Consider the following 276,920-nt stretch of genomic DNA (forward strand, 5'->3'; position numbering starts at 1 on the left):
CAGGGTCAGATCCTGGTGTTTGGGGTGGGAGACGCTGCTCAAAACCCTCAGGGGCTTCCAGCTGCACCCCTGGCCCCCCTCCAGGCTGCTGCGCCTCCCCGGCAGTGCCCAGCCCGGGGTGGGGGGTGCTGCATCAGCGCCGCCGCTCCCAGGGTCTCCTGACCTCGGGAATCTCAGAGGGAAATTACCCCAAAGGCAATAAAAATGTTCTTGGAAGAACCCTGAGGACGCATTCCCCCCCACCCCCAGCCCAGCCCCACGATCACCTTCCTGCTTATGGGATTTGTTCTTGGAAGAGCCCCGAGGACACATTTCCCCCCAGCCCAGCCCCACAATCACCCTCCTGTTTATGGGATTTGCTCAGGGCCCTGCTGTCACCCCAGTCCAAGGCACACCCCACAAACTCCAAACAACTTTCTCCCAAAACCGGACATTTACCGCCTCATTCCCTGTGGGATTTTGGCTGCCAGGGCACTGCTGACCCCGGCAGGCCCCAGGGCTCAGCCCCACGGGGCTCTGCCCCCATCCCTGACGTCTTTTCCCACGCAGGACCCGTGTCCCTGCGTCACTCCAGGCAGCCTCGTGGCCGGCGCAGGTTGCGGGCAGGGAGCGGGGTCAGGAGCTGAGAGGCTCTGGCTGGGAGCCCATGGCTGTAAATCCCTGCCCGGGCATCCCACGGGCTCTGCCAAGCTCCGTTCCCCACAGGAAAAGCCACGGGTGCAGCAGGACTTCAAAAGGAAAAGGGGTCCCCGTTGGTGGGGATCTGAATTTCCAGCCCCTTCTGGTCCAGAGCAGCCACATTTGTGGGATCCCTGGGGATTTGGGGCTTCAAAAGGAAAAGGGGTCCCCATTCATGGGGATCTGAATTTTCAGCCCCTTCTGATCCAGGGAAGCCACATTTGTGGGATCCCTGAGGATCTGGTGATTCTGGGCATGGCCACATCTGTGGGATCCCTGAGGATTTGGGGCTTCAGAAAGAAAAGGGGTCTCCATTGGTGGGGATCTGAATTTCCAGCCCCTTCTGATCCAGGGAAGCCACATTTGTAGGATCCCTGAGGATTTGGTGATTCTGGGCATGGCCACATCTGTGGGATCCCTGGGGATTTGGGGCTTGAAAAGGAAAAGGGGTCCCAATTCACGGGGATCTGAATTTCCAGCCCCTTCTGGTCCAGGGCAGCAACATCTGTGGGATCCCTGAGGATTTGGGGTATCCTGGGCATGGCTTTGTCCCAGCAGGCACAGCTGGACCCCTCTCCAGGGTGGGATGAGCTGGGAAGGGCAGTGGGATGGGGGAACCAGAGGGGCACAACCCTTCCCTGCCACTGGGGTGGCCCCAAAACGCCCTTGGATGGGAAATGGGGGAAAATGGGCAAAGTGACTTCCCCAAATCCATCAGAGAGCCAAGGGCTGCTGCTCTGGGGCGGCCACCGGGGTGGCTGTCCCAGCTCCAGGGCTCTGGGATGTCCCCAGCATGGGACACTTTTCCAGTTCTGGGAAAACCCCCTCAAGGAATTTCCCAGTCCCCTGTGCTGTGATGGAAAAGGCTTTAAAAAACCCGGAAAAGTGTTTTTGGGGGTGTCAGAGGGACAGGGACATGGGAGGGAAGGGGACAGGGATATCAGAGAGGTCTGGGACAGTGCTGGGTTCACTCCCAGCCCTTCAGATCCACAGGGAAGATCCTGAACTCTTCCCATGCAGCCCCAAAATGTCTCCCTTAAGTGGAATTTTCAAGCAGAGGAGGTTTCAGGGCTTCAGGGAAAGGCAGGAATCCCTCACTGGATCCATGTGGGGAACCTTGCTCCAAAATCCCGGGATTTTATCCAATTATGGATCCCATCAGGAGCAGCTCCTCTGGAAATAGCAGGGAATTTTCCAGTTATTTTCCTGTCTGTTTTTCAGGGAGAATGGAAGGAAAACATTTCCCAGAGAGGAACAATCGCCTTCCCCATGGATAAATTCCTTCTTCTCTCCTGCTAGGCTGTGTGGGTGCTTTCCTTAAAATAAAATCCAAATTCTTTAGCTCTTTCCACTCCAAACAAAATCATTGTGAAGTTTGGCCAAACAGCTTTGATTTCCTGAGGGATTTTTTTTTGCAGCAGCACAGAAAAATGGAGGTGAATTTCTGCTCTTCCCTCACATTTTCCACACTTTTCTAATCCAGTATTTTGCTGCCGGTGAAAGCACACGAGGCTCGTGAGGATCCTCATTCCGGGTGACCAAAAAGCTCCAGGGTAAAAGCAACTTTTGGGAAGGGCTTAGGGGAGGCTCTGGATGGCACCGGCACCGGGGGAATTCGGGGATTGACGTCAGGGCAAACCCGGAGCTGGTTCTTGAAACCAAAACCCTGCCAGAGAGAGGATTTACAGAGCTGGAGGGGGAAACATTCCTGGGAAAATCCTTCGGGAGAGGAGCTCTGGGGAGGGAGCTCCCAGCCCTGGAAAAGCTGTGGGGGACGGGGACAGCCCCAAAATGGGGTCAGGTTTTGGGGGTCACAGGCACGGAGGGGATGGGTTTGTGGGTTGGAGAGATGGGGATGGGGATGGGGTGGGAGGAAGGGAAGGGGTGAAGGATCCTGGAGGAGATGGGGAGGGATGGAAGGAAGGGAAGATCCTGGAGAAGCTGGACCAGGAGGGTGGGAAGGAGATGGAGGATCCTGGACTGGCTGGGCTGGGAAGGAATGGAGGATCCTGGAGGAGATGGGGAGGGATGGAATGGAGGATCCTGGAGGAGATGGGGAGGGATGGAATGGAGGATCCTGGAGGAGATGGGGAGGGATGGAATGGAGAAAGTGTCTGTGTGGGGTTTGGAGCAACCTGGGGTAAGGGAAGGTGTCCCATGGCAGGGAGTGGGATGGGATGGGATGGGATGGGATGGGATGGGATGGGATGGGATGGGATGGGATGGGATGGGTGTGAAGATCCTTAAAACCCTAAATCATTCCATGATTCTAGGGTCCCTCAAAAGCTGTGGAGAACGGCACATTTCTGTTTTCTTGGCAGTTTTCTGTTCCCCTTGGGATGCCTTTTGCACTGTGCCTGGAATTCTGGGCTTTCTCCTTTAAAAACCCAAACCCTAACCCCAGCTGTAACCATAACCCTGACCCTAGGCAGTAAACCCAGCCTAGGGCTAAGGCTGATTCCAGGGAAAAAGCTGTGGAGGAACCCCCCAGCCACAGGAATGTCCCCTGTGCCATCTCCAGCTATGACCAGGGGAAGGTTCCTGTGCCACCTCCAGGAACAGCCATGGGAATGTGTTTGTGTCATCTCCTGCCACGGGAATGTCCCTGTGCCACCTCCAGCCATGGCCACGATGCCTCCTGGTGACATTGGGAGGTGCCAGCGCTGGGACAAGCCCTGAGCCAATGGAAAGGAGCCGAGTCTGAGCTCACTGTCGGATATTTTTTTATTAAATTAAATCTTTCACAGAAAATAATTAAATAACTGCAAGAATTCCAGAATCCAGCCTGGTACAGCCCTTGGAGCCCGGAGCCTGGCTCAGGAGCCCTGTGGGACAGTGAGGGGACACTGTCCCTGCTGGAGGGTGGCTCTGGCCAGCACTGAGGGCCCTGGGGACAAAAGAGTCCCCAGCTCTTGGGCACAGCCAGACCTGGGGCTCTCTCACCCTGTCCCATCGCAGCCACTCGGCCCAGAACTGGTCAGGTCACACCATGGAGCCGCTGTCCCCCATTTTCTGCAGGAGCTGCAACAGGGACAGAGCAGGATCAGCGGGAAAATCCACCCGGTCAGCTCTGGGGACACCACGGTGACATTTCCTGTGCAGTCCCATCCGTGGGGACAGATCCCAGCCAGGGACTGCCCACCCCGAGGGGCACAGGGGGATGGATCCCAGCCGGGCACTGCCCATCCCAAGGGGCACAGGGGGATGGATCCCAGCTGGGCACTGCCCATCCCAAGGGGTCTCCAGCCTCCTCTTACCTGGCTCAGCAGGGGGATGTTTGCCAGAGAGCCCAAAAACCCAAAAGCCACTGGGAAGAAGCTCCTGTGTGGACACAAAAGGTCCTGCTGAGCTCTGGGGAGCATCCCCCAAGCCCAGGCTCTATCCCGAGGATCCCATCCCAAGGATCTCATCATGAGGATCCCATCCCAAGGATCCCATCCCAAGGATCCCATCCCAGGGATCCCATTCTGAGGATCCCACTCCCAGGATCCCATCCCAGGGATCTCATCCCAGCGATCTCATCCCAGGGATCTCATCCCAAGGATCTCATCCCAGGGATCCCATCCCAAGGATCCCATCCCAGGGATCTCATCCCAAGGATCTCATCCCAGGGATCCCATCCCAAGGATCTCATCCCAGGGATCCCATTCTAAGGATCCCATTCCCAGGATCCCATCCTGAGGATCCATGCCCAGGATCCCATGCCCAGGATCTCATCCCAGGGATCCCATGCCCATGATCCCATGCCCAGGATCCCATCCCAAGGATTCCATCCCAGTGGTCTCATCCCCAGGATCTCATCCCAAGGATCTTATCCCAGGGATCCCATGCCCAGGATCCCATCCTGAGGATCCCATCCTGCACCTGAAGAGGGAGATGAAGCCGTAGGCCTCCAGCAGCATGCCCAGGATCGGCCACCGCATGAGGACCACAATGAGCCCCCCGAAGAAGAAGCTGGTGCCCTTCAGCTTGGGCCGCTGGAAGAAGAAGGTGAAGGTCCTCCGGAAGCCGATGATGAAGACCAAGCCAGAGAGGAAGAGGAGCTGGGAGGAGGGAGGGGAGAGGGTCAGGGCCGCTCCTTGATCCCCCTGTGGGGATCCCCAGGCCGGCCCTACTCACGTTCCCAAAAGCCAGGAGCACCGAGTCGAAGTACAGGAGGATCCCAAAGAGGAGGAAGAAGAGGCCGAAGCCGACCAGGCCCACTCCGATCCCTGCGGAAAACGGGCGAGCAGAGGCAAAGGCTCCACACCTGGGATCCCAGCACCTCCCTGTCCCGCTCCTTCCCAAAAATACCCTTTGGGCTTTTCCCCCAAATCTCAGGACCAGCCTTGGCACCCAGGCCAGGCCTGGAGGAGGCCGTTGGTGCTCCAGAAACCCCCCAAGGGCATCGGATAAATCAGGAACCACAAAGGAAAACTCCACAGGGAATCCCTGCCCAGCCTTTCCCCGAGCCTTTCCCTTTCCCCTTTCCCTCCAGGAAAAGCTGGAGATGATCCCTGGATGATCCTGGAGAATCTCCCCACCCCCAGCCCATCCTCTTTTCCATCTCACCCCTCCCTGCCCCAGCCACCCCATCCAGGGGGGATCCCAGCCGGGACTGGGATGTGCCAAAGGTCCCCACGGAGCTCCCGGATCCTGAATTCCAGCCGGGACAGGAATTCCAGCTGGGACATGAGACCACCCCGTGCCTGCTTACGCTGGAAGTCGCTCAGGGACACCATCTTGGTGGTGACGGGGCTGGGCGAGGCCGGGCGAGGGTGGCCCCGCTTGCAGAGTGACCCTTGGAAAAGCCCTTTAGTCCCCACGTCATCCTGGGAATCATTAACGGCCCGGGAACGCCCACGGTGCCACCTCCGGGGGGGGACACGGTGGCTCCAGGGGACACGGTGACTCCAGAAGGGATGCAGTGGTTCCAAGGGGACACAGTGGTTCCAGGGGGACATGGTGGCTCCAAGGGAACATGGTGGTTCCAGGGGACATGGTGGCTCCAGGGGGACACAGTAGCTACAGAGGGACATGGTGGCTCCAGGGGACACGGTGGCCCCAGAAGGGACACGGTGGCTCCAAGGGGACACAGTGGTTCCAGGGGGACATGGTGGCTCCAAGGGGGATGCGGTGGCCCCAGGTGAACATGGTGGCTCCAAGGGAACATGGTGGTTCCAGGGGACATGGTGGCTCCAGGGGGACACAGTAGCTACAGAGGGACATGGTGGCTCCAGGGGGACATGGTGGCTCTAGGGGGGACAAGGTGGCTCAAGGGAGACAAGGTGGCTCCAGGGGTGACAAGGTGGCTCCAGGGGGACAAGGTGGCCTCAGGTGGACATGGTGGCTCCAGAAAGGACACAGTGGTTCCAGGGGGACATGGTGGCTCCAGAGGGACATGGTGGCTCCAAGGGAACATGGTGGCTCCAAGGGGACACAGTGGTTCCAGGGGGACATGGTGGCTCCAGAAAGGACACAGTGGCTCCAGAAGGGACGTGGTGGCTCCAAGGGGACATGGTGGCTCCAGAGGGGACATGGTGGCTCCAAGGGGTCATGGTGGCTTCAGGCGGGACAAGGTGGCTCCAGGGGGACATGGTGGCTCCATCAGGGACACGGTGGATCCAGGGGGACGTGGCGGCTTCATGTCACAGTTTCGGAGACAGCACCTCCACAAGCACCAAACCCAACCATAGTGGAAAAACAAATCCCAAAAACCAGGGAGAGAGAGGAGCAGCTGCCTCTGGAGCCCCATCACCCCCTGCTTCTCCAACCCAACGCTAAAATCCACATCCAAGCCCACTCCCAGGAATAAAAGACAGGAAAATGTTGTTGTTTCATAGATATTTTTATTTCTCTACTGCTAGGAAAATATCCCAGAAAACCAAAGCCCTCCCGTCCCACCCTCTCCAAATGCATAAATAGATTTATTTATTTATTTATTTCCTCCCGATGCAAATCCTTTCCGGGTTAACAAGTCACTGCTTTATGAAGTGTTTATGAAAAATAATAACCAAAATAAAATTAATTGATTGAGGTTTGGTTTCCTTTTTTTTTTTTTATTATTGTATTTTTTTTTTTAAATAAAATAAAATAAAATAAAATCGCGGCCGGGTCATACTTTGGGGACAGCAGCTGGTGGCTTTGGGAGGGGCAGGGTGGATGCTTTGGGTCCTGGAGAGTTGCCCAAAGGGACCAAAGCTCAGGGAGTTGCTGCCCCACAGCCACCTCAGGATGTCCCCAAGGCGTCCCCAGAGTAAGGGGGGGGGTCTGCCCCAGTGACCCAAGAGGGGACACAGGGAAATAAACTCATCCTCTCTTCAAACTTACAGTCTCTGTATATTTTATTTTAAATAAATTTGCTTTTAATAAAAGCAGAAAAAATAGATATATTTTTTAAATAGGTTTTTTTCCTTTTTTTTTTCTTCTTCTTTTTTTGGTTTTTTTTGTTTTGTTTTTTTATTTCCTTCCCCCTCTGATAAATTGGTAAAGAATCTTTTTTGTTTGTTTGTTTTTTTTGTTTTGTTGGCGGGGCTGGCGCCAACAAATCCTGCAGAGAAGAGAGAGCTCGGCACGAGCTTTTTCCCGGGAAAAGAAGAGGAAAAACCAAATATAGATATATATTATAAATGTAGAATTTCCATCAAACATATATTAAGGCATGTAAATAGCAAAATAAAGGGCCAGCTTTATGAGCTAAAAAGGGGCTGAGGGAGGCTCAGATGGGAGCAGGGTTTAGGGCTCCAGGGATCCTACAAGTATTGCTAAATTGGGATTGGGATGCAGGGAAGTCCTGGGGGTTTGGGATGGGGCCAGGAGGGATGGATGGGATTTGGGGTTGGAGATGTGGGATTGGGGATCCAGCTCCTGGCCCCTGCCATGCTCACATCCTTCCAGGGATTCTGCTTCTTTCCCACTCTCCGGGATGATAAAGAAAAGGGGGAATTTGCTACAGGAAATCCGAACCGCTGGAAGGGGCTGGAGAGCCGCGGGAAGGGATTTTTGGAAGGTGACAGCAGGTCCCCAGGTGACACCTCTGTCCCCAGGTGACACCTCTGTCCCCAGACCCCTCCTCAGCACCGTCCCCACCCTCTGGAGGGGGTCCCTGCCGACCCCACAGCTCCGTTATCCCACCTGGCACCCCAATTCCCTGCTCTGCCCCCATCCCTGCCCAGAGCTCCTGCTCCATGCTTGGAGAGCCCTTGGAGCGCCCTGGGCACCTCCGTGTCCCCCCAGTGCCGCCTCCATCCATCCTGTCCCCTCTTCCTCCGGCTGAGCCACCGGGGGTGACACAGACGGGTTCCAAAATCAGGGTCAGAGCCCAGGGAGGGGAAACGGCGCCCGAGGAGCCGAGGGGGAGCAGCCAGGTCCGCTGGGAGGTGGCAGCACCATCCGTGGTGGGGACAGGCGGGTCCCCACCCCAAGAGCCCCTTCACAGAGCTTGGGGGGCTGTCCCAGGAGTCCTGTGCTCGCCACGGGGTCGGTGGCCACTGTCACAGCTGTGTCCCTGTGGCACGGTCACAGCTGTGTCCCTGTAGCCACTGTCACAGCTGTCAAGGTGTATCCTGGTGGCCACTGTCACAGCTGTGTCCCTGTGGCACCGTCACAGCTGTGTCCCTGTGGCCGCTGTCACAGCTGTGTCTCTGTGGCACAGTCACAGCTGTCCGGTTGTGTCCCTGTGGCCACTGTCACAGCTGTGTCCCTGTGGCCGCTGTCACAGCTGTCCAGGTGTATCCTTGTGGCTGCTGTCACAGCTGTGTCCCTGTAGCCACTGTCACAGCTGTCCAGGTGTATTCTGGTGGCCGCTGTCACAGCTGTGTCCCTGTGGCCACTGTCACAGCTGTGTCCAGGTGGCCGCTGTCACAGCTGTCCGGGGGTGTCCCTGTGTCCACTGAGGGCTCCTTGGGGACAATCCCAGTCCCCCTCCCGTCTCCTTGGGACGTGGCTCCCGTCGGTGCCACCTCTCCCGCTGGTGTCGCCGCCGGAGGGAGGGAAGGGGGTCTGGGAGAACCGAGGGCGGTGGCGAGAGGTTCGGTGTCACCTCAGGAGGGGACTAAAACGTGGCCCCGTGGAACTTGATGGCGCCGGCAGCAGCCAGGGCTTGAGCTGGTGGGGGGGACAGGACAGAGGGGCTGAGCTGGGGGGGCTCCACCCTGTGCCCACCCCCCATGGGAAACGCGGCTGGGATTTGGCTCCAAGGAGCCGGGGGAGGCTGGGACCCCCCGGTTTTCATGCTGGGACCCCCCCTTTTCCCCATTTGGCCTTGGGGGCTCAGCTTTGGTGGGGGGGGGTACACGGTCCATGGAGGAGCCGGGGCTGACGTGGCAGCGAGGGGATGGAGGGGATGACGTCAGAGAGAAGAGGTGCTTACGTCACAGGCTCACACCCGCATGAGGTGGCTGCTGTCGGCCCGGGGCGGCTCGGACGAGAGGGGGTTGGTCGGTGGAGTCGGGGAGGCTGGGGAGGTGGGAGGGCTGGGGGTGGCGCACTGAGCTGGAAACGAGAAACGGGAAAGCGGGGTGAGGGACACGGGAGAGGGGAGGGGACAGCGGAGGGCACAGAGCAGAGGGGACAGAGCGGAGGGGACAGTGGAGGGGACAGGGAGGAAGGGACAGAGCAAAGTGGACAGCAAGGAGGGGACAGCGGAGGGGACAGAACAGAGGGGACAGAGCAGAGGGGACAGAGCAAAGGGGACAGCAAGGAGGGGACCAGCAAGGAGGGGACAGCAAGGAGGGGACAGAACAGAGGGGACAGAGCAAAGGGGACAGCAAGGAGGGGACAGAGCGGAGGGGACAGCGAGGAGGGGACAGAACAGAGGGGACAGAGCAGAGGGGACAGCGAGGAGGGGACAGCGCAGAGGGGACAGCGGAGGGGACAGAGTAGAGGGCAGGGGCAGGGAGGAAAGAGAAAGGAAAGGGGGGAAGCAAGCGCAGGTTGGGCAGAATCACAGCTGGCAGGGCAGAGTCACAGCTGGCAGGGCAGAATCACAGCTGGCAGGGCAGAGTCACAGCTGGCAGGACAGACAGGCACAGCTGGGCAGGACAGACAGGCACAGCTGGGCAGGATAGAGCCACAACTGGCAGGAAAAGCAGCCACAGCTGGGAAGGACAAACAGCCATGGCTGGGCAGAGCTGAGTCACAGCTGGCAGGACAAACAGCCACAGCTGGCAGGGCAGTCACAGCTGGCAGGAAGGACAGAGAGGGACAGCTGGGCACAGCACGCACACGTGAGCTCCCGGCAGGGCTCCTCATGGACGAGGCATGGCATGGCACCGTGGGCACCCAGGCACGGTGTGGCACCGTGGGCACCCAGGCACGGTGTGGCACCGTGGGCACCCAGGCACGGTGTGGCACTGCAGTCAGCCAGGTGCAGGATGTCACCGTGCTCACCTGGGCACACAGCGTGCCACCACAATCCTCCCCCAGCATGAAGCGCCACCATGCACGGCCACAAGGTGCCAGCCTGTGCCACCACAATCCCTCTGGCAAGGGGTGACACCACAGTTCCCCGGGCATGGGTGACACCGCAGCCTCCCTGCGTGGGGTGCCACCGTGCCTGCTCAGCCATCTCATGCCACCTCATGCCCCCTCATGCCACCCAGCCAGGCACTCCCACCCTCGTGCTGGAACGTGGGCAGCCCCAGGTGTGGCAGGCAGGCCCAGGAGCTGTTGGCATCACCTGTCCCCCTGTCCCAAGGCTGACCCCTGTCCTGCCCACTGTGCTGTCCTCACCCCCCTGCCCTCCTGGCACCTCGCTCTGCCAGGAATCTGCAGGGTCAGGCCCTCCAAGGCCCCGTTCCTCACCCGAGAGCATCCGGCCGCGGCGCGAGGCCTCGGCAGCCAGGGCACAGGAGATCTCGATCCTCTTCTCCTGCTCCTGCAGCTGCACCTCAGGGTCCTGCGGGGTGTCCACCTCCCCCTCAGCCAGGGGGATGACGTTCTGCAGGCTGGGAATGGCACCTGGGGTCAGCACCCCTGCCAGGACCCCCGGGATGGGATGGGAGAGGGGTGGGATGGGATGGGATGGGATGGGATGGGATGGGATGGGATGGGATGGGATGGGATGGGGGAGAGGGGTGGTAGGGTCCCCCTGGGATGGGTGGGGAAGGGGTGGAGGTGGGTGGGTGGTCTTGGAATGGCCAGGGAAGGGGTGGAGGTGGTGGTCAGTTCTGCCCAGGGAAGGGGTGGAGTTGATGGTCAGTTCTGCTGAGGGAAGGGGTGGAGGTGGGTGGGTGGTCTTGGAATGGCCAGGGAAGGGATGGAGGTGGGTGGGTGGTCAGTTCTGCTCAGGGAAGGGGTGGAGGTGGTGGTCAGTTCTGCTCAGGGAAGGGGTGGAGGTGGGTGGGTGGTCAGTTCTGCTCAGGGAAGGGGTGGAGGTGGTGGTCAGTTCTGCTCAGGGAAGGGACAGAGGTGGTGGTCAGTTCTGCTCAGGGAAGGGATGGAGGTGGGTGGGTGGTCAGTTCTGCTCAGGGAAGGGACAGAGGTGGTGGTCAGTTCTGCTCAGGGAAGGGGTGGAGTTGATGGTCAGTTCTGCTCAGGGAAGGGGTGGAGGTGGGTGGGTGGTCAGTTCTGCTCAGGGAAGGGGTGGAGTTGATGGTCAGTTCTGCTCAGGGAAGGGGTGGAGTTGATGGTCAGTGCTGCTCAGGGAAGGGAGGAAGGTGGGTGGGTGGTCAGTTCTGCCCAGGGTGCTCAGGTAAGGGGTGGAGGTGGGTGGGTGGTCAGTTCTGCTCAGGGAAGGGGTGGAGTTGATGGTCAGTTCTGCTCAGGGAAGGGGTGGAGTTGATGGTCAGTGCTGCTCAGGAAAGGGACGGAGGTGGGTGGGTGGTCAGTTCTGCTCAGGGTGCCCAGGGAAGGGGTGCAGGTTGCAGGTGGGCGGTCAGTGCCCCTCAGGATGACCCCTGGCATGGCTGGCATGGGCACTACAGCCTCACCTGGATTTGGCAATGAGAGTCTTGATCCTTTCCACCTTCTTCTGCTTCTCCTTCATCTCCTCAGGGCTGAGGGGCGATTCTGGCTCCAGCTCCACGTAGCGCTCGGGGATCAGGACTTTGTCCGGCGTGGACAGCTGGGGACAGAGAGGGACAAGCTCTGTGCTGCCCTGTGCCGGACCCTGGGGGACTCCAGCCCCCACTGCTGACCCCCAACCCCTGCCTGGACACTGCTCCGGGCTGCTGCCACCCTGGGGACACTTGGGGACGTGCCATGCTCACCTCCTTGTGGATGTCCACGTCGTAGTGCTGCGGCTCCAGCTCCATCTTCCTCAGCCGGGCGATCTCCTCCTGCGGCGTCTCGTACACCTTGTCGGGCTCGTCGGAGCGCAGCGCGGCCTCCAGGTCCGAGATGTCCACCTCGTGGATGCTGCGGTGCCGCCGCACCTGCGACAGACAGACCGCGCGTCCCGCTCAGCGTCCCCACGGGGTGGCGCCTTGTCGCCTGTGCCACCCCGCGGTGTCCCCGCGGGCTCGGGGACTCACCACCTTGTAGGACGAGGGGGTTTTGGTGCCGGGCGGCTCGGGCTGGGGGCCGGGCAGCGGCTGCGGGCCGGGGAGCTGCAGGCTGCGCCGCTTCTCCTTCATGGAGCCGCTCTGGTGGCGCTTCATGCGGTCGATCTGCTCCTCCACGCTCATCTTCACCTTGGTCTCGGTGGCGAACACGGCGCTCTTGGGTCTCTCCTGGGGACGAGTCACAGCCTCACGGTCACCCGCTGGTGGCCGGTCCCATCCTCCCAGTGCCACCCTCCTCTGCCGGCAGCCGCTGGGATGTCTGTGACATTCCGAGGATGCCACTCCCTGTCGGAACTCAGCGCATCCCTCCAGGTGTCCAGAGTTGCCCAGGACCCTACTGGGGGGCTCAGAGACCCTGGCACACAGCCCAGAGCACCTGGGGATTTGATTGTGACCCCTGGAGCGAGTTACCAGCTTTGTATGAGGATATGAAAGTCACAGAAGTTTAAATAGCATAATAACAAAATGATCACAGGGTGAAAATGTAGATTTTCGGATTTTTGGTATGGGGGTAATGGGGACAAGATGGGCGTGTCCAGCCTTTCTTCTTTTTCTTCTTGTTCTCCATTTTCTGCAGTGATGTTGGCACTTTGGGATTGGTTTAGAGTAGAAGTGCACTGTCTAACATAGGTGATGGGTACTGGGAATTCAGTGTCAATATGTTTTATGTAGTTTGTAGTATAAAAGGACAACACTACCCTAAGGGCGGTCAGAGTGCCTGTGGCTGCCCTGCTGAGCACACCTCGGCTGGGCAGAAAGAAAATTTTATAGATAAGAATTAATAAACAACCTCAAGAGCGAAAAGTGAAGAGTCCAGACTCGTTCTTCAGATGCACGGGTGAAACAGAAACACCCTGCACATCTCGGGGCTGCAATTATCAACAGCAACCCGAGAACTTCCAGCACTGGGGAAGGTGCTGAATTCACCCTGGGGGTCTCCAGGAGATGGATGGTTGTCACCCTGGTTTTTTGAGATTTTTCTAAGCCTTCTGATGTTGACATTCTTGTAGGGAACTTTCTCACACACTTTCTGTAAATAACTCATTGTTTTGCATTCCTTTATGGAGGAGGAGAAATTTGATGGGCTGTTGGTTTGCCCAGTGTCATTGGAGAGGTGGCACTGTCACCCTCCAATCCGCTGTCACTCTCGGAAAACTATAAATGTTGGAGCCAGAAAATAAACCCCCCTTTTTCCTTCACCTTGAGAACAGCGGTGCACGCTGGTGTTTTTTCGTGTCCCATAGTGACAGATGGTGACACCCGGAGCCACCCTCCTGTCCCCAGGCTGCAGCAGGGCCCCCCCAGCTCACCCAGCCCCTCCAGCCCAGCCATACCCGGGAGCTGAGCCCGTTGGCCAGGCCATTCCTCCTGGGCGCCGCCTCCTCCTCCGCCGGAGATTTGGTCCTGGGCGGGACGATTCCCACTGCGGGGACACCACGGCACCGGGATGAGCCCTCGGGGAGCCGGGGCAGGGTCCCAGTGCCACCCCCGGCTGTCCCCGCTGCCGTACCCTTGTTGAGAGCTGCTTGTTTGTCGCCGTCGTGCTCCGGGCGGGTCTGTGGGAGCCCCTCGGGTGTGGGGCCGGGGGGGCTGGGCCGGGGCGGCTCCTTCTTGCTCTGCTCCAGGCCTGGTTTGGGCTGTGCAGGGGGGAAAAGGGCCCCAGTGAGCCCCGGTCCTGCTTGGAGGCCACGCTCTGCCTGGGGACACCTGCTGCTCTTGGGGTGACAGGGAACACACAGACAGGGGACACACGGACAGGGGACACCCATTGCTCTTGGGGTGACAAAAAGGGGACACACAGACAGGGGACACTGACTGCTCTTGGGGTGACAGGGGACACCAGCTGCTCTTGGGGTGACAGATCAGGAACACACAGGGGACACCTGCTGCTCTTGGGGTGACAGATCAGGGACACACAGGGGATACCCGCTGCTCTTGGGGTTACAGAAAAGGGACACACAGACAGGGGACACCGGCTGCTCTTGGGGTGACAGGGGACACACGGACAGGAGACACTGACTGCTCTTGGGGTGACAGATCAGGGACACACAGGGGACACCCGCTGCTCTTGGGGTGACAGAAAAGGGACACACAGGGGACAGCGGCTGCTCTTGGGGTGACAAAAAGGGGACACAGGGGACACCTGATGCGCTTGGGGTGACAGATCAGGGACACACGGGCAGCTTTGTCACTCCAGCTGCTCTTGGGGTGTCAGCCAGACTGTGATCACGCTCCATGGACACACAGACAGAGGCCAGGTGGGACCAGAGCACCCCAAAATTGTGGGGAGAGGAGCTGAGGGCGCTCTGCTCCTGTCCCTGCTGTGTCCCACCCTGTCAGGGCTGGGCACCCACTGCTGTCCCCTCAACGAGGGTGACAATCCCTGCACAGCCTGCAGGAGCTGGGGACAGGGACATCCTGGCTCCGTGCTGGGCTCCCACAGCACTCTGTGCCCATGGGGTCACACAGGGACAGGAGGGCCAGCAAAGGGACATTTTTGGGGTCCCTTCCCTCTTGCATCCCATGAGAACTGCTGGGGTGACAGAGGGGTGGCACAACAGGGCCAGCAGCCCAGAGTGTCCCCCTAAATTCACCCTGACACCCCTGGATGGCACAGCCACCACTGTGTCCCCTGTGCTGGCACCGTGCCCCTTCCCAGCTCGGCACAGCCACTGCTTTTCCACGGTCACACATCCCCACCCCTGGCCGTGAGGACACTCGTGTCACCTGTGTCCCCACACACGGCCAAGGTGTCACCAGGAGTTCCCAAATCCAGCTTTGCCCCAGAGCTGGGGGCTCGGAGCCTGCCAGTGCCACACGGCCACACGAAAGGACAGTGACAGAGGCAGAGCAAAGCAGAGGGGACAACCAGGGACAACCTCCCCAGGAGGAGGAGGAGGAGAAGGAGGGGACAATCCCTGTCCTGAGCGTGCACAGGGCGCGGCGACCCTGGGGACAGCAGGGGTGTGGCAGGGCAGGACACAGAGCTGTCCCTGCACCAAGTGCCACCTCCACGCTGTCCCTGTGGATTCGAGGCGAGCAGCCTCATCCCAGCGCCTTCCATGCCACGAGGAGGAGGGGAGGAGGAGGAGGAGGAGGAGGGGACAATCCCTGTCCTGGGCACGCACAGGCCGTGGCAACCCTGGGGATACCAGGGGTGTGGCAGGGCAGGACGCAGAGCTGTCCCTGTGCCAAGTGTCACCTCCACGCTGTCCCTGCACCAAGTGCCACCTCCACGCTGTCCCTGTGCCAAGTGCCACCTCCACGCTGTCCCTGCAGATTCAGGGCGGGCAGCTCCAGCTCCTGCCTCATCCCAGCGCCTTCCATGCCACGGGGAGGAGGAAGAGGAGGAAGAGGGGGAGGAGAGGAGGGGACAATCCCTGTCCTGGGCACGCACAGGGCGTGGTGACCCTGGGGATACCAGGGGTGTGGCAGGGCAGGATGCAGAGCTGTCCCTGTGCCAAGTGCCACCTCCACGCTGTCCCTGCAGATTCAGGGCGGGCAGCTCCAGCTCCTGCCTCATCCCAGCACCTTCCATGCCACGGGGAGGAGGAGGAGGAGGAGGAGGAGGAGGAAGGGGACGGCAGGGTTCGGTACCTGTCCCCGCTTGGCCTCTCCTTGGTGCCAGGAAGGGGAGGCGGGGTAGGGCCAGAGGCGGCTCTCGCTGGGGAGCGGAGGAACGGCCGGAGGAGACTCCAGGGGCACGTAGGACTTGGGGAGGGGAGGTCGAGGCGGGCCCGGTTCCTGGGGCGGGCAGAGCGGGAGGCGTGAGAGCAGAGAAGGAACAGAGAGTTAGAAAAGAGAGAGAAACACGGCGGGAGCGTCCTGGAGGAAGGGATGGAGGAGAGGGAGTGGCTCCAGGGGGTTCCTCTCGGTGTGCCACATCCTGCTGCTTGTCCCCTGTCGCAGGCATCTTTTATGGGAAATCCTTTCCTTGGGATTTTTCCTCCTGAGAAGCTGAGAGGCCTCAGGAACAAAATGTCAACATTGATTGTCTGCTGCTGTGGAATGCAACAGGTGGATCTGGGATTGGGCTCATGTGGTTGTTTCTAATTAATTGCCAATCACAGTCCAACTGTCTCAGACAGAGAGTCCGAGCCACAAGCCTTTGTGATCATTCTTTCCTATTCTATTCTCAGCTAGCCTTCTGATTAAATCCTTTCTTCTATTCTTTTAGTATAGTTTTGATATAATATCTATCATAAAATAATAAATCAAGCCTTCTGAAACATGGAGTCAGATCCTCGTCTCTTCCCTCATCCTGGGACCCCTGTGAGCACGGTCACAGTCCCCAGGGCCAGGCAGGGCTTGGGGCTGTCCGAGTGAAGGGTTCTTGGCAGCTCTTGGGGGCGCTGGTGCCACCTCTGTGCAGCCAGCTGGGGTTGGGGAGTCCCCAGATTGTGCCCTAAATGAATGTGGTGTGTGTGAAGGTGGCACCAGCCCTGGGGGAGGGCACTCAGAGCAGCTGTGGTGGCACCAGGAGCTGCTCCTGGAGCTGAGCAACTCCTGTCCCTCTGGACACACAGCCCTGCAAGGACCACGGGCCCCAAAGTGACCAGGTGACACCAGGACCCATCCGTGTCACCAAAACGGTGTCCCCAAGCAGAGCCATGAGGGGAGGCAGCTCCGTGCCCGTGCCCAGCAGCCTGCCATCCCCGCTGGTGACAAAGAGGGGACACCCAGGGTCACTGACCTCGCCAGGGCCGGGCTTGGTGGGCGATCCCTGGGAGCCGGAGATGAGGGAGAAGGGGCTCAGGGGGCTGGTGAGGCTGGCAGAGCTCAGGGGGCTGGCAGGGCTGTTGGAGCTGTACGTGCCCGAGGGGCCCAGGGCCACTGCGGAGGAACGAGATAATTAAAGATAATTAAAGATAATTAAAGGTAATAATGAAGGTTCTCACCCCGCTGAGCAGGAACCCACTGGGGACACCCCCTGCAGGGCCAGCCCCCCTCACCTCGGTGCTTGGCCGTGTCGGTGCCTCGGGAGGGGTTGTTCTTCCTCAGCCCCTCCATCACGTCCTGGATCCGCCAGATCTCCCTCTGGATCTGCCTGTTGAGCATCTCGTTCTGGATGGGGCAGAGGCAGCGCTCAGAGGGGTCCCAGGGCACCGGTGCCAACCCCAAACCAGGCAGAGCCCGGCCCCAGACCCAGCCACAGGAGCTGAGAGGGGCTGAACTGCCACATCCAGGGTTTTTTATCCTGCTGGAACCCTGGATCGGCTCCCCAGAGCCCACCAGGGCTGGGGCAGCTGTGGGGACTCTGGGCTGTCCCCCTCGATGGCACCCAGGTGGCCACAGTGGCCAGAGCTGGACGTGAGGGCTGGGCATGGAGAACCCACGGGTGGGGGGACAGGGGGGGATTTCTCCATGGGGACCCCAGGGGTGGCAGGGGACATGGGTGTCCAGGTTAAAGGTGACAGGTGACACACACACCTGGGTGTCCAGGTTAAAGGTGAGAGGGGACACACACACCTGAGTGTCCAGGTTCAGGGTAGCATGGGGACACACACACACCTGGATGTCCAGGTTTAGGAGTGACAGGTGACACACACCCCTGGATGTCCAGGTTTAGGAGTGACAGGTGACACACACACACCTGGATGTCCAGGTTCAGGGTGACAGGGGACACACACCCCTGGGTGACCAGGTTAAGGGGTGGCACAGGGACACACACCCCCAGATGTCCAGGTTTAGGGGTGACAGGGGACACACACACCTGGATGTCCAGGCCAAGGGGTGACAGGGGACACACACACCTGGGTGTCCAGGTTAAGGGGTGGCACAGGGACACACACCCCTGGATGTCCAGGTTGAGGGGTGACAGGTGACACACACCTGGATGTCCAGGTTTAGGAGTCACATGTGACCCTCTCACCTGGATGTGTCCAGGTTTAGGGGTGACAGGTGACACACACCTGGATGTGTCCAGGTTTAGGAGTGACAGGTGACACACACCTGGATGTCCAGGTTAAGGGGTGACAGGTGACACACACCTGGATGTGTCCAGGTTCAGGGGTGACAGGTGACACACACACACCTGGATGTCCAGGTTGAGCTGCTCCCAGAGGTCATCGTGCAGGGTGGACACCTCGCTCTCCAGGCTCTCGTACTCGGCCGTGCTGTTTGCCAGGGCCTGAGGGGACAGTGGGGGGACCAGGGGGCTCTTTGTCACCCAGCACAGCCCCCCAAGCTGGGGAGGGGGTGGCAGCAGAGGGGACAAGCTCGGAGGTGCCCGGGGCACAGCAGAGACAGAACCAGGAGCTGAGGTGGCACCTGGAGGGTGCTTTGTCCCCAGCGAGGGACTTTGTCCTCAGGCAGCCAAGGGGAATTCCCTGCTGTTTCCCAGCCAGGAAGGGACAAAAGGGACAAAAGGGACCTGAATCCCGCCCGTTACCGTGCTGGCCTGGGACAGCTCCACGCGGATGTTGATGAGCTGGTTCTGCAGCGATTCCTTCTTGTGCAGCAGCTTCTCCGGGTAGGCAGGCTGGCTCCCAAACATCTCCAGCTCCTGGTGTGTCCCCATCAGGGCACTCTCCAGGCTCTCCTGTGGGGACAGACGGAGCCATGAGGTCCTGGCTGCTCAGTAGCACACCAGGAGTCTCCCCCAGCTCAGAAATGTCCCCAGGCTGTGGCTGCCGCATCCCTGGAAGGGTCAAAGCCAGGTTGGAGAACCTGGGATAGCGGCCCAAGGGTGGAATGAGAGATTTTCAATGTCCCTTCAAGACAGGGGTGGCAGGAGACACTTTGACTTGGATCAGGGGTGGCAGGGGACAAACACACACCTGGGTGTCCAGGTTAAAGGTGACATGTGACACACACACACCTGGATGTCCAGGTTAAGGGTGACAGGTGACACACACACACCTGGATGTCCAGGCCAAGGGGTGACAGGGGACACACACACCTGGGTGTCCAGGTTCAGGGTGACATGTGACACACACACACCTGGATGTCCAGGTTAAGGGTGACAGGTGACACACACACCTGGATGTCCAGGTTCAGAGTGATGTGTGACACACACCTGGATGTCCAGGTTCAGAGTGACAGGTGACACACACACCTGGATGTCCAGGTTCAGAGTGACAGGGGACACACACACCTGCATGTCCAGGTTAGGGGTGACAGGTGACACACACACCTGGGTGTCCAGATTCAGAGTGACAGGGGACACTCACACCTGGACGTCCAGGTTCAGGGTGACAGGGGACACTCACACCTGGACGTCCAGGTTAAGGGTGACAGGTGACACTCACACCTGGATGTCCAGGTTCAGGGTGACAGGGGACACTCACACCTGGATGTCCAGGTTCAGGGTGACAGGTGACACACACACCTGGATGTCCAGGTTCAGGGTGGCAGGGGACACACACACACCTGGGTGTCCAGGTTCAGGATGGCAGGGGACACTCACACCTGGATGTCCAGGTTAAAGGTGACAGGGGACACTCACACCTGGACGTCCAGGTTCAACCCAAACCCTCCCGTGGTGACGTCCCTTCCTCACCACGCAGGTGCCACCACCAGGTCCCCATGTGGCCACCTGAGGTGCCACCAGGTACCTTCTCAGCGCGGAGCTGCTGCACCAGCCTCTCCTGCTCCCGCAGCACCTTGTTCTGCTCGCAGAGCTTCCCCAGCAGCTTCTGTGCCAGGGGGAAGAGAAAGCGGGGAGAGGATGAGAACCCCACTGGGATGCAGCCAGGACTGATGGGATTTTTGGGGATTTATGGCACTGGGGGAGGTTTCCAAACTCCTGCTGTCATTGCAGGGACTTGGGGGTGACATGGGACAAACTGGGAGATGGGGCAAGACCAAAACTCAGGGGAAGATTTATCCCTGAGGGGCACCAAGTGACCAGGCTGCAGGGACAGGGGACACAGAGAGGGGACAGGACTGGCTCTTACATCGGTGTCCTGCTCGCTGATCTTGTAGGGGTGCAGGGTGTCCCTGTAGGGCTCCGGGAACGGCGTCACCTGCAAGCGGAGCAAGGGGTGAGCGCAGCCCTCGCCAGGACGCGCAGGGGAGGGGAGGCAGCTCCCAGCCCCCTCTGCCCTCCCTGCGAGCCGGGAAAAGGAGGCAGGAGCCGAGCCCCGGAGCGATGGACGCTCCCCATCAGTCGGGAGTCACCGGCATGAAGCCGCAGCCTCTCCCTGCCCATTCCCAGCGGGAACGGTGCAGGGAAAAGCTCCGCGCAAGGAGTTTGAGGAGCTGCCTCGTGAATGATTAACCACCAGCACCATTCCAGCGGCGGGGAAAAACAAAGGCAGCGAGATTGAGTTGTAATTCCAATTCCACCTCGGCGGAGTGGGAGCGCCGATAAAGCAGCAGCAGGGCCTGTTTACCCCCGCCTGGCTCCTCCGTGAGTCATTTTCCTTTCCTGGAAATCTCAATTACTAATGGGACCTTCGGCAATTAACTGCCTCGAGGAGCCGGAGATGAAAGGCAGCAGATAGGCAGGAGGGGATGGTTATTGCTAGAAAGGGAGAGGGCGCTTTGGAGCCATTGAAAGCTCCGGGATGATGCAAATGGATCCGGATCTGGGAAATGCCCGAGGGGACGGAGGCAGAGCCGGCCGGATCGGGATGAGGCGGCCTCCGGGCAGGGAGCCCGGCCAGCCGGAGGAGCATCCCGGGAGCTCCTGATTCACCCTCCAGCACATCCCTGCTGGCAGCAGATGCAAACAGGCGCCGTTTTTGCTGGAAAATCCCATCCAGGAAGTGCCCAGGGCAGCACAACCCGGGGTGGGTGGCACCGGGCGGGGGGGGGCTCAAGCCGTGTGACATTGCAGGGATGTCCCAGTGCTGGGGACAGAAAGAACCTCCGGGGGGTGTGGGAGGCCGATCCCTGTCCCTGTTTCAGGAATTATTCCGTTGGTTTAAGAGCTGCATTCCTGTCACCCCACAACTTCTCCTTGAGAAACAAGGACGAGCCAAGCCCTGCGTGTCCGGGGGTCCCCGGGGGCGGCTCCGTCCCCAAGAGTCCCCCGGGGCAGATCCGAGAGTCCCCGGGGCTGGCTCTGTCCCCAAGGGTCCCCGGAGCATCTCCTCCCCAAGAGACCCTCGGGGCAGCTCCATCCGAGAGTCCCCGGGGCAGCTCCGTCCCCAAGGGTCCCCAGGGTGGCTCCGTCCCCACGAGTCCCCGAGGGCAGCTCCGTGCCCACCTCGCGCTGCCAGCACGAGGATTTGCCGGCTTGGGATGGCTCATGGATGGATTAGCAAAGCCTGGGATGGAGCAGCGCCTCCCCCGAGAGCGAGAGCGGGATGTGCCGGATGCCGCGGCCGCTGCGTGAGTGGCGATGGCGGGAGGTGACCCCGGGTGGCAGGAGGTGACCCTGGGTGGCCGCCAGGCACGAGCCATGCGGGGCCCGGTGGCCGGAGCCTTACTTGCATGTAGAGCTGGGCCCTAGGGGAGGAGGTCTCCACCATCCTGTTCACCATAGTGATGAGGGTCTCGCTCTCGCTCATCTGCGGCACACAGGGAAGGAAAGGGCACAGGTCAGCGGGGACACGCGCCTGTGCCAGCGGTCACCGGTCCAGGAGCCCTCGGGATGCAAAGTGCCACCTCCTGAGATGGCCCAGGGGCTCCAGCTGTGGCCTGGCGCTGCTGTCGCTCCTTTTAGTGCCTTTGTTGGGGGGAAAACACGGATAAAACAGAGCCAGCTCGGAGCAGATGGCACAGACGGACACGAGCTCGGACAGGGACAGCAGCGGCGTGGCCCGGCACACAGACGGACACACGGACAGGTCCTGGCACTGCCCCGTGGCTCTGTGCTCAATCAGGGCTGGCACAGCCCTGCTGGGTGCTGGGGAGGTGACTGACAGCTGGAGCTGGGGACAGCAGCGTCCCCTTTCCCAGGTGGCACGGGAATGGCACATCCCTGCTGCCAGGCGTGTTCTGTGCCACTCCACGGGGACAGCACTGTCCCCAAGCAGCGCTGCACAGCTCCCTGGGTGCCAGGTGACAAAGCCACTCAAGTCACCAGCACTGGAGCTCACCCCAGAACCCCCAGCCCTGAGCAGGACACTCCAGGGAAGCCCTGGGACAGCTGAAATCCCAAAGGTGACAACACTTTGTCACCAAAGCGGGGCCCAAGCCCTGCTGGGGCTGCAGCCGGGGAGCCGTGGGCGAGGAAGGAGAGAGCAAACAGAGCAGGAGGATGTTTGAAAAGAGGCCCTGACAGCGTCACTCCGAATTAACCTCTCCAGGGGCCTCTGCGAAAGGAGGAGGAGGAGATGCCAAACCTTTTTAGGGAGCGTTTTAAAGAGCCGTGGAGAGGCTGCGGCGCTGCCGGCGGCTGCGAGGGAGCTTTTATTGCAGCGGGAGCTCCTGGCCCCGCTCCAAGGCGGACACAGATCCCGGCCATGGGGAGATTTGCAGCCAAATGGGATCGTGCCGGGAGCAGCTCCCTCTGTGCCAGCCTGGCTGCAGCTCCTGTGCCCGGCTGAGGCTTCAGACGCTGCCTGGATGCGTCCCTGGGGGCTCTCCCGGCTGGATCCCCCTCCCCACGCTCCTGGGATGGAGTCAGTGCAGATTTCCTCCGAAAATTGCTGGCAGAATCAGGGTTTTCCTCCAAAAACACCATACAAAATCATGGTTTTCCTTGCAGGGTTTTCCCTCAAAAAAAACCCTGGCAAAATCAGGGTTTTCCTCCAAAAACACCATACAAAATCAGGGTCTTCGTCCAAAAACACCATACAAAATCATGGTTTTCCTTCCAGGGTTTTCCCTCAAAAAAAAACCCTGGCAAAATCAGGGTTTTCCTCCAAAAACACCATACCAAAATCATGGTTTTCCTTCCAAGGTTTTCCTCAGTAAAACTCTAGCAAAATCATGGTTTTCCTCCAAAAACACCATACCAAAATCATGGTTTTCCTTCCAGGGTTTTCCCTCAATAAAACTCTAGCAAAATCAGGGTTTTCCTCCAAAAACACCATACCAAAATCATGGTTTTCCTTCCAGGGTTTTCCCTCAAAAAAACCCTGGCAAAATCAGGGGTTTTCTCCAAAAACCACCGGCAAAATCAAGGTTTCCTCCAGAAACCACTGGCAAAACTAGAGTTTTCCTCCAAAAACTACTATTACTGGCAAATCCAGGATTTCCCTCCAAAACCTCTGGCAAAATCACAGTTTTTCCTCCAAGATTCTGCTCCAAAAACTCCATTCAAAGTCAAAGTTTTTCCTACAAGATTTTCCTCCAAAAACCCCATTCGAAATCAAGGTTTTCCTCCAAAACCCACTGGCAAAACCAAGGTTTTCCTCCAAAAACCTCTCCAAAACCACCTGAGCACTGCTGGCTTTTGGTGCCCACCTTCACCAGACCTTTCAGCCCTGAGGGGCCACCACATCACCACGGCCATGGTCCCCCATGCCAGGGCACAGGGGACATCCTGGGCAAAGGGTGCCAGCCTTGGGGACATCACAGCCACGCTGGCACCGTGCAGGTGCCCAGCACTGACCTGGGGGGTTCCAGAGCCGCTGCACCCCCTGAGCTCCAGGACAACCCCCAGAAATGCTGGGGATGTGCCCCAAAACCCCCAAAACTCCCCCCAAAAAACCACACAGAGGCACTGCCAGAGGTTGGGGGGCGAATTTTCTGCCGAGCGATGAGCGGCCCTATGGATGCAGAGGATGGAAGAAGCCAAACTAAAAAATAAAGACAACTGGTGCTGCTGGGATGCTGCTGGGATGCCGGTGAGGATGGATGGCAGGAGGGGACAGGGACACAGGGCACACGGGAGGGGACGAGAAGCAGCCGGTGAGGTGAGGCTGGCAGCCAGCTCCGCCTACCTGCTGGTCCAAATATTCTAGGTTTCTTTGCAACTGAAGGTCTAAAAGTTCATCCTACCAGGAGCCAGCAGGCAAGAAACGAGCAGCAAAACACATAAAAGAAGAAGCAAAGCAGTTAGGGGGGAGCCTATGGAATGGCCCCCGGGCCGGGAATGCTGCCGGGAATGCTGCTGGGAATGTGCCCTGCAGACCCTCGGGCAGCTGATTTCTTATTTATCTTTTCATTTCTAGGGAGACCCTGCCTCCGGCTGCGGGGATGGATGGGCGGCATGGGTGGGCTGTGGCGAAATTCAGGCTTCTCCCTCCTCTGGCGGTCCCGTCCCAGGGTTTTGGGATCTCTGGGGACCTCCTGGTGTCACCCCCCGGCTCCGGGAGGGGACACGAGGCAGGAGAACAAAGCAGCTGTGGCCAGATGTGAGGAAGCAGAGCGGGAGAGGTTTGGACTCAGCCAAGGACCACCCTGGGGGTCCGAGGGTGTCCCACTGCTACAGAGGGACCTTCCCATGTGGATTCCTGCGGGAATGGCCAGGAGGAAGCGGAGACACCAATGAAAGGCCCAGCTCTGCCCCTGGAGTGCACTGGTTCCTCCTTGGCCACCTGAGTGAGGACCCCCCAAACTGCCCCACGTGCCCGGGGTGAGGTCTGTGTCCCCCGTCAGTGTCACCCCCAGGGGACAGCAGGTACGTACCATTTTGTCGTGGATGGTGGGGGACGCCGGGAAGTGGTACGGGTACATCCCGGCCGGGACGGGCCGCCTGTCACCCAGGTAATCGTACTGTGGAGAGAGGGGACCCCCACCCCAAAATCAGGGACACGGGACAGGAGGAGAAAGCACAGGAGAGGGCAGGAGAGGGACTGGGGCATCAGCACTCCCTGCCTGGGAGCACATCTTGGGCTCCCAAAAGTTTTCCTCCAAAAACTACTGGCAAATCTGGGATTTTCCTCCAAACCCCCCTGGAAAAATCCGGGTTTTCCTCCAAGGTTTTCCTCCAAAAACCACTGGCAAAATCATGGTTTTCCTCTAAAAACTCCACATCATTTCCTCTCAAAACATCACATCCCATGGATCCCATCCCATTTATCTGATCCCATCCCATGGATCCCTTCCCATCCCACAAATCCCATCCTATCCCATCCCATCCCATCCCATCCCATCCCATCCCATCCCATCCCATGGATCCCATCCCTCTGACCCAATCCCATTCCATGGATCCCATCCTATCCCATCCCACCCCATAGATCCCATTCCATCCCATGGATCCCATCCCACGGATCCCATCCTACCCAACAAACACAACCAGAGAACCTTTGCAGGACACCCACAAGGACCCCAAACCCCCTCTCTGCCCCAATCCACGGGCTCGGTGTCCCTTTGCAGCCAGGCTGTGCACACAGAGGGGACACAGCCGCCACACGGCCGCACCCCTGCCCCATCTCCCCGCCCCGCCGGTGCCCACCTTGGGCGAGCTGATGGACCTGCGCATCACGAAGGTGGCGGGGTCGGCGTAAATCTCATCCCCGCGGGGCGGCAGCCGCTCGAAGCGGGCGCTGGGCGAGCGCACGGGCGAGTAAACCCTGGCACGGCCGTAGGAGCCCTGGCTGGGCGAGCGCGGCACCGAGCGCGAGCGCGGCTGCAGCGACATCCTCCGCAGCGAGCCCGAGGCCGCGTCCACCTCGTCCAGGTAGCTCGGCGGCCTGGAGGGCGCCGGCAGCCACAGCGGGACGTCCTGGCGGCCGAAGGCGGGGTGGAAGGGACCCCCGTTGCGGAAGGAGCGGCGTTTGTCCTCCAGCGCCCACGGGGGGCTGACGCGGTCGAAGGCAGGCATGGAGCAGATGCTGTCGGGGCGCACGCCCGGCGGGTAGTACTGGTACTCCTCGGGGTACTGCGGCGAGTAGGGCGAGTAATAATCGGGCACCCGGCGGGACACGGGGTAAAACCTGGTGGGGCTGGAGAGGGGGGGAGAGAGGTGAGAGCTGGGCTGGCAGTGGGCAGTGCCTGGGCAAGGTGGTGGTGGGCAAGGACAGCAGGAATGCTGGATGGGTGGCATTTGTCCTGCCAGGGGTTCAGTGCTTGTGGAATTCCTCCTGCCAGGGGCTCCACGGGAGCTTCCCCTCATGGAATTCCTCCTTTCTGGGGTCTCATGGTGGCCTCCTCTCCTCATATCTCTCCTGCAGGGACACTGAGGTGGCTCCCTTGCCCCAGAGATGCTCTGGTGGCTTCTTGTCCCTGTATCCCTCCTCCAAAGCACCCCGTGGTGGCTTTCCCATCCTGGCCTTCCTCGTCCCAGGGACTCCCCTTTACAACCCACCCCTTTTTGGGATGTCCTACACCCAGCTGCAAGCTGGAACAGGGAGAGAAAGAAAAAAGGAGAGAAAAACGAGATTTTCTAACCCCCAGGAGGCCACAAAACAGACAGGAAGGGGCAGAACATCCCCAGAGGGACCAACCCCAGATCACAGGAGCACCTGGCACAGCCTCACCTGCGCAGCTCCTCGGTGGGCGCGGTGGCGCGGCGCGAGTTCACCCACTGCTGCAGCTGCGTCATGGAGCTCTTGCGCTGGGCCACCTTCTCGGGGTGGGACCTGGGGGTGACGCCCCGGCGCTGGGCCCCGCTGTCACCGTCACCCGCCGGGGGGAAGGTGGTGCTGCCGGGCCGGCTGGGCGAGGGGTACGGCCACCCGTTGGGCTGTGCCGGCCGCTCGGCGCTCGCCGGCCCCCGCGGCCCCTCGGGGTAGGGACTGCCCGGCTCCGAGGGCGGCTCTTGCCCAACCAGGCCATTGGTTTTGGCCAGAGGATCCTTCTTGCCGTCCGCCCGCTCCGACGGCTTCCGCTCCATCTTCTCCGAGCCACGGCCGTCGCCCTCGCCACGGGTCTTGGTGTCGGGTTCAGCCTTGGGGTGCTCGCGGTGGGCGGCGTTGCAGTGGTGGTGGTGGTGGTGTTTGCTGGGGGGGATGTTCTCTGAGTCTGGCTTCTCGTGCCTGGGGGTGCCGAGACACCACAGAGGGGTCACCAAGGCCTGGCAGTGTCCCTGGGGTGGCCGGCGATGCCCTGTCCCTCCCTGAACCTTGCAGGGTCACAGCTCCCCCAGCTCCCTTCTCCAGAGTGTCCCTTACACACCCAAATGTCCCCAGGCAGGGAGGGCACCATGTCCCCTGGAGTGCTGGGCAGTGTGATGGCACTGGGCACTGACCTCTGGGTCTGCTCTGTCCCTCCCTGAGCCCTGTGGGGTCACCGCTCCCGCAGTTCCCTTCTCCAGAGTGTTTCTTACACCCCCAAATGTCCCCAAGCATGGAGGGCACTGCGTCCCCAGGAGGGCCAGGCATTGCAGTGGCACTGGGCAAGGACACAAGGACAGCACCGTGTCCCCAAGTAGTCTGGGCAGTGCGGTGGCACTGGGCAAGGACAGCACTGTGTCCCCAGGAGGGCCGGGCAGTGCTGTGGGCACTGGGCAAGGACACAAGGACAGCACAGTGTCCCCAGGAGATCCGGGCAGTGCAGTGGCACTGGGCAAGGACACAAGGACAGCACCGTGTCCCCAGGAGATCCGGGCAGTGCGGTGGCACTGACCTCTGGCTCGGCGGGATCTGCACGCGGGCGGCCTCGCCCATGGCCTGGATCCAGGACTCCTGCTCCTCCGTGTTCTCAGCACTGAAGAAGTAGGTGCGGATCCCGGCGTGCTCGGCCTGGGGAGGAGACAGGGACTGCCCGTTACCCGCCGGCAGCTCCTCCACCCAGCACACCGTCACCTGTGGGGGCACAGAACGGGGAGGGAGACACAGACAGGGGGTGAGAGCTCCGCTTCCAGCCTGGCGCCCCATCCCGCTGCTCCAGGGGCTGCCAGCAGTGCTCCTTCCCCTCTGTGTGCGGGGGGAAAGCTCTGCAGGCCCCTCATGGCGGGGTTTTATCCCCCTTGGAGTCACTCACAAGGATTTTTTGGGATCAGCCCCCACCCCCCCGAGAGGAGCAGCACCCCAATATTGGGGGGCAAAGGGGCCCAGCAAGAGCGGCAGCACCGGAGGAGCATCGTCCATGCAGGGTGAGGGGGAAGGTGGTTTCTCGGCCCAGGAAATATTTTGGGTAGAAAAGGCTCAGTTTTAATCCAAGGTGTTGGTGCTCATTCTCCGCCCAGAACGTGCTGGAAGGAGCCTTTATTTGAGAGCCTTTCTGCAGCTTCCACCTTCCCCCTGTGGAAAGGGGTGGGGGAAAGCGAGGAGGAAGAAAAGGGAGGAAGCGGAGTTCTCCTCCTGAAAGAATTTCAAGGGTTCAATCTCTTAAAAAAAAAAAAAAAAAGAAAAAGAACTAAAACAGAAAAATTAAGTCTGATTAAACCCCTCCCTTGAGTTTCCATCCTCCCCATAGCATGCAGCCACCGTGCCCAGCTGGGGTCACCTCCTGAGCCCCCCCATGCAGTTCTGGAAGCTCTGCAGGCAGAGGAAGAGGGGAAATTGAAGGGATCCATCCCTGGGATTAGCAGGAGCGGGGAGCAGAGCGAGCCCGGGGGTCCCTCAGCCTCTGCATGCACCACAAACACAAGAAGGTGGAACACTACCTAGGTGGTGGTGGCTGGGTGCTGGCGTGGTGGTGGCACCAAGAACCCCTCCTGTCCTGGCATCCTCACCCGCCGAGGGAGGAGGAGGAGGAAACACAGACACGGGGTCAGTGGGAGTGGGGTGGGAACCCCTCTGTCCTTCCCTGGACAAAACTGCTCTCCCAAACCCTGGAGCTGCAGAGCTTGGGGTGTGGGCAGCAGCTTTGAGAGGTTTTCCCTCATCAGTGCCAGGCAGCAGGGATTTCACAGAACCATGGAATTATTGAGGCTGGAAAATCCCTGTGGGATCATCGAGTCCCAGCTGTGCCTGATCCCCACCCTGAGCACTCAGTGCCACCTCCAGGTGCCACCTCCAGGGATGGGCGCTCCAAACCCCCCTGGGCAGCCCCTTCCAGCCCTTTCCATGAGGAAATTCCTGCTGGTGTCCAACCTGAGCCTCCCCAGCCCAGCCTGAGGCCGTTCCCTCTCCTCCTGTCCCTGTTCCCTGGGACAAGATCCCAAATCCCCCCGGCTGTCCCCTCCTGGCAGGGACAGAGCCAGAAATTCCCCCTGAGCCTCCTTTGCTCCAGGCTGAGCCCCTGCCCAGCTCCCTCAGGACTCTCCAAACCCTTCCCAGCTCCCTCAGGACTCTCCAAACCCTTCCCTGGACACCCCCAGGTCACAGAAGGTGACACCAGGGTGGGCACAGGCACAGGGCAGACCCCATGCCATCCCTCCCCTCTAAACCCTGCTCAGCTGAGCCTAAATTCAGGCTTAAGGAAGGGCAGCTCCACAAATCCCTCCCTTAGACTGGGAAAACTCGGGAATGTTCTGTGGGAAGCCCAGCCCCAGCTCTGGACACGGAGAGGGCACACTGGGGTCAACAAGGGAGTGTCAGACCCGTGACCATGAGCAGCTGGGCTGGGGACGGTGCCCGGTGATGCCAAAGGTGCCCAGTGGTGCCAGAAAGCGCCGGGGAAGCTCAGACCCTGCCAGGGATGGATGTGGGGGAGCAGCAGCCGCTGTCACCTCTCCCTGCTCCCCTCTCCAGCCCCACAGCAGCTGCTGGTGACACCTGCCAGGCAAGCGGCTCAAACGGGGCTGGAATTGGGGACAGCTCCGAGCCCGGCTGCGGGAGCAGCCGCTGGGGGCAGCAGCCATGGACGGGGGAGAGCAGGGCAGGGAGAGCGGTGGCAGCACCCGCAGGGCCCTGCAGGGTGGGTGCTGACCTTGGGGACACTGCTGCGACCCAGACCCAACCCACGGGGGGGGTCACCGCAGCGTGCTCCATGCCCCGTCACCGAGAAAGCCACCAGAGCAGCGGGGACCCTGCCAGCATCGCCAGTGCCACCGCGGTGCCGCGCCAGCGCCACGCTGTCCCCTGCCAGCCCCGGCAGGGGCACTGACCTTGAACGTGTGCTTCCTGCTGATGTTGTCCGAGGGCTGCACGGCGGCCACGCGGAAGCTGAGCAGGGGGATGCTGCCCAGGATGTTCTCCTCCTTCTCGTCTGGGGGGGGGAGGCAAATCCTGGGGTTACACCCACGGAGGGACCCCCGGCGCAGCCCCCTCCCCGTGCCCCGGCTCCATCCCACCTGTGGGATCGGCTCCCTGCCTGTTGCTGCTCCCGCAGCTGTGCCAGGCTCACAAACAACCTCCTCAATTATTGATGCGAGCCCGGGAGCTGCCAGGGAGGCGGGGAAAACTCGGGATTAACCCCTGGGCGCGGCAAACACCGGGAGAAACAGGGTGGAGCGCGGAAAGAGCCTGGGGACTTTGTGCTGGTGGCCCTGGGGCACGCCGGGGGTGGCCGCGGGCTCCGGGGGTGGCCGTACCTTTGTAGTAGAAGAGGCAGCGATCCACCAGCACAAACCAGCGCTTGTTCCACTGCTTCACCCCCGAGCTGGCCTAAGGGAGAGGGGCGGTGAGAGGGGGGTTCCCGGGGCTCTGCGGGGCCGGGAGGGGCGGCACGGGGGGGTACCTGCTTGTAGAGCCACCCGCTCTTGGTGACAGCGGCGTTGGGGTTCCTCTTCATGGAGTTGGAGCGCTTCCCGAAGGCGATGCCCTTGCGGGATGAGCGCGGAGCCTGCGTGCAGTGAGAGGGGATGCTCAGTGCCCGGGCTGGGCTCCCTGAGTCCCTGTCTGAGCTGGTGACAGCCGTGCCACACCTCCCCGGGCACTCACCCGGCCTCCGGGGCGCTCCGGGGGCACCTCAGCCACCATGGCGTGGTTGGGGGGCTCGCTGGGGACGGTGGCCGGCCGCTTGCTGCCCGCCTTGCTGGACATGTCCGAGCTGGGTCTGTGACATGGGAGAGGGGAATCAGCGGGTCTGTGCTCCTGCACCCTGCTGGGGTCGTCCCCACAGTGTTCCCAACCCTCCCTGGCTCCCCCAGCGTTCCCAGCCCAGCCCTTCCTGGCTCCCCCAGTGTTCCCAGCCCAGCCTTCCCTGGTTCCCCCAGTGTTCCCAACCCTCCTTGGCTCCCCCAGTGTTCCAATCCTCCCTGGTTCCCCCAGTGTTCCAATCCTCCCTGGTTCCCCCAGTGTTCCCAATCCTTCTTGGCTCCCCCAGGGTTCCCAATCCTCCCTGGCTCCCCCAGTGTTCCCAGCCCAGCCCTCCCTGGCTCCCCCAGCCCAAGGGGATTGGGACCAGACCTACTTTGGCAAGTCAAGCCTTGAGGTGTCCTCGGGGGCCTGTCCCGTCACTGGGTGCAGGAAGGTGTTCCGCCTTTCATTGTGGCTGTGGGGACAGCAGTGGGTGGGTGTTAGGAGTCCCCATGTCCCTCACATTGTCCCTGTGTCACCCACAAAGTCCCTTTGGCGCCACGTTTGCTGCTCTGTTGGTTCCATGCCAACGCCGGGGTTGGCACCAGGGCTGGCATCCCCTGCCCTGCCCTGAGCACCCCACTAATTCCAGATTTAGGATCGTTCACAGCATCATGGAATGGTTTAGGCTGGAAAGGCCTCCAGGATCACTGAGCTCAGCCATTAACCCAGCACCAAACGTGTCCCCAAGTGCCACATCCACTGCATGGGACACTCCCAGGGCTGGCAAGCAGAGCCCAAGCCCCCTTGGCTGCCCCCTCCTGTCAGGGAGAGCCAGAAGGTCCCACCTGAGCCTCCTTTTCTCCAGACTGAGCCCCTTCCCCAGCTCCCTCAGCCACTCCAGCCCTTCCCCAGCTCTGTCCCCTTCCCTGGGCACGCAAAGATTTCATTCAAGTGCCAAAATCGGGGCTGTGGTGGCCGCGCCACCGCTCCTGCTGCTGTCACATCCCAGCTGTCACCACTGGCCACACTCACAAGTCACTGCAGCAGCAGCAGCAGCAGCAGCGGCCATGGCCCATCCAGGGCTGTGCCTGCAGCCATGTCCCCAATGTCACCTCCTCCCCTGGCTGCTCTCGGAGCCATTTCCAAAGCACCTCGAAGCTTTGAGTGGGGTCACCTGGGCATGGGGACTGGGCCCCAAACACCAGCCTAGAACCCTTCAGACCTCAAACACCTCCACAGAGTCCCTCAGACCCTAAAAACCACCTCAGGACCCCTCAGACCCTCAAAACCACCCCAGGACCCCTCAGACCCTAAAAACCACCCCAGGACCCCTCAGACCCTAAAAACCACCCCAGGACCCCTCAGACCCCAAACACCAGCTCAGGATTCCCAACACAAGCTGTTCTGCCTCCCTGGCACTGGGTGCAGCTGTAGGGATCCCTGGCAGTGCCAGCAGCGGTGTCACTGCTGTCCCAGGCTCAGCTGGCACCTTGTGCCACATCCCTGCCCTGTCCCACAGAGATGGCACTGCCAGGCACCCCAGACCCCCCTCCCATGCTGCTTCCTGGGGTGCTCAGGGGGAAAGGATGAGTTTCAGAGCTCCATCCCAGGGATTTCACACCCGATCCCATCCCCTCCTTCCCAAACCTGCCGGGCACCGGGACACGGAGCCACCCCTGTGCCAGCAGCCCCAGCACGCCACCCACTCCTCCTGCCAGTCAGCAAAATGGGGGAAGTTTGAGCAAAAAAATGCTGCTGCCAAGACCATGCCATGCCGTGCCATGCCACCCACCTGGCTCTGGAGCCATTCACCACTGACACCCCAAAAATTGCTGCTGCTGCCCCTTGCAGCCCCCACCCCTGCCAGGCTCCTGATCCCCCTCTGGGGGCACCTTTAAAACCCGGGGGATGTGCGTGCACCCCATAATTGGGGGGGGGGTTCGCTCTCCAGACCCCCCCGTGCCCTCCTGGCTGGAGCAGAGCCGCCCTCAGTGCCTGGCCCGCGCTCCAGCCCAGCCCGGGCGGTTCTGCCCCAGGGCTGGAGCTGCTCCCGGCGCGGCTTTGCCCCCGGCGGTGCCTTCGGAGGGGTTCAAATGCCGGGAACTGGGGCAGGTCCCATCCCCGCAGTGACGCCGGCGTGCGGGGAGGGTGCAGCGCTGAGAGAGCAGCACCCCGAAAGCGCCAGGCGTGGGAAGTGGGCGCTGCCAGCACCCACCACCCCCACACTGGGTGTCCCCCAATCCCTGCAGGTCCCTGAACCCCACACTGGGTGTCCCCCCAATCCCTGCCCACCACCCTGAACCCCACACTGGGTGTCCCCCCAGTCCCTGCAGGTCCCTGAACCTCACACTGGGTGTCCCCCCCAGTCCCTGCCCACCACCCTGAACCCCACACTGGGTGTCCCCCAATCCCTGCCCACCACCCTGAACCCCACGCTGGGTGTCCCCAATCCCTGCAGGTCCCTGAACCCCACGCTGGGTGTCCCCCAATCCCTGCAGGTCCCTGAACCCCACGCTGGGTGTCCCCCAATCCCTGCAGGTCCCTGAACCCCACATTGGGTGTCCCCCCAATCCCTGCAGGTCCCTGAACCCCACGCTGGGTGTCCCCCAATCCCTGCCCACCACCCTGAACCCCACACTGGGTGTCCCCCCAATCCCTGCAGGTCCCTGAACCCCACACTGGGTGTCCCCCAATCCCTGCAGGTTCCCGAACTCTCCCTGCGGGCAGGACACCCCCATTTCGCAGCCCCCCTGGGCTCCTGCTGGCACCCACCGCGCTGCCTCCCCCCACCCCAAAGCTGCCCGCGCCCCCAGCCCCCGGGAGGAGCCGAAAGCTCCGGAAAGCAGCGCCCGGCGGCCGCTCCCGGGGCTGTCCCCGCTCCCGAACCTCGCCAGTGCCCATGGCCTCCCAGCACTGCAATGCAGCAGCCACTGCCCGGATCCACTGCCCGGGCCGGGGGTCCCGCCCCGCCGCTTCCCCGCGGGTCCCCCCGGGCCCCCCCAGCCCCCCGCGGGCTCCTACCTCACCCTCCGGTCCGCCCGGAACTTCAGCATGGTCCCGGGGGCCCGCCCGGCTCAGCGCCCGCTCCCGGCTCCGGGCATGGCACCGCTGCCACCACCGCGCTGCCAGGGGACAGCGGGGACAGCGGGGCGGCCCCGCGGGGCAGGGGGACGCGGGCGGCGGGCGAGGGCTCTGCCCGTGCTCTGCCAGCCGTGCCAGCCGCCCCGAGCCGGTGGCATTGGCGGTGCCGCTGGCGGCGGAGCTCGGGGGGCTCCGGGAGGGCTCCGGCGGCTCCGGCGGCTCCGGTAGCGGCGGGGTTGGGCGGCCCCGGTGTGCGGCAGGCGGCGGGGAAGGCGACAGCGGGGACAAACAGCTCCGCAGAGGAGAGGCGAAGGGCAGCGCGGCACAGCCGCCTCCCCCAGCCCAGGTGCGGAGCCGGGGAGATGCTGGTGGCAGCGAAAGGGCGACACGAGCAGCTCGGGGGGGTTCAGGGGGGCTCAGAGGGGTTGGTGAGGGGCTCCCGGGCCCCCCCAGCCCGGCAGGGCAGCGGGAAGGGCGGGTGTCACAGCAAGGGAAGCAGCCGCGCTGAGCTGAGCTCTGCCGCTGCCCTGGATTCAGCGGCTGCGTCCCTTCCCCCTGCTTGTGTCCCCAAAGCATCCCCGGGTGTCCCCAAAGCATCCCCGGGTGTGTCACCCTCCTCCTCCTCGCGGCTGTTCCTGCCCCAGGGGACACCGGGAGGAAATCCCGGGGGCCACGATGGGGACAAGCACAAAACCGGGGTGGGGGGGACAGACCCGCAGGGCATCAGCACCCCCAAAAAACCCCGGGGAGACCTTGGGAACGGGCAAGAGCGGGATTGGGGTGAGCCACGCTCTGCCTGGACTTCGGGGAGAGAATGCAGAGCCCTCAAGGCGGGCAGGAAGATCCTTGGGCAGGAGGGAGGGAAGGGATGGGGCTGACACGGCCAGGAAAGCTCCAAAGAAGGAAGCGCAGCACGGGGAGGCCGCTGGGCTCCCTCCTGCCACGGCCCTGCTCCCGAAAATCCCGGAGCGCCCTGGGGCACTGCCCAGCACCGCATCTTCCTCCCAAAAATCCGAATTGTGCCCCTTTGGGGTGAGCTCAGTGCCAGGGACCAGCCCAGGGGTGGCACCAGAGGTCCCAGCCCATCCCAGAATGTGCCAACGCTGCAGCACCAACAAAACTGAATCCAAACTGAACTGAACACAAACTGAACTGAACACAAACTGAACTGAACACAAACTAAATTAAACACAAACTGAACTGAACACAAACTAAACTAAACACAAACTAAATTAAACACAAACTGAACAAAACACAAACTGAACAGAACACAAACTAAACTAAACACAAACTGAGCCAAATCCAGACCGAGCTAAATCCAAACTGAACCAAATCCAAACTGAAACAAAAACAGACCAAAACAAATTCAAACCCAAACCAGATCCAGACCAAACCAGTTCCAAACAGAACGAAATCCAAACCGAAACCAAATCCAAACTGAACCAAATCCCAACCTAAATCAAATCCCAACCCAAACCAAACCCAGACCAAACCAAACCCAAAACAAACCTGAAACAAATCCAAACAAAACCCAAAACCCAGACCAAACCAATTCCAGACTAAGCCAAATCCAAATCAAACCCAAACTTGAACCAAATCCAAACTCAAACAAATCCCAAACCAAATCCAAACTGAACCAAATCCAAACTGAGCTGAACCCAAACACAAACCAAACCAAATCCCAACTGAATCCAAACCAAAACAAATCCAAACAAAGCCAAATCAAACCCAAATCCACCTTTTTAAGGCACCGGGCACATGGGGTGAGACATGTCCCTGGCCAAACTGCCACCACACGGCCTGTGGGCAGCACCAGCCTCATGGCAGGGTCTGAACCAGTGGCAAATGCCCCGGTGCTGCCTGTCCCCCTGTCCCCATGTCCCCACCACAGTGACTCGCCTGCTCCTCCATCACCACCAGCCAAGGATCCGGGGACAAGGTCCCCCAATGGCTGCAGGTGCGTGCCAGCCCTCCTTGGTGACACCACCAGGGCTCGCCCGGTGGCACTGCCACCACGGTGGGGTGGCACCTGCCATGGGAGGCTCTGGGGACATTTTTGGGGACAGCGATCTGGGGACAGTGTGGTAGGAGCAGGGAGGGAGCCACGGGAGGCTCCGTGTTGGGGTGTCACCCTCTGCCACAGCAGCTCGGTGTCACTGGGGCTGTGCCAGGTCTGGGGGCTTTGAGCTCGGTTCAGGCCGGGTTTGCCAGCCCAGAGCTGGCACCAGGTCCGGGCACCAGCTGGGCACTGTCACAGTCAGTGGTGTCTGGGGATGGGCAGGGACATGGCAGAGCCACAACTGATTCCTTCCTTCCTTCCTTCCTTCCTTCCTTCCTTCCTTCCTTCCTTCCTTCCTTCCTTCCTTCCTTCCTTCCTTCCTTCCTTCCTTCCTTCCTTCCTTCCTTCCTTCCTTCCTTCCTTCCTTCCTTCCTTCCTTCCTTCCTTCCTTCCTTCCTTCCTTCCTTCCTTCCTTCCTTCCTTCCTTCCTTCCTTCCTTCCTTCCTTCCTTCCTTCCTTCCTTCCTTCCTTCCTTCCTTCCTTCCTTCCTTCCTTCCTTCCTTCCTTCCTTCCTTCCTTCCTTCCTTCCTTCCTTCCTTCCTTCCTTCCTTCCTTCCTTCCTTCCTTCCTTCCTTCCTTCCTTCCTTCCTTCCTTCCTTCCTTCCTTCCTTCCTTCCTTCCTTCCTTCCTTCCTTCCTTCCTTCCTTCCTTCCTTCCTTCCTTCCTTCCTTCCTTCCTTCCTTCCTTCCTTCCTTCCTTCCTTCCTTCCTTCCTTCCTTCCTTCCTTCCTTCCTTCCTTCCTTCCTTCCTTCCTTCCTTCCTTCCTTCCTTCCTTCCTTCCTTCCTTCCTTCCTTCCTTCCTTCCTTCCTTCCTTCCTTCCTTCCTTCCTTCCTTCCTTCCTTCCTTCCTTCCTCCCTCCCTCCCTCCCTCCCTCCCTCCCTCCCTCCCTCCCTCCCTCCCTCCCTCCCTCCCTCCCTCCCTCCCTCCCTCCCTCCCTCCCTCCCTCCCTCCCTCCCTCCCTCCTTCCTCCCTCCCCTTTTCCCTTCCCTTTTTTCTTTTCCCGCCTTCTCCTTCCCTTTTTTCCCCCTTTTCCTTTTTTCTCTTTTTCTCTTCCCTTCCCTTCCTCCCTCCCTTGTTTTTCCAACCCTTTCTTCACCTCTCATCCCTCTCCTCCTGCTGCAGCCCTTGCAAATCCCATTTTCTGTTCTCCCTGGGAACTGCAGCGCTCAGCACCCAGGGGAGGGCACTCGGGGTCACCCTGTCACCCACGGTCCCCATGAGGGACAATCCACCCTCGGGAGAGCAAGGACAAACTGCTGAGCCCCGCTTTGCACAGGAGCCCAGGGTGGGAAAAAATGGATTATAAGGCATTAAAAAAGGGGGAAAAAATCAGGGAAAAAACAGATTATAAAGCACAAAACACAGGGGGGAAAATGGATTGTAAGGCACAAAAATCCAGGGATTCTCTGCACTCTGGGTCCATCCTGCATGGACCATAGGGATTAAAAAAATTAACGGAATTAAATTTTCTATCTCCACACGGGCCCATCCCAGCTCCTGCCCTGGCCAGCAAGACTATCCCAGGGCCACTTAGACCCCCAAAACCATTCCAGGGACATCCAGATCCCAAAAAATAGTGCTACCTAGACTCCAATGCCAGCCCAGGACATCCCAGGCCCCAAAAACCATCCCAGGGCCACTTAGACCCCAAAAACCATCTCAGGCACACCCAGACCCCAAGAAAACCAGTGCTACCTGGATCCCAACACCAGCCCAGAGCCACCCAGACCCCAAACACCAGCCCAGGGCTACCTAGACCCCAGAAACCATCCCAGGACCTCCCAGGCCCCAAAAGCCATCTCAGGGCCACCCTCTCCTGCAGGACACGCTGGCCACCAGCTCCCCCTCACGCTGTGATTCCCGTGGGAGCAGCCAGGGAGGGGAGGTGGGGGCAGAGCTGAGCTGGATGCCCTGGGAAGCAGCTGGGCTGTGGTGCCAGCCTTGCCAATCCAGGCAAGGAAGTGGCTGGGCTGCAGTGCCAGCCTTGCCAAGCCAGGCAAGGAAGCGGCTGGGCTGCGGTGCCAGCCTTGCCAAGCTGGGCAAGGAAGCGGCTGGGCTGTGGTGCCAGCCTTGGCAAACTGGGCAAGGAAGTGGCTGGGTCACGGTGCCAGCCTTGCCAAACTGGGCAAGGAAGCGGCTGGGCTGTGGTGCCAGCCCTGCCAAGCTGGGCAAAGTCCTCGGGAGGGGCGGCCGGGCAAGGAAGCAGCCACCATGGGCCGTGTGTGACATCAGCGGCGTCACACGGGGACATCCCGGGGTTGGGGGGCACAGGGAGGGACAGCGGGAGAAGCTCCCGGGGGGATGGACGGACGGACGGACGGATGGATGGACGGACGGACGGACGGACGGATGGATGGATGGATGGATGGATGGATGGATGGATGGATGGACAGACGGACGGACGGAGGGCCGGGAGCGGGGGAAGGCCGGGGATTTCCAGAGAACAAAGCGGCTGCTGGCAGCCAGCGTGGCGGGGAGGGCGAGTCCCCCGCTGCCGCGCCAGCTGGGGTCGGGGAGAAGCACAAAAAGCACAAAAAAAGCACCGGGAGTTTGTGTTTTATCTCCCTGGAAACCCCGGCTCCGTCCCAGGCACGGCCCAAGGGGCTGCCGGCCAAAAAGCGCCGCCGCTGCTGCTGCTGCTGCTGCCGGGGTTTGGAGCAGGCGCGGCAGCAGCGTCCTGACCCCGTGGGGGGACATTTGGGGAGAGTGACAGCTCTGGATCGGGGCAGGGTGGGTGACAGTCTGTGCCCTGGCAGCGCTGATGTCACTCCATTGTCCCCTGGTGGGGACCGAGCTGCAGTTCCTTGTGCATGGGATCACCGGGATCCCGGAGCCACAATTCCCACATGGAGCCACCATTCCCAGCAGGAGCCACCATTCCCACCCAGTGCCACCATTCCCAGCCAAGTGCCACCATTCCCAGCAGGAGCCACCATTCTCACCCAGAGCCACCATCTCCACATGGAGCCACTATTCCCAGCAGGAACCACAATTCCCACCCAGTGCTACCATTCCCACTCGGAGCCACCATTCCCCCCCAAAGCCACCATTCCCACCTGGAGCCACCATCTCCCCCCAGAGTCACCATTCCCACATGGAGCCACCATTCCCACATGGAGCCACCATTCCCAGCCAATGCCACCATCCCCACCCAGTGACACCATTCCTACTTGGAGCCATCACTCCTTCCTGCAGCCACCATTCCCACCCAGTGCCACCATTCCCACATGGAGCCACCATTCCCAGCCAGTGCCACCATCTCCACCCAGTGACACCATTCCTACTTGGGGCCATCACTCCTTCCTGGAGCCACCATTCCCACATGGAGCCACCATTCCCACATGGAGCCACCATTCCCACCACAATCTCCAAGCCACCACCTGGACTCGCCCCTGGAGGGCTGGAACTCTCCCTAAGCTCTTTAAGACCGGGAATTCCTGTCCCGAGCAATCCCTGGCATCAAAGGAGCGCGGCCCCAACCCCTCCCCGGCCAGGTCAGCTCAGGGGATTTACGGCAGCGCCGCTGGGAAAATCCTGCTGGGACAAATCCCCTGCCCGAGCCGTGGGCTCCATAATCACACCCGGTGCTGCCGGGGCCGTGCCTGGCGTGCTGCTCCTGCCACCTCTGCTTGTCACCACCCTCGGGCCACCCGCTGCTCGCTGGCCGCAGACAATGGCCCGCGAGTGCCACGGCCGGGGCCCGTGTGGCACCTCCAGGGTCCGTGTGACACCTCCAGGGTCCGTGTGACACGTCCGGGCTCTGTGACAAGGCTGCACACACACACAGACACATGCAGAGCCACACGCGCTCACACTCACCGGTGCCACCGCGCGTCCCCTCCGCCTGCTGCGCCACTCGCCGAGCCGGTGGCTCTCCCGCAGCCGGCCGGGGCGGATGATTTCCCTGATTTCCCTTCCAAGCCCATGGAGACCGTCATCGGTATCAATCATTAACAGCCGCCGCAGCTGCCGCCAGCTTAACCCCCTCGGCTCCGGGCGCAGCGCCGGGAGCCACCCCTTGCTCTCCTTTAATGGCACCGTGACACGGCAAAGTCACCGCAGGACAAGCGGCCCGACAGGAAAAAGGGTTTCCAAGGGGCTCCGCACCCCTACGGAGCCGCGGCCGCTCCTGCAGTGTCCCGACTGCGTGTCCCCCCTGCCCTGTCCCCTGTGTCCGGCACACGAGCGCTGGGAGCTGCCCCGCGTGTCCCCGAGATGCCCAAATCGCCACATCCCGGTGGGAGCTGCTGGAACCGCCGCTATCCCCACGCTCAGGCTGGTCCCGAGGGGCAGGAGCTGATCCCGAGGGGCAGGAGCTGATCCCCGCACCCCGGGACCGCAGCTCGGGACCGCTCCCCGCACCCCAGGACCGCTCCCCGCACCCCAGGATCGCTCCCTGCACCCCGAGACCGTTCCCTGCACCCCGGCACCGCTCCCCGCACCCCAGGAGCTCTCCCCGCACCCCGGCACCGCAGCTCGGGGCTCTCGGAGCTCCCTCTCCCTTTGCCCGCAGCTTTTCCAAGGATCATCAATGGCTGTAACTTTATCCCGGCGTGTTTACAACCCAGCTGCGGCTCTTGGCTCCCTCAGCCGTGCCGGGGGCCAGCTCGGCTCCCGCTCAGCCGCCACACGGCGCTGTCACAGCGTCCCTGTGTCCCCCCTCGCCGTGCCCCCCGCATCGGGATCAGCACCTGCATCCCCACGCAGAGGGGGCTGGAGGAGGAGGAGGAGGAGGAGGAGGAGGAGGAGCACAGCGCTGTCCCCGTGCCTGAGCCCTGCGCAGCGGACGGACAGATGTCCCTGTCGCCTCCCCCCGCCCCCGCCGCGTTACCCAACCTGCCGAGGGGTTGAATGATTAACCTCGGGCTGCGCCGCCGCCGGCTCCCGGCGCTGTCCCTGCACAGCCCCGCGGCGCGGTGGCACCTGGGGACCCTGCGCTTCTGTCACCAGCTCCCAGGAGCGTGCCATGCCAGGCCCCATCAGCTTGTCCCCACAAGCACACAGAGGGTCCCCACCCTGTCCCACGTCCCTGGAGCATCCCATGCCAGGCCCCATCAGCTTGTCCCTACAAACACACAGAGGGTCCCTACCCTGTCCCTCACCCCTGTCCCAACTCCCAGCCCTCAGTTTGTCCCCACAAGCACACAGAGGGTCCCCACCCTGTCCCTCACCCCTGTCCCACGTCCCTGGAGCACTCACAGCACCGGCACCACCTTCCCCCCCGACGCGGCCACCACCGCGGGAATTTCGCCTTTGTCCAGCCCCAGCTGCAGCTCCAGCCGGGGGCGTCGGGGCTGGAATGATCACAAACAGCCTTGGACAAACATCTGCACGGCACCACCCCCGGGCTGCAGCCGGGGCGGCCGCGGGATGGTTTCAATCACGGTCAAATCCCACCAAAAGGCCACAAAACCACCCGGGGGAATGAGGCGGGAGCAGCAGCTGATAAGGCCCTGCAGATGTGGGGCTTGGTTTGGATCCCCGTGTCCATGAGATGCTGTGGAACGGGCACAGCTTTGGGAATTCCCATTCCCACCTGGGATATAAAGCCACAAATTCCTTGTGAACACCCCAGACTGGGAGCACTCAGGGGGTGCAGGGGGGTGAGGTTGAAGCATCCCCCTGCTGCCAGCAGTGATTCTTGAGTGATTCTGCAAATCCAGCAGCTGCTATTCCCACTCTGACCCACCAGGATGGGGCACAGGGTGAGCCCCAGCCTGGGCTCCATCAGGCTGTGGAGCCTCTTGATGAGTTTTGGATAAACTCCCCAATTTTCCGCTCCAGATCTCCCACGCTCAAAAATACAGCAAAGCCACAAACGCGACACCTCAGGGCCACGAGACAGCGGCGGCTTCCACATCGCTGCTGCCACCACGGGATCCCATTTCCCGGGGCCGTTTGCAGGCTCAGGATCAGGGGTTTGGGCAGCGCTGGCTCTGCCCCAGCCCGGGAGCTGCAGCGCTGCCAGGCCTCGGGTGATTCATCCCAACCCCGCGCCCCCGACCTCCCGCAGTCAAGCCCCGACACATTCGGCACATTCCTGGCATAGCCGGCACCCGGAGCCCCACACCTGCCGGAGCGGGAGGCTGGGAAGGTGCCAGCGGCACCATCCAGGCCGTGCCAGCAGATTTATGGATCCCAGGCACGGTCCCAAGGCCGGGGTGGCGGGGCAGGAGCAGCTGTGCTCCGGTGACACGGCGAACCTGTCACCGTGGGCAGCTTTGTCACCTCGCTGAGCGAGCGTCCCCATTGTTTTGCTGGTGCGGCGCCACGCGTCCCTTGTGTCAGGCTGGGTGTGAATGGGGAAATTCTCCTTTTTTAGATCTGATCCCACACCTTGCCGGGCCTGGGAACAGCGTGTCACCGGCGGTGACACAACCGTGCCGGTTGTGCAAGGGCTTTGCACCAAACAGCTCCCAAGGACGCGATCAACGGCGGCTCCGGCTGGTTCCAGGCTGGCCACGGTGGCTCTCCAGCCCCAAACCCATCTGTGGCACATCCCACGGCCCTGGGATTGCGGCCTGGGTGCCAGGAAATGTGTGGGGCAGCCAAAAGCATTCCTGAGTGCCTGGGGAGAGGCACTGCGGAGCCGAGCCTGGCACCCATGGATGGCACAGCAGCTCCAGCCCCCCCAAAAAATGGGCACGTGCCCACCTCACCAATCCCCGTGTACAAAAGGGCCAAAGGTCCCTCAAATTGGGTTTGTCCGAAGCAAAAAGGTCTAAAAAAAACCTCACTCGTGGTTCCCCAAATCCCAGGGTCAGGCTCAGGATTTGCAGCCTTTGCCAAGATTTCCTCTGGAAATTCCCTTGAGACATCCCGGGGGGAATCGCAGCCTTTCCCTCGCTGTCGTCGGATGTGACAGCCCTGATTTATTGTCACCTCCAGCCCACCACACCCTGGTGTGCCCGGGAACGGCTTCCCGGTGAATCACAGCTCATTCCCAGCTTCCCAACCGCGTCCTCATCAGCGCCCCAAGCCCGGAGCAGCCCCGGGCAGCAGCTGCGGGGGAAAAGCCGGGAATCTGCTGGGGGAAAAAACAGACGGAGCCGAAAACCAAACCCTGGGAGTCTCCCAGGCGGTGCGGGGACAAGGACACACCTCTGTGTCACCAAACAGCCCTGGCCGTGTCGCTTGTCCCCCTCCCAGCGCCACCTCCGCAGCGCCACGGGCGGGCCGGGCTCTTGTTTGGTCACCGTGGGACGCTTCCAGTTGGAAATCGGGACAGTTCCAGCAGCGCCGGAGCGCCGCTTCCCAGAAATCCCATGAGCGCCGGAGCCCGGTGCCAGTTCCCCCTTCCTTCTCCCCTACAAATAAACGCGGCCCCGGCGCTTCCTCCGCCCCGCGGGGAGGAGCGGCCCCGGAGCCGGGGAGCGGAGCTGGAAGGACGGGATGGCTGAGCCGGGCTGGAGCCGGGCCAGGCCCGGCCTGGGGAGAGCCCTCGGAGGGGCCTTTGGCGGCGGGGGAGCAGCTCGGGATGAGCCCCTTGGGATGTCAGAGGATTCCCCCTCGGAGTGCTTGCAGGGTCTCTCCAAAAATGTCACGGGATCCCTCAAAAAATGTCACGGGATCCCACCAAGGGTGTCCCAGGATTCCACCCAAAATGTCACAGGGTCCTTCCAAGGGTGTCATGGGATCCCCACCTTGGAATGCCCAAAGGATCCCTCCCAAAAGTGCCACAGAATCACTCAAAAAATGTCACAGGATCCCTTTCAAAACTCACGGGATGCCACCAAAACTGTCACAGGGTCCTTCCAAGGGTGTCATGGATCCCCTCTTGGAGTGCTCATGTGATTCCCTCTTGGGATGTTCACTGGACACTGGATCCCTCCAAAAATGTCGCAGGATCCCCACCTTGGAATGCCCACGGGATCCCTTCCAAAAGTGCCACAGAATCCCCCCCAAAAGTGTCCCAGGATCCTTCCAAGGGTCCTCACAAGCAGCTGGGACCAAGGAGTGGAACAGCCCAAGGGGCTGGGATGGGTTTGCTGAGCCCTGGGAAGAGCCCGAGGCTGTCCCACACTCCCAGAGGGCACAGCCGGGATAAAAGCGTGGGAAGAGCAGCCGGGCTGAGGAGGGAGGTGGGGATAACAGGGGAATCCAGGGCAGGGATCACAGGTGGATCCAGGGCAGGGATCACAGGTGGATCCAGCAGGGAGGGAGATCATGGATGGATCCAGGGCAGGGATCACAGGTGGATCCAGGGCAGAGATCACAGATGGATCCAGGTGGGATCAGAGGGGGGAATCCAGGGCAGGGATCACAGGTGGATCCAGGCAGGGATCACAGGTGGATCCAGGGCAGGGATCACAGGTGGATCCAGGTGGGATCACAGGGGGATCCAGGGCAGGGATCACAGGGGGAATCCAGGGCAGGGATCACAGGTGGATCCAGGGCAGGGATCACAGGGGGGGATCCAGGGCAGGGATCACAGGTGGATCCAGGACAGGGATCACAGGTGGATCCAGGTGGGATCACAGGGGGGATCCAGGGCAGGGATCACATGTGGATCCAGCAGGGATCACAGGTGGATCTGGGGGGATCATGGATGGAGCCAGGGGGGATCACAGGTGGATCTGGGGGGATCACAGGCGGATCCAGGGCAGGGATCACAGATGGATCCAAGGGGGATCACAGGTGGATCCAAGGGGGATCACAGGTGGATCCAAGGGGGATCACTCCAGCAGGTGCCCACGGCTCCGTGGCTCCCATTTCCCATGGGTTTGGCTCAGGGATGCTGTTCCATGTGATTGGAACCCGTGTGCCCCAGGCCAGGAGCCAGCAGGAATGGAGGGAATGTGATCCCAAAGCTCCTGAGGGAAGCAGGGAGGAGCCATCCCTGCCCCGGGGCCTTGTCCCCCCTCACCTTTCCCTGTCCCAGCAGGACGGGGTGAGCTCAGGGAGGGACAGAGCAGGAGCCAGGACTGAGCTCAGCTCCAAACCTGCCCCTGCCAGTGCTGCAGAGCTCATTCCCAGCTCCTGGGCATCCCAGGGATGGCTGGGAGCCATGGCATGGAAACCACAGCCAGCCCACATCCCACATCCCACATCCCACATGAGGACAGGGAAATCCCACTACAGTCATCCCAAATCCCACATCCCACAGCGGGGCAGGAAAATCACACCACAGACATCCCAAATTCTACATCAGGATGGGGAAATTCCACCACAGCCATCCCAAATCCCACATCCCACAGCAGGACAGGGAAATCCCACCACAGACATCCCAAATTCCACATCAGGCCAGAGAAAATCCCACCAGAACCATCCCAAATCCCAAATCCCACATCAGGGCAGGGAATCCTACCACAGTCATCCCAAATCCCACATCCCAGAGCAGGGCAGGGAATCCCACCACAGACATCCCAAATTCTACATCAGGACAGGGAAAATCCCACCACAGCCATCCCAAATCCCACATCAGGATAGGGAAATCCCAAATCCCACATCAGGATAGGGAAATCCCAAATCCCACATCAGGCCAGGGAATCCCAGCACACCCACACGTTGCTGCCAAACAGGGGCTGGGACACCTGACACTGGGATTTGGGGAGCAAAGGGCTTTTCCAAGCTCCAGGAAAACACTGGGAAGCTTGACAGGGCCCACAGGGAAAAGTCAATTTAAAAGAGCCTTTTCTAAACCATCCCTTTAGAGAGAATGAAGCAGGGGACACGGCGGGGTCTCTCCCGGGTGATTTGAAGCAGCACTTCCAGGAGATTTTAGCTGGAATCTCTACAAGAATCCCAGCCAGCTCCCTTAGGGCTGCTCCTCCAGGCTTTGGGCCTGGCCCGTGGCACAGGGACAGGGTAGGATGGGTAGGATCCCCCCCAAACCAGGCAGGATTCTCCCCTAAACCAGGCAGGATCCCTCCGAGCTAGCCAGGATCCCCCCAAAGCTGGGCAGGATCCCCCAAAACCAGGCAGGATCCCCCCGAAATGGGCAGGATCCCCCCAAGCTGGACAGGATCCCCTCCCAAACAGGCAGGATCCCCTCCAGCCTTGCAGAATCCCTCCAGGATCCCCCTCAAAACCAGGCAGGATCTCTCCAAGCTAGGCAGGATTCCCTCAAAACCGGGCAGGATCCCCTTCCAACAGGGCAGGATCTCCCCCAAAACCAGGCAGGATCCCCCCGAAATGGGCAGGATCTCCCCCAGAGCCCCCTCCAGCTGGGTAGGATCCCCCAGGATCCCCTCCAGCCTTGCAGAATCCCCTCCAAGCTGGGCAGGATCCCCCCCAAAACCAGGCAGGATCTCTCCAAGCTAGGCAGGATTCCCTCAAAGCCGGGCAGGATCCCCCCAAAACCGGGCAGGATCCCCTTCCAAGAGGGCAGGATCCCCCCAAAGCTGGGCAGGATCCCCCCAAACCGGGCAGGATCCCCCCCAAAACCAGGCAGGATCTCCCCCAAAACCAGGCAGGATCTCCCCCAAAACCAGGCAGGATCCCCCCAAAACCGGGCAGGATCTCTCCTAGCCGGGCAGGATCCCCCCAAACCGGGCAGGATCCCCCCAATCCCGGCTGGAATCGGAGCCCTGCGCAGCCCCGGGGCTGCTGCCCCTGCCCCGCTGCCGGCCGTGCCAGCCTCATCCTGCTGCCACACCTTCCCCGCAGCTCCGGCACGGAGTTAACCCCTGGCACGGCACGGCACGGCCTGGCCCGTGCCCGCTGTGCCCGCTGTGCCCGCTGTGCCCGCCGTGCCACCTGCCCGCGGTGCCACTGTCCCCGTGTGACACCCGAGGCTGTGTCCCCTCCCCACGAGATGCTCCAAACCCCACCTTTGGCTCCCCCCCAACCCCTCCATCCCTCGGAGTTTCCCTCCATCGCCTCAATCCCGTTTTTAACCCTTCCAAAGCCGGGCAGTGAGGACGCAGCCGCCTCGGTTACCTGCTGCAGGTGCGGAGAGGGCAGAGCCCAGGAGCCCCGAGCTGGCCGGAAAAAGGGACGGGAAAAGCCTCGGTGGCCTCCGGGAGCCTCCGGGAGCCGCCACGTCCGAGCGAGCGCGGCAGGAAGAGCCCGGCTGATAAAGCGAGGGCTGAAACCCGAACCTGCAGCTTGGGCTCCTCGCTATATAAACACCACGCACACCCCCGGCCGCGCTGCCACTCCCGCTGCGACGGCGACAGCGACAGCCGCGCTCCCGAGCCCCTTGTCGCCGGTCCTGCCCTCCCCCGTGCTCCAGGTGGAGCCTCTCGCTGAGTTTGGGGTGGCGCTTCAGGTGCGCTCGGGCTCCACGGGGCGGCTGCGAGCGGGGTTTGGGCTTTGGGGAGGGGACGGGACCCGCGGTGGGCACCGGGTGGGCACTGCCATGCTGGGGAAAGCGGGAATAAACCGCGTGGGAGAAGCGAAAACGCGGGGTTTAGCCTTAAAAATGCGGGTGGGAGGGGCTGAGCGCCGCACTGGGTCAGCCGGTGGGAAATGTCCCCTCGCCCTGGGTGACACCACGGGCGTGACAAGGGCAGGGTGACACCCTGGGCTCGCTGGGGACACGGTGGCTGGTGGCTGATGGCCGGGACGTGGCCACGCCGTGCCACCGCGGACTTCCTTGTGTGGGGAGAATTCCCGCCCTTCCTGCGCAGGGACAGAACCCGCCGGGAGGACAAAACCCGGCCCTGCTTTTCCCAATTCTTCAGGCTCAGCCCCGCACTGGGACGGTCACGTACCACGGGCGAGGCCGGGCCAGGCAGGGTGTCCTGGGAATTATCCAAACGATCCAAATTATCCAAATAATTATCCAGAAAGGGAATGCCAGGAGCTCTGCCGGTGGCAGGGTGAAGCCTCTCCGTGTCACATCTGTGGGGACACTGACAGCTTCGTGCCGCGGAGCTGAGTTTGGGAAGGTGCAGCTCGCATTCCCTGCTCTCCCAAGGCTGATCCGGACCGGAATTCTGGAAATCAGGCACGGAGCTCGGAGCCAGCTCCCCGCCCCGGTTGCACAAGCGGCCCCGAGGGCGCAGTGACAATCCCAGCCTGTTTACCATCCCAGCCACCTGCTGCTCCCCCGGCTCCCAGCGCCCTGGCAGGAAGAGCTGGAGCTCCTGGATCCACCCCAAAGGGCTGGACAGGGCCACCAGCTGTCCCCAGAGCCCCCAGGGACAGGCACAGGGCGTGGGGACACTCCCCAGTACAGGGGGTGCAGCGCCCTGAGCCTCAGCATCCCCCAAAGGTGCTTTGGAAAAGCAAATTTGGATGGAGTGGGATGAGGATTTCCTCCCCAGGGCCACCCCGAGGGTTTTGGCTCCTGGGGATGGTGCCCACCGTGCCCCTGGTATGAAAATCCCCCCCCAGCAGCGATCACAAGGCCTGGCAGCACCCAAATCACCTTCCAGCATCCCCATAAATCCCTGGGGATGGGGCAGGGAACCTCCAGCAAAAATCCCTGGGGATGGAGCAGAGAACCTCCAGCAAAAATCCCCAGGGATGGAGCAGGGAACCTCCAGAAAAAAATCCCTGGGAATGGGGCAGGGAACCTCCAGCAAAAATCCCCAGGGATGGAGCAGGGAACCTCCAGCAAAAATCCCTGGGAATGGGGCAGAGAACCTCCAGCAAAAATCCCTGGGATGGGGCAGGGAACCTCCACCACGGGCTGGAGCTCCTGCCAGCACAGAGAGAGATCTGGGGGAGATGGAGGAGGAATTGGGAGCCTCTCCATGGGTGTTTTGAATGCACAGTCATCAAATTGGCCCCAAATGTGATTTTTTTTCTTCCGTTTCTTTCACCTCAAGAGAAGAAGGAACAGAGCCAACCCCCCCAGGCCGTTCCCAGCCCCAATTCCTGCCCCATCCATGCAGGGAAAGGCGCAGCCTCCACTCGCCAGGGGCTGCTCTGTGACCCCAGCCCCACATGGAGCTTTTTAGGGGATCCCCCACTCCCAAACGGGGGGTTCAGCCCCCCCAACACCTCCCACCCCTCTGGGACACGGAGCATCCCCTCCCCTGCTCCAGCAACCCGAGCCTGAACCCAAGGTCCCGCTTATCTGCAGCTCAAGCATGTCTGCTGATAAGAGGGGATGAGATAAGGCTGGGCAGCCTCGGCGATATCAGCAGCCCTTCCTCCTGCCCTGCACCCCAAGGCTGAGGGGTCCAGCACCCCCCAAACATCCCCCAAACGTCTCCTCCCCCATCAGCCTCTTGCTTGGACAAGCTTTAAAACTTCCACCCCATTTCCCCTGTGGTTGTTGTTTCCTAATCGGGCGAAGCGTTGGTTCAGGGGAAAGGGGAAAAATAGAATTAAAAATTAAAAAAACCCAAACCAAACCAAAACAAACCACGCAACCAAAATAGCAAATAAATCACAAAGCAGAGCAAATAATGTGTCAGGGTTCCCCTGACAGCGCCAGGGGGGGCACACCCAGCCCGGCCCGCATTAGGTGCTGCCACGAAAACTGGAATTGCAAATCATCGCTGCTCAGCCGAGCTGAAAGGAGAGCCAGGAAAACAAAACCAAACCCGCGGCGGCCAGCGAGGGGCACCGGGACCTCTGGCACACACCTGGGGTTGGCGCACACCCGAGCCTTCCTCCTCCTCCTCCTCGCTGGGGGCACCGCGGGCTGAGCGTCCCCCGAGGGAGAAGAGGAGGGGAGCCCATCTCGGGGAGGGGGGAGCAGCTCCAGGGGTCCCCGAGGGTTCCCCGGAAAACAGGAGGGGAACCCACCCCGCGCTCCAGGGGTCACCCCAAAGCTGTGCCAGGCCCCGGTGCCCGCTCCCATCCCGGTGGCAGCGTTGGCAGCCTCGGTGCCATTGCCGGGATCTGCCCGCGCCTGCGACCCCCGCGCCCGGCGGAGCCAGCGTGGGGCTTAAACTGGAGAATTAAAGGGAAAAAAACCCAAAATTCCCCTCTCGGGTGGCACCCCTCGCTGGCACCCGCGGAGGGCGGCACAAAGGGACAGGAGCGGGGGGACCTGCGTGGTGGCACTGCGGGGACACGGGGCTGGCGTGGGGTGGCTTTTCCTCTGGGGAAGGGTGGGGCAGGGAGAGGGGACGGTGCCAGCGGGGTGACAATGCCAGAGGGTGGCACCGCCCGCGGGGTGACCCATGGTGGGGTGGCACCGCCAGAAAGGTGACACTGTCACAATGGGGTGACAACTGCCAGAAAGGTGACACTGCCAGCGGGGTGACACTGCCAGCGGGGTGACACCGCCAGAAAGGTGACACTGCCACAATGGGGTGACACCGCCAGAGGAGTGGCACTGCCAGAGGGGTGGCACCGACCGTGGGGTAACCCTGCCACAGCGGGGTGGCACCGCCAGAAGGGTGGCACCACTGGCGAGGTGACACTGCCACAGTGGGGTGACATCGCCAGCAAGGTGACACCGCCAGAGGGGTGACACTGTCATTGAGGTGACACCGCCAGAGGGGTGGCACCGCCAGCAGGGTGGCACCACTGGTGAGGTGACACTGTCACTGGGGTGGCACCGCCAGCAGGGTGACCCTGCCAGAGGGGTGACACTGCCACAGTGGGGTGACACCGCCAGAGGGGTGACACTGTCAGTGGGGTGACACCGGCCCAGGGGTGGCACCGCCAGCAGGGTGACCCTGCCAGAGGGGTGACACTGTCACTGGGGTGACACCGCCAGAGGGGTGACACTGTCACTGGGGTGACACCGCCCAGGGGTGGCACCAGCAGCGGGGACAAGCGGGGCCGAGGCAGGGGAAGTCCCCAGCGGGGCGCGCTGCCAGGCTGGCACGGGCGCTGCCACCGCCCGCTGTCCCCGGAGCCACCAGGGAGCCACCCCTGTGTCCGGATGTCCCCAGATCTCCCCGGGAGCCCCCGCCCAGCGCCCACCGGGGGCACGGCCCGGGGCGGGGGAAGCCGCAGGATTGCTGCCTCATTAGAGAGCAATTACCGCTAATTACGCCATGGCAACACCCAAAGCCGATCGGGAAATGGGAAACGGGGCTGCTGGGTGCCCGCGGGTGCACAGGCGCGCACATCCCACCCACCCCATCCCATCCCCCATAAAAACCTCTGGAATGAGGACGCTGGGTGCTTCCGTGCCTCAGTTTCCCTGGTTGAGGGCGCGTATTCTGCTCCCAGCCTCGCCCCTGAGGCTCCGACAGCCCCGGCGCCCCCATCCCCGCACCCCAAAATCCCCCGCGGTGCTTCTGCCTCGGAGGGCAGCGCCCCAGTCCCGCAGACCCCATCCCACCCCTGCCGGGATGAGCCCATGGGGACGGGAACGGGTCCGTGCTGCCCCCCCGCCCCTCCTGCACCAGGGCCGGCGCTCGGTGGCACCTGGCAGGGGGTGGCCCTGCTCTGCTCTCGGCCGTGCCGTGCCCCAGGGGCCGTGGCTGCGCAGGGCAGCTGAACTTTGGCCCCATCAGTCTCGTTCCTGCGGGATCCCGCTTATCTGGGCGCGCCACGGCCACAGAGCACCAAGGACACGGGGCCAGGGGACAGCCCGGCAGGAGGGCTCCCTGCAAACCCTCCTGCACCTCCAAAACCCTCCTGGGGCTCCCTGCAAACCCTCCTGCACCTCCAAAACCCTCCTGGGGCTCCCTGCAAACCCTCCTGCACCTCCAAAACCCTCCTGGGGTCCCTGCAAACCCTCCTGCACCTCCAAACCCTCCTGGGGCTCCCTGCAAACCCTCCTGCACCTCCAAACCCTCCTGGGGCTCCCTGCAAACCCTCCTGCACCTCCAAAACCCTCCTGGGGCTCCCTGCAAACCCTCCTGCACCTCCAAACCCTCCTGGGGCTCCCTGCAAACCCTCCTGGACCTCCAAAACCCTCCTGGGGCTCCCTGCAAACCCTCCTGGGGCTCCCTGCAAACCCTCCTGCACCTCCAAAACCCTCCTGGGGCTCCCTGCAAACCCTCCTGCACCTCCAAACCCTCCTGGGGCTCCCTGCAAACCCTCCTGCACCTCCAAACCCTCCTGGGGCTCCCTGCAAACCCTCCTGCACCTCCAAAACCCTCCTGGGGCTCCCTCCAAACCCTTCTGGACCTCCAAAACCCACCTGGGGGTCCCTCCAAACCCTCCTGCACCTCCAAAACCCTCCTGGGGCTCCCTGCAAACCCTCCTGCACCTCCAAAACCCTCCTGGGGCTCCCTCCAAACCCTTCTGGACCTCCAAAACCCACCTGGGGGTCCCTTCAAGACCACCAAAACCCTCCTGGAGGTCTCCCCAAATCCTCCTGGACATCCAGAATCCTCCTGGGGATCCCTCTAAACATTCCTGGACCTCCAAAACCCTTCTGAGGGTCTCTCCAAAACCCTCCTGGGGTCCTTGTAAATCCTTCTGGACCTCCAAAACTCTCCTGGGAGTCTCTCCAGGACTCTTTGCCACCAAGGACAATGGGCAAGGACACAGCCTGCCAGGAGTGCTCACTGCAAACCCTCCTGGACATCCAAAACCCTCCTGGGGGTCCCTTCAAACCCTCTTGGACCTCCAAAATCCTCCTGGGGATCTCTCCAAATCTCCCTGGACATCCAAAACCCTCCTGGGCGTCCCTCTAAACAGTCCTGACCCTCCAAAACCCTTCTGAGGGTCCCTCCAAGACCTCCAAAACCTTCCTGTCGTCCTTGTAAATCCTTCTGGACCTCCAAATCCCTCCTGGGGGTCCCTCCAAATCCTCCAAAACCTCCAAATCCCTCCTGGGGGTGCCTCCAACCCCTCGCGGTGCCCAGCCCGGGCTGTGGGTACGAGGCTCAGGCCGGCAGTGCCAGTGGGATGGGATTTTCCAGCTGTTCCCCCGCAGGCTGGGATGCTGTGCCAGGGCTCTGCCATGGGCACGGCCCCTCCCCGGCCTCCCCCGTGCCCCGCAGCCCCCGGGCGTGCGGCAGCTCCGCGTTCCGCCTGCTCCGGGAGGCGCTGCCGAGCTCGGCGGGACCGGCCGGGCAGGGCGGGGAGGCGGCCGGGGCTGCCGGACCGGTCCCGGCTGTTCCACCGGAGCCCGAGCCCGGCCCGGCATCCCCGGGGCTCCGGGACAGCCCCACGGAGCCACCCGAGCCCCCGGGGGCGGCCTCAGCCTGGTTGTCCCCAGCCCTGTGCCTGTGGATCAGCAGAACCTCATTGCCCAGCTCAGCTGTGGAGCAGCGCCCACGGTGAAGGGTCCTGGGCCCCAAAACCCTCCTGGGGGTCCCTAAAAATCCTCCTGGGTCTCCCTCCAAACTCCCCTGGACCTTCAAAACTCTCCTGGAGGGTCCTTAAAAATCCTCCAAGACCTCCAAAACCCTCCTGGGGGTCTCTCCAAACCCTCTTGGACCTCCAAAAGCCTCCTGGGGGTCTCTCCAAATGCTCCTGCTGCATCTCCAAAACTCTCCTGTGGGTCCCTAAAAGTCCTCCTAGACCTTCAAAATCCTCCTGCAAGTCCCTCCAAACAATCCTGGACTTCCAAAATCCTCCTGGGTGTCCCTCCAAACAATCCTGGACCTCCAACATCCTCCTGGGGGCTCCCGACAAATCCTCCTGGACATCCAAAACTCTCCCAGGGGTCTCTTCAAACCCTCTAGGATCTCCAAAAGCCTCCTGAGGGTCTCTCCAAATGCTCCAAAACCCTCCTGGGGAGTCCCTAAAAGTCCTCCTAGACCTCCTGGGTGTCCCTCCAAACTCCCCTGGATCTTCAAAACCCTCCTGGGGGTCCCTTCAAATGCTCCTGGATCTCCAAAACCCTCCTGGGGAGTCCCTAAAAGTCCTCCTAGACCTCCGAAACTCTCCTAGGGGTCTCTTCAAGCCCTCTAGGATCTCAAAAACCCTCCTGAGGGTCTCTCCAAATGCTCCAAAACCCTCCTGAGGGTCTCTAAAAATCCTCCTAAACCTCCAAAACCCTCCTGGGGGGGTCCCTACAAACCCTCCTGGATGTCCAAAACCCTCCTGGGGGTCCCTCCAAATGCTCCTGGATCTCAAGATCCCTCCTTAGGGTCTCTCCAAACCCTCCTGGGGGTCTCTCCAAAAGCTCCAGGACCTCCAAATCCCTCCCAGCTCCGCTCCCACCCCACCTGTCCACGGAGAGGGATCTCCCACCCCATCCTGGAGAAATCCAGCAGCCACAATCCCTTTTTTTTTCCACCTGGACGCGACGCCCGGGTCTCGGTGTCACCGAGGAGCTGCCGGAGGAGCCACTGCCGGCTCTGTTACGTAAGGAAAGCTCGGAGAGGGGGAAAACGGCGGCTCCCGGTGGCTGCGGCGGGAGGGGAGAGGCAGGAACGGGGGTGCGGGAGCGGCGGGAGGATGCGGGGAGCAGCGGGAGGACGCGGGATGCTCACCAGGACAAGCCCCAGCCCCTCCGGTTCCAGCCCCCCAGGGATGGGGACGCCCCGAGGAGCGGAGGGACGGTCCCGGGGATGGCGGAGGGCACCGGGAGGCCCGCAGCGGGTCCTGCCTCCCGCTCCGAGAACAAAGGGATGGATGCTCGGGAAAGGCTCCGGAGGGACTCGGGAGCAGCTGCGGGGACACCGCGGGGTGGGAGAGGGGCTGGGGTTTGAATAAATCCCGGGAGAGGGGATGGGGGGACACGGAGGGAGGGAGGGAGCACGCGCACGATCCAGGATCACGGACACGGGGGGATCACGGACACCGCGTGGGAATTATGGAAACAGCGTGGGGGGATCATGGACACGGCACGGGGGGAGCAGGGACACAGTGTGGGAATTATGGAAACAGCGTGGAGGGATCATGGACACGGCACGGGGGGAGCAGGGACACAGCCCAGGATCATGGACACAGCATGAGGGGATCAGGGACACGATCCAGGATCAGGGACACGGCATGGGGGATCATGGACATGGCATGTGGGGATCACGGACACGGTGTGAGGGATCATGGACATGGCACAAGGATTATGGAAATGGCACAGGAATTATGGATACAGGATGGGGATTAGGGAAACAATGTGGGGGGATCACAGACACGATGTGGGGGGATCGTGGACACGGCACAGGATCAGGGACACGATCCAGGATCACGGACACGGCATGAGGGGATCACGGACACAGTGTGAGGGATCATGGACAAGGCATGTGGGGATCAGGGACACAGCCCAGGATCATGGACACGATCCAGGATCACAGACATGGTGTGGGGGGATCATGGACATGGCACAGGATCAGGGATATGATCCAGGATCATGGACACGATCCAGGGTCATGGACACGGCACGGGGATTATGGATACAGCACAGGAATTGTGGAAACAACGTGGGGGGATCACGGACACGGCCCAGGATCAGGGACACATCATGGGAGGATCCTGGACATGGCTCAGGATCACGAACATGATCCAGGATCACGGACACAGCGTGGGGGATCACAGACACAGCCCAGGATCATGGACACAATCCAGGATCAGAGACACAGCATGGGGGGATCACGGATATGGCTCAGGATCACGGACACAGCCCAGGATCATGGACGCGATCCAAGATCACGGACACAGCGTGGGGGGGATCACGGACACGGCCCCTCCCCAACGCCCCGGCCCATCCCCGGCCCGCGGGTGTTCGGAGCAGGGCGTCTGTCGCCGGGCTGCCAAACACACACAAAGGCGTCTCATTATCCCCTAATTAGTGCCTTGCCGGCTCCTGCAATTAACACCCGTGCAGGCGGCTGCTGTTGAGGTAAACAGAGGGTTTGAAGAGCCCTGGAGAGCCGGGGGGCCCTGGCGGGGTGGGGACCACCCATGAGCCCAGAGGGTCCCACTGAACTCCAGAGCCCTCCAGTTCCTCTGGGAGAGCTGGGCAGGGAACAGGGACACCGTCCCCTGTGCCAGGCGGCTCCAAATCCCATAAACCCGGCCTTGAACACTTCCAGGGATGGGACAGCCACAGCTTATCTGGGAAATCCATCCCAGGGCCTCCCCACCCTCTCAGCAGGAATTCCTTCCCAAATCCCATCCATCCCTGCCCTCTGGCAGCGGGAGCCGTTCCCTGCTTCCTGTCCCTCCATTCCTTGTTCCAAATCCCTCTCCAGCTCTCCTGGAGTCCCTTCAGGCACTGGGAGGGGCTCTGAGCTCTCTCCGGAGCCTCCTCTCCCATCCTGGCTCCAAGCAGAGATGCTCCAACCCTCGGAGCACCTCCGTGACCTCTGGGCCGGCTCCAGCAGCTCCACTTTCTCCCAGAAGGAGCCCGTGAGTCAGGAGCAGCCGGGCTGGACCCGGGTCCTGCCCCGGGGGAGGCCGAGCCTCCCGTCCTCCTGCAGAGCCAGGTGTTCGTTCCCTGGAAACATCAAAGGTCTGGAATGGCCTTTCTCCGGCTGACCCAGAAACGCGGATCAAGAGCTGCCTCATCCCTTAATTGAGAACTTGGTGACTTGGAATCTTTATTAAAGAGCTTTAGTGGATTCGGAGATTAAGGGCACAACCCGGCCGCTGCCACCATCCAGCCTCGCTCCTGTCACCATCCAGCCTCATTCCCTGCCACCATCCATTCCCTGTCACCATCCAGCCTCACTCACTGCCACCATCCATTCCCTGTCACCATCCAGCCTCACTAACTGCCACCATCCAGGCTCATTCCCTGTCACCATCCATTCCCTGTCACCATCCAGCCTCCCTCACTGTCACCATCCAGCCTCATTCCCTGCCACCATCCAGCCTCGCTCCTGTCACCATCCAGCCTCGCTCCTGTCACCATCCATTCCCTGTCACCATCCATTCTGTGCCACCATCCAGCCTCATTCCCTGCCACCATCCATTCCCTGCCACCATCCAGCCTCATTCCCTGCCACCATCCAGCCTCATTCCCTGTCACCATCCAGCCTCCCTCACTGTCACCATCCATTCCCTGCCACCATCCAGCCTCACTCACTGCCACCATCCAGCCTCGCTCACTGCCACCATCCAGGCTCATTCCCTGTCACCATCCATTCCCTGTCACCATCCAGCCTCACTCCTGTCACCATCCATTCCCTGTCACCATCCAGCCTCATTCCCTGCAAGCCGGGGCCTCCTCACCCCGCAGCCACTGCTCTGGAGCCTTTTCCCTGCTCCAGCCTGGCTCTGGAGCTCTGGACAAGCCCTGGAAGGGCTCCCTGTGCTGCTACCACCAAGTAAAAACCAGAATCAAACCAAATCCACGTGGAAAAGTGGAAAAGCAGCGCTGCCTGCACAGAACAACCCAATCCCGGGGGATTTTCCACCTTGGGATGGTGGAAGGAGCAGGCAGGGCTGGAAAGGGGGGCTCCACATGTGCCCCCTCCCTCTCTCTGCCTGCAGGTTTCAATCTACCCGTGCCCCTGCACTCCTCAGCTGTGCCAGGAGAAGCAGGGATGTTGTGGACCATCACCGTGCTGGGAGAAGCAGGGATGGATGTTTTGGATCACCAGGGATGTTTTGGATCATCAGGGATGTTTTGGATCACCAGGGATGTTTTGGATCATCAGGGATGTTTTGGATCATCACTGTGCTGGGAAAGCAGGGATGGATGTTTTGGATCACCAGGGATGTTTTGGATCACCAGGGATGTTTTGGATCATCAGGGATGTTTTGGATCATCACCTCCCCACGGGGCAGTGGGAAGGGGCTGCCGGCGGGGCAGGACTTCCCTGGGTGGGCGGAGAGCTGCGAACGCTGCGGAGGAAGGAGGATGGAGAGGAGGCAGCAGCGCGCTCCTCCAGGCGCTGTTCCTGCTGCTGCTGCTGCTGCGGATGATCGTGTGTTTTCCCAGGAAAACAGGAGTGGGGGATGCTACTACCAAATCCTGGGAGAGAGAGAGAGAGAGAGGAGCAGCAGCGGAGCCACACAGCCCCTTCCAGCCCAGCTTTAGGAGAAATCCCCAGCCCAGCTGATTCCTGGGGGCACAGATGGAGCAGAAAACAACCCTGACCCTGCCTGGCTGGCTCAGGAGGCCTCGGGGGGATTAAAAACCCCTCAGTGCCCATCTGGGGTGGGGTTTGTGCCTCTCAGTGCCCATCTGGGGTGGGTTTTGTGCCCAGTGGTGTGGGGGATGTGGGCACCACCACACACACACACACACACGGGCACACAGGCACACTCACCCGTGTCACGGTGACACGCGGCCATGGCCACGCTCTTGTCCCTTGTCCCTTCCCCACGGAATGGAGCAGCCGCTGGTCAGCGGTGCCCTCGAGGTGTTGGCACCGTGGCCTCACCCAGGCAGTGCCAGCCACGTCCCTCACCCTCCTTGCCCGTCCCTCCTCTGCCTCGTCCTCGCCAGCCTCCCGCCGGTTTCTATGGGAACTCGGCAGGAAAACGCGGCTTGCAGCGCCAGCCCGGTGCCAGCTGCTGTCACCCTGTCACCGCCTCTGCCAGGGGCACCTCTGGGCACCCCTCGCCACAGCCCCTGTCCCTGTGGGATGGCCCTGCTGGCCCAGTGCAGCAGGGTGGGTGCCAGGGGTCCCCCGCAAACGCCGATGTCCATTAAAACTGGATTTTGTGCTTCCCATGGGATTTTTAGCTCAGGAATTGTAATTCCTCAGCCACCCCCTCTCTGGGATCCTAATCCTGGCTCAGTGTCCCCATGGGGTGGCTCGGGGTGGGTGACAGGCCCAGGTGTCCCCCAGCCACGGCTCTGCCAGGCCAAGGAGGGAAGGAGCTGGCTTGGGAAGCATCTCCTGGTGAAGGGATGGGGACAAGAGGGACAGGGGCAGGTCTGAGTGGGACAGGAGCTCCAGGAGCTCCCCTTTCCCTTGAGGAAATGCCAGCAGGACCCTGGGGAAGGGTCTGGAGCAGCCACACGCACACACCGAGCCCTGGGCACCCCGGGATGAGCTCGGTGCAGAGCACGATTCACAAGATTCATGGAGGGATTCAGAACGGGATCCATGGAGGGATCAAGGTGGGATTCATGGAGGGATTAATGGAGAGATCAGGGTGGGATTCATGGAGGGATCACAGGGGGATCCATGGAGGGATCACAGTGGGATTCACAATGAGATTCACAGAGGGATCACAGGATTCATGGAGGGATCACAACGGGATTCAAGGTGGGATTCACGGAATCGTAGAGGGATCACAGTGGGATTCACAACAGGATTCACGGAGGGATCACAACAGGATTCATGGAAGGATCACAGTGGGATTCATGGGGGGATCACAGAGGGATTCAAGGCAGGATTCGTGGTGGGATTTGTGGAGTGATTGTGGTGGGATCCACGGAGGGATCACAGTGGGATTCATAGAGGGATCAGGGTGGGATTCATGGAGGGATCTACAACATGATTCACGAAGGGATCATAGTGTGATTCACAGTGGGATTCACGGCGGGCTCACAGCGGGATTCACAGTGGGATTCATGGAGGGATTCACAGCGGGATGCATGGAGGGATTTACAGTGGGATGCATGGACGGATGCACCGCGGGCTCACGGCGGGCTGCAGGAGCTCCTGCAGCCGCGCAGGAGCGGCAGAAAGCAGCGGGGTGCTGCCGATGCCCGGCTGCAGAGCCGCCCGCAGCGCCGCAGCTCAGCCTGGAGCGGCGGATCCTGCAGCAAACGCCGGCCCCGGCTCCCTCCATTGCCGGCGCTCTCCGCACCCCGCGGTGGCCCCGGCGCCCTCCCCGCACGCCGGGATTAACGGAGCGGCTCCCGCGGCCATCTGGAGCGGGGGGCCCGCCCCCCTGCCCCCCTGCCCCTGAGGGACCGCGGGGTGGCAGCGCCAGGTGCGGCCCGGACCCGCTCGGAGGTGCCGGGGTGAGCGGACGCCCCCGGCCCGCGGTCAGCAGGGGGGTCCCCCGGGGCGGGGGGGGGAAAAGGCCGGTCCGGCCCCTTCCGCTGGGGTTTAATAGACTCGTGGCGTATGAACATCCCCATCATGTGATGAATCAGAGGCTGTTTCCCTGCGAGCTGCGAGCGGCGCAACAAAGCTGCGATTGAGGGCTCGGGGCAGCGGCTGCGCCTCTCGCGTCTCCGGCACCGCCAGACACCCCCCGGTGCAGGGGGGGCCCCGGAGCGGCGGCGCTGCCCTTCCTCCCGGCCCAGAGGAGGAGGAGGAGGCGGAGGAGGAGAAGGAGGAGGAGGAGGAGGAGGAGGATGGCTCTCCGCTCGCAGCAGGCAGCGAAACGAGCCGCGGAGCCAAGGGAAGGTCTCGGCTTTCCTGGGAAGCGCCAGACGACATCTCTCAGCCCCATCCATCACATCCCGTCCCCAGCGCGGCACGCGGCTCTCGGGGGTCCGGCCCTTCCGAGCCCCCCCTCCTTTACCAGGATGGGGTTTGGGGGTGCTGAGACAGCGAATAGCGGGGCTCCCCCAAAGCCTCGGCGCTGCTCTGCCCCTGCACGGAGTCGGGGGCTCCAAACCCAGGGGCTCCCAGCCCGCAGCATTTGGGGTTTTGGGGACACAAACCAGCTCGCAGCCCATAAACACACGGCGGGAACAGCTCGGGGGGCCCCACTCGTCACCCAAAGCTGGGCACGAGGGGCAGGGGGTGCAGGGGGAGCCCCTCGGGCAGCCGGGGGGTGCCGGCCCCCACAGCGCGCCCTGCTCTGCCCGTGGGGCCGGAGCGCAGCCCCCCCTTCCCTAAAAGAGCCCCCCCAGCACCCTGAGGGGCTGCGCTGCCGCTCCGCGCCCCCCGCTCAGCGCCCGCGGGGAGGAGGAGGAGGAGGAAGAGCGGAGGAGGAGGAGGAGGAGGAGGAGGAAGGAGCCGCGCCGGAGGCACTCACCGTGCGGGGCGGGCAGCGGCCGGATCCCCCCCGCTGCCTACGGGCGCAGCATCTTCCCGGCCACCCGCAGCCCGAGCGGGAGCCCGAGCCGGAGCGGGAGCCGGAGCCGCAGCCGGAGCCGGAGCTGGGCATGCTCGGGGGCCACCGAGCGGCACGTGACGCCGGGCTGGCACCGAGCGGGGCGGGGGGGCCGCGCCGCCCCCACCGCCCCCCACCCCCGCAGCCCCCGGGGGCACCGCGCCGAGCCCCCCCTGGGCCCCGCCGGGGGGAACCGCGACCCTGCCGGGGCATGGAGAGCGATGCACGGCCCGAGCACAACCCCCGCACCCCGCGGGGAGCAGCCGGGACCCGCTGGACCCCGCATCCCAGAGCCTGGAACCGCATCCCAGAGCCCGGAACCGCATCCCAGAGCCTGGGCACAGCCTGGACCCGCATCCCAGAGCCTGGGCACATCCTGGACCCGCATCCCAGAGCCTGGGGGTCAGCCTGGACCTGCACCCCAAAACCTGGGCACATCCTGGACCCAAATTCCAGAACCTGGACATATCCTGGACCCGTATCCCAGAGCCTGGAACCGCATCCCAGAGCCTGGGGGTCAGCCTGGATCTGTACCCCAGAACCTGGGCACAGCCTGGACCTGCACCCCAAGACCTGGGCACATCCTGGACCCAAATTCCAGAACCTGGACACATCCTGGACCCGTATCCCAGAGCCTGGGCACAGCCTGGACCTGAATTCCAGAACCTGGGCACAGCATGGACAGGAATTCCAGAACCTGGGCACAGCCTGGACCTGCACCCAAAAACCTGGGCACAGCCTGGACCCACATTCCAGTACCTGGGCACAACCTGGACACGAATTCCAGAACCTGGGCACATCCTGGACCCGCATCCCAGACCTGGGGGTCAGCCTGGACCTGCACCCCAGAACCTGGGCACAGCTTGGACACGAATTCCAGAACCTGGGAACAGCCTGGACCCAAATTCCAGAACCTGGGCACATCCTGGACCGAGCTCCCCTGCACATCCCCATGTCGGGGCACAGAGGGGACCCTGCTCCCTTTCCCACATCCCAACATCCCAGATCCTGCACTCCAGCATTGGACAACGCTCCCCAGGCACCCCAGCACTGGAAAGGGGGACAGAGAGGTCCCCTGGATTCCTCCCCATCCCTGGGACCGTGCATCCCTCGGGATCCTGCACCTGGCAGGTCAGGGGAGCCCCTTTGGTGCCAGCCAGGTGTGGAACCCTCTGGAGCAGGGTGGGATCTGCACCCCGGGATTGTCACCCACGGGGAGGGGATGGGCAGCAGGACAGCCCCCAACAGCTGAGCTGGTGGCCAGGATGGCTCAGGTGAGGCTGGCAGGACCCAGCCTGGACTGAGCTGGGTCCCAGCCTGGTGACTCCTGGAGCTGGGCACGGAGGCACCGACCCTGCAGATTGCAGCCCTACAGCCATGGCACCGTGCCCCAATCCATGGCACTGCCCTCATTCTGCCTGTCACAGCTGCCAGGCCCGTGGTGGCACCCAGCTGGGGCTCAGAGCCCACAGGGACCTCCCATCCCGGGCCTGGGGACAGCCAGGCTGCTCCAGGAAGGGAAAACCGGCGGCCGCCCTTGATCCTATAATCCCCCATTAGCCACAGGGCTTTAGGGGCTGGCACTGGGGTGGCTTTCACTGGATCTGCTGCCTCCTGTGTCCCCACAGCGTGGGGGGACACCCTCCCTCCCTGCCAACCCACAGCAGGACCCCAAAATCGCATTGTCCCCACCCCAAGGCCATTCCCCCCTGCTCTGCAGGCAGAGGGGATCCACAGGGGCTGCTCCACCTCCCTCTGTGCTCCTGCTCCCCAAAAAGAGCCCAGGAGAAACTGGGGAGCTCTCGGGGGAGCCCCCAGGCAGGCTGAGCACCCCAGTTTGGTGTTTGGTGATTCCCTGCTCCCTCTATGGCACACCAGGATCAGCCCCATCCCAAAGCCATGGGCACAGCAGGGCCTCTCCTCCTGCAGGCAGAGCTGGGGCAGCATTGGGATGAAAAATCACAAATTTTGGGTGGGAGCACCGGGATAGGGCACTGGGTGCTGCCCACCCACACTCTGGGCTGGGGGTGCCCGGCATCCCCTGGAGCTCCCACAGCTGGGCCCGGTGCCACCTCTGGAGGACAACGGCCACCACTCTGTCCCCTGGGCCTCAGGTGGGGCTGGCAGGACCCTTCCCCAGCCCTGACCTGGTGGCCACCACCTCCCAGCCCCATTCCCTGCCCTGCTGTGACATTTCCAGGTGCTCAGGGAAGGTGGTGGCTCCTGGCCCAGCACAGCTCCAGCCTGAGCAGGAGGCTCCAGGAGCAGCCCCAGTCCCATCCCCTGCTCCCCTGTGACACCCCCAGGTCCCAGGACACACAGGGAAGGTGCTCCCTGCTCCTGGGATCACAGCTCCAGCCTGACCAGGAGGCTCCCAGGGCATCCCCATCCCATCCTTGCTCTGCTGTGACATTCCCAGGTCCTGGGGCACCCACAGAAGCTGCTCCCTGCCCCCAGAATCACAACTCCAACCCCATTTGGAGGCTCTTGGAGCAGCCCCAGTCCCATTCCCAGCCCCACTGTGACATTCCCAGGTCCCGGGACACACAGGAAGGTGGTTCCTCAGGTCACAAATCCAACCCCACCAGGAAGCTCCAGGAGCAGCCCCAGTCCCATTCCCAGCCCCACTGTGACATTCCCAGGTCCCAGGACACACAGGAAGGTTCCTGGGGTCTCAGCTCCAGCCCCACGTGGAGGCTCCCGGAGCAGCCCCAGCCCCACTCCCGGCCCCGTCTCAAGGACGCTGCTCAGATTAGAGCGGCTGATGCCGGCGCTTTGCTCCAGCCCGCCGGGGGATCTTTGCTCCCTTCGCCGGGATTTTATGGCTGTCTGGGCACACAGGGAGAGCTCCGGGAGCCAGGCAGGGACGGGCTCAACGATCCCGTCTGGAGCAGCCTCACCCGGCAGGACCCGGAGCCCCGCGCCAGGCGAGGCACAGCCTGCAGCTCTCAGCCTGTCTAGACACCGAAATCGCCTCGCCACGGCCTCAATCCCAGCACTGGAGGCAAGGAAGGGGCGAGAGGGAATAGGGAACATCCCAGTGGGACGAACCGGGAGCGGCGCCTCGGGCTGGAGCCTCACGGAGCCGCTGCTGCCTCATCCCGGCCAGCGCAGCCAGCTCCGTGCCCCAGGGACCCTCCGCTCCTCCCCACAACATCCGAGAGATGCAGGAATTCCCCGCCGGGCTCCGGGGGATGTTTCCCTGCGGGATGACGCGGGGAAGGGGGTGGCTGGCTCGCCCACCCCACCCCGGAGCCTCTCCGAGGAGAAATTTTGCATCTGGGATGGGCGTTTGGAGCAGGAGCTGCAGGTGCAGGGCCCGGAGCTGGGGCTGCTCCTGCCCCGATCCCGTGAAAATCCCGCAGCATCCCGGGCTGCAAAAGCTCCTCCCTCGGCCCTTTCTCACTTACTTGATGAAGTAGAGGCCGCCGTGCATGGTGGTGTCCACCTCCCAGCCTCGGGGCAGCCCTGCGGGGACAGGCCAGCAGCGGGGTCACCCTCCCTGTCCCCCCGGGGAAGGGCAGGAGGGTGAGGGCAGGGATTGAGGGGTGACACTTTGTGCTGCCGCGGTTGGCTCTCCCAAGGCTCCCAACTGCATTTTTGGAGAAGTTTGAGGCCCCTCCTCATCAGAGAGCACAGGAGGGAGGGGAAAATCCACCAGGGAAACCCACGCTGGGGAGGCAGCATCACCTCGTAGAACCCCCCAGCCCTCCCCAGCTCCTGCTGGGTCATTTTTGGGGGGTCTCCTTTGCACTCCCGTGGGGATTTCACTGCACATTTCCCAATCCTGGCCCCCAGGAGCCGGGCCCAGGCTCACCTGTGCAGGAGAAATGCCCGCTCTGGATGGCGTAGCCCGAGCCCGGGTGCACCCAGCTGGTGGATTTGGTGTCGTCGCTGTGAGGGACAAGGACAGAGGGGCTGTCAGCACCCCCGGGGGGCTCAGCAGCCCCTTCCCCATCTCTTGGCACCACGGGGGACTTCTCCAGCCGAACGAGTTTGATTTTAGAGGGGAAACTGTGACAGCAGCGTCCCCAAGAAGAGAGAAACGGGAGGACAGGAGAGGCGGCTGTGCCATGGGACAGCGCAGGGACCTCAGACCGAGCCCCCCACCCTTTGCAGCCCCCCGAGCTCCTCACCCCGCTCCCCCAGCCCCAGCAGAGCCCCCTCCCCAGCCAGGCCGGCTCCGGGCAGGACCGTACTTGATGAAGAAGATCCTCCCGTCCCCGCAGACGCCGTAGGTCCACCTGCCCGGCAGGTCCAGCCAGTTGATGTCATCCCCCATGGGGGTTCGGGCACGGGGGGCTCGGGCGCGGGGCAGCGGGGACGGCGCCCGCCTCGCTCGGGAAGCGCCCGGCAACGAGTCCGGGAGCAAAGGCTCAACTCAGCCCTTCCACCCCGGCTCTGTTTGCTGCGAGTAACCCGGCAGGGAGGGAAAAGTGAAAAAAAAAAAAAAATTGCCGGCCAAACCCATGGAGTTTAACCCCCTCGGAGCCGCGGTGCGCAGGGCACGCTCCCAGCCCTCCCCGTGACTCTCCAGGGCCAGCTCGTCACTGCTTCCTCCAGTGCCTACTCGCTGTAATTACCATCAATTAACTCGAGGTGAGTAATTATGGAGTTGTTACTTCCCTCTCCTGTTCATTTGGAACAATGTCGGATTCTTCTGGGCCGTCTGATCTCGCAGCCAAGCCGTATGTAGGGCACCCTGATGATTATCTGTGGTACTTCTGGGGCTGCCCACCGGGTATTTTCTCTCGCAGCCCTCAATTAAAAGTCTTTCAAGGCCAAAGGTGGGGTCTGGGAGGCACCTGGGCCGCTGATTGAAGGAGCCAATTTGCCCTCCTGTCTCAGCGGCGCCTTTGCAAAGCTGCTCATGGCACCAGCAGGGAGATGCTGGCTCAGGAGAGGCCCCAGAGATGGAAAAGAAGGAAAAAAAATAGATTTCCTGGTTCCCAAAAACTCCCTGGTTCTCAGAGCAGGGATTTTAGGATTATTAAAGTTGGAAGAGACTTCCAAGATTGAGCTGAGTGTTTGACTGAGCACCACCAGGGCCACTGAAGCATTTTGGGGTTTTTCCTGCTCAGTCCCCACATCAGAGCTGGGATTTGGGGAAACCAGTTCCCCGAAAGCTTTTCCTGGTGTTCTTTGAACCACTGGGTGAGAAAAACACGTCTGGTTGGTCCCTTTGGGAGAGCAGCTGATGGCACCCGGCGCTGCCACCGTCCTGGGCACTGTTTCACCTGGAAAACTTCATTCCATGGGCATTGTTTCACCTGGAAAATCTCTATTCCCTGGGCACTGTTTCACCTGGAAAATCTCTATTCCCTGGGCATTGTTTCACCTGGAAAATCTCTATTCCCTGGGCTTTGTTTCACCAGGAAAACTCCATTCCATGGGCACTGTTTCACCAGGAAAAGCTCAATTCCCTGGGCATTGTTTCACTAGGAAAATTCCATGGGCATTGTTTCACCTGGAAAAGCTTTATTCCAATTGTTTCACCTGGAAAAGCTCAATTCCCTGGGCATTGTTTCACCTGGAAAAGCTTTATTCCAATTGTTTCACCTGGAAAAGTTCAATTCCCTGAGCATTGTTTCACCTGGAAAAGCTCAATTCCCTGAGCATTGTTTCACCTGGAAAAGCTCCATTCCAGAGGAACCTGGGAATACCAGCAGGGCTTTTTGTTTCCATGGAATCCCAGACTGGTTTGGCTTGGGAGAGACCTTAAAGCTCATCCAGTGCCAAGGGCAGGGACACTTTCCTTATCCCAGGTTAATCCAAGCTCTGTCCTGGGACACTTCCAGGGATGGATATCCAGTGTTATCCACAGGGATCCGTCCCTTTGGGTGACTCTGCCACGTTCCCAACACGAATCCCTGACTCCCACCCTCCCCATCCATCCATGACTGTGCCCCAAATCCCCCAATTTCCCCCAAAGAAGGAGCAAGACAGAGAAGTGGAAGGATCTGGGATTGAGGGAAATAAATCAGGAGCTCAGGCCAGGGCTGGTCCAGGGTTGTGGTGATTCCCAGGGTGCCCAAATTCCATCCCCTCCCAAACCAGGCGGATTTGCTGCCTTTCCCTGGGATAACAAAAGCCTTGGGGACACCAGGAAGAGGAAGGGGACAGTGGGATGAGAGGGAATGTGTCCTGCAGGAAGATCCATGGCCTTGGACAGGGATGCTGGTTTGGGGGATGAGGATTTTCCTTTCTCCTTTCTTTTTCCTTTCTCCTTTCCTTTTTCCTTTCCTTTCCTTTCCTTTCCTTTCCTTTCCTTTCCTTTCCTTTCCTTTCCTTTCCTTTCCTTTCCTTTCCTTTCCTTTCCTTTCCTTTCCTTTCCTTTCCTTTCCTTCCCTTCCCTTCCCTTCCCTTCCCTTCCCTTCCCTTCCCTTCCCTTCCCAGCACCGATGTCCCCACAGAGAAGCCACCAGCTGCCACCTCCTCCTCCTCCACACCATTCCAAGCCCCCAAACCACGCTGGGACCAGGGAACAAAGGGAGGGGAGCAGCTCCAGAAGGGATGTGTGGTGAGGTGACAGCGCTGTCCCCCCGGCAGGGAGGACACCGAGCCCGCGGTGACCCTGCTGGGTGACACAAAGCCCGGTTGGGGACGTTTCCTGCTGGCTCCCGTGCCTCAGGCACCAGGAATGTCACAGAACCGGGCGCTGCTCCGCGCTAAGTGGCGGTTGTTGCTCCCGCCCTGGATTTTCCTGTCCCAAAACTCATCCAGAGGATGGAGGGGGCGGTGACACCTTGGGGACAGCCTCAGAGGAGGCGGTGACACTTTGGGGACAGCCTCAGAGGGGGCGGTGGCACTTTGGGGACAGCCTCAGAGGGGGCGGTGGCACCTTGGGGACAGCCTCAGAGGGGGCGGTGGCACCTTGGGGACAGCCTCAGAGAGGGCGGTGGCACCTTGGGGACAACCTCAGAGGGGGCGGTGGCACCTTGGGGACAGCCTCAGAGGGGGCGGTGGCACCTTGGGGACAGCCTCAGAGGGGGCGGTGGCACTTTGGGGACAGCCTCAGAGGGGGCGGCGGCGCTGCCGGCGCGTCCCGAACGGTTCTGGCACCACCTCCTGGACAAAAGATTCCCGGGAAGAGAAAAAAGCCGGGAATGCGGCTGAGAGCGAGGGACGCGGTGCTGCCACTGTCCCCAAGCGATGTCCCCTCCTCGAGTGGAACCGTGGAGCGCTTGGGGTGGGGAGGATTTGAGGATTTAGGGAAGGAAGGGAGAAATCCCACTGTCCCAGGGCGCTCCAAGTGTCCCTTGGACACTTCCAGGGATGGAGCAGCCCCGGATTCTGTGGGAATTCTGTGCCAGGGTGTCCTCACCAGCGTGTCCCTGGCACTGCAGGGCTGTCCCTGGCACTCCAGGTGTGTCCCTGGTGCTCCAGGTGCGTCCCTGGCACTCCAGGTGTGCTCCTGGCATTGCAGGGGTGTCCCTGGTGCTCCAGGTGTGTCCCTGGTACTGCAGGTGTGTCCCTGGCACTCCAGGTGTGCTCCTGGCATTGCAGGGGTGTCCCTGGCATTCCAGGTGTGTCCCTGGCACTCCAGGTGTGTCCCTGGCACTGCAGGTGTGTTCCTGGCACTCCAGGTGTGTCCCTGGCGCTCCAGGTGTGTCCCTGGAATTCCAGGTGTGTCCCTGGCACTCCCCCCTGCTCCAAGGTGCCAGGCTGGGAACACCACAGCCACAATAATCCCTGTGGCTCCTCCTGGCATTCCCAGCTGGAGCAGAACTCGGGGATCAGCCCAGGGGAACGGGAGGTGCTGAGGAGGAGCTGGAATTGCCTCCTGTTCTTTACACCTGGCTGTAAATCCCTGCTGCTCTGGGGGCTGGTGCCAGGGAACGCTGCTGGTGCTGCTCCCTGGGCCATTCCTGCTGGGAATGCTGGGCTGGACACACAGGGAGAAGGAGGATGATGATGATGATGATGAACCTCTGTTCACCCACCCCAGAACATCCCCCTGGGGGCTCCATCCAAGCCCTGAGTTCCTGGAATCTGGTGTGGGGCCATGCCAACAAAACTTCCTTGCAGCTCTGGGAATGTTTTCCACCTGGAGCTGCTTTTCCCTCTTTGCCAGCACCTCAAATGGAACCTAAATTATCCCAGGAAGAGGAGCTGAACCCAAATGTTCTGCTGGGCACAAAGAGAGAGCTGGGCCCAGGTGCCAAATTCCCGAGCCAGGGGATGTGGCTGGAATGCAGAGAGGGCACAGCTGGCATGGAGTCAATGACCCTGGGGAGCCTTTGTGGGGATGGAAAAATGATAGGAAAAAGGGGAAAGGAAGAAGGGAAGAAGGGAAGAAGGGAAGGAAGGAAGGAAGGAAGGAAGGAAGGAAGGAAGGAAGGAAGGAAGGAAGGAAGGAAGGAAGGAAGGAAGGAAGGAAGGAAGGAAGGAAGGAAGGAAGGAAGGAAGGAAGGAAGGAAGGAAGGAAGGAAGGAAGGAAGGAAGGAAGGAAGGAAGGAAGGAAGGAAGGAAGGAAGGAAGGAAGGAAGGAAGGAAGGAAGGAAGGAAGGAAGGAAGGAAGGAAGGAAGGAAGGAAGGAAGGAAGGAAGGAAGGAAGGAAGGAAGGAAGGAAGGAAGGAAGGAAGGAAGGAAGGAAGGAAGGAAGGAAGGAAGGAAGGAAGGAAGGAAGGAAGGAAGGAAGGAAGGAAGGAAGGAAGGAAGGAAGGAAGGAAGGAAGGAAGGAAGGAAGGAAGGAAGGAAGGAAGGAAGGAAGGAAGGAAGGAAGGAAGGAAGGAAGGAACTCCTCCTCCAGGGGCACATTCCCACATCCTGAGGTTTTCCTGGATTTCCCAGAGGCTCAGATGGGATTTTTGGAGGAATTCCCAGAGAATCCCTGAGCTGTCCCTCCCTGGGGGTGTCCAGGCCAGCCTGGAGCTCTCTGGGACAGGAAAAAGGGGTGGGACTGGGGGATCTTTGCTGTTTTTCCCATCCCAAAGCATTCCATGATTTCTGTTTTGGCAGAAAGCAGCAATGGAAGATCAGGGGAAGTTCCCCATGCATCCCAAAACCCCAGACCAGGAAAGCAGCACCCATCCAAGGGGAAAGCAGGCAGAGTTTTTATCCTGAGGACAGCTCCAATCCTTTATTCCTAATTTAAATCCCTTTCTCCCCTCCAAAAAAACCAGAATAAACCTTGGGTTAAAGCTCAGTGGGGCTGGAATGTGACCAAACCCCACCTTTCCTCCTTCTCCTGCTTCCCAGCTCCAGGAAAATCCTGAATTTTGGGATCAAAGCAGCAGCTCAGGGGCTCCCACAATTGAATTCTTCAGTCCTGTGGAGAAGCTGCAGCTCTGGGGCAGGAATTGTTCCCCTCCAAGTGCAGATGAAGAATTCCCAGTGGGATTTGTGTGCTCCGGCTGCATTTGCTGCCTGCAGCCCAACTGTGCCGCTTCCAGCAGGGAGAAATCCCAATTTCCATTTTAAAGCTGATTTTAACTCTTCAGAATTTTAAAAAATCTGCTTTAAACCCCCTCTCACATCCCCCATTCCCATCTTTTTTTTTATTTTCAGGAACACTGCAGGAAATTCCCTGTTTATTTCTTTATTCCAGCAGTTTTGTTTAAATCCTGATCATCAGGAAAATCAACCTTGGGGTTGTTTTAGGGATGAATAAAGTGAAAACAAAGAGAGGAAAACACAGATTGGGCTCCAAGGTGGGAATTCTGAGTGAATTTTTGTTGTTTTTTTAAGGAATAAACCTCCAAGAATTTGGAAATTTCTTCCCAAAACTCCCTGAGAATTCCAGAGATTCCCAGAGGTGGAGCAGAACCCTTGAGGGTGTCACCTCCAAAGGGAGCTGGCAGCAGGATTTTGGTAAAATCCCAAAAATTCTTCATCCCATTCCTTGAGAATCCCTGGAAAAACGCAGTTTTATTCCTCCAGCCCTGATTTTGGGATCATTTCCCAGCTCCTGTCAGGAATTCCAGCTTCAGAGGAGCCCCCTTGGATGGAATTCCCTGCCCTAAAACCCCAAGGAATGACAAACACCACCCCAGAAATCCAACCCAAAATTGGATTTTCCAGCTGTTTTTCCCCAAATGTATCTTGCAAATCTCTTTATTACAACACACAGATTAGTCCTGAATCGTTTCTTATGTACAGAAATAGAATTTTTAGGTAGAAAAAACCCCACCAAAGCGGCCACAAATCAAAAGAAAATCCATAGAAAGCCAAATCCAAACTTTTCCCCCCCAAAATGATACAAAAATAAAAATCTGCAGATCACAGTTTTGATTTAATTCCCTCCAAGTTTTGCTTCCCATATATTTTAAGGAATTTTCAAGGGAAAAAAGGGAGCTCTGAGGTGTTCAGGGATGGGTTTGGTGCTAATTAAATTCCATTTTCTGCTGGAACAGCTGGAATAAAAGGAGGTTGGAGAAATGGGGAAAATTCATTCATGGGAATTCTGATTTTTTTAAAAAAAAATCTCATTTTTTTCCAAGGTTTGAACCCTTTGGAAGCAGCTTTTGTCCTTCTTGAGATCCCATTTTTCCAAGCAGTTCTGGATTCCCAGCATTCCCAAGGTTTCTCCTGAGCACCAAGAAATCCGAGTTGTCCAGAAAGAACTGAAGCACCACAATCCCAAAAAAATCCCAAAAAAATCCCAAAAAATCCCAAAAATCTCAGGGATTGGGAGATCCGAGGGAAAAACCAACTGGGAGATCCATGGAAAAATTCACATTGTGTGTTTTCCTTGGAATGATCAGAAATCCACACTTTTTTCTTCTTGGAATTCCATTTTTTTGGGGTTTTTTTTGGTTGGTTTGCCCCATCCTGAATTAAAAAAGCAAAATCCAATGTGAGTAAAATCCTCCAAAAATTCCAAATGGATTTTTCAGGATTTGAGGGAATGATGCAAATTAAATTTTTTTCTTTTTTTTTTTCTTTTTTTTTTTTTTAGGAAAAAAAATCAAATTTTTGGGATGGCAAACAGTTGGAATTTGAATTAACGCAGCTGTAATTTAATTCATCCCCTAAATTTAATTCATCCCCTACATTTTCTTATTGCATCACAAAAAGAGGATTTCTCAACTCAAAGAAACCACTTCCTGCAATAAAAATAAAGGATAAATCCAAAAATTCTGGGATTTTCAAGTCAGGATAAAGCAGGAAGTAATAATTTTCTCCCAAGTTAAAAACTGAAGGAATTAAGGATAAATTTAAAGCACTTTAAGGTTTTTCTTCTATAAAATGGAAATTATTCTGGCCAGCTGAACAAATAATTGATTTATTGACCCAACTTTGTGCAAACATTGGAATTTTTCCATTTTTATTTTCCCTGCTTGGAAAATTCCCACACCAACCTCCAGCTCCAAAGCTCTTTTCCCCTCATGGATTTGGATTAAATAATGTAAGATTTTAAATTAAGAATATAAATAAAGAGTTTTGTCCTCTCACTGAAATGTTTCTGATGACCCCAGTGCAGAAACAAAGAGTTAATACTGATTTTTGGGAAAGAAAACAAGGAATTTTTGTCTTGACATTTTCTTTAAATCCAAGATAATTTCCTTAAATCCAAGAAAATTATCAGGACAAGCAGATTGGATATAAAAACTCACTTCAATCCCTCTCCCAAAGCAGAATTACAGCAAAGATTAATTCAATAATTCAGGAATTTTTCTCCCTAAATTCAAGCATCATCCACAGCCCTCATGGAGTTTTAATTATTAATTGGGATGAGGAATTTCCTTGCTCTAAAAACCCAAGGAATTTGTTGGCCAAGCAGGCAGAACCCTTTGGAATAATCCTGGCAAAGGGAATGATTGAAATCAATCAAACCAAAGCTTGGCTGGAATATTCAAACCTCAAAAAGCTCCAGAAACACTCAAACATTGGATTATTCCAAACAAACAAAAAAAAATGGGAAAAAAATCCCTTAAAGGAAGGAAAAATGAAGCTTTTGGAGAAGCTGGAAAAAATGGAGAAACACAAAAATAAAAAAACCCAACAAAACCCTGACCTGCACATCCCACAGGGAATTTGAAATCAAAACTGCAATTCTAGGGAATGAACCCCATAAATATTTCCTTCAAAATAGGTTTTGCTTTGTTTTTTTTTTTGTTTTTGTTTTTTCCAAAGTGCAAAAATCCAACGGAAGAGTCCCCACACTTCCCAAGGTATGGCAGGAAAAGGCATTTTTAGGGAATGGATTGAACCCCAAGCAGTCTGGTTGTGTGTGTCAAGTGCTAATGAACAGGAATGCAATTAGAGCACCTTTTCAGGGAGCTCCAGGGCTTTTATCTGAATATCAAACCAAGAATTGGTTGAATATCAAACTGGGGAAAAAAAACAACCCAAAACAAAGGGGAAAAAAACCCCAAATCCCGTTTTTCTCCCCGTTTCAGCACATGCAGCTGCCACTTGTGGTCGAGATCCCATGAATGGAAGGGTCAGGGGTTGTGAGGTGCTAGAAGGGCTCAGTCCTGTGGGACTGGGATTGCTGGAGCCTGTGCAGGACCCTCAGCCTGTGCTCCGTGCTCAGGCAGTGGCCAATGGCCTCCTCGGTCTCCTGGATGCGCCGCTGGAACCGGCAGCCGTCCCGGGCCAGCTCCTCCCAGGGCCCCTTGCGATCCTCCTCGCTGCTGATGTAATACTCTGTCACCTCCTCCTGGAATGTCACCTGCAGAACAGGGCAGGCAGGAATTATCAGCAAATCAATGTTTGAAGTGCTGGGTTTGGGGTTCTGGAGTCAAAGTTGTTGAGCGGTGAAAGGGTTGGGAATTTGTTCTGAGGGATGCTGGGAAGGGATTCCTGACTGGGATGGGATTGGCAGAGGAGCTGCGGCTGCTCCATCCCTGGGAGTGTCCAAAGTCAGGCTGGAGAGTGGATAAAAACCAGAAAAAATAGATAGAAATAAGTAAAATATGGCTTTAAAATATGACAGAAATAAATAAACTATGAAGCCGTTCCGGTCCTCCTCACTGCTGATGTAATACTCTGTCACCTCCTCCTGGAATGTCACCTGCAAAAGAAGGGATTCAGGCAGGAATTATCAGCAAATCAATGTTTGAAGTGGTGGGTTTGGGGGTTTGGAGTCAAAGCTGTTGAGTGGTGAAAGGTTGTGAATCTTTTCTCTGGAGTAATTGGAAGGGATTCCTGACTGGGATGGGACTCCCAGAGGAGCTGTGGCTGCTCCATCCTGAGAGTGTCCAAAGTCAGGCTGGAAAATGGATAAAAAACAGCAAAAAAGTAGATAAAAATAAGTAAAATATGGCTTTAGAATATTATAGAAATAAATAAACTATGAGGCCCTTGCGATCCTCCTCGCTGCTGATGTAATACTCTGTCACCTCCTCCTGGAATGTCACCTGCAAAACAGGGGGGCAGGCAGGAATTATCAGCAAATGGGTGCTCAAAGGGCTGGTTTGGGGTTTGGAGTTAAAGCTGTTGAGTGGTGAAAGGGTTGGGAATCTTTTCTGAGGGATGTTCTGAGGGAAGGGATTCCTGACTGGGACGGGAATGGTGGAACTCCCAGAGGAGCTGTGGCTGCTCCATCCTGGGTGTGCCCAAAGTCAGGCAGGAGAGTGGATAAAAACATTAAAAAATAGATAAAAATAAATAAAATACGGCTTTAGAATATTACAGAAATAAATAAACTACAAGGCCCTTGCGGTCCTCCTCACTGCCTATGTAATACTCTGTCACCTCCTCCTGGAATGTCACCTGCAAAACAGGGGGGGCAGGCAGGAGTTCTCAGCAAATGGGTGCTCAAAGTGGTGGTTCTGGGTTGGAGTTGTTGAGTGGTGAAAGGGTTGGGAATTTGTTCTGAAGGTTATTGGGAAGGGATTCCTGACTGGGATGGGACTCCCAGAGGAGCTGTGGCTGCTCCATCCCTGGGAGTGTCCAAAGTCAGGTTGAAGAGTGGATAAAAACATAAAAAATATATAGAAATAAGTAAAATATGGCTTTAGAATATTATAGAAATAAACAGAATATGATTAAAGCATGTGTGGGACTGCTGCTGGGACTTCAGGATCCCTGCTGGAACTTTGGGATCCCTGCTGGGATTGTGGGGTCACTGCTGGGACTTTGGGATCCCTGATGGGATTTTGGGGTCACTGCTCCAACTTTGGGATCCCTGATGGGATTTTGGGGTCACTGCTGGGACTTTGGGATCCCTGATGGGATTCTGGGGTCACTGCTGGGACTTTGGGATCCCTGATGGGATTTTGGGGTCACTGCTGGGACTTTGGGATCCCTGCTGGGATTTTGGGGTCACTGCTCCAACTTTGGGATCCCTGATGGGATTTTGGGGTCACTGCTGGGACTGTGGGATCCCTGATGGGATTTTGGGGTCACTGCTCCAACTTTGGGATCCCTGATGGGATTTTGGGGTCACTGCTCCAACTTTGGGATCCCTGATGGGATTTTGGGGTCACTGCTCCAACTTTGGGATCCCCGATGGGATTTTGAGATCCCTGCTGGGATTCTGGGGTCGCTGCTGGAACTGTGGGATCCCTGATGGGATTCTGGGATCCCTGATGGGATTCTGGGATCCCTGCTGGCACTGGGGGATTGCTGAGGATTTCCTAACAACCCCAAAACAAACCCAGAGGGTTTTGTTGAGTCAAGAGCCCCGTGAGTCACCAGGGGACAGATAAGGGAGCAACAGGGGCCAACACCAACACTCATCCCAATGTGACCGGAACAACCCGTCCTGAGTAAAAATACACAGAAACTGTCACAACCCCTCTGTCCTGGAATGCCAGGGGTGGAGTTTGTGTAAGGAAATTAAAAATATACACACAAAACTCACAATCCTTCTTGGAATTCCAGGGGTGGAGTTCGTGTAAGGAAATTAAAAATATACACAAAAAACTCACAATCCCTCCTGGAATTCCTGGAGTTCACATAATGAAATGAATGAAAAATATACACACAAAACTCACAATCCTTCTTGGAATTCTAGGGTGGAGTTTGTGTAAGGAAATTAAAAATATACACAAAAAAACCTCACAATTCCTCCTGGAATTCCTGGAGTTCACATAATGAAATGAATGAAAAATATACACACAAAACTCACAATCCCTCTTGGAATCCTAGGGGTGGAGTTTATGTGAGGAAATTTTAAATAAGCACACAAAAACTGTCACAATCCCTCTTGGAATTCCAGGGTGGAGTTCGTGTAAGGAAATTAAAAATATACACAAAAAAACCTCACAATTCCTCCTGGAATTCACATAATGAAATGAATGAAAAATATACACCAAAAACTCACAATCCTTCCTGGAATTCTAGGGGTGGAGTTTATGTGATGAAATTTTAAATATGCACACAAAAAACTCACAATCCCTCCTGGAATTCTAGGGGGTGGAGTTCACATAATGAAATTAATTAAAAATATAGACATAAAAACTGTCACAATCCCTCATAGAATTTCAGGGAGTGGAGTTCACATAAGAAATTAAAAATACACACATAAAAACTGTCACAATCCCTCCTGGAATTCTAGGGGTGGAGTTGATGTAATGAAATTAAAAATATACACAAAAACTGTCATAATCTCTCTTGGAATTCCAGGGGGTGGAGTTCACATAAGAAATTAAAAATATACACAAAATCTTTCACTTTTAAGTCCTTTTAGCAGCTATTTTAAGTAAATAAAGGAATTGCTAGGCTCAGGATGTGCACTTGGCAGGGTTTAGACTAAGGTCATAGGAAGGATTTAAGTCTGAGTTAAACCCAGCTTATTTTAGGCTCCTGCTGGACTGTTTGACTTTATTTGGCATTCAGCTATAAAAAGGCACAAACTGAAATCAGGATTTACTCTAAAATCAGGATTTACTCTAAAATCAGGACTGACTCCTCCAAACCAACTCTGCTCCAGGACAAATACTCCTGGAAGCAGGAAAAAACCCCATGGAAATGGAAAAAAAATAAAATAAAAAATGCTGCTCCATTCCTAGGATTTATCAGCACAACGAGGAGGGTGCTGGTGCTGCAGGGAGCTTCCAAACAGGAAAATCTGGAATTCCAGAAGGGTTGGGGTGATCCCATTCCATGAGGGACAATTCCCAGTGTCCCAGGGGGGGTTTTGTGCAAGGACAGGACCAGGAGATCTCCAAAATTCAGCATTTTTGGGTCATGGAATTCCCTGGGGTGATCCCATTCCATGAGGGACAATTCCCAGTGTCCCAGGGGGGGTTTTGTGCAAGGATAGGACCAGGAGATCTCCAAAATTCAGCATTTTTGGGTCAAGGAATTCCCTGGGGTGATCTCGTTCCATGAGGGACAATTCCCAGTGTCCCAGGGGGGGTTTTTGTGCTGGGACAGGACCAGGAGATCTCCAAAATTCAGCATTTTTGGGTCAAGGAATTCCCTGGGGTGATCCCATTCCATGAGGGACAATTCCCAGTGTCCCAGGGGGGGTTTTGTGCTGGGATAGGACCAGGAGATCTCCAAAATTCAGCATTTGAGGGTCAAGGAATTCCCTGGGGTGATCCCATTCCATGAGGGACAATTCCCAGTGTCCCAGGGGGGGTTTTGTGCAAGGATAGGACCAGGAGATCTCCAAAATTCAGCATTTTTGGCTCAAGGAATTCCCTGGGGTGATCCCATTCCATGAGGGACAATTCCCAGTGTCCCAGGGGGGGTTTTGTGCTGGGATAGGACCAGGAGATCTCCAAAATTCAGCATTTTTGGGTCAAGGAATTCCCTGGGGTGATCCCATTCCATGAGGGACAATTCCCAGTGTCCCAGGGGGGGGTTTTGTGCAAGGATAGGACCAGGAGATCTCCAAAATTCAGCATTTTTGGGTCAAGGAATTCCCTGGGGTGATCCCATTCCATGAGGGACAATTCCCAGTGTCCCAGGGGGGGTTTTGTGCTGGGATAGGACCAGGAGATCTCCAAAATTCAGCAATTTTGGGTCATGGAATTCCCTGGGGTGATCCCATTCCGTGAGGGACAATTCCCAGTGTCCCAGGGGGGGGTTGTGCAAGGACAGGACCAGGAGATCTCCAAAATTCAGCATTTGAGGGTCAAGGAATTCCCTGGGGTGATCCTGTTCCATGAGGGACAATTCCCAGTGTCCCAGGGGGGGTTTTGTGCTGGGATAGGACCAGGAGATCTCCAAAATTCAGCATTTTTGGGTCAAGGAATTCCCTGGTGCCAAAAGTCCCAGGGAGTGGAGCCAGGAGGGGCCACAGGGGCCCTCACAGAGCTGAGCCCCAAGTGCCACCAACACCCCCGGGTTTCCTGGTTTTGGGACCAACACCCTGCGGGATTCCAGCCGGGAACGGCCTTGAATAATCCCAAAAATCCCCGGGAATCCTCAGGAATGTGCCCGGCCCCTGCAGGAGCTGCTTTAGGAGCTGTTACATCAGCCCGTCCCCACCTTGCAGCTTTTTTACATCAGTCGGAGCCACAATTCCCGGGGCTCTGATGTCATTTGGGACATTGCGGCCACCTCATCCCTTCTTTCACCACAGCACCCGAGCCAAAAATTCCTGCTGCAATCGCAGCCCCAACACTTGGGAGTGCTCCAAGTTAATTATTAATGGGAATTAATGCAGGAAAATAAATGTATCTGCTGGGAAAATAATGTGAAATAATTAGAAATATTCGCTATTTGCGTGGTTTGTTCCACCACTGGATTGCCCAAGGATTTGGTATTCGAGTCATTCCTCATCCAGATGTTTGAGGTATCCACCTTGAACATCTGCAGCACCACAAAATTTAGGATAAATTCCTGTTTATCTCATCCCAGCACAGATATTATTATTATTATTATTATTATTATTATTATTATTATTATTATTATTATTATTATTATTATTTATTACCCAAATTACTTTTAAAAAATCAAATTACTCTATTTGGGCTCAAAAGCCCAGTTTTTGATTACATCCCTCCCATAAATAACTATCCCATAAATAGCTATCCATACTTGTCTAGCTGTAGAATAGAAATACTGTTTATTGTTTCAATTTACTGTAGAATTGAAATATTGTTTATACCTATTGTCTAGATATGAATAGAAATATTCTATTTATAAAAAATATAATTTAAATATTATAATATTTAATACTATCTTAAACGGAAATGGGAATATTGGGAGAATTTATATGGGAACCTCAGTTTAGTCCAGAGCACTGAACAAGCCAACCTGGGTTATAAAAAAATCCTAAAAAATCTTTCGGTTTCGGGTCCTAAATAACTTAAACTGGTGCTTTTCAGGGAAACTCCTCACAGCCCTGGAGTTTTTCAGGGAAAAAATTTCCACCCCAGGCCTGGAGTTTCCCTGACGTCGAAACCACAAGAGGAACAGAAGAGAAATTACAACTCGAAACGGAAAATGGAACTTTGAGTCTAGAGGAAAAAAAAAAATCCTCGTCAGCGAGTCTCAGAATGAGTCTCAGAATTTCCCATCACGTGCCGAGGATGAGGCGCAGCATTCCAGGGAAATTATCAGCACATACGGAACGCTGACCTCACCCCCACTTGGCGCAGTGTGGGTTTGTTTGTTTGATTATTTTTTTTTTAATCTCAACAATCCCGAAACACAAAAATATGAATAAAATCTCTCTACCTTTTTCCGCTTGGAACTCGCCGTTTTCTCCCTGCTCTGGCCCGGTTCAGCGCTCCCGCAGTTGTGTTTTTCCAGCTGTACCCTACACACGCTGAAACGCTCCGAGGGGGCAGAAATCGCCCTCTCCGCCCCTTGGAAACCCGGCGTCCCTTTTCTCTCCGCTGTCTGAAAGGCCGCCGTGAAATTTAAAGGGTTATAGGGATCGTCCGAGCTACAGAACGAGTTCCAGAGCTTCAAGCTCTCCGCCTCATCCACGCTCTCGCAGTCCCACTCGTCCTCCTCGGAACTAGGCGAGCCCTCGGAGGACTCTGCCCACGAGTCTTCCTCCTCCTCCTCCTCCTCCTCCTCCACGTCCGACATTTCCTTTCCCGGCTCGCTGGAAGACGTCTGGATGGTGGCTGTGAAGTTCTGAGGGTTGTAGGGATCCAAGCTGTAGAAGGAATTCCACAGATGAAGCCTCTCCCCGTCCTGGCTGCCGGCGTCTGAGTCCGAGGGCAGCTCTTCGCTGTCAAACCCATCATCATCATCTTCATCATCATCATCACCATCATCCCAGTCTTCCTCACCCTCACTCTCCTCCCCGCTGGATACTCCCCCGATGATATAATCGATTAATTTATTCGCACAGGCAGGTCTGGTGGAAATTGGGAAGTCTTGCTCTGTTTCCGAGTCCTCCCGTTCCTCTCCAGCCAAGGCTTCCTCCTCCTCCTCCTCAGCCGCACCCCGGAGCCCCTCCTGCTCCTCGGGGACACCCTCGGGCTGCTCTAAATCCCCCCTATTGCCGCGCTGCTCCCCAATTTCCCGGCAGACGCCCCTGTTCTGCTGCTGCTGCTCCTCCTCCAGGCTGTGGTAGCCGTGGTCGGGGTCGGGCACGGGCAGATGCCAGCGCTGGAGGAACGCCAGGCGCTTGCTGCGCAGGAATTCAACCTCGGGCAAGCCCTCGGCTCGCAGGGGCTGCGGCAGGTGGCTCTTGCCCTGCTCCAAGCCCAGCACGTACAAATCCATGGGAAGGGCTCCCAGACTGTTCCTTACCAGCCCTGCTCCCCACAGCCCCGCCTGCGGCTCCGGGCCGCCCTCCGGCCGCTTCTCCGGGAGTTTCTCCTCGGTCCAGTCCAGCGAGGTGTCCGCCCTGGGCAGCAGCACCAGCGGCGGCGGTGCCTTGGCGGGGCAGAGCGCGGAGCTCAGCGCGGCGCCGGGCAGCAGCCGCTGCAGGAGGGCGGGAAGCGGCGACAGCAGCTGCGACACCACGCGCAGCCACGAGAAGGGCGGGCTCGCCTGGGACGAGCCGCCGGCGGGCGCCGCGCTGGGCCCCGCCAGCTTCGGCCAGGCCCCGGCCAGGCCCAGTCGGGCCCATCCCAAGCCGGGGCCGGCGCGTTCGCGTCCGCTGTGCTCCATGAGGCCGTTCAGCGCTGCCAGCGGTGCGGAGGGGTGTGTGGAGCGGCGCTCCGTGGCGGGGCGGTGAGTCTGAAGGCTCGGCGGGCGGCGGGCAGCTCCGGTTCGGGTTTCGACTCCATCCTGAGGCAGCTTCAGCACAAAATGGCGGCGCCGCCGCCTCAACGCTTCCCGTCCCCAGAGGGAGGGGCGGGGCGTCACCTTCTCTGCCCCGCCCACTCCCTCGTGTGGCCACGCCCTGCTGGGATTGCATCAGCCAGCGCGCGGCGCACGGCAGCGCCCCCTGGCGGCGCGGCGGGGTCTGGGGGGAGCGGGGGCACCCCGAGCCCACCCGGGGCTGGGCAGGGGACGCTTTGGGGACACCTTGGGGACACTTTTTGAGCCCCAGGGACAGCGCTGGGTGAGGGACGCACTGTGAGAGCAGCTGGAGGATGCTGGGGGTTGAGGGAGGCAGACCCCAGACCCCCAGGGCTCGGTGTTCTGGAGGGTGCGGTGGGCCGAGGTGCGGGCAGATGTGTGCCCAGATGCGCAGGCAGGGGGCAGATGTGCCACCCCTGCCTTTCATCCCCTTTTTTGATCCCATTCCCGTGTTCCAGGCAGGAGGGCCCTAAGGCAGGAGATTCCCAACTCCCTCACCCTCGAGAAGCCAGATCGCCCCCCCCCACGCCCCAACAGCCACCAGATCCAATATTTAAAACTTTTAATATAAAGGTTAAAGTTAATTATTCTCGATCCTGAGAAACATTTCGTCCGTTTACGGAGCTGTCGCTGTAAACAAAGCACCACAGGCACCAAGCCCGCACCCGGGGCCGGGTGGCAGGCGGGAAGGACACAGATGTCCCCAGCGCAGGGGGACAGCAACGGGACGGGCAACTCGCCACGCCGCTCTCCTTTGGGAGCGAATTCCCCGCGGTGGGAATTGCCCAGTTCCTGGGGTGGGAGGGGTCCACACGCCCCCCAACTCTCCCTGTGCTACCTCGCCCTCCCCTCCGCCCCGGTGCTCACGCTACTCGTTATTAAAAAAATTAAAATACGGATATCCCAAAGGAAGAAATAACCCCACGAACCGCCCCACGCCCCGCCCTCCCCGCGTTGCTCCCTTGACACAAGGTAAACTTAAAAAAGAAGCCACTTTTGGGGACTCAGAGGGTGCCGTGGCCGCGGGAGCCCAGGGCGAACCAGCCCATCTTCTCCTGGGCCAGGTCCAGGTCGCGGAGGCGAATCCCAACCTCCCCCAGCAGGATGTTCTCCCAAAATCCTTCCTCGCTCAGCACGCTCAGCCGCAGCTCCCGCTGCTCCAGGTCCCCCCGGGGGATCCCGTCGTACACCAGCTGTGGGACACAACGGGGACAAACCCTCAGCCACGGCCACCCCTGGGGACACCCCAAACCCGTCCCTGTCCCTCCTCCTACCATCTCGTTGTAGGTGGGGTTGCAGGTTTTCCGGGCCACTTTGGTTTTCCTCTTGGTGGTTTTTTGGGGGTCGGGCAGCAGGTAGGTCTTGACGTAAGGGTCGGGGTCGTTGCCGTCCTGCAGGGGTGGCTGCGGGGCACATTGGGGACATGCTGTGAGCACAGGGAGGGGACAGCCCCCCAAGCCCCGCTCCCGTGGGTGCCGTGGGTCCTACCAGCCCTCGGATGTGCATCACCATGATGAAGAGCTTGTTGTTCTTGTAGGAGATGGAGAGCTTCACCTCCCCGCCGACCTTGCCCAGGGATCGAGCCCACGTGGCATCTGGAGAGGGGGACAGGAGGGATGGGACACCCCTGACGTCACCCCTTGCCATCGACCCCCAAAGTCACCCCCCAAAATCACCCCTTCCCCACCTGCCGGCTTTGGGGTCGGGTTGGTTCCAGCCGCCTTCTCATCCCGGGGCAGGGGGTGGAAGAAGGTGTAGATGAGGTCACACTGCAGGGTCAGGAGGTGACATTAGTGGTGACAGCAGTGACAACCAACCCGCCATCCAAAACCAGGGCGTGCGCCAATGCTCTACGTGGGGCACACGTTGATGCTCTACGAGCTGTGCTGTCCCCAAGTGTTTCCCCACCTCGCTGGTGGCCCTGGCGCTGTCCCCACCTCCCCGCAGCCCCCACCCCGTGTCCCCACCTCTGCCACCTCAGGGGCAGCATGGATCAGGTGCCAGATGTAGCCGTTGAGCTCCTCCTTGCGCCGCTCGGCCACCGCCTCGCCCCGCGAGCGCCCGATGATGAACCTGCTGGGGAAGCTGCGGGGACAGACAGACACTCAGCGGGGCCCCAGGGGCTTTTGGGGAGTCCCTGGAGTCCTGAGGGGCTTCAGGGCTACCTGGGCAGCAGCGAGGAGGGGAAGAGGAGGCGCAGTTTGTTGTGCAGCTCCTGGAACTCCTCGAAGGTGCGCTGCACGAAGGCGACCTCGCCGGGGTTGTCCCTCTGCACCTTCACCACGTAGGTCTGCAAAGAGGCAGGGCCGTGACGTGGGATGGCGGAGCTGGGGCGCCCCGAGCCCAGCCTGGGGCCTGTCCCCAGCTGTCCCCACTCACGTAGCCCTTGCTGGGGTTGAAGACCCTCTCGTGGCGGCAGAGGAAGACGTCGCGGATCCGGCCGGACGTCTTGAGGGTGTGCGTGCGGGGCGCGAAGGACAGCGTGGGCCGCGCCTCCGAGCCCGTGAACTTCATCTGCGCCAGGTTGTGGATGAAGAAGTTGAGCTTGGTGGCCACGCTGCCCAGGCTGGACTCGATCAACCTGCAACGAGGCCACCGCCCGCTCAGTGCCACCGTGTGGCGGCGTACACAGGAGCCCCAGGAAGAGGGGAGAGACGAGGATGTGACTCCACGTCTCAGAAGGCTGATTTATTATTTTATGATATATATTATCTTAAAAATATAGTATGTTTATATTATATGTTTATACAATATGTATTATATATATTTAAATATATATTAATAATAATATAATAATAACTATTATATATTATATATAATAATATATATAATAAAATATATACTATAGATAATATATAATATATAAATATTATGTCTTTTAATATATATAATATTATATATATAATATTTATATACTATAAAATATATACTAAAATAAGAGAAGAAAGGATTTCATCAGAAGGCTTGCAAGCAAAGAAAAAAATTGGAATGAATAACAAAAGCTCCTGACTCTCAGAGAGTCCGAGATAGCTGGACTGTGATTGGCCATTAATTAGAAACAACCACATGAGACCAATCCCAGATGCACCTGTTGCATTCCACAGCAGCAGATAATCAATGTTTACATAATTTTGTTCCTGAGGCCTCTCAGCTTCTCAGGAGAAACACTCCTAAGGAAAGGATTTTTCATAAAACATGTCTGTGACACCACTGTCCCAGGGAGCCTCCAGCCACTGCTGTGTCACCCTCCCCTGGTGTCCCTACCTGGTGAAGTAGGTGGTGGCATCAGCATCAGAGTCCTGCGGCCTCAGCGCATCGTAAACGTACTTGAGGTCCTCCAGGTCAGAGAGCTCGGGGATGCCACAGGAGAGCATCTGGCAGGGAGGGCAGGGGTGAGCACAGGGGACAAAGGGACCCCCGTGCCGCGCTGAGGGGAATTTTCTGTCCCCCCGGCTCTCACCAGCCCCAGCAGGTTGAGGAAGAGGTGGGTGTGCTTGCGGATCAGGTTGTAGGCCTGGCAGCACAGGTCCACGAAGTCGTGGAAGCGGCTGGAGGGCTTGTCCCCACCGTTGATGACATATGCCATGTCCGAGGTGAAGACAAACGGCGCACGGTCCCTGTGTTGGGGGACAGGAGGGACAAAGTGAGCTGGGGTGGGGGGCAGGATGAGAAGAGGGAGAAGTCGCCCACTGCCAGGACATGGAGAGGAGGAGGTCACTGATCACCAGGATGAGGAGAGGGACAGGTCACCCACCACCAGGACAAGGACAGAAGGAGGTCACCTCCCACCAGGACAAGAAGAGGGAGAGGTCACCTATTGCCAGGACGTGGAGAGGGAGAGGTCACTGTGGCCACCACTGGGATGACAGGGAGAGGTCACCCACCACCAGGACATGAAGGAGAGGTCACCCACCACAAAGATATGAAGGAGGGGTCACCCACCACCAGGACAAGGACAGGGAGCTTCCCCCTCAGCAGGGAGCAGGGCAGGAGGTCCCAGGGGCCTCTCTCACCTCTTGATGTTGCCGAACATCTGGGCGTGGCCCAGGAACCGGCCGAAATCGATGTGGAACATGTGGCCCGTGGTCTTGAGCATGATGTTGTCGTTGTGCCTGTCGCAGATGCCCAGCACGTAGGTGGCCACGCAGCAGCCGGCGCAGGAGTAGATGAAGTTTTCCACAGCCTGTAAGGAAGAGGGAAGGACATGGAGAAAGCATGGAAGCAAGGGGCTGGTCCCTGGAATGGAGGACACGAGGAGCGGGGATTCTTCCTCACCTTCTCGTACTCATCCTCCTCGGGGTTGTGTTTCTGCAGCCAGTCCGCCAGCGGCCGGTCCTTGAAGGAGCCGGTCACGCCGTGCTCCACCTGGATCTTCCGCAGGGTCTCGGCGTTGGGGATCATCTCCACCATGCCTGGCAGGTGGGACAGCAGGGTGAGACCCTTCAACCCCAAGAACCACGACCCCGATCCCCTCTGTCACCAACCCAGCCGCTCCTCACCCGTCACCACTGCGTGACAGGGATGGGCTGGTGGGATCAGACCCCAGGATGTCCCGGGCCATCCCCAGCCCCACTGGGGACCCCTGGGGACACCCAAACTCCGTCTCACCTCGCCCACGGCCGGTGGAGAAGCAGCGGAAGATGACCATGCGCATGTCCAGCCCCTCCTGCACCCAGATCTTGTTCATGATGCGGATCATCTGCAGCGTCAGCATGTCCTGCCTCAGGTCATCGCCACACTGCCGGGGGAAGAGCCACCAGGGCCATCAGGGCCAGGGGAGAACCATCAGAGCCAGGGGAGAGCCATCAGGGCCACCAGAGCCATCAGGGCCAGGGGAGAACCATCAGGGCCACCAAAGACACGAGAGCCAGGGGAGAACCACCAGAGCCAGGGAGGAGCCACCAGAGCCATCAGAGCCCTCAGAGCCCACAGCAGGGGGATCCTTGGAGGGCTGTGCCAGGATTTGGGCATTCCCAAAGGCGCCAGGCTGACCTTGAAGATGACGCGGATGTTCTCCCCGAGCGGGTCCACGTTCTGGAAGGAGAGCTTCAGCGGGACGGCGTTGGAGTTGAAGTAGGAGCAGTCCTGCCGTGGGAAGGAGGGCAGGGGCAGCCAGTCAGGGCGAGCTGGGGGCGGGCAGGGGAGCCCCCCGAGCCCCCCAGGCTGGCACTCACCCGGGGCACGATGCCCTTGACCAGCAGGCTGGGGCTGAGCGGCAGCCGGCACGAGCCGTGGGCCTTGAAGAACTGCGCCACGTCCTCCAGCCCCTCGCGCAGGATGGCCTGGGGAAGGGAACGGGGTGGGATCCGTGGGAATGGGGTGGGATACGTGGGAATGGGGTGGGGTGGGATCCATGGGGATGGGGTGGGATACGTGGGAATGGGGTGGGATGAGATCCATGGGAATGGGGTGGGGATGGGATGGGATCCATTGGAATGGAATGGGATCCACGGATCGGATCCATGGAAATGGGGTGGGGATGGGATGGGATTCATGGGAATGGGGTGGGGATGGGATCCATGGGAATAGGGTGGGATGGGGATGGGAACCGTGGGAATGGGATGGAATCCATGGGAATGTGATGGAATGGGATGGGCAAGGGACATGGTGGGAATGGGATGGGGATAGGATGGGCATGGGGTAGGGTGGGATGGGATGGAAATGGAATGAGGTGGGGGGCAAGGGATAGAGAGACCATGGAATAGGGCAGGCATGGACAGGGTGGGGATGGGATGGGATGGGATGGGATGGGATGAGCAAGGAACAGCGTGACCATGGTATAGAAATGGGATAGAGAGGGGTGGCCATGGAAAGGGGTCAGCATGGGATGGGGTATGCATGGAATATAAAACCCAGGGTGCACATGGGATGGGGTAGGAACGTGATGGGACAAGGCGGGCGTGGGACAGGAGGGGTGAGTGTGGGACAGGGGCTGGCACCCAGCACCCTCTGCACCCCTCCCAGCACCCTGGCACCCACCTGGCGGGCGGATGGGGCGGCGTCCCGGACCTGCTGTGCCAGCCTGGCCAGCGTGCTGACCAACAGGCACTGCCGGTCAAACTCCTCGCGCAGCCCCTTCCCGCAGCAGCACAGCAGCGCTGCCAGCAGGTACTGGTACCGGATGCTGAACTGGGAGTCCTTGAGGCCATCCTTCAGCAGCCTGCTGGGGACACACGGGGTCAGGCCAGGCTCGGGGTGCCATCCGACTTGGGGACACATGGGGTCAGGCCAGGCTTGGGGTGGCCCTTGGCTTGGGGACACGTGAGGGGCTCAGGGTGTCCCTCTGGTTTGGGGACATGCAGGGTCAGGCCAGCCTCAGGGTCCCATCTGGTTTGGGAACACATGAGAACAGGCCAGGCTCAAAGTGCCCCTCTGGTTTGGGGATATGTAGGGTCAGGCCAGCCTCAGGGTGCCCCCAGTGCCCCCAGAGCCCCCCAAACCCACCAGAAGAAGTAGTGGGTGATCTTCAGGTCACAGATGGCCCTCTTCATGAGGAAGCGCACCAGGGGGCTGTCCAGGTAGCACTCGTACTTCAGGGCCTGCACGGGGACAGTGTCACAGGGGCACGGTGGCACCGGTGGGCACCCCATGGCGCATCCCGCTGCCACCACGCACCTGCACCAGCTGGGGCAGGTAATCCAGCAGCTCCGTGTCCGAGATGGAGTCAATCCACTGCACAGCCGTCCTCCTCACCTCCTGGTCTGGGAACCTGCAGCCAGCACACGTTCCATGGGGTGACAGTGCCCTCCTGTGAGAGTCTGTCTGAATTTTCCTGAATCTGCCTCACGATCGTCATTTGGGGACCACTGAAGAGAAGACCCTGCCTGTCTAGAATCTCTGGTTCTGAAGGAGAAAGCCACACACCAACAAGGCCCTGAGACCTGAGAGCGTTGCTAAGCCATTGTTTTCACAGGTGTTGTTTGCTGTACACTGAGCCCAATGAGAAGGGGCACCGTGCTCTGTTTGCAACAACAGCCTTGGGAGCTGTCCCACCTCTCAGCCTGGCTGGACTTCTCCTGAGGTTCAGGTGGTCTCCCACAGCAGACCCTCACCTGTTTTACAACCACCATGACAGACAGACTGAGATGTAAGGAGCCTCTCCATCAAGGAGTGAGACATGGAACCCCCATGTGAAAAGGCCCCTCTGCTCCTCCCAAGGACTGGGACTGAAACCCCCATGTGAAAAGGCCCCTCTGCTCCTCCCAAGGACTGGGACTGAAACCCCCAGCCCGGGGCAGGTGTGTGGGGGAGGCAAGCTGACCAAAGCGAGATGTTTGCCTGCAGGTGTGACCACTGGACCAAGAACACAATGGCTCTGGTTTAGTGCTGAGAACATGGACTACCTGTTACATCTATTCCTTATTGTATCTGTTTCCCCCCCCTCAGAATTATCATAACAAAAACCTCTGAGTTAGTGAGAGATTTTGAGATCTCCCCAAGGTAACAGGCGGATCCTCGACTGGACTGGACCAAAGGACTTTGTCTCTATGTTTGGTAGCTCTATCTCCCCCTCTCTCTCTTCTCTCTATTCCTCTATCTTTTTCTCCCCCTTAATCCCTCTATCCCATTTTGCTATTATCATTCAATAAAGGTGCATTTGTTTTGATTATTACCCCAAACCCCCTGTGCCGTGTCGGTTTTTTGCACCCTGAGATCAACCCTAGGAACCATCACAACATCCGTTCACTAGGACGGATCGTGGCACCTCCTGCCACCGCCACACGGCGCTCGGGTGTCCCCACAGCCCACGGGGGTGGCTTACGTGGCGTGCAGCAGCCCCAGGGCGTCCTGGTGGCTCATGGAGCTCCACTGGCTGAGCAGGGCGTAGATGTCGGGCAGGCAGCCCCAGTCCCAGCTGGGGGCACTGGCCAGCAGCATGGGCAGGGCGCCGGGGGACGCGTGGCAGTGGCAGCGCTTCTCCCACAGCCGCTGCCGGTCCGCCTCCGTCAGCCTGAGGGGACACGGGGACAGCGTCGGGTAGGGCAGGGCAGGGCTGGTGTCAGGGGGAGGGGGGGGCATCCCTGTGACCCCAGAACACATGGGACGTAGGGGAGGTGGCATCCCTGTGACCCCAAAACGCGTGGGAGGGTGAGGAGGTGGCATCCCTGGGACCCCAAATGTGCATGGATTAAATGGCTGTCCCCGTGCCCAGGGGGGACTGAGCTGTCCCTGCCTGTCCCCCTGCCCAGGGGGGACTGAGCTGTCCCTGCCTGTCCCCGTGCCCAGGGGGGACTGAGCTGTCCCTGCCTGTCCCCGTGCCCAGGGGGGACTGAGCTGTCCCAGGAGTCCCCATGCCCAGGGGGGACTGAGCTGTCCCTGCCTGTCCCCGTGCCCAGGGGGGACTGAGCTGTCCCTGCCTGTCCCCGTGCCCAGGGGGGACTGAGCTGTCCCTGGCTGTCCCCATACCCAGGGGGGACTGAGCTGTCCCTGCCTGTCCCCCTGCCCAGGGGGGACTGAGCTGTCCCTGGCTGTCCCCCTGCCCAGGGACCCCCGAGCCAGCCCTGCTGTTCTTTGGGCAGCTGCTGACACCCGATCCCCCTGGGCAGCTCCAGCCGTGCCAGCCTGGCCCAGGCACCGGTCAGCTGTCCCCACGGAGGGGACAACAGCGAGGGCAGAGCACTGCAGAACCCCCAGCTCCAAAACCCCCAGCCCTGGAGGAAGGGACACGCCCTGTGTGTGCTGAGGGGTGTCACCGGTGTCCCCCCGGGTTTATTTACCAATACAGGGATTTTTTCTGCATGGCCTCCCGCAGCTGGCGCTGGTCCTCCTCCCCCAGGCTGCCGAAGTCGTACCTGGGGCTGGGCTCGGCCGCGGGCGGGCTGGTGAACTTCACCTCGAAGGCCGAGCTGGGGAAGTCGATCTGGGGCAGAGGCAGAGGGTGAGGGGACCCCCACAGGAGGCTTTGAGGAGGGGTCTGTGGCCCAGGACGTACCTGCAGGATGACGCTGTCGGGCTGGTTGAAGTTTGGGGCGCTGGACCTGGCCCTGGAGTTGTCCTGGGTGGCCGGCCACAAGCCCAGGAGCTTCCGCCCGCAGGTCAGGACCCTGGGGGGACAAAGGGTGGCACTGGGGGGACAATCTGCTGGGGCACGGGGGTGGCACCGCTGCTGGTGCTGAGCTGAGGCACTGGGGACCACATGGCACTGGGGACACTGAGGTTTTTGGGATCCCACAGCACTGGGGACCCCCAAGGTTCTGGGGACCCCATGGCACTGGGGACCCTCCTGGGATGCCAGCCCAGCCCCTCTCTGTGCCCAGGGTGCTGAGAACCCCATGGCACTGGGGACCCCGAGGTTCTGGGGGACCCCGAGGTTCTGGGGACCCTCCTGTGCCCCCCAGGGATGCCCAGCACGCCCCACGTACTGCCTGAAGTTGAAGAGGGGGGTGGTGACCCAGCCCAGGGCCTCGGGGACCCTCCGCTGTTTGTTGGCCTCAGAGGAGCTGCCCGGGGGTGGCACGGGCACGGCGAACAGGGTGACACTGAGCAGGGTCTCCCGGGGCAGCCGGTTCACCTGCACCGGGAAGCAAATCCTGCAGGAGAGAGGGGGGAACAGGCTCAGGGTGGTGGGGATGGGCTCAGGGTGGTGGGGATGGGCTTGGGGTACCAGGGATGGGCTCAGGGTGCCAGGGACCAGCTCAGGGTGCCAGGGATGGGCTGGGGTGCCAGGGACAGGCTCAGGGTGCCAGGGATGGGCTCAGGGTGCAGGGGATGAGATCAGGGTGCCAGGGATGGGCTGGGGTGCCAGGGATGAGCTCAGGGTGCAGGGGATGGGCTCAGGGTACAGGGGATGGGCTCAGGGTGCCGGGGATGAGCATGGGGTGCCAGGGATGGGCTCAGGGTGCAGGGGATGGGCTCAGGGTGCCAGGGATGGGCTCAGGGTGCCAGGGACAGGCTCAGGGTGCAGGGGATGGGCTCAGGGTGCAGGGGATGGGCTCAGGGTGCCAGGGACTTCCTCTCCCAGTTCCGTCCTTGGATGCCCCAGGAGAGCCCGGCCCTACAGCTGCCTTTTCTGCGGACACCGGGGTGTCCCTGGAAGTCCCTGAAGTCCGTGACGTCCCTGGGAGTCCCTGGAGGTCCCTAAAATCCCTGGAAGTCCCTGCAGTCCCTGAAGCCCCAGCCACCCCGCAGGTTTGGGGACTCCAGCCAGCTGGAGCTCCGGGAAGCCCGGCTGCCCTCTCTGCCCCTCGAAGGTGACCCCAGGGCCAGGGCCCTCCACGGGGAGCCCCGGCGGGCACTGACCTTGCCCCACCACCCGGGGGGGGCCGCCTGGGACCCCCGGGGCTGGGATTCCTCTCTGCCGCTCCCAGGGAGCTCGGGGTGGCAGCTACATCCCGCGGGAAGGACAGACGGACAGACGGACGGACGGACAGGGAAGGATCCCCGGGGAAGGATCCCCGCGCTCGCCGCCGTCCCTGTCCTTGGGGGCACCGGCGCCGTCTAAAATTATCCCGTCCCATCCCCACCTCCCGGGCCGCCGTGGATGCCAGGCATGGCGAGGGCTCAGCACGGCCTCCCCGCCTGCTCCCGGCGCTATTTTGGGAGCAGATCCCCTTTCCCGGGGGTTGCTATTTCCGGGCAATGACACAAAAACTTCCAACACCCAAAAAAAAAAAAAAAAAAAAGAAAACGGAGAGGAGGAGCAGGGGAGGGGAGGATGATGGGGAGGATGATGAAGGCAGCGTGGGTGGGATCCCCGTGGCCAGCCCGTGGCCTTACTGCTGGTCCCAAATGATGAGGTGGAAGAGGTATTTGTAGACGTGGGCCTTCCTGGTGAGCAGGGGGCTGCACAGCTCCTTCCCGCCATGGCTGAGGGAGCACGAGAGGTAGAAATCTTCATAACTGTGGGAGAAACACCCAGTGAGCCGGGTGGGGCCGCCTGAGCCCCTAAATCCTGCCCTGAGGATGGGGAAGGGGTAGGGGAGGGCTTTACCAGGGTCACCAGAACCCCTAAATCCAGCCCCAAGGATGGAAAAGGGGATGGGGCTTTATCCTGGCCACCTGAGCCCTTAAATCCTGTTCTGAGAATGGGAAAGGAGTGGGGCTTTACCCAGGCCACCAGAACCCCTAAATCCTTCCCAAGGATGGGAAAACCAGGATCATCAGAACCTCTAAATCCTGTCCCAAGGATGGAAAAGGGGTGCTGGGGCTTAATCCAGGCCATCAGAATCCCTAAATCCTGCCCCAAGGATGGGAAATCCTGGATCATCAGAACCTCTAAATCCTTCCCAAAGGATGGGAAAGGAGTGAGGCTTTACCCAGATCACCAGAACCCCTAAATCCTTCCCCAAGGATGGGAAAACCCAGATCATCAGGGGCCCTAAATCCTGTCCTGAGGATGGGAAAGGGGTGAGGCTTTACCCGGATTACCAGAACCCCTAAATCCTGCCCCAAGGATGGGAAATCCTGGATCATCAGAACCTCTAAATCCTGCCCCGAGGATGGGAAAGGGGGACAGAACGGGGCCATGTCCCCCCTCCCGGTGTCCCCAGCACCATATGGCACGGCGCATTCCGGCACACGGGGGGGCCCTGCCATGTGGCAGGTGCCGAGCGACAATCCGGGCAGGGCCGCGACAATCCGGGCAGGGCTGCGACAATCCGGGCAGGGCTGCGGGGCGCGGGGGTCAGGGGCTGGCGGCATTTCCCAGGCTCGCCGCTTTGTTCGGAGCCACTCACCAAGGGGAATACATTAAGGACAAGGACAAAGGCGAGGGGTCCCCGGCGGGGCGGCTCTGCCGGCGCCGCTGTCGCCACCCCCCGGTCCCCTCCCGGTCCCCCCGCGCCGGGCACGGGCACGGAGGAGCGGAACAAAGGGGCCACGCCGCTGGCGCGGGGCGCGGGGCCATCTGTCACCTCCCCCGGGTGGCGCGGTGGCCTCGGGATGAGCCAGCCCGGCCCGAGATGCGGCGACATCGCGCCCTGGATGGCAGTGCCAGCGATCCCGGGGACACACGCTGGGATTTTGGGGTTTCCCGGTGCCAGCGATCCCGGGGACACACGCTGGGATTTTGGGGTGTCCCAGTGCCAGCGATCCCGGGGACACACGCTGGGATTTTGGGGTGTCCCAGTGCCAGCGATCCTGGGGACACACGCTGGGATTTTGGGGTGTCCCAGTGCCAGCAATCCTGGGAACATGCTCTGGGATTTTGGGGTGTCCTGGTGCCAGAGATCCTGGGAACAGGCTGGGATTTTGGGGTGTCCCAGTGCCAGCGATCCCGGGGACACACTCTGGGATTTTGGGGTGTCCTGGTGCCAGCGATCCCAGGTGTGCTGGAATTTTGGGGTGTCCTAGACACATAATGGGATTCTGGAGTGTCCCAGTGCCAGCGATCCCAGGAATGTGCTGGGATTTTGGGGTGTCCCAGTGCCAGCATTCCCAGGAACAGGCTGAGATTTTGGGGTGTCCCAGTGCCAGCAATCCTGGGAACATGCTCTGGGATTTTGGGGTGTCCGGTGCCAGCGATCCCAGGAATGTGCTGGGATTTTGGGGTGTCCCAGTGCCAGCATTCCCAGGAATGTGCTGGGATTTTGGGGTGACCCGGAGCCAGCATTCCCAGGTGTGCTGGAATTTTGGCGTGTCCTAGACACACAGTGGGATTCTGGAGTGTCCCAGTGCCAGCATTCCCAGGAACAGGCTGGGATTTTGGGGTGTCCCAGTGCCAGCAATCCCGGGAACACGCTCTGGGATTTTGGGGCATTCCAGACACACCATGGGATTTTGGGGTGCCCCAGACACACGCTGAGATTTTGGGGCATCCTAGACACAAAGCTGGGATTTTGGAGTGTCCAAGTGCCAGCATTGCCAGGAATGTTTTGTTTTTTGTTGACTCTCTCAGGTTTGTTTTTTGTGTTGTTTTTTTTTTTACTATTGCATTTGTATTTGTAATTTCCCTAATACAGAGCTGTTATTCCTATCCCTACATATTTACCTGCGAACCCCTTACTTCCAAAACTATAATAATTTGGAGAGAGTGGGGGGTTTACATTTTCCATTTCCAGGGGAGGCTCCTGCCTTCCTTAGCAGCCACCTGGCTTTGCAAAGCAAGGAACCAGGTGAGGAGGGCAGGGCTGCAACAGGTGATGGGGTGAAGGCCAGGGGGCAGGTGAGGGCTTTACCTGGCGGCCCAGGTGATGGGGCAAAGGGCAGGGTGCAGGTGAGGGCCTTACCTGGCAGCCCAGGTGATGGGGCAAAGAGCAGGGTGCAGGTGAGGGCCTTACCTGGCAGCCCAGGTGATGGGGCAAAGGGCAGGGTGCAGGTGAGGGAGGCCTTACCTGGTGGCCCGGGTGATGGGGTGAAGGGCAAGAGGCAGGTGAGGGGGGCCTTACCTGGTGGCCCAGGTGATGGGGCAAAGGCCAGGGAGCAGGTGAGGGCCTTACCTGGTGGCCCAGGTGATGGGGATGCGGTGGGTGGCATTGGCATAGACAGTGAAGGCCAGGGTGCAGGTGAGGAGGGCCTGACCTGGCAGCCCAGGTGATGGGGCAAAGGGCAGGGTGCAGGTGAGGGCCTTACCTGGTGGCCCAGGTGATGGGGATGCGGTGGGTGGCGTAGACGGTGAAGGCCAGCGGGCAGGTGAGCAGCCGCGCCTCCTGCGCCACGCCCAGCTCGCGGCTCCCGGGCGCGGCCGTCTGGAAGTCGGCGTTGAAGGTGCTGCAGTAGAGCTCCACCAGGTTGAGGATGGCGGCCGTGAGGCTCTCCACGATCCTCTCTGAGGGAGACATGGATGGGGATCTGTCAGTGCCTCAGGGATCTGTCAATCCCTGAGGGAAACGTGGACAGGGATCCATCAATCCCTCAGGGAAACGTGGACAGGGATCCATCTATCCCTCAGGGAAACATGGACAGGGATTCATCAATCCCTCAGGGAAATGTGGACAGGGATCCATCAATCCCTCAGGGAAACGTGGACAGGGATCCATCAATCCCTCAGGGAAATGTGGACAGGGATCCGTCAGTCCCTCAGGGAGCTGTCAATCCCTCAGGGATCTGTTAATCCCTCAGGGAAACATGGACAGGGATCCATCGATCCCTCAGGGAAACATGGATGGGGATCTGTCAGTCCTTCAGAGAAATACGGACGGGGATCCATTGACCCCACATGGATTCATCAATCCCCCAGGGAAATAGAAATATGGACAGGGATCCATCAATCCCTCAGGGAAACATGGACAGGGATCCATCGATCCCTCAGGGAAACACAGACAGGGATCTGTCAGTCCTTCAGGGATTTGTCCATCCCTCAGGGATCCGCCAGTCCCTCAGGGAAACAAGGGAAGGGATCCATTGATCCCTTAGGAATCCATAAATCCCTCAAGGATCCATCAGTCCCTCTGAGATCCATCAATCCTTCGGGGATCCATCCCTCAAATCTGGATTTGGGACCCCCACGCTGCTTCCCCCCCACTCAGGGATGCATTAATGATGGCGGAATTCCAAATTTTTCCATTTGGAGCTCACAAGGAGTAACAACACCCCCAAAATCCTCCTTTTTTTTTTTTTTGTTTCTTTTTTAACCAGACCGGTTTCCAACCCGTTTTTTGGCCTCAAGAACTGAAGGGGGAGGAGGGGTTTGAAGATGAAAAGCATGGCACGAACTTGAGCCCAGAAAGGGGAGCAGGAGAAGAGAAATACCTCGATTTTCCTTCTTGGCCAGAACGTTTGGATCCTGTGGGGGGAAAGGAAAAAAAAAAAAAAGAAACACATACGAAAAAAATTGAGAAACCACCAAAAAAAAGAGAAACCACCAAAAAAACCCCAGAGAAACCACAAAAAAAAAGAGAGAAACCACAAAAAGAAAAAGAAGAAACCCTTGAGTGCTGCCAAGGCGGATTTTACGTAACCACCCCAGGCTGCCAGATCCAGGCTGCTCCAGGCTATTGAGGGATTTTCCACGTGGTGGAAAGGAGGGAAAAGAGCCAGATGTGACAATTTTTTTTCTCCTCCCACTCCTGGCTAAGTTCCCCTGGGCTGCAAGATAAGTGTGGGTTCTATTTGCCATCTGTTAAAGGTGGAGCAGTTATCTCTTCTTCATGGGCAGTTTTCTTTATCTGTTCCACAACCAATCCTCCTCCAGGAGATCTCTGCTCTTCACGGGCCATTAATTATTAATTATCTTCTGTCCATGGCCAGTGAGTGTCCCAGCAGGGCTGATCCAATCCCAGCATCCCATGGGGAGAAGCTCCGCCCAGGGGAGGAGCCAAGCATTCCTACCTGGGTACAATCTGAGCTTTGGGACAGCCCAGCAGCCTTTGCCCAGGGCATTGCCAGAGGAGCAGCTTCTGCTGCCCTGCATGGCCAGAGGGAGCCCAGGCCCATCTGCAGCAGCCCTGGAGCTGCAGAGGAAAACTCCCCCCTTGTGCAGGATCCCTGCTCCAGCAGAGCCACAGCTGGCACTGCAGGAGGGCTGAGCCCCCATGGGATGGGGCTGTGCCACCCCCTGACACACAGGGGGACAGGGCAGCTCCTCTTCTGACTCTTCCAGTGCTTTGTTTTGTACTATTGCATTTGTATTTTTAATTTTCCTCGCAAAGAACTGTTATTCCTATTCCCATATCCATGCCTGAGAGCCCCTTAATTTCAAAATTATAATAATTCAGAGGAAGAGGATTTACATTTCTTATTTCAGGGGGGGCCTCCTGCCTTCCACAGCAGAACCTGTCTGTTCAAACCAAGACATCCACAAATCACCTTCAAGCTCAGGATAATAAAGAACTGTTATTCCTATTCCTATATCCATGCCTGAGAGCCCCTTAATTTCAAAATTATAATAATTTAGAGGATTATTCAGAGGGTTTGCATTTTCCATTTCAGGGGAGGTTCTTGCCTTCCACAGCAGAACCTGTCTGTGCAAACCAAGACATCCACAAATCACCTTCCAGCTCAGGATAATAAAGAACTGTTATTCCTACTCCCATATCCATGCCTGAGAGCCCCTTAATTTCAAAATTATAATAATTCAGAGGATTATTCAGAGGGTTTGCATTTTCCATTTCAGGGGAGGTTCTTGCCTTCCACAGCAGAACCTGTCTGTGCAAACCAAGACATCCACAAATCACCTCCCAGCTCAGGATAATAAAGAACTGTTATTCCTACTCCCATATCCATGCCTGAGAGCCCCTTAATTTCAAACTTATAACAATTGGGAGGGAGGGGGTTTCAAGTGCAGGAGTTAAATTAATAATTGACATTAGTTGGAATTGGAAATTGCCATTAGGTGGAAGAAGACAGTTTTCCATACTAGGCTAGCAGAGAGTCATTGAGGTGCTTGTATGATGAGAAGAGAATGATTTTCTCATGCTGACAACGTTTACACAGTGTCCCAACACCTTCAAGTCCTTGCAGGTATTTCAGAAATAATAAATCGCTTATGCCAGTAATTCAAAAAAGTGTTTTTTTCAGAAACACTTCGATTTCCCATTCAAAACATTCCAATTCAATTTCAAAATTCAAAATTTCAATTCAAAATTTCAATTCCAAAAAATTTCCAACAGTTTTCCATTTCAGGGGAGGCTCCTGAGCAGAACCTGCCCGTCCAAACCAAGCCCACCCCAGGCTCACCTTCTGGATTTTGGGCTGCATGCGGGACGGGCAGGGCGGCATCTGGTTGAGGGCAGCCGTGATCTCCTGGGACTCCACGGCCGCCAGGGCGTTGCAGATGGCCATGACCGACTGGATCACGCGCTCGGCCTTCATGGGGACATCGCCCTGAGGGACAGCACAGGGGGGCAGCTGGGATCAGGGGCAAACGGAAGGCGTGGCTGGGGGGGTGAGTTCTGGTTTTCTGTTAGAGGTCGGGCTGTTGTCTTTGTTTCTTTGTCTCTTAATCTCTTATATTCATGTTATATTATATTATATTATATTATATTATATTATATTACATTATATTATATTATATTATAGTATATTTATAGTATATTTATTTTTATAATTGTAATTATATTTATATCATATATCTTTATATATTATGTTATGTTATATGATATGATATCATATCATACCATATCATATCATTGTATATAATATTTTAATAGTTTATTTTATTTATATTTATATTTAATCTCTTTATATCCTCTATCTATACATATACATTATATTACATTACATTACATTATATTGTATTATATTATATCATATCATATTTTAATAGTTTATTTTATTTATATTTAATCTCTTTATATCTTCTATCTATACATATTACATTATATTACATTACATTATATTACATTATATTACATAATATTATAGTAATCTCTTTATTTCTTCCATCCTTCCTCCAGGAGATATCTTCTCTTAATGGACCATTAATTATTAATTATTTTCTGTTCATTGGACACCGGGTGTCCCTGCATGGCTGATAAAATTCCATCATCCCATGGGGAGATGCTCCACCAAGGGGGAGGAGCCAAGCATTCCTACCTGGGTACAATCTGAGCTTTGGGACAGCACAGCAGCCTCTGCCCACTGCATTCCCAGAGTGGATCAAAACCCCCCAAAACCTCCCCAAACCCCCGCCAAAACCATCACTGGCCTCACCTCAGCTGCCAGGAACGCGTCCACCTCGTTGTGGAAGGTGTCGAAGAGGAGACTCAGAGCCTGCCTGGGGGACAGGAGACAGCGCTCAGCCCCGGCCAGGGGACACGTGGGGACAGTGACACCGTGTGCCCCTGGGTGGGCAGTGGGGACAGTGCCACCGTGTCAGCCCCTGGGTGGGCACTGGGGACAGTGCCACTGTGTCCCCAGCCCTACCTGCTGATGGTCTGTTTGATGGGTCGCTCCTGCAGGTGGATGTGGTGGTTGAGGGTGGACGGGCTCTGGTCATCGCTGGCCTGGGGACACAGAGAGGCTGAGCGGGGCTGCAGGGAGGTGACACCGACCCCTCGGTGTGACACTGACCCCTCAGTGTCCCAGAGAAGTGACACAGACCCCCGGTGTCCCAGGTAGGTGACAGGGACCCCATGGTGTGACACCAATCCCCCAGTGTCCCAAGGTGACACCGACCTCTCAGTGTTCCAGGGAGGTGACACCAAACCCTCAGTGTGACACCAACCCCTCAATGTCCCAGGGAGGTGACACTGATCCCGTGGTGTGACACCGACCCCCCAGTGTCCCAGAGAGGTGACACCAATCCCGTGGTGTCCCAGGGAGGTGACACCACCCCTCAGTGTCCCAGGTTGGTGACACCAACCCCTCAGTGTCCCAGGGAGGTGACACGGACCCCATGGTGTGACACCAACCCTCAGTGTCCCAGGTTGGTGGCACCCACCGTGCGGGCCAGGTCGCTGCGCACCCCTTTCCTCCGGAGCAGCTGCAGCCGGATGTCGATGTCGAATTTCCTGCAGTGCTGGATGTGCTCGTGGCTGCCCAGCGCGTGTTTGCTGTGGGGACAGGGCCACAGGCTCACCCCACACCCCAAAAAGCCGCCTGGCTGCCCCAAAATCCCACCTGGCTGCCCCAAAATCCCACCTGGCTGCCCCAAAATCCTGCCTGAGAGCCCCAAAATCCCACCTGAGAGCCCCAAAATCCTGCCTGGCTGCCCCAAGATCCCCTGGCCAGGTACCCTTGGGATGGGCTCAGAGCAAGGCTGAACTTCCTGCAAGGCTGGTTGAACTTGTGCCTGTCAAATGTGCAGGGAGAGTTCCACGGGCTTATCCCACGCCTCAAAATCCTGCCTGGCTGCCACAAAATCCCACCTGAGAGCCCAAAATCCCATCTGGGGTGCCCCAAAATCCCCCTGGCCAGGCAGCCTTGGCTGGGGTTCACAGGGAAACCAGAATTCCTGCAGGGATGGGTGAACTTGTGCCTGCCAAATGTGCAGGGAGAGCTTCACAGGCTCATCCCACGCCCCAAAATCCCATCTGGGTGCTCCAAAATCCCACCTGAGAGCCCCAAAATCCCACCTGGGGTGCCCCACCCCAGCCAGGCAGCCTTGGCCAGGGCTCAGGGTGGCCGCCCTGCCTGCACAGGGACCTTTGTGGCACCAGGAAATTCAGAGAATGAGGAATTGTTCTCCCTCCTTCCCCTCCGGAGCCGGGCCCGGCCTGACAGGACCTGCCCAGGGATCCGTGGGAAGCAGAGCACGGATCTGAGAGTGGGACTGGAAGGGAATTCTGGAGCTGGGACTGACAGGGAGATATCTGGAGCTAGGAATGACAGGAGGAACCCTGGAGATGGGAATCACAGTGGGAATTCTGCAGTTAGGAATGACAGAGGGAATTCTGGAACTGGGAATGACAGGAGGAACCCTGGAGATGGGAATGACAGGGGGAATTCTGGAGCTGGGAATGACAGAAAGAACCCTGGAGCAGGGAGTGACAGGGAAAACCCTGGAGCTGGGAATGACAGGGAGAATTCTGGAGCTGAGATTTATCCAGGGCTGGGATTTATCCATTTTCCGCCCCCTGACACTGCTTTTACAGAATTCTCCTCCAAAAAGCATTTTTGGCAGCTCCCAGCTGGTTTTCCAGGGGCTTGGGGGTCAGCCTGACTAGGAGGAACATTCCCAAGACATTCCCAATGCTGCTTTTGGCAGGAGCAGCTCCAGAGGCAGGAAAAGGAGCAGAGAAGATCCTGCTGTGCTCACCAGGATCAACCCTGGGCGTTCATCACACCCTGGAGCTCCTGCTGTGGATTTTCCCTGGTTTTCCCATGTCTTTCCTGTTTTTCCCAATTTTTTCCATTTTTCTCTTTTTTCCCCCCATTTTCCCCATTTTTTTCCTCATTTTTCCCTGTTTTCTCCATTTTTCCCCTGTTTTTTCCCTGTATTTCCCCTTTTTTCCCTATTTTCCCCTTGCTTTTCCCCCACTTTTCCCTGGTTTTTCTGTGTTTTTCCCTATTTTTCTCCCATTTTCCCCTGTTTTCCCCCCATTTTTTCCCTGTTTCTCCCTGGGTTTTTCCCGTTTTTCCCCCTGATTTTCCCCCATTTTCCCATTTTTTTTCCCCATTTTTTTTCCCAGTTACCCCCCAGTTTTTCCCTGTTTTTTTCCCTCGGCCGCTCACTTCTGCAGGAACTCCTCGAGGCCGCAGATTTTGAGCAGGAAATCCTCGACGTCCACGGCGTGGAGCTCGTCGTGGGTGTAGCACAGGGCCTGGTAGATGAGCAGGTCCACGGTGGAGGAGCCTGGGGGGGAACAGGAACGGCCCCTGAATCCTTGGGAATGGTGGGGATGGTGGGAATGGAGGGATTGGAGGGGATGGTGGGACTGGGGGAATGGTGGAGATGGGGGAATGGTGGGGTTGGAGGGAATGGTGGAATGGTGGGAATGGAGGGATTGGAGGGGATGGGGGAATGGTGGGAATGGTGGGGTTGGGGGGAATGGTGGGGATGGAGGAGATGGTGAGAGCAACAGGGATGGTGGGATTGAGGGATTGGTGGGATGGGTGGGAACAACGGGAACAATGGGGATGGTGGGGATGGTGGGGATGTGGGGATTGATGGGGATGTAGGGGATGGTGGGAACGGTGGGAATGGAGGGGATGGTGGGGATAGTGGGATTGGGGGAATGATGGAATGGTGGGGATGGTGGGAATGGTTGGGATGGTGGGAATGGTTGGGATGGAGGGGATAGTGGAAATGGAGGGCATGGTGGGGATGGTGGGATTGGGGGAATGATGGGGATGGTGGGAGTGGTGGGATTGGTGGGAAAGATAGGAAAGGTGGAATGGTGGGACTGGGGGAATGGTGAGATGGTGGGAGTGGTGGGATTGGTGGGAACAACAGGGATAGGGGAATGATGGGAATGGTGGGGATGGTGGGATTGGTGGGAATGGAGGAATGATGGGAATGGTGGGCTTGGGAGAATGGTGGGGTTGGGGGAATGGGAGAATTGTGGGAATGGCAGGAACAGTGAGAACAGCAGGAATGGCGGGAGTGGTGGGGATGGAGGGATTGGGGAAATGGTGGGAACGGTGAGGATGATGGAGATGGGGGAATGGCAGGAACAGTGGGAATGGTGGCAACGGCAGGAACAGCGGGAATATGGGAATGGCAGGAGCAGTGGGAACAGTGGGAATGGTGGCAACGGCAGGAACAGCGGGAATATGGGAATGGCAGGAACATTGGGAACGGCAGGAACAGCGGGGAACAGCGGGAACGGCAGGAACAGCGGGAATATGGGAATGGCAGGAACAGCGGGAACAGCGGGAATATGGGAACGGCAGGAGCAGCGGGAACGGGGTGGGTGCGGTAACTCCACCTCCTGCCCCGGCCTGGGGACAGCACTCACAGTCGCAGGTGAAGGTGAGCGGCTCCCTCAGGCTGTCACACAGCACCGTCACCTTCAGGCTGACGCCGTGGCCCGGCTGCTCCGGGCTCACGTTCACCGCGTTCCACACCAGGCCCGACCCGGAACAGTCCCTGGAGCCCGAGCTGGAGCGGAGCCTGCGGGAGCAGGGACGGCTCAGGGGCCCTGCTGGGGCTGGAGGGGGTCCCACACCCCAAAAATCGCCAAGGGGTGGCCTTGAATCCCCTTTTGGCTCGGCAGCCCTGGGAACAGCCCCTTTGGGTGGCCCTGAAACCCTTTTGGTGGCCCTAAACCCCTCTGGGTGACCCTGAATCCCCACCGGGTGGCCCTAAATCTCCTTGGGGTGGCTCTGAAGCCTCTCAGGGTAGCCCTGAATTCCCTCGGGGTGGCCCTAAACCCCTTTTGGTGGCTCTGAAGCCCTTGGTGGCCCTGAATTCCCTCTGGGTGACCCTGAATCCTCTCTTGGTGTCCCTGAATCCCCTCTGGGTGACCCTGAATCCCCTCTGGGTGGCCCTTAATCCCCTTTTGGTGTCCCTGAATCCCCTTGGAGTGGCCCTGAATCCCCTTTGGAGTGGCCCTGAGTCCCCTTTTCATGGCCTTGAATCCCCTTTTGTGGTCAGGAATCCCCTCTTGGTGGCCCTGAAGCCCCTCTGGGTTGCTTTGGGGACGTTTTGGGTACTCACACATCCAGCATGTGACAGAACGCCGCCACCTCCTCGTCCCGCTCCTCAGACACCTCAAAGAGCTCGTAGCCATTGGCCAAGGAGTGGGGCCGGGGAGCCACCTGTGGGGCAGGGCACGAGCCTGTCAGCTGGGGGACACCCCTGGGCCCCACACGCCCATGGGGACCCCCAGACCCCCCCCTGGAACAGCCTGTGCCACGCCAGGGCCACCGTGGTGGGGACAGAGGTGGCCCCGCAGCGGTGTGGGGGCTCTGGGCCAGCATGGGGGGAGTTTGGCTCGCCCGTGGCTTGGAGACCCTCAGAGCCCCCCCAAAAGCGGCCATTCCCAGGGGTATCCCGCAGGGAGGAGCAGCAGGATGGGCAGGGAGTGTCCCCAGGCTGTGGGGGTGCTGAGGGGGACACTGCCTGCAGGGCAGGTGGCACTGCCATGCCAGGTCTGACTCACAGGACCCGCTCAGTTTTGGGGTTTTGAACAGGTCTGGCTCAGTTTTGGGACTTTGGACAGGTCTGGCTTACAGGACCCTCACTTTTGGGGTTTTGGGCAGGTCTGACTTACAGGACCTTCAGTTTTGGGGTTTTGGGCAAATCTGGCTCATGGGACCCTTCAGTTTTGGAGTTTTGGACAAGTCTGGCTCACAGGACCTTCACTTTTGGGGTTTCGGACAGGTTTGGCTCATGGGACCCTTCAGTTTTGGGACTTTGGACAGGTCTGACTTACAGGATCTTCAGCTTTGGGGTTTTGGACAGGTCTGGCTCAGTTTTTGTGGTTTTGGACAGGTCTGGCACATGGGACCCTTCAGTTTTGGGATTTTGGACAGGTCTGGCTCATTTTGGGGGTTTTGGACAGGCCTGGCTCAGTTTTTGGTGCTCTGGGCAGGGCTCTCTCATGGGACATCCCCATACTCAGATGCCTCTTCCCATATCCCACATCCCATTCCAAGGAGCCACGACGACATCACCAGGAGAACCCGCCCAGGAGGACACCCAGCCTGGGGACATCCCAGCTCTGAATTCCCAGCTCCATTCCCTCCCCAGTTCCCATTCCCGCCCCTCACCGGCTCCACGGAGATCCTGCGGTTCCTGTTGGCCGCCAGGTTCTTCCTCCCACCCGCCCGGGCTCCGTAGGTGCGCGGGGGCACCTGGGGGGGCATGGTCTTGCTCCGTGCCACCGGCTTCCCGCTGGATTCCTTCTCCAGGATGCTCCTGCCTTCCTTCCAGCCCCGGGAACCTTCCCGCAGCGCCTCGGACTCGTAGGTGGACTTGAGGTTGAGGCAGGTGATGGCGTCCACGCCGTAGGGATCCTCCTGGGAGATGCGGCGCCCCAAAAGCTTGTCCTGGGCCACCGAGAACATGTTGATGTCCCTGGGCTGGCCCTGGCCCTTGGGGGACAGCGGGGAGCGCTGGCTGCTCTCAGGACAGCCCCACAGCGGGTGCCGGGGGGGCAGCGGGGGCGGCGAGAGCTTTTTGGGGGAACCGCCGCCCTCGTGGGGCTCGGAGCCGTTGAGGGGCTCCCCGAGGAAATCCCGCTGGGAGCCCTCGAAGATGAGCAGGTAATCCCCGCTCAGGGGGCCCTTCCAGGGCTGAGCCTCCGGCCGGGGTGCGCTGGGCCCGGGTGGCACTTGGGGACCCTCGGGGACGGCGGGGCTGAGCGCGGGGTCGGAGCCGGAGAGCCCCCGCGCGGCTTTGATGGCGCTCCTGTCCACGGGGTCGTCCCAGGAGATGAGGGAGCGCTCCTGGAGCTGCTCCTTCCTGGCCCGGCTCTCCTCCTTGTCCTGGCGCAGGCGGGACAAGGCGTCGTACTCCATCTGCAGCGCCTCAGCCAGCGCCAGCTCCTTGCGGCTCAGCCCCACCGACTCCAGCGCCGGCCACTGCTCGCCGGGGCCGCGGCGGCGCGACGTCGACATCCTGCTGGGATCCTGCTGGGATCCTGCCGGGATCCTGCCGGGATCGGGGTCCGGAGAGCGGCACCGGCGTCAGGAGAACGGCATCCTGCTGCTCCTGGGAGCGGGAAGGGGTAAGGGGTTAAATGGGGAATGGGGAGAGGTGAGGGGCGATGCTGGGAGTGGGGAAAGGTGAGGGGGCGATGGATGGGAGCAATGGATGGCTGGGAATGGGGAAAGGTGTGGGATTGATGCTGGAAATCAGGAAAGGTGTGGGATTGATGCTGGGAATGGGGAAAGGTGTGGGATTGATGTTGGAAATCAGGAAAGGTATGGGGTTGATGCTGGGAGTGGGGAAAGGTGAGGAGTTGATGTTGGAAATCAGGAAAGGTGTGGGGTTGATGGATGGGTGGCCATGGATGCTGGGAATGGGGAAAGGTGTGGGATTGATGCTGGGAATGGGGAAAGGTGTGGGATTGATGTTGGAAATCAGGAAAGGCGTGGGATTGATGGATGGGCGGCCATGGGTGCTGGGAGTGGGGAAAGGTGTGGGGTTAAAGGATGGTAGCCACAGATGCTGGGAATGGGGAAAGGTGAGGGGTTGATGCTGGGAGTGGGGAAAGGTGTGGGGTTAATGGATGGTGGCCATGGGTGCTGGGAATGGGGAAAGGTGTGGGATTGATGCTGGGAATAAGGAAAGGTGAGGGATTGACAGATGGGTGCAATGGATGGCAGGGAATGGGGAAAGGTGAGGGATGGATGGATGGGTGCCCATGGATGGCTGGGAAGGGGGAAAGGTGTGGGGTTAATGCTGGGAATGGGGAAAGGTGAGAGATTGATGGAAGGGTGCCCATGGATGCTGGGAATAGGGAAAGGTGAGGGATTGACAGATGGGAGCAATGGATGGCTGGGAATGGGGAAAGGTGTGGGGTTAAAGGATGGCAGCCATGGATGTTGGGAATGGGAAAGGTGTGGGGTTAATGGATGGGTGCCCATGGATGTTGGGAATAAAGAAAGGTGAGGGATTAATCCTGGGAATAGGGAAAGGTGTGGGGTTAAAGGATGGCAGCCACAGATGTTGGGAATGCAGAAAGATGAGGAATTGATGCTGGGAATGGGGAAAGGTGTGGGATTGATGGATGGGTGGCAGCCATGGATGCTGGGAACGGGGAGAGGTGTGGGGTTAATGGATGAGTGCCCATGGATGTTGGGAATAGGGAAAGGTGAGGGGTTAATGCTGGGAATGCTTCCCTCCCAGGGAAGGATTTATTCCCAACATCCCATCCAAACCAGCACAGGGAATCCTGGAATGGTTTGGGTTGCAATTCCCAGGGAATCCATGGCTGCCCCTGGATCCCTGGGAGCCCCCAAGGCTGGGTGGGGTTTGGAGCACCCTGGGACCATGGGAAGGGGCATGGGGTGGGAATTGGGATGATCCTTAGGATCTTCCAACCCAAACCATTCCATGATCCTTTAAAAAAAATCCCAATTTCAGGACTCCAGACTCATTCCCAGCCTGCAAATTCCCAGAGAATCTGTGGCTGCCCCATCCCTGGGAGCGTCCAAGGCCAGCTTTGTCGGGGTTTGGAGCAGCCTGGGATGATGGATGGAATATCCCAAGGTCCTTTCCCACCCTCTGGAATCTCTGGGATAAGGAAGGCCGGGCTGGCTCAGCCCTTCCTGTGTGCCTGGAAAAAGGGAAACGAGCAGGGGCCCAGCAGGGCCAGGGGGTAAAAATAAAAATTTGGCTGCAGCTGCTGCTGCTTCCACTTCCCCAGGAGCCCACGGACACCAGGCAGGGCAGGGGCTGAGCTGGAATCCCAAATTTTTTTCCCCCAAAGGACACAAAACCACCCCAAACCCCACCAGGCTGCCCCAGCACTGTGGTTTTAGAAACATTTCAATGATTTGAGGGAAAAAAAAAATCAGCCCCTGGCAGCAAATCCAGGGATTTTTAAGGCAGAATGGGAAAGGAGAGATGGGGAAGGAAGGGATGAGGGTGCTGAGGGGGCAGCTCCCATCTCTTATGTCAGGAGAGGGAGCCGGGAATGGCCTGGAAAAGCCAGGAAATTTCTGGATCTCCCGGATGTTCCCCAGCACCCACCCAGGCACTGCTCAGCTCTGAAAATCTCCAGCAGGGAACTCCAGGTTTTAGGGTTATGGGCAGATCTGGTTCATGGAACCTCCAGTTTTTGGGGTTTTGGATGGGTTTGGCACAAGGGACCTCCAGTTTTTGGGGTTCTGGAAAGGATTGGATCATGGAATCTCAAGTTTTTGGGGTTTTGGACAGGTTTGGCTCATTGGACCTCCAGTTTTTGAGGTTTTGGACAGGTTTGGCTCATGGGACCTCCAGTTTTTAGGGTTTTGGACAGGTTTGGCTCATGGGACCTCCTGGTTTTGGGGTTTTGGACAGGTTTGGCTCATGGGACCTCCAGTTTTTGGGGTTTTGGACAAGTTTGGCTCATGGGACCTCCAGTTTTTGGGGTTCAGGCGAGGTGTGGCTCCAGTGCCCCCCCCCCCAGGTTCTCCTTTACCCCACACAGGGCTCTGCTGATGCCCCAATTTAGGGTCAAGAGGGGCCATCACCGCGCCCATTTTGGGGAAAGCAGGAAAATCCTAAATCCCAAACCACCAGAGCCAGGAGAGGCCTGGGACCTCGCCCAGCCCCACAAGTGGCCCCCACACCCCACCCCAGTGCCCAGGGGCCACCTCCCTCCAGCCCAGGGTGTCCCCAGGCCACTCCTGAGGCGTTTTTGTCCTCCTGACCCCGAGCTCTGCAGGACCAGATGGTTCCTAATGAGCTCCACAATTCCCACTGGATTTGGGAATTGGGCATTTCCAGCCTCCCCCAGCACCGGCTCATCCAGGGATTTTGGCGCTTTCCAGCTGGAAAAAGTGGCTCCAGGTGGGGGTGAGAGGTTGGGAATGTTCCCTTCCCTGGCATTTCAGGGCCCTGCTGGCAGCCGTGGCTTTTTCCTGGAAAAGCAGAAATCCCGAAAGCTGGAAGCCGAACAGAGGGAAAAATCTGCTTTTAACCCAAAAGCAACAAAGTCCCGGCTGAATTTTGCGGCTGACGAAGCCACAGCTCCGCGCTGCTCTCCAAGACAAACATCTGCATCCCCTCCAGCCGCGTGTGGGGCTGGGATTGCCACGGGAATGGGGCGGGAATGGGGCGGGAATGGGGCGGGAATGGGGCGGGAATGGGGTTTGACCCCACAGAGCTGAGGAAAGGCCTTGCCGCCACCAGGGGATGTCACTTGGGTTGGGGACACTGAGCAGGTGGCTCAGCCCCTTTCCCTTCCCAAAAGGAGCAAAAAAATCCCATGGAAAAACCCCAAAATCGCCCTCTAAGAGCTGGTCCGGGAGCAGGAAGTGATGTTCGGTCAGAGCCTCTGGATACTGGGATTTAATGGGAATTTATTGGGGATTTTAATGGGGATTTTAACCAATCACTTGGGTTGGGGACACTGAGCAGGTGGCTCAGCCCCTTTCCCTTCCCAGAAGGAGCAAAAAAATCCCATGGAAAACCCCAAAATTGCCCTCTAAGTGCTGGTCCAGGAGCAGGAAGTGATGCTCGGTCAGAGCCTCTGGATACTGGGATTTAATGGGAATTTATTGGGGATTTTAATGGGGATTCTAATGGGAATTTTAATGGGAATTTTAATGGGGATTCTAATGGGGATTTTAATGGGGATTCTAATGGGGATTCTAATGGGGATTCTAATGGGGATTCTAATGGTGCCATGGTTAAAGGGGGCCCTGGAGCCTCCCTGATCCCAGGAAACCTGGCAGGATCCCATGGCAGATCCCTGGCTCCCCATGCCCAGGGATGGGATCCTGGGGGTTCCTCGAGCACCCCCATCCTTCCCTTCCCCCTCTCAGGATCCCACCTGTGGGACAGGGGGGGACAGGACCCCCCCTTTTAAAGAGACCCCAACTCCTGACCCCACAGTGTCCCCACGGTGTCCCCAAGCAGCTCCAGACCCCACCCCGGCCCCAGAGCCGCCTCCTGTCCCTGTCCCCGTTGTCACACCCAGGCCCAGACTTTCGGAATCTCCCACCCCACTCCGGGGCTGGGGTTTTGGGGGGCAGAGCCACCCCCAGGGGATGCTGGAGGTGGCACCTCGCTGTCCCCGATGCCACCACCCGTGTCCTATGCAAATCTCGGCTTCCTCCTGCCACCCACCTGGGGACAGGAGGGGCAGCGGGGACAGGAGGGGCTGGAGCCCTAAAAACACCACAGGAACACCCCAAAAACACCACAGGAACACCCCAAAACCACCACAGGAACACCCCCAAAACCACCACAGGAACACCCCAAAACCACCACAGGAACACCCCCAAAACCACCACAGAAACACCCCGAAAACCACCACAGGAACACCCCCAAAACACTTTTGGAGCCACAAATGGACCCGTCGATCCCAAATCCAGCAAATCCAACAGTTTGGAAGGAAAAAAAGGGATTCAGGGAGGACTGGGATCATCATCCCAGGGATGTGGGGAGGACTGGGATCATCCCAGGGTGAATCCCAGTACATCCCAGTGAATCCCAGTGTATCCCAGTGAATCTCAGTGAATCCCAGTGCATCCCAGTGAATCCCATTCAATCCCAGTACATCCCAGTGAATTCCAGTCAATCCCAGTATATCCCAGTGAATCCTAGTGCGTCCCAGCGCATCCCAGTGAATCCTGGTGCACCTCAGTGAATCCCAGTCAATCCCAGTACATCCCAGTAAATCCTGGTGCATTCTGGTGTATCCCAGTCCATCCCAGTCCCACTCCCACACAGAGCAGCTGCTCCCACTGCAGCAGGCTGGGAATTCCCGGCTGCAGGGTTGGAAGAGCCGATCCCCCGGATCCTCCAGATCCTCTGGATCCTCTCCCCAGCCTCCCTCTGGAATTTAGGGCTGTGCTCCGAGGTGGGGCAGGTGCCTGCCCAGGGCGGTTACCCCGGGAAATCCGGGATAGGCGGGTTCCTCACCCCAGAGCTCCCTGCTATCCCATTCCTCCCACTCTGAGAGGGAAAGGATCGGTTTTCCTGGGAATACCAGGCTCCAGGCAGCTTTCCCCATCCCTGTTATCCCATTCCTCCCACTCTTCAAGGGAAAGGATTGGTTTTCCTGGGAATACCAGGCTCCAGGCAGGTTCCCTCACGCCCAGCTCCCTGTTATCCCATCCCTGCTGCTCTGGGAAGGAAGGATTGATTTTCCTGGGAATACCAGGCTCCAGGCAGGTTTCCCCATCCCTGTTATCCCATTCCTCCCACTCTGCAAGGGAAAGGATTGATTTTCCCGGGAATACCAGGCTCCAGGCAGGTTCCCTCACGCCCTGTTATCCCATCCCTGCCGCTCTGGGAAGGAAGGGCTCATTTTCCCGTGAGATCCAGGTTCCAGGAACATTCCCTCACGCCCAGCTCCCTGTTATCCCGTCCCTGCCGCTCTGGGAAGGAAGGATGGATTTTCCCGGTCACGCTGGCGCTCATGGAGCCGGGCCCAGGCGCCGGGAACAATCCCAGCCGTGCTCGGCCTCGCACACACGAGCGGGGAGCCCCCGGAGCTCCCTCGCCCAACGGGAGCAGCTCCCAAACCTCTGGAATTCTGATCCACGAGATTCCCGCAGGTTTGGGATCCGCAGGAGAGCCGGGATCCAGGATCCCACCAGCATCCTCACCGGAGCCTCCTGCCCCTACAACCGTGGGGTTCTAGGGCTGGGATTGAGCCGACCCTGCTCGGCCTCACACCACGGCTGGACCTGTCCCTGTCCCTGTCCCTGTCCCTGTCCCCAGCCACTGACCCACAGGGTGGCATCCCTGCCTAGGGACAGGGGGGTGGGGACCAGAGGATCCAAAACCAAAAACCAGCACCGAAAGCTCTCCAGGATTCCGTGATCCCCGTCCCCATCCCTTCCCTATTTCTGTCCCCATCGCTGTCCCTGTCCCTGCCCCGCCGGGAGGGGACAGGACCCCAACCCGCCCTGTCCCCTTCGCCCAACTCCGCCGTTCCTCGGGCATCACCTCATTGTTCCAACGCCCCCAAATTCCCGAGGGGAGACCCCCGACCCCTCCGCGTGCCCTGGGAAGGGGCAGCCCCGCATTCCCCCCGCGTTCCCTTTCGGGGTTCCCAGGATGAGCCGCAGCTCTTGGGAAGCTCCGGGAAGGCGAGCGGCGCCCGCATCTCCCCCGAGAGGGAAAAATTACGGATGCACAAACCTCCGTTTAAATAGAAAATATCATTTTTTAGCGGGGAAACCCCGGGACGAGCCGAGCAGAGCCCCCCGCTCCCTCCGCGGCCCTACCTGCTCCGAGCGGCTGCGGCGGCGGCGGCGGGGCCGGGGGTGCGGGAGGAGCCGGGGGGAGGCGGGAGGAGCCGGAGGGAGGCGGGAGGAGCCGGAGGGAGGCGGGAGGAGCCGGAGGGAGGCGGGAGCTCCGCGGCGGAGGCGGCGGACAATGGCGGGCGCAGCGCGGGGCGGTGCGGGGCCATCTCCCGGCCGAGCTCCGCATTGCACAGAGCCCCCGCTGGTGTCCCTTAGTGTCCCCCCCGAGGTGTTCAGAGCCCCGGCTGGTGTCCCCCTGAATGTCCCCGAGATGTTTCTCACTATACAGAGCCCAGCTGATGTCCCCCGGGGTCCCCCTGAATGTCCCCCGGGTATTCCCGGTGTCCCTCTGCATTGCACAGAGCCTGGGCTGATCCCCCGCCGTGTCCCCCGGTGTCCCCACCGTGTCCCCAGCACGTTCTGGTTGCCCCACGGAACCCCCGGGATGCTGCCGTCAGTTGGGGGGTGCAGGAGGGAGGGTGCAGGCAGTGGGGTGCCGATCGTGGGGTGCAGATCGGGGTGCAGGCAGTGGGGTTCAGGGAGAAGGGGTCAGTTAGGGGGTGAAGATAGTGGGGTGCTGATAGGGGTGCTGATAGTGGGGTGCAGACAGAAACACAAATCCCAGCGATTACACAGTTTCTTTGTATGCTGATATAGCAACAGCGCCACAGCTGCCGCCAGAGCCCGGATAGCTCAGTCGGTAGAGCATCAGACTTTTAATCTGAGGGTCCAGGGTTCAAGTCCCTGTTCGGGCGCTTGTGTTTTCCTTTTTTTTTCCTTACTTTTTCATTGTCCCATTATCTTTTTTCCCTAAAAAACCCTTTTTTACACCCGCGACACAGTCGGCGCTGCCCGCCGGAGGGTTTCGGCTGCGCCTGCGGGGAATCTTGGCAGGAAATAAAAAAAAAAAAGAAGTAGTGGATAGAAAAAGGACGTTCGCCCGAACAGGGACTTGAACCCTGGACCCTCAGATTAAAAGTCTGATGCTCTACCGACTGAGCTATCCGGGCTCTGGGTTCGAGGCTTGCGAAATGCTTTTATGAACGCACAGCAGGGCAGCTTCTCCCGGCTTTTTCAGGAATTGGGATCCGTTCCCGGTGTGCAGCTCCCTCCCCCGGCCCAAACACATCATTATACAAAATATTCTAATTATTTCTCCAAATATTCTAATTATTCCTCAAAATATTCTGGCTATTTCTCCAAATATTCTAATTATTTCTCAAAATATTCTAATTATTTCTGTCCGAGTGGCGCAGCCGGCCACAAACTCAGCCCGTCGCTGTTGGCACCCTGCGGTTCCCAAGCGCTGCCCCTGTGCTGGGATTAATTCGGAATTTTCCGAACACGTGGAGAATATTCCCAGTTTGGAAAGGAGCCTGTAAATAATTCAGTCCACCCCCGTGACAAGGCAGGGTGACCTGGAGCAGGTGACACAGGAAATTGTGGCGTTTTAAATGGATATAGTTTGATATTCTAATATCCAGAATATTCTAATATCCTGGATATTCTAATATCCAGGTGAGTATTCTGATATCCAGGTGAATATTCTGATATCCTGGTGGATATTGTGATATCCAGGTGAATATTCTGATATCCAGCTGGATATTCCAGTGGATGTTATAATGTCCAGGGGAATACCCCAATGTCCAGGTGGGTATTGAAATGAAGATAACTCAGCTCTAGGACACAGGGACCTTGAATATTTCGCCAGGTCAGCTATGTCTGCATAGACCCACATTGACATTTTGATTTATTCCATCCTTAAGGCTCGATAATTCCAGGGTGTCCTTGAGCCAGGGATGTTCCTGCTCCACTGAGCTCTCGTTTCTTGCTGATTAGACCTGAAAATATACACAGATCTTGCATCAAGAAATAATGAGATAATGACGGAGATAATGTTTTCTTTTTCCAGGCATTTCTTATTATTTTCATTAATATTTACCACTAATTATTATTGATTTTTTAATACATGAAATTTTGCTATATTGCATAAGATATTATATAATACAAAACATTTGTTGTGTCTTTATCGTTTAGCATTATTTAATGCATTTATTAGTATTATTTTGAAGCATTTTTAAAGTTTTATTTAACTTTAAGGGTTTTTTAAATTTTTTATCTTTTTATTTCAAAATTTGTTAAATTTTAACTCTTTATTCAATGTATTCGTTTCATTTTATAAATTTTGATTTAAATTTATACATAAATAAAATATATAAGTTTAGATAAATTTTCATGTGTTTATATTTATATTTATATTTATATTTATATTTATATTTATATTTATATTTATATTTATATTTATATTTATATTTATATTTATTTCTGTGTTTTTCATGAGGGCTGAGGGGACGCACCGCTGTGGTCCTCCACCCCCGCTAGGGGGCGCCACTCACCCACGCCATCCCCGCGTCCCTTCCAGCCGCACATCCCGCTCCTCTCTATGACCCCGCCGCCATGTTGGCCGCGAGGGGAAGCGGCGGCCCGGACCCCGCTAAAATGGAGGCGCGGAGGCCTCAGGGGGTGTAGGGGCTCCTTCCCCTCCCCAACCCCCTGCCCGGAGCCCATGGGGCGGCTGTAGGGTGAGCAGGGCGCTGAGGGGAACGCGGGGGTCCCGGGGGCTGAGGAGGCCGATGGGGGGCGGGAGGCGGTGCCGGCGGGAGGGGCCTGGGGCGGCGGGAGCGTCCGTGAATTTTTATCTCTTCCCGCGAAATTCTGAGATAATTTCGATTGTCCCGCCTGGACAAGGGGAACTTCGGGGTGATTTAATTATGAGCCGATCGAGAAAGATGGATGGGGAATGATCCCAAAGGCCTGGACTGATAGGAGAAGGGGGAATGGCTGCAGGCTCGCACCAGGATTTTGGGAATAAATCGGGATTTTGGGAATAAATCCTTCCCTGGGATGAAATTCCCAGAGAATCCGTGGCTGCCCCATCCCTGGAAGCAGGTTGGAAAAACCTGGGATTGTGGATTGTCACTGCCCGTAGAACGAGATAATTTTTTAGGTTTTTTACATCCCAAACTGCTCTGGAATTCCATTTTTTCCAGGATTTCACCCCATAAACGCGAGCTGAGGGATTGATCCCACAATATTTTTTTTGTTTTATTGGGTTAAACTGCCTCGACAATTATGGATGAACCTCAAGAAAACCAATTTTTCCTTGTAAAATAAAAATAGCCACCAAATCAGGAACATTCAAGGTGGTGGAAGTGTTTCCTTATCCCAAATTCCTGCGGGGATTTAGGGAGATTTGCAGGGAAATTCGCTTTTTTTGTCATTTTAATTGATCACTTTTGGTTTCCCTCCCGGCTTTCGCAACATTTCACAACCCAAGGAACAGTTGCACAATGTTTTTTTTCGATTTGTTATTTTTTATTTACCCGAGGTTTTGGTGGCATTTTGGGGCAAAATTCCCAAAATTTGCCCAAATTTCCAAATGCATCGTGCCAGCCACAAAACTGAGGTACAAATCAGAATTTTAAAAGTTTATTTTTAATTAAAAGGGTTAAATTTAAGGTATGAAACCGCTCAGGGATTGATGAGGACAAACTTAATTAATTTATCAGTGACCTCATGATTGCATCAGTGCCTGTTTAAATCCTCCCCTTCAGGTCTGTTTTACCTAAAATTTCCTAAAATCTCAACTTTATTTTCAATATTTTACTTTATTTGAAAGGTGAAAAAAATCGCTGTTACCTGAACCCAACCCCTGCTGTGTGTTCTACTTTAAATGGAATTTAAAGACGAATTTTTCCATTCAATTTAGTCTTTAATAAAAACCATCAAAGCTTGAATAAATTTTAATTTGACTTTTCAGCCACTTGAGATTTTTAGTTTTAAAAAAGCTGCGGTTTCTTGGGGGTTTTTGGTGATTCAGAAAGGAATTTTCAGTCATAAAAAAGGCATTTTTTTAGTCATAAAAGAGGCAAATGAGTCTTTCCCCTGGCTGGGGTGAAATTTTGGAGTGGAAAATTTGCTCAGCTCATGACTCGGGGGTGATTCATGATTTCCTCTCGAGATTTTTCAGCACCTAAAAATCCCCGGAAATCCCTTTCTGGACGGGGGTTGGGAGGTGAAATGATCCCAAATTAGGGAGTGAAATGATCCCAAATTTGGGATTGGGATTATCCCAAATTTCTGAGCTGGCCGAGCACAAAATTCCATTTTTTTTTTTTTAAGGAATTTCCACCACGTGGGAGCTTTTCAATGGGGCTATGCACCTAAATTTTATTCCATTTTCTCCTGGAAATATTTTAAAACTCGTGAACAAAACCTTAATTAAGGTTAAAAATTAATAAAATCAATTTCTGATTAAATAAGAATATTAGTGAGAAGCAAACTAGCTAAAAAAAAAATCATTTCCCCGCAAAACCCGGAGGTTTTGAGTGATAAAATCAGCGCTGAAAAGGTTAAAATTCGCCGCCCTCAGCCCTGAATTTCTTTCCAGGAAAAGGGGAGGGAGATAAAATCCGAATTTTTTTCCTTTTTTCGAGCTGATTTTCAGCCCAGCCCAGCCGTTATCGGCCGCTTTCGGTCCCTCCCCGTGTCCCTCCCTCGGGCGAGGTTTGAAAAAAGCGAATTTTAGGAAAAAAAAAAACTCCCGGAGCATCCTCGGGAATTATCCCGCAGCAAAATCCCGGGAAAATAATCCCAGGATATTCCTGGCAGGCACAAAAAGTCAAGGTCGGTAAGTCCAGCTTATTTTAAAGGGGCTTGTAGTCAATATTTTCATTTTTTCCCCTCAGAAATCGGTTAAAATTTAGGGAAATATGAACTGTGAAGGGATCGAAGCTGTTATAATTTGAATTATTCCAGTTCACTGTCGAGGCTCTTCACAAATTTAAATATTTATTAAGTTTGTATCAACCCTGTCCAGCTCATATTTAAGTTGCTTGTGGTCAATATTTTGGGTTTTTTCCCTCAGAAATCGGTTAAAATTTAGAGAAATATGAACTGGTGAAGGGAGTGAGTCTGTTATAATTTGAATTATTCCAGTTCACTGTCGATGCTCCTCACAAATTTAAATATTTATTAAGTTTGAGTCTACCCTGTCCAGCTCATTGTAAAGTTGTTTGTGGTCAATATTTTCATTTTTTTCCCCTCAGAAATCGATTAAAAATTAGGAAAATATGAACTGGAAAGGGATTGAAGCTGTTATAATCTGAATTATTCCAAGTCACTGTTAATGCTCCTCACAAATTTAAATATTTGATAAGTTGGACTCAACCCTGTCCAGCTCATTTTAAAGTTGTTTGTGGTCAATATTTTGGGGTTTTTTCCCTCAGAAATGGGTTAAAATTTAAGGAAATTTGAATTTGGGAAGGGATTGAAGCTGTTATAATTTGAATTATTCCAGGTCACTTTCTGTGCATTTCATAAACTTAAATATTTAATACGTTTGAATCTACCCTGTCCTGCTCATTTTAAAGTTGAATGTGGTCAATATTTTCATTTTTTTCCCTCAGAAAACGATTAAAACTTAGGAAAATATGAACTGGGGAAGGGATTGAAGCTGTTATAATTTGAATTATAATCTAGAAATTTGAATATTTAATGTGCTTGAACCAACTCTTCCCAAATAATTTTTCCTTCCTTATAATCTAGAAATTTGCATTATAATCTAGAAATTTGAATATTTGATGTGCTTGAACCAACTCTTCCCAAATATTTTTTTCCTTCCTTTTTATTTTTCTTTTTTTTCCCTTTTTCCCCACCTTCCCCCGGAGCAGCCCAAAGTGGGAGAGACCCCGGGCCAGGATTAAAAATAAAATTTTCGGGCCGATTTTAACATTTTAACCCCAAATCCATTTCCAGGTTGGTGCTTGAACAGCTCCTCACTGCCAGGATGAGCTTCCCAAATTCCACCCAACCTCCAGGAGCTGGGAATTCCTGCAGGATCACCCTGGGCCAAGCCAATCAGGTAATTATCGATTAATTAGCAGCTAATTACCCCTCACTCCCAATTTATCTGTGTTATTTCCTTCTCGGAGCAGCCATTTTTATGAAATCTAAATATATTTAAATCTGGAGAATCTGTGGGGGTTTTTTTTTGTGCTGTGGGTGTTTTTGGGGTGGTTCCAGGTTCGATCCCAGAATTCCAGGAGATCCATGCCGTGTTTTCCAGGTGGTTCCCAAGCTGCCCCTGCTGAGGATCCTGCAGGCCGCGGGCGCCCAGGGCGACTCCTTCACGCTCAAAGAGGTGGGGGCGCCTTCCCGGCCTGGCCCCGGCCCGGGGGATCTGGGCTTTGGGGTTTGGGGTTCGCTCCTTCATGCCCTGGGAATTGTCCCGGTTTACCTGTGGGGACGCTTTGGACACACTGGGGGAGCATTTTAGGGTCCCATTTTAGGGCCACTTTGACACTTCAGGGTCACTTTTGGGGGCACTTTGGGGTCACTTTTTAGGGGCACTTCAACGTCACTTTTGGGGGCACTTTGAGGGCACGTTGGGGTCATGTTTAGGGGCACTTCAGGGTCACTTTTGGAGCACTTCAACGTCACTTTTGGGGGCACTTTGAGGGCACGTTGGGGTCACTTTTGGGGGCACTTTGAGGGCACGTTGGGGTCACTTTTTGGGGCACCTCAACGTCACTTTTGGGGGCACTTTGAGGGCACTCTGGGGTTACTTTTTAGGGGCACTTTGGGGTCACTTTTTGGGGCACTTCAACGTCACTTTTTGGGGCACTTTGAGGGCACGTTGGGGTCACGTTTAGGGGCACTTCAGGGTCACTTTTGGAGCACTTCAACGTCACTTTTGGGGGCACGTTGGGGTCACTTTTGGGGTCACTTTGGGGTCACTTTTGGAGCACTTCAACGTCACTTTTGGGGACACTTTGAGGGCACATTGGGGTCACTTTTTGGGGCACTTCAGGGTCATCTTGAGGGTACTTTAGGGGCACTTGGAGCACTTCAAAGTCACTTTTTGGGGTCACTTCAGGATCACTTTGAGAGCATTTTTGGGGGCACTTCAAGGTCATTTTGAGAGCATTTTTTGGGGGCACTTAAGGGTCACTTTGGGGTCACTTTTTAGGGGCACTTTGGGGTCACTTTTTGGGGCACTTCAGGGTCATCTTGAGGGTACTTTAGGGGCACTTTTGGAGCACTTCAAAGTCACTTTTTGGGGTCACTTTGAGGGCATTTTTTGGGGACACTTCAAGGTCACTTTGAGGACACTTTGGGGTCACTTTTTAGGGGCACTTTGGAGTAATTTTTGGGGCACTTTAGGGTTATTTTGAGGGTACTTTAGGGTCATTTTGGGGACACTTCAGGGCCACTTCAGGATCACTGTGGGGTCACTTCAGGGTCACTTTGAGGACACTTCAGGGTCAGGTTTTGGAGACACTTTAGGGACACTTGAGGTCACTTTTTGAGGACGCTTCAGGGGCAGTTTTTGGGAACGCTGGGGTCACTGTGGGGACACTTCAGGGTCGGTTTTTGGGAACACTTCAGGGTCACTTTTGGAGAAACCTTAACCCCATTTTGCACTGGGGATAGCCCCATTTTGAACTGGGAATAGCCCCATTTTAAACTGGGATTTTTGAACCAGGACATTTCCATCCTCCTCACCAACCATCACCAACCCCAAACCTTTGCTCCAACACAACCCCCCCCATATCTACCACCCCAAAATCCCCTCTAATCCCCTCCCAGCATCCCAAATGCCATAGAATGAGTTCCCAGCAGTGTCCTGTCCCCACAGGTGATGCATTTCCTGGGCCAGTACATCATGGCCCGGCAGCTCTACGACAAGAGGCAGCAGCACCTGGTGCACTGTGGGGGAGATCAGCTGGGAGAGCTGCTGGGACTGCAGAGCTTCTCTGTCAAGGACCCCAGGTAGGGGGAAAAAAAAAAACAAAAAACATTTTTAGCAGGAAAAGCTAAAAAAAAAAAAAATTTTTATCTGGAAAATCTGAAAAAATTCACATTTTTAGGTGGAAAAGCTGAAAAAAATTCACATTTTTATCTTGAAACGCTGCCCGTTTTTAGGTGGAAAATATGAAAAAAAAACCCCATTTTTTAGGTGGAAAATATGAAAAAAAATACCCATTGTTTAGCTGGAAAAGCTGAAAAAAATACCCATTTTTTAGCTGGAAAAGCTGAAAAAAATTCACATTTTTGACTTGAAAAGCTGCTCGTTTTTAGGTGGAAAATATGAAAAAAAAACCCCCATTTTTTAGCTGGAAAAACTGAAAAAATACCCATTTTTTAGCTGGAAAATATGGAAAAAAAATACCCATTTTTTAGCTGGAAAATATGAAAAAAAATACCCAATTTTTAGCTGGAAAATATGAAAAAAATACCCATTTTTTAGGTGGAAAATATGAAAAAAATTACCCGTTTTTTAGCTGGAAAATACAAAAAAAATACCCATTTTTTTTTAGCTGGAAAATATGAAAAAAACCCCCCCATTTTTTAGCTGGAAAATATGAAAAAAAACCCCCATTTTTTAGCTGGAAAATATGAAAAAAAATACCCGTTTTTTAGCTGGAAAATACAAAAAAAATACCCATTTTTTAGCTGGAAAATATGAAAAAAATACCCATTTTTTAGCTGGAAAATATGAAAAAAAAACCCCCATTTTTTAGCTGGAAAATATGAAAAAATACCCATTTTTTTTTAGCTGGAAAATATGAAAAAAACCCCCCCATTTTTTAGCTGGAAAATATGAAAAAAATACCCATTTTTTAGCTGGAAAAGCTGAAAAAAAAAGTTGCTATTTTAATTCAGAAAATCTGAAAAAAATTGCCATTTTTTTAAAAACCTCACTGTTTTTTGAGATCTCTCTAGGGAAAAAAAATTCTCTGGTTTTTGGGATCTCAAAGGAAAAATTCCCGGTGGGGTTTTTGGGGCTTTCTAGGGAAAAAACCCGCAGTGGTTTTGGGGTCTCTCTGGGAAAAAATTCTCTGTTTTTTGGGATCTGTAGGGAAAAATTCCTTGTGGGATTTTGGAAACTCTCTAGGAATAAAATTCTCTGGTTTTTGGGGTCTCAAAGGAAAAAATTCTCTGTTTTTTGGGATCTCTAAGAACAATTCTTTGTGGGATTTTGGAAACTCTCTAGGGAAAAAATTCTCTGGTTTTTGGGATCTCTAAGAACAATTCTTTGTGGGATTTTGGGAACTTTCTAGGAATAAAATTCTCTGGTTTTTGGGATCTCAAAGGAAAAATTCCTTGTTGGTTTTTTGGGGCTTTCTAGGGAAAAAAACCCTCAGTGGTTTTGGGGTGTCTCTGGGAAAAAATTCTCTGGTTTTTGGGATCTCTAGGGAAAAATTCCCTGTGGGATTTTGGGAACTCTCTAGGAATAAAATTCTCTGGTTTTTGGGATCTCTAGGGAAAAATTCCCTGTGGGATTTTGGGAACTCTCTAGGAATAAAATTCTCTGGTTTTTGGGATCTCTAAGGAAAAAATTCTCTGGTTTTTGGGATCTCTAAGAACAATTCTTTGTGGGATTTTGGGAACTCTCTAGGAATAAAATTCTCTGATTTTTGGGATCTCTAGGGAAAAATTCCCTGTGTTTTTTGGGATCCTTCTAGGAAAACAAAAAACCTTTTTTTTTGGGGTCTCTCTAGTTAAAAGCCCCCTGTTTTTTGAGGTCTTTAGAAGAAAATCCTCTGTGATTACTGAGATCTGTAGGAAAACCAAACTCCCTAAGAATTTTAAGAATTAAATCCATAAAAGTCCCAATGGTTTTGGGGTTTCTGGGGCCACTAAAGGGGATTTTTGGCCCTCCCCAGCCCCGTGTACGAGATGCTGAAGAGGAACCTGAGCCCTGCTGCCCTCCCAGGTAGGTTGGTCCCATTCCATAAATGTTGCTCTGACCTGGTAAGTACCAAAAAAATGAACCAAAATCCAGGAAAATGCCAAATCCTGGGGCTGCAGGAGGAATAAACTTCTCTGAAAAAACTTTGCCAAGCCAATCTCTCGCAGTTTGTGTCTTTTCTGTGTGCCAGGAGCTGTTTGAGTGGTGCCCAAAAAAAACCCCAAATTTCAATCCTGAAATCTCCTCCTTGACTGCAATCAATCTTTTGATTTTTTTTTTCAGCTTCAGAGCTGCAATTTCTTGCTCTCACCTCCTTTTATATTTTAATCATTTCTAAGAGTGCTAAAAATTCTGCAAGGCTTTGACCTTGAACCTTGCAGCTTCCCCAGCTCATGAGAGGAATTCAATTTCAATTCCATCAGAATGGAAATTTATTCTCAAATTATTCTGAGCTGGGGTTGAATTCTTTGAAACCAGTTCTTGGTGTAGGACTGGGGAAAAAATCAAAAAATTGGCACAAAAAATTTGTGCCACATTTCCCATTTTTTAAACAGATAAAATGGGTTTAATCCCCAGCTGTGGAATTTTGTGCCACATTTCCCATTTTTTAAACAGATAAAATGGATTTAATCCACAGCTGTCGACTTTTGTGCCACATTTCCCATTTTTTAAACAGATAAAATGGATTTAATCCACAGCTGTGGAATTTTGTGCCACATCTTCAATTTTTTAAACAGATAAAATGGGTTTGATCCACAGCTGTGGACTTTAGTGCCATATCTTCAATTTTTTTAAACAGATAAAATGGATTTAATCCACAGCTCTGGGATTTTGTGCCACATCTTCAATTTTTTAAAAAGATAAAATGGATTTGATCCACAGCTGTGGAATTTTGTGTCACATTTCCCATTTTTTAAAAAAGACAAAATTGATTTAAACCTTCAGGAGGGCTCAGGCACGTGTGGAAAACTGAAAAACGAAATGAAATTAAAATTAGAAACGTGGCCATTTCTGCCTTGGATTTTTTACAGGAGATTCTTCTAGAAAATAAATCCAAATAAAAAAGAATGTTTTCAATTCTCTTTGGACACTTTTTAGCTGCAGGAGAAGTGTGTGAGTGCTGTCCCTCCTCCCAGACCAAGCTCTGTGTGTGTGTGTGTGTGGAGCTGAGCTCGCTGCCTTTCCCTGCAGCCCTGGCCTCGCTTTAGGCCTGGCTCAGGCAAAGCCGCTCCTGGGCTCAGTTAGACCTGGCTGAGTGTGAGTGTGAGTGTGAGTGTGAGTGTGAGTGTGAGCCACACCAGGCAGGCTCGGCAGACCAGGCCCTGGGTGTGTGCAGGGAGGAGCCTCGGGCTCTTCTCCTTCCTTCCCCTCCCATTTTCCTTCTTTTCCTTCTTTGCCCTCCCATTCTCCTTCCTTCCCCTCCTGTTTTCCTTCTCCCTTTTCCCTCCCATTCTCCTTCTTTTCCTTCCTTTCCCTCCCATTTTCCTTCTTTTCCCACCTCTTTTCCTTCCTTCCCCTCCCATTTTCCTTCCTTCCCCTCCCATTTTCCTTCCTTCCCCTCCCATTCTCCTTCTTTTCCCTCCCATTCTCCTTCTTCCTTTCCCACCCATTTTCCTTCTTTTTTCCCCCTATTTATTTTCCTTCTTCCTTTTCCCTCCCATTTTCCTTCCTTTTCCCTCCCATTTTCCTTCCTTCTCTTCCCTCCCATTTTCCTTCTTTCTTTTCCCTCCCATTTTCCTTCTTTCTTTTCCCTCCCATTTTCCTTCTTTCTTTTCCCTCCCATTTTCCTTCTTTTCTCACCTCTTTTCCTTCTTTTCCCTCCCATTTTCCTTCCTTTTCCCACCCATTTTCCTTCCTTTTTCCCCCTATTTATTTTCCTTCCTTTCCCTCCCATTCTCCTTCTTTTCCTTCCTTTTCCCTCACATTTTCCTTCCTTTTCCCTCACATTTTCCTTCCTTTTCCCTCACATTTTCCTTCCTTTTCCCTCACATTTTCCTTCCTTTTCCCTCACATTTTCCTTCCTTTTCCCTCACATTTTCCTTCTTTTCTCACCTCTTTTCCTTCTTTCCCCTCCCATTTTCCTTCTTTCTCTTCCCTCCCATTTTCCTTCTTTTCTCACCTCTTTTCCTTATTTTTCCCTCCCATTTTCCTTCTTTCTTTTCCCTCCCATTTTCCTTCCTTTTCCCACCCTTTCCTTTCCCAGCTCTTTGCTTTCTTCCAGCCCAGCACAGGAATGACTGGATTTAATTTTCCTCCTCTTGTCTAATTTTTCTCCCTTCCTTTTCTAATTCCCCCCTTTTGTTTAATTTCTCCCCTTCCTTTTCTAATTTCCCCCTTTTCTTGTTTAATTTCTCCCCCTTTCTGCCTCATTTTTCTCCTTGTCAATTTTTTCCCCTTTTCTTTTATTATTTCCCCCCTTTTATAATTTTCCACCCCCTTTCTTTTTGGAATTTCCCCCCTTTTCTTTTCTTATTTCCCTTTTTCTTTTCTTTTTCCCCTTTTCTAATTTCCCCCTTTTCTTTTCCAATTTCCCCCTTTTCTAATTTCCCCCTTTTCTAACGCTTTTCCCCCTTTTCTTTTCTAATTCTTTTCCCCCTTTTCTTTTCTAATTCTTTTCCCCCTTTTCTTTTCTAATTCTTTTCCCCCTTTTCTTTTCTCTTTCCCCCCTTTTCTCTTCTAACTCTTTCCCCCCTTTTCTAATTCTTTTCCCCCTTTTCTTTTCTAATTCTTTTCCCCCTTTTCTAACTCTTTTCCCCTTTTCTAATTTTTTCCCCTTTTCTAATTTCCCTCCTTTCCTTGGCCACTTTCCCCCTTCCTGCCTCATTTTTCTCCTTGTCAATTTTTCCCCTTTTCTTTTATTATTTCCCCCCTTTTATAATTTTCCACCCCCTTTCTTTTCTGATTTCCCCCCTTTTCTAATTTCCCCCTTTTCTAATTCTTTTCCCCCCTTTTCTTTTCTAATTTCCCCCTTTTCTTTTCTAATTTCCCCCTTTTCTTTTCTAATTTCCCCCTTTTCTTTTCTAATTTCCCCCTTTTCTTTTCTAATTTCCCCCTTTTCTTTTCTAATTCTTTTCCCCCTTTTCTTTTCTAATTCTTTTCCCCCTTTTCTTTTCTAATTCTTTTCCCCCTTTTCTTTTCTAATTCTTTTCCCCCTTTTCTTTTCTAATTCTTTTCCCCCTTTTCTAACTCTTTTCCCCTTTTCTAATTTTTTCCCCTTTTCTCATTTCCCTCCTTTCCTTGGCCACTTTCCCCCTTCCCTGCCCACTTTTCCCAAGTCTGACTCCCCCAGGCTGCCTTTAGGAATCCCTCACTTCAGGCTGGTTTTTATGGAATTTTCCACTCCCTGAAAATCAGATTTTGGAAAGGTTTCTCCCTATTCCCCTCTCCCTGCAGAGCCCAGGCTCCTGTTTTCCATCAGGAATTAAACCCCAACAGCTGGAAGGAGGAAAAACCCAGGAATTTCTGAATTTCCCTCCATTTTAAGGCCATTTTTAGGTGGAATTTTCTGCCATTTTCAGATCTCCCCAATCCAGGTGTGATTCCTGGTGGGATTCAGCCTCATCCAAAGGGAATTTTCTGTTCCATGGGAAGGGGAGCAGGCAGGAGCCAGCCTGGCATCTTTTGTTCTCTCTGCTCACAGCCAGGCTCAGAAGGATCCCTGTTAATTGGATTCTCATTAATTTAACTCAGCCTTTTAATGAACTTTTGGGGATCCAGCCCTGTGCATGGAATTTTCCTTTCTTTGCTTTTTATCCTCCTGCCCAAACCTTTCAAAAAAAGCAAGAAATCCTCAGAAATTCCCCCCCAAAAAAATCCTGTTCGCCTTCCAGGTGGGATTCCCTGGCAAGCCAAGCAGGGAACTGAACAAAAATGAGATTTTTTTGGGGATGGATCTGTCATATTTTGACATTTCCCCCATGGGATTTCTTGCTGGGACGCTCATGGAGATTTCAGAATCAATTTTCCTGTTTTTCCACTTTTTATTCTCTCGTTTTGAAGATGCTCAGGTGGAAAAGCAGCTCCTTGCAAAACGTGGGTGGTTCCAGCTGAAATGGGATTGGGGGAAATTCCCTGGATGTGCAAAAGAGCCTTGGAAACTCCAGGGAAAATCCCACAAAGCTCTGGTGGTTTTAGGCAACCTCAGGAGCAATTCCAGATCCAAAAGAAAAATAATAACTTTTGCCTTTGGGAAGAATATTCTGAATATTTGGCTGTAGGAGTAAGAATTAACTTTTCCCTTTGGGAAGAATATTCTGAATTTGGCATGGCTGTAGGAGTAAGAATTAACTTTTCCCTTAGGGAGGAATATTCTGAATTTGGCTGTAGCAAAAAAATTAATTTTCCCCTTTGGGATGAATATCCTGAATTTGGGATGGCTATAGCAAAAGCAATAATATTTCCCTTTGGGAAGAATATTCTGAATTTAGCTATAGCAAAAGGAATAATATTTCCCTTTGGGAAGAATATTCTGAATTTGGCAAAAGCAAAAGGATTTATATTTCCCTTTAGGGAGAATATTCTGAATTTGAGATGGCCATAGCAAAAAAATCATTTTTCCCTTTGGGAAGAACATTCTGAATTTGGGATGGCTGTAGGGAAAAGAATAATTTTCCCTTTGGGAAGAATATTCTGAATTTGGCTGGAGGAATAAGAATACTTGTTCCTTTTGGGAAGAATATTCTGAAATTGGGATAGCTGTAGCAAAAAATAATTTTTCCCTTTTGGAAGAATATTCTGAATTTGGCTATAGCAAAAATAATTTTTCCCTATGAGAAGAGTTCTGAATTTGGCTATAGCAGATAGAATCATTTTTCCCTTTGGGGAGAATATTCTGAATTTGAGATGGTTGTAGCAAAAAATACTTGTTCCCTTTGGGAAGAATATTCTGAATTTGGCTATAGCAGACAGAATCATTTTCCCCTTTGGAAGAATATTCTGAATTTGGCTATAGCAGACAGAATCACTTTTCCCTTTGTGAAGAATATTCTGAATTTGGCTACAGCAGATAGAATCACTTTTCCCTTTGGAAGAATATTCTGAATTTGGCTATAGCAGACAGAATCATTTTCCCCTTTGGGAAGAATACTGTGAATTTGGCTATAGCAGACAGAATCACTTTTCCCTTTGGAAGAATACTGTGAATTTGGCCATATAGCAGACAGAATCACTTTTCCCTTTGGAAGAATACTGTGAATTTGGCTATAGCAGACAGAATCACTTTCCCCTTTGGAAGAATACTGTGAATTTGGCTATATAGCAGACAGAATCACTTTTCCCTTTGGGAAGAATATTCTGAATTTGGCTATATAGCAGGTAGAATCACTTTTCCCTTTGGGAAGAATATTGTGAATTTGGGATGACTATAGCAAAAAGAATAATACTTCCCTTTGGGGAGAATATTCTGAATTTGGGATGGTTGTAGCAAAAAATACTTTTTCCCTTTGGGAAGAACATTCTGAATTCGGCTATAGCAGACAGAATCACTTTTCCCTTTGGAAGAATATTGTGAATTTGGCTATATGGCAGGTAGAATCACAGAAGAATATTCTGAATTTGGCTATAGCAGACAGAATCACTTTCCCTTTGGAAGAATATTCTGAATTTGGCTATAGCAGACAGAATCACTTTCCCCTTTGTGAAGAATATTCTGAATTTGGCTATATAGCAGACAGAATCACTTTCCCCTTTGTGAAGAATATTCTGAATTTGGCTATAGCAGACAGAATCACTTTTCCCTTTGGAAGAATACTGTGAATTTGGCTATAGCAGACAGAATCACTTTTCCCTTTGGAAGAATATTCTGAGTTTGGCTATAGCAGATAGAATCACTTTCCCTTTGGAAGAATACTGTGAATTTGGCTATAGCAGACAGAATCAGTTTCCCCTTTGGGAAGAATATTCTGAATTTGGCTATATAGCAGACAGAATCACTTTTCCCTTTGGAAGAATATTCTGAATTTGGCTATAGCAGACAGAATCACTTTTCCCTTTGGGAAGAATATTCTATATTTGGCTATAGCAGACAGAATCATTTTCCCTTTTGGAAGAATACTGTGAATTTGGCTATATAGCAGACAGAATCACTTTTCCCTTTGGAAGAACATTGTGAATTTGGCTATAGCAGACAGAATCACTTTCCCTTTGGGAGAATATTCTGAATTCCCCCCAGCTGCCTCTCCCCAGACTCCACCAATCCCCCCCAGCAGCCCAGCCCAGCCTGCAGGAGTCCCCCCGGTGTGCCAAGCCTGCCTGGTTGGTTGCTTGCCCCAGGCCCTGTGTGCTGTGAGAGTGGGAATTTCCAGGGAAGGCTTTTCCTTGTGTTTTGCCTGCCATCTGCAGATGCTGCACAGACTCTCCCAAAGGAGCAGAGCGTCGCTAAGCCCAGCCCAGACCAGCTGCAGGTAAACCCCACTGCCCAGTGGGTTCTTTTCTTGTACAGAGCCGCCCCTTCTCTGTACCTCTGCATGGTGGACTGCCAGAACTTTTTGTTGTTGGTTTTTTTGTTGTGCTGCTCCTCACCTTTTTTGTTCCTGAGAGAAAAAAACAAATAAAAAAATCCCCAAATTGAAAAAGTTCTGGAATCCACAGAGCAGGGACAGAGCCACCCTTCTCTGTTCTCCTCCTCGTGTCAGAGTGCCAGTCTCTGAGCGCGTTGTTCTGGGCTGCAGCACTTCCAGCCCTCAGCTTCTCCAGCCCTCTTTTCCTGCTTTTTTCCCCCCTCTTTTCTCCCACTAGGAATTGCCAAATAAATAATTCACTGTGCCTAGATAGGATTTGTTTTCCAGCAGCTTTTCAGGCAGAGGTGAAAACCTTGGAAAAATCTTGGCGCCTCCAAAGTTTTTTCCAGGTGTGGTTTGGGGTGAAGGCTGGGAGAGGTCAGAGAGTCACAAAATCAAGCATAAAAAACACCAACTTTAGGATCATTGCCAAGCTGAAGATTTTTCCTTGGTTGTTCCTGCTGATTCCAGAGGCTTTAAAGAGAAATAGTTTGTAGTTTTTATTCTAAATTATTTCCTCTTCCTACCTGCTTGGTCTCATCCTGCAGCTGGTGCCTGGGGATGGAAGTGCTGCATCCCCTTGTCCCTGCAAGCTCTGCTGGGCTCATTCCTGGATTTTCCTTCCTGCAGCTCAGCCAGGAGGAAGGATCTGACTCTGGGATCCTGGAGGGTGACAGCAGAACCTCAGCTCCTGCTACCTCAGAGCCCAAATGTGACACTTGTGAAGGTGAGGGACAAATTTCTGCATTATCACAATGTTTGCAAATGCATGTGAGACACAGAGCAGCAAAATGCTGGAGGAGGGACTCAAAAAAAAAGCCCTGGTTTGGAACAGAAGAATTCAAAATCTTTGTGTTAAAGACTGAGAAGTTACAAAGTTCACCACAGGTATTTTCTTAGTTTCTGGTCATAAATAAATGCTCTGAATGCAGTGACAGGTTAAGCCCCAAAATCCCATCTCTCACTGAGTAATGCCATGAGAAGAAACCTTCTAGGCCTTGCTGGAGGGTGTTTTAAGTGCTGGAATTATCTTTGGATCCATCCCCTTCCCAAGGGAGGCTCCTGAGCTCACAGAACCCAGCCTGGGCTGGCTGCAGTCGTTCCCTGCAAACCAAGCAGGGAACTGAACAAAAATGGGAATTTTTAGGTGGATCTGCTGTGAGATTTTTTTGGTGGGTCACTCATGGAGATTTCACAAATTTTGGGAGCAATTTTCCTGTTTTTCCACTTTTTATTCTCTCTTATCAATGAACCTCAGTTGGAAAAGCAGCTCCTTGTTTCCAGCTCAAATGGGAGAGCTGGAAATTCCCGGGATTTACAAACCAGCCTTGGAAACCCTTGGAAAATTCCCTGGGTTTCCAAACCAGCCTTGGAAACCCTTGGAAAATTCCCTGGGTTTACAAACCAGCCTTGGAAACCCTTGGAAAATTCACTGGATTTACAAACCAGCCTTGGAAACCTTTGGAAAATTCACTGGATTTACAAACCAGCCTTGGAAACCTTTGGAAAATTCCCTGGGTTTCCAAACCAGCCTTGGAAACCCTTGGAAAATTCCCTGGGTTTCCAAACCAGCCTTGGAAACCCTTGGAAAATTCCCTGGGTTTCCAAACCAGCCTTGGAAACCCTTGGAAAATTCCCTGGGTTTCCAAACCAGCCTTGGAAACCCTTGGAAACTCCAGGCACTGGAGGGAGGGAGATCCAAGGTGATCCTGAATTCTCAGTTTGGGATCCCAGGCTGGAGCATGGGGAGGATGGGTCCCACTTCTTGGGAATTTAGGAGCTGCAAACAGAATTCCAACCAGTCCTTTCTGCATTTTAAATCACTTCAGAAACCCACTCAGGGCTGGCTGGTGAAATGTTTGTGTTTCTGTGGTGAAACTTTAAATTAAACTCAGCCTGTCCCAGTCCAGGGGTGCTGGGAACATTGGGATGTTCCTGATTTGTGCAAGGATTTTTGTCAGATGGAGCTTCCAAACCCCAGAGCTCTCAGCCTGATGCAAGAAGTCAAAAAACCCAGATTTGAGCCCAATTTTTTTCTGTGCTGGTGTCTCTTACCCAATGACTTGGACTGTGCTTGGCTCTTCCAGACAGTGATTTGATAGAAAACCTCTCCAAAAGCAAAAAGCCCAAGCTGGACCTGGTTTTTGAGGAATGGGATGTGGCTGGGCTGCCATGGTGGTTTTTAGGGAATCTCAGAAGCAATTACAAATCCAGGAGTAACGGATCCACGGATATTCAGACTAACCAGGTGTGTAAAGAAGGGCCTCATGTCCTCTTCTGTCCTCTTTTGACTTCCAAGGAAATCAAATATTCTGGTTTTTTTCTCCCTTTCCCCTTCCCACTCCGGGATTTTCAGCCTTTTTCCCACTCTGGGCCTTTCTCTTTGGGTGGTTGGTGAATTTTAGGGTTTTTAAATCAACCAAACTCTTTTTCTCAAGGCCCTCAGAGGTGCCTGGATTTCATGAGTTGCCCTTTTTTTTATTGGGGTGAACATTGTAGGGTGGTGGCCACGCTGAAAGGGGGAGATGGAAAAGGTGGAAGTTGGAAAAAGGGAAAATGGTGAGGTGGAAATTGGGAAAAGGGGAACTTGAGAGGTGGAAATTGGAAAAAGAGGAGCCTGTGAGGTGGAAATTGGGAAAAGATTGGGAAAAGGGGAACTTGTGAGGTGGAAATTGGAAAAGAGGGGAACTTGAGAGGTGGAAATTGGAAAAAGAGGAGCCTGTGAGGTGGAAATTGCAAAAAAGGGGAATCTGAGGTAAAAATTTTAAAAATGGAAGCCTGTGAGGGGGAAATTGGGAAAAGAGGGAACTTATGAGGTGGAAATTGGGGAAAGGTTGCAAAAGGGGAGCCTGTTAGGTGGGAATTGGAAAAAAGGGAATCTGTGAGGGGAAAATTTTAAGAATGGAAACCTGTGAGGTGGAAATTGAGGAAAGGTTGGGGAAAGGGGAGCCTGTGAGGTGGGAATTGGGGACAGGGTGAGCCTGTGAGGTGAAAATGGAAAAAGGGGAATCTGTGAGGGGAAAATTTTAAAAATGGAGGCCTGTGAGGTGTGAATTGGGAAAAGGAGTGCCTGTGAGGTGGAAATTGGAAAAAAATTGAATCTGTGAGGTAAAAATTTTAAAAATGGAAGCCTGTGAGGGGGAAATTGGAAAAACCTGAGTTGGTGAGGGGGAAATTGGGGAAAGAGGGAACTTAGGAGGTGGAAATTGGGGAAAGGTTGCAAAAGGGGAGCCTGTTAGGTGGGAATTGGAAAAAAAGGAATCTGTGAGGTAAAAATTTTAAAAATGGACACCTGTGAGGTGGAAATTGGGAAAAGGGGGGCCTCTAAGGGAGAAATTGGGAAAAGAGAAGCCTGTGAGGGGAAAATTGGGAAAATGGCAGCCTATGAGGTGGAAATTGGGAAAAAACTGAGTTGGTGAGAAGGAAGGAGGGAACTTGTGAGGTGGAAATTGGGGAAAGGTTGGGAAAAGGGGAGCCTGTGAGGGGAAGATTGGGGAAAGATGAGCCTGTGAGGGGGAATTGGAGAAAAGGGAATCTGTGAGGGGAAAATTTTAAGAACGGAAACCTGTGAGGTGGAAATTGAGGAAAGGTTGGGAAAAGGGGAACCTGTGAGGTGGGAACTGGGGACAGGGTGAGCCTTGAGGTGGGAATTGGAAAAAAGGGAATCTGTGAGGGGAAAGTTTAAAGAATGGAAACCTGTGAGGTGGAAATTGGGGAAAGGTTGGGAAAAGGGGAACCTGTGAGGGGAAGATTGGGGAAAGATGAGCCTGTGAGGGGGAATTGGAAAAAAGGGGAATCTGTGAGGGGAAAATTTTAAAAATGGAGGCCTGTGAGATGAAAATTGAGAAAAGGGGGGGCGTGTGAGGCAGAAATTTTCAAAAGGGCTGTCTGAGGGCAGGGATGTGCCCGGGGCGTTGGAAATTGTTGGGAGAGGAAAATGGGACAATGCTGAATGTGGAGCTGCTCCTAAATGGTTTTTCCTGTTTTTTTCCCCTCAGGACATTGACACTGCCATAGTTTCAGACACCACCGATGACCTGTGGTTCCTCAACGAGTGTCCCCTGGACCAGGGCACTGCTGGGCTCAAGGTGGAAGTGCTGGACTGTGAGGAGGTCAAAGAAGGTGACACCACCAAGGTACCTCTGGCACAGTTTTCTCTGTTTTAATTCATCCCATGCTGCCCTTGGAAAGGCTGGATCTGTTCCCATCCAGAGGCTAAATCCTGTTTAGAAAAGGCTGTCACCATTCCTCATGTGTTTGATGGTTTTCCTGCTTGGGTTTTGGTTTAAATTCAATTTTTCAAGGCATAAAATCAATTGAAAATGAATTAAACTTCTCGCAGCGACTTAAGCGGGTTTCTAACCAATATCTGCAAGAGTTATAAATCAAAAATCATGGAATTAAGTTTAGAAAAGGCTTTTAAAAATTGAGTCTAGCTAAAAACTCAATGAGGAAAATCTGATCATGGTAAACCAGCAAAAGTTACCAACATTCTGCAAAAGAACCACTGCAAAAACGGGTTTTAATTCACTTTTAGAAGTGATTTAATGAGCAGGGTGATGCTGTAATCATTTAATTTGGGGTGTGCAACACCAGGCAAACGATAAATAGGGAATATTCCAACATTCCCACCCTCTGACAGTGCTTTTCTGGAATTCCAGGTGCCTGAGGATGTGTGCTTGGATGAGTTGGAGGATTCCCAGTGCCTGAGTGATGACACGGACACAGAGGCTGCTTCCGAGGTGGGAATTCCTTGGGATTACCTGGGGCTGGAAGGGCTCATCCCACATCTGCTGCTGGTTTTGGGGTGGGAAAAGCTGATTTTCGTGTGGGTTTCTGAAAAGAAAAGTGGCTGGGTGTAGTTATGTTAATAGCCAGGCATGGTTTATTAAGGGTTTTAATAAGATTTTAATTCCATGTTGTCCTCTGGATGGAAAATCTGGAGGATTGTCTTTGGAAGGGATTTGGAAATCTCAAGTAGCACTTTATAATCTCTCAAAAAGTCAGAATTTTAATGGTTTTTAGCAGAATTTTAATGGTTTTAGCAGAATTTTCCAGCCTGGAATAAATGGGGATGTCCCTGGCTTTGGACAGCTGAGTCCTGGCTCTGCACTTGTGCAGCTCCTGCCCTTTTCTGTGAGATAATGAATTAATAAATCCATTAATTGTGCAGATTCAACAGCTGGTAAGTGATGGGTGAGCCTGGAAAAAAAATTCCTGCCATGTTCCAGGAGCTCTCCCCTTGAATTTTGAGCAAAATATTGAAAATTCTTTTAAAATTAAATAAAAATAAGCTGCCCCAACTTGGATACTTCCAGAGGGCTGGGAGAGAGGAAGGAGAGGAATTCATGAGGGACAGATCCAGGATTAATCAATCCCAAGCCACAAAATGTTGATTTTCCAGCTTATAAATCGCTCATAAATAAATTTTTTTTTAACGACGCTTCCTTGCTACTTTTCCCACATGGCCAAAACGAGGAATACCCAAAAATAAATTGATTTTTTTTTTTTTTTGCTGGAATTTTTGCCTTAAATCCCTCAGGATTGCTGGCAATGCTCCAAGTGCAGGAAATTCAACTCTCCGGGAAAAAGGTACTGCTTCCGCTGCTGGGCCCTGCGCAAGGACTGGTACAGGGACTGCCCCAAACTGCCCCATTCCCTGTCCCTTTCCAACATCAATTCCATGGAAAACCAGGAGCAGGATGAAGGGATGGATGTCCCAGACTGCAGGAGGACGATCTCAGCCCCGGCTGGCCAACCCAAACACCTTTTCCTGGGAGAAACCAAACCCCAAGGCTCCATCGAGTCCTTGGATTTGGCACAGGAGGGGAAAAATCGGGATTTTGCCAAGCTGAAGAAAGAGGAGGAGATGGAATCTTTGGAGAGCATCAAAACCCTGCTGAATCCCTGCTTCCTGTGCCAGCACAGGCCTCGGGATGGGAATATTGTCCACGGAAGGACTGCTCACCTGGTGGCCTGCTTCAGGTGTGCCAGGATGCTGAAGAAGAAGAGGTCGCCATGTCCCGTGTGCAGGAAGGAGATCAAGATGGTCATCAGGATCTTCATGGGGTAGGGAGGATTCCTGCCCCTAAAGTAACCCCAAAATCTGGATTTTTTGCACTCAAGGCTCTATTACAGTATGTGCAGGAAGGAGATCAGGATGGCCATCAGGATCTTCATAAAATAACCCCAAAATCTGGATTTTTGCACTCAAATCCCAATTTCAGTGTGTGCAGAAAGGAGATCACGATGGTCATCAGGATCTTCATAAAATAACCCCAAAATTTGGGTTTTTGCGCTCAAATCCCAGTTTCAGTATGTGCAGAAAGGAGATCATGATGGCCATCAGGATCTTCATAAAATAACCCCAAAATCTGGATTTTTGCACTCAAGTCCCAATTTAAGTGTGTGCAAAAAGGAGATCACGATGGCCATCAGGATCTTCATAAAATAACCCCAAAATATGGATTTTTGCACTCAAATCCCAATTTAAGTGTGTGGAGGAAGGAGATCAGGATGGCCTTCGGGATCTTCATGAAATAACCCCAAAATTTGGATTTTTGCACTCAAATCCCAATTTAGGTGTGTGCAGAAAGGAGATCAGGATGGCCATCAAGATCTTCATGGCCTAGCAGGACCTTCTACTCCTAAACCCCAAAAATAGGGTTTTTTGCACAAAAACCCCAATTCCAGAGCTCGGTCTGCAGGATCAAGATGGTCATCAGGATCTTTATGGGATAGCAGGACCTTGTGCACCTAAAATAACCCCAAAATGAAGATTTTTGCACTCAATCCCCAATCCCAGAGCTCAGCCAGTGAAACCAAAGAGTACCAAGATTTAATCCCATCAAGAATCCTCTGCAGGATCCACTTTTTCATGGAATTCACCTCGAGATCAAAACCCCAGCTTGGAAATTTTCCCAATTTCTCATCTTCAGCCCGATTTTATCCCTCGGGATTCTTTCTCCTGACCAAGAACAGCAGATTTGGGAAAAAGTGAAACCTTTGGAATGGTTTTTTTTTCCCATAAATCCCAACTTGTGCAATTCCTTTGGAACTGATAGTTAAAAACAGAAATAAATATTTATGGTGGGAGGCCAGGGGATTTGTTTTGGAGAGAAGAAGAAGAACTTTATTCCTAATTTTTTTATTGTTTAAGGTCGGCAGGGTGAAGAATTCCTTGCTCACAGATGGGAAATAAATCTTAAGTTTTTAATCCACACCTCTCAGGTCACAAATGAGATGGAAAAATAATAATAATAATAATGTTATATTTTTCTTTCTTTTTGGGCTCCTTAATTTCTATTTCTTCTCTTTTTTGTATATTTAAATCTATTCTGTGTCGCCTCTGTCCAGCAGGATTCAATTCCAGCAGCTCTGGGATATTTGGGTTGTTCCACCTGCCCTCACCCATCCTTTAGGCTAAAACAATCCTCATTTTTGAGCGATTTGAAAAGTGGCTTAAAAATTAAACACATTGTTTTAAGGGATAAAATAATTCATTTTAAGCCCCATTTGCACCCTTTCAAGGCAGATTTTTCCCCCTTTCCAAGAAAATTTTTTCCCATTTCCAAGCAATTTTTTTCCCATTTCCTGGCAAAATTGTTCCCCCTTTTCAGGCAGGTCTTTCCCCTTTTCAAATACATTTTTTCCCTCTTTCCAGGCAGATTTTTCCCTCTTTTCAGACAGATTTTTTCCCCCTTTTCCAGGTACACTTTTCCCCCTTTTTAAGGAAATTTTTTCCCCTTTCCAGGCAGATTTTTCCCCCCATCCAATGTCTGCAAAATCCCTTGGTGCTGGCAGCAGTAAAGCCTCTGGATTTGAACCTTTATTCTCCAGCCCATTCCCAATCCCATTCACTCTGACATTTTCATGGGGTCACCCACCCCACCCCACCTTTTTCCCAGTGGAGTTTTTCCCCCTTTTCCAGCTGTTTTTTGGGATCAGTGCTCCTGGGGAAGGCAGAGCTCACTAGAGGGCACCCACGCCCAGCTCCTGCTGCTTTCCCTCGTTCCAGGATCCGCATTCCCGGCTGGAGAAGGTGCTCAGGGCCACCGTCCCATGGCTGAGGCTTGGTTTTCCTGATTTCCCAAACTCACAAATCCAAGTTTTCCCCCTATCCCAAATCGCAGTGATGCCCCTTGGACCCCTCCGGGTGCATCTCAACATTCCCAGGTTTTGTTCCTTCTTCCTCCCCTCTTTTCTTCCTGTTTTTATTTTTTTTTTCCTTTTTCCCTGGTTTACCCTTTATCCACAAAAGTTTTGGGATCCTGTGGGATCCAGGATCCATCCAGCCCCACAGGGAAGTGTCACCATCACCATTTCCCATTCTTCCATCCCAGATCCTCCCTTCCTGCTTCTCCCCAGGTGACAGCAGTGATAGAGCAGGGCGTGACACTTGATTTGATGATCCCAACATCCCAAAAATAACCCCAAACCCTCCACAGATCCCAAAGGAAAAAAACCTCTTTTTTTTTTGGGTTTTTTAGGTTTTTCTTGTATTTCCAAAGCAGGGACTGTCCAGCGAGGGAGGTGACACTGGGGTTGCTTTGTTTGATGATCCCAAGACTCCAAAAAACCCCAAAAAAGAAACCCCAGACCCCACACAGATCCCAAAGGAAGAATCTTCTTCCTTTTAGGGGTTTTTAGGGTTTTTTTGTATTTCCAAAGCAGGGACTGTCCAGCAAAGGAGGTGACACCTCTGGGGTGTCCCTGGTGCCAGGGGGACGCAGGATTGGGGTTCCTTTTATGGCTCTTCACCCACCTGGGGCATTGTCCCAAGGGCATTGTCTGTCCCCTCCCATCTTCCCAGAGGGATTTTTTTGGGATCCACGGCCAAATCCAGCCCCTGCACACAGATCCAGGACCACCAGAGGCCCCTGTCCCATGGATCCTGAGGCTCCTCAAGGTCATGTCCACAAAATCCAATTTTTTCCCAGCATCTTTTTTTTTTGGTAAAAAACCCTTTCCCCCCTCCCCACCCACCCCAAAATCCCTCTGAACCCCCCCAAAATCCATCCTCCCTCAGCACTCCAGGGGTGCTGCCTGCACCTCCACGGCCAGGAGGTGTCCCCGGGGCTGCACGGGATAAACCACGCGCACGGCCCCGGCGACGCCACGGAGCGATTCCCGCCTGGATCCGCTGCTCACCGCCACCCCCAGCAGCAGCAGGCACAGCAGCAGCGCCGTCACCAGCGTCCCCTGTCCCCACGGCATGCCCTGCCTGGCCTCTTTAGTCCTGGCGCTCACACAGGCCACCCTGAGCGGCGATGCCACCAAGGTGACGTGCAGACACGCCCGGTACTCGGTGTCGGGGCGCAGCCGGGTGACGTTGAAGCTGTGGGTGCCCGCCGGGATCCGCGCCGAGCCCAGCACCGAGCCCGGCGCCAAGCTGGCCCAGGTGAGGTTGGAGGAGACGGCGTTGAGGCACGGCCGCCAGGCCAGCAGGACATGGTGGGGCTGCACATCCACCACCAGCAGCTCCAGCTCGGCCTGGCCCAGCGGGAAGGAGCGGTTGACCAGCACGCGGACGCCGCGGGTGTCGGCGCCCAGCAGGTTGTGAGCCACGCACGTGTAGAGCCCGGCCTCGCGCGCCGCGATCCCGCGGATCTCCAGCGTCCCCTCCGAGTGCACCTTGAACTTCCCGTCGTCCCCGAACGGCAGCAGCTTCGCCCCGGCCGGCGTCACCCAGTAAATCTCCGGCTCCGGCTCTGCCAGCGCCCGGCAGTGCAGGGCCACGTTGTCACCCACCTCGGCCTCCAGGCGCGCCGGGATGCTGCGGGCGGAGATGAGCGGCAGGCACTGCTCCGTCATCTCCCGGAAAGGGACGTCGCGGATGTGGCGGCGCTGGAGGTCGGGGGGCTCGGCGCAGAGCGTGGACTGGGGCTCGATGAAGCGCACGCGGGGCCGGGTGCTGTTGACCCAGCGGATGACGCAGTCGCAGCGCAGCGGGTTGCCGTGGATGCTGATCTCCTGCAGGTTGGGCAGCGACTCCACCGTCTGCCGGTGCAAGGCACTTAGGGCGTTGTTGTTGAGCATCAGCGTCTCCAGCTGTGGAAGGTGCTGGAAGGCCTTGGGGTGGATGAAGGACAGCTTGGGGTTGTTGGTGACGTCCAGCTTGGTCAGCTCGGGGAGGTTGATGAGGGCGAACTGGTCGATGGACACCAGCTCGTCCATGTTGTTGAGGCCCAGCTCCTTGAGGTGCAGCATGTTGGTGAAGTCGCTCTGCTTGACCCTCTGCAGCGGGTTCTTGTTCAGATCCAGGAATTTCAGGCCGGGCACCTGCTGCAGAGCCCTCTTGGGGACGTCTGCCAGCTTGTTGTCGTAGAAGGACAGGCTCTCCAGGCTCCTCAGCCCTTCCAGGGCGTAATCCGAGATCTCCCGCAGCTGCATCCCGGCCAGCACCAAACTCCGCAGGTTGCCCAGGGGCCGGAAATTCATGTCCAGGATGGCGTCCACCTTGTTCCCCCCGACCATGAGGATCTCCAGGCTGGGCAGCATCTGGAACCAGCGGCTGTCCAGCGTCCTCAGCAGGTTGGAGTTGAGGTGGAGCCGCAGGAGGCTGCCCAGGCCGGCGAAGGCGCGGGGGGCGATGCTGCGGAGCCGGTTGTGGTTCAGGTAGAGCTCCTGAAGGTTCCCCAAGCCCGGGAAGCTGCTGTCGGGCAGGTCAGAGAGCTGATTCTCCTCCAGGTGCAGGCTGAGCAGCTGGGGCATATTCCTGAGCCCGAAATCCCAGACGTCGGAGAAGCTGTTCTGCGACAGATCCAGCTCGGACAGGTTCCGCAGGTAGCCCAGCTCGCCCTGCTCCAGCCTGGCGATGTTGTTGCTCTGCAGCAGCAGGGTCTGGGTGCCCTCGGGCAGCTCCGGGGGCACCGAGGTGATGAAGAGGTCGTTGCAGTCCACCGTGGCCGCCTCGCGGTAGGCGGAGCGGGGCGTGTACCAGGGCCGGATCTGGCACACGCAGCGCGGGGGACACGCCACCCGCCAGGGCACCGTGGGCATGGCGCTGGCGGCCACCACGCACAGCAGGAGGCAGCTGGGCTGGAGGCCTCTCATTTTGGGCTGCGGGAGGTCACAGGGAGCATCCAGAGCTGGCCACGACGGGGGGACGGCGGTGATGGCGAGGTGGGGACGGCGCCCGTGGGGGGAGATGCTCCATGCGAGCCCCTGGAAGGGTCGGCCCCTGCCTGGCGCCCCCAAAAAGGGGAGCTCAAAGTGCTGGGGGGGCCTCAGTCAGAGCTGGGCCTCTTCTTCCTCCCCAAAGGAGTCGTTCCTGTGCTTGGCTGCATCTTCCGGGCTTCTCCTCGAGGTCATTCCTGGGAAAACAGCAAAGCTGGGTTAGAGGAGGGTTTGGGCTAGCGGGGACCAAGGGGCAGGGACAAGGGACAGGTTGGGGAGGTAAAAACCTGAGGATGGCACCACCAGGACCCTGCCTGGGACCCCCCGTTCCCTCAAAACTGCCCAGCAAATCCATGAATTCCATTTTATATCCTTGGCACTCACTGTGCCCTCCCATCCCAGAGAATCTGGGTGGAATTATCCCACGGAATCAGCCCAGGACCCTCCCAGCAAATCCATGAATTCCGTTTTATTTCCCTGATTGAACTGTATTCTCCCATCCCACGGGATCTGGGTGAAATTACCTCATGGAACCTTCCCAGGACCCCTGAAACAAATCCATGAATTCCACTTTAGATCCTTGGCATTTTCTGCGCCCTCTCATCCCAGAAAATCAGAATTATCCCATGGAATCTGCCCAGGCTGAGCAGAACCAGAGCTGTGAGAGTTGGGAATAATTATCCATGGGAATAATCTTCCTGCAGGCTCTGCTCCCTGCTCCTCATCCTCCCCAGCTCCAAATCCCCCATCCAGGAGCTCCAGCCCCATTTGCAGCCCTCCAGTGGGATATTCCTTAGGGAAAAACTTCCCCCAAACATCAGGAATGCTCTGGGAGGTCTGGGATAAGTTTGAACCCCCCCAGCATCTCCTGCCCCTCTCCCAATCCAGCCTTTGATTCCATTATTTCCTCCAGCTCTCCTGCCCCGTGCTGACCCAAATCCAACCTTTTCTTCCCTTAAAAGCCTCTCACCCAGCAGGGGAAAAAAACAACAACAACAAAAAAAAAAACATTACAAGAGTGGTCAAAGCAAAGTTTCAGTTTTATCCCCGCCGTGCTCTCTCTGGGAAGGGCTCCCGAGCCGAGTTTATTCCACATCAGCTCCTTCTGGATCGATCCCCGCTCTTCTCCCTCCTTCCCCGCTGCTTTTAAAGCAGCTCCTGCAGAACCAGCATGAAAGGAAGGGATGGATCCATCGATTCCCGCTTCCCTCTGATGGATCCACACCTTTCCTTTTAAGTGCTCCGGCGTTTTCGGGTCCGTAAAAGTCTCCAGCTGTTCGAATATCTCAGGAATCTTTTCTCCTTTAAAAGAAAATTATTATGGAGGAATTTGGAGGAGTTTTGTTTCTTTTCTTTGAGGTGGGAAGGAAAGGCTGGAGAAGGCGCCTGGTTCCAACCCTGGTTTTCCAGGGAAACCCCCCCAGCTCCTCTGGTTTTATCCATAATTGGATTTTATCCCATTTTTCCAGCACAGGGCAGGGTTGCAGCATGGATGGCTGGGAGAAATCTTGGATGTGGGATAATCCAGGGGTTTGTGTGAGTCACGGGATGGGAACTTGTGAGAAAATGGTGGATTTGGGAAAATCTGGAACTAAAATTTATGGAAAGGAACAAACCGGGAGAAAAGGAAGAGCTTTAGCAATGAGTGATCCCTGCTGAGGGGGGAAAATCCCAGGAAAGGGTGGGGCTGATCCCGCTGTGCCTGGGAAGCAGCTCCTGGAATTCCTGCAGGGCTGGTGGCACCTCCAGCCTGGTGGGGACAGGGTGGCCCTGTCTGCTGTCACTGCCGGTCCTGAGTGTGACATTCCCAAGGGGTGGCAGCTCCCAGGACGGCTCCTGGGACTTGGCAGAGGGAGATTTGGAACAAGCTCAGCTGGGAGCTGCCCTCCAGCTTCTCCAGATTCTCCGTCTTCTCTGGATTCCCTGGATTCTTCAGCTTCTCCATCTTCTCTGGATTCCCCGGATTCCCCAGCTTCTCCATCTTCTCTGGATTATCCATCTTCCCCAGCTTCTCTGCCTTCACCATTTTCCCCATTTTCTCCAGCTTCTCCAACTTCTCTCGCTTCTCCAGTTTTTCCATCTTCCCTGGCTTCCCCAGCTTTTCAATTTTCTCCATTTTCTCCATCTTTCCTGGCTTCTCCAGCTACTCCAGCTTCTCCATCTCTTTCAGCTTCTCCACGATCCCAGGGTTTTCCAGCCTGGCCTGGGACACTCCCAGGGATGGAGCAACCACGGATTCTCTGGGAATTCCATCCCAGCTCCTCCCAAGCAGGGATTTCATCCCCAAATCCAACTGAAACAGGGAACTGGGACTCCCCAGCATCTCCCAACTCCGAGCAAAGCCTGGAGTGGGAACGGCGCCTCCCTCATGAGAGAATCTCCTGGCTGGGAACTTGGCAGGGAAAATGAACGGAGAAAGGAAGGGAAGGAGGAGAAATAAAAAGGGACAAAAAAAAAAAATTAAAAGGATGAAGAAGGAATAAATACAGGGAAAGAGGAGAAATACAGGGATAAAGGAGAAATACAAGGAAAAATGAGAAATACAGCGGGAAAGGACAAATACGAGGAAAAAGGAGAAAATAAAGGGACAAAAGAGAAGTGAAAGGACAAAAATGAGGAATAAAAAAGGACAAAGGAGAAATACAACGGAAAAGGAGAAATAAATAAAAGGAGAAATAAATAAAAGGAGAAAAAAATAAAAGGAGAAATAAATAAAAGGAGAAATAAATAAAAGGAAGAAATAAATAAAAGGAAGAAATTAAGGGACAAGAAATAAATAAAGGGACAAAGGAGAAATAAATAGAGGGACAAAGAAGCATTAAAAATAGGTTAGAAACTGTTGTAAAATAGTTGATAATTCTTAAGCGTGTGCTGTTAGTTTCCTAACCTATTTTTAACAGAAGAAACAAATCAAGGGACAAAGAAGAAACAAATCAAGGGACAAAGGAGGAATAAACAGAGGCACGAAGGGCCCCGAATGTCGCCGGCTCCGTGGCAACCGCCCCCGCTCGCCCCTCATCTGTATGCCCGGGCTGAGCCCCGCGGCCGCCGCGGCTCCATGGAAACCCCGAGCTCCCGGAGCCCCGGCCCGGAGATGGGAGAAGGGACTGAGGAGCTGCCGCAGGGAACACTCCGTGCCTCCGGGGTGTCCGCAGAAATTCCGCGGGGTTTGGCGCTCGGGGTGGGTGTTCCCGAGGTGGATGTTGCCGGAATGGGAGGGTTTTTATGGGATGGGAAGGTGTTGCTGGAATATGGAAGTTTTCCTGGAATATGAGGGTTTTTCCTGGGTTCCGAGGCTTTTCCCAGGATGGGAAGATGTTGCTGGAATATGAAAGTTTTCCTGGAATCTGAGGGTTTTTCCTGGGATACGAGGCTTTTCCCGGGATGGGAAGGTGTTCCTGGAATATGGAAGTTTTCCTGGAATATGAGGGTTTTTCCTGGGATACGAGGCTTTTCCCGGGATGGGAAGGTGTTCCTGGAATATGGAAGTTTTCCTGGGATGGGAAGGTGTTGCTGGAATATGAAATTTTTCCTGGAATATGAGGGTTTTTCCTGGGTTCCGAGGCTTTTCCCGGGATGGGAAGGTGTTCCTGGAATATGGAAGTTTTCCTGGGATGGGAAGGTGTTGCTGGAATATGGAAGTTTTCCTGGAATCTGAGGGTTTTTCCTGGGTTCCGAGGCTTTTCCCGGGATGGGAAGATGTTCCTGGAATATGGAAGTTTTCCTGGGATGGGAAGGTGTTGCTGGAATATGAAAGTTTTCCTGGAATCTGAGGGTTTTTCCTGGGATACGAGGCTTTTCCCAGGATGGGAAGATGTTCCTGGAATATGGAAGTTTTCCTGGGATGGGAAGGTGTTGCTGGAATATGAAAGTTTTCCTGGAATCTGAGGGTTTTTCCTGGGATACGAGGCTTTTCCCAGGATGGGAAGATGTTCCTGGAATATGGAAGTTTTCCTGGGATGGGAGGGTTTTCCTGAGATACGAGGCTATTCCCGGAATATGAGAGTTTTCCTGGATTTACCAGGCAGTTTCTGGGATGGGAAGGTTTTCCTGGGATACCGGGCTCTTCCTGGAATATGCGAGTTTTCCTGAAACACGAGGGTTTTCCTGGGATACCAGGCTCTTCCTGGAATGTGCGAGTTTTCCTGAAACACGAGGGTTTTCCTGGGATACCAGGCCATTCCCAACCCCTTTCCAGCATCTCCACCCCCCTAAACCCAACGCCACCCCCGAGGGTGACACGGCATGGGACAGCGATGTCCCCACCCTGTGTCCCTCGCAGCAGCCTCCAGCTGCCATTTCGGGATGTTATTCCCTAAAAAACCATTTCCACGACTCAGGGAACACCCGGCAAAGTCCCTGCCGAGGTCTGAGCCGGGAATTTTGCTCGGGAACAGCGGCTTTGGGAGCGTTTCCTTGGAGCTTTTCCCAGCAGAAGGAGGGTGGGTTTAAACGGGATTTTGGGAATAAATCCCTCCCTGTGAGGGCAGCCAGGCCCTGGCACAGCTTTCCCCGCCCTGGAAGAGTCCAAGGCCAGGCTGGACAGGGTTTGGAGCCACCGGGATGGGCAGAATCCGCTCCAAACTCCCTTTTCCAGCGATTTCTCCCCTCACTCAATCCTTGTTTTGTGCACAGGGATGGGATTTTTATTTCTTTTTCCCCCATCCTCCTGCATCTCCGCGAGCAGGGAGGGCTGTGATTCCCGTTCTTCCTGCCTGTCTGGGAGGCAGCCAGGAGATAAAAACGCAGCCAGGAGCAGCGAAGGGCTCGGGGGCAGCAGCCGCCTCTTTTCTCTTATCTCGGTGCTCCTCTGCCTCTCTCCGGCTGGATTTTAATGAGGAGGGCTGGGAAATCAGCCTGGTGTGCTCATCCGGGCGCTCCCAGCCTTGGAATTGTTGCCCTGGCTCTGGAATTGTCTCGGCTCTGGAATTGTTGTTTTTTGTTGTGGTTTTCCCCCTCCAAACGCTCCCAAAGGTTCCCGCGGCTTCCCCAATCCAGGCTCAGATTCCAGCCTGGAAAAAGGGGGCAGGATTTGGCCCTCCCGGCCACGAACTGCACGTTCCAGAGGGATTTGGATGCCACGGTCATTCCCTAAGGATCGCACATCCCGTCCCAAGGGAGCTTCGGAGGCTGAGGAGATGCTCAGGTCCCTGGGCTGGGTCCCTTCTCCAAAATTCAGCTTTTGGAGTTTGGCCTTTCCAAAAGTTCATAAATCCCCAGGGAATTTCAGCCCAGAAGCCTCAAATCCATGATTTTCAACCAGGAAGCCTCAAATCCATGATTTTCAACCAGAAAGCCTCAAATCCACGATTTTCAACCAGGAAGCCTCAAAATCACAATTTTCAACCAGGAAGTCTCAAATCCATGATTTTCAACCAGGAAGCCTCAAAATCACGATTTTCAACCAGAAAGCCTCAAATCCGTGATTTTCAGACAAGAAGCCTCAAATCCATGATTTTCAACCAGAAAGATTTTCCTGATTTTCAGCCAGGAAGCCTCAAATCTGTGATTTTCAGACAAGAAGTCTCAAATCCATGATTTTCAACCAGGAAGCCTCAAATCCATGATTTTCAGACAAGAAGTCTCAAATCCATGATTTTCAGCCCCGGGGCCATCTCGTTTTATCCCTGAGCCTCAGGCCATGGGGTTTACCTGGAGCATTTGGAATTGCCCAAATTCCATGGGGGGAAAAAGCTGGCTGAGCTCTGCCCCTGGAGAAATCCGGGGCTGGGGAGATGGAATTTCACCTGGATTGTCTTTCCCTCTGGAAAATCCAGGTTTTTCACCCCCTCCAGGCCGTGCTGGGCTGGAGCTCTCTGTATTTCTGTATTTTTGGGAGCAGCTCCAGCTCCTGGCAGCAGCTCCAGGCTGCAGCAGGAGCTGAACTCCGGCTGTGCCTGCAGATATCCCCGTTCCCAAATCCCACGTTTCCAACAGCAAATAAGAACATTCCAGGCAGAAATGGGGCGGGGAAGGAGGAAAAAGCTGATTTTGGGGCATTTATCTTCCTGCCATCTCTTTTTTTTTTTTTTTTATGATTTGCAGAGCCTTGGCTCGGTTTTCCTCCCACACAGAATTCCATGGAATTTCCCGATCCAGCCCCTTCCTATCCAGGCAGGAGAGGTCACAGGTGCATTCCCAGAATATCCCAAATATTCCCCTCCTGCCCCACACCTTTCCTGGCCATTCCTGCCTCGTTTTTCCTGAGCCATTCCCAGGATCTCCTTCCTCAGGGATAATTTAGAGCCCTTCAGCCTCTCGAAGCCGTTGCTGAGGGTTCCAGGGAAAGCTTCCAAATGGAATTTGCTTCCAGATTTTGGGGAATTCTGCGATCAGCGCTGCTCCAGTCCCTGCACTGGGAACTGGGAGCCCCCGACATTCCCACAGAGAGATCCAGGATTCCCTGAGAATCCCACAGAGAGATCCAGGATCTCCTGAGCATCCCAGAGAGATCCAGGATCCCCTGAGAATCCCACAGAGAGACAGAGAGATCCAGGATCCCCTGAGAATCCCACAGAGAGATCCAGGATCCCCTGAGCATCCCAGAGAGATCCAGGATTCCCTGAGAATCCCACAGAGAGATCCAGGATCCCCTGAGAATCCCACAGAGAGATCCAGGATCCCCTGAGAATCCCACAGAGAGACAGAGAGATCCAGGATCCCCTGAGAATCCCAGAGATCCAGGATCTCCTGAGCATCCCAGAGAGGTTTGGGATGCCCTGAACATCCCAGGAAAAGTTTGGGATTTCCTGAGCATCCCAGAGAGATCCAGGATCCCCTGAGCATCCCAGAGAGATCCAGGGTTCCCAAGGAGGAATCCCAAAAAATGTTCAGGATTCCCTGGACATCCCGGGGCGGTTTGGTGACAAAGGGGAGCTGGGCTGACAGGCTGTGACATGCACGGACACAACCCCTTAAATTAAACTTTTATCAGCTCTGGGATCCGGAACCCACCGGGAATCCACGGTGAAATTCCCGGGAAAAGGGCCGGGGATGCCAGAGGGGCCTCGGGAGCAGCACGGGATCACTGAGCCTTCATTAGGGTAAATTAAAACGGGAGCGAGATGACAATTGCAATTAGTGAGAGTTAATTGTTCTGATGGCTCTGCAGATTGGGGGAGTTAATTGTGCTGGCTCCCAGGTGGGGCCTGGATCGAGAATGGATCAGGAATGGATCAGGAATGGATTGGGAATGGATTGGGAATGGATCAGGAATGGGAATGGATCAGGAATGGGAATGGATCAGGAATGGATCAGGGATGGATTGGAAATGGATCAGGAATGGATTGGAAATGGATAGGGAATGGATCAGGAATGGACTGGGAATGGATCAGGAATGGGAATGGATCAGGAATGGATCAGACATGGACTGGAAGTGCATCAGGAATGGATTGGAAGTGGATTGAGCATGGATAGGGAATGGACTGGGAATGGATCAGACAATGGATGTCACCTGGTGGGAAACACCAGGACTCCCATCCCATCCCATCCCATCCCATCCCATTCCCTAAAGGAGCTGTGGGATTTTGCCAGGATCAGGCCGGGTTTTTCCATCCCATGGGTGCAGAGGGAATGCTCAGGATCCACATCCTGCTGGAAAATCCCTCTCTGGGAGCTCAGGGAAGGGCTCAGCCCCCCAGAATTCCATAAAATTGGAATTTTGGAGCGCTGCTCCATGCAGGGCACAGCAGGGACGCTGCTGTGTCATTCCCTGTGACCTTCCCAGCGGATCTGGAACGATCGATAATTAATTCCTCATTAACGCCGCCTCATTTGCAGAGCAGCTCCCCCCAAACCTCCCCCCCCCCCGTTCCAAGGGCAGTGGGATGGGGACAGGAATGTCCGGGAATGTCACAGGATTTGAGCTCCAGGGAATGTCAAAAGATTTGAGTTCCTGGGAACGTCAAAGGATTTGAGCTCCCAAATCCCCGTGGTTTTCCATGAATTGTGGGATCCAAAGGACACGGGCTGGGGAGTAGATCCCAAACAATCAGCAGTTTTCCAGCTGGAGAAGGTGGCTCCTGGCATTCCAGGATCCTGGACTGGGTGGAAACCTCCCAGCCCCCAGATCCAGAGGCTGGGAATGGCCGGGAGCGCGGCCCCTCTGGGGTTTTTTTGGGAAGAAATATTCCTGGAGCCTGGTGCTGATGTGGGATTCCCTCTGGAGGGATAAATCCAGGCTCCTTCAGCTTCCCCCGGGCAGGGAGGGAGGGCCGGGAGCGGAAATCCAGGTTATTGAAAGTGAAAAATAAAACAATGGGAATGGTTCAATGGTTCCCTGGGTGGGATTAAAACGGAACTCATGGAGCGAGTGCTCCTGTGGTTTCTCCAGAGGTTCCTGTGGCTGGGAAAAATATTCCTGTGGCTCAGTGATGTTTGCTGCGGGTGGGAATGCTGCACAGGGAAGGGGCTGGAGAGGGGTGGAGAGCAGGGAATCTCAGTGGAGAACTGGGAATTCCACTGGAGAACTGGGAATTCTGCTGGAGAACCGGGAATTCTGCTGGAGAACCAGGAATCTCCCTGGAGAACTGGGAATTCTGCTGAAGAACTGGGAATCTCACTGGAGAACTGGGAATCTCGCTGGAGAACTGGGAATCTCACTGGAGAACCAGGAATTTCACTGGAGAACTAGGAATTTTGCTGGAGAACCAGGAATCTCCTTGAAGAACTGGGAATTCTGCTGAAGAACTGGAAATCTCACTGTAGAACAAGGAATCTCACTGGAGAACTGGGAGTTCTGCTGGAGAAGAGGGAATCTCACTGGAGAAGAGGGAATCTCACTCTGCCAGGCCCTTCCCACTTCCAGCTTTTTGTGTCTCCATCTGTGGATGAATCTGGGAGGCAGGGATGGGGCAGCAATTCCAGGGAATTGCAGAGTCGGGAATGGGTGCCGGGATGGGTTCACAAAGAGCAGGGAGAGCCCCAGGGCTGCTCCCACGGAATTCCAGCTCCGGGTGGCACCTGTGGGAGCGCCCTGGGATCAGAGCCATTCCCAATCCCATGGAAGCCTCTCCCTGGTTTTCTCCTGGAGCATTCCGGCCTCCTTGGATGCCAGAGAGGCCTGGAATGACCAAAGCCCTTGGAATCACATCCCAGATGTGTCTGCAGGATCCAGGATTCTCCTGGAGGAGCCGATCCCGCCCTGGGGATCCCTGGATCCCTGCAGCCTCCAGGGCCTCTGGAATCTGGAATTCCACAAGGACCCTGGAATTCCACAAGGACACGAGGTCCTGCTGCCAGGGGACAGCCCGAGGCGGCCCAGCTCCCAATTCCCAACAAATTCCAAGTCTGGAATCGCTGGCTGCAGGTCAGGGCAGGAAGGAGGGAAGCTCCAGCAGTAAAAAAAAAAAAAAAAAAAAAAAAAAAAAAAAAAAACAACAAACCAAAAAACGGGGAAAAGACCAAATCCAGGCTTTTCAAGCGGATCCAGCCCCGCCAAGGAAGGGGAACAACCCCCAGCATCCCAAAAAAAGCCGCGGATCGGTGCGGATGCCAAGGAGTCATTAGGAATCCTAGGGAAAACCTACGGTTGCCATGGCAACTGCCAGGCAGGGCTCCGGGGCTGCCTCAGCCCCTCCCCGGGCACGGAGCGGATCCGTGGGATGGAGGCAAATCCCGCTGGAGCCGGGCAGGGGACGGAGCAGCGCTGGTTTTATGGAATTTTGGGGGCTGAGCCTCTCCCGGCGCTCCCCGAGAGGGATTTTCCAGCGGGATGTGGATCCGGCACATCCCCCCCGCCCTGTGCCCACCGGGTGGAAAAACCCTCCCTGATTCCCGGTAAATTCCATTTCCAGCTCATCTGGAATGAAATCATCCCACTGAGAGCTGGGAGAGGAGGGAAAAGGGAATTTATCCACGGAGGGAAAACTGGGATGGGCCAGGGTGAGCTCAAACACTGCTGGAGCTGGAATGGCCCTGGAGCAGGAAGGAAAAGCTTCAGAGAGCCAAGGAACATCCCAGCTGTTCCTCATCCCCCTCATTCCCATGGAAAAATCCCTCAGTTTCCAGGGATTCTGCACCAAGAAACAGGAAAACCTGGAAAATGCAGCAGGAAAAGATGATCCCTGTCCCCATAGACCTTGAGGGCTGGTGATGGAACCAAATCCATCTCCCAAATCCATCTCCCAAATCCGTTTCCCAACACGAGTGTGGGCATAGCAGGAGAAATTCCTGCTCTCCCATCTTTTCAGCATCTTGGGAATTCCAGGAAAACTGGAAAAATCCATGGCCAAGCCAGGGAGGACAACCCTGCCCTAGAGGATTTTACTGGGAAAAAAAGGAGCCAAGAAATTACTAAAAACAGCTGGGAAATGCCCCTGAAATCCCTTTTTTTTTTTTTAAACAAGAATTCCATGGAAAGGGAATTCCAGCGTGGATGGAAATTCAGGACCCTGCAATTCTGAAGGACTGACCCTGATCCCGCCCCTGGCTGCTTCCAAAGGGATGAATCCCGCCGAGCTCCAGGAATTCAGGAATGCTGGAGCTTCCCAGAGCCGGGATTTGGACAACCAATGCCGGGAGCTCGTGGGAGTTGGGAAAAGTGACTCAGAAACGGGACCGAGCTCATAATTTTCCATGGGAATCCAAACATTCCTGGAAAAAACTCGGCTCTGCAGGAATTTGCAAATCGGGATTTTAAAGCCACCGCCCCATTTCCTTTTTTTTTTTTTTTGGGAATTCAAGGCGAGGGAGAGGCTTTGATGAGGCGTCAAACGCCGCTTGGAGCAGCCAAAATATTCCTTGAAATTTAAGGATCATCCTGGAAAGGGCAACAACCACACGATGGAAAAGCTTTGGCAAAGGTTCTCCTGGCACAAACCAAATTGGTAGATTTTTAATGGATCATAAAAATCCCTTTTTTCCCCCTTTTTCCAGGTAGAATTTGTATTTTTAATGCTTTTCCCCCCGTCTCTATTCCCAAAGGTCCTGCTGGGAATCAGGGAAGCAAAGCTGCTTCTTTTCCTTCCTAAAAAAGATCTGGAGCTGGCTGCTCTGATCCTTTGGGAAAAGATGGTTAAGATGCAAAACCCCTTTTCCTGCTGATTCCAAATTCCTCATTTAAAATTCCTTATTAAATCCTCTCTCTTCCCAAAAAACCCCAATTTTTTTCCCAGCCTGGATTCTCCTCATTTTGGCCACTGGGAAGGACAAAGCACCAACCCTCAAAATTGATTATTTGGGATTGATTATTTTTGTTAGGATCATTCTCAATTCCACTAAAAATGGGATTTTTAACAGAGACTGGGAGACTCTGGAGCCTGGAGAGGGTCAGGAAGATCCAGGATTATTCCTGGAGGGGGAAAACCCAGCCTTAATTCCAAGCGGAGCTGGTGAATAACTGATCCCGAATAATTTATCCCAAATAATTTATCCTGAATAATTTATGGATCCAGTCTGGGTGAGAAGAGCCCCAGACTTCAGTCCCAATTAAGGCCTTTGTGAATTGTCTGGGAACGGATCCCAATTTTTCCCATATTTATTTGTTGCCCGGGATCGCGCTCCAAACGGAGCCGCCGCACAATTCCTGCTTTTCCCGAGTGTTTGCAAACAGCTCCCACTGCCAGCATTTGGAGGGGGTTTTCCAGCCCCTATCCCACCTTGGAATCTGTGGGAATTTCATGGCAATGATCCCCAAGAACTCCTGGTTGGATGAAGAGAGGACAGCAAAGGCTCCCGAGGTGATTTTTCCCAAAAAATCCTAAAATTCAGCTGCTGGATCCACCTTTTCCAAAGCCTTCCATAAATGAATGGATGGCCTGGAATGCTGCTGGGAATTCCAGAGGCTGCCAGGGTCCTGCATAAATGGATGCTGGAAGTTGCCAGGTTTATCCAGGTTTATCCCCCCACTCAGGAGCAGCGATCCCAATCCCAAAATTCCACCCCAAAAATCCCGGTGCTGGGCTTTATCCACAGGGAACGCCCCCAAATTTCAGGGGTTTTGAACTCATCCCATTTTCCTGCTTATCCCGGTGCCCTGGCAGGAAGCAGCAGCTGGGATTGGGATTCTCCTTCCTGAGCTGGGCCGGGAATTATTCCCTTGGGAATAATCCCATAAAACCAAAGTCATGGGAGAGGGAGAGATCCCAGCCCTCATTCCAGGGGCTGGAACCTTGGGATTGGGAACAGACAGTGGGAACTGCTCCTTCATGTCCTGGAGAAGGGATTTGGGATCAAAACAGGGGGTGTTGACGAATTTTTGTGTCCTTTTGGGACATCAGGAATGTTATCCCACGGGATCTCCCAGGGAAGGGAAGAGGCATTGATGAGCAGGGGGATCCAGGAGGAAATCTGGGAATAAAGGGGCAGAGCCTCGTGTTTGGGATTCACCTGCTCAGGTGGAATTCCCAACCTCCCCTGCACCAGCTCTGGGCATTCCCAGCATCCCCCCAAGCCCTGTCCTAGCCAGGAAATCCAGGAACACGGCCCTAAACGTCAGGGAAGTGTTTTTCCAGCTGAAAGCAGGAGCGGGGATGATCCCTGGGCTTCAGGAGAAGGAGCCGGGGCTGGGCAGGGCTGCAGGAGTCCTGCTCCACCTCTGGAATCTGAATTCCGTGGGAATCTGAGATTCCGTGGGAATGGGAACAGCTCCTCTGAACCCCCGAGGGGGCAATTCCAGCTCAACGCCCGCGGTTTTGGGAAAAGAGAATTCCTGCAGCCCCGCTGAGCCCGGATGGGGTCGGGATGGGGCTGGATCGGGGTCCTGCAGAATTCCCGGCCCTTTTCCCTGTGCCAGGGGAATACCACGGGCTCTGGGCACGGCTCAGCTCCCGGTTTTCCTCTGGGATGAGAAGAGAGATCTCAGCCAAAGGGAAGGGTTGGGAATGGGGGGAGAGATCCCAGCCAAAGGGAAGGGTTGGGATTGGGAAGAGAGATCCCAGACGAAGGGAAGGGTTGGGATTGGGAAGAGAGATCCCAGCTAAAGGGAAGGGTTGGGAATGGGAGGAGAGATCCCAGGCAAAGGGAAGAGTTGGGATTGGGGGGAGAGATCCCAGCCAAAGGGAAAGGTTGGGAATGGGAAGAGATCCCAGCCAAAGGGAAGGGTTGGGATTCGGGGGAGAGATCCCAGCCAAAGGAAGGGGTTGGGAACAGCCGAGGAGCAGAGGCCAAGCCTGGCCCTCAGATCCCGATCCTGCTCCGCCACTTCCAGCGGTGCCACAGGTGACGAAGCCGCTCCCACTGCCCGCAGAGGGGACACAGAGAGCCGGGAATGCCAGGAAAAGCCTCAGCAGGGCGGGATCAGCATCCTCCAGCACAGGGAGCCCGGGCTGGAGCCGGGAGATGCTGCCCCATGTCCCTGGAGTGACCTGAGGGACATCCCGGGACAATCCCCAGGACAGGGAATCTTGTCCCGAGCCACCTCCCGCCACCGCAGGCCGGGCCTGAGGGAGGCAGGGATGAGCCATTCCCATCCCAGCTTTTCCAGGGGCTCTGCCCGCACCCAGGCTGCAGGATCGGGGCTCCGGGAAAGGCAGGGCTGGCTCCTGGCTCGGCACCAGCGCCGCGTCCCGAGGAGGGGACAGGGGTGGGACACACAGGGGACACAGGAGGGGACAGAGGTGGCACCCGCGCGTGGCTCCGGAGCTGCCACAGCCTCGGCGCATCCAGGCTGGGGGAAGCGGATGGCGATGGCAGCGCCCACCTGCAGCTCCAGGCACAGCATTCCTGGGAATGCCGCTCCCGGCGGCTCCTCCCGGCCCCCCGCGCCCCTCCGGGCTCCCGCTGGGACCGGCCCTGCGTGCCCAGAGCTTCTCCCGCTCCTCCTGGGCGCCTCCAATCCCTTTTTCCAGGCTCTGGGAGAAGCCAGGGCCGGGCTGAGCACGGGGAGCGGCGAGGGCAGCGCTGGCTCAGCCGCACACGGAGCGCGGGGTCCCTGCCGGCCCCGAGCCCTTTCCCGGAGCGGCTCCGGGGATCGCCCCGGGGCTCTCTGGGCTGGGCTGGGCACGGCCCCGGGCAAGGCTGGGCACGGCCCCGGGGAGCGCTGGGCACGGCCCTGGGGAGCGCTGGGCGCTGGCACAGGGACCCGGGCAGGGCTGGGCACGACTCCGGGCAGGGCTGGGCGCTGGCACAGGGACCTGGGCAGGGCTGGGCGCTGGCACAGGGACCCGGGCACTGCGGGCGGGTGCAGCCGCGGCGGGGAGGGGCAGGGCTGGGCAGCGGAGAGAGGTAAACACGGCACCGGCACAGAAAGCAGGAAAATGACATTAAAATGACACCAAAATGTCAGCGCGGCTGTTCCCGACGCGTCCTTTGCCATCACCTTTGCTGTCCCATCCTCCTCGGCCGGCTGTCCCCTCCCTGGGGTGGCCGAGCAGGTGAAGGAGGGCTGGCCAGGAGCCCCAAGGACCGCATTGTTTCTCTATTTCACACCCAACGTCCCTCCCGTCACATTTTCCGCGTCGCTCGGGCACCGAGGGGTTAATGCCCGGGAAGCGCCGCTCCCGCCTGGATCGCATCCTGCCGGCATCCCTGGATCCCGGCCCCGCCGGCGGCTCCGTGACCAGCGCATCACCCCCGGCCCCGCCGCCCTCACCCCCGCTCCCACCCGCGCCGGGGCCTGGATCCGCTCGATCCCGGAGGAGTTTCCAGGAGCGGGAATGCAGCTCCCTCCCCGCTGGACCCGGGAGCCATCCCTGTCTTCCTCCCGTCCCTTCATCCCCTCCCGGAGCGCCGCTCTCCGTCCATTCCCTGGTTTTTTCCCCCTGTTTTTTTTTCCCCACCCCCTTTATTTCCAAACGCACCATTTCTCCTCAAATCCAGCAGCGAGCAGGGAGAGCAAAGCTCTGGAATGGGAAAAAAAACAACCTCGAGCGAGCCGCCGAGGCGCCGGCTCGGTGCTGCAGCGCTCAGGAGCCCCCCCAAAGTCACCCCCGGCCCAAAAACCCCAAACCACGGCGGTGGCCCCCAACTCACCCTCCGCGTCTGTCCGCGTCCCCCGGCGCCGCTGTCACCGCCTGCCGCCCCCCGCCACAGCTGCCCGCACATCTGGCTCGGCTGGCAGACAAAAGGCCGGGTGGCTCCGGAACTGTCACCGCCGGCGGGGTCTGTCCTTGTCGCTTAGGACGGGGACAGGGCCAGCAGGACCCTCCGGCCACGCTGACCCTCAAGGCTGGAGGCGGCGGGGAGAGCTCCTCACCCTTGGCTCGCCCGGCGCCTTCGCAGCCGCACAGTCCCCGCTCCCCCTCCTCTTCCTCCTCCTCCCTCTCCTCCCTTCTCCCCTCCCTCCCCAATCCTCCTCCTCCTCCTCACTCCAGCCTTGTCGCCACGACGTGCCACCCACCCGAGGCAGCTCCTGCCTTAACCCCTGCGGCTCTGGCCTCCCCCGGGGGATGATCCCGAGGGATGAAGGCTCCCCCGGGGATGCTGAGCCGCCCCTCGGCATCCGCAGCGCTCCCGCTGCGCCACCGCCGTCCCCTCCCCGCAGCCGAGGGTCGCCCAGCCCGGGGGCTGCGGGGGGAAGGGGACACTCGGTGGATCTGGGATTTGTGTCCCAAATCTCCTTCTGCCCACCGGGATTTCTCGGCATTTCCAAGGATGACCCCGCCAGCCCCGTGTCCCTCCCCAAGGGGACAGCGCGGCCACCGCGCGGGGTTCCCCAGAGCGGTCCCCAAGCAGGGCGCGCTGCCAGGGGCTCGTTTTGCCCAAAAAGGGATTTTCAGGGACTCTTAACTTTGGGGAAAAATCAGGGGAAAATCTTCCTTTTGCTCTGGAGAGCTGGGGTCCCAGAGGGTGACACAGACCCCACACACGGTGACACCCAGCGTGACACGGGGACAAGGACCTGCCACCGGCAGCTGCGGGGCTGGGACAAGGGCAGGGTTTGGGGTGCGGGCAGCAGAGCACCCCCAGAATTATTTTTTGCATCCCAGAAAAACCTTTCCCATCCCCGGGGAGGGACAGAGAGGGCCTCGGGAAGGGAGGGGGGCGGTGACAGCGGCCATCGAGTCCCCGTTTCACGCTCGGTTTGGCGAGCGGAGCCGGGGCTTGGCTCCTTCCCAGGGCCACCGCCCGCGGCTGGGGACGGAGCGGGGCTGGAGCGGGGATGGAGCTCGGGGTTGGAGCTCGGGGTTGGAATTCGGGGCTGGAATTCGGGGCTGGAGCGGGGTTGGAGTGGGGTTGGAGTGGGGCTGGGGTCTGGATCAGGGTTGGAACTCGGGGCTGGAGTGGGGTTGGGGTCTGGATCAGGGTTGGAATTCGGGGCTGGAATTTGGATCTGGAGCGGCTCTGGAGCTGGGCTTGGGGCTGGATCAGCGTTGGAACTCGGGGTTGGAACTCGGGGCTGGAGCTCGGGGCTGGAATTCGGGGCTGGAGCTCGGGGCTGGAGCGGGGCTGGAGCTCGGGGCTGGAATTCGGGGCTGGAATTTGGGGCTGGATTTCGGGGTTGGAGAGGGGCTGGAGCTCGGGGCTGGAGCGGGGCCGCGCACACGCCGAGGAGAGCTCGCAGAGAGCTCGGAGTGACCTGATTTAATTGGCAGCACTTCAATGGCATCGAGTCCCTGCCCGCCCCCCCTCGGCAGAGCCCTTCTGCAGGCGCCTGAAGGGAGCTGGGCTCGGGTTTAGCGTCACTAAAGCCGGGCTTTGCAGGGTCAGGGGGCTCAGCTGCACCGGCCCCTCCAGGATCGTCCAACAGCGAAAGGAAAAATCGGAGCTGGGTCATAGGAGGAAATTCCCATTTATTTTTCCCAAATCCAGTCAGCATCCTGTGGAAACTGCTGAGGAGCTCCGGGTGGGCTGGGAAAGCCCTTCCAGGGGGATTTGGTGGGCTGGGAAAGCCCTTCCAGGTGGATTTGGTGGGCTGGGAAAGCCCTTCCAGGGGGATTTGGTGCCCGTGCCCGTTGCCAGGGCTGGGGGCACCTGGAGCAGGGGTTGGTTTGCAGCGCCCTGTGCTGTGGGGCTGGCAGGGAAATGCCCCTTGGAATTTCCCGGATCCCTGTGGAACTCCTGGAAAAGCCCCTCCAGGTGGATTTTGGATGCTCCAGGCATTCCCGGGGGACGGAGAAGCCGCTCCCAGGTGTCGCGGAGCCCTGTCCGTGCCCCATCCGGCCTCGCCCGGCTCCTGCCGCGCTGCTGCAGAGGCTGAGTAATTCCTGAGGCTCCCGAGATGCTCCTCAGGCTGCCGAGCACATCCCGATCCAGGCTTTAATTGCGTGGGATTGCAGCCGAGATGGCTCTGATTTATCCTCCCTGCTGCGCCAGCACTTCGCCCCGGCCGGCGCCGGGATCCACCTGGAGAACATTCCCTGGGAAAGGGTTAAAAACGGTCCCTGGAATCAGGAGAAAAGAAAATCTTGGAGTCTGGAGTGAGGTTTTCCCTCTCACACGTGTGGGGTTGTGACATTCCCGTTCTTTTATCCCTTAGGACACGAGGTGGGAGCTGCCCTGAGGAATTTTCCTGGAGAGCCACGGGATTTAGGGGGTTAAGCCAGGCTCAGCCAAGCTCAGCTCCACCAGACCTGGATGAACAAAGGGATCCAGCACTTTTAATTCCCGTCTGGATCAGAAAAACCCCATGGATGGAGGAACCCTGCAGGCATCCCAAATTCCAGTTTTAACTCTGCTCCCCCATCCCAAGTTTAATTCCCATGAATTTGGAGTGGGCCATGGTCACCCCTGTGGCAGGGATGGGGATGGGATCCTGTCCCCTTCCTCAAGCTGGAGGTGAATTCCCAAATCCAGGAATTCAGGGCTGTCCCTCTCCCATCCCATATTCCAAAAATTCCCCACATTTTCACCCCTTCCCAAATCCCATTTTTAACCCCAATATCCCAAATCACAGCAGCCTCCCCAAATTCCCACCTCCTGCTTCTTCCCATGGACACATCCCCGAATCCTCTGGAATTTCCATGATCCAGGGGTGGGAAATGTTCCTCTGCTCCCTTTATTCCCTGCATTTTGGGGCTGCTTTATGGCTGCCATAAAAGCTGCCCATAAATCAGGGCCGATCCCATAAAAACCAGGAATAACTGGAATTAGGGCCCAGGTGGGGGTGGCTCCCTCTGCCAGCACCGGGAATGTGCTGGGATTTATCCTTTCCTCATTCCCAGACATCTTCAGATCCACCTTGGGAAGCAATTCCGAGGTGAACACACCTGGTAGGGTCTCCCATTTATGGGATTTTTTATGGAGAACATGGGATTTTTTTTAATAGATAACATGTGGGGTTTTTTTTAATGGATAATGAGATTTTTTTTATGGATACCATGGGATTTTTTATGGAAAACATGGGATTTTTTTATGGATAGCATGGGGTGGCTTCTTATGTATAACATGGGGTTTATTTTATGGATAACATGGGGGTTTTTTAATGGATAATGAGGGTTTTTTATGGATAACATGGGATTTTTAAATGGAAAACATGGGATTGTTTTATAGATAACATGGGTGGTTTTTTATGGATATGAGATTTTTTATGGAAAACATGGGATTATATTATGGATAGCATGGGGTGGCTTCTTATGGATAACATGGGATTTTTTTATGGATAACATGGGATTTTTTAATGGATACCATGGGGGTTTTTATGAATAACATGGGGGTATTTATGGATAACATGGGATTTTTTAATGGAAAACATGGGTATTTTTATGGATAGCATGGGGTGTTTTTTATGGAAAATGAAGGGTTTTTTTATGGACAACATGGGGGGTTTTTATGGAAAATGTGGGGAGATTTTTGATGGATAATGGGGGGGAATTTTTAATGGATGATGCGGGATTTTTTATGGAAAAAGTGGGGATTTTTATGGGTAACGTGGGGGATTTTTTTTTTAATGGAGACAGTGTGGAATGTCACTGTCACTGGGGCCATGGGATGTCAGTCACCATCATGGGAGTGTCACTGTCACCATCACGGGGGACAATGGGGTGTCACTGTCACAGGGAACAGTGAAGTGTCACTGTCACCATCATGGGAGTGTCACTGCCACCATCACAGGGGACAATGGGGTGTCACTGTCACAGGGAACAATGGGGTGTCACTGTCACCATCATGGGAGTGTCTCTGCCACCATCATGGGGGACAATGGGGTGTCACTGTCATGGGGGTGTCACTGTCACAGAGAACAATGGGGTGTCATTGTCACCATCATGGGGGACAATGAGGTGTCACTGTCACAGGGAACAGTGAAGTGTCACTGTCACCATCACGGGGGTGTCACTGTCACCATCATGGGGATGTCACCACTACAGGGGACACTGGGGTGTCACTGTCACAGGGAACAGTGAAGTGCCACTGCCACCATCACGGGGGTGTCACTGTCACCATCACTGGGGACAATGGGGTGTCACTGTCACAGAGGACAGGGGGGTGTCACTGTCACCATCACGGGGGTGTCACTGTCACCATCATGGGGGACAATGGGGTGTCACTGTCACCATCACAGAGGACAGGGGGGTGTCACTGTCACAGAGGACACTGGGGTGTCACTGTCACCATCACGGGGCTGTCACCGTCCCAGGGATCCCCTCACCCCAGCCCTGTTTTCCCTCCCTCCCCCCGGGGCCCTGCTCGGGGACATTTTTCCCACTGGGGACATTCCGGGTGGGCGGCAGAGCCCGCGCTGGCGGTGCCACCGTTCCCATGGCAACGGGAGCCACCTCGTCCCTCCCTCCCTCCCTCCCTCCCTCCCTGCGGGCCGTGGGGACACACCTGAGTGTCACAAACCGGGGCGGGGGCGTGCGGTGGGATTTGGGAAGGGATTCCTCCCTCGGGAGGGGCCCTGGGATGGGATTCTCAGAGAATCCGGGGTTCCTCCATCCCTGGGGTTGTCCAAGGGCCAGGCTGGGAAAAACTGGGATGGTGGAAATGTCCCTGCCCATGGAATGGGATCATTGGAAATCCTAAACTGGGAATTTTAGGCCCCTTCCAGTCCAACCCATTCCCGTTCTCAGAGCTTCCTCCCTCTCCTTTTCCCAGCCCTTCCCATCCATCCTGGAGCTCCAGGCCCTGCTGGCTCCTCACGAACCCTCGCTGGAGGCTGGACGGGGATAAATCCCAACCAAAACAGGCCAAAACTGTGCTTACAAACCCCCAAATTTATTTATTTCTCCTCACTCACATTCCCTGGCTCTGCTCTTCCCATCCTGGCACTGCCCCAGCTCACCAGGGAATGGCTCATTACTGGGATTTCCAAAAAAATACTGGGAGAAAAGCCTGGGATCTGCTTTTTGGGGGGGCACTGAAATGTTTTTCTGCAGCTTTGGCGCATCCTGAGGGATGGGGCTGATGAGGCTCAGACTGTGCAGGACGAGGTTTTGCTCCCAGTTTGCCCCAGTTCCCAGCAGGGGAGCCCTGGAAAGGCAGTGGGAGATTGGGAATGCTCCTGGCTGGAAAAGGAGGAGGAGGAGGAGGAGGAAGAGGAGGAGGAGGCCTGCGGGGTTGCCATGGCGATTGAGCATCTCCAAATCCTCGGATTATTTATCCCCGGGTTTGTTTAGGCTGAGGGAAAGCCTTGAGGGTGGGAAGAGGGTTGGGGTGTGAGGAAGAGGAGTGTGGGAGTCCAGGAATTCTGATCCTAGAGGAGAAATCCTAAAATTCCAGCTCCGGGGCTCAGCTCCACCTCTGGAGCAGCAAAAAATGGGGAGTTTGGGATGGTTTATGGGGTGTTTTCCCTCCCAGGGATCCTGTGATCCCAAATCTGCCCTGGATTTATTGGGAATAATTTGGGTGTGGGGATGGATTTGGATCAGGCCCTGGTGCTGTCTATGGAGCCAGCTGGATGCTGGGAATGCTTTCCAAAGCCATTTCCCAAATTCCAGAGGAGCTTGATGGAGTGATCCTCTGATCTCTGGGATTAAACATCACCTCCCTCATTCCCTTCCTGGAGCACTGGAGCATCCCAAGTGCTTCCAGGTGTATCCAGCTGCAAATCCCCTCAGGAAGAACCACCCTGTGTCCCTTCCGTGGGGCTCAGCCTCCCGTGCTGGTGACATTCCAGGAATTCTTCCAGGATGCTCCTTCCAGATGTGTCCCTGCACATCTGCTGCCACTCCCAAGGAAAACCGGGACACCTGGGGGTGTTCGGAGCTGGAATTTTGGGGTAAAACGGGAGAAACACACAGAGAGAGAGAGCCAGGAACATCCCAGTGTTTGCCATGTCCCCCTTCCCACTCCCTCCTTTCCACGGGATCCGTAATTCCTCCTAAACCTCATCTCCGATTCCTTTTGATGCCTCCAGTGTCCCCGTTATGTAAATCCCAGCGTGGGAATGCCGTGGATTTTATGGATGTGGAGTTTGTGCAGCTGAGGGGAAACACCTTGGATTGTCACATCAAAGGACGAGGGAAAATGACTCCGGGAAATCGGGAGCCCCGTGGAAAAATCGATTCCGTTTGATTTTGCTAACAGAGGTCAACGGGAAGTGGGGAGGAGGCTGGAATTGGGGAAAGAAATCCCGTTATTCTGGGAATGTTTTCAGGGGAGGAAAGGAGGGGGAAAGGAAGGGAAAAGGGGAAAGGGGAAAAGGGAAAAAAAAAGGGGGAAAGGAAAACAGGAAAGGGAAAAAGGAAGGAAAGGGAAAAAGGAGGAAAAAGGGAGAAAAAAGGGGAAAAAAGGGAAGGGAAAAGGAAGGGAAGGGAAGGGAAAAGGAGGGGAAGGGAAGGGAAGGGAAGGGAAGGGAAGGGAAGGGAAGGGAAGGGAAGGGAAGGGAAGGGAAGGGAAGGGAAGGGAAGGGAAGGGAAGGGAAGGGAAGGGAAGGGAAGGGAAGGGAAGGGAAGGGAAGGGAAGGGAAGGGAAGGGAAGGGAAGGGAAGGGAATCCCAACATTCCCAACGGGGCTGATGAACCCCATTCCGTCCCCAAGGGATTTCTGGGAAGGCCAAGGATCATCCTCAGGGAATGAGGGTCCCACTGGAGCTGTCACCCATGGGCAAGAGGAGGAATGAGGGTTTTTCCTGGCTGCGGATGCTGAAGGAGCCTTGGATGAAGAAAATCTTCCCAAAATCATGGAATGGTTTGGAAGGGAGGTCATTGAGCCCCTGAGCAGGGACATCTCCTGCTAAACCTTATCCCAGCACCAGCAGGATGATATTCCATGGAAAACAGCACAGCCAACGCTCCCACAGCTCCAAAAACCCAGGGAAAAAAAAACAGAATTTGGCAAAAAAACCCCCCAAAAAAACCCATGGAGAAGCAAACACCCTTTCTTGGGAAGGGGAGGAGAAAGCTGGGAATGTTTTCCAAGAACCCCCTTGCTCCGACACGGGGAGGACAATGACAAACGAGGTGAACTCGGAGGCTGCGGAGAAAATCTTGGCAGCGGGCGGAAAACGCGCTGCCAGATTCCGGGGAATTTTAACTGGCATTTAATTAGCGGCACTCAGGTGGTCACAGGAGCGGTGGCAGTGCCGCAGTTCCTGGCATTTGTTAATTAAAGCTGCTCCTGACAGGAATTAACGACTTTTTAATGAATCTGTTGTCTTAATGTCTTATTAAGTTTTGACTTTTCCCCCTCCTCCTCCCCCCTGCTGCCGGTTTTCCCAGGAATTGCAGCATCCAAAGGGATGGGAGGTGTGAGGGGAAGGGGTGGCACAGCTCCTGTCAGGCTCCCAAAAAATTGGGAATGCGTGGGGTTGAGGTGGGGGAACAGGGAGTGGAGGGGGTGCGGCCACAGAGGGAAATTTTTGGGGGGCGCTGCTGCTGCTGGAGGAAAATGGGAATCAGGGATGGGTGGGTGAGAGCGCAGCTATGTTGATGGAAAAAAATGGGAATCAGGGATCAAGGTGGGAGATCCTGCTTTGACCTCCCCTTCTCCAAAGGGCTTTGCTGCCCTTTGGAGAAAAAAAATGATAGAAAAAAATGGGAATCTGGGATGAGTGTGGGAGAATCCCAGCCCCGCTCCTGGAGGACAATGGGAATCGGGGATGGGTGTGGGAGATCCCAGCCCTGCTGCTGGAGCTCCGTCTGAAAGTCTCCAGGAGGACTTGGAAAACGGCTCTGAAAACAGGGAGCAGGGAATGAGGAGAAGAAGGAATTCGAGCAGACTGGAACCTCAGAAATGGAGGAAAATGGATCCATAGTTTCCTCCCCAGTGGAGCACTGGGAGGGATTCTCCCCATCCCATCCCATCCCATGGATCCCATCCCATCCCATCCCATGGATCCCATCCCATGGATCCCATCCCATCCCATCCCATCCCATGGATCCCATCCCGTCCCATGGATCCCATCCCGTCCCATCCTATCCCATCCCATCCCATCCCATCCCATCCTATCCCATCCTGTCCCATCCCATCCCATGGATTCCATCCCATCCCATCCCATGGATCCCATCCCGTCCCATCCCAAAGTGCTTTTGGACCCAGCACCATCTGAACTGGGCATGGAACACGTTTTTTCCCCCAAAAATCCACGTGCAGGATCCAGCAGGATCCTCCCTCCAGCCCCTTCCCAGGCCCTGCCGCATTCCCACATTCCCAGGAACTCCTGCTGGGAGCCCACGGAAGGCAAGGCCGGCGCTGCTCCTCCAGTCCCCGGTGCTGACATTCCTGGGAAGGGCGGGAGGCAGAATCCGCGGCGGGGAGAGCACGAATCCCCCAGAATAGATCCCGCTGCTCCGGCTAAATTTAGCATTCCACGTTCTCCTCGGAATGGACTCGGCTCCGGCAATTAACTAATGATGGGGATGATTAAGGATCGCTCCCGCGCTTCGCATCTCGAGCCTCTCTCCCACTCCTTCCCTGAATAATAATTCCTGGATTTTGTAACACCGGCGGAGCGTTCCCAGGAAAGCCGGAGGTGAAAGGGAAATGGGGGAAAGGAGCTGTAAGTGGAGCAGGCAGAGGGATAAATCCCAAATCCCCTGTTTGCTTATCCCAAGTCTGGGATGGGGTTGGGATCCTGGCTGGAATCATCCTGAGGTCTCAGGAGAGAGGGAACAGCTCTGGAATGGGATGGGAGCACGGGAATGTTGCTGCTGGAACTGGGATGCATCCAGGCTCCATTCCTGGCTGGAATGGCATTATCCCGGGATGGGTTAGGCAGGAAGGATCCCAAAACCTCATCCTATTCCTCCCCCAACACCTCCCACTGTCCCAGGCTGCTCCAAGCCCCATCCAACCTGGCCTTGGACATTCCAGGGATCCAGGGGCAGCCACAGCTCCTCAGGGAATGCCATCCCAGCCCCTCACAGCCTGGAATTCTTTCCCAATATCCCATCTATCCCTTCCCTCTGGCAGTGGGAAGCCATTCCCTGTGTCCTGGGGCTCCAGCTCCTGGTGAAGATTCCCTTTCCAGATTCCAGGAATTTTCCTGGCCGGTGACCCCAGCGGGACCACACCAGATCCATCTCACGCCACTTCCCACGGGATTTTCCTGTCCTTGCCCGGTATTCCCAACACTGCAGCAGATCCCTGGCCTCCGGAGACTCATTCCTGCTGATCCACGTCCTGTCCGTGCCTAACCAGATGCTAATTTATTAATTAAATGCTGCGGTTAATGACAGGGTGAGGATTAATGAGGGCAAATCCTGCAGAGTGTTCTTTGGGAAGAGACAGCTCCATGCATCCAGTGACACCCTGGGGGTTTTTGGGAAGCTCAGGACTCATGGAAAGTCCTTGGAGATGCTCCCAAACCATTCAGAATGGAATTATTCCCAATAAATTATCCCAAGGCTGGTGCTGCTGGAAGCATTGGGAGGACCAGCTCGGATTTGTTGGGGCAAGGCTGGAACGGAGACAATTCCTCCCAGAAAATAATTCCACAGACAAATTTCACCTGGAAAACTTCCTTGTGAGCAGCTTTGGATTTTCCTGGCCAGACAAGAATAAATGATGGAACGACCCCTGCGGCAGCTGCACGGGAGGAGATTTTTGGGATGAACTCCGAGCTCTGGCTCTGTTTTCCTTCCCTCCCTTCCCCTTCCCAGCGGGATGGCTCTGGGATTGCTGGGGAAGGGCAGCTCTGGATGCGCTTTCTGGAAAGCTCTCTCCAGAAGTTCCTTTGGATTTGGCTCTTGGCTCCAGCACGGGAGCCAAGAAATCCATCAGCAAAATATTAATGGAAAAAAACAGAGTTGGAGGAGCTCGCGGAGGAGAAATTTGGCTCCTTCGTGGCCATTGGTGACTGAAAACTGGGAAATGTTGGGAATTCAGGCACTGAGAACTGGGGAGTGTTGGGAATTTAGACTCTGGACACTGGGAAGTGTTGGGAATTCAGGCATTGGGAAATGTTGGGAATTCAGACATTGGGAAATGCTAGGAGCCAGAAATTCCCCCTGAGCCTCCTTTGCTCCAGGCTGAGCCCCTGCCCAGCTCCCTCAGGTTTCTCCAGACCCTTCCCAGCTCCCTCAGGATTCTCCAAACCCTTCCCAGCTCCATCCCTTCCCTAGACCTGCTCCAGCCCCAAAATGTCCTCCCTGAACTGAGGCAATAACAGATAATTCCCTTTCCTTAGGATCAACTCCACCGATCAGTCAGAATTAAATAATTTGGGGTCGGAACAAGATCTTTAAGGCCCCTCCCAACCCAAACCTCATTGTAATTCCACGGATAATGAATTATTCCCTGGATAATGAAGTTTGGGCGGCTGCCGTGGTGCAGGAATTCCTGGGAATCGTTCTGGGAGGAGAAATCCAGGGATTGCAGCAGCTCCCTCCTCACTTCATCTAAAATTAACTCCGCTCTCGAGCTGCACTTAAGCAAAACCAGTTGCCATGGCCACGCCAGGGGCTCCTGGATGCAAGAAACCAGGAATTCCGGGATAATGAAGGGCTCTGGAATATCCTTGGGAAGTTCATCCACCTGCAGGATTCTCAGGAATCCACCTGTTAAACCCACAGTGCCCAGGAATTGGGAATGGAAATTCCCCCTCTCTGCCCGTGGCTGCGATTTGGGCGAGCTGGAAGAAAAATGTGGAATGAAAAAAAAAAGGTGGATAAAGGGAGGCCAGGAGGGACCTGAGGGGATTTTTGGGAATGCACGGATCCTGAGGTTTACTGGAAGGGAATGGGAGAGGGATGCTGATATTTACAGCACCTGATTAATCCTTGGTTTGCTGCTGCTGCTGCTCAGATTCCGGTTGGGAATCAAATCTGCACTCCAGGCCTGCTGGGGGCTCTGGAAAAAGTGGGAAAAGAGCCCTGATCCTATGGGAAATGCAGGAAAAGAATCCCAATCCTACAGGAAAGGCAGGAAAGAGCCCTGATCCAATGGGAGAGGCATTTCCAGGGTGAAATGTTGGATTTATTAACCCAATTTCTCTCCCTAATAAAGTCCCAACCAACTTCCCCCCAAACCCAGGAGTTTTTTAACCAATTTAGGGTCTGGAGCAATGGGAAAATCCCACTATCCCATCCACCTGATGGGAAGGACTCATCATGAGGCTTTTTTATTGGGAATGAAGCCACAGGAACGGTTTTGTTTGGATCTGTGTCCACATGGATCATCCCAAACCCCTACAGGCATCACGGACCATGCCATAAATCCCGAAATCCCAACTTTCCCATTCCCTGCCTCGTTCCCACTGGTTCACATCCACGCTCCCACTGTGACACCGAGCCACCAAATGCAGAAAAATGAGCTGGGCTGGGACGCGTGGGGCAACCTCCGGGTCCCCAATCATTCCCGTGGCGAGGAGGGAGAAGCCCCTGATCCGCAATTTTCCGCCAACCTTCGGAACGTTCCGGCAATTTTCTGTCGGCCTTTGGAATATCCCGGCGATTAACGGCCCTGGTGGTTGTGGAGTCGTCGGGAGGGATGGGGAGGAGGATTTTTATGCCTTGAAAAAGGGGCCCCGAGGTCGGGAATCCTTCACGCGTGCCGTGAGCGGAATCGCGGCCGAGGGCAGCGTTTGTGATTCCAGCTCCGGTTTTGTCACTGGAGCGGCTCCGGTGAAACAGGGATGGGGTAAAAACCCAGGGAAAATGGGGAAAAAATAGGGAAATACACCCAGGGAAAACAGGGGAAAAATCCAGGGAAGCCAGGGCAAACAGGGAAAAAGAACAGGGACAAGGACAAAATGAAAAAACGGGGGGAAAAAGAGGGACAGAGGAAGAAAAAAAACAGAGGAAAAAAGGAGGGAAAACAGGAAAAACATCAACCCCAGACTCCCGAGGCTCATCCCATCCCACCCCATCCCATGGATCCCATTCCATCCCATCCCATAGCTGGGATTTGGATCCTATAAACTCCAGATTTTTGTACCTGGAGGAGGAGGAAGAGGAGGATGAGGTGGAGGATGAGGGAAGGAGGGAGAGGAAGGATTTCTCTGTCGCTCCTCTTGGGTAGTTTGAATTCCCTGGAATGCTGAGCTCCAGCTGGGAATCTGGAATATCGGGAATATTGGGAACACTGGGAATACCAGGAATATTTAGAATATTGGGAATATCAGGAATATCGGGAATATTGGGAATCCTTCCAGGAGCTGTTCCCGGCTGAGCAGATCCAGGGAACAACCCCGGCTCTATTTTCATCCCGACCTTTTCTCTCCATACCTTTTTGCATTCCCGTTTTTCCCCCTTCCCATCCCTCCCCCCTCTGCTCCGTCTCCTCCTTCGCCTCTCCTTCATTTCCCTTCCCTTTGGAGCATCGCGCTAATTAGAGCTGCTAATTAGCGCTGCTAATGAGTTCGTGTTTGTGCATCCAGCAAAGGAACGTGCCGGGCTCCGAGGGTTAACGTGGGATGGTGGCGTGGAAATCCTTGGGAATGGGGGTGGGAAAGGGTGGGAATGCAAGGGAGGGAGTGGGAATGGGTGGGAATTGGGGTGGGAATTGGGGGGGAATTTGTGTGGGGAAAGAGTGGGAATGAGTGGGAAGGAGTAGGAATTAGGGTGCTAAGGAGTGGGAATTAGGGTGGGAATGGGTGGGAATTGGAGTTGGAATTAGGGTGGGAATGGGTGGGAATTGGGGAGGGAAGGAGTGGGAATGGGCAGGAAGGAGTGGGAATGTGTGGGAAGGGGTGGGAATTGGGATGGGAACGGGTGGGAAGGAGGGAAATGGAAGCGCTGGATGGATCCTCTGGGAATGGCCCAGGCAGCCTCAGAGCCCCAACACGCCCTAAATCCCATTCCTTAAAATATTCCAATATCTGGGAGCAACATCCCAAAAAATCCGAATGGGAGGAGGAGCTCCAATAAAAGGCAAATTTGAGGGAGAAGTGTCCGAGCAGTCCCCAAACGCTCCAGGGGACTCCAAAGCCACTTCCAGGGAATTATTTTAACAGATTCCTTTAATTCCTTCATCCATCTTTTTTTTTTTTAGGAGATGGAACGACTCCATCCTGATCCAGAGGTTCCCAGAGTAATTCCAGCGGGAATTATTCCTGCTGCTGAGTGTGGGCTTCGTTTGTTGAAGAGAGGGAGGGAAAAATAAAGATCAAAAGGAAATTTTTGCAGGAATAGCAGCGAAAAAGGCTGGGAATTGTGGGGAAGGAAAAGCTATTTTGGGATTCAGAGGAATCAGCTTGAAAATTGCCGGAGTTTGGGATGGATCCGCTGGGATTTGGGATGTGGGAATGAGGAGGCTGCAACTCCGGAGCTGCTCCTGGGGCTCCCCTCTGCTTCCCACCCTGGAAAAATATTCCTTGGATGTAAACACTTGGAGACCCTGGGAGAATTCATGGAACTCTTTGTTCCCCCTTTGTCCCTTCCCACAAGATTCCCACACCAAAGCATCCAAGGATTCCTTGGAGCTCCGCTGGCTCTGGGGTTGTTCCCATCCAAACAAAAACCCGGACAGATTTTCTCCTTTTCCTTGGAAAATCCATGGGGGGTTTTTTTCCCGTGTTTTTTAACTCCCTGCTTTTCCACCCTCATCCATCCTCCCCTGGCAGGCACCGGGATGAATTCCCGTGATAAATTCCTGCTGTTTTGTTGTTTGAGGGATCGGGACAGGCCGGGCGCTTCGGGGAGATTAATTTTTGATTTATGGCCGGCTCCCAGGATTTATTCCCATCTTCCTCCGGAGGGAAAGGCAGTGCTGGAAGTGTTTTAAATTCCATGGGTTCTGCTGGGAAGGGGGCTGGGATCGATTGGAATCACGGTGGCTTTTCCATGAAATGACTCCAAATACCTGCTTGGAAAGGAGGAAAAGGGAATAAAACCCCGATATTTTAAATGTTGATTTTATTAGCTGAGGGATATTCTGGGATTTCTCCACTTCCCGACGGGAATAAGTGGAATTTTGGAGCTTGGTACAATTCCGTGCTGAGGAAAAGATGGGATTAATGGGATCTGGGTTAAAACTGGGAGAAATATCCCAAAAAACCCACAGGAGAGGGATTCTGGAGCCGTTTGATGCCTTCCCGGGATTGTGGCCACCAAATCCCACAAACTCCAAGGAGAGGGCTCAGCATTCCCAAAGGGATTCTCTTGTTTTGGCCAGGGCTGGGGTTTTGGGAATGCTGACGAGTTTACCCAAGGGCTTTGGGAAACCAGTAGGCACCAGTGATCCCATTCCAGCATTTTTCCCCATAGAAAAAGGGAAATTGGGAAGCCCTGGACATGCTGGACGCTGCCCAGGGCATTTTTTTCCCAGCCCATCCAGAAAATTCCCGCGGGTTGGATTCATCCTAAGGGCAGGAACGTTCTCGGCCGTGTCCTTCTTTCCGCACCATTTCCCACCCGGATTTTTGCTCCACTAATTCCAAGATGTTCCAGCGGCCCCTTTTCCCTGCCCGGGAATGCGCTGGCAGCAGAACCTGGGGATGTGCTGCGATCTAGTGGTGAAGGAGGATCCTGGAATTCACTCCAGGATGGATTCAGTCCTTCCTATGAAGGATTTTCCAGGCTGTTTTCCCGGGAAAATCTGATTCTTGGAGGATCGAAGAGATTCCAGTTCCTCCATCAAATCCTCCTCTGCTCCTGGAGCCCGCCCGGGCACAGATCCCTCCCAAAAGGCTCCGGACACATCCCAGGACACAAATCCAAGCAGGAATTTTGCCATGGGATCAGCTCCGGATCATCAAATCCAAGCAGGAATTTTGCCACGGGATTAGCTCTGGATCATCAAATCCAAGCGGGAATTTTGCCACGGGATCAGCTCCGGATCATCAAATCCAAGCAGGAATTTTGCCACGGGATCAGCTCTGGATCATCCCTCTGCCAGAGGGGGCAATACCCTTAATTAGAGGGAGGTTTTTAATTAACAGTCAAGCTCAGCTTTGCTGCTTTTCCCTCTTTTCCCGCACTCCCCGACCTTGTCCTGCTGGAATTTTTTCCCTTTTCCCTGTGGTGATTTTCCTTTTCCCAAATCCTGCTCAGCTCCGGCCCCATCCCAGCCTCCCCTCCCTGGGAATTTTGGCCTTTTCCTTTGGATATCCCGCCCTGCCAGGGATGGAATCCAGGAGCTGGGGCCGTGTAGAATTCCCGGATTCCTGAGGCTGGAAAAATCCCTCCAGGGCCATCAACCCGTGCCCGATACCCACTCTGAGTGACGCATCCAAGAAATTCCTTGGACACCTCCAGGAATGCCGGGATTCCAAAGCTTTTTTTGAGCAGCTCCTTCCAAAGCCTGGATTCCCTCCTTTTCCAGGAGGAAATTCCTGCTGCTGTCCCAGCGGGATGAAGGGAACATTTTTTGGGATCCCTGATTTTTCCTGGTGATGATTTTCCCGTCCCGCTGCCCCTCCCGAATGTTTGGGAATGGCCGGGAATTCCCGGTGCCAGGATTTGGGATGGACAGGCGGGGACAGCAGGTGGCACTCCCCGACCACAGGCAGCCCCAAACCGCAGCTTTTTGGGATTTTTGGGAATTTCGAGTGGAATTTTCAATCCTGTGGGACTGGGAATTCCAACAGCTCCGGATTTGGATCCCTTCTCCTTTGATTCCAATAATTGGTTCCCAAGGGAATCCACTTTGGGATTTGTGCTGGGATTTTTTTTTTTTGGGAATAACAAACTCGGGATGAGTTCATCTAAATCCCAATCCAGGTTTTAATTCCTGGATTAACAGGGAATGAACAGCGGGTGAGGCCAAACCCCTCCGCCCTGTGGATTTCCTGGAAAAGTTCCGTGTCCCAGGATTTCCTGGATGGGATCATCCCTGCCCTGGGGCAGGAAAAGCTCCATAAAACCTGAGATTCTGGGATGTGCATCCATAAAAACCAAGATTCTGAGATGTGTATTTGTGAAAATTGAGTTCCTGGGATGTGCATCCGTAAAAAATAAGATTTTGGGATGTACATCCACGAAAATTGAGTTCCTGGGATGTGCATCCATAAAAATCGAGATTCTGGGATGTGTGTCCATGAAAATTGAGTTTCTGGGATGTGCATCCATAAAATCCAAGTTCCTGGGATGTGCATCCATAAAATCAGAGTTTCTGTGATGTGCATCCATAAAAACCAAGAATCTGGGATGTGCATCCATAAAATCAGAGTTCCCGGGGTGCACATCCATAAAATTGGGTTCCTGGGATGTGCCTCCATCTCCATCTTGTCCCTAAAGCCTCCCCACAAATCCATCATTCCCGAGGCTTTCAGGCTGATCAATATTTTCCCAAAGAGCTTGGGGGAGCTCATTTTCCCGCTTTTCCATCCCAGGATAATTGGATTGCTGGGAATCTCCAGGGAGAAGCCAAGGGAAGGGACCTTCCACGGGGCCTGGGGTGAGGATGAAGATCCAGGCTGGATCTGGGAAGGGATTTCCCCGCTGGGAAATGCCCAAATTCCAGCTGATCCCAGCCCTCCCCTGTCCCCAATGGATCCTGGAATTTCAGGATTCATTTTCCATCCCATTTATGTGATTTTTTTTTTTAAATTTCCATTTTTTATTTTTTTTTTTTTACAAATTTTGATCATTTTTACGCCAGATTTTGTGGTTCCCATAAGGCCAGGAGACACATCCCGGTTTTCTTTCCTCCATGAGCAAATTCCAAGCTTTTCCTCCCTCTTCCAGAAGTATCTACATGGAAAAATGAGGGAATTTTGGCTCGCAGCCCAAAGAGCTCGGCCCCGTAAATCAGATTTTGTGATGTGCAAATCAGATTTTTTTCGTGGTGTAAATCAGATTTCGTGAGGGCTGTGGCCTTTTCCAGATGGGATTTTCCATGGAAACTGCCCCCACCCCCCCAAAAAAAAAAAAAAGGGATATTTCAATTTTTCAATTTTTCCCAGCCATTTGTGGCCATGAATGGGAGAGAAGAGAAAAAGCTTTGTAGGAAAAAGGGAAAAGGGGGAAAAAATGGGAAAAAAGGGGGGAGAAAAGGGGGGGGGAAAGGGGGAGAAAAGGGGGGGGGAAGGGGGAAAAAAGGGAGAAAAAAGGGGAAAAAATGGGAAAAAATGGGGAAAAAATGGGAAAAAAGGGGAAAAAACTTTTCAAGGCTTTGAGCATCTCCAGAAGTGCAGCGTGCCCTTGGATCCCTCTGGAATTCTCTGGGATCAGCATCTTGGAGGAGCAGTCAGCAGTGCTGGAGAGGCAGCTCCGGAGTGAAATTCCCTTCTCCCGCCTAAAATCCAGCAGGATCCGGGCAGGAAAGGCACAGCCTGGTGAAATCTGATGTTCCCAAAGCTGCAGCGTCAGGGACAAGGTCCCTGACTTCCGTGACATCCTTGGAAAAACGTCCCCAAATTGAACTCTCAGATTCTTTTTTGTCCTTTGTTGCTGATCTTTGAGGATGGTTTGGTTTTTTCCCAGTTTTCCCATGACTATTTCCTGGTTTTTTCCTTTTTTTTTTTTAATTTTCCCCATGGCTTTTACCTGGTTTTCTCCATAGGTTTTCCCTGATTTTCCCATGTTTTTTTTCCTGGTTTTCCCCATGTTTTTTTCCTGGCTTTCCCCATGTTTTTCCCTGGTTTTCCCCATGGCTTTTCCCCATTTTTTCCCATGGCTTTTCCCATTTTTTCCCATGGCTTTTCCCCATTTTTTTCCCCCATGGCCTTTTCCCTGGTTTTCCCCATGGGTTTTCCCCAGTTTTCCCCATGGTTTTTTTCCCATTTTCCCTGATGGCTTTTCCCTGTTTTTACCCATGGTTTTCTTCCTGAATTCCCCCATGGCTTTTCCCAGTTTTCCCCATGGTTTTCTCCCAGTTTTCTTCACGGTTTTTTTCCTGGTTTTCCCCATGGCTTTTCCCAGTTTTCCCCGTGGCTTTTCCCTGGTTTTACCCATGGTTTGTTTCCTGATTTCCCTCATGGCTTTTCCCTGTTTTCCCCCATGTTTTTTCCCGATTTCTCCCATGGCTTTTCCCAGTTTTCCCCATGGTTTTCTCCCAGTTTTCTTCATGGCTTTTTTCCTGGTTTTCTTCATGGCTTTTTTCCTGGTTTTCCCCATGGCTTTTCCCAGTTTTCCCCGTGGCTTTTCCCTGTTTTTACCCATGGGTTTTTCCCAGTTTTCCCCATGTTTTTATCCCATTTTCCCTGATGGCTTTTCCCTGTTTTTACCCATGGTTTTTTTCCTGATTTCCCCCATGGCTTTTCCCAGTTTTCCCCATGGTTTTTTCCCAGTTTTCTTCATGGCTTTTTCCCTGGTTTTCCCCATGCTTTTCCCCATTTTCCCTGATGGTTTTTCCCTGTTTTTACCCATGTTTTTTTTTCCTGATTTCCCCCATGGCTTTTCCCTGGTGTCCCCCATGTTTTTCCCTGATTTCCCCCATGTTTTTTTCCCGATTTCTCCCATGGCTTTTCCCAGTTTTCCCCGTGGCTTTTCCCTGTTTTTCCCCACGGTTTTTTTCCTCATTTTCCCCACCTCCCAGCAGCTGGGGACGAGTGTCTGGAATTCTGCTCCATCCCCGAATATTCCAGATTGATTTATCTCCCTCCTTTCCCAGCAGCTGCTCCCTGGATCTGTTATTCCATAGGGAAATTGGGATTTCCAAACCTGGCGTTTCCAGCTGTGTCCCCACATCCCCCCAGGAAGTTTTTTCCCCCTCTGGTGATCCGGCAATTGCGGGGATCCCCATGGAATTTCTGCCACGGGAATTCCTCCCTCATTTCCATGGGATGGTGAGACCTGGAAATGGATTTTTGGGATAAAAATGGAGCAGGAGAAGGGGAGGATTCAGCCCCTCTGCCCCCTCAGGTGAGACCCCCCCCCTGCAGAGCTGCTCCAGCCCTGGAATTCCCAGCTGGAATTCCAGGTTGGGAAATTGGGATTGTTCCGTCTGGATAAGGGAAGCTTTGGGGTGATCCAGCTGTGGCCTTCCAGGAGCTGAGGGAACGACAGGAAAGATGGAAAAAGGACTTTGGACAAGGGATGGAGTGGCAGGGAAAGGGGGAATGGGCTCAGACCGAACAAGGGGAAAGCTCAGTTGGATACTGGGAATAAATCCTTCCCTGGGAGGGTGGGGATGGAATTCCCAGAGAATTCTGTCCCTGTGAGCGTCCCAGGGCAGGTTGGAAAAACCTGGGATCAGGGAATGGAATTCCATGGAATTGGATCTATTTAAGGACCCTTCCCACCCAACCTATTCCCTGATTCCCGATTCCGTGATTTCCACTGGCATATTCGATATATTTAATTCATACATTAATCCATCTCCAAAATCAAATATTTCATATTTTATTTTCAATTCAGCAGCGAGACGAAACCCAGGCTCCCTCTGCCTCTCCCAGACATCCACCTCCATCAATTCCAGCTCTGCAGCCTCAGCAGAAAATCGGGAATTTAATAAAAAACCCCGGGAAGGAGAGGCCACAAATCTCACTGGGAGCGGCGGGGGGAGCTTTAATTAAACCGAGAGCTCCGAGCGGCTGCGGGGACGTGCGGGCTCGGTCACCTCGGCGGGGTCACCCGAGGGGACAGTGCCACCGGTGCCAGCAGTGCCAGAAATGCCACCAGTGCCACCAGTGCCACCAGTGCCACCGGTGCCAGCAGCCGATGTCGCCCCCCAGCCGAGCGGTGCCACCCGCGCTCCTCTCCAGCAGCACCGGGGGACGCTCCTCGCCCTCGGGGAGGACCCTCCGCACCCTCGGGGTGACCCAAACTCCTCCTTTCCTCGCCCAAAATTCGCGTTTCTGTTCCCGGATTGCGTGCGGGGCTTTGGGAGGGGTCGGCTCTTCAGGGTGACCCAAACCCGTCCTCTCCTCGCCCAAAATTCGCGTTTCTGTTCCCGGATTGCGCCTTCAGCCTCGGGAGGGCTCAGCCCCGCGCTGAGCGCCTGCGGCTGCTCATTAAGGGCGCCGCTAATGAGCTCCTCCCCCTGCTCTGCCCCCTCCTCTCCAGCCTGTGCCTTCCTCCCTCCTTTCCCTGCCTCCTCCTCCTCCTCCTGCTGCCGCTGCCGGGCCGCGCTCGCTCTCCGCCCGCTCGGGAGCGCGCAGTGCGGCGCGGCCGCGCCCGGGAGCGCGCAGTGCGGCGCACCGAGCCCGCACCGAGCCCCGGCTGCGGCCACCTCAGCTCCTCCGGGTAAGGACGAAGCGGGATGGGGACGCGCCGGGATGCGGGAATCTCTCGGGGGATGCGTACGGGGGGAAGCCCGCGCATCCTCAGCGCGGATTTGGGGTCCTAAACCGGCTCGGTGAGCCCCAGAATCTCCCGGTTTTTGCTGTCAGGACCCCGGGAGGGGGGAGCTGGGGCATGTGATGGGATTTTGGCTCTTGCGTCACGGCTCCGTGTCCCTGCGTGTGACAAAACCGCGGCGGTGGCAGCGCGGGGGCACGGGGAGCGCAGCCCGGGTGGGGACCTTGGGGTGACAGCGCAACTTTGGGGCGCCGAGAGCCGGCGAGGGGGGCGGCGATTGCTCCGCGGGGGATGCGCCTCGCTCGTCGCCCGTCGCCTTCCCTCCGGAAGAACATCCCGGGCCGGAAAAATCCATCGGGAAAACGCACCTGGCTGGGGACGGGCCCCGGCGGCGAGCGGTGAGTGGCGGGTGCGGGATCCGCATCCTCCCGCAGCCGCTCCCGGGCATCGATCTCCATCGGGGAGAGAGGGGAAAGTGCTGAATCATTGGGATCCCGGCCCCACGGGCGCTCCCCGGCCGCCAGAAGCTCGGGAATGGGGTGAGGAGGGCGAGGAGGCCGTGGGAGCGCTGGGGCCTGGGGGAGAGGGATTGTTGGGATGGAGCGGGGATGGAGAGGGGTCCTCCCTTTTCCATGGCCTCAGGTGCTCCTTGGGGAGCGGGGAGCAGGGAAAACGCACATTCCATCCGGGAAGGAGGCCTCCGGCAACGGCGCCCACCGTTTTTTGGGTGGGAAAAGGGAGGTTTTGCCCAGAGAAATCCCGTCCCTGCTAAAACTGGGCACGGCCGGTGCGTCTGGCGCGGGTGGGTTCTGCTTTTCCCTTTGGAATGCTGCCTGTGGGCTCCTTCTTCAAGGTCAGCTCCTTGGGGTGGCTCAGGAGCACTCCCCAAAGTCACCGCGGGCTGCTCCAGCCGGGTCCCGGCGGAGGGGCAGTGCCGGGGGCCGGGGCGATGCGGGAATTGCGGGAAAAGCTGGAATTGTGACATGCCCAGCAGAGGCCCGGCTGCTTTAAGATGGATCCTGTGGCGCTGTGGTGTTTCCGGGGTGCTCCTGGCAGCTGCCGAGGACAAAAGCAGGAATCCTGTGACTTTTCCAGGGATGCTGACTCCTTTCTTTCCTGGAAAACCTCCCCCTCTTTGGCAGACACCGAGGGGCTGCTTTGTTCCAAGAAAACTTTGCTTTCTCTCCTGAAAGAAAACTCAAATTCGGCGTTTTCTGCTCGATTTCTATTTTTAATTTTGCTGTTTCCCAGTTCAGGGCTGGGCCTTTGCTGCTTTTCCCATTTTTTTTTTGTGCGGTTGTAACGTGAATCCAACATAAATAATGCATGGAAAAGTACTCGGCTGGCAGGCAGGAGTTGTTTGGTTGGAAAAGTGACTTTGTTTACAGGAGTTGGGACCTGGGCCTGGTTTTGTGTTAATTCTGGGCTTAACAAAGCTCCATCCTCGTCCTCATCCCAAGGGATTTTGGTTTAAACCCAACCCAATCCAATCATCCCTTCTCCCAGCTGATGATTGAATGGGGAATATCCCAAGTTTTCCAGATTAATTATTCAGGATTTGTTTTCCTCTCATTCTCTCCGGGGTGTTTTGGGGGGAATAAAATCCCCCAAAATCCACTGGAAAAACTCCACCACAAAGGGTCCCAAAAATTGGGGGAAAATAGTGAATAATAAGGGGAAAAATGGGGATTTTTTTCCATGTTTTTGCTCTTGGCAGGTGGTTGGGATACTCTGAGTAGGATACTCATGAGATACTCCTGGGTGTAGAGGGGTTGTACCCTCAAATCCCAGGGATGAGCAGGGAAGGGATTCGGATCAGGTGTGAACCACAAAGCGAGTCTGGGGCAGAAGGGGAATGGGAATTTGGAAATGGGAATCTGGGAATTCCATCCCAGGAAACTCTTGGAGATTCCCAAGATTGTGAGGAAAGGGATGGACGTGAGCAGCAGGAAAAGGGATTTTTTTTTTTGTGTTTCCTTTGCTGAGAAAAGGGGGAATAAATGGAATTAAGGAAGTTTGGCTTCTCATTGGAGCCACTGTTAATCCCAGTGCTCCATCCCAGATGGGGTGACCTTGGGAAAAGGAATTATCCATAGGGATCATGGTCCTGGATTGGATCCTCCCTCTGGTCCTGTCACCCCGCTGAGAAAAAATGGAGAAGTTCTGGGTCTCTCCAAGGAAATATTCCTTGGATAAAAAATTAGATTTATCCAGAAATTAGCAGGAATGGAGAAGTTCTGGGATGCTCCAAGGAAATATTCCCTGGATAAAGATGAGTTTTATCCCTAAGTGCAGAAATTAGCAGGAATGGAGAAGTTCTGGGGCTCTCCAAGGAAATATTCCCTGGATAAAAATGAGTTTTATCCAGAAATTCAGAAATTAGTAGGAATGGAGAAGTTCTGGGATGCTCCGAGGAAATATTCCCTGGATAAAGATCAGTGGAGCTCACCTGGGCAGGTGGAACTTGGAACTGGAAACTTTGGGATTTGTTGGCTCCACCTGGAGCTTTGGAACTTTTCAGCTCCATCCTGCCCTTGCTCAGGGGAGGAGGAGTCTCCCAGGGAAAAGTTTGGGATTTGTTTGAAGAATCTGGGAAAATGGAGCAGCCCCATCCCCAGGACATTCCTGGGGCTCTGATTTTATCTGGGCAGGAATTTCTGGATTTGTTTTCCGCGTGGGGGTGGATTTTCTGCGAGGTTGTAATTTACCCATGCGGGGAAGCACCAGCCTTCCAAATCCCAGCAGAACTTCATTCCCAGGGAGAAAAACCTGGAAGTTCAGGCAGAATTCCTTCATTTCTTTGCTTTCTGGGAGCTGTGGAATTCGCTGTTTTCCACACTTTTTAGGTGCAGCTGAATTGGGAGGATTCAAGCCCAGTTAGAAAATCAGATTTTCAGATAAAAAATGTCAGATTTTATTTTAATTTAAACAGTAAAACCTATGAGGAGGCTCCTAAAAAAAAAAAAAAAAAAAAACAAAACAGGGAAAAAACCTCTGGCACTTCCCTTTATTCCTCAGGTTTTGTTTGCCCTTCCCAAAATATTCCTAAACCCTGCCAGGATCCATCCAGGGCTTGGATTCCGTTACAGTTTTGTCAGATCTTGTCAGGGAGGTCTGGATTCCTTCCTGCCCCGGAGGGAATTCCTTTCCAACCTCATTTTCCTCATTTCCCGTGTTGTTGGATGACTTCTGCTCCATCTTTCCCGTTTTCCCCCCTCTTCCCGAAGCCCCTTCGTTCCTTTCCAGGCTGTCCAGGATAATTATTGCGTAATTCCAGGGATTCCGGCTCGGAATGAACTTGCTGGGAGTTTAAATGTTCCGTAATCCCCGTCCCCCCCCCCCCTCCCTTTCCCTTTTATTTTTCCTTTAATCCTGAGCTGAAAGAAACGGGGCTGGGTTATTACAGATTAAAAAAGAGGAGGATTTATCCCTTGGCTTATCGGGATCACCATTCCCACTTAATGAGATCGGAGGACGAGGATTATCCACGGGAAAAAAAAAACAGGGATGAGTTGGGGTGGACAGAAATTCCCGACAACGCCTCCTTATGTTCCTTTGGATCTCATCCTGGAATTCTGAAACCCAGCTCTGTTTTCCTCAGGGATGCAACTGGGAGGGAGCATCCAAAGGGCAGAGGAGAGAGGGAATTGTGGAGATTTTCCCGTAAAAGGAGAATTTTGGGTTTTTTCCCCCTTGCGAGCCTTAAGCCAGAGGTTGGCGCGTTCCCGGTTTGCTGGAGGAGCATCCAAAGGGAAGGGGGAGCTTTGAGCAATCCAGGCTCGGGAAGAGCTGATGAATCCCTGTCCTGGATTTTCTGGGATGCTCCTTTCCCACCTCTGGGAGCCTCACAGGGAGTGGGGAAGCAGGGGAACAACCCCTGGGGCTGGTGCAAGGTGAAGCCGGGGGTTCATCGCAATTCCTGGCAGCTTTTCCGTCGCTTTCCACCTCCTTGGCAGCGGAATTTTGCTCCTTTTCCCAGGGACAGTCGGAATCTGATCCTGCAGCTCTGTCAGCCTGAATCCCAAGTTCCTCCTGAAATTTCCTGGCACGGATAGGCCGGGCTGGCAGCTCCAGTGGGAGCTGGGAGGGCGGGAAGGTTCTGTTTGGATCTGTGGAAAATGCACCAAAAATTCCCTTTTTTCCCTCTGGATTGTTCCCTTTTCCTGCTTATCCCGAGTTCAAAGAGCTGCAGAATCACGGAATAATTTGGGTCGGAAAATTAAAGCTCATCCCATTCCACGAGCAGGGACAACTTTCCCTATCCCAGGTTGCTCCAAGCTGGCCTTGGACAATTCCAGGGATGGGGCAGCCACAAATCCTCCGGAAAACCTGGGAATGCCGAGGCCGGGAATGTCCGTGGGTAGGAAAATCCTCCAGGATCCGGCCGCTCTCCAGGGTGCTGAAGCCCCTCCTGAGGATTTGGGAACGTTATTCCCTGAGTTCCCATCTCCCTGCTCCCACTGGAGTCCAGGATGGAAAGGGAAAACTGGGATACATTGGAGCAACAGAATGCAGGGAATGTGGGAATGCCCCCTTTTCCACCCCCAGCGTGGTTTTTAAGCTGGAGTTTGGATGCTGGGTGGTCTCCACAATTTAGGATGAATTTTAAACCCCACCGGGTAAAGCCTGGCTCGGCTGGGCTGAGCTCAGGGCTGATCCCGCTCCTGATGGTGGTGACCTGAGGTAATTCCAGCTGGAATTGTTTGGGAATCTGGCCGTCTCCGGGATTTTGGGGAGCAGGGAACAAGGTCCTCTCCCTCTTTGTGCGGCTTTGGGGATTTTTGTTCTCCTGGACAAAGCTCGGTTGCCATCCTTGTAGGAGCAGATTTATTGGATATTCCTTTTTACTGGACATTCCCAGCAGCTTTCATTGGATTTTCCCAGCAGTTTTCATTGGATATCCAGAGCAGGTTTTGGTGGATATCCAGAGCAGGTTTTGGTGGATATCCAGAGCACTTTTTGGATATTCTCGGAAGTTTTTATTGGAGATTCCCTGCAGTTTTTGCTGAATATTCAGAGCAAGTTTTGTTGGATATTCACAGCACTTTTATTGGATATTCCCAACAGCTTTTGGTGGAAATTTAGAGCAGGCTTTGTTGGATATTCAGAGTTTTTTTGGATATTCCCAGCAGCTTTTTTTTTTTTTTTGTATTACTGACAGGTTTTATTTGATATTCCCTGCAGTTTTTATAGGATATTCCCCCAACCTGTGGGCAGGGAAAGAATTCTATCCTTCCCCTTTTCCTGAGGTGAAGATCAGCCAACCCCTCAGGCCCTTCCCAGCCCCTCAGGCCCTTCCCAACCCCTCAGGCTCTTCCCCTGGGTTTTGTTCGCCTTTCCCAAAGTATTCCCTGGGATTTTATTCCCTGGATGCCAGGATCCATCCCGGGCTTGGATTCCTTTACTTTCTTTCTCAAATCTTGTCAGGGAGGTCTGGATTCCGTCCTGCCCTGGAGGGAATTCCTTTCCAACCTCATTTTAGCATGAATTCTTCTCCATCTTTTCCATTTCCCCCCCTCTTCCCGCAGCCTTCCCAGCTATCCAGAATGGTGACACCACCAGCCCACTCTGGATTTGCAGACACAGCCCCATTTGTGGGGCTGGGGCTGCTCCATGTGGGATAAAGGCCCCTCTGTGGTTCCAGCCGGGGCAGATGGAGTGCAGGATTCAGGAGAAGCTCCCGTCCCTGCTGTCACCTCGGTGGTGTCACATTCCTGAAATCTGGCTTTGACACTCCCAGCAGACCCGGCCACAAAGGCTCCTCTTGTTGGGGTCTCCTTTGGGATGGGGCTGAGGCAATCCCAGCTGGGAGTGGGAGCAGGGGAGGGACAGGACGGGGCTTTGTGCCACCCGCACGTGCCAGGACACCCCGGGAGCTCCTCTGGTGGCACTTCCGACGGCCTGAGGGCGGTGGGGATGGTCAGCCTGGAGAAGGGAATGTTGTGTGGGGAACTGGGATTTGGTTTGTGTGGGGATATTGGGATTTGACTCGTGTGGAGACCTCGGGATTTGATTTGTGTGGGGATTTCGGGATTTGGTTTGTGTGGAGACCTCAGGATTTGATTTGTGTGGAAACCTCGGGATTTGATTGGTGTGGAAACGTCAGGATTTAATTTGTGTGGAGACCCGGGATTTAATTTGTATGGAAACCCGGGATTTAATTTGTGTGGAAACCTCAGAGTTTAATTTGTGTGGAAACCTCAGGATTCGATTGGTGTGGAAATGAAGGGGTTACAAGGAAGGAAAAGGGAATCCACAGCAGGAATTGGGGTGGTGGGACGAGGGGATGGGTTCAGGGAGATTTGGGTGGGATATTGGGAAGGAATTTTTCCCTGTGACAGTGGGGAGGCCCTGGGATGGAATTCCCAGAGAATCCATGGCTGCCCCATCCCTGGAAGTGGAGATATCAGAATTTGATTTGTGTGGAAACCTTGGGATTTGATTTGTGTGAAACCTCGGGATCTGAGGGAGTTACAAGGAAGGAAAAGGGAATCTGCAGCAGGAACTGGGATGACAAGACAAGGGGACGGGTTCAGGTTGAAAAAGGGGAAAATTGGGTGGGATACTGGGAAGAATTCTTCCCTCTGGGGTGGGGAGGCCCTGGGATGGAATTCCCAGAGAATCCATGGGTGGCTCATCCCTGGAAGTGTCCCAGGCCAGGCTGGAGCCACCTGGGATCGTGGAAGGTGTCCTTGTGGTGGCACTGGGGGACCTTAATCTCCCTCCCAACCCAAACATTCCACGATTCCACCTCAAATCCTCTCAACAAATGGATCATCATCCCATTTCCTTCTCCCCCTGCATCTGGAAAATTTCAATTCTAACAGAAAATACCTCAAACCCAAACCTCCTGTCCAAACCCCCTTAATTCCCAGAAAAGCCGGAATTTGGCCGAATTCATCCACATTTTTTATTTTTTTTTTTTACATCCGACACCAGAACTGCACATTTTAGAGGGCGGAGGATTTTTCCCGAGTGTCCTTCAAATCCTGATTCTGCACATCCCAGGCTGCCATTTCCTGCTGACAGCTCCGGGATCCAGCTGCCAGCGCTCCCCAGGGATTTTATTCCTGCCCATCCCAGCAGCTGGGACCAGCCTGGGGATTTTTGGTTGACCTCGTCTGAATGGCGCTGGCCCCGGTGACAGCTGCGAGGCTGAGCTGGCCCCAGCCCAGGACAGCAGGCTGCTCCCCGATGTTTGATTCCAGGAATTCTGGCTTCTTTTGTCTCCCTTTTCCAGCCTTTTTGGACAGGCCTGGGGTTGGGAACGATTCCTGGGACTGACACAGCTGAGCTGGGGGGAAATTTGGGGTTTTCTAGGTGTTCCTGGCAGGATTTTCACCCAAATCTCGGATTTGGGAATGGACACTCCTTGGGAATTCCTATCTGTGAATAGTCCTCAGAATTCCTCTTCCAAACCACAGTAAGGTGAAAAACAGGGATATCCAAGAGTATCTGGGGATGAAACCCCTCCAGGAAGCCAAACAAAACCCTTTTTCCCAAGGGAAAAGCAGTTCCTGCCCTATTGTCCGGTGAAAAGGGGGTGGGAATGGCTGGGATTGATCCCAAACAGCTGCTGGGATGTGGGAGGACAGATGGCTCAATTATGTCCAGAATGGGATGGGCAGTGTGGGGTTTGGGGAGGCTTTGGGATCCTTTTCCCTGGAAACCTGAGCTGGGAAAGGCTGAGGAGGGGATTAGGGAGATTTTGGGATCCCCTTTTCACTAAAGGAGGGGCTTTGGGAGATTTTGGGATCCCCTTCCCTGCAAACCTGAGGCAGGAGAGGATGTGGAGGGGATTAGGGAGATTTTGGGATCCCTTTCCCACTAAATCTGAGATGGGAGAAGCCATGGAGGGGCTTTGGGAGATTTTGGGATCCTTTTTCCACTAAACCTGAGCCAGGACAAGCCATGGAGGGGGTTTGGGAGATTTTGGGATCCTTTTTCCACTAAACCTGAGCCAGGACAAGCCATGGAGGGGGTTTGGGAAGCTTTGGGATCCCTTTCACACTAAGGGAGGGCCTTTGGGAATTTTAGGATCTTATTCCCACCAACCTGAGCTGGGAGAGGCCGTTCCCAGGAGATCCCCCAGGTGCAGGTGGATGTGCCAGTTTGGGATGTGCCAGTTTGGGATGTGCCGGTTTGGGATGTGCCAGTTTGGGATGTGCCAATCCCAAATTGTGCCACCTCGGAGCGCCCCGTGCCACCCTCCTGCTATTTCTGCTCCCAATCTGTGCCACAGCCAGAGCTGTCCTTGGGATCGGGCTCCAGAGGCCATGAAAACCCCCCAGGATTTGGGATTTGAGCTGCTCAGGGATAATTTTAGCCCAGTGCTCTGCTGGAGGAGAGGGAAGAGCGGGAATGGTGCCCTGGGATGGAGCTGAGCCCTCTGATCCAGGGTGTGGGATCCATCCAGCTCTTCCAACCACATCCTTGGAATCTCATCCTAAAACCTCATTGCAGGGGCTTTTTTGGGGGGAAAAAGACCCAAAGGGTTCCCCTGTGAGCCAGGGGAGGGGGTAGGATGAGGTTTTAAGCAGGGAAAGATGAAATAGTAATGTGAGAATAACTGGGAATGCTGGAGGAAGAGGAGCGGGAAGTTCAAGGTGCGCCGAAAGTGATAATTGGGATTCCTGAAGTGTTAATTGGGATTTCTGGAGGGTTTTTACGATTCAGCTTCGAGTGATCATCAGGAAAATTTCTCCCTTTATCCCCTTTAGTTCTTCCCTTTTATTCCTCCTTGTTCTTCCCTTTATTCCCCCCATGAGAAATTTCTGGGACATCTCCAGGGTCAGGAGAAATTTCTGGGGACATTTCCACTCCCCAGAGTTGGGGAAGGTCCCAGGGATGGCTCCAGAATCAGGGGTAATCCTGGGCACATCTCCACCCTCCAGGATCAGGAGGAATTCCTGAGGAATTCCAGGAGAATTCCTCCCAATTCTCCAGGGTCAGGAAAAATTCCCGGGGACATCTCTGCTCCCCCGGGAAGATCCTGGGGACACCACCAGGAGATGTCCCAGGGCCACCAGAGCTCCAGCCCCACAGACCCAGCTCCAAACCCGGGAAATCAGGAAGCTGAGGCTTCTCCAGCTGGAATTTCCTTGCTCTGGGCACTGGGAAATCCCAAAATCCTTGCGGAGGACCAGTCCAGCACTGGGCAGAGTGACCTGGGTGGGTCTGGGAAGTGCCACCATGGGCAGCCTTGGGAATGCTGTGGTTCCCTCCTCCTCCTCCTCCTCATCTCCCTCAGAAACCACGGAATGGCCAGAATGCCCAGGGCAGGAGCAGATCCTCTCCAACATTCAATTTTTCCTTTGATATCCCAACAGAACATCCCAGGAGCTGCTTTAGGGAATGAAATTAAAACCCTCTCAGCCCCGCTCAGATCTTGTCTCTCTTTCATGTTCCCTCTCCAAGAGGCTGGAGCGGTTTTTAATTCCAGCAAATCCAGGGAAAACCGGGAGAAGGAACAAATCCATCAGCAGGGATGGGGTTTGATGGTTTCAGATCCTGAGTTTTGCTCCTCTTGCTGCCCCATCCTTCTCCCTCCTGGCCCCATTCCGATTTTCCAGCCGTTGGAAATCTCCCTGCAGTGCCCGGTGGGCACCACCCAATCACAGAAAATCCAGGATCAGCCAGGCTGGAATTATTCCGGAGGCTCCCGAGGGTTTAATGAGGCTCAAAGTGGAACTGAAGGGGGTTTGTGGTGGGGGAGGGAGGATTTGGGGGGTCCTGGAGATGGAGGGAGCTGGGATGGGCTTCAGGGAAGCGCCAAAACCTTGGGAGCGGCTCCTGGGAGCTCCAAGTTCTCCGAGTTGCCCAAAAGAGGGAATTTCGGTGGTGGAGATAAGAACATTCCCCTTGGCATGATGCTCATTCCATACTGGGAATGGGGGGGCTGGAAAACTGGGAATGTTGCTGTCTTCACTCCCAAATATCAGGGTTTGGATTCGCCCGGACCGGGAAAAGGTGAATCCTTGGAGAGCACCTTGGGAAGCAGGAAAATGGGAATTCCTGCCCCAAAAGGTGTCCCCAGAGCTCAGAGCCGGCACCGGGACACCTCCTCCTCCCTGCCTTCCCTACTCCCAGCCGTTTAATCGGGAAAATGGGAATTGCATATTAATGAGATGCTAATGAAGCCGTGGATGGGATCGGGCGAATCCTCATTTAAAGCTACAAAGCGGAGCTTTGTTTTTAAGGCGGGTTTATCGCTGCTGGGCCCGCCTGATTAGTCCTAATCTCCCGCTGCCCTCCGTTGGGAAATTCCCGCTTTTATCCTCTGGGAAGTCTCTCCCGAAGTTCCTGCACCACCCTCCAGGGAAATCCCAGGCAATTATCCCAACAAGGATTCCTCTCCCCGCTTCCTCCTTCCCCCATCTATTCCCGAATTTCTGCTGGAGCCAGGATATGCAGCCAGGCCTCATCTGGATTTTTAATTTTATTTTAAAAATTCATTTTTTAAAAAATTCCCTCTTTTTCCTGGCTGGGGCTGGCTCTTTCCCAGCTGGAAAATCCCAGGATGAACGATGAGGGTGCGGGAGGTTGGGAAATGCGGATCCCCGTGATCCACTCCCCAATTCCTCTGGAATTTCCTCACTGCGCTCCATTGCAGAGGCAAAACCCCAACAATTCCAGGCCGGAATATCGGTGGGAGTGTCAGAAACTCCTGGCTGGGGAATTCTCAGTGGTGGGGACGTCTCTGCTCTGCTTTTCCGCAGGGTCGGGAACAAAAGGAAGCTGCATCTGGGAACAAAACGCTCTGGGAACGTGTCACCCGCTGGGGACGCGGGGACAGGCCCAGGCTGGCACTCGGGCACGGGGAGGGCACAGAGTGGGCAGTGTCCTGTGCCCCATTGTTCCCGAGGGAAAAAGGCAGGGAAAGAAGGGAAGAGTCGGAATTACGGATCAGGGGCCGTGGAGCCTCGGCGCTTCTCCGGGATGGAGGGGCTGGGATAAGCCAGGGGAGGACAGGGAGAGGGAAAAGGGGGGATTTTTTTGGGGGTGTGAGGGGGCTCAGGGAGTCCTCAAGATGTGGGAAATTTCAGGAGGAGACGGGGATTTTTTGGGATGTGGGGAGTTCAGGGTGTCCTCCTTGGGATGTGGAAAATCTTAGAGGGAAATGGGGATTTTTGGGATGTGGGGCGCTCAGGGTGTCCTCAGGATGCATAAAATCTTAGGGGGAAACAGAGATTTTTTGGGATTTTGGGAGCTCAGGGCGTCTTTCTGAGGATGTGGAAAATCTTAGGGGGAAACAGAGATTTTTTGGGATTTTGGGAGCTCAGGGCATCTTTCTGAGGATGTGGAAAATCTTAGGGGGAAATGGGGATTTTTTTTGGGATGTAGGGAGCTCAGGGTGTCCTTCTTGGGATGTGGAAAATCTTTGAGCTTGGGATAGAGAGAGGGAGAAGCTCAACCTGAGCTTTGGAGGGGAAAAGGTGGGAGAGGGAAAGGGAGGATCTCCCTGCCCTGGGAATAACCCGTGACAAGGTGGAGATTTCCTGTAAATCCTTGGATTTGAGACATTTTTCGGGGGGATAAAGAGAGGGAAAACCTCGACCTGAACTTTGGTGGGGAGAACTGTGCCTGATGTGGGAGAGGGAAAGGGAAGTGGCTCCCCATCCTTGGAATAACCTCTGATGAGGTGGAGATTTCCTGTAAATCCTTGGATCTGAGACATTTTTTGGGATAAAGAGAGGGAAAATCTCAACCTGAGCTCTGGGGAGGGAAAACTGTGTCGGACATGGGAGAGGGAAAGGGAGGTGACTCCCTGCCCTTGGAATAATGTGTGAGGAGACGGCAGAAATTTCCTGTAAATCCTTGGATTTGAGACATTTTTTGGGATAAAGAGAGGGAAAACTGTGCTGGACATGGGAGAGGGAAAGGGAGGTGACTCCCTGCCCTAGGAGGATGAGGAATAAATCAAATCCTTGGATATTGTGGGATCTGCCCTGCTGTGGGATGGGGGACATTCCGGAGCAGTGGGAAACACACGGGAGAAGGTTTGGAGCTCCCCGCAAGCTCCAGGAATTCAGAGGGAATTGGGATTTTTGGGATGGGGGTAAATTCCAGAGTAGCCAAGGCACCCCTCCAAGGGAAGGGATGGAGCAGTGGGAAGCACAGGCAGGAGGTTTGGGAATCCCCACAGCCTCCAGGAATTCGGAGCAGGAGCTGATGGGAGCAGAATTCCCTCAGGAGCAGGGAATCAGCAGCTGGGAATGGGACAATTCCAGGACTGCTTGAAGCCGGGCTTTGCCTGCTCTGCTTTCCCAAACTCCCCTCCTGCTCAGGTGCTCTGAGCCCAGAGGCTCTGGAAAACCAGAGGAGCAGGAAAAGGGCTGGGAGCAGGGCTGGGATCACCGAGGAAGATTTTCCTCCTAATTAAGCTTAACAATAACAACAACAAAAAGGAATTTTTTCCCTATTTAATAATAAATCAGGAGCGTTTTCCCGATGGGAACGCCGAGCCTTTTCCCACCAGCTTCCAGAGGGTCTGCTCCGAGCTCTCCCTCATTCCTCATGAATAATTTTCCACATTCCTCCCCAGTCCCGCATGGATTGGCGTTGCCATGGCCACCAGTGAGGGATGCAATCCTGAGGGATGCAGGAGAGCGGCAGGAAAAGGGTTGGGAAAATGGGGAAATCCCAAAAAGGGGCCTGGCATCCTGCAGAGATGCTCCGGGTCATCCCGCTCCAAGCTTTCTGTGGGATTCCCTAAGATCCTAAAGGGGTTTTGTGCCTGGATTTTTTTGGATTCATCCCTCCTGTATGGAAATTCTGGTTTTTCCATGCTCTGAGCACTCGTTCCAAACTGAGCTTGGAAAAAGGGAGAGAAATCCTTCTCAAAGCCATTGTGAGGGAGATTCCCAATTTTCATCACCTCAGCCAAGGTGGGACACGCTCCCCATTCCCACATTATCCTGGGAAAGGCAGGGAAAAACTTGGAATGGTGTTTTGGGACAGGTCATGCCCAGATCCTGTGCCTGAGCTGTGCCAGAGGTGGGATCCTTCCTCCTCTCCTGAATTTTTCATGGAAAAACCTTCTCAGTGTTTTACCAAAGTTGGATTCCAGCTCCAATTCCGACGTGCAGGATTCAAGGAATTTGCTGATCTGACCCTCAGTCCCAATCCCTGCTCTTTGTTTCACTCAGCTCCGGGGTTTTAATGGATTTTCACGCTTTTCCCATTGAATATTCCCAGCAGGAAACTTTGGTGGATCGGAGATGAGGTGGGAGGAGTTAAATATTGAAATTTCCCTTTCCTTTGTTTTTTCCCTTGACTTTAAACTCCGCGATTTTCCTGCGGATTTTCCCTCCCGCTTCCAGTGGTGTCAGCAAGAGGAGATTTGTGTTCCCAAGGATTTGCAGGACACAGATTCCACCTTTTGCATTTTGGATTTTGGAAAGTTTTGGCAGATTAAAAAATCCTCACTTCATTCATCCCTGGCTCAATCCATCCTTTGACGTTTTCCAAGGAAACCCTAAATTCCAACCTGGCCTTTTTAATTCCCCAAAATCCCTTTTATTTTTATGGAATCCTTAACCACGGCATCCCTGGGCTCCCTCCTGAGCTGGGTTTGTGCCAACTTCATTATCCCAGAGCCAAAAGCTTCTCCCAATTAATTTATTCCCATTCCGGAGGCAGCTCCGGCGGCAGATGGAGAGGTGGTGACACCGGGATTTGATGATTGAGTGACAAAGGGTGACAAATCCATGGAGAGCCACGGGAAAAGTTGTGAGAAATGCCAGGGAACGGTGAGAAAAAGCAGGGAATAGTGAGAAAAAGCAGGGAATGGTGGGAAATAGCAGGGAAGGGTGTTGCCCTCCTCGGGAAATGAATAAATTCAAAATTTCATTGCATTCCCGTGGAAAGTGTCCCCGAGGGCTGTCACAATTCCTGGGAAAAGAAGTGGGAATGGGATCACCAAAACCTGCCAAGAATGGTGGGGCACACCTGGAGCATCAGCTTTGGGTCACCAGGTGGGTTTTTTGGGAATGAACTTTATGGAAGTGTCTGAGGCCAGGTCAGTTCCCGCTGGGATCAGTTGGTTCCTACTGGGATCACTCAGTTCCCACTGGGATCAGTCAATTCCCACTGGGAATCCCACTGGGATCAGTCAATTCCCACTGGGAATCCCACTGGGATCAGTCGGTTCCCGTTGGGATCAGTTGGTTCCTGCTGGGATAAATCAGTTCCCACTGGAATAAATCAGTTCCCACTGGGATCGCTCAGCTCCCACTGGGATCGCTCAGCTCCCACTGGGATCACTCATTTCCCCCTGGGATCATTCATTTCCCACTGGGATCGGCCGTGCCTGATGCCCTTGGCAGATGGGAGAGCCAGGTCTGGGATCCCAGGATGGGATCAAGATCTGCTGTTCCTGTGTCCGAGGGTTCCTCTCACACAGGAGAGGAATTCCCAGTGTCCCAACTTCCCCGGGTGGATTTTTCCCATGGGAACAGGCGTCCCTGGCACGGAGGAGCTGTGGGTTGTGTCCAGCAGGGAAGGGAATCCCAGCCAAACCCTCTCCCAGCTCCGTGTGATTGGAAAAACGCGGAGTTTTCCTCTCTCTGAGTGTTGCATCCATCATTTTATTCACAAAACCATGGAACATCCCGAGCGGGAAGGGACTCCTGGGGACCCCAGAAACCCCAAACATTTCCATCCTTGGAGAGGCTCCAAGCCCAGGTGCAGAATGTGGCAGCAGGAGCGGAGGTGGGAGCTGGGAAGCTTTTCCAGAGGCTCCGGCTCCATCCCAGGGCTGTTTTCCCACCTGATTAACCCTTGGCTGATCCCAGGGCCAGATGCCACCAGGGAGGGGTGGCCTGGGGACAGGCATGGCCCGTGTCCCCCCGTGCCCCAGCTCCATGGGTTCTCTGGGAGCAGCGTGGGATGGATGGCCCTGGAAAGGAGGTGACAATGGCACCGCGTCACCTCCACCTGTCCTGAGCTGCCGGGGAGGTGGGGTGGGATTTGCTGGGATGGGATTTGCTGGGGTGGGATTTGCTGGGATGGGATTTATTGGGATGGGATTTACTGGTACGGGATTTGCTGCTCCATTGGGAACAGGACAAGGGGACCGGAGTGTCCCTGAGTCACCACCCCACAGATTCTTTGGGATTTTCTGTTGGGATTCCTGGAAAAATGGTGCTGGACCAGCCCCAATGCCCCCCAGATTTTTTACTGCTTGTTTATGGGTTCTGTTGACTCATGGGGTGCTGTTTTAAAGATGAGTTGTTTAAAGGTAAAAGAACGGGGTTTTATTATTTTTTTTTTTAAAACCACGACACCAACCCAAGGGGATTTTCTGCCAGTGGCAAAGCTGCTCCCTGCTCCTCCATCAGCTTTAATGAAGCAATAAACGGAGCTGCCGGAATGTTCCCTGGGAACAGCAATTCCCAAAGTTTTACTGTTCCTCCTGCAGCCATAAATCGGGATAAACTGGGATGAAAATCCAACTGCTGCTGGGAGCATCCTGCTGGTCCTAACGAGCTGATTAAATCAAATCCCTCACTGTTTAATTTTGTTGAATTCCAAGCCCAGATTCCCTTTGCTTCCTATTTCCTGCTCTGGAGCTGGTTTTCCAGGAGCAGGGGTGTAGGGAAGGGATTTTTCCCCATTGCTATCCCAAAAAAAATCTAATTTTAAGAAATGGGAATAAATGAAGTCCAGCCCGTCCTCAGAGTGGTTTGTGCACCCAGTGGATCCCAGGGGACCAGGGCATGTTCCAGGTGCTGCTGTTTTTAGGGATTTTGGGAATTCTGACAATGAGATGACTTTGGGGAAGATCCCCTGCAGGGGGACCCGTGTCCTGTCTGGTGCTGGAGTGGGATCTCCTGGGAATTTCTGCAGGAAGAGGAGCTGTTCCCATGGGTTGTTATTTCAGATTCTGCAGGGAGAAAAGAGAGAATTCCACGGAATTCTGAGGAGCAGAGCAGGGCTCAGCCTGTCCTGCTGGTGAGGAACCAACCCCAACCACCCCTTCCCCTCTCCGTGCCTCCCTTTGGGATGTAGAGACCAGCCTGATGGATTTTTCCTGCTTTTTGGGCTGCTGTCAGATCCTTTCTATGCCAGAAAAAAACTGGAAAAAACGCTGATTTTCGGGAAAAGCTTCTCTCCTGCTGCTCCCCCTGACTCCAGCACCCCCAGCTCGGAATGTCCCTGATTCCCTGTGGCAGCTCCAGCCTCTCTGTGGCAGGAGAATTCCCCGTTCCCGGCGGGAGCAGCCGGGACAATGCGGGGCTGTGTTCTCCAGGAGCCACCTACACGCGCAGGAATTGTTCCCGTGGATTGTTCCCAGGGATTGTTCCCTCTGCCCACATCTGCTCCGGACAAAGGCACCCTGGAGGAGCCTGGAGGAGCCTGGAGGAGCCTGGAGGAGCCTGGCATTTTCTAGAAGATGAATTCCCTGTGTGGCTTTCCCTGCTCCTGGCCAGCGCTGCTCCGTGCGACCCTGCGGATTGTCCTGGACCATCCAGCCAGTGCATTCCCGCAGGATTCTGCCCAAGGGTTCAGGCCAGAGATTCTGTGCTGCTTTCACAGCTCAGGAATTGCCTGAAATTTTGTTTCCTCGTGATATTCCTGGATTTTTGCGTTGGGGCCCTGGAGGGATCTGTAGGGAGAGGCTGCCCTTGGATTCCTGGAAGTGCCCAATGCCAGGTTGGAGCAATCTGGGATAGGGGAAGGTGCCCCTGTGCTTGGGATGAGCTTTGAATTCCCTTCCCAACCCCAACCATTCCAGGATTCCGTGATTTCCCATCAGAGCTTGGGCTCAACCCTTTTATATTCCCACATTTACAAATATCCCCCAGGAATCTGTGCCAGCAACTTCCTCCTTCCCTCTCGGCTATTCCGCACCCCCAAATCCAAGGAAAACAAGAAATTCCTCAATTTTCAGCCCCAAACTCTTCCTATTTGGACCCTTTTTAACCCTCTCTGCTTCCCTCCCCTAAAATATCCGTGTTTGAAATGGATTTAGAGCTTTTTGTTGTTTTTTGGGATCTGCATTTGTTACCGGAGGGATAAAAGGTGTCTGGGTGGAAAATCCTGGGAGATTGGATGGGATCTTGTCCCTGTTGAGTAAGAAATGACACAGACTCACCAGCAGGATGGTTTGGACAGCATAACATAACTTTTCTTCAGATTCCCCATTTTTTATACTTTCTTCCCGTACAGATAGACCCGATTGCTCAATTAATTAATACATTTCACCTGACTGGCTAATTAACAAAGCATCTTTCTTATAAACAATCTTTGAGGAAAACAGGAAAACAGAAAGTAGGAAAACAACACCTGCAGGTTGTTTATAATAATAATAAGCTGTCGTTATTTATCTTAAACTCCCTAAAGTCTCAGCAGCCGATTCTGGGAAAACTCACCTGGTTTTCTCACTCTCTGGCCAGGCTGTCACTTCCACAGCATCTGGCAGCAGCGAGGGGAACATCTGGATCCTGGCTGGGAATGGGATTGTTTGGAGACCAGTTGGGAAAAATCCCAATCCTAGAATTCTGCTGGATCAATGCCAGGAATTTTTTGGGACAACAGCTCTAGACCCCTGAGCTCATCCCGACGCCCTGAGGGGTTGGATATCCCTCAGTAATTTTTACACATAAAATACAATTATTATTAATTTTTTCAAGAGCAAATCCACATTTTTATTCAATCCCACGGGCTCCATTTGGAGCCCACTGCTCCCAGGAATTTTCTCTTGGCCCCTGGGCGCTCACTCCAGGACTGGAGCCCAAACAACCCCATAAATCCTTCCAGCAGGAGACAATCCTGGGCTCGGGAGAGCTGTTCCCACGTGCTCCCCAAATCCTGGCCACCATTCCTGGCCCCATTCCCACCATTTTTAGGGCGGAAACGCCGCGTCCCCGAAATTTCCAAAGGGAAGGAGCCAGGATTGGCTCAGCAATGTGACTCTGGGGTCGTTTTTGTTTTCCAGCTGAGGATCCCTCTGCATGTGCCACCACCCCGGGGGACACTCCAAAGCCACCCCAGGGGACATCCCAAGGTCCTGAGGCCACACAGGGAAATTCCAAGATGATCCCAAGGAGAGCCCAGGCCACCTGTGCCGGAATTGCCTTCGCCCTCTGCCTCCAGCACCTTGTCAGCGCCATCGAGGTCCCCCTGGACCGTAAGTTTGGCATTTATCCTCTCCAGTTCCTTCCCAAAAATTCCTCGCTAGGGTGGGGAGGAGGTGGGATGAAGGTGGGAACGCCCCAGGTGGATTTTTCTCCTCCACATTTGGATTTTTCTCCTCCACATTTGGGTTTTCTTCTCCACATTTGGGTTTTCTTCTCCAAATTTGGATTTTCTCCTCCACACTTGGGTTTTCTCCTTGACAATTGAATTTTCTCCTCCACATTTGGATTTTCTCCTCCACATTTGGATTTTCTCCTCCACATTTGGGTTTTCCTCTCCACAGTTGGCTTTTCTCCCCCACAATTAGGTTTTCTCCTCCACATTCGGAAGGAAAAGGGGTTTTTGTCTAGGGTTTCCAAGGCCTGCAAAAACTGGATTTGTTTTCTGGCTCTGCTGGGAACAAAGCAAAGCCAGAACAGGTTGAATTAACCTCCTGTCTTTTTCCCCTCTATGCTTTCCCTTTGGGAATAACAGCAAATATCCAGAGTGAATGTAAGTGTTCCCTTCCCCAAAACTGCATGAGGGGTCCCTGAGCAGTGGCTGGTGGTGGCACAAGGGGGATGTGGCCCCTTCCGAGCCACTTTTCCTGCATGTCCAGGTTGGGAAAGGCATGGAAAGGCTGGAGCAGCTTGGGAAGAGCTCCCAGCTCTCTGCGCTGTCCCCAGAGCAGGGGCTGGGCTGTGTTTGCCATGGAAAAGTTGTTCCTGCAGGGTTTGGGTTTGGAGAAGGGCAGGAATCCCCTCCTGGCACCTGTTTCAGGCTCAGCCTCACAGCCTGATGAGTTGGGAGCATCCCTGGATCTCAGAGGATGAAGAAACAGCCTTGGATCTTCTCCCCAGGAGATGGGATCTGCAGTTCAGAGATCAGGGCTGGGTCCTATCCCATCCATGGGGTTCCTGTGTCCCTTTTTCCATCCCTGCCCTCCTAAATTCCAGGTCTGAGCTCCTTTGGGCTCATCCTGGGGGGCTGGAATCTCTTCCTTGCACCAGGAATTTCTCAGGATCCCTGACCCAGCCCCTTCTGAGCTGCAGATCCAGGATGAATTCCCACTGGATTCACCCTGTGGGAACAGGAGGCTGGAACTGGGACATTCCCTAAGGAGACCAAGATACAGAGAGGGAATTGAGGATTTTTGGTCCCCAAAGGGAGTCCGGACTCTATGATGCTCCGAGAGGTGATGAATTCATGGAAATCACAGGAATTTCCTCAGGATTCCACCTCCAAATCACACACCCAGCCGGGGGAAGGAGCTGAGATCCCAGCAGGAATTGCTGTGGGATGGTGCTGAGGGATCTCCCCTGGTTCCTCATGGATTTCCCATTCCTCGCAGTGCCGCAGCCCCCCACGATCACCAAGCAATCCATCAAGGATTACATCGTGGATCCCAGGGACAACATCTTCATCGAATGCGAAGCCAAAGGCAACCCCGTTCCCACGTGAGTGCATTCCCAGCTCTCATCCCACTGTCCCTCACCACTCCAGAGCCTCTCCCACCCTCCCTGCCCGGCCCATCCCGCTGCTGCCCCACCACAGGCAGGGACCTCCTTGGGGACGTGGTTCCAAACTCAGCTCTTCCTTGCCATTTCAGCTTTTCCTGGACGCGGAATGGGAAGTTCTTCAACGTGGCCAAGGATCCCAAGGTGTCCATGAGGAGGAGATCGGGGACTTTGGTCATCGACTTCCACAGCGGGGGCCGGCCCGACGACTACGAGGGCGAGTACCAGTGCTTCGCCAGGAACGACTACGGCACGGCCCTTTCCAGCAAAATCCACCTCCAGGTTTCCAGTGAGTCATTCCAGGGAAGCAGAGCAGGGCCACGGGAGGTTTGGGGGGGAATATCCAGCGCTCAAACGGCTCCAGGTGTGTCCAGGAGACAGGGGAGGAATGGGGCTGTGGCTGGGAATTGCTCTGGGTGGAAGGGATGGATTTGAGGGGATGGAATTGAGGGTGTGGAATTGAGGATATGAATTTAAGGGTATGGATTTCAGGGATGGAATTGAGGGTGTGGAATTGAGGATATGAATTTAAGGGTATGGATTTCAGGGATGGAATTGAGGGTGTGGAATTGAGGATATGAATTTAAGGGTATGGATTTCAGGGTGTGGAATTGTGGATATGAATTTAAGGGTAAGGATTTCAGAGATGGATTTGGGGGATGGATTTCAGGGTATGGATTTGAGGGTGTTGAATTGAGGATATGAATTTGAGGGTATGGATTTCAGGGATGGATTTGAGGGTGTGGAATTGAGGATATGAATTTAAGGGTAAGGATTTCAGGGATGGATTTCAGGGTATGGATTTGAATATGGACTGAGGACGTGGATTTTAAAGCGATGGAATTGAGGACATGCATTTAAGCTGTGGATTTCAGAGATGGATTTGATGGATGAATTTAGGGGTATGGATTTGAGGGCATGGAACTGAGGGTGTGGAATTGAGGATAAGAATTTAAGGGCAAGGATTCCAGGGATGGATTTGATGGATGAAATTAAAGGGATGGATTTCAGGGTATGGATTTGAATATGGACTTGAGGACATGGATTTAAGAGGATGGAATCGTGGGGATGGAATTGAGGATATGAATTCAAGGGTGCAGATTCCAGGGATGGATTTGGAGGGTGTGGATTTGGGGGCATGAATTTCAGGGGATAAATTCCAGGGAGTTTTGCACACGCCCAGAAGAATTTTCCTCTGAAACCAGGCCGGATCCAGCGGGAATCACTCCTGAGGAATCCTTCCCTCCTTTCCTCACTTTCCTTTGCTTCCCGTGGCAGAATCTCCGCTGTGGCCCAAGGAGAAGGTGGATGTGATCGAGGTGGATGAGGGGGCCCCGCTGAGCCTGCAGTGCAATCCCCCGCCCGGCCTCCCCGAGCCCGTCATCTTCTGGATGAGCAGCTGTGAGTCGGGAGCGCCTTTCCCACCTGGAATTCTGGGGATGGCGGCTCCATCGTCTGTGGGATTTAAAATAACCATGGCTGGAGCTGTTGCTAATAGTTTGGGGTTGTTTCTGTCAGCCTGGGGTTATTCCTGATTGTTTAGTGTTGGTCCTGATAGTTTAGGGTTGTTTCTGCTAGTTTGGGTAATTTCTATTAGTTTAGGGCACTTTCTGCTACTTGTGGGCTGGTCCTGATAGTTTAGGGTAATTTCTGCTTGATTAGGGTTGTTTCTGCTAGTTTAGGATCGTGGCTTCGAGCTTAGGGTAATTGCTTATAGTTTAGGGTAATTACTGCTAATTTAGGACCCTTTCTGCTTGTGGCGGTTTGACAGGAAATATGTTTTCTGGGATGCTGTGGTCAGGCCAATTGGTGCTCAGATTTTAATATTGGCACCTAATGTGGCCATTGGGACTGGATCCGCCTCAGAGAACACGGGGTTAAAAGCAGGGCTCGCCCCTGGGCGGCTCCCTTGAGTTTCCGGCGGGAAAAAGTTCGGGAGAGGAAAAGCCACGAGGCCGGGAGAGGTAGGCCTGAGCCCGGGGATGGAAGGGGGGAAGAGAGAGGGAGAGAGAGACCGGGAGCCATGGGGCTCTGGGAGACAGAGAGAGACCTGGAGCCATCGGGCTCTGGGAGACAGAGGCAGAGAGAGAGAGAGACCTGGAGCCATCGGGCTGTGGGAGACAGAGAGAGAGAGGGAGAGACACCGGGAGCCATGGGGCTCTGGGAGACAGAGAGAGAGAGGGAGAGACACCGGGAGCCATCGGGTTCTGGGAGATAGAGGCAGAGAGAGAGAGAGACCGGGAGCCATCGGGCTCTGGGAGACAGAGAGAGAGAGGGAGAGACACCGGGAGCCATCGGGTTCTGGGAGATAGAGACAGAGAGAGAGAGACACCGGGAGCCATGGGGCTCTGGGAGACAGAGAGAGAGAGAGACACCGGGAGCCATGGGGCTCTGGGAGACAGAGACAGAGAGAGACACCGGGAGCCATGGGGCTCTGGGAGACAGAGACAGAGAGAGACACCGGGAGCCATGGGGCTCTGGGAGACAGAGACAGAGAGAGACACCAGGAGCCATCGGGCAGCCCCGCCTGGGAGACAGAGACAGAGAGACCGGGAGCCATGGGGCTCTGGGAGACAGAGAGAGAGAGAGAGCCGGTGCCTGGGACTGTCACCTTGAAACTGGATAAACATGGGCCTGTGCCGGCAACACGGCTGGGAAGGAGAAGAAGAGGGTAGGGGTGCAGCCGGCCGCTTTTAGGAGCTTTTAACCCCTTTTCGGACAATGAGAACTTTCCAGATCATTGACCTCTCCTAGAAGAGAGATAGAGTGGAAGATGAAGAAGGAAATGGGCAAGTGTGAGAGAGGTCTGGGCAAGTGAGAGATGGTGGAAGAATAGAGAGGAATCTTAGTGGGAAGAGATGATGGAGTGGCTTTTGCTGGACTCTTTTTGTACAGCCATGGACAGAACCATGTTCCTTGTGACACAGAGACTGCATCTAGGGGGAGGCAATGCCTCAGGACCAAGAGGGTTCAGTGTTGGTGCCCCTCGGCCCTAGGGGGTGAAAAAATATGGGGGGGACAGATGTCCCAAAGTTGAGACTGTGCCTTTTTGGAGTGAGACGAAGTATCTTTAAAAGGACAACCCTAGAAGCAGCTCTGGTCCATGTTCAGTGGTGAGAGGGCTGGACATGAAAGGAGGAGGTCACCATTGGCACAAGAAGGACTCCTTCTCCTCTTGATGAACTGAGGATTGAGTATTCTCAAGGGTGGTGCCAGACCGAGAGTCGATGATTTGGGGGATGTATTGTATTGGGAATTTGGTGGGGAGGAGGAGGAGATGTATTTGTGAAGTTTTTATTTTCCTTGTGTGTTTCTTTTTTTCCTTTCCCTCGTAGTTTAGTTAATAAATTTATTTTTTTTTTCTTTCCTAAGTGGGAGCCTGCTTTGCTTATTCCTGGTCACATCTCACAGCAGAAACCAGGGAGAGGGTATTCTCATGGGGGCACTGGCATTGTCCCGGTGTCAAACCATGGCACTACTAGTTTGGGGTAGTTTAGGGTTGTTACTGGTAGTTTAGGGTTTTTTTTTCTGCTAACTTTGGACACTTTCTGCTAGGGTAGGTCATGGCTGGTAGTTTAGAGTAATTACTGCTAATTAAGGGTACTTTCTGCTAATTTAAGGTCTTACTGTAATTTAGGGGTTTTTTTCTGCTAACTTAGGACACTTTCTGCTAGTTTAGGGTTGTTGTTGTAATTTAGGGGCGTTGCAGTAATTTAGGAGTTTTTTTCTGCTAACTTAGGACACTTTCTGCTAGTTTAGGGTAATAACCACTAATTTAGGGCACTTCCTGCTAATTTAGGGCAGCTTCTGTCAGTTTAGGGCCCTTCTTCCTACTTCAGGCTCGCCACCACCCCTGCTCCACAACTCACACACCCCGTCCCTCATCCCTCCGCCATTGCCGTTCTCCGTAATCCCCGCGTGGGCCCCGAATCCCCGCGTGGGCCCCGAATCCCCGCCTGGGCCCCGAATCCCCGCCTGGGCCCCGAATCCCCGCCTGGGCCCCGAATCCCCGCGTGGGCCAGAATCCCCGCGTGGGCCAGAATCCCCGCGTGGGCCTTGAATCCCCGCGTGGGCCTTGAATCCCCGCGTGGGCCTTGAATCCCCGCGTGGGCCCCGAATCCCCGCGTGGGCCCCGAATCCCCGCGTGGGCCCCGAATCCCCGCGTGGGCCCCGAATCCCCGCGTGGGCCCCGAATCCCCGCGTGGGCCCCGAATCCCCGCGTGGGCCCCGAATCCCCGCGTGGGCCCCGAATCCCCGCGTGGGCCCCGAATCCCCGCGTGGGCCCCGAATCCCCGCCTGGGCCCCGAATCCCCGCCTGGGCCCCGAATCCCCGCCTGGGCCCCGAATCCCCGCCTGGGCCTTGAATCCCCGCCTGGGCCTTGAATCCCCGCCTGGGCCTTGAATCCCCGCCTGGGCCTTGAATCCCCGCCTGGGCCTGAATTCCTGCCCAGCCTTGAATCCCCGCGTGGGCCTGAATTCCCACCTGGGCCTGAATTCCCGCCCGGCCCTGAATTCCCGGCCTCTCCCCCGCAGCCATGGAGCCAATCCCGCAGGACAAGCGCGTGTCCCAGGGCCACAACGGGGACCTTTACTTCTCCAATGTGCTGGCGCAGGACGCGCTGACCGACTACAGCTGCAACGCCCGCTTCCACTTCACCCACACCATCCAGCAGAAGAACCCCTACACCCTCAAGGTCAAAACCAGTAAGTGGCTCACTGGGGCGACCGGTTTGGGCTCCATTCCAAAGGGTTTTCCGGCCAGGAATCCAGTAAGGGAAGAGTGGCTGCCGTGGTTTGGTTCAGGAGGGGCAAGGAGGGGTTTGGGTGGTTTTGGGGTGGGTGGGGAGGGAGGGGTTGTAGCTTCATGGTTTTAGGGCTCCAGAGGTGGTTTGGTGCAGGAATTGCCAATAATTCCGTGTGTTTGGGGTAAAACTGGGAGTGTTTCACAGACGGGGGTTCCCAACGTCTCCAGGGAAATGCAGGAATTGCCAATTCCGTGTGTTTGGAGTAAAACTGGGTGCTTTTCAAAGATGGGGGTTCCCAGTTCTCCAGGGAAATGCAGGAATTGCCAGTTCCATATGTTTGGGGTAAAACTGGGAGTGTTTCACAGACGGGGGTTCCCAACGTCTCCAGGGAAATGCAGGAATTGCCAATTCTGTGCGTTTGGGGTAAAACAGGGAATGTTTTGACAGAGATGTGGCATTCCCAGTGTCTCCAGGGAAGTGTAAAATATCCAGAGGTAACCTGAAGCAGGAGTCACCAAATCCCGATGTTGGGATAGAACTGGGAGTGTTTCAGCACATTTGGGGCATTCCCACCGCCCCCAGGAAAATGCAGGAATCACCAATTCCATGTGTTTGGGGTTAGCTGGGGAGTGTTTCACAAATGGGGCATTCCCACATTCCCACCATCTCCAGGGAAATGGAATCTTTCATACAGGAATCACCAATTCCGTGTGTTTGGGGTAAAACAGGGAGTGTTTCAGCCCATATGGAGCATCCCCATCACCTCCAGGGAAATGCAGGGATCACCAGTTCTGTGTGTTTGGGATAAGCTGCAGAGTTTTGACACGTCAGGAGCATTCCTGCTGCCTCCAGGGAAATGTAAAATATCCAGAGGTGATTTGGGGCAGGAATCACCGGTTCTGTGTGTTTGGGATGAACTGGAGACCGTTCCTTTATCATCAGGGGATTCATCTCCAGGCAAGTGTAAAATACCCAGAGGTAACTCGGAGCAGGAATCACCAATTCCACACCTTTGGGATAAAACTGGGAGCGCTGCCACATTCCCACCGCGTTCAGGGAAATGTAAAATGTCCAGGGATGTTTTGGGAAGGCGGAGGGGCTGTGGCTGGCTCCGGGGGATTGGAGGTGGAAAAATGAGTGTGGAATGTGGCTGTGGATATTCCTGGGCCTCCTTTGCTCCAGGAAGTGCCTCGAGGAATCTGGTGGGGGCCTCTGGAATCTGGTGGGAGCCTCTGGAATCTGGTGGGAGCCTCTGGAATCTGGTGGGAGCCTCTGGAATCTGGTGGGAGCCTCTGGAATCTGGTGGGACACTCGGGATGGGAGTCCCCAGGTGTCCCCACCGAGCACCGATGAGGGGACACCAGGGGCTCTCTCTGGAGCCTTTCCATTGGCTCCAGGCCTTTCCAGGGCACATTTTCCTCCAGGAATTCTCATCCAAAAGGAATTCCTGGTGCACTGGGGTGACTCTGGAAGAGGGAATGGGGGTGATTTGAGGGACACAACGACCCTGAGCTGTCAGAGGGGCTCAAGGTGACAAAATCCCCCACGAACATCAGCCATCAGTGGGCAGGAGCTCCCGCCCATTCCCAGCATTCCCAGGAAGATCCAACTGGGAGGTGCTGGCGGGGTTTTGGGAAGCACCAGGCGCTCCTGGATGCTGGTGGGAGGAATTTAATTTGATTTCCTGGCAGTCTGAATGAGCAGGAATGTGATGAGAGGGAGCTGGGAGTGATGAGGTTTCCACCTTGGTGTAGCAGCTCCTCCTCGGTGCAAAGCTGGAGTAGGGAACCAGGGATTTAAATCATTCCAGTGAGTTCTTTCCCAGTGCTGGGAATGTGGGCAGCTCGTTCATTCTGGATATAATTTGTGAATTCTGGATATTATTTGTGAATTCCTAATGTTTGTCTGTTTGAAGAGCTGGGCAGAGAAAATCCCAGAGTTTATTTTTGGGAAAAAATCCCAGCAAACAAAGATCTGTGGGGTTTGGAGCCTCCAAGGGCTCCACCCTGGTGATTTATCCAGCTCTGGAAGTGACCTGGATGAAATCCAGGTGGAATTTCACAGATTTGATCTCCTCTCAGGTGTCCTCACACCCCTTCACTCCCAGACCTTGGAAAATCAAATCCTTCTCTTCCAGTTTTCCTTGGGAAACAGCTGCTGTAAGATCAGAGGCAAATTCCACCCCAGGAACCTCCCAGATTCCTTAAAAATTTTGGAACTGAGGCTTTAATTTCCAATTTAAAAAATTCTTTATCCATAAAGTGTTGGAAGGAGATGAGGTCAGATTTGTCCCAGGCTCTTGGATCATCTCAGCCTCAATCCCTGAGTTTGGCCCCTTCAAAGGGATTTTACAGCAGGTTGTGCTCTAAAAAATTATTATTATTATTATTATTATTATTATTATTATTATTATTATCATCATCATAATCATTATCATTATTATCATTATCATTATTATGTTATAGCAGGTTGTGCTTTTAAAACCTAATAATAATAATAATAAAAATAATAATATTTATTATTATTTCATCTCCTCCTTGTCTTCCTACATCACTGTCCAGCTGTGTCCATCCCATGGGAAAAAGCAGCTGGAATATGGAATTTTTGTAATCAAAAATCAGAGAAATCAGAGAAAAAAAAAAACCCAAATTGCTCCAGTTCTTGGATTTTCCCAAAGATTCCGAAGAGTAAAACATTCCAAGGAAATATTTGCTCTACAATTCCCACACTTTAAGCTTTTCCCACCCCTTGGAGAGGGAAATCAGCCCCTTTTCCTACTGCTCCTGCTGTGTTTGTCCTGGAAGGCGCCGTGCTCCGAGTGCTTTTGGATCCCTGCTCCAGCCTCTCCCATGCTTGCTGATTTCTGGGAATTCTGGTGTTCCCTGTCCTGTCCTTGCTGGTTTTTGGGAATTCCCCCATGTCTCCATCCTGACTGGTTTTTTGGGATGTCCCCATGTCTCCCACCCTGTGCTATCTTTTGGTCTTTTTTTTTGGGAATTCCCCATGTCCCCCACCCTGGCTGTTTTTTGGGATGTCCCCATGTCCCCTACCCTGGCCCATCTTGCTGGGTTTTGGGAATTCTCATGTTCCCCACCCTGTCCCATCCTTGCTGCTTTTTGGAATGTCCTCATGTCCCCTGTCCTTGCTGCTTTTTGGGAATTCCCCGTGTCCCCATTCTGGCTGTTTTTTGGGATGTCCCCATGTCCCCCATCTTGGCTGTTTTGGGGAATTTCCATGTCCCGCGTCCTTGTGGTTTTTGGGATGTCCCCATGTCCCTATCTTGGCTGTTTTTGGGAATTTCCGTGTCCCCCGTCCTTGTGGTTTTTGGGATGTCCCCATGTCCCCATCTTGGCTGTTTTTTGGGATGTCCCAGTGTTCCCCACCCTGTCCCATCCTCGATATTTTTTGGGAATTCCCCATGTCCCCCACCCTGGCTGTTTTTTTGAATTCCCCATGTTCCCCATCCTGGCTGTTTTTTGGGATGTCCCCGTGTCCCCACCCTGGGTGTTTTTTGGGATGTCCCCGTGTCCCCAATCCTGGGTGTTTTTTGGGATGTCCCCGTGTCCCCATCCTGGCTGTTTTTTGGGATGTCCCCGTGTCCCAATCCTGGCTGTTTTTTGGGATGTCCCCGTGTCCCAATCCTGGCTGTTTTTTGGGAATTCCTGTGTCCCCACCCTGGGTGTTTTTTGGGATGTCCCTGTGTCCCCACCCTGGCTGTTTTTTGGGATGTCCCTGTGTCCCCTTCCTGGCTGTTTTTTGGGAATTCCTGTGTCCCCAGTCCTGGCTGTTTTTGGGATGTCCCCGTGTCCCCAATCCTGGCTGTTTTTTGGGATGTCCCTGTGTCCCCACCCTGGCTGTTTTTTGGGAGTTCCTGTGTCCCCATCCTGGCTGTTTTTTGGGAGTTCCTGTGTCCCCTTCCCACGCTGTCCCCGCCTCCCCGGCGCTGCTCACGGTGTTTTGTTCAATTGCAGAGAAGTCCCATAACGAAACGTCCTTAGGAAATTCCCCCGCCATGTACCGCGGTGAGTCCACGCTGGCTTTGGGAGTCCCGGCTTAACCCAGTCCCGCCTAACCCCACTGACCCCATTCCCTGCCCATGTCCCTTCTGCTGTCACCACGTCCCCATCGTGGCCTCAGCTTTGCCAAAATTTATCGGCATAAATCCATCCAAGTGGCCACAAAACCCCACAAAGTTCCCCGTCTCTGCTGAGCGGGGTTTGAGTGAGTTAAGCCCAGCTTGGGAGGTTTGGGTTTTGTAGGGTCTGCCCCATGTGGCTGAGCTGAGTTTGGTCCCTCCTGAGCAAAGCTCGGGATTTAAATGTCAGATCCTCATCCCTCTTTTCTGTGTCTCCAGAAGAACATTTCCAGCAGGAGCATTCCTGGGATTTCCAGATGAAGTCGGGCAGGGATAAAAAGAGGGGAGAAAAAGAGGAATATTTGGGTTTTTCTGAAATCTGTATGGTTCCTGTGCAGAGAGGTTGGACATGAGCTGGATGCTTCCACAGGATCCTGCCCTTTGTTGGGACAGGAAATTCCCTCTGGATTCTGTGCCTGGTGGGAGAATCCCATCCCAAAATCCTAAATCTGGGCAGGGAATCCCCTCTGGATTCTGTGCATATTGGGAGAATCCCATCCCCAAATCCTAAATCTGGGCAGGGAATTCCCTCTGGATTCTGTGCCTGGTGGGAGAATCCCATCCCAAAATCCTAAATCTGGGCAGGGAATTCCCTCTGGATTCTGCCTCTTCTGGGAGAATCCCATCCCAAATTCCTAAATCTGGACAGGGAATTCTCTCTGGATTCTGCCCCTTTTGGGAGAAGTTCATCCCAAAATCCTAAATGGTGCTCCAGGCACAAAACCCCCAGGATGGCTGCCCTGGGAATGGGTTGGAATTGTCAGGGATAACAAGAGCAGCAGTGAGGGATTTTAGGGAGTGGGAGATGGGGCAGGTTTGGGAATCCTGGGAATGTCACCCCCTCTCCAAAGCCACCAGAGATTCCAACTGCTCCCAGATCCGGAGCTGTCCCAGACAGGATTCGCTTCCTGCCCTTCCTGCTGCTTTTGGGGCCGGGGTTGTGTGGGGTCAGCTCTGGGAACGTCCCTTGCTGTCCCCACCATGTCCTGGAGTGAAATCCCCGCGGAGCCGGAGCTCCCTCAGGGCACCATTCCCATCCCACGGGGACTTTTGGGGACAAGGAGGGCACTGCCAGCTGGGAGAGCTGGAGAGGAGCGGGATGTGCCAGGCCGGGGCACGGCCAAGGGAATTGGGATCCTGGCATGGGGAGCAGGAGGGCCTGGAGGGAGCTGAGGAGCTGGGAAAGGCAGAACCAGCCTGGGAGGGAGGAAATGCTGGAATGGACTGGACAGCCTGGGAATGTTCGGAAAAACGGCTGGGAAAAGGGATTGGCAGCAAAATCAGCTTTGGTGGGAGCAGTATCAACCACCTGGAAGGGAGGAGACAAGAGATGGGACACAGGGACAAAGGGAATTCCAGGGGAGAGTTTTCCTGGATTTCCCATTGGATATCTTTGTTCAGGGAAAAGGGATCCTGAGAGTGGCTCCACCAGGAAATTGGGATTTTATCCACACAATCCCATTCTGTCCCTCGTTTCATGGGTGCACGGGAGAAACTTCCTGCTCCTCCTGTTGTAACATTCCATGGAAAACTTCCTGGCTCCAGAGGATTCAGATCCCCCTCTCCCACCTCTGTGCAGACCTGGACTCCAACCCAGGCCTTAATTAACTCAGTAATTAATGAGCTGGGGGTAACAATTCCTCCCCTCAGTCCTTTTCCTTGCGGCTGCCCCAGTGCTCCTCCCTGGAATGACCTGGCTGGGAATTCTGGAGCTTTGGGATGTGGAGAGGGACGTGAATCCCAAGGATTTGGGGTGCTGGGGGGATTTGGGGCTCTTGGCTGCTCTTCCTTGAGGTGCAGATCCCCAGGATCCCGGCTCAGCTCCAGAGGAAGCTGGAAAAGGGGTCTGGAAGGCTGGGAATCCCATTCCCAGGATGTTCCTGAGCTTGGGAATGTGGGATCTGCTGGTGGGGATGTGGAGCACGGGAGATTTGAGGGACGCTTGTCCCAAATTCCTCTGCAGGGCCGGGATAACCACAGGAAGTGTCACCCACCCCTTGTCCCCAGGGCTTGCAGTGATAATTCCCAGAATTCTGTGGACAATTATCAGGGAAAAATGATCCAAAAGGATAAATGGAACATTTCATTAGCAGAATTTCCCACTTTTTGCCCTTTTCAATAGAATTAAAACCTTGTTTTGTTCATTTTCCTCTCTTTTTTTTTTTGGCAAACCTGGGGCTGAGCAGCTGGGATGTGTTGGGATGAGCACATCCCTGGAAAAGAGAGCTGATGGAGGAATTTTAGATGGGAAAGGGGCAGCTCTGGGATGTGAATCAGATGTTTCTGAGATGATCCCAATTCACAGCAAAACTTGGGAGCAGAGTCAGTTTTTAAGCCGAAATAAACAGCCCCAGGATTTGTTTTTCCAGCTTGGATCCGTCCAGAGGGATGAGGGAAACCTGTGACACTTCCAGCTGGAACTTCCACATGCTCAGAGCCTCTGGTTCTGAGGGAATTTCTGGCTGTTCCCTGTTAGAAACAGCAAAATATTTATTATTTATTAATTGCTATTTATTATTTATTAATGGTGCTGTGCTGAGGCAAAAATCAGGTTTTTTTCCATGCTGTCCTAAGGTTCATTAAAGCCAGGAGGGTACTAATTAATCCCCCTGATTTTTAATTGCCATCATTAATACAGGCTTGTAAAATCCAGCTTGCTCCGCTTCCAGTTATCCCACAGGATCCAGAGTGGGAAAAAATCCTGATCAAAGCCAATCTTGGCTGATAAAATAATTAATTCCCATTTTCTGATTTGGCGGGAGAAGCTCCCGGTTGCGGCGGAGATTTGGGAGCTCTGCCCTGGGATGGGTCGGGCTGGTTTCACCAGGAATGAGACTAAAACCAGGAGCAGGGATGCAGACAGGCCTGGAGAAGTCGGATTTTCGGGATAAAGTTGGGATTTTCCTGCCCTGGTAATCCATTAATCCATAATTGACTAACTGGGAGCCCGTGGGAGCGGCGGGATGCGGGCGTGGAGCCACTTCCAAACTTCCCATGGATGAATCCTGGGGTTGGGTTTTCCTTCCCTAGGGTGGGAATTCCAGGAGGAGCCCCCATCCTCACTCCCCTCCTCCTTTCCCTGGAAGTTTCCCAAAATTCCCAAAATCCTCCCGCTCACTGAGCCAAGGAAATTTTGGTCTCTCCCCATGGATCGCTCCAGGATTTTTTGTGTCCATGCTCCGATCCCATCCCATCCCTTTCCTAACCCCATAACTTCCATCCCTGCTACTGCGGCTTTCCCGCCCATCTCATCCTGTTTTGTCCTCACTGATCCAGATCTAGGTCAATCATTCCACTCCTTAATGGAATTTTTTCCATGAATAATTAATTTTTTCCCCCTGCGCAGAGGCCTTCACTGTGTGTGGATCCGTAGGGAATTGTCTCGTGTCTTCCCTTTGTTTTTTCCCCATTAAACTTCCCTGTCCAGCCCTACATGGGTCATTTTGGTGGCTGAGCTGTCTCTTTCCAAGGGGAACCATCCTTCCAGGCCTCCAGGAAAGCTGGAAATCCTCCTTGGTGCTGCTGGAGCCCTGGGAATGCTCCGTGTCCTGGAGAATTCTGTGGAAAAGAAGCTCTGGGTCTGAATAAACCCTTTCCGTGCCCGTTTTTCCTGCTGTCCTTTGTTACATGTTACATCCATCAATATTTCCCAATTCCATCTGATTCCAGCCCATTTTCCAGAGGCAGGGAGGAGCAGGAAAAGCAGGAACTGATGGAATGGGGACCATCCCCAGCGCTCAGTCCCCTCTGCTGCTCCTTCTCTCCCTTGCCTCCCAAACTTCCTCTCTCTCCCCTTCTTTTTTTCAATCCCAAATTCATTTGGAGCCCTCCTCCCCTTTCCAGGCACATTCCTGGGTGAGTTCAGAATCCCGGGATGGCCGGGGAGGTGACGCCTTCCATGAATTCCCGGAGACTTTTAAAAGACCCGTGTTCTGTTTTTTTCTTTTTTCTTTTTTTTTTTATTTTGTTTTTCCTTTGGTTTTATTTTCGGTTTTGTTTCGTTTTTTTCCTTCTCTCCCACTGATTCCAGCCCGAGGGATCTCAGAAACCACTCCCAGCTTCATGTATCCCTACGGAACTTCCAGCAGCCAGATGGTGCTCCGAGGGGTGGATCTCCTGCTGGAATGCATCGCCTCTGGAGTGTATGTACCATGGAGAGGGCAATTCCCGGCGGGATCAGCGCAAGGAATCACCTCTGGATTGGGAAAAAGGGATCATTCCCTCCTTTTTAGCTGCTAACAGTGCTCCTGTAACCTGTGTGATGAGCAGACGGGAAATGCTGAGGTTTCCAGGTGTCTTCAGATCCTTGTCCAAAGATAATTCCCTACTGGTTTGTCCTAAAATTTGGGAATTTCCTGGGAGCTCCTCACCACACTGTGGGGGAGGACATTTGTGTCTCCCCAGAAGTGTCCTGGGCTCGTGGTCCAGCCCATGCCATCACACCATGGTCAGGAATGGGCTTTGAGGTCCTTTCCACCCCAAACTATTCCAGAATTCCATGATCTTGCGTTCCCAGGAGGATCAGGAGGAGAACAAAGCTCCTGACCCGCTGGGAATGCTCAGGGCTGTGGTTTAGGGGCGGTGGTGGGAATAAGGGTGGCCCACCAGTTAGATCAGACCTTCCCCCTGGCTTTTGGTGGTTCCCAAGATGGGAATTTCAGTGTTATTTAGGAATCCCAACTCTTTACTTGGGAGTCATTCCCTGGCCTTTGGAAAAGCTCTGACCTGCCCCCCTCTCCTCAGACCAGCGCCGGACATCATGTGGTACAAGAAAGGCGGGGAGCTCCCGGTGGGTAAAACCAAGCTGGAGAACTTCAACAAGGCCCTGCGCATCTCCAACGTGTCCGAGGAGGACTCCGGGGAGTATTTCTGCCTGGCCTCCAACAAGATGGGCAGCATCCGCCACACGATCTCGGTGAGAGTGAAGGGTACGTCACCTTTACCTTCCCTCTTTGGGACCTGGCTGCCCGGAGCCGGGAGGGGACGGTCATGGAATGCTGGGAGGGACAGCGAGGCCTTTCCCTGGGAAAGGGTCCGTGTTCTCCAGGGAATTGTGGGATGGGCTGGGTCGGAAGGACTTCAGAGATCACTCGGTTCCAGGACACATTCCATGATCCCACGTTGCTCCGAGCCCCATCAAACCCAGCCTTGGGCACTTCCAGGGACGGAGCAGCCACAGCGTGTCTGGGAATTCCATCCTCACCCTGATTCCATCCCAATAACCCATCTAAATCGTCCCTTTTTTTGAATTAAATCTTGTCCAAACGGCCCCAAAAACAGGAGATGGGAACCCTCTGACAGGAGTGGTGGTGGGTTTGTGTGGCCGGGGAGAGGAAAGGGGTTTCTCCTCCTTCACCAAATCCTGGCAAACCCACTCGGTTTTTCCATCGCCTTCCTCCCCCAGGGAGTGTTGGAGGGGGGAATTTGGGGGTGGTGCCTCTGTGCCTGTGTCACCGGGGCGGGGCTGTTTTCCAGCTGCTCCCTACTGGCTGGATGAGCCAGAGAACCTGATCCTGGCGCCCGGCGAGGACGGCAGGCTCGTGTGCCGGGCCAACGGCAACCCCAAACCCTCCATCCAGTGGCTGGTGAACGGAGAGCCCATCGAATGTGAGTGCGGGAGAGACTGGGCCCCCTTCTCCAAAATCCCAGCCCAAAATCCCTGCCAAGGATATCCTGGCTGAGCACGAGCTGGAGTGGCTTCCTCCTCCAAAATCCCAGCCGAAATCACACCAAAATCCCAGCGAAAATCACACCAAAATCCCAGCCAAGGGCCTCATGGCTGAGCATGAGCCACAGTTGTCTCCTTCTCCAAAATCCCAGCCCAAATCCCAGCCAAGGATACCCTGGCTGAGCATGAGCCTAGAGTGGCTTCCTCCTCCAAAATCCCAGTGAAAATCACACCAAAATCCCAGTGAAAATCACACCAAAATCCCAGCCGAAATCACACCAAAATCCCAGCGAAAATCACACCAAAATCCCAGCCAAGGGCCTCATGGCTGAGCATGAGCCACAGTTGTCTCCTTTTCCAAAATCCCAGCCCAAATCCCAGCCAAGGATACCCTGGCTGAGCATGAGCCTAGAGTGGCTTCCTCCTCCAAAATCCCAGTGAAAATCACACCAAAATCCCAGTGAAAATCACACCAAAATCCCAGCCGAAATCACACCAAAATCCCAGCCAAGGGCCTCGTGGCTGAGCATGAGCCACAGTTGTCTCCTTCTCCAAAATCGCAGCCCAAATCCCAGCCAAGGATATCCTGGCTGAGCATGAGCCTAGAGTGGCTTCCTCCTCCAAAATCCCAGCCAAAATCCCACCAAAATCCTAGCTAAGGATCTCATGGCTGAGCAGGAGCCACAGCTGCCTCTTCCTCCAAAATCTCAGCCAAAATCCCACCAAAATTCCAGCTAAAGGTCTCATGGCTGAGCATGAGCCACAGTTGCCTCCTTCTCCAAAATCCCAGCCCAAATCCCAGGCAGAATCCCAGGCAGAATCCCTGCCCAAGTCCCAGCCAAGGATCTCCTGGCTCAGCACGAGCCAGAGCTGCTGGTGGGGTCCCAGCTTGTCTGGGCTGGGCCCAGTTCACCCAGCGGCTCCCAGCTGTGTCTGTGGAGCTCCCACACCATCACCAGGTTTGGACTGGGCTGAGCAGGGAGGACATTTGGGATGGAATTGAAGGAGCTGTCCTTGCTTTGAAGCGTCTCCGCCCAACCCGAGCCGGGAGGTGGCCGGGGACACCATCGTGTTCCGGGACACGCAGATCGGCAGCAGCGCCGTGTACCAGTGCAACGCGTCCAACGAGCACGGCTACCTGCTGGCCAACGCCTTCGTCAGCGTGCTGGGTGAGTCTGCGGCAGGGGGAGCACCCAAAACGCAAATTCCCATGGAATCCGAGGCTGGAAAGGACCTCAGAGCTCAGCTCAAAGCTCAGCTCAAAACTCAGCTCAAAAGGGTGGATGTGGCTCTTAATGCCAAGGTTGGTTTCATAAGTTGGTTTCATAGGTTGGTTTCATAGGTTGGTTTTGATGATCTTAAAGGTCTCTTCCAACCTTTCTGGAAGCCTTTTCCGACCTTTTTCCGACTGGTTGGTTCTGGGATTCATCTAAAATTCTACTCCCTTGCAAGGGCGGGGCATGGAACCTTTCACTATCCCAGGCTGCTCCTAAGCCCTGTCCTACCTGGCCTTGGGCATTTCCAAGAATCCAGGGGCAGCCACAGCCTCTCTGGGAATTCCTTCCCAACCCCTCCCCACCCTCCCAGCCAGGAATTTCTTCTCAGTATCCCACCCAAAATCTCCTAATTTAGTTTAAAATCATTCCCTTTATCCCATTACCATATTCCCATGTAAAAAAATCACTCTCCCTGGTTTTTCCAAGCCCCCTTTATCCCTGCCCGAGTTTTCCATGAGTTTTCCCCTTTGCTGCTCTGAGGGAATGCATGAAGGCACCCAGGTTTTGGAGCAGGAATCCATTACCATGGATTCAAACAAGGCAAAGGCTGGGCAAATTCAGGGACATGGGTCACAAAACAAGGCTGGAAGGAGAGGGAAGGTGAGGTGTGAGGCAGGAGTGGAGAAGCTCTGCTGGGTTTTGAAAGTGCCAGCAGGAAAACTGAACCAAAAAATAACGGGAAAAGGCTGGAAAAGAGCAGCAGAATCCATTTTTCCTCCTTCTTTCCTCCTTCCTCCTTCTCCATGGCTGGAATTTTGGCCTTTGGCAGATGTTCCCCCCCGGATCCTGGGCCCCCGGAACCAGCTGATCAGGGTGATCCAGAACAACAGGACGCGCCTGGATTGTCCCTTTTTTGGGTCCCCCATCCCCACCCTGCGCTGGTAAGAGCCAGATCCCATCCCACTCCATCCTGAGGGGTGGGAAAGGGGGGGTTTTCCTCCTTTTCCTTCCCTTCCAACAGCACTTTGTGGTGTTGGGAGGTTTAAGAACGGCCAGGGGAGCACGCTGTATGGAGACAACTACAAAACCCACGAGAACGGGAGCTTGGAGATGTTCATGGCTCGGAAGGAGGACCAGGGAATCTACACCTGCGTGGCCACCAACATCCTGGGCAAAGCTGAGGCCCAGGTCCGCCTGGAGGTCAAAGGTAGGGGCACGGAGGTGCCAGAATCTTGGATCCTCTGGAAGTTGCAGCAGAAAGAGTTGAGGCTAAAATCCTGGATTTTCTGGAAGTTGCATCAGGAATAACCCTTGAGGTGAAGGGGGGTTGGTTGTGGTTGATCTGATCTTCCAGCAGGTCAGGGCTGGGAGCTTTGAAATGCTGGAGGTTCCATTTTAATGCTGGGAAAAGCCCAGGCTGGGGATGGTGGAAGGTTGGGTTGGGTGTCAGGCTGGGAGAAGCCACCAGCAATGCCAGCACTGACCCCAAGTGTTCCTCGGGGTTAGCTGAGGACAATAAAACATTTTTGGAATTGTTTTTACCCCACTCAGCAAATCTGGCTGCTGACTCCAAAAAATGGGGATTTTTAAAAGGCTCAGCACAAATTAATGACTCGTTAAATTAGTTTATTTGTTCAAAGCTGGACAAACACCCCAGCTGTGCTTGTGCTCTCCATTGAGTCCCTGAGCCAAGCCCCACGGTTCTGGGACGTGACCCTCTGTGACCTCCTGCAGACCCCACCAGGATCATGAGGGGACCTGAGGAATTTGGGACATAAACCTTGACCTCATGCAGACCCCACCAAACTTGTGAGGGACCCTCAGGGGTCTGGGGTGTGACCCTTTGTTTGTGACCCCATGCAGACCATCCCAGGGGTTGTGAGGGAAATTGAGGAGTTTGGGACATAAACCTTGACCTCATGCAGACCCCATCAAAGTTGTGAGGGACCCTGAGGGGTCTGGGGTGTGACCCTTTGTTTATGACCCCATGCAGAGACCACCCCAGGGGTTGTGAGGGAAATTGAGGAGTTTGGGGCATAAACCTTGACCTCATGCAGACCCCACCAAACTTGTGAGGGACCCTGAGGGGTCTGGGGTGTGACCCTTTGTTTGTGACCCCATGCAGACCCCTCAGGGGTGGAGAGGGAACTCGAGGAGTTTGGGACTTAACCCTTGACCCTGTGCAGACCCCACCAGCATCACGGGAGGACACGAGAAGTTTGGGAGCTAACCCCTGATTTCATGCAGACCCCGCAGGGATCGTGAGGGGTCCTGAGGAGTTTGGAACGTGTCCCTCTGTTTGTGACCCCATACAGACCCCACCAGGATCGTGAGGGGCCCCGAGGACCAGGTGGTGAAGAGGGGCACCATGCCCCGGCTCCACTGCCGCGTCAGGCACGACCCCACGCTGCGCCTCATGGTGACCTGGCTCAAGGACGATGCCCCCCTGTACCTGGGGAACAGGTCTGTGCCCAAAAACTCCACCAATATCTCTCCCAGAATTGTTGGGGTTTTAGCAGAACATTCCCCAGGGATAAACATTGAGTTCCCACCTAAGCAACATTGGATGTTTTTGACACTTTTAATCTCATTGGCTCCCCTCCGGCAATTCCGGCTGATTTATCAGTAAATCCAGACTTTGCTGTGGGTTTTATTCCCGGATATTTCAGGACATCTTGATAAAACCTGGGAATTCATAACGAGCCGCTCCAGAATGTTTCTCTGCTGCGGCTGGCACAGCTTTAATTTCCTTTCTTTACCTGACTCCTGTTTCTTGTGAGGCAAGATCTGATCCCAGGGCACGAGCCCAGGGCTGGCTGCTGTCCTAAAAATGTGATTATTCCCCAGATACACCCCAGGGCGCGTGATTCCTTAGGAAATGAGCTTTCCCAGAATAACCCAGCACATCCTCAGCTGATAAAACCTCCAGACCGGAGATGTTCTCCTGCTCTGGCTGGGTTTCCAGCTGGATTTGGTCGGGGATTTTGTCCAGCCTTCAACACTGCTTCCTAAATGTGTTGGGGCAGAATTTTGGGATGTTGTTTCCTTGAAGGATGAAGAAGGAGGAGGATGGTCTGACGATCTATGGAGTGACTGAGAAGGACCAGGGGGATTACACGTGTGTGGCCAGCACGGAGCTGGACAAGGACTTGGCCAAGGCCTATCTCACCGTGCTGGGTAAAGCCCCCTGACCCCACAGCTGAGTGCTTGGCTTTGAACAGGACACCCTAACCTGGAGGTCAGGCTGGAAGGGGGATCTGGGCTCCAGGATTGTCCCCTGGATGCTCAGGGAGGCGCTGGCAGAGCAGGGGTTCCGTTGTCACAGGATTTGCTGCCTCGTCCCCGATGATGGCACTGAAATGCTGCAAAAAACCTGGGATTTGAGGGCAAAAAATTAAACAGGGATTGTGGCATGCAGACCAAAATATCCCCAGGTGGATGTTGAAGATCCATGAGAAAAATCCCAAATCTGGGGGTGAATTTAGTGGGGTGTTAGGGGCTGAGCCAGCTGCTCCTGGCCCTGTGTGTCCCCTCTGTGTCCCCTCTGCAGCACAGGGAGGGACCAACTCCACCCCATCCCCATTTGTGCCACTGCCAGCTGTGCTTGGCAGACAGGGATTTACCATCCCCTGGCCCCTTCAGGGAATGCCCCAACCTGCCAGTGCTGCTCCACAGCTGGAACAGGAATCCCAAATCCCAAATAATTCCCCTGGGGTTGATTTATGTCCCCTCCTTTCCCCTAATGGCTCATTTCCCCCAAAGGCTCATAACCCCCAGGCTGATATTTCCCTTTTGCTATCAACCACAAGTGTGGGTAACGCACGGAGGTCTCTGGGGGAAGGACATTCCTGCTCTGCTTCCCAAACTGGATCAAATCCCACTGAAATCTGAAACTTTATGTTTGCCAGGTGCTCCTTTGGCCACCCAAGCTTAAACTAACCCGGTTTAACAAGCACTGTCTTACCTTGCAGCCATCCCTGCTAATCGGTTGAGAGATTTACCCAAAGGTAATCGTCACTAATTCCTCGCCTTCCTTTCATTTCCCACCTTGGTTTTCCCTCGCCAGTAACTCCAAGAGAAATGGGTGGCAGCTGGAAAAACTGGGGGATGATGCTTCCAGGTTGAAGGAGCTGAAGCTCCAAGTCCTGCCCAAGTTGTCCTTGAAGGAGTTGAGGCTTCCAGGTTGAAGGAGCTGAAGCTCCAAGTCCTGCCCAAGTTGTCCTTGAAGGAGTTGAGGCTTCCAGGTTGTCCTTGAAGGAGCTGAAGCTCCAAGTCCTGCCCAAGCTGTCCTTGAAGGAGCTGATTTTTCCAAGTTCTGTCCAAATTGTCCTTGAAAGCCCATCCAGATGGGTGGAAAGCTCCTGTTCCAGCACATTTTGTGTCTCACGGTGGCAGCTCCTGAGGGCAGGAATCACTTCACCTGTGCTTGAAAAATCCTGATGGGGAAAATAAAAGCCCCACATGGAATCCCCTGATTTTTACCTGGAATTTATTCCTGTTATTGCATGAGCTGGTCCTTGTGATCACATTAAAAAAAACCAGAAAGGCAAATTTCTATCAAATTTATATTTTCACTAAGGTTTTGTGTCCTTTTTCTGTTGTTCATTTGCATTTCTGTGTAAGGTTGCAAATCCCCCTAAAACAGCACCTGGTGCTTTCCCCACCAGTTTTTTTTTTGGGGAAAGGCAGGATTTTTCCTGGGAAAGGCAGGATTTTTCCTGGGAAAGGAGGATTTTTCCTGGGACAGACAAGATTTCCAGCCAAGACACTGTCAGAAACCACCACATTTATATTTTAAAAATCGCTCCGGTTCCCTAAAGAGCTGCAGGACGTGGATTGTGCCCTGGAGCACGTCCTGCCCACGGGGCTGGGAGAGGTGATGGGAACTGGGACTTGCTCCTGGGACAATTCCAGCCTCCCATTTATCCCATTCCAACAGCACGACCTGACCAGCCCCGGGACTTGGAGCTGACGGATCTGGCCGAGAGGAGCGTGCGGCTGACGTGGATCCCTGGGGATGACAACAACAGCCCCATCACAGGTCTGTCCCCTGTCCCCAAAATCCCTGAGACAGAAAATCCCTTCCCATCCAAACCCTTCGTGTCAGAACCCAGGAAATTCCTCTGGCTGCCCCGGAGGGCTTGAGCCCCTGCCCGGGGGGCTCAGAGACCTTGGCACAGAGCCCAAGACACCTGAGCCTTTGATCCTGGCTCATGGAAAAAATTCCCAACCTTATATGAAGGCTTACAAGCCACGAATATTTAAGTAGAATGACAGTGAATTTATCACAGGGTGAAAAATAGATTTTTGAGGTTTATAGGATGGGGGCTCGGGGTCCCAAGATGAAGGAATTTGGGCGTGCCTTGTCCTTTTTCCTTCTTCTTCCTAGTCTCCATCCTCTGGGTGATGTTGGTATTTTTAGATTAGTTTAGAGTAGAAACTTCGTGCCTAACATAGGTGATAGGTATTGGGAAGTTATGGTAAATAACACATTTTTTACCCTAACTTTATACTAAAAGCAGGTAGTTTTTAGTATAAAAAATAACACCACCTCTGAGGCGGGCAGAGCGCCTCTGTCTGACCTGCTGAACAGACCTCAGCAGGCCGCAGAAAGGATTTTATAGAAAAGAAACAACAAACAACCTTGAGAACAAGAACTGAGGAGTTCTGACTCCTTCCACCGCCGGGCTGGGAAAAGAGACTTTGTAACACATCTCAGGGTCGCTGTGACCAGCAGCGGCTCCGAGGCTTCACCCACCCTCTCCCTGCTCTCCCCAGACTACATTGTGCAGTTTGAGGAGGATCGCTTCCAGCCCGGAGTGTGGCACGACCACTCCAGGTACCCCGGGAGCGTCAACTCGGCCGTGCTGAGCCTGTCCCCGTACGTGAATTACCAATTCCGGGTGATCGCCGTCAACGACGTGGGCAGCAGCGTGCCCAGCGCGCCCTCCGAGCGCTACCAGACCAACGGGGCACGTGAGTTTTGCCCAGGTTTTTGTTTTTTGCCCTTGGAATCCTCCCCTTTCCACGGAGGCTCCTCCCTTCATCCCAGGAATAGGCTGGCAAGGGCGGCGCGGGGAATTTTCCGTGTGGAATTCTCCGAGCCCGGGAGGTGGTGGTGGTGCCGCCCTTCAGGGGCAGCAAAACGCAGAGGTTTATGCAAAACGTTGTAGAAAAACCTGGTTTTCCTTGTTTTGCTTAAAAGAAGATTTCTAAAGGGATCCTTCCTGTCCTTTCAGGCTAAGGAAGCTTGGAAATCTGTAGGAAAGTCAGACTCGAGTGCAAATATTGTTAATTATTGGCCGCTGTTAAAGCTGGTTGATGCTGTGGGGGTGGCGAGAGCCTGGCACAGATTGTCCAGAAAAATGTGACTGCTCCATGATCCCTGGAAGTGTCCAAGGCCAGGTTTGATGGGGCTTGGAGCAGCCTGGGATAGGGAAAGGTGGAATTGGGTGATTTTAAGACTGCTTCCCACCTAAATTCCGCCAGAAAAGAACAAAACAAGCTCCAATCCACAATCAAGACTTTGTCTGCCCAGCACTTTGTCAGAGAATATTTGGGAAAATTCCACACCAGGAACTCGCAGGAATCTCAGCAGTTCTGCTGCATTTCTCCCTTTACCCATTCCAGGGCGATTTTTGGAGGATCTGCTGGCATCTAGTGTTGGCTCCCAACAGTGCCCGCCGTGATTCAGGCTCAAAGTGACAAACTCTGCTCCCTCCACAATGGTTCCCTTTCAAAGATTTAGGACATTTAGGGGACAAAAAAGAGCCTCCTAAATAAATGGCCTGGTTTTCCAGAGGACTGAGAGTCTCGTGTCCCATTAACCTGAATGGGAACTTCTGGATAAAATCAGGCCATTAACTTCTGCCTTGGAAGGACTTTCAGCTTGCAGGGTTTTAACCCCTCAGTGGATTTTTTTTTTGACATTGAAAAATTCTTTGTTTTGGTTTTCAATGTGAATTTCAGGTCCTGAAATAAATCCAACAGGAGTTCAAGGGGCAGGGACCCAAAAAAACAACATGGAGATAACGTGGACCGTGAGTTCTTCTTGGATGCCTTTTGGGATGGAGTCGTGGGATGAGGGGGAATGGGTTCAGAGCACCAGAGGGCAGGGATAGGTGGGATATTGGGAATAACTCCTTCACTGGGAGGGTGGGGAGGGGCTGGGATGGAATTCCCAGAAAATCCATGGCTGTGCCAGTCCTGGATGTGTCCCAGGCCAGGTTGGAGCATCCTGGGATCATGGAAAGTGTCCCTGCTTATGGGAGTGGAATGCAATGGGATTTCAGGTCCCTCCCAACCTAAACCACTCCAGGATTCCATGAAATAAAACACAGGAGGTGTACAAGAAAGGCCGTTTTTAGTGGTATGATTAAAAAAAAAAAATAAAAATTGAAATTAAATAATTCAAAGATGTGGTACCCAAAGATGCTGAATTTCAGACTGGGCTTCCCGAGGATGCCCCGAGGTCAAGTCCTTGAGCAGCTCAGAGGATTTACAGGGCTGCTCCTGCTTTGCTCCCTGCACCAGCAGGTGTCAGCCACAAATCAGGGATGAGCTGTGGGGAGGGCTGGAATGGCAGCGGGAACAGAGGCTGGAATATGGGGATAGCAGATATGGAATATGTATTGTGTAATTCGGTATTATGCACATATTTGATTTATTTTATATAATATATCGATAAGGAAGCTGGCCTAGTGGATGTGTCCCTGCCCATGGGAGGGGCTTGGAATTCAAATCCCTTTCAACCCAAACTGTTCCAGAAATAAAATCTTGGATTTTGTGAGTAAGATTTCCCTCCAAGGAGAGGCACAAAAAGTTCTTGCCCTCCAGAGCCATGGCAGGACCCATCCCTTTCAACCCAAACTGTTCCAGAAATAAAATCTTGGATTTTGTGAATAAGATTTCCCTCCAAGGAGAGACACAACAAGTTCTTGCCCTCCAGAGCCATGGCAGGACCCATGGAGGGCAAGAACTTGTTGTCCCTCTCCTTGAGATCAAAACCCTGCTTTGGGATTTCCTTGGCGGAAAAATCCAATTTTTTATTTTTTTTTCAATTTTTTTCCCCTCCTTCTAATTTTTCCTTCTCTGTTTCCCTCCACTGAAGCCTCTGAACGCAACGCAGGCTTACGGGCCCAACCTGAGGTACATCGTGCGGTGGCGGCGGCGGGACCCGCGCGGGAGCTGGTACAACGAGACCGTGCGGGGCGCGCGGCACGTGGTGTGGAACACGCCCATCTTCGTCCCCTACGAGATCAAGGTGCAGGCCGAGAACGACTTCGGCAGAGCCCCCGAGCCCGACACCTACATCGGGTACTCCGGGGAGGATTGTGAGTATTCCCCCAGCCTCGGGTGGGGTTGTGGGGATGGGCCCATCCAAGGGCAAAGCGTGCCCGGGATGTGGGCGAGGCGCTGAGGGATTTGGGACAAAAATCCGCTTTTGGTTTGGACAAGGTTTGGAGGACCTGGACTGTGGAAGGTGCCCCTGTCTGTGGCCACTTGGGCTATAAAAAGTGTCCCTGTCCTTGGCCACCTGGGCTATGGGAGGTGTCCTTGTCAGTGGCCACCTGGGCTATAAAAGGTGCCCCTGTCCATGGCCACCAGGGCTATGGAAGATCTCCCCATCCATGGCCACCTGGGCTATGGGAGGTGTCCCTCTCTGTGGCCCCCAGGGCTATGGGAGATGTCCTTGTCAGTGGCCACCTGGGCTATAAAAAGTGTCCTTGTTCATGGCCGCCTGGGCTATGGGAGATGTCCCTGTCCATGGCCACCTGGGCTATGGAAGATCTCCCTGTCCTTGGCCACCTGGGCTATGGGAGGTGTCCCTGTCTGTGGCCACCAGGGCTATGGGAGATGTCCTTGTCAGTGGCCACCAGGGCTATGGGAGATGTCCTTGTCCTTGGCCACCAGGGCTATGGAAGATCTCCCTGTCCATGGCCACCTGGGCTATGGAAGATCTCCCTGTCCTTGGCCACCTGGGCTATGGGAGGTCTCCCTGTCTGTGGCCACCTTGGGCCATGGGAGGTGTTCCTGCCCATGGGCCTGGATGATTGTAAGGTCCCTTCCAACCCAAACCATTCCTGAAGTGTGGAAACCACCAAGATTCCCCTCCAGGTCACCTCTGGCCCAACAAGTGGCAGGAATTTTTCCACCCTAACACCTGCAGAGCGCTGAGATCACCTCAAATTAAAGGTTCTGCAACAGCCCTAAAATTCCTGAATCCATCCTGGCCTGGATTTTTGTGATAAAACTCTGCTAAGCCCAGCTTGGTTTCCTGTTTAAGTTCAGCTTATCTTTCCTTAAACCCCTTCCATGACCACACAGGACAACTCCCAGCTGCTTTAATTCCCTTTCCATCCTCGTCTGGGCTGCTGGGGTCACCTCCTGTGCTTGTAACTTCCAGGGCTCTCAACTTCCATTATCCCAACCCCACTGGGACAATGGAGTTTGTTCCCAGCTGCTGGATTTTTAAAGGAATTGATGTGAATTTGTGGTGTCAGGGAGTCCCCGGCTGTGGGACTTCAGAATTTTTCAGGAAGGAAGGTGGATGAGGCAGGAGATTCCAGGTTTGAAGGCAAGGGGCACAAACAAGGCAGAAAAACTGGAAGTAAAGCTGGAATTCTGGGATAAACCCGGTGACCATCCATGACCCTGGGTTTGAGGCCAAGGGGCACAAACAGAGCACAGAAATTGGAAGTAAAGCTGGAATTTTGGGGTTGGGATGGCACAGACAGCACCTCCTCCAGCTGGGCATCTCCCAGAGGAGATAGGGCAAGGAAAATGGGGTGAAAAAGTGGGAATCAGGGGAAGAGAAAGCACTGGGAGCAAACTGGAGCCAGTTCAGAGGTTGTTACCTCTGAACTTATTGTTGCATCCATTTTCTATGCCCTCCCAGGGTTTTTTAAATTTCTTCTGAAAATTCCTGCAATAATTTGGAGGTTTGGGAGGATCTGGATGAGCCTCCAGGTGTGTGTGTGTTCTATGAAGGCAAAGCAGGGAGATCAAAGCTTCCCCTGCCTCTGTTTCAGGGTTGGGATGGGTCAAAAATCCACAAAAACTTTCCCAAAAATAGTCAAATCCAAGCTGCTTCACTCCAGATCTGTCCACACAGCAGAAGCTGTAAAAAGGAAATAAAATCCCAAGTGGATCAACAGCAAGCTGACCAAATTATGAATAAAAATACAGGAATGAGGTTTTTTGGATCCTTGGGGTCCAACTTTGGGACAGGTGAAGAAGGAGAGGGTTGGATGTGCTGGGATCCCTCACCTGGAGAGGGATCTGAGCCAGACCCTTCCTGCAGCAGGAATTTCCCCTTTTAGCTGGGTCAGGAATGTTCTCCTGAGGGCTGGAGGTGTGAAATCTGATTTACTTTGTCCCCATGGAAGAGGGTGGAGCTGCTGCTCACGGGATTTGTGATGTGCAGAGCCCAGCAGGGGGGTGTCCAGCTGTCCATCTGTCCACCTGTCCAAGCTCCAGGGTCATTCCAGGTTCCTAATGGCCGCTCTGCTTTGTCCCTGCCCGCCCAGATCCCAAGGCTGCGCCCACGGATGTCAGGATCAGAGTGTTAAACAGCACTGCCATAGCTCTGACCTGGACACGGGTGCACCTGGACACCATCCAGGGACAGCTCAAGGAGTACCGAGTGAGCAAATCCCAAACTCCCCAGTCCCAAATCCCCGCCCAGCACTGACCATTAACACAGCTAAACCTCCCAAAATTCCCAGCTGGCTCCCAGGGCATGGAGCTGCTGGATGTGGGGATGACAGAAAACTTCCTTTGGAGCCTTTGGGTTTGGGGCAGCAGCAAGGATTTGCTCTTGGGGGTGTCAGGATGGGGTCGGGGATGTCTCCTGTTGCTTCCTCTGGGCTTGGCTGCAGGATTTGGGATGCTCCAAGAAAAGAGGGAGGGATTGGGATGGTCCTGGCCACGGAGCAAAGGGGCTCTGAGGGAGTGACCCCAGCCAGGTCAGGTTTTGTGTCATCCCCAAAATACTGACAGTGTTTTTTTACTGATCAACAACCCCTGTAAAGCCTAAACCTGCAGTCAGGACTAACTGAGAGCTAAAGCCAGTGTGGATCTGTGTTTTTCCAGGCTTATATTTAATATTTATCAGTCTATCCAGCCTTATATTTAATATTTATTTTTGCTGCTGATGCACAGAGGATGGAGCCATTCAAACCAAGCCAAACCCTGAGCAGGGCCCTTCCTTGAGTGTTAAAACATTCCCAAAACTTCACATCTGGCAAAGAATCCCAGCATTCCCTGCCTGATCATCTGCTGGCTCCACTTTTCCTGATTCTGAGAGATTTTCTGAATGGATTCTTGTTTCTGCATGAAATAGGATTTACAGTCAGGAGCTGGAATGGGAGATTTCCAAAATTCAGGCTTTTATTTGTGGCGGGGTGTGTCCCACCTTTCCTTGTCCACCATGAGCGGAAAGGGAGAACCCCTAGGATTTTAATCCTTGGGAATTAGAAGCAGCTTTGGTCTGAGCTCAGTGGTTTTGCTCCATGTTTTGGGGAGCTCTTAACCCCCTGCTCAGCCCCTTCCTCGGGTAACACCCGGATTTTCCTCATGGAGCTTCACTAATTCCTCTAAAAACTCCCACCCTTAAAGAAAAAACTCTGCTTTTTAACATCTAAAAACCCCCCAAAACCCTTTATGAAAGGGGGAAACAAAGCTTCACCTGGCCTGCCTATTTCTTGAAGGCCTATTTCTGGAGAGACAGCAGCTTGCTGAAGAACCTGTGGGTCTCCAAAAAACGGCAGTTTGTGAGTTTTCCTGGAGACCGCAACCGGGGCATCGTGTCCCGGCTGTTCCCTTACAGCAACTACAAGTTGGAGATGGTGGTCACCAACGGCCGAGGGGACGGGCCCCGCAGCGAAATGAAGGAATTCCCCACCCCTGAAGGAGGTATGTTCCCACAGGGAATTCTTCAGGATCCCTCTGAGGAGGGATTGGAGCCGAGCGTCACCCGGGCGCTGTCGCCGTCGGTGGCGTCGTTGAAGCCACAGCTGGAGTTGGCTCCTGATCCCTTCAGCATTCCCAAAAATCCCTCAGTTAAGGGGTCTGGGCACCTCAGCCAAGAAGATTTTGGGCTGAGCAAGAGAAATATTTGTAAAACCCTTTCCTAGGCGCAGCTCAGCGCCCTCGATTTGCTCCCTGAGCCGTCCCCGAGCCGCGGCTTGGGGACGTGGCAGTGGTTGGATCCATCCTGGAAAAGGCAGGAGAACCTTCCCAGGACCTTCAGGAATCACTGCCAGGCTTTTAAGGCAAGAGCACCTCGTTCTTGTGTCAAGGATGAACTCAAGGGTTTAATTTTGTCGCTGGCACGGGAGCTATTTTTAGACACGCTGATAATTCCGAGTTGGAGCCGCAATTCCAACGGCTGGAAGTGACTTTTCCTACAGCACAGGAGGGAATTCAGGCACTGAAGGTCACAAAAACACAAGAAAAGATTTGCAACTCTTGTCTCAAAACATTTCAGGGTCTCTCCTTTTCTCTTCCTTTCAGCGCTGTCTCTTCCTTCACAATTCCTTGGGAAAATCCCAATTTTTTAAAGGGTTTTCTGTGGATAATTGAGGTTGCTTCAGAAGAAAGGGTTCAATTCCTGGAGGTTTTGCAGGCAGGGGCATTGTGACCCTATTTCTGGGGAATTTGGGGTGGTTTTGGACATTTGGGGTGATGATAAGGACATGAGGGTGGCGTTAATTAATAATTACAGGTTTTACTGTTTTCAAGGGGAAAATGCAGATTTTATATTTTCCTACACCACCAAGCCCTTTTATCAGCTCAAACTGACATTGAGAAGGCTGAAGGATATCCTGAACAGCTGAAAATAGATCCCTGAACTCTCCCATCTCTCTTCCCCCAATTAAGGCACCGCAATTAGGAGGAAATCAGGAGAATAATTTAAATCCAGGCTGGATAATTCTTTCCTTCCTTCAGCAGTTAAAGCAGAGATAATCCCAAACTTTCCCTAGGGTGAGGAGCAGTGGGAAGCAGCTCCCTGGGGAAGATCTCTGGAATTCCATTTCCCAGCGTTTTTTAGGGATAAGAGAAGCCACTTTTGGGGGTTCTAAGAGAGAAATCTTCGGGATGAAAACCTTGGGATGGGAGGGGGGTGTAAACAAGGTTGGGAAATTTGTTTCCAACAGGCAGAAATGGGGCTGAAGTTAAGAAAAAAATTTTTGGGGTACTTACTGTTCTAAGAGAGAAATCTGTGGGATTGAAACTTTGGGATGAGTGGGGGGTGTAAGGAAGGTCAGGAAACTTGGGACCAAGTGAAGTGGAGCTGGAGTTAGAGAAATTTTTGGGATACTTTTTGTGTGTTTCTGTGAGAAATGTTTGGGATGGGTGGGGTGGGTATAAGGAAGGTCAGGAAATTTGGGTCCAAGAGGAGAAGTAGGGCTGGAGTTCAGAGAAGTTTATGGGATAATTTTTGTGCCTCTAAGGGAGAAATTTTGGGGATGAATACCTTCGGATGGGAGGGGGTGTAAGGAAGAACAGGAAGCTTGTGTCCAACAGGAAGAGCGGGGTTGGAGCTGCATTCCAGCTCTGTGGCCTCGCTGGAGGACCCCACAGGGTTTTTTGGCCAAAAACCCCACCTGGCTCCTGGTTTTTGGGATAAATCCTTGTGTGATCCATTCGGGGTGTGTCTGTGTAGGGATTTTGGAGTGGCCATGGTGTGGCCAGGCCCGTGGCGGGAGCGGCAGCGCCAGATTCGTTACCCCGTGTGTGTTTTCTCCTCTCTCCCCTCTCCTCCCCGCTCCCCTCCAAGTGCCCAGCGCCCCCAGGTACCTGCGGATCCGACAGCCCAACCTGGAAATCATCAACCTGGAGTGGGATCACCCCGAGCACCCCAACGGGATCATCACGGGATACACCCTCCAGTACACGCCCTGTACGTGCTGCGTCGTCTTCCCACGGATAAATCAGGAAATCCTTCCCTTCCTGCTTTTTGCCAGGGCAGGGAGGTCCATGAGGAACTGGAGACTTCCATGGTGGGACAAACCGGTGTTGGGAGGGGTCCTGGCCCATCTGTAGGGGGGACGGTGGGTGCTCAGCAGTTCCCCAGACTCAGTTTTTGAAAGGAAATTGGTTTTATCTCAGATTTAGGAAGATTTTAGGTGCAGCCTGAAGCATTTTTGTGCTCAGCCAGCACAAGTTGGATGAGGTGATACCCAGAGCCTGAATGAATCTGAGCCTTCACTGCCCACCTGAATGTCCCCAAGTGCCCCAAACTGGAAGTGTTGAACAGCTCTGAGCCCCACAGAATCTCTCCAGGGTGGGGGGACAAGCTGGAGACATCTGCACTTAATCAAGGAGAGGGTGGGTGCTCAGCAGCTCCCCAGACTCAGTTTTTGAGAGAAAATCAGCTGGATCTTGGGTTTAGGAGGATTTTAGGTGCAGCCAGAGTTGTTTTGGTGCTCATCCAAACACAAGATTTAGGTGATACCCCAAAGCCTAGGGCAGCAGAGAGAACCTGAAGGTTCCCCCCAGCAGATCCCCAGGCCAGGATGTCACCAAGTGCCCCAGTCTGGCCATGTTCAAGAGCAGCAACAGCTCTGAGCCCCTCAGAGACCCCACGGTGACCTCACAGACCCGCTGAGGGGTGAACTGGACACCCCAAAATTCCTGGCCCAGGCTGAGCCCAGCCTGCCCTGCCTTCCCTCTGCAGTTAACGGGTCCCGGATGGGCAGGACGGTGGTGGAGAACCTGTCCCCCAACCAGACGAGGTTCACCCTGCAGAGGTCAGACCCCATCTCCCGCTACCGCTTCAGGCTCCGCGCCCGCACCCAGGTGGGAGAGGGAGAGATCCTGATGGAGGATTCACCAGCGCTGCTGGATGAAGGTAGGGGCGGCACCCGGCTTGGCCAAGGGGACAGGGATGTGTCAAACCCAAAAAATGGCATCGTGGCAGGACGTGGCAAACCCTAAGAATGGTGTTGTGGCAGGATGTGGCAACCCCAAAAATGATACCATGACAGGCCATGGAACGGCCAAAAAATGGCACCATGGCAGGATATGGCAAACTCCAAAAATGTTATTGTGGCAAGCCATGGAACAGCCCAAAAATGGCATCGTGGCAGGATGTGACAACCCCAAAATGGCATAAAGACAGGCCGTGAGAAATTGCAAAAATGTCTTCGGGGCAGGCCATGAAACAGCCAAAAAATGGCATTGTGGCAGAACATGGCAACCCCAAAATGGCATGAAGACAGGCCTTGACAAATTTCAAAAATACCATCATGATGGGCCATGGAACAGCCAAAAATGGCATTGTGGCAGAATGTGACAAATGCCAAAAATGTTATTATGACAGGCCATGGAATGGCCAAAAAATGGCATTGTGACAGGATGTGGGAAACCCCAAAAATATTATTGTGGCAAGCCATGGAACAGCCCAAAAATGGCATCGTGGCAGGATGTGACAACCCCAAAATGGCATAAAGACAGGCCTTGAGAAATTGCAAAAATGTCTTCGGGGCAGGCCATGAAACAGCCAAAAAATGGCATTGTGGCAGGATGTGACAAATGCCAAAAATGTTAACATGACAGGCCACAGAATAGCCAAAAATTGGCATTGTGGCAGGACATGGCAGCCCCAAAAAATGAAATTATGACAGGCCATGGTGAACCCAAAATTGGCATCACAACGGGCCATGGAACAGCCCAAAAACTGAATCAGGGAACCCCAAAAACCAGGAGTGCAGGACAGCGATGGCTGCTGAGGTTTTCTTCCAGAGGTGGAAGTGGCCAAATGCTGCATAAAAATCCCAGCTGAGGTGACCTGGGGACTGTCCCAAGGAACCTCCTGGCTGTCCCCAAGGGAGGGACATTCCTTGTGTGCCCTGGAGCAGGGGGATATTTGTAGAATTTATGATTTTTTACCAAAAGAGGGCAGGGCAAGCTGGGATTCAGGAAGGAATTCCTCATTCAGAGTGTTTGGAAGCACTGACACAGAGAGGTTGTGGATGCTCCTGCACCCCTGGAAGTGTCCAAAGTCAGCTTGGAGCCACCTGGGATGTGGAAGTGTCCCTGGGTGGGACTGGATGAGATTTAAGGTCCTTTCCAACCTGAACCAATCCGTGATTTTGGGATCTTGCTCTCCTTGTGCTGAGGGTGAAGCTCTGATTTGCTCCTCTGTGTTTCTGTGTGAGCTCAACAGGGGCAGCTTTGGGGGATTTTTGAGTGCAGGGACCTCTGCGCCACCTCCCTGTCACCCCATTGGTGTCACCCGACCCTAAAAGCCTCCAGAGCCCCAATCTCAGCCCCATAATCAGATAAAATTCCTGGTGCCACCTCCCTGTCACCCCACAGGCGTCACCCGACCCTAAAAGCCTCCAGAGCCTCAGTCTCGGCCCCATAATGAGATAGAACTGCTGGTGCCACCTCCCTGTCACCCCATGGGTGTCAACCGACCCTAAAAGCCTCCAGAGCCCCAATCTCAGCCCCATAATCAGATAAAATTCCCCTTGTGGAACATCCATCAAATTTAAGTGGAAGTTCTGGAGCCCTGAGGGAGCCGAGGGCGGCTCTCTCCCCTCTTTAGGCTTGGCTGGCAGAGCTGGGATTTGGTTAGAGCTGGGATTTAATGGGGTTTTCTCTCCTTCCCTCCATCCCCCATCCCTGCTAATGGCTCTGAGTGGGGAAAGTGATTCCTACCCGGATCCTGTGGGAATAAAACCATTCCCGACACCCCTGGGGCGGGATCTGGCAAAATTTATTGGAGGTGTGGGGGAGAAAACAGCCAAGGAAAACACAAGAGGGGCCTGGAATTACTTTAAAAGCAATTGTGAGAGCTCAGGGGTTGGATTGAAGCTGAAAATTGAATATTTTTAGCTGGTTCACACCCCAATTTTGGGCACTGGTAATAGCAACATGACAGTCATGGTGTATAAATTTGAATTGATTTGGATCAATTTTATGCATTGGAAATATCAGGTGAGGCCCAAACCTGCTGGACAAGACAAGGAACCCCCTCTGTGGGGTTTGGGGTGAGGATGTGGCAAAAAGACAAAGTTTAGCTGTCAAAACATAAAAAATTATAAAATTTGAGTAATTTGCTCCCGTATTGCAGAAATTTGCCCTCCAAACACAAGGTACAGCACGAACTAAGTGAGTTTTGCTGACTTTGATGGGACTTCCTGCCAAGCTGAGGGAGAGACAAGGCTGGAGTTTAAGGAAAATAAGCAGATTAAGGAAATCAGACCCATTTGCGTGCTCCGAGGAGGTTTCCTGCTCACCAGACTCATCCAGATGCAGAGTTTAAATCAGGTGGGATGAGCAAGGAAAAACCGAGGCGAAATTTGAAATTCAGTGTCAAAACCAGTTTTTGTTAGGATTAGACCAAAACGCCCGCTTAAGTACTCGACTTAATGAGACCATTGTGACCTCGATGCCACTGTTGTCACCTCAGTGCCACCTCTGCCCTCTCTTGGGTGTTTAACCTGGATCCTTGCATGGTTTATCCCAGATTTCCTGGTGTGGTTTATCCCTGATTCCTGGTTTATCCCAGATTTCCTAGCATGGTTTATCCCCGATTCCCAGTTTATCCCTGATTCATCCCAGATTCCTGGTTTATCCCTGATTCCTGATTTATCCCTCTTTCCTGGTTTATCCCAGATTCCTTGGTATGGTTTATCCCTGATTCCCAGTTTATGCCAGATTTCCTGATTCCTGGTTTATCCCTGATTTCCTGGCATGGTTTATCCCCGATTCCTGGTTTATCCCAGATTCCCAGTTTATCCCTGATTCCTGGTTTATCCCTGATTCTCTGGTGTGGTTTATCCCCGATTTCCTAGCATGGTTTATCCCTGATTCCTGATTTATCCCAGACTCCCTAGCATGGTTTACCCCACATTCCCCAGTGTGGTTTATCCCTGATTTCCCTGGCATGGTTCATCCCTGATTCCTGGTTTATGCCTGATTCCCTGGTGTGATTTATCCCTGATTCCCCAGTGTGGTTTATCCCCGATTCCTCGTTTATCCCAGACTTCCTGGCATGGTTTATCCCAGATTCCCTGCTGTGGTTTATCCCCAATTCCTCGTTTATCCCGGATTTCCTGGCATGGTTTATCCCAGATTCCCTGCTGTGGTTTATCCCTGATTCCTGGATTCCAGAGGCTCTCCCACGCTGGATTTAATCCCGTTTTTCCCCGCTCTCTCTCCGCTCTCCGATGACTCCGAGTGTCCTGGCGGCGCGTTGGGGTTGTTTGATAAATTCCTGTGTTTTTCTCTTCCCTCTTTCTCTCCGTTTTCCCGTTTTTCCCCCTCTCTCTCTCTCTCTCTCTATCCCTGGCGCTGCCTCCGAAGCCACGCCAAGCCCAGGTACCGTACCCGGAGGTAACCGGCATGGGGGCAACGGAGCTTGCCAATTAAGCTGCCAATTAAGCCGAGAAGTTCATTAAAACCCTTCCAATGGCCACGCCAATTGGGCATTTCAATCCTTCCAGGCACAAAGGGGACCAGGGCGGCTCCACAGCGGGGCAGGCGAAGATTAAAAGGTCTCTAAGCCAGGCTTAAAAGTCGCTCAGAAATCTCGTGAAAACCAAACCGCAGTGGCCGAGGGCTGGGCAAGCCCCGAGGAGAGTCAAATCCCCATTAAAATGAGATTTTTCCCTATTAAAGTGGGGTTTTTTTCCTATTTAAGAGGAGGTTTTTTTCTTTTTTAAAGTGGGGGTTTTTTTCCCCTAATAAAATGGGGCTTTTTTCCCTATTAAAGAGGGTTTTTTCCTCCTGTTAAACAGGGCTTTTTTTCCTATTAACATGTTTTTTCAATATTTAGGATATTTTTCTTTGTTAAAAAGGGAGTTTTTCATATTTTAATGGGTTTTTTGCCCCTATTTTAGCAGGGATTTTTTTTCCCCTAATATAGACAGTTTTTTCCCCATTAATGAGGGTTTTACCCCCTATTTTAGAGGGGGTGTTTTCCTATATTAAAGAATGGCGGTTTTGCCTATTAAAGGACTTTTTTCCCTATTAAAGAGGGTTTTTTCCCTATTAAACAATTTTTCTACCTATTAGACAGGGTTTTTTTCCCTCTTAATGAGAGGTTAACCCCCCTGTTTTAGAGGGGATTTTTTCCCACATGAAAAAGGTTTTATTCACTATTAAAGACTTTGTTTCCATCTATTAAAGACATTTTTTTCCCAATTTAAGAAGAGGGATTTTCACCCCTATTAAAGAGGGGTTTTCCCCTTTTGAAGACTTTCCCCCTATTTTAGAGGGGTTTTTTTTCCCCTATGAAAAAGAGGTTTTCCCCCATTAAAGAGGGGTTTTCTCCCTGCTAAAGAGGCATTTTTCCTTATTACAGCAGGGGGATTTTCCCTATTAAAGAGGGGTTTTCCCTATTAAAGTATTTTTTCCCTATTAAAGAGCTTTTCCCCCCTCTCTCAGAGGATTTTAACCCCAACTCTGCACAAACCCCTCTCCCTTTTTAACCCTCACCATCCCCTACCCCACAAACCCCAGAACATTTCTGGCTTCCAGCACCTGTGGGATCACAGCTGGAGATTTGGGATTTTTGGGGTTTTTTTGGAGATTCCCTGTAGCTCTCCCAGGGCTTTGATCCAGGAGGTTCCTCCCATTCCCGGTGTCCATTGGAAGGGTTGGGCGGGAATTTGAGCTGTGCATGTTCTGCATGGAGCCTTCTGCTGGCTTTGCCCTCCTCGCTATTCCCAACACGTGGGAGCAGGGAAAGAACTTTTCCAGCACCAGGGACAGCTCCTCCTCCTCCTCCTCCTCCTCCTCCTCCTCCTCCTCCTCCTCCTCCTCCTCCTGCTTCCATGGAAAAGCCGATCCCGGATATCCCAGCTCCGCCCTGCATCGCCCCCACACAATTCCCAAACTTGGAGAATTCTGATTTCCCCACACCCAACACACGTTTCCCACATTCCAATCAGCCTTTTCCCAGCTCAGGAAAGCGGGAATTTCCGAGCAGGGACTGCAGCCCGGCCCCAAACTCATCCCAAAAAAAGCTTTTTTGGGAGCAGCAGCGGCAGCTCCCAGGCTCTCAGCAGGTCCTGCTTTGCCTCTGCACATTCCAAGCAGGAACAGCTTCCCAGGGAAGGTTTTCCCGAGGGATCCAAGTGCAGGATTCACTTTCCTGCCTCATGGATGTTCCTTTTCCTTGGATTTTGCTGCAGCAATGTCTCTTCCCGATACTATTTTGCTTTTTCCCCCCCGTTCCTGAACAGATGCCAATTTTTCTCCTTCCTGTCTTTTACTCTTCCCCTCAAAAAAAAGAGGAATAACAGATTGGTCAGGTTTAGGTGGTGGGGACTTGAAAATGCACTTAAAAATCCTGGAAATGCACATAAAAATCCTGAAAATTAACACTAAAAAATCCTGGAAATGAACATAAAATCCCTGAAAATCCACATAAAAAACCTCAGGATTGGAACCACCCTCTCCTCCAGCTCCTTCTCCATCCAGGGTTTGGCCCAGCCACCAGAATCCGGATTTTTTTTTTTGTGGATCAGGATCACCTCAAGTCCTTTTCTGCTTCCAGAGGGTCCTGCTGAACTCTGGAATCCTGGCCTGATCTCTGCATCCTCCCAGCACCGAATCATTCCGTTCACTTCTTGCCTCACTGGAATTATTTGTGATTTTAGGGATAATCCCCCAATTATCCAGAGCCCGTCCCTCCATTTTCCCCTTTTCCAAAGGGAGAAATGACACTTTGGAGAGTCGGGAAGTGGAGCTGGAGGTCAGGAATTGCTGCCTCATCTTCCTCCCCATTCCAGGACTCAGGGCATGGAAAATTCCCTCTCCCACCCCAGCCCCGCTCTGGAGCTGGATCTGTTTCTCCTCAGGCTCCCAGAGGATAATTCTCTTCCCAAAAAAATCCTCAGAAATGCTCCCTGACCTCCCCATCTCCACTGGCTGACCCGGGTCAGGTGGATTTTTATGGAATTTGTCCTGAATTGCAGGAAAATTCTCCTGGTGCTGACAGAGAATGAAAAGTTCATTTTCCAGGGAAAACCTGACACAGCGTCAGGAGGAACCGGAGCAGGTGATGGAATCAAAGTGAAGTGCAGGGATTTTCCCTCAGGAAAGGCTTCACCTTTCCTCAGCCAGGCTTTGGATGACAGGAGAGGAGGTTTGGGAAAAAGAGGAGATTAAAAAAGAGTTTTTATTTATGCTCTGAGTGAGGAAAAAAAAATTCCGAAACTGGATTTTCGATTTTCCGTCCTTATGGGAAAACTTCATCAGGGAGCATAAAGAAATTGGGTTTAGACTCAAAGGGAAAATCCTGACTTTTCTCTGTCCATAAATGGGAATTCGAGGAGAAAAATCCCATTTTTCATTTTAGAAACAGAAGGAATTGCTGAGCCCTCTCTTTCTGCTCCATCACCCCCTTCTCTTCTCCAGTTTCTTCTCTTTCCACATCAGATTTTCAGCACTTCACAGCCATGGACTCTCAATTTCTTTCTCTTGGTAAAAACCAGGAGAATTAAAAATAAATCTCCACCAATGTCCTCGGCCCAATCATCAGAAAATCATGAAAAATTCATCCCAATTTCTCCAAGCCTCATTATTTTGTAGACACACCCCAGGGAAAGCTTTTGCCACAGCCCCACAACACATTAAAAGCATCTTTAAATAATTAAAAGGCAGCACAGATTGGGATTGTTTCGTGCGTTTTGAAAAAAAAAGGAGCCACTTTTCGTGAATTATCCTCCTCTGAGCAGGATTTGTGTCTTTTCCTTAGAACTTCCCTTAAAAAAAAATCCTGGTTTTCTTTTAGGTTTTTCCCTCTCTGGGATTTTTCCCTCTAATCTGAGCTTCAAACAGGTTTTTGTGGAAGGTTTGGACTCTTTTTTTTTTTTTTTTTTTTTTTTTTAATTTTTTTTTTTTTTTTACTGCTCACTCCCGGCTGGGGAGGCAGCGAGGAGCTCAGCATCTCTCATTAGTGAAATTATTAATTGCTGCATCTCCAATCCATCATCTTCCCCCCATCCTTCCCTGAGAGGGAATAATGGATCTTGGAGACGGAAAAAGCCTTGAAAGGGAGGCAATTAAAGAGCTGAGTGCTGGTTTGGGTTTCCAGGAAGATGGGCTCGGCTAAAATGGGATAAAGAGCTGGGAATTGCTGCTGGTGGTTTTTAATCCGAATTTCCCGGGTGATTTCTTCCCCCCTTGGAGCAGTTCCCAAGTGCTGCCCAGTCTGGGATGGGGAATTGGCTGCTCCCTTTTGAAAAGGGGGATTTTCCCCTCAATCCCACAAATTCCAAGTGCTCTGTCCTGGCCCCAAACTTTCTGTCCAAGCCCTGGGAATGCGGGAGAACAATTCCAGCTCCTCCATAGAGCTCGGGAATGCCGTGCCTGGAGCACCGCGGCCGTTCTCAGGAGGATGGATGGGATTTCCAGGCTCTCCAAAGGTCTGGGAATGCCAGCCTGGGTCTCCCTGTCTCCCTTTGGGATCTTTGTCACTCCTGGTGGCAGCAAGAGGGGAATCCCAGAAAGGGATCCCTGAGATCCCTTTCCTTTGGGGATTTTCAGGATCCCCGGGATCCCTGAAATCCCCCTTGATCCCTCTGATCCCTGAAATCCTTCTGATCCCTGAGATCCCTTTCCTTTGGGGGGATAGTGATCCCTGGGGTCCCTGAAACCCCTGAAATCCCCCTTGATCCCTCTGATCCCTGAAATCCCTCTGATCCCTGAAATCCCTTTTCTTTGGAGGATATTGGATCCCTGAAATCCCCTTTGATCCCTCTGATCCCTGAAATCCCTTTTCTTTGGGGATGTCAGATCCCCAGCATCCCTGAAATCCTTCTGATCCCTGTGATCCCTTTTCTCTGGGGGATATTGGATCCCTGAATTCCCCCTTGATCCCTGTGATCCCTGAGATCCCTTTTCTCTGGGGAGATAGTGGATCCATGGGATCCATGAAATCCCCCTTGACCTGTGAGATCCCTGAGATCCTTGAAATTCCCCTCTGATCCTTGAGATCCCTTTCCTTTGGGGGATATCAGATCCATGGGATCCATGAAATCTCCCTTGACCTGTGAGATCCCTGAGATCCCTCTGAGATCCCTCTGAGATCCCTCTGATCCCTGAGATCCCTGTGAGATTCGTGAGATCCCTGAGATCCCCCCAGCCCTCATTGGGGGATGGATTCCAAAGCCCAGCGAACATCCCCGATCTCCCCCTCCCCAAATCTGAGCTCTGCCCCCGCACCCATTTCAGATCTAAGCCCGGACGAGGCCTCAGCTCCGCATCCCGGGCTGGTTTAGGATCGAACCCCTCCCTCTCCATGGGGGCCGCGCTCCCTCCCTGCCCTCCCCGAGTTTTCCAGCTCACCCCATCCCACACTCTTCACCTGTCCCCGCTCCTGCCAGGCCGATTTCCATCCCCGCGTCCCCTCCCGGCTCTCTCTCGGATCCATCCCCCGTTATCCTGATGGGAAGTGACGGCTCCGCTGGCGGGGATCGCTTCCCCCAGAGCCAGGGAAGTGGGGCAGGGAGGGCAAACCCCGCCTGGAGCCGCTGGCAGCTCAGCCCGCTACTCCAGGAGGGGCAGAATCCCGCAGGATCTGGGTGCGTGAGGGATGCTCAGACATTTATCCCGGATAATCTCTTCCCAATCTAAAGCCTGGAGGGGCATTAAAACCGAATTCCTGCTTCCCCCATGGAAGCTGGAAAGCCGTGCCAGGTTTTCCACCGGCTCCCGCCTTCCCCAAATTCACTTTGTGCCTTTTGAGGTCTCGTTTTCCTCCGAGGGGAGCCGGGATTCCCATGGGAATGCCGAGCCTGCATTAGCTGAGTGTTCCCAGCCTCCGGCGCGGCTCCATCCCGTTAATGGGGACATTAACCCGGCGACACCAATCTCTTTAACCCCAAAACCCCCGCCAGCAATCCGCGGAGATGGATGGGGACAAATCCCAGCGCAGGAAAAGCTTTTAGCGGCCTTCAGACCCGCGGAACAAACCCGGGAGGGCAAAACGCAAAAATCCCTTTTTTTTTGGTTTTTTTGGTTTTGGCTCACCACGAACACGCGAGGGCAAAGCCGAGCCTTTGGATGTGTCCCCTCCCTGTCACCTCCCCGGGCCGGGGCAGGGACGGGCTGTGCACGGGGGGCTGCGGATCGGGGTGCATGAGATGGGGGAGATGCTGTGGGGGCAGCGCCGAGAGCACCGGGGTGGGTTTGGGGTGGCTGTGGCTGCTCCTGGGGCTGGATGAGAGTTTTGGGGTGGCTGTGGCTACTCTTGGGCCCATAGGGGGTTTTGGGGTGACTGTGGCTGCTCCTGGGGCTGGATGAGGGTTTTGGGGTGGCTGTGGCTACTCTTGGGCCCATAGGGGGTTTTGGGGTGACTGTGGCTGCTCCTGGGGCTGGATGAGGGTTTTGGGGTGGCTGTGGCTACTCTTGGGCCCATAGGGGGTTTTGGGGTGACTGTGGCTGCTCCTGGGGCCAGCGGGGGTTTTGGGGTGGCTGTGGCTGCTCCTGGGGCTGGATGAGGGTTTTGGGGTGGCTGTGGCTGCTCCTGGGGCTCAGCGGGGGTTTTGGGGTGGCTGTGGCTGCTCCTGGGGCACTTTTGAGGAATCAGGGATGCTCTGGGGACATCCCTGAGGCTGGCTGAAGTTTTGGGGGGACTGTGAGGACCTGGGAGTGCTCCTGGGGCACTCCTGGAGTTGGGCTGGAGTTTTTGAGCACCTGGGGCTGCTCTGGGGTCACCTCTGACCCCGGCTGGTGCTTTCAGTGTGCTCAAACTCTAATTTTGCATCTCAGATGGACTGAGGGAGCTCCTGCCCCTCTCAGCCTTTGGATGCTGAGTTTCAGGGCTTGGCTCTCCTTGGGGATGAGGTGGGTGAGGAAGAAAAGCCTGGCTCGGTCCTAGGACTGGTTTTAAAGTGCTTCCCTAGAGCTGTTGTGGTTTGAGGGAGATATTTATAAAATCTAGCTTCCTTCACCCATCAGAGGGATTTGGAATCCCGTGGCCTGCAGAAATAATGACGATAAATACAATTTAACCTGAGCGTGCCGGGGTGAGTCCCCTCGGAGTCACCTTTGGCATTTGGAGCTGAATTCCAGCTGTGTTTTCTGCTGGAAGGTTCCAGCCCCATCCAGCACACCCCTCCCTCCCTGTGGGACCCTCACCCCTCTCAGGGTGGGTTAAAGGGCACATTTCCCCCTTTTCTTGGACCACATTCCCGCTTTTCCTTGGGATCACGGCCCGAGTGAGACAATTAACAAACAAATCACTCCCAGTTATCCCCCCGGACAGCTCGGGGTGTTCCAAATCCTCATTTCAGTGTGAACTGGGAGAGGCAGCGCTGCTGCCCGGGGCTCCGTCCCTCCCTCTGCTCCTTCTCCAGGCTGGAAAAAGCTGGGAAGCTGCAGGCTGAGCTGGCAGCTCCAAAAATGCTGGAGGTGTAGTGAAGGGCCAGCCGGATTAATGGAATTAATGGCATTAGCGCGTTTTCCTCGAGCTAAATCCCATTTCCTGGAATGCTGTGGGAGTGAGGGCAAAACTGAGCATCCCCTCAGCTGCGTTTTTCCAGGCTGGCTGTGCTGGTTTGTTCCAGGAGGGGTGAGGGGAAAGGCAGAGGACGAGCAGCTCCTCCAGGCCTGGGATTGAGATTGGGGTCAAACCAGGGGAACAGGAGCAGCCCCAGCGCCTCTCCCAACCGCTGGAATGGGCTCGGAGGGACAGGGGTAGGAAAAGGGGTTGGAAAAGGGGTTCAGCCTGGCATTCCCAGCGGGATTTGCTCCTGCACCTCTCCCAGATCCCGGGATGGGCTCAGGACACCCTTGCATGGGGACAAGGGTAGGAAAAGGAGTCCAGCAATGTATTCCCAGTGGGATTTGCTCCTGCCCCTGGGATGGGCTCAGGCCATCCTTGTGTGGGGCCAGGGGCAGGAAAATGGGATTCAGCCATGTGTTCCCGGTGGGATTTGCTCCTGCACCTCTCCTGGGCCCTGGGATGGGCTCAGGACACCTTTGCATGGGCCAGGGGCAGGAAAATGGGATTCAGCCATGTGTTCCTGGTGGGATTTGCTCCTGCACCTCTCCCAGCCCCTGGGATCAGCCCAGGCCATCCCTGCATGGGGCCAGGGGCAGGAAAAGGGGCCCAGCCGTGTGTTCCTGGTGGGATTTGCTCCTGCACCTCTCCCAGCCCCTGGGATCAGCCCAGGCCATCCTTGTGTGGGGCCAGGGGCAGGAAAAGGGGCTCAGCCGTGTGTTCCTGGTGGGATTTGCTCCGTGCCGTGTCGCCCCAGGGAGGGCAGTGCCCAGGAGATGCCACCTCAGGTACAAAGCCGGTGTTTCCCTCTCCCAGAGGCAACTGGGCCGCCTCCAACCGCAGTGGAGGAAACCAGTCCAGAAACCACTCCTGAAACCACTCCTGAAACCAGTCCTACAACCAGTCCTACAACCAGTCCTACAACCACCCCAACCACCACCGACACCACAACCACAACAACCACCACCACAGCCACCACAACCACCACCAGCACCGCCGCCAGCACCGCCGCCAGCACCAGCGCCGCTGCCGAGAGGGCTCCGGCAGCCACCACCAGGCACGAGTTGGGTACTGAGCTTTCCTTCTCCTCTAACCCCTCTCTAACCCTGCTGGGACCCTTCCCCACCTCGATTCCTTGGGCTGACGGGGAAATTGGAGCCATCCTGGAGCCCCAGGATGGGAATCTGGGTGTACGAGTGGGGGTCTGGAGGGTTCTGCGGAATCGGAGTGCGCAAGTTGAAATTTGGAGGGTTCTGTGGAATCTGGGAGTACAAGCAGGAATTTGGAGGGTTCTGTAGAATCTGGGAGCACCAGCTGGCATTTGGAAGGTCCTTTGGAATCCGGAGTCAAGTTGGAATTTGGAGGGTTCTGCGGAATCTGAGTGTATTAGTGGGATTTTGGAGGGTTCTTTGGAATCTGAGAGTACCAGTGGGAATTTGGAGGGCTCTGTGAAATCTGGAAGTAACAGTGGGAATTCGGAGGGTTTTGTAGAATGTGAGTGTACAAGTTGGAATTTGGAGGGTCCTGTAGAATCCGGGTGTATAAATAAGAATTTGGAGGGTCCTGTGGAATCTGGAATCAAGTTGGAATTTGGAGGGTTCTGTGGAATCTGGGTGTATAAATAAGAATTTGGAGGGTTCTGTGGAATCTGGAATCAAGTTGGAATTTGGAGGGTTCTGTGGGATCTGGGTGTACAAGTAGGAATTTGGAAGGTTATGCAGAATCTGAGTGTACAAATTGGAATTTGGAGGGTTCTGTGGAATCTGGGAGTACCAGTGGGAATTTGGAGGGTTCTGTGGAATCTGGAACGAAGCTGGAATTTGGAGGGTTCTGTAGAACCCGGGTGCATCAGTGAGAATTTGGAGAGTTCTGTAGAATCCGGGTGTATAAATAAGAATTTGGAGGGTTCTGTGGAATCTGGAATCAAGTTGGAATTTGGAGGGCTCTGTAGGAACCTCTGGGTGTATAAATAAGAACTTGGAGGATGCTGTGGAATCCGGGAGTACGAGTGGGAATTTGGAGAGTTCCAGGCCGCCAGGGAACGGCCCAGCCCCGCTGGGGGTGTGGTGATGCCGGATGCGGTTTGGGTTTGAAAACCCTACAAAATTCCCCCCAAAGTGCGATGCGGTGGTGCTCAGGGCTGTTACAAACGGGTTCTGGTTCTGCTGCAGGAGATGTCAGCTCGGATTTAGCACCTCAGCTCGTTAGCACGGAGACCTGTCAGGATTTATCCGAGTCCTTGGGTTTATCCCGCTGCTCCCTGCGCTGCCGGAGCCCGCGGGAATCGCGGGGAAGGGTGGGAGTTCAGCGCCTTCCCTGCGCCAGGCGCTCCCCGGGTCTTCTCGCACCATCAGGAGAAACAAACTCAGCTCTGGTGGGGAAATCTTCCCTCCTGGATGTGTTCAAGGGATAAATCTGGAAGGATTTATCTATCAGGGGTTGAAATGCCAGGATAACGGAATTGGTGGTTTATAAGTAATTAGAGTTGTTAAAAAAATTAATTGAGCTAAGAAGGGAATGAAATCTGCATTAAAAACTTGGATGGGGGTTTGGAGCAGCCTGGGATAGTGGAAAATGTGGATTGGGGGTGGAATGAGAAGAGTTTTAGGGTCCCTTCCTGCTCAAATGAGTCTGGGATGATTCCATGACTGAGTTCAAAGCCATTTCTCTATTTTTTTGCATAAAATCAGCATAAAATGCTTTAAAGCCACCAAGACTTTCTGCAGGGGGGATTTGCAGAGTGCAGAGCAGGGAAAGAGGACAGGAGGAAATGAGGAGCCTCCAGTGTCCCCCATCCAAGCCAGGCTGGGATTTCAGGGATTCCAGGTCACCCCACAGCACCAGGTCCTTGCAGTGCCCTAAAAACCCCAAAATTGACTTTTTCCTTGGGATTGTGGCTGTCAATCCCAGATTTATGGCATCAAAACACTGAAACACCTCGAGGAAAAATGACAGCAAAACCCCAAGGTGTCACTTCTCTGCTGTCCCTTAAAGCCCCGCTGAAGTGTGGGCTTGGCTCCCACTTCTGTAGGGACAGGACTCATCCCGAGCAACATCGAGACCCCTTAACCTCAACCCCGCACACGAGCGGCCTCATTGTCCCACTAGGGCCACGGGGAGGTGACAATTCCCTGCCACTCCCAGCACTGGATCCGTGCTCACCCATGCAGGGATTCCCAGATGAGGTTTCCCCGCTGGCCCAGATCCTCGGGGATGTGCCCCGGAGGAATCCCAGGATGAGCCGAGTGCTGCTGGGTTTAAACGCCCACGAAAATTCCCTAAAAATGTTGGGAACCCTGGGAAGAATCGATCCAGCCTTAGGCTGAGGTTTGTTCGTGCTTAGGCTGAGACCAAAGTGTTCGCTTCAGGTTTATGTCATGATTTTGAAAGGGTTCTGAAAGGTTTTTGTAAGGATTTTGTGAGGATTTTGAAAGGCTTTTTTATGATTTTTGCGGGGCTTCTGTAAGGTTTTTGTGAGGATTTTGTAAGGTTTTTAAAGGTTTTTACGATGCTTGTGTGTTTTCATGAGGTTTCACAATGTTTTTGTAAGGTCTTTTTTATTAATTTCGTAAGGATTTGTGAGGTTTTTGTAAGGATTTCGTGACATCTTTTGTGAGGTGTTTGTAGGGCTTTCGAAGCTTTTTGTGAAGTTTTTATGATGTTTATGTGTTTTTATGACATTTTATACAGTTTTTGTACAGTTTTTTAAATTTTTGAGGTTTTACAAGGTTTCGGGACAGTTTCTTAATGGTTTTTTGAGGCTTTATAAGGCTTTTCTACCATTTTGTTACGTTTTTTTGAGGTTTTGTAGGGTTTTTGTAGGGTTTCTGTCAGGTTTTCGAGATTTTCACCAGCTTTGACCTCTGAGCCTGGCCTAACCCCACTAAAGACTAACTCGTGTTCTAACCTGTCCCCCAGCCGCCAATGGATCGTCCATATGGGACATCAGAGCCATGGCAAACAGTAACTGGGCAAACATCACCTGGAGCCACAATTTCTCGGCAGGAACTGACTTTGTGGTTAAGTATATCACCAGTAAGCATCAGATCGCGTGGGGACTCTACGGGGTGGCTCTGCCCTTAGAGATCCTGCCAGCTCCCGCCCTTTCCTTGGATTTAATTCCATGATTCCATGGCCAGCTTGGAAAAAAAAAAAAACAAAAACCCAGAGGGGGGAAAAACACGGTGGTTGTGGCGGTTGGGGTGGATCAGAGGTGGTTCTCCAGGGGTTCCCTCTCCGTGCGCCGACGGCCGTGGGGTTTGATGATCTTTGGGAATGTCGAGGTCAATGGGAGGAGATGGAGAAAACAGGGAGGAAAATGAAATTGATGGGAATTTGGAAGACGGGATTCCTGAACCTGGAGTTGGCAGAATCCTCTAAGATCCCAAACCTCCTCCTCGGTGCTCCTTAGCGTTGTACGGCTCCGTCCCGGGCTGGAAGCAGAGCCGGGGTCTCTGGGCTTGGTGCCGGTTTAGGGAGAGGTTTTTGTCTTGTTGGTTGGTTTGGGGTTTCTGGAGAGGCAGTGCCGGCTGCTGCTCATCCCTGAGTTTATTTCCCAGCCCTCGCGTCCGCTGCTGTGCTGGTGTCTGGAATCCCTGAAAATTGTAATTCCAGGCAGGAACCCCTCCTGCCATTCCAGCTTCCCTTAGGAGATGACCTTGAATCGTCCTTGAAACAATTCCCTGTGCAAAGCAGTGCCTGGCCTCCAAAATTCCCATATTTCGGGATATGCATGAGCTTGCCAGGCCCTAAATCCCAAATATCCCAGCTCCCAACCCACCCCTGTATTTTCCCAGTCACTGGGAAGCACAAGGAGCAAGCCCAGGTGCTGAATCCATGCAGCAGCATCAATCCCTTGGGATTCTCTCTCCAGAATTTGGCTGAGGGAGGAAATATTGAAGATTTCAGCCCTTTCTGGACAGCTGTGGTAGTCCACCCCTTTTTGGTGGCATTGGAAGGAACAAAACCTCAAAGCCACAATTCTCAGTGGGTAACGACCCCAGCAGCTCCTTGTCCCCAGGGCAGTGACCCCAGTCCAGCAGTTCCTTGGCTCAGGGAAAGATCCCAAGTCAGCAGCTCCTTGTCCCCAGAATAATGACCCCAAATCAGCAGCACCTTGTCCCCAGGGCCACATTATTCCCACTCAATCCCAGGGATTTCACAGCACCTTGTCTGCAATATCACGACCCCAAACCAGCAGTTCCCTGGCTCAGGAAATGACCCCAAACCAGCAGCTCCTTGGCTCAGTACCAACCCCAAACAGCAGCTCCTTGGCTTTGGCATCAACCTCAAACCAGAGGTTCCTTGGCTCAGGAAATGACCCCAAACCAGCAGCTCCTTGTCCCCAGGGTAGTGACCCCAAACCAACAGCTCTTTGTCTCGATACTGACCCCAAACCAGCAGCTCCTTGTCCCCAGGGTAGTGACCCCAAACCAGCAGCTCCTTGGCTTTGGCATCAACCTCAAACCAGATGTTCCTTGGCTTGGGAAATGACCCCAAGCCAGAAGTTCCTTGTCTCAATACTGACCCCAAACCAGCAGCTCCTTGGCTCAGGAAATTACCCCAAACCAGCAGCTCCTTGTCTCAATACTGACCCCAAACCAGCAGCTCCTTGTCTCAGTACCAACCCCAAACCAGCAGCTCCTTGTGTCAGTACCGACCCCAAACAGCAGCTCCCTGCCCCGGGAGCCGTGTCACTCCTGGCCAGCCCCAGGGCCAGCCCCGCGCCTGGGCCGCAGTGTCCCCGGTGTCCCCGCGGGGTGTCCGGGCAGGGTTTGATGTGCGGTTTCTGTTCCCCAGGTAACAAGACAGAGAAATCAATCCCCGTTAAGGCTCAGGGCCCGTCCTCGGTGCAGCTGGCGGATCTGACGCCGGGGATGATGTACAAGCTGTGGGTGTTCCCCATATGGTCCCACCCCAGCGAGCACTCGTACATTACCTTTACCACCAGCTCAGGTGAGACAGGCGTCGGCCGCGTGTCCCCAGAGTGTCCCCAGCGTGTCCCCAGCATGGCCCCGGCATGGCCCCGCCATCCCCATGGTGCTTTGGCCATGGCTGCATGGAAATCCCTCATCCCACCGCCCTCAACTCAGGGATTGCTTGGCGTTGCATGGAGGATGAGTATCCCAGGAAGGGACGGAGATCCCTTTGAATGGGGATCCCTTTGAATGGGGATCCCTTTGAATGGGGATCCCTTTGGATGGGGATCCCTTTGGATGGGCATCCCTCATGATGGCGATCCTCTGGATGGGGATCATCTGGATGGGGATCTTTTGGATGGGGATGCTTCAGATGGGGATCCCTCGTCATGGGGATCCTTTGGATGAGGATTCCTTGGTCTAGGGATCCTTGGGATGGGGATTCCTTGGAATGAAGGAAAGGGAGGAGAGCGCATTCACGTTGTCACAGCCTCTGCTTGCGGCCCCTTGGTGCCCATTGGGACTCTGGGGGACAGTGAGGTGTCACTGATGGGACGCAGTGGGAGTGGGAATGTGGTGTTGGCACAGGAGTGTCCCTAGAGATTTCCATACTCCTGGGACATTTCCTCTGGCACTTTGTGTGGAATTTTCCAGGCTTTGTCTCCGTGTGGTTTCCGCATTTTCCTGGTTGTGGATTCCCCCATTTCCCACCCGGCTACAGACACTCCCTCCTTTGTCCCACAGGATCTTTGTGTGTGTGTGTAAAACTCTGCTGCTGCTGAGGATTCCCAGTAAATCCAAAATCCCTAAATCCCTTTGTATCCACCCAGGGCTTTTCCTAAGGGATCTGCGCACAGCTCCTGTCAATTCCACTCTGCTGGAATTCCACGGAGCAGGAAATACTGCAGCAGCCTCCCTGAGAGTGTCCTAGGTAGAGGTGGGGATTTCCAAGGAATTAAAACGGTTTTGCTCGGCTCCAGCTGTGGGACGGGAAGCTCTGGCAATTTCCAGGCCCTGCCAGGAATGGCAGAAGGGAAATGGGAATCTCAAAGAGACAGAGCTGTGGGAATTGGGGAGCACAGCTCCCCACACCCCCTGTGCGCAGCCAAAATGGTCAGAAAATCTGGAATATCAGTGGGTAACTCCCAGTGGCTGCTGGTGTTCCATGGAATTAACATTGGAAAAGCCTCTGCCACCATCGAATCCCACCATTCCCTGGCACTGCCAAGGCCACCATGTCCCCAGGTGCCACATCCAGGTGGTTCTGGAGTGTCCAACCCTGCTCAATGCTGATATCCCAAACTGTCCCCAGACTGCTCCAGGACTGAGCAAATCCATGGCACAGCAGCCCCTGGAATATTCTGGTCCCATTAGAGCTGATTTTGGACCCAGATCCCTCCCAGCACAGCCCCAGTTTTGAGTTAAATCCCCGATTTTGTTTCCAGATCTTTCCCTCAGTCCAAAATCTCCGTCAGCTCCCTCCCTCCCATGGGAGTTATCCCTATGGATAACAATTTTATCCCTCTGAATAACCATTTTATCCCTCTGGAAAACCAATCCCAACCTGGACCCGCCTCTTTTCCTTCCTCCCCTGCTTTCCCCCCCATTTGGGATCCGTGGGGTGATGGAGGTGACAGCAAGTGGCCGGGCATCATTAAAAAAACAGCAAAAAAAAAGGCACAATATCCTTGGCCAATTCCTGCTGGGAAGACTGCATATATTTTCCATAATTGAGAGGTTCCTACTGATATTTTCATGGAGAATAAGGGATGGAGCCACCTTTATCCCTGGGATTGAGGCTGGTGCTGACCTGAGCCCGGTGGGATGCACGGAGCTGTCGCCTTCCCTGCAGGAATAAACGCTCCACATCCATTTCTCTCCTGGCTGGATGCTGCTGACACAAGTGCCAGACCCCTGCTGACAATCCTGTGGCATTGGGAATGCTTTGGATAAAAAGGAACTGAGCAGTTTTAGGGGTTTTTGGGGTTTTTTTTTTTTCATATCTTGTAAATTATTGTTCCAAAGGTTTCTTCAGGCTGAGGGCAGATAAATAAGAAATACTCCCCTGCAGGAGGCTGAGCTCTGATTTCATTCCTGATTAACTGGCAGCTCATTAAGCCAAAAAAAAATTCCTCCCAGGAGCAAAGGGCACTTGGAAATGACAAAAATAGCGGAGCAGAGAAGGAGGGCTGCTAAATTTTAAATAGATAAATACATAAATGGGTTTCTTAGCTTGTCCAAACACTGGGAAGAGTGTCCAGGGAAGGGTTTGGAACTGGGAAGGGTTTGAAGAGTCCTGAGGGAGCTGGGCAGGGTTTGGAGAGTCCTGAGGGAGCTGGGCAGGGGCTCAGCCTGGAGCAAAGGAGGCTCAGGGGGAATTTCTGGCTCTGCACAACTCCCTGCCAGGAGGGGACAGCCGGGGGGATTTGGGATCTTATCCCAGGGAACAGGGACAGGAGGAGAGGGAACGGCCTCAGGCTGGGCTGGGGAGGCTCAGGTTGGACACCAGCAGGAATTTCCTCATGGGAAGGGCTGGAAGGGGCTGCCCAGGGGGGTTTGGAGCGCCCATCCCTGGAGGTGTCACCTGGAGGTGGCACTGAGTGCTCAGGGTGGGGATCGGGCACAGCCTGGACTCGATGATCCCACAGGGATTTTCCAGCCTCAGTGATCCTGAGATTCTGGGAATAGGATCACACAGGGCTGGAGCCAGAGGGGACTTTTCACACCCAAAGATCTCTTTTGCAATCCAGGAAAAAACTCGGTGGAGCTGAGCTCTGCTCCTGACACGTCAATGATGACTCTGAGCTAACGAATATTCTGCCACGAAATTATCATTAATTATTTTTTAAAAAGGCTCTGCAGCTGCAATTCCAATCAGGACCTGTCATATTCTGCAGCTTCTTTCCATTTTCCCTCGAGGTTGGCCTCACCTTAAAGCAAAATCACAAAATCCCCTGGGACAGCCACAGGCTTCAAACCTTCCTTCCTGACAGTCCCTCGTTTACTCCAAATCCATCTTTGCAGGGACTTTGATTTGGTCCTCAAGTGTTGCTTTTTTGGGAAGGGTGGATTTATCCCCCCTTTTTTGGGAAGGATGGATTTATCCCCCCCTTTTTTAGGAAGGATGGATTTATCCCCCCTTTTTTTAGGAAGGGTGGATTTATCCCCCCTTTTTAGCAAGGATGGATTTATCCCCCTTTTTTAGCAAGGATGGATTTATCACCCTTTTTATGCTCCCATCCTCCTGTGAGATCTCCTTGGGACTCAGGGTTTAAAATCCTCCTTTCCAAACCCAGCTCCAACCCCCATCCCACCTCTCAGGCTTCTCTGGAATTTCGTATTTTGAAGACCTCCTTGTTTCTCCCTGGAAAAATCCCGTCCCATCGCCGTTCATGGAATTTTTCCCTCTCCAAGCTTTCCAGCAGAGCTTCCTTCCCCTTCCCTTCCCCGGCACTCGGATTTTTGAATCCATTTCTTTGTCATCAGCTCATTCTCCCCATCTAAATGCACATCCTTGAGGATTCCGGGATTCAGGCTGGGATTGAGGAAATGTGGGATTTGACAGTGTTGGAGTCAGAGGAACCATCAGGCAGCTCCTTCCCCTCTCAGTGCTGCCCAAAAATCCACAAAACATTCCGGGTTCAGCATCACTTCCTGACCAGAGATTCTCCTTCATGTCATTCTCCTCTTTAATCTGAATTTCCTTGTCATGGTTCACCTGCAATTCCCTGCATTTCATCCCCAGGAAAGCGCTTCTCCTCTTGGCCTCAGTTCCAATGGAACAAGCACAGTTTGATCCCCTGAATTTTGTGGGTTTGGAATTTTTCCAAATCCAACCCATTTTTCCCTTTGCTGCCTCTCTTCCAAGATCCTTCCTCTCTGAACACATTAAGGGAGGGCTGCTCCCTGCTTTCTTTATCCCTCTTTCTCCTCACCAGATTTTCAGGAATTTTCAGGATCTCCTGCCCATCTCCATTCCCAACCCCATCCCAGCCACCCTGGTTCTCCCACATTCCCACGGGGAACGCCTCGGTTTTCCCTCAGCTTGGATAAACCCAGCCCCTCCGCCCTGCTGAAGGTTATTTTCTCCTCTGCCTCGCTGAATTCCAAGGAGAGGCTGGAAAAGGCAGCCTTGGAGCTATTTTTAGGCCATGGATTTGTCTGTCTGACCGTGTGGGAGAGCCACGAGCCGGGAGTCGGGGAATGGCAGGGAGGACACAGGAGCTGGAGGATGGGAACGGGCTTGGAATTAATCCTATAAACAGGCAGGAGCCTTGGGAAGGAGCTGGAAGCGGGAATTTGCTCCAGGAGAAAACACTCGGAGCTATCAGGGCCCTCTGTGCTCCAGTTCATCCCAGTTCATCCCAGTTCATCCCAGTTCAAGGTTGCCAATGAACCCCCTGGGCTCAGCGATTCCCTGATCCACTGGGGCTGCCCAAAATCCCTGGACGCCAGGGTTGGATCCGTGGCATTTCAAGGAATTCCCACCTGTTCCCAGATCTTGGGGCGCTTCCACCAGGCCCTCCCAGCCCTGAGACCCTTGGTCACCACCAGAAGCAGCAGGAGCTGGGTGGTGGTGGCAGAAGAGCCACCTCTGTCACCTCTGCAGGGACACCAGTTCATCCCAGTTCATCCCAGTTCATCCCAGTTCATCCACATTCATCCCAGTTCATCCCAGTTCAAGGCTTCCAATGAACCCTCAGAACTCAGCAATTCCCTGATCCAGCGGTGCTGCCCAAAATCCCTGGGCAGCAGGACTTGGGAATGTTCCTCTTGGATCTTCCTGCACCCAGGGCCGTTTTCAGATGCAGCAAATTCCATCAAATTCCTTCTCCAGCTTCCTTTGCCCTTTTTTTTTTTTGCAATTCCCTTTTCCCGGATTTTCCTTTCTGTTGGGCCCCTTCACTGTTTGTGGTTCCTGATAAAGCTGATTTTATTTTCCACCATAAAAGGAAAAACAAACCATGAAAAAACATCACCAAAAAGATACCGAAAGCCCACCAAAATACACCCAAAAGCCCCCAAAAAACACAGAAAAGAAATAATCAAAAAACACCAATAAAACACCAAAACCAACCAAAACATTGTGGAAAAACCACCAAAAACTCCACAAAAACCCCAAAGAAACACCAAGAGAACACCACAAAATCCCACCAAAAAATGACCAATAAAGCATCAAAAACCACCAAGAAAACACCAGAAAATCCCACAAAAACCCACCAATAAAGCCCCAAAAACCACCAAGAAACCACCAAAAAACACCAAAAACCAACAAATCCCCGCGATGCAACCTCAAGCACACACCCAGACGCACCCAAACTAAAGAAAATTCCTGAACCAGCGCCCTGAATTCCTCTTCCTGCGTTCCTTGCACGGTTTGCTCCATCCCTTAGGAATATTTTCCCCCTTTTTTCCCGCAGCCTACACCAAGAACCAAGTGGACATCGCCACGCAGGGCTGGTTCATCGGCCTCATGTGCGCCATCGCCCTCCTGGTGCTCATCCTCCTCATCGTCTGCTTCATCAAGAGGAGCCGCGGCGGGAAGTACCCAGGTGAGCATGGGAATGGCCATTCCCAGAATTTCAGTCGGTCTGGGTTTTCTTGGGGGTCATCCCGTGGTGGGGAATACCCAGGTGAGAGCTTGGAATGGCCATTCCCAAGGGTTAAACAGGGCCTGGATCCTTGGGGATCATCCAGTGGTGGTGGAGAATATCCTGGTGAGAGTGGGAATGGGAAATCCCAAAATGTAAATGGGTGTGGCATCATCCAGTGGTGGGGAATATCCAGGTGAGAGCTTGGAATGGGAAATCCCGAAACTTAAACAGGTGTGGCATCATCCAGTGGTGAATATCCAGGTGAGAGCTTGGAATGGCCATTCCCAAGGGTTAAACAGGGCCTGGATCCTTGGGGATCATCCAGTGGTGGTGGAGAATATCCTGGTGAGAGTGGGAATGGGAAATCCCAAAATTTAAACAGGTGTGGCATCATCCAGTGGTGGTGAATATCCAGGTGAGAGCTTGGAATGGCCATTCCCAAGGGTTAAACAAAGGGCCTGGATCCTTGGGGATCATCCAGTTGTGGAGAATATCCTGGTGAGAGTGGGAATGGGAAATCCCAAAATTTAAATGGGTGTGTCATAATCCAGTGGTGGGGAATATCCAGGTGAGAGTGGGAATGACCATTCCCAAGGGTTAAACAGGTCCAAGATCCTTGGGGATCATCCAGTGGTGGAGAATATCCTGGTGAGAGCTTGGAATGGGAAATCCCAAAATTTAAATGGGTGTGGCATCATCCAGTGGTGGGGAATATCCAGGTGAGAGCTTGGAATGGCCATTCCCAAGGTTTCAGCAGGTCCAGGATTCTGAGGGTGAAGCCAGAGGTGGGGAATATCCAAGTGAGAGCTTGGAATGGCCATTCCCAAGAGCTAAACTGGTCCAAGACCTTTGCGGATTGTCCAGTGGTGGAGAATATCCAGGTAAAAGTGGGAATGGGAAATCCCAAAATTTAAACGGGTGTGTCATAATCCAGTGGTGGAGAATATCCAGGTAAAAGTGGGAATGGGAAATCCCAAAATGTAAATGGATGTGGCATCATCCAGTGGTGGGGAATATCCAGGTGAGAGCTTGGACTGGCCATTCCTGAGGGTTAAACAGGTCCAAGGTTCTTGGGAATCATCCAGTCCTGGGAAATATCCAGGTGAGAGGTGGGAATGGCCATTCCCAAGGGTTAAACAGGTCCAAGATCCTTGGGGATCATCCAGTCCTGGGAAATACCCAGGTGAGGGCAATCCCTTTGTAACCCTTTTTAAACCCCTCACAAACCCTTCGCAGACCCTTTTCTTTCACTTTACAAACCCTTTGCAACCCCTTTGTAACCCCTTTGTAACCCTTTTGTAACCCCTTGTAACCCCTTCGTAACCCCTTTGTAACCCTTTCCGAGCTCTCCCCGGGTGCAGTTTTCACCTCTCCGAGCTCCTCCCCCTCAGGGACCCCTCCCAGGACCCTTCCCCAGCTCCTCCCCATTCCCAGACCCTTCAGTCCTCACTGGTTTAACTGGGGTGGGGGCTCTGCTCCTTTCGCAGTGCGGGACAACAAGGACGAGCACCTCAATCCTGAGGACAAGAACGTGGAGGACGGATCCTTCGACTACAGGTAGGACCCCATGGAATGTCCGACCCCCCCCTCCCCCCCCCATCAGCCCCTCCCCCGCCATCACAGCCCCCTCCCCCACCCTGTGGTGCCACAGATCCCCCCCGGAACGATCCCTGTGTCCCCCCCCCTTTCCTCCTCCTGCCGCCTTCCCGCTGTAATTCCCGAAGGAAACGACTCCAGGCGCTGCCAGGCTGTGGGGTTCCACCTCCTCTTCCTGGGATTCTGGGATCAGGGACCTTGGACAGCTCCCAGCAGGAGTAAACCAACCTTAACGGAACTTCTGACACATAAAATCCCCCAAAATCACCCCAAAAACCCGGAGTCCGTAGCAGCCTGGCCTGAGGGTATTTCTGGAGTATCCTAAAGGAGAAACGTCCAAAGTTCTGTTGGGATCAGGCTGGGCAGAGCTGGGATTCTGGGATCAGCTCCCCAGGACAAGCCCCCATCAGGAGCAGAGCAACATTAATGGAACTTCTGACACAAAAAAATCCCAAAAATCACCCCAAAATCCCAAACTTTGTGGCAGCCTGAGGGTATTTCTGAAGCACCCTAAGGAGGATCCGTGGGAGAAATGCCCAAAATTCCATTGGGGTCAGGCTGAGCAGAACTGGGATTCTGGGATCAGCTCCCACCAGGAGCAGAACAACCTTAATAGAACTCCTGGCAAGCAAAACCCCCCAAACCACCCCAAACCCCCCAATTTTGTAGCAGCCTGAGGGTATTTCTGCAGTCTCACCCCATAGCTCAGCCCCTTAATGTCCTTCCCATAAAGGAACATCCATGGGAGAAATGCCCCAAACTCTGTAGGGATCAGCCCTGGAAGCAGGAAAGGGGAATGATTTGGGGTCTGCCTGTGCTCCAGCCCCATAAAATCCCTCAAAACCCCCTGAGGGCTCCAGCAGGGATTGAGACAGAACCTCCCCGACTGCCCCGGCTCCATCCCGCTCTTTGCACGCAAATGTCACCCCTAAAGAGCAGCAGAGCCTTTTTCCCTCCAGGAAAACTCCTGGGATGTGTCAGAAAGGGACAGGAGCTTCCCAAGCATTCCCAGTTCTCTGCAATCCAGGTTCTGCTGTCAGGGCTCACCCAGCAGCTGAGGGGATTTGGGACATTTTAATTCCAATTCTTTAAAGAATTAAAATTCCTTTTTCCACCTGAGCTGGAGCCAAAACCCGGTGGGAATTTTTCCTCCTCCTTTCAACCAGGGGTTGATTTTAATCCCATGTTATTCCCAGCATGGGAAGAATGGGTTTGGGATTCAGGAAGGGAAGGAGTAAGAACGGATTCTGCCAGAGGATTTAGGGGAAATAAATGAATCAGGAACAGAAATGGAACAGAACCAGGGATTGCATTAATTTCATCAGAGGCACAGAAACTCCATTTCAGAGGGATTTTTTTATTCCAGAGGATTTCATGAAGCTCCCCAGAGTCCAAAAAAACATGGAATGCAAGCAGGATGTTGTAGGGAAAGGCTGACATCCCGAAATGTCCTAAACAACACCCAGGGCCAACACCTTCCTCCCCTCCCTGCCACTCAGTGCTTCCAGGGGTGGCCAAAAACTCCTCCTGTGAATTTTTGGGATGCTCCCTTCGGATTCCAGGCTGGGACAGGGAAAACAGCAGAGGAGGAAGGAGCCCAGCCTGGTCCTGCTGCAGGTTTTGGGGCCAAGGCAGGATTTTATGGAGCACTCCTGGCATGGGAATGAGCCATAACCAGGACAGAGCCTGGCCCCAAATGGTGATTCCAGGCAGGAAAGGGAGCTTTGTGCTTCCCAGATTTGTGGGGTGGTTTGTGGGAAGCCTGAACCCCCCATTCCCACAGGGATTCCCACAGGGATTCCCACAGGGATTCCCACAGGCCGAGCTTCTGGCAGCACTCCCGGATTTCCCAGCTCTGCTTTTCCAGAGCCCACAGAGGGAGATCACATCCACCATTCCTGAGGCAAATCCATGGCCAGGCACCTTCCCACTCCAAAGGGAACACAAACTCTTGGAATGGCTGGCAGAAATCCCCTGGCACCGTCCAAGGGCCGTGTCCTTCCGGGCAAGGGGAAGGATTGGGGTGAATCCTTTATCCTTCTGCTCAGCTGGAGCTCTGGCTTTTATGGACAACCCCATTCCCAAAATTTCCGAAGGGAAAGGCAGGAGCCAGTGGAAGAACAATAAAAGGAGGACAGTAAAACTCTGGGATGGAGTCCATGGAGTATTATGGACTAAATAAAGGGGGGGAAAAACCCAATCTAATAAGAATGATAAAAAATAAATCCTACAACCCAAAACCCCCCCCCCAGCTTTGCCCCCTCCTCCTGAGGAACACCAGGATTGCTGGGAGAATTCCAGGAGGTTTCCCTCCGGGAGGCAGAAGGGAAGGTGAAGCCTGGAGCTGCTGGCTGATGGAGCTCGGGGCTGATTGCGGGGCCGGGCTCCGGGAGGGGCAGCGTTTAGGATTTCAGGGAAGGGCAGGAACTGAGCCCATCCCGGCTCCCGCCCCCTCCTCCCCATGGCATGGCTGCTGTGCCCTCGTCACCCTCACGTGCCCAGCGCCCCGTGCATGCCACTCTCCGTGCTCCTCATCCCAAAATCCCGTCACATCTCTGCTCCAATCCCGGGATAATGGTGTTCCCAAGCAGGGAAGCTCCTTCCCAGGCCAGGACCATTATCCATGGACAATGTTCCATGCCAGCACCGGTGCCTCATTATACCAAATGTTCCGTGCTGCCCCTGGGGAGGCGGCTGGAAGCTCCTGGATGCCAGGAAAGGGGATTTAGGGTCCGGATTCCCAGTCAGGATTCCCAGGAAAAGGGCACGTGTGACACAGTGCAGGCAGTGCCACTTGAGGAGGGGACATCTGAGCAGGCACAGAACTGTCCCGGGAGCCTCGTGAGGGAGGAAGGCTCTGGAAAAGCTCTGGGAAGTTGCAGGTTTATCCATAGGGCCATTCCAAGGAATCCCAGCAGGACCCTGGGGTGAACCCAGCCACCCCTGTCCTCCTGCACGCGGCTCCCCAGAGCCACCACTGTCCCCTGGACACCACCCAGCCCTTCTTGGATGGCCCTTTCCATGCTGGGACGGCTTCCAAGGAGGCTGATCCCGCCTGGAACGGCTCTCCCGGCTCCATTTGGTATAACGAGGCGACAATTCCTGTTTTTTTTTTATTTTTTGGGTCGTAGCACTGCCCCTGTGAATGCAGAACCTCCTCATTTCTCTCTCTGATCAGGCTCTTTCTGCTTCTCTCTGTTTTATTCCCATTCCTTCTCCTCCTTTTCACCTGGTCTATCCACATGGACCGTGAAGGTCTCTTGAAAGGTAGGACCTCGTGCTGCCAGAAGTCCGGCACATTCTGCTTTTTTGGGAATTTTATTTTCCTTCCTTCCTTCCTCCTGTTGATTTCTTCACGGCCAAAACTCCCCTGTCCCCCTTCCCACATCCCCGCCTAACACATTAAACAAAATCCCTCTAATTCCCGCTGCCCTCGGGGCTTCTGGAGACTCAGATCCTGCTTGGAGTTGCTCCATGGGCTGGGTGTACCCCCAAATCCAGCCAGGCCCCCCAGCTCCAGCTGCTGATCCCTCCTGGTGGAGCAGGACTGAACTGGGGAATGCACGTGGGATTTTTCAAGGAAAAAACCTGTAGATTTTCGAGGGAAAACTGGATTTTCAAGGGAAAACTGTGTTTTTTCAAGGAAAAACTGTTGTTTTCCAAGAAAAAGTGCGTCCCAGGGGATGGGGACAAGGGACATGAGCCAGAACTGCTGGATCCTGTCCAGCTGCCCACTCTTAGTCCTGAAAATCCTCCCTCCGGCTCCAGCCTCCCCTTCTTCCCGATGATTTATGGGACTCAGGAGAGCGTTTCCCACGTGGTTCCCATCTGGGCACTAACACCTGGTTCAGCTGCACTCCCAGAAATCCATTTTAACCGGGTTAGATCCCATCAGGAGCTGACGGAAAACCGCTGCTCCCTCCTAACGCACTAACGGGATAAACGGTCCTGGAGAGAGGTAAAACCAACAGGAATTCTCTGGGAATGCATTCCCAGTGGGAATTCGGTGCTGCAGCCCCTCAGTTAGGGATGATCCAGCTCCGGATTTGGCTTGAGCTGCCCCCCCAAAGTTTGGGAAGGGGCGTTGGGAATTGAGGATCTGCGTTTTGCCGCTCTCCGCGTTTTTGGGGCTTTCTAACCAGTCCTGCTTCCTCACTCAATTATTCCTCCTTTTCCCTCAAAAAAATCTGCTTCCAGAGCTAACAAATTAATTTTTTTTGTTGTTGTTGTGATGCCAAGTTAATAGGAAGTGTCAAATACTTGGGGTTTTGTTATCATGGAATTCCCAAATCGCTGATCCAAGGAAAGGCGCGGTGGGATCCCGAATTCCTCTCCCGCTTCAGGGAGCTGATGAATCCCATGGAATGAGGGAGAATTAATCCCATGGAATGAGGGAGAATTAATGCCTTGCCCTGCTCAAGAGCCCAAGCAAAGTGCAAAAAAAAACCAACAAAATCCCTAAATTTTCACCAATTTTAAGGAAAATAAAGGAATGGAGTGGAGCGAGCCTGGCAGATCCCAAGCTAAACAAAAACAACAGGAAAAAGACAGGAATGGAGGTGGGAGGACAAATATTTCAGGGATATCTTCAGGAACATGATAGAATTTGCATGAACTAAGGAACTGTTGATATAAAAATTAATTTTTATATCAATTTAGAGCAATCCACTCTCATCCTTCCCAAAATATCTCAATTTATGGGATACCAATCCCGGCCCTCCAAGGGAAAATAGCTTTTCCCTGGTTAGATTTTGGTTAAAAGGAATTCTTTAAAGTAGTATTTTTCTCTTTTGGGTCAAACTCTTTATTTTTAAGTGACTTGGCTTTTAGTGAAAAGGAGAAAAACCCAGACCAAGCAAGGAAAAACGCCCAGAAATAAACTGGGAAAGGGAAATTCCCAGGAGTTTTGGAAGCTGCACAAAACTTGGCATCCTAAAAGTGTCCCCTCGCAATGCTCCCCATTGCACGTGGTTTTTTCCAAGGAAAAACTGTGGTTTCCAAGAAAAAAACTGCATTTTTTCAAGGAAAAACTGCATTTTTTCAAGGAAAAGCTCTGTTTTCAAGAAAAAATGCGATTTTTCAAGGGGAACTGTTTTTTCAAGAAAAAACTGCTTTTTTTTTCAAGGTAAAACAATGTTTTCCGAGAAAAAAAAATGTGGTTTTTTTTCCAAGGAAAAACTGTGTTTTCTCAAGGAAATCTGGGAACAAACCACTCAACCAGGTTAGCAAGGGGGGCTAAAACTCTGAGAGAGAAAGAATCCAAGGGAAAAACATTCCTGATGTTCATCCAGCCCCATGGATCCAAGTTTTGGGTGGAGTACTGAGGTTAAGAAATCTAGGGCAAGGAATCAAGGTTGAAAACCTGAGATTTAGAAATTGAGATTCAGAAACCAAGAGTGAGAAACTGAGATCAATGAACTGAGGTTAAAAACTTGAGATTTAGAAACTGAGAGTAAGAAATCGAGAGAGAGAGAAATTAAAGTTAAGAAATTGAGGGAAAGAAACCGAGAGCAAGAATTTGAGAGTAAAAAAACTGAGTAAGAAATCAAGGTTAAGAAACTGAGGTTAATAAATTGAGGTTAATAAACTGAGGTTAATAAATTGAGGTTAATAAATTGAGATTTAGAAATTGAGATTTAGAAATTGAGATTTAGAAATTATGATTAAGGAATTGAGGGAAAGGAATCGAGGTGAGGAAATCAAGGTTTAAGAAATCTGAGGTGTGGAAAGTGATGTTAAGAAATTCGATTTCTGAGCTGAAAAAATCACAAAATTGGATGTTCAGAGATCCCAACCACCTTCACCTCCCACAGCCCCCGACACCCCGATGAGTCCCCGTTATTTAGGGCTCTGCCGAGCCGCGTTCCCGCTGCGGATTGATTTAGGATCTCCATCCCTCGGGGGAAGGTTCTCGGCCCCGTTTCTCAACCCTTGCCGTGTCTGTCTGTCTTCTGCTGCCAGCGATGAAGACAACAAACCTCTTCCCAACAGCCAGACCTCGCTGGACGGGACGATAAAGCAGCAGGAGAGCGACGACAGCTTGGTGGACTACGGAGAAGGGGGCGAGGGCCAGTTCAACGAGGACGGCTCCTTCATCGGCCAGTACACGGTCAAGAAGGACAAAGAGGAGACCGAGGGCAACGAGAGCTCCGAGGCCACGTCCCCCGTCAATGCCATTTATTCCTTGGCATAGCAAAAACGCCGGGAAAAACGCCCAAAGCCCGAGGGGTTCAGAGCGGGCGGGGGTTCCGCCGGCAGCCGCCGCCGCCGCTGCCTCCGACAGGAGCGGGAACCGAGCGAGGACTGAAAAAAACAAACAAAACAGAAAAAAAAAAAAATAGAGAAAAAAATTAAAAATAGCAAAAAAATACAAAAAAAAAAAACACAAAGGAAAAAAAAAAAAGAAAAATATTCCAACCAACGAGGCAGCCCAGGCGGCCGCCAATGCCATTTATCCTTAGCAAACGAGCCAATGGCAAAGGACGCGCGGGGCGGGAGCTGGAGCAGCTGGAGGGGAGGAGATGCTTGAGCTGCTCCCCAGTTTGGGGCTGCTCCCCAGTTTTGGGGTTACTCCCCCATTTTGGGGCTGCTCCCCCATTTTGGGGCTGCTCCTCATTTTTGTGTTTGCTTCCCAGTTTGGGGCTGCTCCCCAGTTTTGGGGTGCTCCTAATTTTGGGGCTGCTCCTCATTTTTGGAGTTGCTTCCCAGTTTGGGATTGCTCCTCAGTTTGGGATTGCTCCTCAGTTTGGGGCTGCTCCTCAGTTTGGGGTTGTTTCCCAGTTTTGGGGTTGCTCCCCACTTTGGGGCTGCCTCAGTCCGGAAGGGCCCCGTGTTGGGCTCGGCTCCCCGAGGCTTTTTTTTGTTCTTTTAGGAGGGAGCTCCAACTTTTTGGGTTTAATTTTTCCAGGAAGGTTCTGGATCAGAGGGGAAGGGGGAAAGAAATAAAAGAATTTTGGAGAGGGAAGAGGGGTGAGAGGGGCCTGGGCAGAGCAAAGGCATGGAAGGAGGAAAGGGGTGGATTTTGGGGTGGAAACACCAGATTATTGAGCCGTCCATCCTCACGGCAGCACCTTGCCCATAACCTCTCCCAAAAAACCCTCCTTCCTGAAAAAACCTATGCAGGGAAGAGCAGGTCCCCACCACCTCCCTCAGCTCCGGGATTTGTCCTTGCTGAGGCTGGGAAAACCCACGGGGAGCTCATCCCCCATTCCCACTGAGCTCCGGAGCACCCCGGGAGGAGAAGAGGAGGTTGTGGAGGAGCTTTTGGGATTTGTGGAAGGACAGGGAAGAGCCTCTCCCCTGCCAAGCCCGGCGTGGCAGCACTGCAGAAAAGCCTTTTTGGGTTTAAATTTGCTTTGTAGGGATTTTGGGGGGAGCCGCCCCCCACCCCACGCCTGCTTTCTTTCCAAGGCAACTCCATAAATCCAATGTAGCAAAGAGGGCCTGGAGCAGGAGCGGGATCAGAACGGGACAAGGAGACCAGAATGATGAACGAAAAAATAATGCAAGCGAGGACGGAAAAACCCCTGGGATCAGGTGGGGGATTCCCTAAAGGATTCAGGGCCACACCACGAGGAAGGAACACCGGACTGGAACCCAAACCTCCACGGGCGCCGGGATGAGCCGGACGGACGCTGTTTTTCCCACTTTCTCCTCCTTTCTGACAGTGGCCTTTCCCCCCTCCAGCACTCAGCCAAGCCACCGTGGGACCCCCCCATCCCGCCTGGAGACTCCCAGGATTTCAGCGACCCCCCCTGAGCGCTCCCTCACATGCCTTACACAGCTTGGGACTTGCCGGGGAGTCACTCCAAGGATGCTCTTCCCACTCCGCTTCCGCGCCCCCGACGGCCTCGGATCCACCTGAGCAGTAGGAATGGGATGCCTGGGAGCGTTCCCAGCTCCCCCAGCATGGATCAGGGTAGAAGGCAGGGATTCCTGACGGACTGCGTCCCGTGAATCCTCCCACTTCCTGCACTTTTGAAACCAAAGGTACCTTTGCGAAAGAGAGAGAGAGAGGCTGGGTTTCCTTCGGAAAAGATGGATTTTTGGATGGATTTTCCTTTTGGTTTAGTTTTAGTTTTTTGTTTTTTTGTTGTTTTTTTTTTTTTTGGAGGAGGATGGAGGTTTTTTTTTGATAGGATGCAACGGGATTTGCGCAGTTATTCTTTCTGCTCTGGAGACATGTCAGTGACAGGGATACTCCCACTGCTACGGATTGTGGAGAGGGACTTTGCCACATCCCGATGGATCCCAGGAGGAGCCCGGAGCGGGCCGACAGGAGAGATGGATGCAAATTAATCCAATGCAAATGCCTTCCTTTAAATAATAATTATCATTTATCTTGGTCGTCTTCTCTGATAGGTCAAGGTGGGGTGAAGATGGAGCTCGTGGGGTTGGATTTCATGACCTTAAAAGGTCCCTTCCCACCCGAATTGTTCCATGAAACCAACGGCAAAGGAATTTTGGGGTTTAGGTCAGGGCCAAGAGGCAGAGCCCCCTCACAGAGCTGGGGGAGCTGTCCCAGGGATGTCCCTCATCTGTCACCCCCTGCCAGGACCCTCCAGCCGTGTCCCCTGGCAGGGACAGCCCCGTTGTGACCCTCAGTGTGGACACAGCCACGCCCCAGTCCCAGTCCTGCCGCCCGTTCAGGACAGCGACTCCCAGAATCCCAGAATCCCAGAATCCCTTCCAGCTTTTAGGCAAACACCCCCCAGGCCAAAGGTGACAGCACCCCCGGGACGGGGACAGTCCCATTCCCAATGGTGACACCGCCCCTGGGACGGGGACAATCCCATTCCCAAAGGTGACAGCACCCCTGGCCATGGGGACAATCCCATTCCCAATGGTGACAGCACCCCTGGGACAGGGACAATCCCATTCCCAATGGTGACCCCGCCCCTGGGACGGGGACAGTCCCATTCCCAAAGGTGACATTGCCCCTGGGATGGGGACAATCCCATTCCCAAAGGTGACAGCACCCCTGGGACGGGGACAATCCCATTCCCAAAGGTGACACCGCCCCTGGGATGGGGACAATCCCATTCCCAAAGGTGACAGCACCCCTGGGACGGGGACAATCCCATTCCCAAAGGTGACAGCACCCCTGGGACGGGGACAATCCCATTCCCAAACCACTCCCAGCTCCCAGCTGAGTTTGTGCAACTCCCTGCCCAAGCACCGTTGGGAATGGGAAATAAATCCAGCCTCTGGATCTGGGATCTTCCCAGCACTCCCAGTCCTTGCTGCTGACAGGGACCACAAAACTCCTCTAAACCTTCAGGAATCAGGCCAGGATTGCTGGAAGCCGGCCCATGTTGGGTACCCGTGATGTGCCATTCCCATGAAAACCCTGATTCCTGAACCACCCCATCCCTGAGGAAATCTCTCAGCATCCCTTTGGAAAAAGGAATGGGAAGGAGCTGGACTCTGCCCAACCTTATCCCAAATTTCCCCATAAAATTCCCCAGGTTACTTTGAGTATTGAGAAGAGGGAGGAGATGCAGAGGTGGACAAACAACTCAGCGTAAATTACTCACAGCCCTGTCTCAGCTCGGTGTAAAAGTTACTCAGCGTTTCTAAGGTTTAGCAAAAATTCTGACATTTCTTCAAAATCTCCCCCCTGGAGTTTTGGAGTCCAAGGAAAATTCAGGCTAAAAACTCATCCTGAGCTTCTCATCTTTTACTCCTTTGAGTAAAGTTCAAGGTTTGCACAGAGAGAAAAGCCCTGACCCCAAACCTTCCACAGCACTCCCAGGGTGACCCCACAGCTCCCAGAAAAACCAGACAGGGCTGGGATGAACCCACAGCGTGTCCTGGGAGCATCCTTGGAGCAGGAGATGGATGGAGGGATGGATCCGTAGATAGATGATGGATGGATGGATCCATGGATCCATGGATGGATGGATGGATGGATGGATGGATGGAGGGATGGATCCATGGATGGATGATGGATGGATGGATGATGGATGGATGGATGGATGGATGGATGGATGGATGGATGGATGGATCCATGGATGGATCCATGGATGGATGGATGGATCCATGGATGGATGATGGATGGATGGATCCATGGATGGATCCATGGATGGATCCATGGATGGATCCATGGATGGATGGATAATCCACACAAGGATTTGTGGTGCTGAGGGATCTTCCCCACCCTGATCCCGATCCCATTCCCTGGGAGCGGCTCTGCTGCTCCGTGCCCTCTCCAGAGGGGACATCCCGGCCACCTCCTGTCCTGATTCCTGTGGCTCCCAGGGATTCCTGGACTCCCAGGGCTCGCAGGGATGCTCCCATTCCCACCACAGGGACAACGATCCCTCCCCGGGATCTGCACAACCTCTCTGGGGCAGGGAACACTTCCAGCTCTCCAGAAGAAAGAACCCTTTCCTCATCAAGGGTTTAACTTCTCATTCAGAAATAAAAAGGGAAGAGCCACACCCAAAACTCCAGCATCAGACCCCAAATTCCAGGGCCAGACCCCAAATTCCAGAGCCACACCCCAAATTCCAGAGCCAGACCCCCAGTTCCAGCACCAAACCCCCAGTTCCAGCAGTCTCAGGAGCCGAGCTCAATGCCAAATGTGTGGGTTTGTCCTGTTCCTTCAACATTCCGAGCCAACTCTACATCCATGTCCTGGAGACGAATCCAGGCTCCATCTCAGCTCCAGGGACCTCCCTGGCACCCAGCCCTGGGACAGCTGACAGGAGCAACAGGAATTCGGGACGCGAGGACATCGCTGTGCTTCCCTGATCCGGAGGCTGCTCCCATTCTCCCTGAGGTGACACCACAACTGGAGGCACTAAAAAACACAGCGGGAAAAGCTAGAATTTTCATCCAGACCCCGAAATCCTGCTTGGAGAAACCCAACCCAACAGGAGATGTTGTCCCTGCTGCCAGCATTGCCTTCCTGGAGGTGGCAGATCCCAAACCCAAGTGTCACCAGGAGGGAGAAGGGCCGAGCTGGGCAGCGTCACCTGGGGCCACCACAGCGCTGGCTCTGGCCATGCCGCCACCTTTTCCTGGCACATCCCAATGTCACCGCCCACCCTGGCACATCCCAAATCCTCTCCTCACCGCACAGGTCCCAGCAGAGCCGCGAGTGCCGCCTGCGACGTCACCTCCTCGGCCCAGGCTTTCCTGCAGCAACCAAGGTTTCAGTTAAGCAATAAAAAAAAAAAAACACAAAACCTTATCAAGGGAAAAAAAAAAACCACAAAAAAAAAAAGGACCAAAAAAAAGACAAAAAAAAAGACACCTCGTATTTCTTGCACTAAAAGCTGTTTTATTAACGAAAATAACGATGCTTTTCTGGTCCTCACAGCGCCACCCACGGCATCAGTAGCGCCCCTCGCCTGTGTCTCCGTGTCCTCACATCGGGGTTTGGTTGTTCAGCGCTGTCTAAACCCCGTGCCAGACCCCCAAAATTCTGTGTCAGCCCCCAGATTCCACGTCAGAACCTGAAATCCGTGTTGAGCCCCGAAACGCTATGTCAGACCCCCAAAACTCCGTGTCAAACCCTTAAACTCCACGTCAAACCTCCAAAATTCTGTCAGGCACACAAATTTTATGTCAAGTCCCCACAATTCTGTGTTAATCCCCCAAAATTCTGTCAGACCCCCAATCGTCCGTGTCAGTCCCTTGAAATTCCATGTCGACTCCAAAAAATCCTGTGTCAGCCCCCAAAATTCCATGTCAACCACCCAAAATCCCATGTCAACCACCCAAAATCCCATGTCCACCCTCAAAATTCCATGTCCACCCTCCAAAATTTTGTCAACAACCCAAAATTCCATGTCGGACCCCCAAAACTCCATGTCAACTCCAAAATCCCACGTCAGATCCCCAAAATCCCATATGAACCCTAAAATCCCATGTCAGACCCCCAGACCAGAGTCCTCCCTCCAAAATATCATTTTAAATGTCCGTTCCTGCCTCTCACATCCAACAGAAAGTACCGGGACTGTTTTGTTTTAATTTAATTTGTAAATATCTCGTGATCCGTCCGTCCTCTCTGTCCAACCTCCCGGCTGGTCTCAAGTATCCTGTGTATTCATTTGCCTTTTTTTTAAAGCAAAAAAAAATAAAACAAAAACGAAGAAGAGGAAGAAACCACCACCTTTGCATTAACCCCACCTGTTCCAGTGAGAAATGTAAAGCTGAGGCTGTAAAAATTCAGTTTCCAGCGAGATTTATGACCTAGAAAGGAAAAAAAAAGGGTTTAATTTAAGGACTTCTAAACCAACTGCATGAGAGATGAGAGAAGGCCAAACTACTCAGATATCTTCTTTTTTTTTTTTTCTTTTTTTTTTTGAATCACTATAAAAAAAAAAGAAAAGACTGGATTTTTTTGTATAGAGAAAACACTAAACATATAATAAAACATGGTTCAAAACTCATGCTGAGCCCAAGAGTCATTCCTGTGGAATTCCAAGAGGGAAAAGCAGAAAAGCCTGGTCCTTGGCATTCCCAAAATTCCCAAGGATTGACCAGGAAAGGAGGATATTCTGGATCCCATCCAGAACCAGAGATTGGATTGTGCCTGTCCTCAGCATTCCCAAAATTCCCTCCCTGGCCAGGAAAGGTGGATGATCAGGCGAAGCTCTGGGTCTCTCCAGAACCAGAGCCTGGATTGTGCCAGCCCTCAACATTCCCAAAATTCCCAACCTGACCAGGAATGGAGAACGCTCAGGGACAGCCCTGGATCCTCTCCAGCCCCATTTCCAGCCCCCAAACCCTCGGGAAGCAGAGGGGGAGAAGCTCCCACGGCTCAGAAAATGTGGGATTGACCCCAGCCCCCCATTCCCGGCAGCCAAGCGCGGCTCCCGCCGGGATCCATCCGGCCGGGATCCATCCCTGCGGGATCCATCCCTCGCTCCCAGCCCTTCCTGCCCGGGGCTCCGGAGCGCTCCTGGCAGAGGCTCCCCGGGGCGGGGAAGGGGCTGAAAGGAGCGGGAGCGGCGCAGTAATTTGGTTAATTGAGATGTAATTGCGGCGGGCCCGGCTAAGAGGATGAAGGGCTGAGTGCTTCCTGCTGCAGCGGGGGCTGCTCCCGCCCCTGCCCAGCATTTCCAGGAACAGCAGAGAGGGGGAAAAGCACTTTTTGCCCTATGGAGACATTCCCGGCGCGATGGAGGCACCAGCCACGCTCTGTCCGTGCCCCAGGGAAGGATGGAATTGTGGAAAATCGTGGAGTTGCCATTGGCTCCTGGTGCAGAAATTCCACCGGGAATTCCTCCAATCCCCCAGTTCCCCATTCCCGCAGCCCAAGGTCTGGGGCTCTCCACGGGCTCCTTCCAGCATTCCCGTCGGGATTTTATCCCTCCCGAGCGGCGGCGGGACCGTGCTGATCCTTGGGATCGATCCGGGCCAGACGCGCTCGGTGCCACTTTGATGGCCCGGCGGTGACACCGCATCGTCCCCAGCCTCTGGAGGGGCAGGACCAGGCCGATGCCGGCTTCCCTCCTCCTCCTCCTCCTCCGGGAGGCAGCTCCAGCCTGTTCCCCATTCCCACGGCTGAGTTTTCCCTGTTGGAGCTGGGAATATCCAAGGGATTCCTCAGGGCGGCCTCGCCGTCGCTGCTGTCCCGGGGCGTTGGCGCCCGAGGGGGCAGCGCTGTCCTTGTCACCTACAGGTGACCCTGGCGGAGACACAGAGGGGAGGGGACAAAGGGCAGGTGCCCCTCCCTCCTCTGGGACAGGGCTCATCTCCTCCCCTGGATTTCCCTCCATCCATCCATCCATCCATCCATCCATCCATCCATCCATCCATCCATCCATCCCTCCATCCCTCCTTTCTCACCCCCAAACTGGCAGCCGGGACCCCAAACTGGGACAAACTGGGACAAACTGGGCGAGGGGAAGCGACACACGCGACCCTCAGGCCCCCTCCTGCCCGCGCACCGCCCGGCCCGCGGGAGCTCTGCCAATCAATAGAGACACTAATGCCTTAATTACTTTTCTCTAATTGCAGCCCATTAACCTGCGGCCAGCCCCGGCGCCCGCTGATCTCCCGACATCATTAACAGGAGCCGGGAAGGGCCGGAGGGTCCCTGGCGCATCCCAAACCCTCTGTTCCCACAACCTGAAGCCCCCCTCAGCACGGGCACCCTTCACCCAACACCTCGGGGTGTCCCGGGGTGTCCCTGTCGCCTCCCCATCGTGTGGCTCCAGCGGCACGAACCTCCCGAGAGCAGCCGGGATCGCACCGGGAAAGGCGCTGGGGGAGCCCCCGGGGCAAACCTGAGCCCCTCGGGCACAGCCACGGCCAAGGGGGCTCGGGCACACCCAAAAACCCGAGGGTGACCCAAAGGTGACCACGCTGTCAGCCCCGCTCCGTCGCTGTGAGGAATCCCCACCCAGGCCAGCCGGAGCACCCCAAAATTCGGCCGTGCCGCGATTTCCTCGCGCGAATCCCGTCCTGGGCTGTCGGCAGACACAGAAATCCACGAGTACCCACGGGCGGATTGTGTAATTACGGATCGATTGTGTAATCGGGGATATATTTAGGCACGGGGGGTGCACACACCTGGACCCACACAGGGCTGGGGGGGCTCTGGGGCTGCTCCCACCCCACAGCGAGGGGCTCCAAGCCCCACAGCGCCCCCGGCCCCACACCTGCTCCGGCCCCGAGGGGGCTCTGCCGGTGGGCGCAGCAGGCGGGAGAGGCTGCGAGATGAATTATGCATCACGACGATGATGATGATGATGATGATGCCCGAGCCGCTCTGCCTGCCCGCCTTGCGCTGTGGCAAGCGAGGTAAAAGCAAGGAGGAGGGGGGGGGAGGGAAAGAAAAATAAATAAATAAATTAAAACCCCAACAATTCCCCGTCTCCAGGGAGCGGCGTGGTGGTTGGCAGCGAGCGAGGGAGCGCGCACGCAAGGAGGGAGGAGAGGGAGGAGCACATCCTAATGCAGAGATGCTGCAGTGGCTTTGGGCACACACATCCACCCTCGGCCAGCCACCAGGCGAGCGCTGCCTCGCAGCCCGGCCCCCGGCAGCCGCCAGGCCCCGCGGGCCCCCGGCTGATGCCCACGCAGCCCTCCCGCCCCAGGTAAGCGCTTCGTGCCGCTCTGCTGCACCCCGGAGCCATGGACGGGGCTGCGGGTGGATCTGAGCACCCTCCGGCCGGGGGATGCTGCGGGGTCTCGCTGGGCTCCAAAGGGACGGGGACAGGAGCCGAGGGTGCTTTGGGCATCCGGAGAGGAGCTGGGGATGGTTTGGGCATTCCGGAGAGGAGCCGAGGGTGTTTTGGGCATTCTAGAGAGGAGCTGAGGGTGTTTTGGGCATTCTAGAGAGGATCTAGGGGTGTTTTGGGTATCCGGAGAGGATCTAAGGGTGTTTTGGGCATTCTGGAGAGGATCTAGGGGTGGTTTGGGGCATCCGGAGAGGAGCCGAGGGTGTTTTGGGCATTCCGGAGAGAAGAGGAGCCGGGGGTGGAGTTGGCAGGAGGCCGTGGCACTTGTGGCAGCGCTGCCTGCGCGGCCGAGGTCAGGGCGGCTGTCAGCAGAAATGTCTCTTACGGGGGAAGAAAAAAAATCGAGGAATATTTCGGTTCTCAGCGATTGTCGCGAGGTTTTTTCCCGGCGCGTTCCGGCCCGAGGCACTTCGGGAGAGCGCTGGGGGGGGGATCGGGCATCTCCCATGGGCTGGGGGGGTCCGCAGGGGGTTCTGCTGCCCAAAACTACTTCAGCACCCCCGGAAGGGGCCGGCAGAGCCCTGAGCAGCCTCGGGGTCTCCTCTCCGCGCAGGGAGCAGAGGGAGCGCCGTGGTGTCCCGGTTCACCTTCCTGAGGGCAGGTCCCAGGGGAGGGTGGGATTTGGGGATGCTCCGGGGGGTTTGGGACACGCGGGAATTCCGATCCAAGCCGTGGATCCATTCCCCCGTGGGCACGGGGGGCACCCCGCAATGAGGGCTCCCCTCTGTTCCCGGTCCCAGGGGATGAAAGCTGAGGGGATCATCCTGGGGCTCCTTCTCGTGTCTCCAGACTCCCCCAGCTCCCTCCTCACCCCAAAACCGCCCCGGGCTGGCCCCGACCCCCACCAGCCCCCAGCGTTGTCCCCGCGGCCGGGCCGGGGCGGATTCCCGGGAGATCGCGCTTCTCCCGGGAAACACCGGTTGCTGTGAGGATGGGAGGCGGCAGCCTCTGCATCCCGGAGCTGCCAGAAATCCCGAGGCTTTCCCCGAGCTCGGCCCTGCTCCCCCCAGGCAGATCCAGGAGGAATTCTGAGGGCCCAGAGCTGGAGCAGAGGGGTCTCGCAGGAGATTTAGGATCAAGAAATGAACCTCTCCAGGCTGGGTGTTTGGGATTTAGCACAGCGACACAACCCCAAAAACCTCTTGCTTTGCTCAGCAGCGGATCCCAAACTTTCCAGAAATAAGTGAGCTTTCCAAGGGGTGGCTCAGAATTCCCAAAAACTCCAGAAAACGGGAGATGGGGAGGTCCTGTGAGCCCAGCTGCACCTGGGCTCAGGTAGAGTGAGACAAAGGGGTCCCAAAGCTCCTCTCCATCCCCTGATTAATTCCCACAAAACCGAGCGGCCGCTTTTATCCCTTTGGAATATTCGCCGAGGATTTGATGGTCTGGCTTAGGATTTTTCTCCGCGGATTTACCACAAATAAACCATAAAGGGCAGAAAACCCAAACCGCGCCTTTAGGATTTCCCACAGCACATGGAATTTCCACCCCACGGAAAAAAAAAAAATGGGAATCCACGTGGAGCTGAGCCTGCGTCAAAGCCGTTAAAGGTGCGCTGGAAATTCCCAAAATCCAAACGATCCATGAAATACCCGAGGAGAGGCTGAGCCCTGCCCGGGTTTCTCTGGCCGTGGCGCTGTGTCCCTGTCGCTGGCGGTGCCACCACCCCCGGAGCCCCTGGCACCCCCGGGGGTCCCCGGCAGCTCCGGGAGCCGCTCCCGGCTCAGCCGCGATCCCGGGATCGGGGCCGGCTCCAGGAGCCCGCGCGGAGACCGGGGTGGGGATTTGGGATGGGGTCCCAGGGAGACTGGGATGGGATTTCCAGGGAGATTGGGATGGAATTTCCAGGGAGATTGGGATGGGATTTCAGAGAGATTGGGATGGGGTTTCAGGGAGATTGGGATGGGGTCCCAGGGAGATTGGGATGGGATTTCCAGGGAGATTGGGATGGGGTTTTCAGGGAAAATTTGGGACGGGGTTTTCAGGGAAAATTTGGGATGGAATTTCCAGGGAGATTTCGAAGGGGTCCCAGGGAATTTGGGATGGGGTCTCAGAGAGCTCGGGATGGGGCTTTCATGGAGTTTGGGCGGGGTTTTCAAGGAACTCGGGATGGAGTTTTCAAGGAATTTGGGATAGGAATTTTCCCCGTCTCCCACGAGTTTGCTCAGCGCCGCTCTCCAGCTGCACAAAATCCTTTTCCCCAAAGAACCCAAAATCTTTCACTTTCCATGAAAAACATCCCCGGTCCCGCTGTAAAATCCAGGATCCCACTGGGATGATCCCAGGGAGCACAAGGGACATTCCCAGCCGGAGCCGGCTGTGAATCCCAACCCCAGCCCTGCCCAGCAACCTTGACCCTAAACTGGAGCATTCATTTTCCACCGGGCAGCCGTAAAAACCGGGAGGGCCCAGGAAAATCCGTTCAGCGCTGATCCCTGACAGGGCTGGCAACGCTTGGAGCCCGAACCCCAAACCCAGGGGCGGGAGAGAAGGTTGGGCACGGGTCTGGAGCATCCCAAGGAGCAAAACAAACCCGGCAGCAGCTGCAGCTTCCCCTGAGGGGCGGCTTTAACCCCAGCATGAGCAGTACAAGCACCCAGCGGTGCACTGGGAGCTCCGGGAAGCTTGGGAAGATCCCTGGAGCCAGGCGGGGATCCCCAAACCCCAAAACCTCGGGGAGGCGCTCGCTGTTGGATCAGGGCTCCCCTTTCCAACCCCTTCTCCCGGAGGTTTCCCGAGCTCCCCGCGCGTTGTTCCCGGCTCCCGGGAGAGCTTCCAGCGGCGGGGAGAGGCTGGAGCAGGTGGGAGCCATTTGTACCTGAGCCCCGCAAGGCGCCGCCGCTCTGACGCCACCGGCAGCGCGGGCGGAGCCCGGGATGGTCCCGGCTTTAGGCTGAGCTTCCCGGGGCTGAGCCGGGCCTGGAGAGGGCGGTGGGAAGCGGGAATGGGGGGGTTTATTCTGGGGAGGGGGGCTCAGCTCCGTCCTCGCTGCCTGAAATCCCACCCGGCCCCAGCGCCTCTTCCGGGAGATCCCGCAGGAGCAGCCGGGATTTCCCGGGAAAAGGGAAGAATTCCGGGGAAAAGGGAACAATTCCCGAGAAAATTGAACGTTTCCCGGGAAAACTGAACGTTTCTCCAGAGGGGTTGGCAGCAGGGGAATGTGCCTGTGGGAATATCTGTGACTTTAACAGGCGCTAACCAGGATTTTGGCTGGAATCGCCTCCTGAATTCCTGCTGGAATCACCCCTGGGTGGATTTTTCAGGCTTCTCACCCCGGCTGCTCTGGGCTGAGCTTTGAGCTGGGAGTCGAGTCTTGAGGGAGAGTTCAGAGCGGCAGCCTGGCTTAACACCAGGGCCGTGCCCAGCCTGGGGCGAATTCCCTCCCCGAGCCCAAATTCCCCCATCCCTGGGGGCTGGAGATCCATGGAAAATTCTCCCGGCTCTTCCCGCTGGTGCCCTTGGCTTTGTCACCTGTCCCGAGGCTTTGGCTCAGGGCTGAGCCACCCGGGCGTCCCCAGGTCCCACTGGAGGTGACCCAAACCCAGAACCCCCAGGAGCTCCAGCTCCAAACCCCCGGGAATTTTCCAAGGGATATTTGAACAGCTCAGGTTGGAATTCCATTTCCCCCCAGGAGGCACCGAGGACACAGATGGGAATGGATTTGTTTGGGGAGGAAAAAGACAATTAAAATATAAGTATAAATAAACATGAATATAAATACCAATATAAATAACAATATTAATTGTATATATATGAATTGTATATATAAAAATATATTTATACTTATATTTATGATTTATAATAATAATATTTATATTTATATAAATATAAATAATATTATTATAAATCATAAATATAAATATAAAATATAAATATAATTTTTAAAGGGAAACCAGGTCACTGCAAAGCTCAGCTGTAAAACTCACTCTGCCCAGAGCAGGAAAGTCCCACTCATAATAAAATATCTTTTTTTTTTTTTAAACACCATTCGATTTTCCCCCCAACCCCTCCCTGCCCACTCCCCCTTCCATGTCCGGACCAAAGGCACCTCCCGGCTTTGTCTCCCGCACAAAGGGAGAGTTTGGATGAAAAGGAAACTCCCCCAAGCCCTGGGGACAGCCCAGAACTGCGACCAATTATTCAGGAAAAGAGCTCCCAGGATCAGGATCCGTTTGGGCTGACAGAACTCCACCCCAAGCCCCTCTTTTGGTCCTCATTCGGAGCCTTCCTTGCTCAGATGGGTTTGGAGTGGCTCAGAATTCCTGCAGGACCTGGAGCCACCGATAGATCTGACCCAAAAAAGCTCCGGGAAGGGCTGAATCCAGAGTTTTCCTCTCGATCCACCCCTGATTTCCAGGAGGACAAACCCGTGACAATGAAGCCGTTTGTCCCTCCCCAGCCACGCTGTGCCGGGACGGACACGATGTCCCCAACCTTGGGAAGGTTCTGAGAGTCAGAATCCAGGGAACATCACACGCCTGCCCCCTCCAGCTTCAGCCACGATCCCAGATAAAAGAGGCACAGGAGGGATCGTGGCCGGAGCGATGCCTCCCTGGGGAATGCTGCGGCAGAAGGAGCTGCCCCACTTAATCCCAAATGCTCCTCTGGTGGCTGAGTGCAGGAGATGGAATTACACTGATTTATCCCGCTAATGGACAGCGCTGAACGCGGCATCTCCTGCCAAAATCCACCCCTGACCTTCCCAAAATCCTGCTGGAATCGTCCTCCTGAGGATGCAGCCCCGCAGTCAGGGCTGGGGGTGCTGTTCCAGGCTGCTCCTCCTCTCCCAGCCCCTCTCCAAATCTCCCTGAGCTCCTTGACTCTGCCTCCCCGCTCATGGATTGCTCCTGGTTCCGGAGGGAAGGGATCCTGTGGAGCTCTGCATCCCAAAGGGAAGGGATCCTGTGGAGGTCTCCATCCCAAAGGGAAGGGATCCTGTGGAGCTCTCCATCCCAAAGGGAAGGGATCCTGTGGAGCTCTCCATCCCAAAGGGAAGGGATCCTGTGGAGCTCTCCATCCTGCCCTGTTTCGGAGGGAAGGGATCCTGTGGAGCTCTCTATCCTGGAGGGAAGGGATCCTGTGGAGCTCTCCGTTGCTCCCGGAGGTATCAGTGACAGCCTCCATTAGCAGCAGTGACAGATCCCCTCTCAGGACACCAGCAGGCTCTCGGGTGTCTCTCAAAATACCCCGGGAACAGGGGAAAAAACAGCTCCCGGTGGCCCTTCCGTAATCAGGGATGAGAGCAGGGCTCAGTGTCCAGTGCAGAGTGTTCCTGAGCTTTGGGGGAGCTCAGGATCAGATCCAGGATCCACAGCTCAGGATCAGATCCAGGATCCACAGCTCGGGGTCGGATCCAGGAGCAGGAGCTTGGGGTCAGATAAATCCAGGCAATGTCAGAGAAATTCCCTCAATTTTGGAGCTGCCCCAAGGAGCCCGAACCTCCAGGAGGGAGGACGGGCCCAAACCAGACCTCCTCCTGCTGCCTCCTCCTTGTGGAAGGGATTTCAGCCGGCAGGGAGTGGGTTTGGATGGGATACTGGGAGGAATTCCTGGCTCTGAGGGTGGCGAGGGGCTGGGATGGAATTCCCAGAGAAGCTGTGGCTGCTCCATCCCTGGAAATGTCCAAGGCCAGGTTGGAGCCACCTGGGATAGTGGAAGATGTCCCTGCCCATGGTAAGGGGTGGGATGGGGTTTAAGGTCCCTTCCCACCCAAACCAGTCCAGAATTCCACAAAAATAACAAAATGCAGCTTTGCCCTCTCTCTTTCCTGTTTGTTTTCGGAGTGTGAGGGGTGAGGGAACAAAGAGAGCAGAGCTGCAGCTGGAGCCCTCCCAGGCAGCTCCCGGGGCTCGGCAGAGGATTCAGGCTTGGAAAACGGGGCTGGAAGCACCAGAGCAAAAACTCCCCGAGTTTAATTTGCAGCCGCTGGTGCAGGAACAGCTCCCGCCTCTCCCAAGCCCCGGGGCAAGGGAACTGCGGAGATTTGGAAAAGTCAACTCATTAATTAGCGCAGGGCTGGCATCTCCCGCAACCCCACAGCGCGCCCGGCTCAAAGCTGCCCCTTGTCCCCAGGGCGGAGGGACAGGCCCGGGGAACAAAGGGGCAGTGTTGGCTGCCGGGCCGTGGGCTCGGGACGCTGTTTGGGGCAGGATTCTCGGTGACATCAAGTGACTCCATGTGACCGAGCCGCTCCAGGGCTGCTGGAACCAGCGGCTTCTGCGTGGGAGCATCTCCCGCCCCGCTGGGCTCCGTCCCCAAATTCCGTCCCCAAATTCCCCGTCCCTGCCACAGCTCGGGCCTCTCCCACCTGGAGCTGCCGCCTCCCGCCGGCAGCGGCTCCTCCCTCCCCGGTCGGGCGGGATAAAGGAGCTCCAGCTTCATTTCGGGGCCTGTCAGGGAACAAAATCCCAGCAGGGCTGAGGGCGGCTGTCACCGCTCTGTCCTCTCCTGTCAGTCCCCTCTGTCCCCTCTCTGCGCCTTCATGCCAGTCCTCTCTGTCCCCTCCTACCTGTCCCCTCTCTGTCCTCTCCTGTCAGTCCCCTCTGTCCCCTCTCTGTCCTCTCCTGCCTGTCCCCTTTGTCCCCTCTCTGCGCCTTCATGCCAGTCCTCTCTGTCCCCTCCTACCTGTCCCCTCTCTGTCCCCTCCTACCTGTCCCCTCTCTGTCCTCTCCTGCCTGTCCCCTCTCTGTCCCCTCCTACCTGTCCCCTCTCTGTCCCCTCTCTGTCCTCTCCTGCCTGTCCCCTCTGTCCCCTCCTGGCTGTTCCCTCCTGCCTGTCTCCTCTGTTCCCTCTCTGTCTCCTTTCTCTCCCCTCCTGTCAGTCCCCTCTGTCCCCTCTCTGTCCCCTCTCTGTCCCTCGAACCCAGACAAGACAAACCCCCAGGACTTTGGGATGGACTTTGGGATGGATGGATTTTGGGACGGATTTTGGGATAGATTTTGGGATGGATTTTGGGATAGATTTTGGGCTGGATTTCGGGATAGATTTTGGGATGAATTTTGGGACGGATTTTGGGATGGATTTTGGGCTGGATTTCAGGATAGATTTTGGGACGGATTTTGGGATAGATTTTGGGTTGGATTTTGGGATGGATTTTGGGATGAATTTTGGGATGGATTTTGGGATGGATTTTGGGATGGACAGATTTTGGGATGGATTTCGGGATTGATTGTGGGATGGATGGATTTCGGGATGGATTTTGGGATGCTGGCAGCAAACCCTTCTCTCCGGGCGAGGACACAAAGAGCCCGGCTGGTTCGTGCAGCCCGAGCTGGGCTCTGCTGTTTGCTCAGGTGCTGCTGGTAATGAGGGGGGGTTGGAAAGGGGCCGAGCATCCCAGGGGATGGGCTAATCCCTGCTCCGAGGGCTCGGGGGCGGACAGATGGGCAGGGACGGGAGTGGAAGCAGCACCAGCTGGAGCAGGGGGATGAGCAGCAGGAGCGGCCCGGGAGCTCTTGGCAGCATCTCCAGCTCCTCGCCGGGGCGTTCTGGGGAGGACAGCGGGAAACGAGGCCCTGCCGGGCTGCGGGAGAGCTCCGCGAGCCGTTTCCAAAGGGTTTTTGTTAACAAAGGGGGAGAAATCAGCCCGAAATCCCTGCTGGGGTTCCGGGGGAAGCGGGGCCGCGGGTGGGGCTGCTCCCACTGAGGGCTCGGGGCTGCACAAAGAGCTCAGGGTTTGGCTGGCGGGTGATCTTTGGGAATCTTTAGGGATCACAGGAGGCTGGGAAGGCCATCAGGAGATGCCCTGGAAGTTAAAGAGTTTAAAATTGAAGATTCCTTTGTCACAGAATTCCCAAATCCTGGAGTGATTTGGGTTGGGAGGGACCTTAAAGCCCACCCAGACACCTTCCCCTATCCCAGGCTGCTCCAAGCTCCATCCAGCCTGGTCTGGGACAATTCCAGGACTGGAGAATCCTGTTCCAGGGCATCCCAACCCTCACTAGCCAAGAATTCCTTCCCATTAGCTTCATTATTTTCACAAAAACCCAAATTATTCCCCAAATTATTCCCCCAAATGATTCATTATTTTCACAACCCCCCCCCAAATTATTCCTCCCTTCTCACTCCCCACCAATATCCCCTGTGCTTCTGGCTTGGTGTTTTCCATCAAAAACACTTGGAGAGTTTATGGAGGAGGGGGGGAAAGAATGGGAAATAGCAAAGGAGGAGGGACAACAATTCCACTCTCTGATTGTCGCCTCCCATGGGGACAAAAAGGGCTCCTTCAGCAGCTCCTGCTCCTCCGGGCACCGCTGGAATTCTGCCCTGGCGTGAGTCTCACTTGGGCTGGTGGCCAGCGGGGAGGCACAGCTGGACTCTGGAGCCTCTGGAACAGCAGCTCCATGGAACATCTGGGGCTGGAAGGGCCCTGCTGATTCTGGAATTGCAGTTCCATGGAATATCTGGGGCTGGAAGGGCCCTGCTGACTCTGGAATTGCAGTTCCATGGAACATCTGGGGCTGGAAGGGCCCTGCTGATTCTGGAATTGCAGTTCCATGGAATATCTGGGGCTGGAAGGGCCCTGCTGACCCCAGAGCCTCTGGAATTGCAGTTCCATGGAATATCTGGGGTTGGAAGGGCCCTGTTGACTCTGGAATTGCAGTTCCATGGAATATCTGGGGTTGGAAGGGCCCTGCTGACTCTGGAATCGCAGTTCCATGGAATATCTGGGACTGGAAGGGCCCTGCTGACTCTGGAATCACAGTTCCATGGAATATCTGGGGCTGGAAGGGCCCTGCTGACCCCAGAGCCCCTGGAATCACAGCCCCATGGAATATCTGGGGCTGAAGGGCCCTGTTGACTCTGGAATCACAGTTCCATGGAATATCTGGGGCTGAAGGGCCCTGCTGACTCTGGAATCACAGTTCCATGGAATATCTGGGGCTGAAGGGCCCTGCTGACCCCAGAGCCCCTGGAATCACAGTTCCATGGAATATCTGGGGCTGGAAGGGCCCTGCTGACTCTGGAATTGCAGTTCCATGGAATATCTGGGGCTGGAAGGGCCCTGCTGACCCCAGAGCCCCTGGAATCACAGTTCCATTGAATATCTGGGACTGGAAGGGCCCTGCTGACTCTGGAATCACAGCCCCATGGAATATCTGGGGCTGGAAGGGCCCTGTTGACTCTGGAATCACAGTTCCATGGAATATCTGGGGCTGAAGGGCCCAGCTGACCCCTCTGTGTGTCCCCCCTCCCCAGGGCCGCCGTCCCCACGCGCCCGTAGAGGCTCCGCAGGACCCGGCGCAGGATGGGAGGCACCGCTGGGTTCATCCACACCTCCCTGGCCATCGGCACCTTCCTGGGTAAGAGATTCCCGTGGGAGGGGCTGGAGGAGGCGGGAAAAGCCCCGGGATTCACCGGGAACCTCCTGCCCTTGGGATGTGGCGCTGCCGGGTCCCGAATCCCCGCGTGGGTTGGGATGCGGCTGCTCCGTGTCTGTGCTGCTCCCAATATCCCTCTGGGCCAGGAATGTTTGACACAATTCCCCCTTTCTAAACCCAGATTTAGGGAGGTGCAGGAGGAGTTTCCTGCATTCATTTCCTTCATTCGTGGGGAGTGGGATTCATTCCACTCCCCGTCCCGCTTTTTCCAGGGATTCCTTGCTGGCTGTTCCCTGAAAAGATACCCCTGCCCATTTCTGGAGGCCAGGGAGGATTTCTGGACCTCAGGGAGAAATTCCAGATCTCAGGGACGTTTCTGGGTTTCAGGGATGATTTCCAGATCTCAAGGGCCATTTCTGGATCTCAGGGAGAAATTCTGGGTCTCAGGGAGAAATTCTGCATCTTTGGGACCATTTCCAGATCTCACGGAGAAATTCCAGATCTCAGGGACATTTTTGGATGTCAGGGACCATTCCTGGATTTTGGGGACCATTTCCAGATCTCAGGGCCCATCCCTGGATCTCAGGGAGAAGGTGTGGACCTCAAAGACCATTTCTGGAATTTGGGGATGATTTCTGGATTTGGGGGATTTTCTCCATACCTCAGGGCCCACCCCTGGATCTCAGCAAGAAGGTCTGGATCTCAAGGACCATTTCTGGATTTTGGGGATGATTTGTGGATTTTGGGGACCATTTCCAGACCCCAGGGCCCATCCCTGGCTCTCGGGGAGGCTCAGGCTGCTCCCTGCAGGTCCCTTTTCCGCAGGGAGACATTTCCTCTCCAGCTGAGCCTGGCTAATGTCCTCCAGCCAATCCATCAGCCCGGGCAGAGCCTGCTGGCCCATCCTCATAAATATCTAATTACCTTTTAATGTTCTCTGCGTCCCTGAGGAGGCCCAGGCAGGGGGAGCTGCCCTGGATCCAGAGGCAATTATCCCGCTTGGAAATCGGCCTGACCCCGGAGCTGGACTTGGGGTCTCCCACCAACCACCCGAGTTCAGGCAAAACGCCCCAAAAATCACACCCTGGGCAGCCTGGGAGGGTGATTTCCACTGAGCTTTGGCTGGTGGTGCCATGGAGATGCAAGGGCAGATGGGACAGGGGGAAATCCTGGGAATACCAGGAGGGATTGGGACAAAAGGATGGAAGCGATGGATGAAGCTCAGGGAAATGTTATGGAGTGGGAAAAGAGCCAAAACCTCCAGGTCTGGAGGGAGATTTAAATATTTAAAGCTTCTGAAGTGCACAGAGACCACTCTAAAATCCCAAACTTTCCCCAGCCTTTGTTCAGTTGGGAAAACATCAGGAAAATCTGGGAATCCAAGCCCTGACCCTTTGTTCCTCAGAAAGCTGCTCGTTAAAAACAACCCAAAATAAAGCCTGGGTTCCGCAGAGAGCTGATCCTTAGAAAAGCCCAAATCCACTTGGATTCTGGGCATAAAACTCCTGAAAAACCAATTTATTGCCTAGCTCCCCCCTGTGATCCAGGAGCTCCAGGGCTGTGCTGTGGATGTCCTCAGAAAAAGGAATTCAGCTTGGAAAATGTTCCGCCGAGGAAATTTCATCATTTCCTGGGCTCAGCACAAATTGCAGCCTCCTGCACACCTGGGCTTTCAGCAAATTCCTAAAAATATCCCAAAAACCACCCAAAAGGGAGACTTTGGAGTCACCTCCTTGCAGCTGCTTCTCCAAAATCTTCATTTTCAGGTGTTCTGCTTTCACCTGTTTCTCATGATTTTGGTGTTAATTATTGTTTTCCCTGATACTGAAGGTTATTCCAGAGGCATGGTGGGGTTTTTCCTCTCATTCCAGCTGGATGGAACATGGAAAATTCCCAGCAGGTCACTCCTCTACTTTGAAATTTGGCTTAAAAAACTTAATTTTGTGCCTGTCTTCTCCCTATTTTCCAAATGCCAGAGCTCCAGGACAGATCCTGCATTGGCAACATTAAAAATTGGGAATTCTGGGGTGCAGAATGGGCCCTGATCAGTCTCAGAACTTCTGGGATTTGTCAATTCTTAATTTTAACCTTATCCCCTCCTCGTAACTGTTTAATTACTGCCTTAATCAACCCCTGGTTTGTTTAATGAGTGAAATCCAAGCGTTTCACCCCCGGCACCTTGGAATTGTGGATTAAAATTCACCTGAACCCCTGGCATCGATTCCAAGCGGGAAAATCGATGCCTGGCACTGGCAGCCGTAACCTTGGCAGGGACAAAGGGACAGCAGAGGAGAGCAAGGGGACGCGGGCTCCAGGTGGGATCAGGAGGGAGGATGAGCCTGATTTGGCTTGATTGGAATAAAAAAAATCCCACGGGAAAGGGGCAGGGGTGGGAGTGGTACCAATAGATATTTTATTTGTTAAATAAATAGAAATTATTTACCTTATGCTCCCTAATTAACCTCAAAATTAAAGCGGCTCAGCCTGGATCCCGCCACCGCCATCTATCAGAGCACAATTAACTCATCTATCAGCACTCAATTAATTCTTTCTCATTAATTCCCCATTAACTCATTGTTGTTTCCCCCTCAGTCAGCAGAGTTTATTCCAGCCGGGACTCCCTCAGCACTGACCCAAACGGGAGAGGATTTCCAGCTTTTCTTTTAGGAACAGAACCATCCTAGAAGGAAAACAGTGCTGGCTGGGAGGGGAAACAACCCCAAACCTGCTGCTTTTCCTTAATTCTAAAGAATCACAGCTCGGTGCCTCTCCCTGTGTGGCTCTGGGGACCATCCCACGAGCACATCCAAATGGGAGAGGATTTCCAGCTTTCCCTTTAGGAACGGAACCATCCTAGATGGAGGGGGGAAACAACCCCAAACCTGCTGCTTTTCCTTAATTCTAAAGAATCACAGCTCGGTGCCTCTCCCTGTGTGGCTCTGGGGATCATCCTTCAAGCACATCCAAATAGGGAGAGGATTTCCCGCTTTCCTTGTAGGAACAGAACCATCCTAGAAGGAAAACAGCATTGGCTGGGAGGGGAAATGACCCCAAACCCACTGGTTTTCCTCAATTCCAAAGAATCCAATCCCAGCTTGGTGCTTCTCCCTGTGCGGCTCCAGGAACCATCCCCGTGAGCACATCCAAATGGGAGAAGATTTCCCGCTTTCCCTTTAGGAACAGAACCATGCTAGAAGGAAAGCAGCACTGCCTGGGATGAGAAATGACCCCAAACCTGCTGCTTTTCCTTAATTCCAAAGAATCCCATCTCAGAGCCTCTCCCTGTGCGGCTCCAGGAACCATCCCATGAGCACATCCAAAGGGGAGAGATTTCCAGCTTTCCCTTTAGGAACAGAACCATCCTAGATGGAGAGGGGAAACAGCCCCAAACCCGCTGCTTTTCCTCAATTCCAAAGAACCCCAGCTCGGTGCCTCTCCCTGTGGGGACCATCCCGTGACCCCATCCTTGCAGAGCCGGGATAATTGCCTGGAGCAGGGACACGGGGAGCAGCTGCTCCCAGCCCGGAGCCAATTAGCAGAGCCCCTCTCCCATCCCTTCCCATCCCTCCCCAGCCTCCTCCCGGAGCAGCCGGAACGTGGGGCGAGCCCCGGGAGCTGCGGGTCAAGGGCTGCTCCCGCTGATCCCAGCCCGTTCCCGGCTGGAAGTGACTCTTCCATCAAACATCCCGGGAATGGCTCCATTGAGGAGCGGCCCCGCTGAGCAGGGGGGTGAAGGAGACAGATTGGCCTTGGCACAGCGGGTTGGAGACGCTCATTAATTCAATTACAGAGCAGGGAAGGATCCCGGAGCTGGGGAAGCAGCTCGGAGCTTATCAGTGCTGGTGGCTCCTTCCCTGATAAGGGCCAGGCGTCTCCAGGGGGACAGGGACAGCGAGGACAGACGTGCTGGCAATTATCCCACCGGCTGTTCCTGCAAGAAAGAGATTTCCAGGCAGGTTCTGCCTGGCTCTGGCTCACAGTGTCCCTTCCTGGGCTCTGGGAGCTGTCCCAGCCCAGGCAGGGGTGGAACGGGATGAGCTTTTCCCACCCAAACCAGTCTGGGGTTCTGGGATTGCCCTGTGTGGGAGGGGATCTGCTGGAATTTGGAATTCTGAGACAGGAAGGCAGCTGTCACTTCCCAGTGGCACATTGTCCCCAAAGGGTGGCCCAGGCGTGGTGTGGATCAGGCAGGTGGGGCCTTTGTCCCTCTTGTTCCTCCCCATTCTCAAAACCAGAATCAATTCCGAGTCTGAACACCCCAAAAGCAGCTTCAGGCTCATCCCAGCCGTGGAAGAGAATGGTTTGCACTGGTTTGCTCTGGTTTGCACTGCTGTGTACTGATTTGCTCCAGTTTGCTCTGGTTTCCACACCAGTAACTCACTGGTTTGAGGTGTCAGGAGCTGGTGGAGCTGCAGGGACAGAGGGGACCTGCCAGGTGTGTCCAGAGCCGTGAAGATCCCAGTTCTCCCCTCTCCTCCCTCACCCTGGAGAGGATTTCAGAAGAACGAACCAGGCAAAGTCTGTGCAGGCAGAGGAGGAACCTCAGGGACACGGGGACATTCCCAGCTCCAGCTGTGGGGTTCCAGGAGGTGCCTGCTCCTTGCTCCAGGTGTCCCCAGGGATGCTGGTCGCTGTGGAAGGCCGGGAATGCTGCAGGATGCCCGGTGGGAGCGGCAGGGTGCGTCCCCACGGCCAGGCCCGGGCTGTGCTGACAGACGGGGTGCGGTTGTCACATTGCTGCTCCTCTCCTCCTCGCGGCTGGGGACACCCTACAAAACTGAAAAGGAGGATTGTTTAGGGAAAGCCAAGCAGAGCTGAGCAGTTTTTCCCCTCTCACGCAGTTTGGTGCCAAGCCCAGGGCGGGATGAGGAGCTACGGGCCGGTGTTCGAGGAGCAGCCATCCCACACGCTCTTCCCTGAGGGCTCGGCAGAGGAAAAGGTCACCCTGGCCTGCCGGGCCCGGGCCAATCCCCCCGCCACCTACAGGTGAGCTTAGGGCTCCCTCCGCGCCTGGAACGGGAGAGAAACATCCGGAATTCTGCTTTCTCCCCTCCGCTTCTAT

General features: G+C 54.6%; 9 protein-coding genes, 1 long non-coding RNA gene and 2 other non-coding genes across 41 annotated transcripts in view; 6 read left to right on the plus strand and 6 right to left on the minus strand.

Moving 5' to 3' along the window:
- Positions 1 to 3,660: 3,660 nt before the first annotated feature.
- GOLT1A (golgi transport 1A) lies at positions 3,661 to 5,399 on the minus strand. Its single transcript, XM_077190604.1, has 5 exons — positions 5,375 to 5,399; positions 4,798 to 4,889; positions 4,543 to 4,721; positions 3,936 to 3,999; positions 3,661 to 3,699 (listed from the first exon to the last, which is right to left on the minus strand). Exons 1-5 carry the CDS (start codon positions 5,397 to 5,399, stop codon positions 3,661 to 3,663), a joined length of 399 nt encoding a protein of 132 aa, XP_077046719.1.
- Positions 5,400 to 8,552: 3,153 nt separating this feature from the next.
- Positions 8,553 to 60,470, minus strand: PLEKHA6 (pleckstrin homology domain containing A6). Of its 12 annotated transcripts, none has more exons than XM_077190468.1 (27): positions 60,418 to 60,470; positions 31,125 to 31,205; positions 30,653 to 30,767; positions 30,450 to 30,554; positions 30,304 to 30,376; positions 29,878 to 29,978; positions 27,510 to 27,625; positions 26,423 to 26,920; positions 25,399 to 25,888; positions 24,630 to 24,716; positions 23,942 to 23,995; positions 21,539 to 21,619; positions 20,060 to 20,128; positions 19,718 to 19,798; positions 18,553 to 18,702; positions 18,196 to 18,291; positions 17,114 to 17,225; positions 16,855 to 16,994; positions 15,759 to 15,905; positions 13,672 to 13,798; positions 13,496 to 13,584; positions 12,132 to 12,329; positions 11,868 to 12,032; positions 11,589 to 11,722; positions 10,462 to 10,604; positions 9,029 to 9,150; positions 8,553 to 8,763 (listed from the first exon to the last, which is right to left on the minus strand). In XM_077190468.1, exons 3-26 carry the CDS (start codon positions 30,752 to 30,754, stop codon positions 9,038 to 9,040), a joined length of 3,471 nt encoding a protein of 1,156 aa, XP_077046583.1. In that variant the 5' UTR covers positions 30,755 to 30,767; positions 31,125 to 31,205; positions 60,418 to 60,470; the 3' UTR covers positions 8,553 to 8,763; positions 9,029 to 9,037. The 12 variants fall into 12 exon arrangements, with proteins under 12 accessions (XP_077046583.1, XP_077046580.1, XP_077046579.1 ...); XM_077190465.1 differs by having other exon boundaries at positions 12,135 to 12,329; positions 27,510 to 27,688; XM_077190464.1 differs by having other exon boundaries at positions 27,510 to 27,688.
- Positions 60,471 to 70,535: 10,065 nt separating this feature from the next.
- PPP1R15B (protein phosphatase 1 regulatory subunit 15B) lies at positions 70,536 to 80,607 on the minus strand. The gene is made up of 2 exons (XM_054648965.2): positions 79,024 to 80,607; positions 70,536 to 73,114 (listed from the first exon to the last, which is right to left on the minus strand). The coding sequence occupies exons 1-2, from the start codon at positions 80,416 to 80,418 to the stop codon at positions 72,902 to 72,904; spliced, it is 1,608 nt and encodes a 535-aa protein (XP_054504940.2). The 5' UTR covers positions 80,419 to 80,607; the 3' UTR covers positions 70,536 to 72,901.
- A 493-nt stretch (positions 80,608 to 81,100) lies between these two features.
- Positions 81,101 to 110,755, minus strand: PIK3C2B (phosphatidylinositol-4-phosphate 3-kinase catalytic subunit type 2 beta). The gene is made up of 33 exons (XM_054648543.2): positions 110,650 to 110,755; positions 103,528 to 104,470; positions 102,473 to 102,573; positions 101,772 to 101,926; positions 100,546 to 100,666; positions 98,813 to 98,924; positions 98,296 to 98,375; positions 98,083 to 98,146; positions 97,108 to 97,254; positions 95,182 to 95,215; positions 94,063 to 94,258; positions 91,270 to 91,392; positions 89,916 to 90,083; positions 89,486 to 89,597; positions 89,271 to 89,413; positions 88,316 to 88,504; positions 87,169 to 87,262; positions 86,998 to 87,092; positions 86,533 to 86,713; positions 85,728 to 85,835; positions 85,546 to 85,638; positions 85,162 to 85,291; positions 84,829 to 84,965; positions 84,567 to 84,736; positions 84,014 to 84,170; positions 83,818 to 83,927; positions 82,933 to 83,134; positions 82,719 to 82,843; positions 82,521 to 82,638; positions 82,241 to 82,322; positions 82,042 to 82,148; positions 81,828 to 81,956; positions 81,101 to 81,746 (listed from the first exon to the last, which is right to left on the minus strand). Exons 2-33 carry the CDS (start codon positions 104,374 to 104,376, stop codon positions 81,558 to 81,560), a joined length of 4,821 nt encoding a protein of 1,606 aa, XP_054504518.2. The 5' UTR covers positions 104,377 to 104,470; positions 110,650 to 110,755; the 3' UTR covers positions 81,101 to 81,557.
- A 594-nt stretch (positions 110,756 to 111,349) lies between these two features.
- TRNAK-UUU (transfer RNA lysine (anticodon UUU)) lies at positions 111,350 to 111,422 on the plus strand. The gene has a single exon. It is a non-coding gene; the product is annotated as a tRNA-Lys (tRNA).
- Positions 111,423 to 111,604: 182 nt separating this feature from the next.
- Positions 111,605 to 111,677, minus strand: TRNAK-UUU (transfer RNA lysine (anticodon UUU)). Its single transcript has one exon. It is a non-coding gene; the product is annotated as a tRNA-Lys (tRNA).
- Positions 111,678 to 113,097: 1,420 nt separating this feature from the next.
- Positions 113,098 to 134,204, plus strand: MDM4 (MDM4 regulator of p53). Its single transcript, XM_054648717.2, has 11 exons — positions 113,098 to 113,249; positions 116,485 to 116,590; positions 116,795 to 116,869; positions 118,367 to 118,500; positions 120,399 to 120,448; positions 126,764 to 126,825; positions 127,552 to 127,648; positions 129,009 to 129,169; positions 130,920 to 131,057; positions 131,583 to 131,663; positions 132,464 to 134,204. Exons 2-11 carry the CDS (start codon positions 116,516 to 116,518, stop codon positions 132,992 to 132,994), a joined length of 1,404 nt encoding a protein of 467 aa, XP_054504692.1. The 5' UTR covers positions 113,098 to 113,249; positions 116,485 to 116,515; the 3' UTR covers positions 132,995 to 134,204.
- LOC143695700 (uncharacterized) lies at positions 121,492 to 126,445 on the plus strand. Its single transcript, XM_077190608.1, has 3 exons — positions 121,492 to 121,533; positions 121,670 to 125,950; positions 125,991 to 126,445. The coding sequence occupies exons 1-2, from the start codon at positions 121,492 to 121,494 to the stop codon at positions 122,669 to 122,671; spliced, it is 1,044 nt and encodes a 347-aa protein (XP_077046723.1). The 3' UTR covers positions 122,672 to 125,950; positions 125,991 to 126,445.
- LRRN2 (leucine rich repeat neuronal 2) lies at positions 134,120 to 153,237 on the minus strand. The gene is made up of 2 exons (XM_054648749.2): positions 152,950 to 153,237; positions 134,120 to 138,236 (listed from the first exon to the last, which is right to left on the minus strand). Exon 2 carries the CDS (start codon positions 137,974 to 137,976, stop codon positions 135,946 to 135,948), a length of 2,031 nt encoding a protein of 676 aa, XP_054504724.2. The 5' UTR covers positions 137,977 to 138,236; positions 152,950 to 153,237; the 3' UTR covers positions 134,120 to 135,945.
- A 1,147-nt stretch (positions 153,238 to 154,384) lies between these two features.
- On the plus strand, positions 154,385 to 156,205 carry LOC143695692 (uncharacterized). The gene is made up of 2 exons (XR_013185180.1): positions 154,385 to 154,817; positions 155,396 to 156,205. It is a non-coding gene; the product is annotated as an uncharacterized LOC143695692 (long non-coding RNA).
- A 16,866-nt stretch (positions 156,206 to 173,071) lies between these two features.
- On the plus strand, positions 173,072 to 259,739 carry NFASC (neurofascin). 19 transcript variants are annotated; one of them, XM_077190619.1, is made up of 32 exons: positions 173,072 to 173,303; positions 191,299 to 191,490; positions 191,973 to 191,990; positions 192,829 to 192,934; positions 193,087 to 193,283; positions 194,273 to 194,395; positions 197,528 to 197,698; positions 201,711 to 201,761; positions 205,905 to 206,016; positions 206,618 to 206,802; positions 207,350 to 207,481; positions 208,568 to 208,711; positions 209,589 to 209,700; positions 209,800 to 209,966; positions 211,075 to 211,222; positions 211,812 to 211,936; positions 212,731 to 212,766; positions 213,699 to 213,800; positions 214,538 to 214,735; positions 215,729 to 215,799; positions 216,870 to 217,092; positions 219,289 to 219,404; positions 220,471 to 220,675; positions 222,543 to 222,665; positions 223,443 to 223,616; positions 227,081 to 227,095; positions 235,047 to 235,298; positions 238,149 to 238,265; positions 240,030 to 240,185; positions 245,569 to 245,700; positions 247,230 to 247,299; positions 253,300 to 259,739. In XM_077190619.1, the coding sequence occupies exons 1-32, from the start codon at positions 173,087 to 173,089 to the stop codon at positions 253,529 to 253,531; spliced, it is 4,422 nt and encodes a 1,473-aa protein (XP_077046734.1). In that variant the 5' UTR covers positions 173,072 to 173,086; the 3' UTR covers positions 253,532 to 259,739. The 19 variants fall into 19 exon arrangements, 18 of the variants coding, with proteins under 18 accessions (XP_077046734.1, XP_077046735.1, XP_077046736.1 ...); XM_077190624.1 differs by lacking the exon at positions 173,072 to 173,303 and adding an exon at positions 173,565 to 173,755; XM_077190625.1 differs by lacking the exon at positions 173,072 to 173,303 and adding an exon at positions 173,875 to 173,896.
- Positions 259,740 to 262,232: 2,493 nt separating this feature from the next.
- The window catches only part of CNTN2 (contactin 2), a 30,235-nt gene continuing 15,547 nt past the window's right edge, over positions 262,233 to 276,920 (plus strand). Inside the window, exons 1-3 of the mRNA XM_054648658.2 lie at positions 262,233 to 262,394; positions 271,737 to 271,840; positions 276,700 to 276,844. Coding sequence (XP_054504633.2) covers positions 271,786 to 271,840; positions 276,700 to 276,844 — 200 coding nt within the window. The 5' untranslated portion in view covers positions 262,233 to 262,394; positions 271,737 to 271,785. The remainder of the gene's footprint in view (positions 262,395 to 271,736; positions 271,841 to 276,699; positions 276,845 to 276,920) is intronic.

Source organism: Agelaius phoeniceus, chromosome 25, assembly GCF_051311805.1.
Source record: "Agelaius phoeniceus isolate bAgePho1 chromosome 25, bAgePho1.hap1, whole genome shotgun sequence".
NCBI lineage: Eukaryota > Metazoa > Chordata > Aves > Passeriformes > Icteridae > Agelaius > Agelaius phoeniceus.

Excerpts from the sequence above, each read along its gene's own strand:
- PPP1R15B (XM_054648965.2), bottom strand. The coding sequence starts at position 80,418 with ATGGAGCACAGCGGACGCGAACGCGCCGGCCCCGGCTTGGGATGGGCC. Across the intron at positions 73,115-79,023 it reads CGAGTTCCAAGCGGAAAAAG|GTGACATTCCAGGAGGAGGT; the intron begins GTAGAGAGATTT and ends CCTGTTCTGCAG.
- NFASC (XM_077190619.1), top strand. The coding sequence starts at position 173,087 with ATGAGCTCCTCCCCCTGCTCTGCCCCCTCCTCTCCAGCCTGTGCCTTC. Across the intron at positions 173,304-191,298 it reads GGCCACCTCAGCTCCTCCGG|CTGAGGATCCCTCTGCATGT; the intron begins GTAAGGACGAAG and ends TTTGTTTTCCAG. Across the intron at positions 208,712-209,588 it reads CGCCTTCGTCAGCGTGCTGG|ATGTTCCCCCCCGGATCCTG; the intron begins GTGAGTCTGCGG and ends GGCCTTTGGCAG.
- LRRN2 (XM_054648749.2), bottom strand. The coding sequence starts at position 137,976 with ATGAGAGGCCTCCAGCCCAGCTGCCTCCTGCTGTGCGTGGTGGCCGCC.
- PIK3C2B (XM_054648543.2), bottom strand. The coding sequence starts at position 104,376 with ATGTCGACGTCGCGCCGCCGCGGCCCCGGCGAGCAGTGGCCGGCGCTG. Across the intron at positions 89,598-89,915 it reads CCCCTCTTCAACTTCAGGCA|GGTCCTGACCTGCGGGCGGA; the intron begins GTACGTGGGGCG and ends TTGTCCCCCCAG. Across the intron at positions 84,737-84,828 it reads AGGAGGATGAGTACGAGAAG|GCTGTGGAAAACTTCATCTA; the intron begins GTGAGGAAGAAT and ends TCTTCCTTACAG.
- GOLT1A (XM_077190604.1), bottom strand. The coding sequence starts at position 5,399 with ATGGTGTCCCTGAGCGACTTCCAGC. Across the intron at positions 4,000-4,542 it reads GGCTTCATCTCCCTCTTCAG|GAGCTTCTTCCCAGTGGCTT; the intron begins GTGCAGGATGGG and ends GTGTCCACACAG. Across the intron at positions 3,700-3,935 it reads ACATCCCCCTGCTGAGCCAG|CTCCTGCAGAAAATGGGGGA; the intron begins GTAAGAGGAGGC and ends TCCCTGTTGCAG.
- LOC143695700 (XM_077190608.1), top strand. The coding sequence starts at position 121,492 with ATGTTTTCAATTCTCTTTGGACACTTTTTAGCTGCAGGAGAA. Across the intron at positions 121,534-121,669 it reads ACTTTTTAGCTGCAGGAGAA|ACCTGGCTGAGTGTGAGTGT; the intron begins GTGTGTGAGTGC and ends GGGCTCAGTTAG.
- MDM4 (XM_054648717.2), top strand. The coding sequence starts at position 116,516 with ATGAGCTTCCCAAATTCCACCCAACCTCCAGGAGCTGGGAATTCCTGC. Across the intron at positions 126,826-127,551 it reads CCAGCCCAGACCAGCTGCAG|CTCAGCCAGGAGGAAGGATC; the intron begins GTAAACCCCACT and ends TCCTTCCTGCAG. Across the intron at positions 127,649-129,008 it reads CAAATGTGACACTTGTGAAG|ACAGTGATTTGATAGAAAAC; the intron begins GTGAGGGACAAA and ends TGGCTCTTCCAG.
- PLEKHA6 (XM_077190464.1), bottom strand. The coding sequence starts at position 30,754 with ATGTCCAGCAAGGCGGGCAGCAAGCGGCCGGCCACCGTCCCCAGCGAG. Across the intron at positions 29,979-30,303 it reads CTGCCTCTTCTACTACAAAG|ACGAGAAGGAGGAGAACATC; the intron begins GTACGGCCACCC and ends TCCCCCCCCCAG. Across the intron at positions 19,799-20,059 it reads TCAGCGAGCAGGACACCGAT|AAGCTGCTGGGGAAGCTCTG; the intron begins GTAAGAGCCAGT and ends CCCCTGGCACAG.